At 42.8% G+C, this 280,077-nt stretch overlaps 20 protein-coding genes, 2 long non-coding RNA genes and 1 other non-coding gene across 43 annotated transcripts in view; 11 read left to right on the top strand and 12 right to left on the bottom strand.

Annotated features, from left to right (window-relative positions):
• The window catches only part of adgra2 (adhesion G protein-coupled receptor A2), a 34,121-nt gene extending 24,645 nt beyond the window's left edge, over positions 1-9,476 (top strand). The window contains 17 exon segments of the mRNA XM_068311313.1: positions 296-367; positions 1,394-1,465; positions 1,563-1,634; positions 2,222-2,385; positions 2,580-2,793; positions 2,895-3,059; positions 3,143-3,341; positions 3,414-3,563; positions 3,640-3,801; positions 3,942-4,142; positions 4,223-4,412; positions 4,543-4,751; positions 4,825-4,952; positions 5,685-5,808; positions 5,879-6,027; positions 6,803-6,892; positions 7,042-9,476. Coding sequence (XP_068167414.1) covers positions 296-367; positions 1,394-1,465; positions 1,563-1,634; positions 2,222-2,385; positions 2,580-2,793; positions 2,895-3,059; positions 3,143-3,341; positions 3,414-3,563; positions 3,640-3,801; positions 3,942-4,142; positions 4,223-4,412; positions 4,543-4,751; positions 4,825-4,952; positions 5,685-5,808; positions 5,879-6,027; positions 6,803-6,892; positions 7,042-8,458 — 3,778 coding nt within the window. The 3' untranslated portion in view covers positions 8,459-9,476.
• Positions 9,477-10,384: 908 nt separating this feature from the next.
• rab11fip1a (RAB11 family interacting protein 1 (class I) a) lies at positions 10,385-21,868 on the top strand. Of its 2 annotated transcripts, XM_068311050.1 has the most exons (6): positions 10,385-11,089; positions 15,305-15,741; positions 15,874-16,777; positions 17,728-19,485; positions 20,084-20,189; positions 20,438-21,868. In XM_068311050.1, the coding sequence occupies exons 1-6, from the start codon at positions 10,740-10,742 to the stop codon at positions 20,639-20,641; spliced, it is 3,759 nt and encodes a 1,252-aa protein (XP_068167151.1). In that variant the 5' UTR covers positions 10,385-10,739; the 3' UTR covers positions 20,642-21,868. The 2 variants fall into 2 exon arrangements, with proteins under 2 accessions (XP_068167151.1, XP_068167152.1); XM_068311051.1 differs by lacking the exon at positions 17,728-19,485.
• A 492-nt stretch (positions 21,869-22,360) lies between these two features.
• On the bottom strand, positions 22,361-25,964 carry prlhr2a (prolactin releasing hormone receptor 2a). The gene is made up of 3 exons (XM_068311656.1): positions 25,920-25,964; positions 24,351-24,825; positions 22,361-23,158 (listed from the first exon to the last, which is right to left on the bottom strand). Exons 2-3 carry the CDS (start codon positions 24,809-24,811, stop codon positions 22,522-22,524), a joined length of 1,098 nt encoding a protein of 365 aa, XP_068167757.1. The 5' UTR covers positions 24,812-24,825; positions 25,920-25,964; the 3' UTR covers positions 22,361-22,521.
• Positions 25,965-34,682: 8,718 nt separating this feature from the next.
• Positions 34,683-41,598, bottom strand: got1l1 (glutamic-oxaloacetic transaminase 1 like 1). Its single transcript, XM_068310833.1, has 9 exons — positions 41,568-41,598; positions 40,556-40,621; positions 38,366-38,547; positions 38,146-38,269; positions 37,384-37,601; positions 37,140-37,290; positions 36,323-36,482; positions 36,007-36,149; positions 34,683-35,438 (listed from the first exon to the last, which is right to left on the bottom strand). Exons 1-9 carry the CDS (start codon positions 41,596-41,598, stop codon positions 35,299-35,301), a joined length of 1,215 nt encoding a protein of 404 aa, XP_068166934.1. The 3' UTR covers positions 34,683-35,298.
• Positions 41,599-42,194: 596 nt separating this feature from the next.
• adrb3a (adrenoceptor beta 3a) lies at positions 42,195-52,463 on the bottom strand. Of its 2 annotated transcripts, none has more exons than XM_068311675.1 (2): positions 50,280-52,452; positions 42,195-43,116 (listed from the first exon to the last, which is right to left on the bottom strand). In XM_068311675.1, exon 1 carries the CDS (start codon positions 51,584-51,586, stop codon positions 50,282-50,284), a length of 1,305 nt encoding a protein of 434 aa, XP_068167776.1. In that variant the 5' UTR covers positions 51,587-52,452; the 3' UTR covers positions 42,195-43,116; positions 50,280-50,281. The 2 variants fall into 2 exon arrangements, with proteins under 2 accessions (XP_068167776.1, XP_068167777.1); XM_068311676.1 differs by lacking the exon at positions 42,195-43,116 and adding an exon at positions 43,135-43,954 and having other exon boundaries at positions 50,280-52,463.
• A 31,291-nt stretch (positions 52,464-83,754) lies between these two features.
• Positions 83,755-101,531, top strand: LOC137592287 (AP2-associated protein kinase 1-like). 7 transcript variants are annotated; one of them, XM_068310340.1, is made up of 19 exons: positions 83,755-84,515; positions 86,577-86,695; positions 86,999-87,107; positions 87,554-87,696; positions 87,797-87,918; positions 87,997-88,078; positions 88,195-88,327; positions 88,453-88,556; positions 88,951-89,030; positions 89,107-89,270; positions 89,782-89,963; positions 90,369-90,545; positions 91,046-91,233; positions 91,528-91,721; positions 91,805-91,873; positions 93,711-93,812; positions 94,468-94,653; positions 95,006-95,095; positions 99,172-101,531. In XM_068310340.1, the coding sequence occupies exons 1-19, from the start codon at positions 84,356-84,358 to the stop codon at positions 100,008-100,010; spliced, it is 3,243 nt and encodes a 1,080-aa protein (XP_068166441.1). In that variant the 5' UTR covers positions 83,755-84,355; the 3' UTR covers positions 100,011-101,531. The 7 variants fall into 7 exon arrangements, with proteins under 7 accessions (XP_068166441.1, XP_068166440.1, XP_068166438.1 ...); XM_068310339.1 differs by having other exon boundaries at positions 90,348-90,539; XM_068310337.1 differs by having other exon boundaries at positions 90,348-90,545.
• Positions 101,532-102,241: 710 nt separating this feature from the next.
• On the top strand, positions 102,242-105,128 carry med22 (mediator complex subunit 22). 4 transcript variants are annotated; one of them, XM_068310392.1, is made up of 5 exons: positions 102,242-102,341; positions 102,545-102,694; positions 102,777-102,857; positions 103,095-103,303; positions 104,603-105,128. In XM_068310392.1, exons 1-5 carry the CDS (start codon positions 102,318-102,320, stop codon positions 104,790-104,792), a joined length of 654 nt encoding a protein of 217 aa, XP_068166493.1. In that variant the 5' UTR covers positions 102,242-102,317; the 3' UTR covers positions 104,793-105,128. The 4 variants fall into 4 exon arrangements, with proteins under 4 accessions (XP_068166493.1, XP_068166496.1, XP_068166494.1 ...); XM_068310395.1 differs by having other exon boundaries at positions 102,253-102,297; positions 102,548-102,694; XM_068310393.1 differs by having other exon boundaries at positions 102,273-102,341; positions 102,548-102,694.
• Positions 105,129-105,134: 6 nt separating this feature from the next.
• Positions 105,135-107,311, bottom strand: c3h9orf78 (chromosome 3 C9orf78 homolog). Its single transcript, XM_068310391.1, has 9 exons — positions 107,163-107,311; positions 106,961-107,020; positions 106,798-106,849; positions 106,651-106,721; positions 106,474-106,551; positions 106,090-106,287; positions 105,867-106,003; positions 105,675-105,779; positions 105,135-105,541 (listed from the first exon to the last, which is right to left on the bottom strand). The coding sequence occupies exons 1-9, from the start codon at positions 107,237-107,239 to the stop codon at positions 105,441-105,443; spliced, it is 879 nt and encodes a 292-aa protein (XP_068166492.1). The 5' UTR covers positions 107,240-107,311; the 3' UTR covers positions 105,135-105,440.
• A 41-nt stretch (positions 107,312-107,352) lies between these two features.
• On the top strand, positions 107,353-111,178 carry nfu1 (NFU1 iron-sulfur cluster scaffold homolog (S. cerevisiae)). Its single transcript, XM_068310873.1, has 8 exons — positions 107,353-107,446; positions 109,120-109,220; positions 109,303-109,438; positions 109,854-109,920; positions 110,009-110,126; positions 110,217-110,280; positions 110,369-110,543; positions 110,852-111,178. Exons 1-8 carry the CDS (start codon positions 107,388-107,390, stop codon positions 110,882-110,884), a joined length of 753 nt encoding a protein of 250 aa, XP_068166974.1. The 5' UTR covers positions 107,353-107,387; the 3' UTR covers positions 110,885-111,178.
• A 1,213-nt stretch (positions 111,179-112,391) lies between these two features.
• On the top strand, positions 112,392-124,974 carry LOC137592391 (glutamine--fructose-6-phosphate aminotransferase [isomerizing] 1). The gene is made up of 19 exons (XM_068310537.1): positions 112,392-112,532; positions 114,227-114,334; positions 114,764-114,871; positions 114,961-115,086; positions 115,211-115,269; positions 115,357-115,491; positions 115,572-115,633; positions 115,707-115,786; positions 115,875-115,983; positions 116,052-116,215; positions 118,370-118,465; positions 118,597-118,694; positions 118,876-118,996; positions 119,253-119,410; positions 122,084-122,198; positions 122,494-122,621; positions 122,711-122,878; positions 122,970-123,131; positions 123,350-124,974. Exons 1-19 carry the CDS (start codon positions 112,526-112,528, stop codon positions 123,392-123,394), a joined length of 2,049 nt encoding a protein of 682 aa, XP_068166638.1. The 5' UTR covers positions 112,392-112,525; the 3' UTR covers positions 123,395-124,974.
• Positions 124,975-127,302: 2,328 nt separating this feature from the next.
• Positions 127,303-146,828, bottom strand: antxr1a (ANTXR cell adhesion molecule 1a). 2 transcript variants are annotated; one of them, XM_068311756.1, is made up of 18 exons: positions 146,407-146,828; positions 143,356-143,427; positions 143,200-143,271; positions 142,598-142,679; positions 142,457-142,490; positions 141,818-141,897; positions 141,146-141,214; positions 140,724-140,804; positions 139,953-140,013; positions 139,464-139,562; positions 137,043-137,112; positions 136,860-136,938; positions 136,020-136,115; positions 134,513-134,554; positions 133,453-133,548; positions 133,192-133,359; positions 132,410-132,490; positions 127,303-128,787 (listed from the first exon to the last, which is right to left on the bottom strand). In XM_068311756.1, the coding sequence occupies exons 1-18, from the start codon at positions 146,559-146,561 to the stop codon at positions 128,416-128,418; spliced, it is 1,809 nt and encodes a 602-aa protein (XP_068167857.1). In that variant the 5' UTR covers positions 146,562-146,828; the 3' UTR covers positions 127,303-128,415. The 2 variants fall into 2 exon arrangements, with proteins under 2 accessions (XP_068167857.1, XP_068167858.1); XM_068311757.1 differs by lacking the exons at positions 127,303-128,787; positions 132,410-132,490 and adding an exon at positions 132,734-132,868.
• A 507-nt stretch (positions 146,829-147,335) lies between these two features.
• Positions 147,336-149,405, bottom strand: LOC137593168 (uncharacterized). The gene is made up of 5 exons (XR_011035091.1): positions 149,348-149,405; positions 149,046-149,127; positions 148,530-148,635; positions 148,331-148,431; positions 147,336-147,467 (listed from the first exon to the last, which is right to left on the bottom strand). It is a non-coding gene; the product is annotated as an uncharacterized lncRNA (long non-coding RNA).
• A 1,529-nt stretch (positions 149,406-150,934) lies between these two features.
• On the bottom strand, positions 150,935-151,967 carry LOC137593050 (uncharacterized). The gene is made up of 4 exons (XR_011035069.1): positions 151,893-151,967; positions 151,677-151,758; positions 151,416-151,524; positions 150,935-151,317 (listed from the first exon to the last, which is right to left on the bottom strand). It is a non-coding gene; the product is annotated as an uncharacterized lncRNA (long non-coding RNA).
• A 487-nt stretch (positions 151,968-152,454) lies between these two features.
• kansl3 (KAT8 regulatory NSL complex subunit 3) lies at positions 152,455-164,983 on the top strand. Of its 5 annotated transcripts, none has more exons than XM_068310889.1 (22): positions 152,455-152,620; positions 153,697-153,970; positions 154,140-154,310; positions 154,441-154,531; positions 155,305-155,490; positions 155,598-155,726; positions 155,820-155,936; positions 156,029-156,127; positions 156,584-156,655; positions 156,762-156,836; positions 156,920-157,077; positions 157,164-157,227; positions 157,328-157,516; positions 157,964-158,120; positions 158,449-158,526; positions 158,807-158,986; positions 159,809-159,896; positions 160,106-160,233; positions 160,594-160,700; positions 162,309-162,507; positions 163,429-163,544; positions 164,324-164,983. In XM_068310889.1, the coding sequence occupies exons 2-22, from the start codon at positions 153,759-153,761 to the stop codon at positions 164,324-164,326; spliced, it is 2,619 nt and encodes an 872-aa protein (XP_068166990.1). In that variant the 5' UTR covers positions 152,455-152,620; positions 153,697-153,758; the 3' UTR covers positions 164,327-164,983. The 5 variants fall into 5 exon arrangements, with proteins under 5 accessions (XP_068166990.1, XP_068166989.1, XP_068166991.1 ...); XM_068310888.1 differs by having other exon boundaries at positions 164,321-164,983; XM_068310890.1 differs by lacking the exon at positions 158,449-158,526 and having other exon boundaries at positions 164,321-164,983.
• A 1,790-nt stretch (positions 164,984-166,773) lies between these two features.
• bmp1a (bone morphogenetic protein 1a) lies at positions 166,774-194,239 on the top strand. Its single transcript, XM_068310534.1, has 20 exons — positions 166,774-167,075; positions 174,872-174,985; positions 178,382-178,495; positions 178,720-178,837; positions 180,165-180,343; positions 180,563-180,668; positions 184,784-184,908; positions 186,730-186,845; positions 186,941-187,043; positions 187,709-187,825; positions 188,195-188,340; positions 188,455-188,650; positions 188,840-188,965; positions 189,579-189,739; positions 189,905-190,085; positions 190,193-190,318; positions 190,519-190,646; positions 190,886-191,099; positions 191,419-191,669; positions 192,744-194,239. The coding sequence occupies exons 1-20, from the start codon at positions 166,931-166,933 to the stop codon at positions 192,876-192,878; spliced, it is 2,901 nt and encodes a 966-aa protein (XP_068166635.1). The 5' UTR covers positions 166,774-166,930; the 3' UTR covers positions 192,879-194,239.
• A 1,018-nt stretch (positions 194,240-195,257) lies between these two features.
• On the bottom strand, positions 195,258-207,489 carry disp3 (dispatched RND transporter family member 3). The gene is made up of 22 exons (XM_068311317.1): positions 207,407-207,489; positions 207,041-207,138; positions 202,689-203,657; positions 202,374-202,593; positions 202,155-202,291; positions 201,855-201,989; positions 201,173-201,333; positions 200,842-200,981; positions 200,606-200,697; positions 200,339-200,503; positions 199,926-200,087; positions 199,715-199,855; positions 199,491-199,627; positions 199,215-199,384; positions 198,990-199,129; positions 198,565-198,749; positions 198,342-198,468; positions 197,766-197,911; positions 197,526-197,685; positions 197,330-197,443; positions 197,070-197,242; positions 195,258-196,868 (listed from the first exon to the last, which is right to left on the bottom strand). The coding sequence occupies exons 3-22, from the start codon at positions 203,647-203,649 to the stop codon at positions 196,509-196,511; spliced, it is 4,026 nt and encodes a 1,341-aa protein (XP_068167418.1). The 5' UTR covers positions 203,650-203,657; positions 207,041-207,138; positions 207,407-207,489; the 3' UTR covers positions 195,258-196,508.
• Positions 207,490-208,468: 979 nt separating this feature from the next.
• On the bottom strand, positions 208,469-215,745 carry si:dkey-32e23.4 (dynamin-1-like protein). 3 transcript variants are annotated; one of them, XM_068311594.1, is made up of 18 exons: positions 215,598-215,745; positions 214,430-214,554; positions 214,131-214,272; positions 213,832-213,870; positions 213,591-213,637; positions 213,431-213,502; positions 213,254-213,340; positions 212,953-213,115; positions 212,412-212,532; positions 211,604-211,942; positions 211,158-211,278; positions 210,856-211,011; positions 210,664-210,753; positions 210,484-210,582; positions 210,142-210,258; positions 209,945-210,054; positions 209,688-209,847; positions 208,469-209,561 (listed from the first exon to the last, which is right to left on the bottom strand). In XM_068311594.1, the coding sequence occupies exons 2-18, from the start codon at positions 214,529-214,531 to the stop codon at positions 209,505-209,507; spliced, it is 2,022 nt and encodes a 673-aa protein (XP_068167695.1). In that variant the 5' UTR covers positions 214,532-214,554; positions 215,598-215,745; the 3' UTR covers positions 208,469-209,504. The 3 variants fall into 3 exon arrangements, with proteins under 3 accessions (XP_068167695.1, XP_068167696.1, XP_068167697.1); XM_068311595.1 differs by having other exon boundaries at positions 214,430-214,551; XM_068311596.1 differs by lacking the exon at positions 213,832-213,870.
• Positions 215,746-215,990: 245 nt separating this feature from the next.
• ubl4a (ubiquitin like 4A) lies at positions 215,991-219,284 on the bottom strand. 2 transcript variants are annotated; one of them, XM_068311373.1, is made up of 5 exons: positions 219,216-219,261; positions 219,085-219,119; positions 217,813-217,918; positions 217,490-217,698; positions 215,991-216,578 (listed from the first exon to the last, which is right to left on the bottom strand). In XM_068311373.1, coding segments are annotated over exons 1-5 (459 nt in total). In that variant the 5' UTR covers positions 219,217-219,261; the 3' UTR covers positions 215,991-216,470. The 2 variants fall into 2 exon arrangements, with proteins under 2 accessions (XP_068167474.1, XP_068167473.1); XM_068311372.1 differs by having other exon boundaries at positions 219,085-219,284.
• A 521-nt stretch (positions 219,285-219,805) lies between these two features.
• On the top strand, positions 219,806-228,128 carry prkg1l (protein kinase cGMP-dependent 1, like). The gene is made up of 20 exons (XM_068311598.1): positions 219,806-219,915; positions 220,758-220,950; positions 221,030-221,153; positions 221,314-221,480; positions 221,985-222,098; positions 223,904-224,009; positions 224,204-224,267; positions 224,509-224,586; positions 224,756-224,850; positions 225,002-225,067; positions 226,041-226,109; positions 226,191-226,287; positions 226,404-226,543; positions 226,620-226,709; positions 226,849-226,990; positions 227,063-227,226; positions 227,313-227,435; positions 227,611-227,673; positions 227,767-227,833; positions 227,915-228,128. Exons 1-20 carry the CDS (start codon positions 219,808-219,810, stop codon positions 227,996-227,998), a joined length of 2,154 nt encoding a protein of 717 aa, XP_068167699.1. The 5' UTR covers positions 219,806-219,807; the 3' UTR covers positions 227,999-228,128.
• trnal-aag (transfer RNA leucine (anticodon AAG)) lies at positions 225,262-225,343 on the top strand. The gene has a single exon. It is a non-coding gene; the product is annotated as a tRNA-Leu (tRNA).
• A 1,065-nt stretch (positions 228,129-229,193) lies between the features above and the next one.
• Positions 229,194-239,858, top strand: acsl2 (acyl-CoA synthetase long chain family member 2). Of its 2 annotated transcripts, none has more exons than XM_068309962.1 (20): positions 229,194-229,258; positions 234,070-234,305; positions 234,389-234,503; positions 234,601-234,665; positions 234,760-234,861; positions 234,960-235,059; positions 235,610-235,788; positions 235,913-235,945; positions 236,120-236,171; positions 236,316-236,389; positions 236,647-236,724; positions 236,795-236,929; positions 237,031-237,165; positions 237,805-237,973; positions 238,055-238,143; positions 238,459-238,575; positions 238,663-238,806; positions 238,898-238,999; positions 239,088-239,159; positions 239,238-239,858. In XM_068309962.1, exons 2-20 carry the CDS (start codon positions 234,072-234,074, stop codon positions 239,376-239,378), a joined length of 2,136 nt encoding a protein of 711 aa, XP_068166063.1. In that variant the 5' UTR covers positions 229,194-229,258; positions 234,070-234,071; the 3' UTR covers positions 239,379-239,858. The 2 variants fall into 2 exon arrangements, with proteins under 2 accessions (XP_068166063.1, XP_068166064.1); XM_068309963.1 differs by lacking the exon at positions 229,194-229,258 and adding an exon at positions 229,977-231,674.
• Positions 239,859-239,916: 58 nt separating this feature from the next.
• Positions 239,917-266,064, bottom strand: bin3 (bridging integrator 3). The gene is made up of 9 exons (XM_068309964.1): positions 265,956-266,064; positions 259,227-259,275; positions 258,425-258,465; positions 255,331-255,392; positions 254,009-254,145; positions 249,161-249,201; positions 244,626-244,767; positions 243,453-243,587; positions 239,917-241,251 (listed from the first exon to the last, which is right to left on the bottom strand). The coding sequence occupies exons 1-9, from the start codon at positions 265,961-265,963 to the stop codon at positions 241,105-241,107; spliced, it is 762 nt and encodes a 253-aa protein (XP_068166065.1). The 5' UTR covers positions 265,964-266,064; the 3' UTR covers positions 239,917-241,104.
• A 4,195-nt stretch (positions 266,065-270,259) lies between these two features.
• Positions 270,260-276,090, bottom strand: egr3 (early growth response 3). Its single transcript, XM_068311786.1, has 2 exons — positions 275,393-276,090; positions 270,260-272,791 (listed from the first exon to the last, which is right to left on the bottom strand). The coding sequence occupies exons 1-2, from the start codon at positions 275,544-275,546 to the stop codon at positions 271,713-271,715; spliced, it is 1,233 nt and encodes a 410-aa protein (XP_068167887.1). The 5' UTR covers positions 275,547-276,090; the 3' UTR covers positions 270,260-271,712.
• Positions 276,091-280,077: the final 3,987 nt, after the last annotated feature.

The following is a 280,077-nucleotide window of genomic DNA, read 5'->3' as shown; positions in this document are numbered from 1 at the left end:
CAGCAGCTGCTAGTTAGTTCTCCTGGCTCCAAAGCCGCAACCCAACTCCCCCTAAGTTTGATGATCAATAAACTTACTTTGCGTTTCCATTCTTCTGCAAAAACACAGAATGGTCAAACTAAACTAGAGACTAGAGCAGGATTTTCTTATTGCCCTCCTTGAGAAGGACGATGAGACGATGTGGCTGCAATCTGAAACCAAAATGCACTAAATTCTCCAAACTGTTCCTTTAAGACATGTCGACATCATCCCTGCATGCATTTTCTCAACCAAGCAATATTTTCTTTATTCCCAGGGACCTCAAGCACAACTTAATCAGCACGGTCATGCCTGGAGCCTTCCAAGGCCTGTCGGAGCTCCGGAAACTGTAAGTAGACATTAGCGTGATTCACATTCCTCTCAGGTTCAGAGTAACAAATAAATCAACAAAAAGCCTTTGGACATTTTCAATTCCCTTGTTTGCCATGAGACAAACGCTGGTAGTTTTTCTGGATATTGTTTGCCAGCTTCCCAGCAGTTGTGGAAAGAGACAAGCCCAACTAACCGCCCCCGTCTGCTCCGCCGTGCGTTATATTGAGCTCTTATGGTAACAATAAATGCCTCCTTCACCAAATGTTTATGCCAATCCTTATGGGGGGGCCCGGCCGCGTCATCCACCACCGTGGAAACCTCAAATCCTCCCCCTCCCTATACGATGCCGTTGGATGTGACGGGCAGCTGTTTGCAACCGCTCGCTGGTCGCTGGTCTGGTTTTGGGACGCGAGGTCTGGTTGCGGCGTGGGCTGGAGCCGGTCGCCTGTGCTGCACCGCGTGACCCCCCCCATCCTCTCCTCGCCGCCCTCCTCTCCCTACTTGTGTTTTCCCTGCAAGGTCTGTGGCTTCTCAAAACAAACAGGGGGAGATAAACACATGGTCTGGACAGCTCGCTGCTGGGGAGTATCAGAGGTGCAGCAGAGCACATCCCTTTCTGGCTGTTGCTATACATCACACTCAGAGGTGGACTGCAGGACCGGGGGCCCGAGATAAGCTTTACCGGGATCCTAAAGAGATAGGGGAAAGTGGGAGGGGCTGTGAGCTCCGTTATGTATGTATTTAACTCAGAGCGTTATATTTATATTGGAAATTGGAAATTATATTGGAAATTTTCCCGCTGTAGGACTAATAAGAGAATACCTTATCTTACTCATTGGGGAAACAAGGGCGCTAGAAGTATATCTTCTTTATTCTGCGATGAATACAACCTGGAAGGAAGTCCTGCAAATTTTTTAACTTCATGTGGGAAAGGATTTAATCAGATTTTCACAAAAAACCTTAAAAGACTTGAGATATGTGACCAAATTTGACCAAATCTTTTCATACAAACACACACTCCGTTGTCTTTTCCCTCTATCAGCGACCTATCCAACAATCGCATCGGCTGCCTGGCTGCAGAAATGTTCCAGGGACTGACCAATCTCACTAAACTGTAAGACACAGATAGATAGATCTCATGAAAGCGGTGCTTTCTCCACTGTGTGGAGGGAAACTGTTGAGCTAACCATTCGTTCCTAACGCTCTGATAGAAACCTCTCTGGTAACATCATCTCCACCGTGGATCCAGGGGTGTTTCAGGAGCTGCTGTCCCTCAAGTTAGTGTGAGTAAAACACCGTTGACATGAAAGCAAATGCCATTCCTTATCTGATTAATACAATAAAGGTTCCAGACAGAGTGTGGATCATGATTAAGAGGAATGTTTGACAGTCTTTGTTCCCTTATCTGGAGACAAAAGGAGAAAAAGGTGTCAAATCAAAGCCTTTGTGGCTGTAACTTAACAAATAGTTATAATTTAGAGTAAAAGAAATATTATATTGTCTTATTAACTGTCCTTTACGTCAAACAAATTATGTTTTTGTGAGGATGCCTCCTTTCTCTTTTATTTTTCTCAACAGCTTGATGATTATAACTGTTCTGAGTTATGAGCGACATTCTAGTTTGACTTATCTGTTTTCATTCCGATTTTTTCATCCTTATACTATTTGCACATTAAACAATATTAGAATTTTGGCCACTGTTAATCAGAAGATAAGACCGTCTGAACAAACATTTGCTTTAGTCATATTTGAAGTACCGCCAGGTCTTATTTAGAGGAGAGGGAAAGCGATAAAACACTGGATGTTAGGGATGGCTGTGACCTCCGGTCTCATATCAGGTACGATGTCCTGTGAAACTTTCTCTATGCAGGAACTTCAACTCAGACTACCTGTCATGTGACTGCGGGTTGCGTTGGGTCCCAGGATTTTTTCGCAGCAGTTCTGCCCGTTTGGGGGAAGAGACCCTGTGTGCCTACCCCAGGAGCCTAAAGGGAAAGCCCTTACGTGGACTGAGGGAAAGTCAGCTCAACTGTGGTAAGACCCTGGCAAAAAAAAGCATTGATGAGCCAAGTTGGCGCCCAATCCTGCAGGTTTTGTTGCAGTTGCCTTCATCCAATCTGCTCAAGACTATCAGACTCATTGTATTTCATGTGGAGGCAGTTTTCTAAGGTCGAGTAGTTACTGTTGAAGGATGTTTGACAGTCCCATCTCCATCTTTTCTCGCTCAGACGGTCCTCTGGAGCTGCACACCCTGTCGCTGCTGCCATCCCAGCGTCAGGTGGTCTTCAAAGGCGACCGACTGCCCTTCCACTGCACTGCTGCCCTGGTGGACAAGATCACCACCTTACACTGGCGTCACAACGGTCAGCTGGTGACCTCCGACCCAGACGTGGGCGTCCAGCTGGAGAACAGCGTGCTGCACGACTGCACCTTCATCACCAGGTATGGAATCAACCTGAAGATGTTGTCTGTTTACTTTGGAAGGCATCAATAAATGTTGATGCAGTCAAGCTGATGAAGCATCTCCACCATCGTTTTTATAGTGAACTCATTCTATTCAACGTGCACGTGGAGGCCAGGGGAGAGTGGGAGTGTGTGGTTTCTACTGGGCGGGGGAACACATCTCGCAGCGTCGAGATAGTGGTGCTAGAGAACAGTGCCTCCTTCTGCCCAGAGGACAAAGTTGTCAACAACCGTGGGGAGTTCAGGTTAGTTCCAGTTGCTATAACGATGAGCGTTAACCTGAGTTAAGACTCAGTGTTCTCATTCTTGTCCGGGTTTGACCCCCCAGATGGCCCAGGACTCTGGCGGGCATCACCTCCCATCAGTACTGCCTGCAGTTGCGTTACCCCTCCCTGTCTGTGGATGGGGGTATTGAGCAGAAAAAAGCCTCCAGATACTGTGACCGCTCTGGGAAATGGCAGGAAGGCGACTATTCAGACTGTCACTACACCAACGGCATCACCCGGGTCCTGCACACCTTCATCTTGGTCAGTATGTGAACATTGTGTCGGCTTCCCTTCATGACTTCACACCTTAACGTGTGTTTGTTCCTCATCCAGAGGCCCATCAATGCTTCCAACGCCGTCACTCTGGCCCACCAGGTGCGAACTTACACTCTGGAGGCCGCCGGCTTCACCGACTCCGTGGACGTTTTGTACGTGGCGCAAATGATGGAGAAGTTCATGGAGTATGTCAGTCAGCTACGAGAGGTGAGGGAGCTTTTAAATGCAGGGTAACCGTGTGTGTCTGTTGTCTTTCTGGCATCAACGCCTGCCTTTCTCCCAGTTGTCAGAGGTGCTGGTTGAGATGGGGAGTAATCTGATGCAGGTCGACGATCAGATCCTCAGTCTGGCCCAGAGAGAGAAGAGAGCCTGCAGCTCCATCGTCCATTCTCTGGAGACGCTGGCCTGGCCTCAGCTCCACAGTCACGCTCAGGACTTCTCCATGGTAGGAAGTAAAGCTCAGCTTACTGCTGACATTTTCATTCTAACATTTAAAAGAACGAAGTTTGTTAGTCGTGAAAATAAAAAAAAAAACACCTCAGTTTGTGACTTTGGCTTTCGAGTAACATTGTTTGATGCATGCAGGTGTCCAGGAACATCGTGATGGAGGCTCACTTCATCCGACCGGCCCACTTCACCGGGATCACCTGCACGGCGTATCAGCGCCGCGAAGCCTCAGCCGTCAGCCTGGGGATGGAAAACACAGACTCCACTCATGAACAGCAGCTTCGCTTTCGCTGCAGCACCGGCTCCCACAACACCTCCCTGAATAACTTCCCCTTGAAGGTGAGGGGAAATGCATTTTTATGCAATCAGGCTCATTATTCTATATTTAAATGTTCGTATGCATTGTGTTTTATCTCCAGAACTCAGTGGCCGTGGCCTCGGTGACGCTCCCAGCTACTCTCTTTCCATCTGATGCTCCTGCAGACTGTAAACTGCAGTTTGTAGCTTTCAGAACCGGCAGCTTTTTCCCCCTGTCCGGGAACTCGAGCAGCGGTGGGGATCATTCACGACGGCGAAGCGTCAACACCCCCGTTATTTTTGTTGGTCTAGGTGAGAAGCCTCCTCTGTTTACTTGAAGGGAAACATTATTCAGAGCATCTTTAGGTCCTTTAACCTGATCAGTAGAGTTCTAGTCGTATTCTTTCAGAGCTCCAGTCATCATGACAGTTTTCTATTTCAGAGGGCTGCAGCATGTGGAACCACTCGGAGCCCGTCTGGGTCTCCCTTCGCCACCAGTCCCCGGGTACCGACGCTGTGGCGGCCCAGTGGAGCCTGAAGGCGCCGGAGAACCAGGGAGGCTGGAGTCAAGATGGATGCCGGCTGGTTCACAGCGACAGCAGCACCTCGACGATGCGCTGCTCTTTGCTGAGTAACTACGCCGTACTGCAGGTGGGTCGGCGTGAGTTACCAGAGTCAACAAGGGTGAATGAGGCCGTTTTAATTGTGTGAAATTTCTGTTTAGGAGGTCCCTGATTTCCCAAACTCCACACCCATCTCTGTGAGGGTGCTCCACCCAGTGGTGTATGCCTGCACTGCAGTGCTCCTCCTCTGCCTCTTCACCATCATCATCACTCACATATTACACCACAGGTATGGCAGCGGACGTCTACAGACGTCGCACTTTTATGGTTCATCTCATACTCCTTGGACACTCCACTCTAGTCATATTTTGTCTTATCTCATCTCATCATCTAATCTTATTTCATGTCAACACATCATTCATAACCCCTCCTATTTCATTACGTCATTTTAAGTCATCTTAAAATGACGTAATGACGTCATTTTAAGATGACTTTTATCTTACCTTATCTCATTTAATCTCCTATCTTTTCTTTAGTCTTCTCATCTCATCTAACCCCTTTATATCTTATCACCATCATTTATCTTATCCCATTTCATCTAATGTCATTTTTTCATAACTATAGTAATCTCATCTCATCTCATGATCTGGTCCCATCTCGTATTATATCTTATTTTATCTCATCTTTTATGATCTCTTCTCATCTCACCATCTTATCTCATCTCAACATTTCATCTTACCTCAGCTGATCTCATCTCTTCTCACCTTTTCTTAACTCTTCTCATTTTGCCATCTTATCTCATCTCACCATTTTTCTTATCCCATTTCATCTAATCTCTTCTCATTTTTTCATAACTCTTCTCATCTCATCTCATCATCTGGTTTCATCTCATATTATATCTTATTTTATTTCATCTTTTCTCATGTCTTCTCATCTCACCCTCTTATCTCATCTCACCATTTCGTCTTATCTCATCTCATCTCATCTCATCTCACCATTATTGTGCTCTGTGTCCCTTCAGTTCCATTCACATATCAAGAAAATGTTGGCACACATTATTGAATACCTGCTTCCACATCGCCATGACAACAGCCATCTATGCAGGAGGCATATGTTTGACCAGCTACCCGGTGGTTTGTCAAGCGGTAAGTCCTGCTTTGACTCGCCCCGTTCATTGTAAGGAGTGGCGTCTAATCTGAGTGTGTCATGTGACAGGTGGGCATCGCCCTGCACTACTCCTCCCTGTCCACGCTGCTGTGGATCGGCGTCAGCGCCAGGGTCATCTACAAAGAGACGGTGTGGAGAATTCCACGGCAGCCGGAGGGAGAGTCTCCGTCTCCTCCTACTCAGCGACCGATGCTCAGGTCAGCGAGCCAAGCCACACCTCACCTTCACCCACGTCCTGCTCCAGACGACGGCGGTGGTGTATCAGCACTACGGTTGATGTTTCAGACGGACGTTAGAGTTCTGGTACACGACCACCCAGACCGATCTCCAATCAGAATGGATCTTTGTGCCCGACAACTTAGGTCCCTCTGTTTGAGAGGAAACCTTGGAGAGACATAACAGATTATTGCTGTAGGGCACACAAAAAAAAACCTGTAAGCCACTACGAATTCCAAGTGGGGGATGGGAGGAATGTATGAACCCAACATAACAGAAACAAAGGGGGTCACCATAAATCAGAGCAGGAGGGGTTGATGGGGTGTGTGCCTCTCAAAATATTCCCTTCTATACATCCTCCCCTTGTTCCTGCAATCCTGTAGCTGTGATCGCACTATGACCTCACTAACCCCCTCCCCCCCTACACCACCACCACCCCTTTGTTGCCCACTTAGCCACATGCGATCCCACCGCCATAAATCACAGACCTCTGGGACTCAAACTGACCTCTGTAGCACTCGTGAATAGAGACTGCAGGAGCGTACAGTTCTCTACAGATTACAGCTAGAGAGGCATAAAAAGACGAACAGGAAAACGACACCGACACACACACACACACACACACACTCACACACTTTTAAAACACCACAGAAGCCAAAGGTCAAGCAGCATCCTGTGGCACAAGCAAGAACTGCTCTTTATTTTGTAAGACTGCAGCTGTGAATTTGTGTTTGATATGTTTTTTTATTATTCAAGGTTCTATTTGATTGCCGGTGGAGTTCCTCTTATCATCTGTGGCATCACTGCAGCTGTCAATGTCAACAACTATGGCGACAACAGCCCTTAGTAAGCACTTTCCTCTTTATCTTTGAGTTCTTTGGCACTTGACTTTGTAGTTTGCTGCGCTGTAGTACGTACTTCCCTTTGATACCATATGTTGAATGCACGTCCTTGTTTTGCACTGATTCTATTGACTTCTTGACTGCCTCTTGCAGCTGCTGGCTGGTGTGGCGCCCCAGTCTGGGGTCTTTCTTTGTCCCTGCAGGCTTAGAGGTGTTGGTGACATGGATCTACTTCCTGTGCACTGTGTTTCGCCTGAGGCACCGCAAGGCCAAAGAATGCACTGGAACCACCCTGTCCTCTCCTGTGACGGAGAGCCAGCTCGCAGGAAGCACCAGCCTCCTCTCCACAGACTCCACAGCGGGGCCCATTAACCCGGTCGTGGCCCAAGAGGACCAGTATTCGCTGAAGACGCAGTTCTTGGTGTTGGTGGCGACTCACTTCCTGTATGTGATTCTGTGGTGTTGTGGAGCCATGGCGATGTGGATGACGGGCCACATGAGCCTGCTGTTCAGCTGTCTCTATGGGATCACTGCCATCATTTTGGGGGTCTTTCTGGTGGTGCACCACTGCTTCCGTCGCGTGGACGTGCAGGCGTCGTGGATGGCGTGCTGCCCAGGCTATCGACGCGCCCACACCATGTCTACCTACACTCACACCTGCACTACGGGAAGTGGAGTGCAGACCTCTGAGCAGGGATCGCAACTTTTCATCAACTCTCATCCGCCCGGCGACTCTCACAACTCCTCGTCAGCTCGGTCATCGTCCACGCCGAGTGGAATCAGCAGCGTGGGCCCGGGGCCGTGTAAGCTCACCAACCTGCTGCAGGTGGCGCAAGATACCCCAAACCACATTTCCCGTGTCCCTGCGGGCAACAACACCAGCACCAGTACTGACAACACCACCAAGCCAACAAACAATATTCTGCCCACAGTCAACTCCGTTGCCCCCGTGCATCCGCAAAGACGGAAAGTGAGCAGCAGAACTAAACAGGGGGGCAGTCAGTATCACCATCGGGGTGAGGGCAGGGGTCACTATCGTCTCAAAGCTTTAAGGACTGCTGGAGGTGGGGGCAGCCTGGGGGCTTTAGGACCCACTGGTTTAGAGCATCTCAGTTCTTCACATGCCGTTTATAAGCAGGCCACGAGTGAGAACGGCAGCATCCACCACAGCCTTTCAGAGACCCAGGCCAGCCCCCTCACCAACGGGAAACGAGCGGGAGAATCCGTGGCCACCAGCCCCTCGGAGGGCAGCGACGGGGGCAGCAGCGGGAGTCGCAAACCCTTCCCGCTACTGCCCTCTATGGCCAGCAGGGCGGCCATGCACGGCGCTCAGAGACGATGCGCCAGCAGAGACAATTTGAAACTGGCGGCTGCTGCAGAGCGAGACACTAAACGCTGCTCTTACCCTCTGAACTGCGTCGCCACCGCCGCCACGCCAGGGGCCGCCACCCCAAACGGAACCGTCAAAAACTCAGTGCTGGAACTGGAGAACGACATGAGCGGCACGGACCAATCCCAGAGCTCCGTCGGAATGAAGAGCGGTTTGTGGAAAAGTGAAACCACAGTGTAACCCAAACTTATATGTGAACTTCTATGCATGACCGTAAAGGAATGATTGGGTGATGTTCTAATGGTCTCTTGATTATGATAATTATATAATTTAAGACATGAAATCATGAAGGCATCCAGGACCCTAAACTGGTACTTTTGCCTCCATGATGTTGTAAGTTTGCTGTGAAATTGGTAACAAATCATAAAGCAGGTTTTTTTTATTATTGTCATTTTCAAATGCAAGATAGTTACGCATTTTTATTAATTTTACAAAAACTGTACAAGAGTTCTTTGAAATTGACATATGATGTTGATTTTGGCTGTCTAATGGAAGCTTTACTGTTTTTACTTGTGATTGTTCTATGCATATCAACTATAGCATAAAATGGATTGCAAAATGGTCCATTTCAAACGTACAGCTATGTGCATTTAATCTGTGGACAAATTTTCACACCTATGTTTGCTTCAAGTGATCGTTTGTGTCTGCTCATGTATGCTGGTGAATGTTCTGTGTGTACATATGTGTGTGTGTATGTGTGTGTGAGAGAGAGAGTATTGCATGAACGTGGCTGTACAGAATCTCAGAGTGAATTAAAAAAAGCTATGTGCGAATTTGAAGCTTTTGAATATATGATGACAATTGTTCCCTTTTTATTTCCTTGTACTCCCATCAGCACTGAAAACTTCCCCCTATCAAATAAATTCAGAACCAGAGGAGAGAAAACAATCAGATTTCTCCACTCACTTTTGCATGACTCACTGCCTTTTACTGGATGGTGGAAGAAATTCTGAGTATTGTTGCCGTTGCAAATCAGGCTAGGAGCAAATGTTTTGCAATGTCAAACTTAATAGACCCAAACCAGTTCACTATATTTATTAGGATTTATCACTGGCTGAGCATACTCAATCAAAAAATATTGCCGCACACAGATCAAGCTGTTTAAATGATCGGAACACTGCCTTCACATCCTTTACTGTGTTTACAAAAGCTTAACCCTGACCAGTTTTAAAAAAAACCCAACAATTTACATTTGCAATGCAGGAAATTACTTCATTGTCGCTGCTTTTTTCCATTGTTCATTGAGAGGAAGTGTAATGAAATCATCTTGCATTCTCTATGTTTCCACCACTGGGTTATTTTAAATAGTCGGTCTGATGTACATATTGATGCACATCCTCTGCGCAGTAGTCACTTTTGGATCAGCCCCAAAACTGTCATCAGGACATGGAAGCAAACATCTGTTAAATGTGACTAACTCTTTTTTCCTGCCATGGGAAGAAATCTAAACATAAATACAAACCCATGACCCTGACTATGTTCAGGCTCCTCATACTTATAGTTATTCGTGGCCTACTTCCTAAGTGGCCTGTGAATCAATATTTATGTTTTTTTTAAATAACAACCCAAGTTGCAGGAAACCAAATGTTGATTTAACTGTATGTGCTGTATTCTCTATTTTGAAACTCACACAAAACAACAAATGAAAACAGCTGATTTGTTGCCTTTTAAAAAAAAAAAAAAAAAAATCTCGATGAGAAAAAAAACAGAGCTTTTGGATATTCTTATTGATACGTTATTTGCTCATTTTATTCTCCATCTGTGGTTATTTTTATAACTTCAATCCCTGTATTTACTTCAGTATTTGTCTTCAACAAATCCATGACAATTGTTAATGCAAAAGGATAAGGCAACTTGTTTTGACATTTCTAAGAGTTAGTTTAATATTGTGTTAACCGTTAGTTGTTTTCACTTTTTCTGAGCTGAAAAAGATTCCACTCCTGATAAGACTCTTGCATTTAACGGTACACACTTAATCAAGGTCCGCCTCCTTTCTATCCAATCACAAACGGACTCTACATAATGACAGAATTATCAACCAATCGGTGAGCAGTATACGCAATAATGGGTGGGAATTTATAAACAACACGGAAGTGAAAGGCTTATTTCCTTGGGGAAAGCAAAACAAGTTGAGGATTGTCATGAACGCGTCTTAAAGTAGCTCGTCGTGTCGCAGAGATGTTCTGGTCGGGTTCTAGAGATTAGAACTGGATATAATCGAATTCTAAATCAATTCGAATAGTAGTTGAAGCTCAGCTACACAACTACGAAGAAGGGGGGAGGAGAAATAATACTACGACGTGAGCTTCAAAGTGAGCTTCCTGGTCGTGGTTAAGCTAGGTAACCGAACACCTCAAGCCGCAGAGCACGACGGAGGCGTAAAGCCAGGTGAGGAAAAGGCCAACCATCATCTGTAACGCATCTCAGATCGAAACCTGGTGGAATTTAACGGACTTTCAAGATGTCTCTGGCCGACCAGAGCCAGCAGTGGTTCCCGACCAGTGTCCAGGTAACGGTGCACCAGGCTCGAAACCTGCGGGTCAAGGGCAAGAATGACACCAACGACGCCTATGCCATCATCCAGGTGGCTAAAGACAAGTTCTCCACCTCGGTGGCCGAGAAAAGTGTCGATCCGGTGTGGAAAGAGGAGGCTTCGTTTGACCTGCCGCTCTTCCACCCGGGGAACACGGAGCGCTGCACGCTGTATATCATCGTCATGCACCGCGCTCATGTGGGGCTCGACAAGTTCTTGGGTCAGGCTGTGGTGAACCTGCTCGATCTCCATGACAACAAAGCCCGCAAAAAGACAGAGTAAGTGACACTCATGACTTATTGATGGCCGGATCAGGTGTTAATTCAGGGTTTCAGGTTGTAGAAAGTAAGAGTTACCCTGAGGAATCCTCATCCAAAAAAAAAAAAACAAACAAAAAGAATTTAACTTACAGAAAGCCACAGCAAGCTATGCTAACCATCAGTGTAAACAAAGTTTGATCAAACCAAGTTTAATTATATTTCAGTGTGCAAAAGATTTAAAGGATGGTGTAATGTCTTTGTGTTTATTGAAACTTTGTTCTTTAGACACTCTTTCCCTAATTTATTATGGTTTAAGCCTAACAAAGCTGTTCCATTTTAGTAATCCAATTTCTTAGACATTTGCCCTCAACATGAAATCATTTGCAATTTCCTTTCCACCAGCGGTGAAGAGATTTTGTCAGACTTTCCACTGGTAGGTTTGAACTGTTCTTACAGTAAGGCCTCATTCAAAGTGCTAGTAGTTCGAATTAATGAGAATGAATCACTGTGTTTAAGAACATCCCTTGCTTGACTCATCTACATTCCAGCGCCACTCGGGTGTCTTGCCTTTCTAATCAGATCAGGTTTTGGTGATGAGTAGAAAGTCAAATACAGCAGGCTATTATCACAGTTAAACCAGAGCTTCTGTTTCAAAGCATGAACACATTGTGCTGGACTCTCTCCACCTCCCTGCTGTTATCAGTGAGAAAAAGCACAATCTGTTAACGATGGTGGGAGATCAGTCCTACTGATTCCATTCCCAGCCTTCCGTCAATCTGCAGCTCTCGGTTGGAGTTAAGAGGATTTTGTCACTTACAATTTCACGACACCGAAATGAGAACATTTTTTAGCATTACTTGTGTCATCTTTTGCATTGTTCTGGCAGTTCCTCTGCACACTCCCACATTTGTTCGAATCTATGAGGTGTTTTGACGTCACATGAGTGACTTGGGTGTGACAGCACTCAAAATAACACAATGTTTTTGAACTGGGACATGAACTCCCTGTTATTAAGAGTTATTTAAAAAAGAAGTACTTGTTAAAACCTTTCCAAATTAAAGATCTTTGGTGAAGACAGACATGATGTACCAAGGGCAACCTTGATGCTGCGCCAGGCTGACCTCACCCACTTTCTTTTTCTTGCTTTTTTTTACAGTCATATCTTAAATGTTATCTTTTGTTTGTGCAGTAATTTCAACACTTTTATAGCAAAGGTCACTCCTCGCCTTAGATAATGTGAACTCCTTCAGACTCTCCTACATGGCGTCCTCCCTCGTCCCCTGTGAAACCTGCTGCCTGCGGGCGGGTATTGGATGTTACTGTATTTACCCTGAAGCCTGCGGTGTTCGATTACCCTCCTGCCTCTCTGCTGATATGGGGCGTGACGTGGAGGTCTTTGTTATTCTTCGAAAAGGAACCTCTGCTGCAGCCTCCTTATACAATCATCTGCAATGAAATGACGTTATAGGGCCATATATCAGTGTTTATGTGAGAGTGTTTTATTGTCACAAATCATGAGGCATAAAGATGAATAATCATGTAACTATTTAATGGGTACGTTTTTTATTACATTCAGGTGGTTATATGGTGCGCAAAGATTTAGAGGTTTGGCTTGAGTGCATTTTTTTCCAAATATAATTTTAAACAAGTGTTTCAGATAATGGATTATTCACAGCCATGACTAAACATTACATTCATTATTCATCAATCTGCTGCTGATTTCCTTGATCACACTATTAATTTTTAAATTTTCTTGAATAAAAACAAATTAATTCAATTGACATCACTTGACTAACTTGATCTTGTTTACAATTAATCATGACAGCAAAAGGCAATCAATCCTCACAGAGTCAAACCTTATGGCGCTCATTGTTTGGCCACAATTAACCCAATAGAATAATTATTTAGACACAACATTGAATCAATGCCAGTCATTGCAGAGTTTGTTCTCTGAAGTCATTTTCATTTGTTGGGCCTTGATATTTATCTTGCAAAGACAGACATTAAAACCTCTCCTTGTCTGACTTTCTTAAAGCCAAGATGAAAATCAGGATGAGAGAAGTGGAATAAAGAAACGGCTGTAAGATGAGTCAAGCAATATCTTCTGGGATTCTAAATATATTTCCCAGTATTGACACTCGCACTGTGTTTTATGGACTGAATACATTCTGGTATCGACTCAGAGAATAATTTACATGCTCCTGTTAATTATTAGACGCACAGGAACCTGTTCAGTGAGTTAATTCTGTGCCGACAGAAGAGAACATGTTTAGTCTGGAAACAACCACAACAATGTATTGTCCTCAGATCATCAACTATGGAGCTTTCTCTGCTGTAATCCCCACAGACAAGAGAGAACCAGCAGTTTCCTGACTGCAGTGAGAACATGTGATCTCTCTGTCCTTGTGCTGAAATATAGTTAGGTCTTGTTTGCCTTGGCTGACCTGAGTTGGGGTGGGTAATGAGGTATGTTTGAATTAGGCTTAGTGTAACTTTCATGACATCAGGCGCTGTTCAACACCTCCCTGCATGCTGGAGAGTCTTTGAGGAATGTTGGTTGGCTTCCAGGGACCAAGTCGTTCTGGATGTCTGCTGCAGAACATAACGCCATTGCTATGTGTTATAAGCAAATGACTTGGTAGATGTCTTAAATGTTCCATAGCTTATCTATAAAGGTTGTGTATCCTGGAAGTTTTTGTTTTTGTTCAGATATTTCCAGTAAAAGTTGGAGAGTTGAGTAAAGAAGTAATATAATTGCTTTCTAGTTTAATGATTAACAATGTTAAAGCGATAAACACCATAGGACCACATACCTCTGCCAGCAGCTTTGCCATTAAAACACCAACAAAAATTGTTTTATGGACAAAACAAATTTTTTTAACTTTCTTGAACGATCCAACTAATGATAATATTACCAATGTGATCTCACATTCCAAAGGACAGGTTTTTAATGTCAACAAGTTGAGTAGTTGACGTCAACCTATCATAGAACCATTGCTTTTAGGTTCAGTGGCATAAGGAGGTAGGTGAACTGGTGAAAAACAATCTGTTGTCAGAGACCACGCCAAACTTGTTGAGATATCTAAGAATGAAAAGCAAATACGGGCATCCATTTAACATTCAAATTTTGTTAACCGAGCTGAAAAGATGAAGTTGGTGTCAAGGAACTTGTGTTAACAGTTTTTAAGAAGTTGATATTAACGGTTGGAGAGAGCTCGGGTGGAACAGAAAAGTTCAAAAGGGGAAATTCCTGCGTAAAGGGCAGTTCTGCGACCGCATTAGTGAATCTAATAATAGCAACGCTCTAATTATGAACACAAAGCGTCTGTAAGTGTTGACACCAATAGCTAGATTTGGCGGGGCTCTCTAGAACACACCTACCATTCCCTGGTAGACAATAAGTGCTGATTCTGTAAAACAGAGAGGACATGATGGGGGAGGATAAACAAAGCTGCACTTTATTTCAGGCTTTATCTCTGGTTGTCATGGCACCAAAAACAGGAAGTGGAACAAACAAACTGTGCGGCCAATGACATTCACCATTCTCAGGTCTAGCAGTTAGCAGCTAGCAGCAGCTAGTTAGCAGCTAGCACGCTTAATTTACAGTATATTTGAGTTTTTTATTCAAAATGGATTTAACCTCCCTTTAGTGAACCTGGACTAGTATGTAAAATAAGACAATTGTAAAAAATGCTATGACCCTGTTTTGTCGGTCTTCAATAACAAATGTATTTATATGGTGATATATTACAGACATTAACGGTAGCAAGTCCTCCCACTGACACCAATGAGAAATAGTGTTTTAAAATTTGAAGAAAGGAATTTCATTTCATTATTAAATCATTATTATTTCTTTTGTATGACAAGCACTTGTTTTTCATGTTTGATTAGAAGTGTCAATGCACATTGATATGAATGTTTACTTTTAATCAACTTGCGTCATAAATTGTAGACTCATGTTTATCCTGAGACAAAGGCAGGGGATGATGTCTCTGCTTGAAACCAGACGAGGTCAGATGTCTCACACTATTGGTATGTTCTTTATTACACTGGGGAAGATAAATCTTGAAGGATGAATATGAGGATAAATTACCTGATGGGAAACTCTGGGCTTATAATGAGAAAGAAAAGCCAAGTATGAAATTAAAGCCTATCATTTATTCTCAGGAAGTTCCTATAGTCTTGCGAGGATTCCATCTTAAACACGTAATTAATTTTGTCTGTTGTCTGCAGTTGGTTCAAGCTGGTGGACAAGAGTGGAAAAGAAGACAAGCCAAGAGGGGAGGTCCTGCTGGACATCCAGTTTATGAGAAACAACATGTCAGCCAGCATGTTCGACCTTTCCATGCAGGACAAACCGCGCTCCCGCATTTCCAAGATAAAGGACAAAGTCCGTGGGAAGAAAAAGGACGGCTTCTCTGACTCGGCCTCCGCCATTGTTCCCTCCGTCAGCCACGGTCTCACCGACAGCGATCAGGATGCTGATGCTCAGTCGCTCGATCAGACTCCCGGAGTGAAAAAGAAATCTAAGCTCAAAACACTTTTTAAGCCTAAATCTAACTTGGAGCGCAACATCTCCAAGTCTATGTCCACACTGGGGAGTCTCCCTGAGAAGAATTCCTCACTGAGCAGCAGCCGCTCTTCTGGCCTCAATGTAGAGTCTCCTCAAGGTAACCTTTCCATGCGCAGCTTGTCCTTACCTTCACAGGTCTTTCTCACCTTTGTTACACAATGCTAGGAAAATACTGATGTTTTGCATGTCAACAATAACGTCATACCTCACTTTCTCTCCCCTCCCGCAGTTAAAAACAAATTCAAATTCCTGGGACACAAGAGAACGGGCAGCTCGGACAGCAAGGTGTCTGTAGGCGCTTTCTCCCTGCTGGGCCGCTCCAAGCAGAGCAACAATGACCAGAACAGTCTCTGCGTCAATGGCAGCCATGTTTACGCTGAAGAGGCAGAGTCTAAAAGTGGATCCAATCTCAGTCTGAACAGCTCAGGTCAAGGGTCTGTGGAGGATGTCCCCAAACTGACTGTAAATGCAGATCCGTTCAGAACTGTTCCTTCCATACGGATAGAGCAGGATACGACAACAATGGAGCAACTACGCCACCAAGAGGAGGAGGAGAGAAGGCAGGCTGAGGAAAGACGCATGGCAGCGGCCAAGAGACTAGAGGAAGAGGAGAAGTACATGGCTGAGTCCAGGAGACTGCAGGAAGAAGAAGATAGAAGATACCAAGAGGAACAGGAGATGAGGAGACGCGCCGTTGAAGATGAAGCGAGGAGGAAGAGAGAGAGGGAGGAAGAGGAGGAAGAGAGGAGAAAGCAAGAGGAGCAGCGCAGGAAGCTGGAAGCGGCAGAACTCCAGAGGTTTGAAGAGGAGCGGCGCAAAGCAGAAGAGCAGAAACGGCAGGAAGAGACCTCCATGAGTGAGAGGCTGACGTCCTTGTTTGGAATGATCCGGAAGAAGGATGAGAAAAAGGAGGAGGAGGCACAGAGACAAACTAAAGAGATGACCCCTCAAACCGAGTCAGAGCCCAGTCAGCTCATTTCCCAGCGCTCCACCAACCCGTTTGAGGACATCCCCCTCAACGCCGATCCTCCGGTCAGCTCCGCTGATCCGCATAAGTCCGGCCTCAATCCACTAACACCCTCTGCCATGACGTTCCTCAACCGGGCTGCTAAAGTGTCTGCAGTCAAACCCAGGTAGGCCTCCCTCTCAATTGTGTTTCTACACTCATGTGAAGTCACGTTGCTGCTGTGATGTGAGTGAGATGGCATGAGGAATGCTGTTACTGACACTTGTCTTAGACTTGCTTGACTGGAATTTGATCTTTGCCTCCAGGAGACTAAGTGAAACTGACCAAACTGCTGCCAATTTATTCGTAAGGTCATGTTATCCAACAAAAAAAAAAGCCTGACCACATACTAGGAATGCTTTTTCTTTATCCATGCACAAAGAAGAGGCTCATGGTCTTCAAAACAAGCAGTAATACCGGAATATTCAGTCTCATCCAACATCAAGTTTGTCAACTCCGTCAGAATTTCCCTCCTCTTTTTCCCGTTTCTTTTTGTGTTGACTTAACCTGTTGACTGCCTGATTCCACCCATTGGTCGATGGACCAGTTTGACCGGTTTGGTCTCCGTTCAGATGAACATCTGGGAGTGGCTTGAGAGGCTTGTCAGGAAGTTTTGGAACAGGTAGTGAACGGAGCTCGCAAAGAGTGACTGAGCTACAGTCTTGGCTGCTTTGCTTTGCTTTTGGACGTTTTCTATTTGAATTTCGGACTGGATTTTTCATATTTGAATCATAATGGTAAGCGGCTTGTTGTTGCTATTGTCATTGATTTACAGGGGTTTTTATTCTAAAGGATGTTTTCTATGTGGTTGAAACAGGTATTTGGGTTACTTAGTTGTCCTGATATGTTTAATTTGAAGCCACGTTATACTTCCTAAAAGGTGAGAAATGATTCACTGTTTCAGAACGGAGGCTTGGTCTAGTGTTGATTTAAGAAAGATTTAGTGTTAAACCATTTTAGGAAGTTGCACAGGAGACTAAATGCTATACAAAGCTGGTTAAACTGGTGACGGGTTTGTTCATTGGTGGAAATGACTTAAGAAAAAGTGATGGTCTCAATATTTTCGCTCTTTGGCAGATTGGATAATTTTCTGGAGTCTGAACTTCCTGACTGCCAAACCCCCAGTCAGCTGTGTCCCTCCCCAGCAACCTCAGAGTCTCCCCCCTCTAGTGTTCCATCTGAGTCCCCTCATACTTTCTCCATCCTCGACTCATCCTTGGCTCCGACAGACCTGTCCGGTTCCCCTCGAGGCAGCACCGAGAATTTGTCCTCTGAGGGGTCTTCACCAACAATGGCAGATAGAAAGAAAAGACTCTCCATGCCTCCTTCTCATCTGGGACCCGGGGCCCAAAATGGAGGGAATCACGTTGGTGTGAGGGATTTCAATAACCCTGCATATGTAGAGGATAATGGATTACAGCAAGGCAAGAAAATGTCTTTGCCACTTCCTGATTATGAAACTCTATTTCCTCAAAAGAGACACGGAGTGCAAGGGCAAACGCGATGGGACCACATAATTGCTGAAGTCAATCAGAAGCACAGGGACAGTCCACCAGAGTTTCTGGGTGAAGAGATGAGCGTGGATGGCCCTGTTCAGGGTAGACCTGGTCTTAGGTCGTCATTCCCGCAGGAGAGTGCTGCTCCGAGGCAAACCCAGACATTCAATCAGGAGCCCAAGCCTTTACCACCAAAAAAAGCAGCCCCCCCAGCGCCTCCTAAAGCCCTCACACCTCAGCACCCTCGATCAGCAGATTCCAATCAAAAACACAGCCCAAATATCGACCCCCAGTCTCCCATGAGATCCAATCCACCTGCATCCCCAGGATCTGTGAAAACGAATACCTCAAACAAAGAAATCCCCTCGGTTAGATCCAGAGACGGTGCCACGAAAGTCTTGCCCCCAACGATTGCGCCTAAATCAGTTAGCCATATTCACAGGGACTCTGCAGTGTCAGAGGATAAAAGAAGTGTGCAACTCAGTGCGAGCCAAGAGGCACCCATGACCATGCCTAGACAACGCGTAGCTGGTGCAGAGCCGGTAGAACAAGTACATTCCACCATGCCAAATGTTTTCTCTGACAAACACATGAGCGGTAGCATCCAGCCATTATCTGGTTCAAGTTTGATCAGCACAGATACAAAAGACAGACGGATACAGGAAGACTTTGCAGATTTTGACCCTTTCCCTAATGCTGGGTTTATTTCCAAAGATCCATGGGCACAAGTCAAGCAGAGCCAGGAGGTAGATGGTATTTACACAGACGGTGTCCAAAGGTGGCAGAAACTTGAAAATCGGGGAATGACGGCAGAAGATCTCGATGACATTTTTAATCTAGAGAAACCCACAGATCCATTCGCTAGTTTTAATAACAGCGACTCAAACAGAAACACTGAATTCAGGGGAAGAGATGAAGATCTTGCTTTCCAAAGAACAAGTCCTCAGAGACAAAACCAGAGTCTTCCATCCGCAACTCAACCGGATAACAGGATGTTTAAGTCTCAGCTACAAACTGTAGAAGAAGCGACGCTAGCCACAGATAAGCAGGGCTTCTCCTCGAGAGGTGTTGCATACGAGTCCAACACGCCAAAGCTTCAGGCTGATCTGAGAACACAAGGCATCGTGCCTGGACAAGAGGATCCGTTTGGAGCTGAACCTTTTTCTGCGTTCTCTTCCTCGACCTCCTTTGCGCCCCTGGAGGTCGTCATGGAGGAACCTGAACCTCAGGCGGGAGATTTGTCTGGTGGAAGGATGAGGGCGTGGGTCTCCCCCTCTGAGGTCCAGCACGTCGCTGCCCAGAATAGCAATGGAGGCGCTTTATCTTTTACTCCACGCAGGTGAGATCGAGCAGGCCGTTAATCCGGGCTTCAAGCGTCTCTCTGCTGGTGTGGCGTGGAGGCAGGTTCCTCGGGCGAAGCTGGGTTAAAGCTTTTGATTTCTTTGCAGAGTTCTTTTTTTTTTTCGCAGTAAAATCTGAATTTTGGACCCGGATTTGAGAGATTTGGAATTCTTGCAAAAGAGTAGATTACATTGTTTGGTCACCATGGAAGTGGATTTCCGACAAATATCACGGAAGAAAGAGATCAATGTTCATTGTAATGAATTACGTCTGTGAAAATGATGATGATGAGCTTGAAATAATGAGATGTTTCTGAAATTAACATTTTATTTACTCATATAAAATCTGACTCTCACTACGAAATCAGAATTCTGAGAATGTTTCTCATTAGAAATAACTCATTATTCTGGGTTTCTCATCATCCTTGAGGCAATAATTCATTATTTGAAAAAATAAATCATTATTTAGACACTAGACACATTACTTTAAGAGCTGATTTAAATGATGCTTTTCTCTCCTGCTTATTTTTTTGCTTTTCTGTGCTCCGTTTTATTTTTTTCAAGGGCTTTATAATGAGGACTTTACTTTCTTCTCAGGCCTCACCCCGTGAAGCCCATGAACTCGGTGGAGAGCCAGCAGCCCGTTAGCTACCCCGCTGTGAAGGAAATAAAGGTCCGCGACTTCGCGCCAGGAAGGATTCAGGTACGGTCCTGTTGACACAATTTACAAACTCGACACCCCCTGGAGCTAATAGCAATTTCCAGAAGGAGGAATTCTGGGTTGCATTACATAAATCTGTTTTACCTGTAAAATAAACTACTTTGTGCACATTTATATTGACGGTTAAACTCATCTTTGACATTATAAATAAGCACTTTGATCAAACAAGTCTCATCCAAAGACTTTATGAGTGGAGGATTTATTGTACCCACCCCCTCCCCTCCTGTCAGGTGCCTCAATCGGTGGAAAGTGGACCGTACACTCAGCTGACGCAGGAGGAGCTGATCACGATGGTGGTGAGGCAGCAAACCGATCTGTCCAAGAAGAACGCTAAGATCGTGGAGCTGGAGGAGTACATCGACAACCTGCTGGTGCGCGTCATCGAAGAGAAACCCGCCATCCTGCACGCTCTGAACGCCTCCAAACCCGTGTGAGGCCAACACAGGAGAGACTCCCGCTTACAGACGCAGCCATGTTTGTTTTGTGCGTTTGTACTGACCTCTGTGTCGAGACACAATCTCTTCAGACTGAGAGCATATGCACTTTTTTAGTCTCGTAAATCTCGTTAAAATTTATTTAACAATGCTGGAAAATTGTCCCCGAAAAAACGTTTTCGGTTCTTTAAATAACAAGCAAATCTAAATACATAGAGGGGGAAGAAAATTCATTTTTTTTCTCGACACTAAGGTACAGAGATTTGCTTTCCATCAATTTAACAACTTGATTAATATTCTATACTTGATGAAACTTGAGCTTTATTTAGCGGGCTAATAATGCAAATAAAAACTATTATCTCTGTTCTTTTATACTCGTTAGGATTTGTGTGATAACAGATCAAATGTGTAACTGTACAAACGTTACACAAATTCACACAACAGCTTAATGAGGTAAGAATATTCCTCACAGCTACAGTATATATTTGCAATAAGGTGTTTCAAAGCATATCTGCATGTTCTATCAATACTGAGTGCAGAAAAAAATGGAAAGTTTATTTTACAGATGCAGTCTTTATTTTCTTTGCGGATTATTACTATGACTATTTTTTAAACGAGATAACATTCCTTCTATTTTACTCACCACATTTGAATGTAAGCTGGTCGTCCAGCCCTTAAAATAATATTGTGCCTATTTGTTTGCTGCAAAGAAGTGTTCTTAAGAAAACCAGCAATACGTACAACAAGCAGCGATGATGATGTGTCTGTAGTTGAGTTTCTGTACACAGCATGAAGTATTATGCAAGTAATGGTACGCAATAAAGCTGTTTGTTACATTTATAAAAATTAAAACCCAGGCTTCATTTAAAAAGTCATCAAACAGTAATCGTCTCTGCAGCAGCAAACCCATCGACTTGTCTTTGTATTTAAACTTCACTACAGAATGAAACCTTTATATGTTTTTTATTTCACCTTGTCAGATATTAAAGCAATATTAATTTTAACCTGTGCCTTCACCAAATTTTTCCCGATCTCATTTGAATCTGCTTTGCTGGAGTGACAGTTGTTGGCTACCTGTTTTTTTTTCTTCTTCTTCTGGAGACCTTTGTGAATACAGTTGTAAATGTTTGTCCTTCAACAGCATGAAAAATGGCTGCAGCCGGCGTGAAGCTTATAAAGAAGTTATGATCGACGGTTTTATCAGAAATAAAGACACTAAATCCTTCACCAGATTCTTCTTTTGTGCTGTTTATTTTATGTACATATAAGAAGCCAAACGACACATCGATGAGCTACAAACTCGTTTTTGCACGTCGATGAGGAATCTTGACAATGAATACATATGATTTTGATTCTTAGCGACAGTTAAACCAATAATTTAATGATGGCACATTCCAAACAGATATTAAAAAAAAAAAAAAGCTCAAGCAATAAGATTTTGCCTTATTTGAAAGATTTCAAAAATAGATGTTAGATATATAATTTTACAATTCAACATGGCAGCTGATCCTTAAATAGGATTGTGTGTGAATAAGATTATAGAAACCCTTTTGTCCAAAGGTTTTCTGTAGAATGTGAAGCGGCGTTGAAGATAATGAGTTAAAATTAAATAAGTCAAAGAATGGAGTTAAAGCGTACTTAGAATACCAGAACTCTGCATTCACTCCTCACCTGTGGTTTCCGGCTCAAGGCTACCTTGGATAAGATTTTTATTTTTATTTTTATTTTTTTGAGGTAAAGTTGGCTCTAACTTTTTTTTTTTTAAAAAGAAGAAAACTTCTCCCTTCCCTTCCCTTTAAACAGATCACCACGGATCCCGTTAACGCATGGCCTCCACTGTCCAAAACGCGTGACCGACTGCAGCCCGACCCACGCCGGCTTCACAAAACCACGCTCGCCGTGGCGCAGTTGTTGGCCGAGATGCCGATGCGGCGGCGACAGGTGAACATTTTGCGGAGCTCGGCCCGGAAGCGGTCGTGAAGCCACGCGTAAAGGAACGGGTTGCAACAGGACGAGCTCATGGCGCACAGGTGGCACAGCAGCTGGATGAGCAGGAAGTAGCGCTTGTCGATCAGGTGGATGTCGATGTCGCGCAGCACGTTGAACACGCTGATGGGCATCCAACACACCCCGAAAGCCGCCACCACCAGGCTCACCAAACGAAAGGTTTTGCGTTTACGCATGCGCTGCGCCTCGGCTTGGCTCTGCGTGTGGTGGCCCGGTACGACGCAGTTGCGCAGCTTGACGGAGATGCACAGGTATGAGATGCAGAGCGCGGATAGAGGCAGGACGTAGGTGATGAAGAGGGTGCTGTAGGCGTAGGCCAGCCGCTCCCTCTCCTGGCCCATCCAGAACTCCTCGCAGATGGTGAAGCCCTCGGTCTTAAACTCCACATGGTAGGTGTGAGCCACGGCCGGAGCCACCAGACCGCAGGACAGCAGCCAGATCCCGGACAGGAGGTAGGTGCAGGCCAGGACCGTGATGCGCTTCTTCAGAGGATGAACTGTGGCGTAGTATCTGTGAGGGAAAAGAGAAGAGGATGCAGATTTAATCCATAAACAGCTGGGAAAAACGAAGACGACATGAAAAATGTTAGTTCTTTAAAGAACAGAGGAACAGAATTCCCAAATGCAATCAACTCTCAGATGATGGCACTGCTGGGGGGGGGGGGGGGCTGCAGATCCTCATCATCTATCTAGCGAGGCAAACCCCTCGTTTATTCGCGCTTCAAGATGAACAGCTTCACTACATCGCTGAGTTTTAGTGGGTAGTCACGTGATACCGTACACGCATTCCATTGGCTGACAGCATCCCGTGTGTGCGCGCTGTGTTCTGATTCTCACGGAGCGCAGCGCACTTCCGTGTATTAAAGAAACGCTTTTTTAAAAAAATACTAAAGTGTTTAAAACGGTCTATAAGAGTGTTGGGGAAAAGGAAATACAGATATAAGGTGATTTTAAAATGCATTAACCGCGAGTAACAAGGGATTACTGCAGTAATGCTTTCGTAATGTGTTCCAGGACACCAACCCGCGAAAAACAAAATTCCGTGATATATGAATTATTTTATTATTTAAATTAATGCAAAGGTTTACAAACCCTCCCTGTACTAACATTAAACCACCAGTGAGGGATTACTGTGCAGTCAGCAGAGCCATCAGCCGCCACCACAAATGTCTGGTGCACTTTAGTTGATGACTACCTCACTTTTGCAAACTTCCTGTTATAATGTACTATTTTTTATATTGTATTTCTCTTTTTTTATTGGTGTTTAGTGTTTTTGAAGTTTCATCTAATGAAAAATTGTAAAATGTTCTAAATGTTCTAAATGTGATTGAAGTTTTTTTTTGCAAAAAATCTTCTTCTGAAGCACCTTATTGCTTCATCTAATGTAAAATTGGAAAATGCTTGAATGTGATTAAAGTGTTTTTGCAAAAAAAAATGTTTTTAAATCCTGCAGCTGACGACAAATGACGTCACAATGTCAGTGACGCCTCAGAGGCTTTCTGACAGGCTGTTATGGAACAAACCTAAAGGCCGAGGCGGAGTAAAAAAAAATTGCTTTTTGCAGTTTTTCTCCAATATATGGTGATATTACTTGGAAATGTGTGTGTTTGATTCGAATTTACTTTGTTTGTTGATGTGAATGATTGTTTCACTTGTGATGCATTCAATCAGAATTGTAATCAGTGCCCCAGTCCTGCACCCACCTGTCCACGGCAATGGCGGTGAGCGTGAAGACCGACACGTACACGGTCACCGGCTGGATGAGGTACACCAGGTAACACATGAAGCGGCCGAAGACCCATCCGTGCGGGTTGAAGGCGTAAGCCAGCGTGAAGGGGACGCACGTCGCGCACATCAGCATGTCGGAGAAGGCCAGGTTCCCGATGAAGAAGTTGGTGACGTTGTGCATCTTGCGGGTGCGGCAGATGACGTAGAGCAGCAGGTAGTTGCCGAAGACGCCCACCAGCGCCACCAGGATGTAGCAGGGGAGGATGAGCGGCTTGTAGGACTGCAGCAGCTCGACACCCACAAACTGGGGGCTGCTCTTGGAGGAGCCGTTCTGCAGGGACACCTCAAAAACCGGACCTGCGCTGCTTCCGTTCACCTCGTGTGAAACGCACGGGGGGGTGAGCTCAGCTGCCCAGCCGCTGCCTGCGCTTTCCATCCCGGAAGGCTGGCCTGGGAATAAAGTGCATGTATGTACTTGTTGTTTATAGGTTTTGTCAAATGATCACCTTTTTAAAAAAAAAAAAAATTACAATTAATCAAGTTAATGATGTTTCCAGTCCTTGTGTTGTCATATTTTCAGTCTGGCTCCAAACCTCAAACTGCATTCATTTATTTTGTGAGAATAAAAGTTTTTTCTGACTAATTAAAAGCAGCCTTTCTGTCTCTGCTTTGAAGTCTTAAATGAGTGGATCTTTCTTCTTCTTCTTCTTACCGCTGATCCAACGCAGCGCCTCTATTGCCTTTCATTGATTTCATCAGCTTTTCAGCACAAACCCTGAATATAAAAGCAAACATTTCTGCTTGACTCAGAAGCTGCTCTGGAATAATAAACTCTCCTCAGGCGCGTCTGTTTGTTCCAGTTCATTTCAGCTCAGCTATCGCCTGAATGAGGCTCTTTGTAAAGAAAATCTATCCATCCATCCATCCATCCATCCATCCATCCATCCATCCATCCATCCATCCATCCATCCATCCATCCATCCACTTTCACTCTCACTGAAGTCAATAAAGCGTCGATAACGTGCATGCATTAAATATTAATTATAATTATCTTTGACGAGCCAAAATGAAACATTTACCAGCTAATCAATCCCTGAAGAAGAGAATCTAATTTTAATTGCATAAAAAAAGTCGATGATTCGACTTTTGACTGCCGATTAATCAATAATGTTAAATAGATCAGATTTATTTAACAGGTTGGTTTTCTTTACGCACGGAAGTTTTTAAAAACAAGCGCAAAAAAAACAACAACACAAATTCACCACAGAGATGCACCAGAAAGCAGCATCCAGCCTTAGAACCTGTCGATGCTCTGGACAGACAGTATAAAATATCTGGTTATAAAGGGAAGGGAATTAAAACCCTCTCAACTAACGCACAACACACACACACACACACACACACACACACACACAAAAAACTTCCCGGGAAAATGAAACCATTCCAAGTTGCATAGCAACAAATTTCACGCCTGTGTTTTTACAATTTCTTTCCGTCTTAATCAGAAATTAGATTTAAATAAATAAATAAGTAAACACACCTACCGTAGGTCTTCAGCGTGCGGGAGAGATCCAGTGCGCTTCAGGAGAGACGCGCGTCTCGCGTAAAAGCACGCATCATGGGTCTCCGGTGAACACCAACCGCGCACCGGCACCGGTCAGGGTCTGACGTGGCATCGGGGTTCTGCTTCGTGGTTACATTCGTGTCGCGTTTATCCGGAGCTCAGAAAGCGTCGTCAGGCAATCAGGCATGCGAAACGCGTCGCTCGCTTATATGTCTCCCTTTAAACGTGACTGAAAACACGAACACGCGTGACGCGCGCGTCCAGCCCGCCATTGGCTCCACGCGCTGGTACAGCTCATCAATATTTGTATGGGGGGGGAATTTATCTATTCCTGTACTTAACACTGGAGACCTGGAGAGGATCGATTAGAATGATGGGTTCCTTTTTACGCGCGTCTAAAGGGTCGAACAGCGCCGGGGTCGCTGCGGTGGAAGCGACGTTTGAACCGTCATCCTCCAGAGGACACAAATATTTGTAGAGCGGATCAAGGGGTGGGATGATAAGGAGGTGAGGGCATGTCTTTGTGAGGACGCCAGCTGGACACGGAGATCTGAAGCCTGCGTCCAAACCAGACTCTAGGGTTCTAAACGAGGCGCGTCAGTGTGAACACACACACACACACACACACACACACACACACACACACACGGGTTTTGCGGAAGCATTGTGGCCCTGAGGCTGAATCAATAGTCCGATGTGAAGGCAGATGAGCGCGGCTGCTGTGAGACATCCTGACGTGACGTCCACGGTAGAAGTTGGAATAGGTGTGTGTGTGTGTGAGACTTTGAGGCATTCATTTAAAACTACAAAATCAATAGAGATTAATTCCACCCACTCTCCCTTCTGCATGAAACGAACCAGAACTCAGCCAACAGGATCCGTTCGGGCAGTGGTGAACCAGATCTCTAGGGGTGGACTGAAATGTTCAAGCGTGTTTTTTGTTTTTTTTTGCTCGTCAGCTTCCCACATCGAACCATTTTCATTAGTGATTGAGATCGCTGGGGAGGAATGGTGCACCCAAATCAGGTTCTGTTGAAGAAATGTCAGATTTCACCAATAAATCACAAAGTTTATTGAACATTATTTCCTCTTCCTGCAGAAAATGCAGAGCGATCCTGTCATGTTTCAACGATCTATTTGATTGTTTCTGTTATCTGGTTTGAACATACTGACCTTTTATCACCCAGACCTTTATAAGATTAACTTTATTGATCCTGCATCTGAGATATTCAATAAATGCCGGAGTGCGCGACGTGCGAGATACTGTTATCATTGTACGCACATATGAGAATAATACTGTATGTAGAACCAGTTTAAGTGATCTAACTATTATAAACTAGTTTAACAGAGAACAAACCTTCAAAGCACAGTTTTAACGTATATAAAATGATAACATGGGTGAGTTAAACACATACCTGAGCCAATAATTAAATTCAAAAAACTTTATTTGTCCCCAGGGGACGAATGAGGGCACAGAGAACGGAAATAACCAAAACTGACACTAAAATACAAAATAAACAGAAATATACTTGATTGATATGATTGATTACGTCTTAAAATGCACATAGATTAATTATGGTTCAGTAAATATTTTAACATTCCGCAAAAACTGCGGAAATGTTCCTTAATGTGTGAAAAACTTGTTTCATCGACCGAGGCCAAAGAACGAGATTGACAAGAAAGTTATTATTGATGGGAGAAAGTTTTATTTTTTTAAATTTGATTGTTGAATTAAGATAAAACTGAATTAGATAAGTCAGACTAACAACGTTGAGGAGGAAGGAACAATAACAAATACGAAAACCTCACACACCCGAGCTAGCACACAACAAGCTAACAGCAATTGAACTTGGATTCAAGGCGAAGCAACCGCGCATGCGCAGACTAACGCGGATTTCTCGCTTCTGCGCTGCATTGACCGGATTCGTGGATCGGTTGAAGTCACACACCAATCAGATCTCAGTAATAACAGACAAGGCGGGACGTAAACAAAGCGTAAGCAGTAGAAGCCAATCACAGAAGAGCAACCACACATTAAATTTAGTTTTTTTTGTGTTAAACATATTACAGGAAGTAGGTAAAACAGAAATACCACAGTAACGCCAGCCCGTATTCAGAAAATGTTATCCTAAATGTAAACTAAAAATAATTGAATCATAAGAATTAATTTAATGGGCATAAAAAAACTTCTTTTTAAAAAAAAAATTTTTTACATGTCAAAGCAAGGGATTCAGTCGTAAAGCCAAATATGAGCTACTGGACAGATTGGCAGCTACATGTAGTCCACAATTGTTCCTGTTCTAACCGCTTTGCATTATCTTTTCCTTTTACCCCTTTCACACAGGCAATTATGATGGTGAGACAAAAGGTTTTATCACCTTGTTCTCACATTGGACTGACATTTTTCAGATTGCTTGTGTCGTTCATTGTGAGTCTTTAGCCTTGTGTTGTGCCGTGTGAACACACGACATAGGAAGTTCTCCTGAAACACGTGAAATGTTATTTCCTCTGCCCATAAATTGGTGCTGATAATTGGCCGGGTTAATTTATTGGCAGGTTGTTAGATAGACATGCTTTTTTTTCATTCATTCATGTGATGAATTTTGGCCTGTGGTGTTTGTGGCTCTATGAAAGTCAAAGGCCTCCTGTTCCTTGTTTTGATGCACATGAATGTCTGATCATTAATACTGAGCAGCTCCAATCAGCCTGTTTGACGTTACATCATTAAATACTTTGTTGCTAAACAAGCAAATGGAAAAGACGCCTATAATGCATCACACATTCATTACTGGAGGCTAAAAAACAGGTCCCAAGATAGAAGCAATATGTGATCACGGTAAATGGAGTGTGTGCAGAATGAAATAGTCCGAGCCGATTAGAAAAGAGCTGTTGTGATGATGGAACTTAAGAGCTTATTGTGAAAAAAAATACAGCATCAAATGCCTACATCATTCAGGATGTGTGTGAGCTGCATATCAAGTCCATGCATTAGACCTTTCTGCACTCTTTTCTTTCACCAAACAAATGATGCTAACCACATCTGACCCCCGCAAAAAAAACAACAATCTGACGAATCTGACAAGGATGAATCATGTTGATATAATAAAGAGAGAAAAAAGACATGGCTCTGATTTCTGAAATGTTCATGGTTCTTTATTTGTTCTGCACGATGGTACCAGTCTTGCCTCGATGCTGTCGCAGTCGCTAAGAACAGGCAAATGAATTCCATCCAGCACTTTGCTCTCCTTTACTGTAATGAGATCTGCAGTCTTGACATTACAAGTGTAAACTGCCAGGAAAAGGGCAGAGCTCATGTAACAGAAACCCTTTAAATCATCTCTAAAATACACTAAAAGCAATCAACTATCATCTCTTGTTTACATTGTTAGGCTTCCTTATCCATGAAACTATTGGTGTTAATATTTTTGGTGTGCGCCTCTGGGACTTTTTGTGTCAGTATAGCCCTCGATTTCAATTTTAAAAACTAGTAAAATGAGCCTCAAGAGAATCGTATAAATAAATAAAAGGTTGTTGTGTTACCTGGCTATTAATGAGGAGTATTAGAGCACATCTCTTGAATAAATTTGTCTCATTTATATTTCCATTTTAATATTATTAACTATAGTAACTTTTATGGTGTTACGGGTCAATTTTGACCCATATATATTTACTTAAAGGAAATGGAAAAATAAGTGTTTTTTCAGCAATAAAACTTTAAACAGAAAATGAAAAGCAGAACAAGTCATAACACAAAATATAGATTTGTAAAGTCAAACAACTAATCAAGCATATGTTCCAAAATTCCAAATTCGAAAACCAATAAAAAACTAAATCAGAGTTAAAGTCTCTGTATGCAAGAACATGCATATGTATTTGTGTGTGTATGTGTGTTTAGATGCATGTGTGGCAAAAAGTGACACTTTTTGTGTGTTCTTTGCAGAGGCAAGTGTAGGTGGCAGTCAGCTTGTCTAGGTTGTCCACTCCTCCTTTGTTCTTGTTGTAGTCAAGGATAATTGTGGGCTTTTTAACACTTCCTGATGACACAGCTGCATCTTTGTGAAGATTAGACATCAGAATCAAATTCCTTCTGTTTTTTTGGACAGTATGAGACAACGTGGGTGATATCGGTAAAAGCAAACTTTGAGGAAAGTGGAGCCCTGTCCTTCACCTGCAAGATTTCAGCAGGCAGCTCAGGTTTGTTCTTCATAACTGTGCCCTCCATGGTGAATTTCCTTCTGAGAAGTTCTTGTCCGAGGTCAAAGCTGGTAAAAAAAAAAATGTCACCAGTGATATTGTGACCCTGCAGGCCAGTAGTCATATCAAGGACCACACATTTTCCTTGGTTCTGCTCAGGGATGCCACTCGCAGCTTTGCCAATGTAAATCTGTAGGTTCCAGGCATAGCTGTTTTTGGCATCGCAGGCTGCCCAGATTTTTGTGCCGTACTTCCCTGGCTTACAGGGTATGTATTGCCGGAAGGGGCATTTTCCTCGGAATGGGAGAAGACGTTCATCCACTGTTACCTCTGGCCCTGGGTTGAACATCAGTGGAAGGAGCTGCAGCCATTTCTCCCACACATCCCTGATGGGGGCAAGCTTGTCAGATCTTGAATCTTCCAGGGGTCCTTTTGACGACATTTTCAGCAGCTGCCCTGCCATGTACATCATGAGGTACTGAGCTCCAAAGTATCTTTCCATTTTTGGACTTGAATTTTTCAGCAGGAGCAGCTTCAGCACCAGTGACCTCCTCGTCAGACTCACCAGATGTGTGTCTTCTGGATGATACTCCGCATCATCTTCCTCCTCAGAAGCCTGCTCCTCTGCATCACTATGCTGCTCATTGTCGTCTCTCACATTTTCAACAAAAACATGGTCCGAAACTTGGCTTACTGTAAATATTCTTCTCATCTTTGCAGGCTGCAAATTGGAGATGTGCACTCTCTGCAAGTGAAATGAGTGAATGGACATGCCCGACTTTATTAGTTTTTGTTTCTATGGAGGTGAACTGGAAAACAAAAATCCAAAATGAGAATCCACTAAAGCTCACATGACTAGGAGAGGAGCTGTCTGACAGTGCACTTATGATTTCAGTTTTGGCTCTAATTATTACTTTATAAGCTTATTTTATAACCGGGTCAAAACCGACCCTGACACCTCAAAGGTTACAATTTCAACCAGAGCATTTTATAATTTAGTGAAAAAAAATTTTTTTGGATATTGTTTTGTTGAAATAGAGGTTCCTGACAAAGTCAAAAAGCCTTGATGCAATAAACGCATTTTTGTGGTAGTTTTATGAATTTAAAATCAAGAAGACAAAGGTTAAATTAATTTGTTTTTCAGAGCCACTTCCTGTTACTGTAAATTACTTAACATTAACTTCTCCTCCTTATGTCCATCGCCGGTTCACCATGTTCCTCTGTGGTCAGAAGCTTTTCTCTCTGATTTTAAAGCAGACGCACACACACGTGACTCGAGGACAGAAGAGTTCTTGCTGTTCTTGGGGACGCAAACGAGTCACAGCAGAAAGACGGCGACAAACTTACTGACTCTCGTTGGACTGAGAGACCCTTGACTCAATGGCTTCTTGGCCGGGTGACGTCAGTCCATCGCAGAACGTCACAAACTCAAAGGCAGCAATGCAAGAAAGTACTCTTGTGTTCAAGGCTGAACACTCACCTCGAGGGAACAAAATCAAGCCCTGAGAAAGAAGAAAGTAGAATGCCATGATTCATCACGCTGGGTTCCCACCTGGGGACAGTTGATGGAAGGAGAACAAAAAAAAAAAATGTGGGTAACTGCTGGAAGGCTCCCCATTCTGTAACTTTGAGCTTAAGAGAGAGCAAACCTTCTGAATCCTGTTTTACATGTTTCTTCTTCTTCACTTGACACGTTTTCCTACCACAGGATTACTTAAACGGGTGTCTTTTTCCTCTGTCTGTGAATCTATAGCGAATACCAGCTTTACATTCTCATTTATGGTCATCCTGAGACCCAGAGCGTCACATTCAAAACACATCTCTCGTCTAGCAGGCGGCACGAAGGGCGTTTCATTATCCCACCACCTGCATCTTACTTTTATTAAACTTTCATGACTAAATAAACCTGAGTCTGTAATTATAAGCCACACAGAGTTGAATCAAATTGGGTTTCATTTCCCTGCAGATCTCCATGAACGACTAAACCCCCCAGTTTCTGCATATGTAAAAGGTTCCCAGAGGATGTTTCCTGATTACTGCCTCACCAATCGGCCACAGATTGATTTCTGATTTTGAGGGAAATGTCTCCACAACTGTTGAAAGTAGTAATTGGAGGCCATCACCACTGATGCTTATACTGTTACTATGGCAGCAGCCTTCGTAGGTATCCCTATGAATGCAATAAATGGTTTCTTGTCAGAGGTTTCTGGGTACAATATAATTGGTTTAAATGTGTGTGTGTGTCATCACAGGGCCTGGTGGGGCAAACAATTCAAACCAAAAATGACCGGATGAATTTTTCTCCTTAATGTGTCTGATTTTATTCCACAGGAAACAGGAAAAAGTTATTTAAAAAGCAGATGTGTTTGCTTGGAGCTTCATGAACAGCTCAGGTCCTTAATGGGAAACAGTTCATTACCATAAATAACCAGTTCACGAATAGTTTAGAGGATTAGGGCAGAGGATTTCATTCAAAATCAATGCGTAATCCTTCAGTTGTTGACACTTGAAGGGACTTACCGTCACACCTTTTGATGGAGACAGGTAGGGGTATGAGCTGCGATCGGAGCTGTGAAGAGAATACACAAAGTTTCATCAGGATTAAATAAAATTATCGCTTTTTCAAATCATCCTCCAGTTACACGCTGTAAAGAATGAAGGTTTCCGTTGTCAACATCTTTATGATCCTGTAAGGGAAGGAAAGGGTCAAAGGATCTAATTTCTCACATGTGGAGCAACAGGTAGATATATATATATATTTATTTTTTTTATTTTTTTTGGGGGGTGTTCCAGCTGATTGTTGCACCCGGATTGTGAGTATCTGACAAACACACATGTGGGAGAATTTAGCACAGACCTCACAGTTTGTTCCCAGATGGAATCATCAGCAGAAACCATCCTTATGTTCATCGTCTTAAAGACGGTGGCGACAAAGTCATTCTGAGGGCGAAAGAAGCCTCGATGGTGGGAAAATAATTAGACTTTTGAAAAGTGAGAAAAATCATTTCAAGAAATGCAAATCAGAATAACTCCCTCGATGTTTACCATGGATTCATTTCCACACTAATTAATGGAAGTAATTGTTGTCATCCAATAGCAGGCGTTGTCAAGGTTACCCCTACTCTATCGCTTTTCTACTCTCTTTGTGTGATTTGAGCTTGTATTATTTCCCTGCACATCACTTCAGAGATGTCTTTATTTCTCCTGGGGATAATTATCCTGCTAGATGTCATTCATTTCATTGACTATTGATTTGAAACTCTTTTGTCATTCAAGGTTTGTGGACAGTTTAACAATCTCTTGGATTGAAAGTCGACACAGAATGCAGGTTGATAACCGCAATTATCAGTCACCGTGGCGGCAGCTGATTTTTATTGAAATTCCTGAGGATGAATCAAATTTCTCTGCAAATGTAAAGACAATTTTAACAAAATGCAGCAAGTAATTCTCAACAGCACAGCTTCACCGTGGCTTCATCAATCATTTCACATATTAGACACTGTATTTCTGACCTAAAAGGATTTCAGCTCCTGTCGAGAGGCTACATTTAGATGAATGGCAGACATGAGTGGCTAGATTTAATAGAGAGTGACTGTTTTCAAATCATTTCTGTGTAGTTTTTACTCCCCTTGAGTTGAATTATTGATTCCAGTGAATAATCTGACAGTCACTTTCATTCTCACTGTAATAATGGTTCATTTTTCTGACTGACTGCACTAAAGCACCGAGCTGGAGATCATTCCTACTGAACCCTGGGGTATCGAAAGGCTATTCCACAGCTGCTTACCCATAGCCAAACATTTTCTGCTTCAATTGGCATCTAGTGAGAGTTTAAAGATCAGCTCAGACAGGAAGAAAAATCAATGAGCAATTTTTTTTTTTTTTAAAAATCCCAGAACGTGACGAGAATCCTTTGACATCCGTGTTAACATCAGTACATCGTCTTGTTTTAGTCTGGATTAAGTCTGCAGGTGACATCAACAGTTTTTTTAGTCAAATCCAAAGAATAGACAAATTAAATTTAGCAAAAAAAATGTGCGCCACTTTGCAACAAGCCTCTTTGTTAAGGGTTAAATTGTCACAGGTGTATATAAATCTTTTTAAAATTACTTTAAAGACCAAATAACAATTTGTTTCTTATTTATTATGATGTTACCAGTATGTTTTTATTTGTTTGCTTATTAACATTCATACATATATACCGAAAAGAAAGATTTGCACGATCATGTTGTGTCTCATCGGTGTTTGTTCGGGAGAACTTTGATTAGCAATTCGAAATTGCTAATCCTTAAAATATTGTTTGTATTTTTTTAAATATTATACAAGTTGGGTGTTTATTTTTTAGAATAATTCTTTAGAATAAAGTTTTTTTTTTCTTTATAAATCCAAATACAATGTCTAGAAATTGCAGTATTCACTGAAAGGTAAAGCAGCCAAGATGACTATAGGAGCAACATTGGACTGTAAATGTAAAGAAACAACTTATCCTCAATTAGGTCCAGGACTTAAAGCCTTCACATGATAATAACATCTACATGTAAGCTCAGATCAAATGAAAGGGCTTCAATGGCGACTAATGGCTCAGACACGAGTGACAGTGGATGCTGATTATCACCAGTGCTCACCTGCGGTCACTGGAATAAAAAGAGCGAGGTCATATTCTCCATTAAAGCTAACCTTGTGCATTCACAGCGATGGCGTGACGATGAAATTAAAAAAAAAAAAAAAGCTGCAAAGGATGCATCTTATGCTTCTGTTTCTGTTTTTAGTGAAATAAACATGAATGATTTTCGTGTTTCTGGACAGATGCATGATAGAAGTCCCTGAGATTTTCAGATTATTCATTTAAATGACATGTTATGGAGAAAAATAGTGAGAAAGAAAAAAAAAAACCAAACACCACAAATGACCCAAAGCAGGTAATATAATCTTTAGGAGTTAGCTCCATCTTCACATGTGTAACATTAAAGGACTACACACATGAATGCATCAATAATCATCATCCAGTCGTATAACACACATCATTCTGCGTTCGTCTATTCTGCATATTTCTAATCTGTTCTTGTGTTTTTATTTCAGTAACTCTGACAGGTAGAATTTCTCTTTCATCAGACTCAAAAAGCTCTTCAGATACAGATTTCCATTACTGATCAAAAACTCCGTTGTCAGAGAGAAGTGGTCAGAGCCAGATGGATGGACTCGCTTATGTAATCCAAGTTATGACTATTAATCGCGCTGATGTTCAGGCAGCCACCGGGGAGCAGGTAGACGTGTCTCTCCTTCAACAGAAATTCCACCTGCTGTCCTGAAGACGACAAAAACAGGAAATACAGTGAAAGGATATCAGATATTACTCTAACTTCATAGATTTAGTCAACCTAATTAAAAAAGATCTCCACCATTGAATATCAAACAGTCAAATCTGAAAATTTACCACTGGATCCAGATTAAGATTAAAATGGGGGCAGCGAGGCAAATACATTTTAAAACTAGAAATAAATAGCAGCAGGCACAGGCTATTATCTTTTATAATCTTGAAAGACCCAATGTCAGGCCTCAGTTGATGATACTGTGCTGTAAAAGTCTTTCCTTTTTTTTTTTTTTGAGGTTATCAGAAACAGCTTCAAAAAACAGGGGGGGAAAAAAACTATTATTCAGGTGTGAAAAAATAAGGGTCAAAAGCTGCAGTTCCTAATGTGGCCACTTGAGGCAGGCTGTATATATTAATATATACTCTAAGTAACAGCCTGCTTTGAATGATAGCTAGCTGCTACCAGTCAGAGATGAGGCTCTATTCAGCTCCATGCATGTGTTACCTCACAGTTTATTCAAATAATGTTCTCCGCAATGGAAACCGCTGCTTTTCGACTCACCATTCAAACCCGTACAGCAGTAGAGTCCACGCTGGTGAGTCAGGTGGTCCCAGCAGCCTGGAGCTCCTAAAAGCCTCAGCCGTTCTCTCAAAATGTTCCTGATCAACATGCATCTCCTGACAATGTGCTTTACTTCACCTCGCCTGGGAAAGACAATAATACCCCATCATTATGTTGGTGGAAAATTGAGCAAAATCCGACACATCCAGTGAGATTTTGCCCCATTTACACACTTATCTGTTGGCCTCTGCCAAAGCAGATGCAGCCCAAACCATCGCGGATGCTGAGTTATTCCCTTGCATGAAGCGTGACTCACCATTCCACCAGGTGGGCCGGGTTGCTGAGCACCGTGGCGACAACTTGTGCTCCTCCTGTAGAGGCCTGGGCCCACAGCGATCTGACTATTTTGTCAGCTCGCACAGATAACCAGAGGGAGTTCTGATTTAACACGCAGAGGAGGTGACCGACGGCCTCGCCTGGTGGAAAGAAGGTGAATCTGATTGAATTTTGTTCCAATTCCACACAGGCACGCTGTACAAGAAGCTCAACTTTGCTGGAAGTCTCTGCTGCCATGGTTTGCTGAAATTCATCTTTCCCAGTAAAATAGCTCAACCCCCAAATAAGGCAAACCAGAAAATACTGAAACTTGAGACGTCAATTTTCTGTTACCTCTTACGGTTAGCAGAAGATTAAAGTAATTATTTTTTACACCTACATCTTTGTGAAAGCCGCAAGAAAGATTGTCCTAAATGCAGCTTTCTTAGAAGCCGGATTGGAATAGAGCCATTATAACATCATGCTTTTACGTGCTGCACATGAGGCAAACATTTTCTTACTATAAAAAAAGACAATTTAGTTGAAATTGACTCAAAACAGCTCCTGAATTTTCCTGACCTGATAGTTTGAGGTTAGACGCTGAGAGAGAAGGGCGATGCTTGGATGTGTGAACATTTCTCAGAGACATTCGTGTAAATGTGGAGGACATCTTTCATCCATGGCTGGAACTTTACTTCATGTTCTTTTGTTCTCAAGGTTTTTCTTGCATTAATGACAGATGTGACCTTTATGCTTTCTCAAGATGTGTCACAACAGTACATCTTTCAAACGAGAGTCTTTCTTAGCGTATTCCTCACCATATATCCCAAAGCAGTGGGAGAAGGACTGAGCACATAGGAGCTCCATCCCCTGTGAAGCACAGAACCTGACGGGCCACGAGTCCAGCTCCAGCTCCCCAGACCCGAGGGCCTGAGCCGGCAGCAGCAGGAACGGGAACAGCTTCCGCCTCTGTGACAACGGTGATTAAATTAGAAGCGAAGAACTACTAATTATCGCTAATTTTAGTTTTTAATAGAGAGCATGACTGTGCATGTGATTTACCTTCATGAGCTGTGTAATCAGTGCCCACTGACCCTGAGAGAGGTCTGCTCCGGTGGGGTAATGGGCAGACGCAGACAGGACCACGACACTTTGCTCCGGAGCCTTCTCCAAATCCTCCAGGAGCTTCTCCAGACAAACTCCGTGCTGAGATTCATCCCAGTAAAAGTACTGACGGATATCTGGGACCCCTGCAGCCTGGAAGATTCCAGCCAACGACTCTGCAGCGAGGATCAAGACAAAACTACCCCTGAACCCGAGTGCCTGGCCTGTTTCTGCTTCAATAAAAAACAGCAAACTAACATAAGCACAGAGCCCCCACCTCCAAGACAGATTAGCTGTGGTGTGAAGTGTCAACAGGACCAGGGAAGCTGGTGTTAGCATGCAGGTAAAGACGCCATGCAGCTACCTCTGGGTGGAGACGTTATCACCGGCCAGGAGAGGGCAGTACAAAAAGAATGTGGATGTTGTCTGTTTTCTTTAGATTACAAAAAAAACCTACTTGTTGGATCTCCATGAAACTTGTTGAGACAGTTTAAACGACCTCTGGTTCTTATACTAGTTGCTGGTGTAGGTACACCTTAACAATCAATGAGCGTACAACTCATGTTTCCATAGATACAAGCCACTGTGAGCACACGTCATCCGTCTCTACAGCACATTGTGGGCGCATCTGATTATCTAATGGTGCACTGTCATTTTTTAAAAGCATAAAATTGTGCATTTTAAAAGCAATTAAAAAGAAGAAAAAGAAGTTTTATTTACCATCGCAGGGGGAAGAGAGGTAAACCGGCCCACACCAGGCGTCTTGCTCGCTGTACCAGTTTCTGAAGAGCTCCGCTCCGAGGCGGACAGCAGCCGTGAAACCAGGAGTCTGGACACCGAGCACCTGCAACGAAAGTCGGGAAACAGAGAGAGGTAAAGGTATTAATGATCAATAACCTATGATCAGTTGTAATACATAACTGTGTGCAGCAGAAATTACCCGGTTCTCTAATATAATCCGAGAGCTCCTCCCCAAAGCGGCCTCCGTGGCCCTCCGGACGAACGCTGCCAGACCGAGGGGAGGTGGGTACCCTGGACGGAGTGTGGGGTCTCTGCCCAGCTGCTGCTTTATCTTCCCGACAAGACGCAGCTCAAAGGTCTTCCCTTCCTCACTGTAATACTCTGTGAAAGACAATTATTGCATTTGATCCGTTCAGCAGAACATCCAACGATAAGATAATCACCAAGATATAAAAGTAGAGGCAGAAAAGAAACGTGGGAAAGAGAATAAAATGACTCCAGGCTCTAAGAAGTCCAATCTAAAATGGACATGTTGCCTTTTAAATCTGTGCATTTTAGCTGATTTCACCACTTATATCTTCTTTATGGGTAATTATTATTAGAAATTGCTGTCTCAGAAGAAAGCAGAGCAACGCTGCAACATCAGACTAATGACATCTATGAAGAGTTTGTTCGTGCGCTGCAGTCGATGTGGTTTCATTTGAGTTCTGCATTAAAAACAATTAAAACTAATAGCTCATGCCAACTGTGCAAAAGTCCAGATTGCACTTGTTTGTTAAGTTGTCAGTGGGAGTCAAAAAAACCTCACTGGTCCTAGGGAAAAATGCACAAATGCAACAGGAAGTAATGAAGGCGGCGTTGATTTTTGTGCATTCTCGTATCTCCTGCGATGCTGCTGGTTAATGAGGCCATTAGCGGGGACAAAGGACGAGCAGCGGCGGAGGTTGTTAGCCTGAGCTCAGTCGCGCAAACCAGGATCAATCCAGGATGTTACATCTCATGAAGGTGATGCTGACTCATTTGGATTTAAGGCTTTGTAATTGGTGAGCTGTGATGTCTATATCTGGTGTTATTACCTTTAATGCTCTGTGTCCTGAAAGATATCTGTCCTGCTGAAAGCCACACAACACAGGATGTTTGTTCGCATCTTCATTTTGGGACCGTGGGAGGGAATCAGGGGTCATCAGAGGATGTTCACCCAGATTGTTCCGAGCCAGGAGAAGCAAACCGGGCGAATGTTTGAGGACCTCGAAGTCACTGTTTAATTTGTCGTTTGCGCGTGTGTGGCTACCCCCTCGTCAGATTGAATTATTATTTCCATTGAATAATTCAGTGATGGACTGTACGTGTCAGTTATCTATTCTAATGTCCTGATCTGGTGAAGCAGACGATTATATTCACGAAAGCTGCAGCCTTTATTGATATGTTTAGATGCACAAGTTCTATAAAAACACACTGGAGCTGGAAAACATCTCCCTCTGCTTCCTGGTTGTGAAACTAGACATGTTCTTTTGAATAATCTGTCACAAAAAAAAAAAAAAGAGGAGCGCTGGACTCACCTCTCCCTGCCAGGTACACTTTCCTGGCGTGATTGTCTTTCTGGAAGGCAGACAGCAGCCTTGATCCAGGACTCACCGCTGCAGCGTGAGTCCTGGGGAACACAGAGACGTGACCTCCCGGCTCCACGTTTGGGTTGACCCCTCTTTCATCCATGCTGCTGTCGGGTCGGTTCATTTTGTACCCAGCCCTGATGAACCAGCCAGGCTGGGTACAAAATGATCCCCCCAGCCTTTTGTTTAGCCACTGTTGCCAGGATACAACACGTATTTGGATGCAGTCACCGTGGCAACAGTAATGGATGATTGTCACAAGCTAATTTGTGGGTCTGAGGAGTTCACTTTCGACATCGCAGGGAGGTACAATCATCGTATTGGGTAGCCTGAAATCAAATGATCAGTTTGCCTCAGCCTCTTAAACCAACAAGCAATGGGCTCAACCAGGAGTCTGTGCTGCTCATTTGGGTTTGATCTGCACCTTCAAATGTTCCACAGCCTCCTTAAATTAATCAAACACAACGACTCTGGGGGCAAGTGAAGAGAAAACGTTTAATCCAATGAGTGTTTTAGTTTGTTTTAATCCTAGCATATTTTAGGGTTTCCAGGAATATTATTTTTGGAAACTAAATTTCCCTCTTCCTTCTCCAATTCCCTTTAGTTTTGCGGCATCTTACTAAATGAGAAGCTCTCAGTCTGGGAAATGGAACATCAGATCCCAGCTTGTTCCAAGGAAGAATGAATTATAATGGAAGAGAAAAGCAGCTTGTTTCCTCCCTGAAGCTGACGGTCGACAATAAGTGCACTAGATGGCAGTAGATGGCCAAACCACGCACCTTCAAAGACGCCCTCCTCATCAACGTCCCTCTGCTCCGCGCCTCTGAAAGCTCCTCGACAGCCGACTGTTTACCCCATCGCATTATAATGTGCGGAGTCTTTTCATCATGACAGAGAATTACATCCCTTTCTAAAAGCATCGAACGCCGCTGTGCACAGCCTTGGCAGAGATGTATGCATCCGCCCTTTCTGTGATGGGCTGCTCCTTGTGTGATTATGAAACATCTCTACATTGATGGCAAAGGCTGCTTTCCATTTCCCTGAAGAGACAACACTCCATCCACCTCAGCTGTGGTCACTTATTGCACCCCCCCACCCACACACACACATCACCCCCATTTCAGTGAGTTGACTGACGTTCAGGTGGTGTTTACCCTGTCATCTATGGGAGCAAGAAAATGACACAAAGATGAGACCAGGTGTGGAACCACTGCTGATTCTGACCCCAGGGTCGGGGCCTCGTGTAGGTCTTTCTATGGGGGGGATATAAGGAAACAATCAGTGAGGAAGATGATGCTGAACCCACATCAGAGGAGCGCTACCATGTCACCAGCATCATCTAATTCAGGGGGGGGGTGTCAAACTTATTTTCACCGAGGGCATCAGCATAATGGCTGTTCCAAAAGGATCAGATGTAACTTATAATAAATGTATAAATGTAACTCAATGTAATGTAAAAATAAATGTAACAAATATATCTACTGGATTTACTACTTATTTAAGTTATGACCATTAGTTACAGAGAAAAACTATGTTTGTTTTTCTGTTATATCATAAACTCTTTTATTTTGTCAGGTTATTAAACCCACAGAACTCCATCAATCAAGGATCAAACTATCCAAGAGAATAAAGAAAAATAACATCAAACACAATTTAGGTCATTAACTTTGTTCAAAATGGTTTTTTCAAAGTTAAAACAGGCCGAATTACTGCATTGTGGGAAATGTAGTTTTGGTCAAAGCAAACTTTTGACCTATTTATTTTTAGACACTGTGACTTTTATGCTCTTACGGGCCACATAAGATGATGTGGCGGGCCACATTTGGCCCCCGAGCCTTCAGTTTGACACATGTGATCTAACTAATTGACCCAATTGGATCTAGGGGCCCCTAAGAGCACTGAAGATTCAATTTGGTGTCCCAGGACTTTCTTTTTAAGTTGAAAACACTCCACATCCCGAAAATATCTGAACTGAAAATGATCCGGCACACACGGCTCAGGACGAGACGTCGGCTCAGGAATCAGGAGAAGAGAGAATAAAGGTTCCACTTCTTCATGTCATCCAATTCATCTCTTTCACTATTTGTTGTCATCTTTTCCTAAAAAAACATTTAGATTTGACTTCAGTCTAGCACCCTCACAGGAATCAGCTGATTCCACTTCGGTTAAACTCTTGATCCTCTGGAAGCGTCGGGCGCACCGTCTGAAACGAAATGCAGCTAATACAGGTTTGTTTTCACGTGTCACGAATTCTCCAGCAGTGATTGATTCCTGTCAGGATCGACTGATCGGCCACTCCAACCTCAACGTTTGAGTTTGAACTTTTGATCCTAACTTTTGGTGTTTAAAAACATCAAAATGATCTGTAAATATATTGGACACTTGCAAAACTTTTTTTTTTTTTTTTTTACACACAGAGCACACATGAGCAGCATTACAGAGTTTTATGATGTTTTATTTCTCATTGAGGCAGATGAATTTAAGTAATGCACAACACAGAGTCCCGACATTAAGTAATGGATGAAGCGGATGCTGCGTTTCCTCCTTTAAATCCATTACTTTGGCACATTTGAACATTTCAGTCTGTACTCTTAAAATGGCCAATTAGAAAAGGAAAATAAGAACAGAGCTCACAGATAACGCGACTGGAAGTGCTTTGCTATGGCTACCTGCACTTTGTAATAGTGAACCTTCTGCAATGAGTGGAATTATAGTTGATTTGTCCAGATTTGAGCAGCCAGACCATCAGAAAACAACCTTCCCTGTTGTCATGGTGCAAAATGGGATTGAAGAAATGAACATAGTGTGTGTAAAATCCGTGTCCCGGCTGGAAACAGAGAGAGTTTGACTGAAAACACTGGAAAAGGATATTTGAATGACAACATTCTGAGGAGTTTGGAAGTGAACAGTAAAGGAATTATGACCTCATTAGTTGAGAGAACTTTTGCCTTTTGCATCATAAATAGATAACTTACCAGGTAATATACTGTACAAAACTCTAAAGCTTTTCCTCTTTGAAACCACATACTGTCCAAACTTTAACTAAAACACTAAAAAAAAAAAAAGTGCGGAAGGTGCAGGAATAAAAGGCTGGTCTCCTTCAAACAGCGTTTGGATGGCACCTTAAGGGCCGTGACGCGTCGAGGGGCAGCCGAACTCCCAGACCTTGGACTTCCTGTCCAGACCGAATCAGCTGACTCCCATCCAGGTGTGTGTGTGTGTGTGTTCGTAGTTGAACTCTTCAGTCATAGCTGTTGGCCTCTTTGTCTGAACCAGCCGGAAAGGGTTTTTTTTTTTCAGTAGCCTGACATTTTACAGTCATCCATCCTTTTCCTGCAAGCTGGAAAGAGAAATAAATATCACATGAGGGTCATGGACGTGGTGAGTCTTAAAAGGTGAAGGACATTAAGGTTCTGTTAGTCCTCAAACATGAAGACAATAGCCTGTGATGAATGGATCTTATATTATTTGTCATTTAAAATAAAAATCCTACTTCTCTATTAAATTAAATGTAGTCTTATTTCCTCACTGGGTTTTTATGGATGTAAAGCAGCAGTTTGTTAGCTTTCTTGTTATGAACCCCAACATAACTGAGGAGTGTGTGTGTGTGTGTGTGTGTGTAGAGAGTGCTGATCATCTCTTACGTGGAACTGATCAACTGGACCTGAGGAACGCTGGCTGAAAGCGAAATACACAGCAGTGGAAGTCATGAAGCTGAATTATTTGGGTTTATTTATGGGTTTAAAAATTAAAAAAAATCGCTGCCTGGAAGTCATTTGTGCATCGCTGGGAGACTCCCCCTCCTCCCCCTTCTCCCGTCCCTTCCCCTGTAGACCACTGTTATGGTAACCCTTCATAGAAATCTGTTTTTCCTTTGTGTCACCATAGGATCTTTCTCGACTCGTAACAGCCTACATAAGAAAGCTCCAAGACAATAGACGGCGTTTGATCTTACAGTTGTTTTTTTTTAATGTTCACTGATGATTCTTCTATGGAAAAATTGCATCCCGGCTCCTTTTCCCTCTGATCCTCTGCCAAAGCGGTGACATTTACGCCCATGTCCGTGAGTCGGCTGGTTTGTCAGCAGGATTACACAAAAACGACTCAACGGATTTCCAGAAGCAGGAGGTGCAGATGTGGATAAAGTGGTAGATGCAGGGTTTAATAATTCTTTCTTTCTATAAAAATTGGAATATAAAGAGTTTATTGACATTTTCTTCGATTCCTCAGGGAGGAATTCACAGATTCAAATAAAAATCCAGATTGGATCCATTAGGTATAAATTTATATCCTCACAGAAGTAAATCTGCCTCGACGATAATGATTAGAGTCAGTTTGACTTGGACAAGGCTTGATTGAATTAAATTGGGGGGTTAGGCCCTGCTGGGGGTTCAGTATGGACTAACATACTACAGACATGCTCCAAACAATTCATTCCTCCAATGTGTTTTCTGGAGGAGCCCCCGAATGTAGTTAAAGAAGTCCCTGTTCTTGTGGTTAGACGTGGAAAAACACAACTCCTATTTAGACATGGGTTCAGGTCCCGTTTGTAAATGTAATTCAGAGCTGCCTCATCTTTAATTGACTTAATTCACTGATGCATAACTAATAAATTTTAAGAAATTCATAATTTAATCTAAATTCTTAACCTAACCAAATGGTTTCGGCACCTAAACTAAATCCAAGGCCTTAACTGTAACAGGCTGACAAAATGAGCGATCCAAATCTCTGTTTCTCAGCAGCTTGTTTTTGGATCCTAACTGGACGTTGCTAAATCGTCATTGTTGATCGGTGTTTCTGCTCCAAAAGAGGACAAAGCCGACAGTCATAGCTCGGAGGCTCTGACGACTGATGGGCGGTATTTGACAGGTTTGGATGCAGGACGTGTTAAAAACTAAATGCTGGTCAGTTTGGAGGTCTTGTTGTTGCGACATATTGAGTGTTGTCAGGTCAGCGCCAAGAATAAGAAAATAAGAATTTGAGAAGGGATGAAACGGCCAAACTGTCAATGTAAAACAGTGTTGAAGAAAGTTTTGCTCTTGTTTGGAGTTTTTGTTTGAATTGGAACAAATTTGACCTCAAATTTCCCCAAGCTGGGTAGATTAAAAGATAAAAACACCTTTCAGATGCAACGCAGCTATTGCACATAAACGAAGTATAGCCTGCAGAGAAATATAGAACCAAATAAAGAAGAAAGTTATTGTCAGTTTTTGTTTTTCTGTATTTTTATATAATTAAATATGATGAATCTCAAATAAGCTAGTGGAACCAAAGCAAAAAAAAAAAGTAAAGCATATATAAAATCATGAACTGGCCTGATTTTTTAAAACATTTCCTTAGTTCTGATATCCGACAGGCTTGTAAGAGTCCTGGACATTTCCCAGAAGTCACCAGCAGGATGTTCGACGTTACCCTGCTGCCTGTTTCTCACCGCCTCAGGACCAATCTGGCTCCGAGATAACTCAACACACATTATGGACATTTGTGTGTGAAGTTGTGTAAACAGACTGCTGGGGGGAACAATGCTCGAAATGACATGTTTCACTGGACATGATAATAAAAAAAACAAAAAAAAACATCCATAAAAACATCAGGTTTTCTTGACCCGCACCCGATGATCCTCTCTGTGGAATCCTACTCTTATTAGATCAGCCTTCAAGGCAACTTTCAAATCACACAAAAGCTGCAACCTGCTGCACATTAGCAGCTCCATGAGGTAAAAAGCCCTTTAACTCACAGTAAGATGCTTGTCACTAATTCAAACTCCTGGGAAACACACAACTTATTTCGCGCAGAAGCTGATTGCACAATGTTTAAATCGTCTTCCTTTCCACATTTAACGCTCTTGCAACAAACAAAGCATCCGTTCACACAGGAGTACTCCGGGAGGATAGCGATGATCACACTTACAGTACATATTTAGCCTGCATGAAGACCCGGTTTGTTCCAGTAACACACAGCTACTCATAAACCCGATGCCAGCATCAGAAACACAATGTTCTTTTAGCTCTATCCTCATGTGCTGCCGGCTAGAATGAAAGAAGTGCTTATACAATCATTTGGAGTAATGAGCCACTAAGAATTGAGTTAGCGACTGAGTATTTATTCTGCTCTGTCTCAGTGTGCTTTCCCTTAATGCCTGGTTTAGTCTACCTTATTTTTTTTTAGTTCATCACAGATAAACATTTGCAGACTGACGGTACAACCTAAAACCTGAACACGTTAGTGTCTGCATTCCACATGGCATCCTCCTCCTCCAAAGCACACTTGACGTTCGGAGAAGTCGGATTCTCCCATGTGTCTCTGCGGGATGCTTTCGATGGTGATGCAACAGCACAGCTGCAGCACGCAACATGTTTCCTGTAGTAATCATATTGTTCTGAGCTCTCATCCCTGCTGTGACCTTGTTGTTCTCAGACTCTGCAGGAATATTATTGCTGTGCTTTGGCTGCGTTTCTAAATCCATCTGTAGGCACCAAGACGCAGGGATTCCCATTCAATATATGGAGGAAAATTGTGACGACGCAGGAAAAAAATGATGCTATCCTTCATAGAACTGTTGTTTGAATGTCAGTCAATATAATACTATATGCTCCCATAGTAGGAGTCTTATATAAATAAATAAATCAATAAAACCCTTTATCCACACCAACTTGCTTCTACTCAAGGAGCCTGATCCAGAAAAAAATCAGTTCAAAACTTATTGTCAAAAAAAAAAAAGCACTGTATAAAAGTCTTTCTTGTGCAGGTATACAATGAGTATTTATTTTAGGTTTTTTTAAAAAGAAAAAAAATTTCAAAGCCGTGTTTTTGATAATGGACCAACAGCAGGAAACACAATATCATCATATTCAAGTAAATAAATATTTTTTCACCCAATCAAATTGGCTTCAGATGCTCTCAAATCTGTGCTACAAACATTGCATTGTTCAAAAATTATTAAAGAAGTGATGGAAACTGCCCCTTTTCAAAATTTGAAACAATTTTCCCCAAAAATTCCCAGATCCAGATTTTAATCCGGATCATCTCCAGTATTTAATCACTTCCAGGATTTGCTATGTATAAAAAAAACGTCATGCAAATCTGTCCTTTAGCTTCTGCATAATCCTGCTGACAAACAGACAAGCAAGCTGAAACGGTCCACACAGAGGGATTCAAACCCACAACTTCAATCTGACATTTAATGTCATACTCAGATTCAAAAAGGCTGTCTTGTATTTTAAATGTTCAACCCTGACTGGAAAATTACCAGTATTTCAAATCAGACTGGTTTCTGAAGAGCAGTGATTGTCAGAGAGACAGTGATAAAAATACAGAAAGTATGGCAAGATGACAAAAGTAACAGTCGGGCGGAATGTCTTGTAATATACGACAAACAGCCGGTTTATTTATAGAGGCTGTTCGATGGATTCTTGGATGGAATGATGCATAGCTCCGTTGTTATGACTGAAGAAACGAAAAGGCCCGACAGAGGTCATCCTTTGTTTGATACTTACATCAAAATACACCATATTTCTAGCTTAATACAAATAATTAAATCTTATTAAGATAACCGAGATCAAACAAATAAGAATAAATCACAATAAAGAGTAAATATTGTATCGTCTTCCATTGTTTTCCGTTCTTATGCGTCTGACAGGAACAAAGGAAGAAACAAAAACCACTGAGGCGTTCTGTGGCAACAAAAGCACACAACTTTTGGCATTTGCTTCCACTTCTGTTTTGATTGCCAGTAACACCTTGATTAATGATGATGGGGGAGGAATTAGCAGCGCCGCCGGTGGGGGGTGGGGCTGGGAGTGTGTATCTGTTAACACAGTGCATACGTGACAGGAGCTGGAGGCTGCTGTGGGTGTTGATAAGGGCCACGGTGATATGCCTGCATGTATTTCCATGAAAACAAACTATTGACACTGACCATTCTGCACAATGAAGCGCACCTGTCCCTGGTAACCATTCCTGTGGGGGTAAAGGGGGGGGCTTATCAGCAGTGGGGCACATCATCTTAACTAAACCCACTGTTGTCCCAGGGTTTAATAGAAATGTGCCGCTTTAATGCTTTTGTATTGCTAATTAAACAGATACTGAAACTCGACAGCAAAGCGTGCACAGACTCTAGCAGATGGCACGGTGTTATTGGAAATGACTCAACAGTTCATGGTCCAAATGATTCTCATATTCCTTTATTAAAGTCTCAGAATCACCCCCTGAGGGCCGGTCTCACTTCAACGGTCCTTTCAAGGACGATTTTTTACCCCTAAAAGTGTTTGTTATCACACCAGCAAAAAAAAAAAAAAAAGTACTCAGAGTTTGCAAATATTCTTCGTGACACAGCTGTTTGACGTGAAATGACTGGCAAGGCAAAGGCTGTCGAGCCATGTCAAATGAAATTGATGTTAGATTTTATGAGCTATGATATAGATTTGGATGCACATCAATCAAATGAAGTCAATGGCTTCTTTTATGGACTTAGAAGTTTAAAAACCTCCTGCGGATATTATAGAAATTCATGTAAACAAGCTATGATGTGATTTTTCATACATAATCGCAGTTAAAACCTTTAATTTGTTCGAATGTGCTTTTAATTGTGCGATTTGTTTGTGGTGATAAATTGAGCTTTTCTTTTTTTTTATCGTGCATTCTGAAGATTCCTTTTGTATTGTGAAATCTTTTTGATTTATGTACTTTGTTTTTAAATAAATGTTACAGCCTTGATTTTCAAAATATTTCTTATATTTGACTATTCAAGCTGTTATGCTTCAATAGCACATGGAATTAATTCTTTTATACAACTTAAATTAAAAGTTTTTGTGGAATTCTTGATAACAAGATCAAAATGTTCTTATTAGAAGTTGAACTTCGAACAGTTTTTGAAGGTTTCCTTGGATGTTCAACCTTTGCGGCCCCTGTTCACCTCTGTTGACGAGGGTGTTCTCATTAGCTCCCGCTCTCGTAAACAGCCTCTCCTGCTGTGGGGGAAGCCTTGTGCATAAGTGATAATGATTTATCTGCTGTAGGGGGTGTTGGGCAGGGCCCACTGGGGCCCACTGACAGATAGAGACAAACCAATTCTTAGAAATGTCCCAAAAAAGAACCAAGAAGTTCTTTGAAAACATCATTTTGAAGATGTCCAATGATTTTACACAAGTGGTGAATTTAACCATTGTGGGAAAGCATTTTTCGATAAGATGAACAATATGCATTCTCAATCAAACAGGTAAAAGCAATGTGCACTCAAACTGTGGCCAGCCATTAATATATCTTTCATCTGGATTCAAAGAGTAATCACAACGAACACGGATCAAAAAGTGATCCACATTACTGCATAACAGCAGACAATGCTTCAGAAAAGATTTATTTTGATTATTATTGATTAATGTCTTAAAAGCATGGGTATGTAAAAATAAACTTTAAATTTATTACAGGCCAAGGTGGATTACAATTAATAAATCTGATATTGATGTAAAAGATGTCTTGACGTTTATACTGCCTTAAAAGAGAAAAATGCTTTTTTTTTGGTGATAGACAATCATTTTGTAAACATCAAAAAATATTTCCAGTTATTTTGTCATGTCAAAGTAAAACATGTATTTGGCATTGAAGAATGTATTTCACTTAAAATTAACCAGCTCTAAATTTGCAAATAATGAGGATTTTCTAACTTCCACTAATGTGACCACTGAATGATGCTTTGTGAGATGCTGTTTTGTTTGTTTGTTTGTTTGTTTGTTTGTTTGTTTGTTTGTTTGTTTGTGAACAGGATGACTGAAACAGGTGATTTGGACTCTTATCCGCCATGGACATGGAATTTATTTCTTTTGAATGTTGCCATGGCAACGCTGTCCCTGTCCTGTGCTGCTTCTGTCTGATTGGCTCATTTTTCATTTGGTGATTGTACGATTGTAAGGGGTAGGTTTTCATGGTCAGAGACTCACATTATGAGACACATGAATAACATAAACGAGTAAAGTTGTGAACCAGTTGTTTCTAACAGACATCAAAGCAGACATCTAGTCCACTTTAATCATCGTCACGCCCAGCTAAAACCCAATTTCTGTCATATACGATCAATTTAAAGTCTGAGGAGGAGAGAGAAGATGCTCACGGTTATATTTTTTTTTTTGTTGTTGACTGAATTCTCCTTACTGCATTCAGAATGTTTGTTAACTAGATGCAGTTCATCTCTGGAGGCTTGAATATCCTTGTTGACATTATTCTATCAGATCTTGGCGGCGACCTTTTGAGAATTGCGTGGGAAAAAAAATAAAGATGTGTATCGCCTGTGTCAAAGAAGTTCTCCTCGCCACTGATTTATCAGGGGAATCCGCACACTACTGCTTTACAATGTGAATGAGCTGCATAGATGTTGCATGATGGAATGTCATACAAATCTATATTTAGCTTGAGACATAAGTTGAATGATGTAATATCGTGAAGAGTATTCATTTAATAGGCAAAAGTAAAGGCAAGGTGAAATATAACATTAAATATCCATGAACTTACTCTTACTCTTCTGGTTCTGAAAAGATATTGAACTGTGTGCTGCCGTTGGACTCCAGAGGACTCGGGGAAGCCTCCATACTTTGGCTACTTCCTGGAGTACAAGCCAGGTTGGCCTCAGTCCTACTGGCTGATGTCTTTTGGAAAGAACCAGGCATGCCTGACTCGGCTTGCCATGAAAAGCAGGAGCAGCGAGTCCGAAGCTCTTTGTAGAAAGCATTGAGCTTCAGCGTGGACATCCAGGGGCAGCCCAGCAGGTTCTTGAAGGCCGTACGAAACTCCGGACTCCTGCAGTAGATGATGGGATTGAGGCCGGAGTTGATGTACCCCAGCCAGTTAAACAGTCTGAAGATCCTCTCGGAAGGTACGCCTCTGTTGAAAGCATTGATGATATTGGCGACGAAAAAAGGCAGCCAGCAAACAGTGAAGGTCCCCATGATGATTCCCAAAGTCTTGAGGGCCTTGTGCTCTTTGACGAGCATCAGCCTGGACGGCCTCCTCTTTACGCTCTTTTTCTGCACCACGTTGTTGCAGTTGCTGGATCCTGAACCTGCAAACGGCACGATGTTTCCGACGCAGGGCCCAACTTGTATATGCACTGTTGGACTGTCATTTTGGAAACGCATCCGACTCTTATCTATGAGTTTAACTTGATGCGTGGCTATTAGAAAGACTTTTGCATACACAAATATCATTATGAGTAGTGGAATGTAAAAGGACACTATGGAGGATATGGTAGCGAAGGCCCTGTTGGTCACAAAGTCGCAGCAGGCGGGGTCATCGTAGCACAACTTTGCTGTAGGGTCGTCATCGCGCCAAAATCCTTTCATAATTGGTACGAAGGATATTAAAGAGGACACAACCCAAACTAAGCACACTATCAACCTGGCGCGCCACTTACTGAGAAGAACTTTATGTCGGAGTGGCCTGGTGATGGCTATATATCGATCCACCGCTATGACACAGAGAGTCTCAATGCTCGCCGTCACACACAGGACATCCACAGAGGTCCAGAAGTCACAGAATGTGTCGCTGAGGTGCCATTTACCCGTTACTACAATGGTGGCTCCTAGAGGCACCACAAAGACCCCCATGATGAGGTCCGCACAGCCCAGCGACATTATGAAAATGTTTGTGGTTGTCTGGAGCTGTGAGGTGCAAGCGACGGCGATGATGACCAGCAGGTTTCCCACCACTGTGGTCAGAATGATGATAACCAGTATGATGAGGCTCCAAGGTCCTGCTGCGTCGTAGTAGTGTCCAGTGCTATTTACCACATTGGATAGAGAAGTGTTCAGGATGCCATCCATTATTCACTGGCTCAGCTCGGTCACAAGAGGTTGAGGATTTTCTCAGGTCAAACTTAACAACGGCAAAAAATCTGTGCTTCTTCCAAACATCGTATGTATAAAACTAAAATGCCTCCTTGATAAACAACAGTTTTTTTGAGTTACTATGCAGTTCCTGCTTACATTTCAGCCCTCATGACTCTTGGCAGCATCCAACAGGCAGCTCCATATCCCAAAGATCATTTTAGAAGTTCTCCTGATGTAGGTAATGACATTTTCCCCAAAAGGCTCAATCCAGACAGTATTATTTCACACAGTTGAAGCACTTTTTAGGAATCTGGAATACATTAAGTGAAATAAAAAAGTTTTTGAGAAGACAACCCGGCTGTATCCGTTTAAATCCATCCACTGGGATCGGAGGACTTGGCTGTTTTGTTTTTTTTGCTGAATGCCACAGTTGGACCATTGGAGATCAAGCCACAGTGACGCTGATGAAGGAACCACCAGAGTGCACCAAAGTGGCTGTCCACTCTTTCTTTTGCTCTCTCTCTCTTGCTTTCTCTTTCTCTCTCTCTCTCTCTCTGTGCAGGTTGCCCAAGATAGTATTGGCTCTAATCAGACCAGCTGAAGGCAGAGGGGAGGAGTTGAAAAGTGTGTCTGTGTGCAAAAGACATGACCACAACCCCAGAAGAGCGACGCACATGGAGGCAATTACTCTATAGGTTAAAGAGCAAATCCCACCATAAAGCACACATACTGTACTCAAGTAGAAGTACATTTACTTCTACTTTGATAAGAAAAAAGACTCTAGTCAAAGCAGAAGTCCTGATCCAAGCTAGGTCCTCAAGTAAACATGAAAAGGTAGAAACAAGTAATGCAGAGAATCAGAGGAATGTTTGATATGGCACCGTTTCTTTCTTGTCTTTCTGTTTCTCATGTGTTTTATATCTGTCATCTTGTTTTGTCTGTTGTGCATGAAGTTCATCAATGCGGAAACCAAAGGAGGAACTTTTAACCCATTTCTTGCATGTGAATACCTACTCAGAGACAAACCTTTGTCTGATTGTATATCTGATGTTGAGAAGACGATGTGCAATGAAGCAAATTAAAATGATCAACTAAAGTAACAAGTAGAAACAGAGGAGAGAGTTCAAAATAAACCTGAAAAAGGAAAAACGGTTAGGAAATATTTGTGCTTCACTCCTCCTGTCATGTTGAACACAACGTTTACACCAGGGGTGTCAAATTCATTTTGGTCTGGAGGCCGCATAAAACTTAATCTGGTCTAAAGGGGGGCCAGACCAATAACTTCATAGCAAAATTACAGAAAAGTAACAATAAATTCACTTTTTAAAATTGTATTAGATTGCAGGATTACTCTGGAAGGTTAGGGATAGATTTGGAGGGGTAGGGTCCAGCCTCAGGGACAATCTTTGAGATTTTAGTGCTGATCTTGGTTCATCCTCAGACATTCGTGCCATTTGAGCACCATTTACTTTGTTATTCATTCAAACAGCAGCTGTGCACTGAACCCATTTAGTTGCAATTATAGTTCATTATGCCTGCTATAACTAAAGCTGCTCCAGAGGTTTATTTGGAATACAGTTTGCGGCTGAATTTGCAGACCACATGGCACGAGTCACCCCCAAAAGAAGAGAACAGGAAATAAGTGCCCTCACTTTGACTCAAAACAGCAAAGGGAAATAATAGATAGCTATCTTGCTGTTGCACTGGAGAACAATCAGGCAAATGCCTTCAAAGATTCTCCTGATATCTGGCGCTCTGCTGCAGAGCTGAGCTCTCCTGTCACCAAGCAGTTCCTTCTTTGGTCTGATTAGTTCAGCAACTGAAGCAGGCTTTGTTTGTGCATCTCACTTCTTGTTAATCTGATGTGGAAAATCACTCAAAAATGTACATATTTATTTATTATGTACCTACTAAGGTAGTTTTCATTCTTATTTTCATGACAGTTTGACATATTTCTTCTTGCAGTGGCTACTTGATTGATACGATATGAAAAAGCCATCAAGTAAATCCACAGCTCCACTTGGCTTGATTTAGCAGAAGAGCCAGATATCTCCCTCTGGAGACCCAAAAGAGAACTTAGAGAGAGTGAAAAATGGATATACATTTACCAGGTGGCCCGAAACATGAACTCCAAAAGAATGATAAAGCTGCTCAGTCTCCCTTGGAGGAGTAAATAGCAACTCCTTGCTGTTGACGTTCCAGAAAAGCTCCAGCTAAGACAGTGTGTAATGGAGAAAACACTTCACAAGATGCAACAATGGTATGAATTGCTGACTGAATGCCTCTCCCACTCGTCTACACTGGACGTTTTTGATGGATACTTGTCTAAGAGAAATCACCGCCTTTCCCCATGTCGGCCATCGACTTGGTGAATGATCTGCAGGACTACATAAAAATCTAATTTATATTATATATGTATATATATATATTCAAACGGCAGCACACAGCCATCTAGCTTGATTCATTTAAGACATATACAGATGGAGCTGCTGACATTTGAAGTATTTCAAATATCTTCCAAAGCATTCACATGTTTTAGGAAGGATCATTCCATGAATACTGTTAAGCTTGAGGAATGGGAGACACAATAAAGCTGTCATTGATATTTTCAGTATTTTCTAACTTTTTGCGTAACACTACAATCATTTTCTCATGTCCACTCTGAGTATTTTTGTCATTCATGTAATGTAAAACTTAAAAAATATCAAATAAATATCACACATTTATGGTTCCTCTGGTTAGAAATACTTTTCTTACAAGGAAATGTGTTATATTTTTTTGATAAAACGGCATGATTTAACTGTCTCCATCCATTTAATATTATACCCCGTCTCACTCACATAATTTTCCACCAAAATGCAATCCACTTCCTGTAAGTGACACCACTAACAGGAAGTGCTATCATTCAAGAGTTTGAAGAAGAAGAGTTCAAACAGTGATGAGTTTTGATTGTTCTTTTATGACATTTTTGTTAGATTTTCCTTTCAAAACTTTTTCATTGAGCATAACATCACCGTCATGCAAAAAAAAAAAGGGGGAAAACAATGTTTTTATCAAATTCTTCCAATTATATTGGCATACATCACATTTTATATGTAGTTTCATGCTAACTCTGGTGCTAGTTTTTAGCACATCCAGAATTTCTACCTTATTGTTTTAGATTTTCCATCGGTTCACAGGAACACAGGAAATGACAACCCCGACACTATCTAAAGCTAACAACCTTAGACTACTTACATGACTAACACTCACGTAATGTCGTTTTTCAGTCTTTGTTTTTCCAGGGATTAAACCACCAGGATATTGACAGTTAGAGATGCTGAAGTGTGGAGTTTGTTGTGTAAGCCATTCTCCCCAAGCTAAGTCAACAGCTATGGACTTTTTAAAAAAAAATTAATGGCATCTTATTCATATTAATGAATTTGTTCGAGACATGTTAAGCGTGGCTCAACATTTCGCAGACGAACAAGCTTTTATCTGTGGTGAGCAGGAATCTGTCTGCATCCGTACGTACCGCTGCTGGTAAAAGCCACTCTTAAAACAAACAGTCTTGAGAGATAATCTAATAGATGTTTAATGAAATTGTGCTGCGTTGAAGCCGGCTTTTCTATGTCAGCATAATGCTTCCCTTCCCTTTCGCCCCGTTTAGGTTTAAATGGGATTTCTTTTTCCCTTTGTCACTCCTGACAGGAAGTTGTAAGTGAATCCACATAAAAGAAAACCCAGCAAAAGGAAAACGCTGGCGCCATTTTTTTAAATATTTTTTTTTAACAGAGCCCTCCCACCCCATCGGAAGTCGTGTCTTGGGGCGAAGGTCACTGCTTCTTGACCCCTACTCATGTGTTGTTGCGTAAGAGGATGCTGTTGGTGGATTTTAATCGGGTACCAATCTGGGCAGAAGTAACGACCGTCATCATCTGACTTGTTGATGGTGGAAGAAGCCATTCCCATCATCAGAGAAACGTTAGAAGGGTCTGCAGGGCAGGCAAGAACCTTTAACAATGACCTTGAAAACCAAAAAAACTGTGATGCATTTGAAACAAAAGCTCTAAAAATATCTGATTGAGAGCAGGCGAGAGTGAATATGATTTGCTAATTCCCTGCGGGAAGTATATCATGGCTGTGAATCACGCTTTCAGAAGCGCACACATTACACCCTGAGAACGATTCCCTGCTCTTAAAGTAAACTTTGACATGATTGATGCTTCCGAGTGATTCTGCAATAAATAAATAAAAAACTTCTGGAATTTCTTTGTTGAGACTAACAGTATGTACGGACTGTGGCAGCCATCTGGACTTCACAAGCTTACATTTCAATTCATAATACAACCCATCTGGTTGGTAACAAGCCTCCCTTGCTTGGAAAAGTCCACACGGTCGCTGTTTCACTCACTGCCAGTGGAAACTGGTCCAGGCTGGTGAACAGGGTTTGCTCATATCCAACAGAAGCTCCTGGTGCGCTACTTGTTCAACACAAGGGTTCTTTAATCGGGTGTGTCCTCAAGATGTTCGGATTTCCTTAAGTGCCAACCGCTGCTTTTCCAGGAGGAGACAAGACTGGCGTTTAATGTCTTCATCCTGTCAAGCTAAAATAGAGCAGGTGTTGACAGCATGAGTGCAAAAACACAAAGCAAAAGCAGGGCAGCTGTCCACCTTTGTTTATTATACTAAACGTTCGTGGAGTTCAAAAGTTTGTGTTCACACAACACCTTTGACTCAGTTTGTGCCTTCTTCTGCGTCAAAATGTTTCCAGTGAGTTTGGCTGGTAGCTGTTTTTTTATTTTGCACAAGGGAACTTGACGTTAGCCGATATGCTAATCCCGACTGGATGGAGGAAAGGAGGTAAAACAAAGCATGTGACCCACAACATCCTCCATGCAATCGTGTGTATAGCATAGCTAATAAACACCGCCTTTGAAGAGGATATTCACCAAATCCACCCTGCGGGGAGAACAGAATCGGTTTATCGGCCAGCAGATATACAGCATGAGACAAAGTGTTGAAGTGACTCCAGCAACTCTAAAGTCGGGCCATGGGTGAATTGTATTCATCATGAGTCTGAGTGGAACCACATGCAGAGATTTTATTGACTCTCTTCTGGGACATACGTGGAATACACAGCACTTCAGGCGTGGATGGCCCTACATACACTCACTGGGAGGGGTCGTAGACCCACATCGGAGTATTTGGAGCAAATCTCCAGTATTTCATTTTGAAGAACAGCCTGAATGCAAACAGGTATTTCCCATCGCAATGTTGTTGCAATAAAAGCAAAGGTTTTACGATCCCTTAGCAATAGATTTAGCATAATCCTTCAAGTCTCCTTGCAGTCGCAGTTGATCCATTCCATGTATTGCATAACTAACATATATTAGAAATGTATAAAAATATAAGCAAACAAAACTGAAACTTTAACTTAAAAGTCCAACTATTCCTTTAACAACCATTTTCTTTTTGATTCAAATGTTGTAGGAGACAGGAACTACAAATATTTTTTATTTAAAAGCCTTTTCATAAAACTGGTGAAATTTGCACATTCTTGAAGTATTAGGTATGAAGATGATGATGATGATGATGAGTCACTCCTTAGGTAATGTGTCCATTAGATTAATGGATTTTTGAGGGAGGACGCTTTGCTTTATTGTTTCCTTTAGGAGCGCCCGTACTGGACTAAGAGTTCCCTTCAATACAAAACAATCCACATGCGTAAAGCTGCCAGGGCGTTGCTTTTGAAAGCAAAGAGCAGTCACTTTATGAATAACCATGGTGGCATTTCTATTTGGTAAACACTGAAACATCAATAAATATGACCCGGCTAATCCTGCAGCTCGTGATAGTCGCAATAAACTCGCCTCCTTCAGGAGCAGGTCGTAAATCTGTTAGTGATGGCTTGTACCTTACAACCACGAAGGTCTGACGTTAATGCGTAAAAGGCAAACGATAAATTAGAATCAGAGGTAGATGTCGGCTTTATATTTTAATAAAAGAAAGTGGTTTGGTTCTGATCATCCTCTTCATCAGTGTCAGAGTGAGGAAGGCTGGAGTGCAGGGTGCTGGCGCCAGGGGACAGACAGACAGAAGAGAGAAGGGTTCTGGTTCAGCTCTCATCTGCTCCTGTGGAGGATCAATGACTACAGCTAATCTGAGCAGCATCTTGGCCCTCTGCAGTGGGCCAGAGCTTTAGCTGACATTTATCACCACCATTACTCATTACCACCTGTGATCTCACCGAATTATCGGAAGGAGACCAGGTGAGATCCACCATCCTCTGACATGCCAGATAAAGACGAGCCACAACAGCACAAGCAATGAAAGTCTTGCCAACAAAAAAGGGGAATGGGACACATTCGTGTAGCATAGGAAAGTAAAATAGGGGCACCAGAAATAAGGGCAAGAAAACAGCAGAAACCTGTTGGATCTTTACGACATCAATGCATGTCATATAAGTTCTATTAATTTAATTAACAGAGACACACTATGACCAGATAAATAAAGAAATAAATAAACAGAGCAGCAAGTAAAGGTGTGTCTGTTTGTGTTTTCTGCGCAAAAGCAGAGTTCATCCCGGTGCACACATCCTGACGGTGCACAGCGCTGTTAACACTGTCATCGATCAAAAACAAGTGAAACTAATGATAATGACGACAACAACCAGATGAAACCACACTGTACAAACAAGCCACACATAACTTCAACAGTCCTCAGCAATGTTAGCAAATAGGACGAGCACTGGCAAGGCAATGCCACGCCCACTCCATGAAAGGGGCGTGGGTATCCCAAACTCATTTGCATTTTAAGCTTCAGACACTCCATGAACAAAGATGTCTAAAAACTGAAGGGCGTATTTGGCGAGAAACTTCAAAGATGTATTTTAGGTACTTCAGGGTCAATTATGAAATAGTTTATAAAAGTAAAATCCTAAATAATCCCGGCCAGTCTGGATGGAACAGAAACCACGTGGATAAGAGGTGGAACATGTTCAAACCCTACCTGCACAAACATACAACATTCTGTACATGTGTGTGCACATCGCAAGACTAATGGTCAGGATCTCCATGGAGATACATGACTGTGTACGTTTCTAGCAAATAGGCCACAGATGTTGTTCCTCCATAAATAGATCACTTTGAGATGGTGAATAATACAGCTGGGAGTGGGTCATGCATTAGGCTGGATGGAGGGAAGTTTATCAAAGGGCTGATAAATAAAGGCAACCACTCAAACTTGAACAATCTGAGTTTCAAGTTAACTTGATATGGGAGTCTCTGAACTTTGGGAGGAAAACACAGGATAGAATTGGAATAAACATAAATTTAAAATAGTTAAAAGCTTTTGTCCCTCCCTAGTGGTTAAAATGACCAGAGGTCAGAGCCTTTCCTGTCACGTCCATTAAGTTTCATTAAAACCCACTCGGTAGTCTTTGTACAACCCTCCACCCCCCCCAAAAAAGATGGAGGGATATGCATGTCAAATGCGACATTTTGGAACTTCTCGGCCTGCATTAAGTGTACTGTTTAAGACCAGAGAAGTCGATCAATCACCTGTCAGATAATTTTGTGTAATGGAGACACAGGCAGTCCTTATTTCAGCTAACAGAGCTCCTTTTGACTGCCATGCATCCTCAGCGTCCAAACTGCTCCCGCCAAATGTTCCCACCTACTCCACGTCACGTGAGTTAAAGCACAGCGGCGCTCCAGCCACCGGGTTTCAAAGTGTCTCGTTGTGTCACGCTTTGCAACGCAACACCCATTATAAGTGCCCTCATTACAGACTAAGTAGTTGTTGTTGTTTTTTGTCAGGATCAGGAAGAGAATAACGCTTGTAAAATGTCTTTCACACCACCGCTGAGTATCTGGTGATGTTACAGGTCATCTGACCCATAACTAGGAATTTTTCCTGTTCGATTAATTTAAATTATCTTGAAATTCACCAGATTAAACAAGTACAGAGCAAAAAAAAAATCAAGCGACACCCACTACCATGTGAATAAATGCATCCTTGTTCTGTTAAAACTGACTTCTATTCATCCCTTAATGCCTGCCCTTAACCTGAACCCAATCCCCTATGAGCAATAGTCCATTATAGTCATGCTTCAAACACACACACAAGCACCTGAATGTCATGTCATATTTACCGTCACTGGGGAATTCATACATGTTGGGAGACAGAAAACAAATAAATAAATAAATGCAATATTTGTAATAAAAACTAAGGATTTTGTCCAGTCCTAAAAATAAACACAAGCTTCTTAAAGGTAAAAATCAGTTTCCTGTCACAAACATGACAGTTAGTATTGTTTGTTGCACATCTAAGCATTTTTAAATAGAATTTCACATCATAATACCAAAAGATAAATCAAAATTTAAATCCAATTATTCAAATTCATTATTCAATCATAGATTTATATATTGTAGAACGAATGAGAGAAAAGAAAGAGAGAAGTCAGATAAATCTATCTTAAAAACTTAACTTTAAGTACAATTTTAGTTTTGTTTACTGAAAGCAGCCTAAGTTCAGGGTCATCTGCTGAGCCTCCAGGGATTTCTTTTCAAGCAGCTGAGAACAACTAATGTTTATTTACTGGATAAATAATAGAAGTAGAGTCAAAGAAAGATAAAAATGTTTTTAACATCAGCAGTCACAGTTTAAAAGAAGACTTCAGTAGAAGTGGCCGTGGCGATGTGATAGATAGATAGATAGATAGATAGATAGATAGATAGATAGATAGATAGATAGATAGATAGATAGATAGATAGATAGATAGATAGATATATACTTTAATGATCCCAAGGGAAATTCAGGTGACATCTGCTCGCAAGAGATACAATAAATACAATAAATACACACATGACAGAAAGTATAAGTAACGTTATATACATGCTGTTACATAATTATAACAACAGGAAAAAGAATAGCCTAAAATAAAAGGAAGGAAGCATAGGCACATGGGAGAAGAAGAGAAGAAAGAGCTTTGGGAGTCGATGAAGTGTGATGAGTAACACGTGAATGAGCCGAGCTGTGAACTGATTAAGGACCCCCACAAAGTGTCCCACAGTGCATCCACAGTGCGTCCCAGGCCCCCCACGTCTATCCCTTCTCACCCGACCTTGATGACCCTGCGGCTTCAGACCCCCTCCTCCTGAGAGAGTGGTTGTGCCCCCTGATGGCACGAGGCACAAAGGAGGTCCTGAGTCTCTCAGTGGAGGAGCTTGGTGACAGCAGTCTGCCACTGAAGGAGCTCCTCTGCTGGGTGATGGTGGTGTGTAGGGGGTGGGTGGTGTTACCCAGGATCGACCTAAACCTGGACATAGTCCTCCTCTCTAGGACAGTCTGTATCGAGTCCAGATCCTGACCGATCACAGAGCTAGCCCTCCGGATGAGCCTGTGGATTCTCTCTGTGTCCCGTTTCCTGGCACCACCACCCCAACACACAATGGCGTGAAACAGCTCTATATTTACTCTCTTTACATGTCAGTGAGTTGAATTTGAATTCTGCTGTGAAGAAACTTTCTGTGGGGAGGTGGGAGAGGAGAATGGAAGAGGACTGGAGACCAAGATCCTGTTTTGGTTTTGGTCCAGAAAGTTTCTCGCATTGGAGGACACTGGATGAAATCTGTTGAGAATCAACAGCTGATATCTGCGATAATGTCTCATTTTAAGCCCATTTTAACATGAGTTTCATAACCTGTTAAATTAAAAGGAATTATGTTATAACAGAGACAGTTTTTTCTGTGTAAATGTAATGTTTATAAATTGAACAAGTAATAAATTCAGAATTATTTAACATTTTTTAAAGGAGTAGTTACATTTATAAGTTACATGTGCCCCTCAGAGGACAGCCGTTGTGCTGGTGTGGCCACGATGAAAATGAGTTTGACACCCCTGCTTTAGAGATTAGTCTGCCAGCAGAGGCGTCCACACTTTTAGCTGGTTGATGTACAGTATACACGTCACGATTAGAATCTTTAGATGCCAAACATCTAACTTCTAGCTTCTGTTCTCTCATCTATTCTCTTAAACAACAATCAAACACAGCTACAACAATCAAACCCACAGCAAATGTCCTGATTGGCTAATCCCTGTCAGTCAATCCAGAGACTAATCTACAGAGTAGCATTGAATCTAACAGGCAGCAAACTGAGATGATCTCAACTGTCTTATTTAGCAGATATAAATTAAACACAATTCAGCCCTCTACGGCGTCAAAAAAAAAAAAAAAAAAAATGTTTCAAACGATGACTGGGAAGCACGGCAAAGCTCGTGATCATGAATCACTTGTTCACTGTTTGCACGAAGTGAGTTTTAAGTGTGTAAAATGTCAACGGACTGTTTGTTCGGCTTCTGTTATGTCGCGCTTCTGTTTGGTGAAGCTGTCATCGCTAGTTCCTCACCCTCAATTTTGACTTTTAGATTTGAACTGTGTCCAAGCTGTTGAGCATATTTCTATGCTAGAATAGATTGTTTGTCCCTGGGGGAACTGGGGGGGGTGGGGGGTTGGTCTTATCTCACTGGGGTTAGCTAATTATCAGGGCTGCTGGACTGCAACTTCAACAAAACTTACATTTCTGTGCGGGTCATGATAAAAGATCGGCTGAACGCTGTGTACCTCTGTCTCTCTGTTGGAAAAGTGTCAGCTTCTATTTAACAAGAATAAATTAACAGACCGTACAAAGGTGCTGAATCTGTAGCACTTAGTGGAGGAATTTATTCCATCAGAAATGATCTTTGCTATTTTGTTTTGCTTAACTTTTCACCTTTGGCCCATTCTGTTTGTACTCACTTTAAATGCCAGACACCGTAAACACATTTTCTCTTCAGCTCCAATTACTTTAAACCTCCGTGACAACACAAGCTAACAACAAAACCTGTGTTAATCAGCAGCACTGAGGAACCTCTGACATTTCAGGCTCACGGAAAACAATATTTAATGTTCTCAATTTTTATGTTTATATTTAATTTATACCTGCTGCTACATTCTGTCTTAATCCTAAAGGGGGAAAAAGACTGAAAAACACATAAAACACACATATTTACATGCAATCCCTGTGAGAGATGTTGAATTAAAAAATATTGTGATTATGGTTTTTACATATATTTAGGCATAAGTGTTTCCAAAACCCTTGACTGCAATTATATATATACGGTGCCAGTCAAACATTTTGACCAGTCTGTTGAACTTTGGTTAATACTCTCTATAGGCTGTATATTATATACTGCCCACGGGGTGGAAGTCAAGGACGCTGCTGAGTACTCCGTCCGTGAGCATGGGGTACATGCTGTACCAGCTGAGCCACCTCAGCAGTTCATATGTTTTGATGTAGTTCCATATGTATTCAATAGATTAGCAACTTCTTGCCAGCTTTTCTTTCTGGTTTTATTTATGTTTAAGCTTCGTTAAAAAAAGTCTTCATGTGTTTCTATTTCTGAGTTCTGCTGCATGGCTTGAATATTTCTGCCCTCTCTTCCCACGGTGGATCGATTGGATCTACATCTGATGTTTCGGGATGCTTGGGAATAGAGTGTACCTTAAACTTATCTCGACTACTCAAGCCTGTATTGAATTAGCCTGATCGTATGAGCCTGAGTTGACGTTGAGTTGTCGCTTCAGCCCAAGTTGGTTTTTTGGGATCATTTAAGGCAAGTTTAGTTCCTATTTTTCATTTTGTCATAGATTCCAAAAATGTCTCCTGGGTGATGTTTACTCATCGCATCGATTTTTTCATATACTCTGTTTTTATTACGAAATCATTGCTCCTCAACAACCTGTGCAAAATGACGCTTTTGTCTTCTAAAAGTTTGGCTGGAGTCATGAAACATCATTGCTCCAGATGGCTAAAAGTCAGGTTTATCATAAATACGCTTCTTCTGGCCAACTAGTCCCCATTGCTCAGCTCTTTTCTGCTCTTGATGTGCAACACCTAAGCATCTGCTGATGCTTCAGTCTGACTTCAATAATTTGTTCATCTTCTGTTTTTTTCTTTGACAGATCGTTCATCACTTGCTGTCCGGAGCTCAAGCATATCCATCTGGTTGGCTCTACAAAATCCAAGCAACTGCAACTAATTTCATCCTCCCTGTTTTTGTTATTTTCAATGGAAATGAAGGATCGCAATGAGCACCAAACAAGTTTCTATCGGTGGCCGGTGTAGCTACACCTTTAAGGGCCTGCCCAGCCCCTGGCGCCATGTGGAGCACATTGTAATAAGGCTTAACATGCTGATTGGAGATAAAGCTGAGAAAAGGAAATGTAGAGGAAGGGGAACTGGGTTGTGTAATCTACTACTGAATGATCCCTCATTCAGAAGCAAAACATGCCACAGCTTTTTTCCACTTTAATTATTTTTCTTAAAATAAAATCACCGTCTGTGTCATTACTTTTACACGAAAGCATCATGGTGGAATCTCCGCTGCCCTGTCGATGATCCCCTGGGGTTTGACAGATAGAGGGACGAGAAGTCTGAGTGTGTGTGTGTGTGTGTGTGTGTGTGTGTGGGGGGGGTGCGTCTGCTTTTCTTTGTTGCAGAATTCCTGCGCTGCACGCTAGTCCATTGACATGTTCACCGCGTCGGTGCCCGTCATTCCGAGATTAGAAAGACACACCTTGACACTGTGTTCTCAGGCAATGTGGCCTGTTTGCCAGCATGTTCACAAGAATCCTCAACAGCAAGCTTTAGCTTGAATTTAAAAGAGGAGATAGCTTGATAAGTGTAAATCTCATAATGCGCTGGTGCGGGAGGGACAGGCTTTTGCAGGAGAAGATAAATTTAGACAACAGAGGAACACAAACGGCATGAAAACATCAACATTGTCCAGAGATAGCATCACTTCAGCCGACGTCCTTTCTCTGGAGCATTGCTGACATTGCTAATGGTATATGTAGGCAGTAGCCAAGCTCAGACCTGTTTCTCTGACTACAAAAAACCCCCCAACAACAACCGGTACGCATGTTTGTTTGTTTTTTCCCCTTTTTGGCAAGTTCCAGTTCGAAAAATGCAAACAGGACATCTCAGCGCTCGGTCATCACAGTCATCAGACGTTTCCTTGACAAGAAAGTAGTAAACGCTGCCTTTGACAGAAATGAGTTACAACATTCCGCAAGGGCGGTGAGAGCAGACACCTCACTAAAATCTAGAGGATAAGGTTCTACAGCATTTAAATGTCTTCTATATTAATACCCCTCTCCCCTATTTTCTCAAAAGAAAAATCCATCTTAAAAACAGATAGATGTACATGATTTTCAAATATTGGGTGTTCACCACTTGGCAGAAACACCATTAAATGCAACTATGATCATGTAATTACTAGCTTATTCAAACATCACTTGATGATATCAGTCCCACAGTGTGTTCGTCCTCTGTGGTTGTTGAGAAAATCATCAGGTACTAAGGAATCACTGGTCAAAGCTACAAATCTGATCTCTCAAAATAACAACAACCAGCTTGGGTTTTGTACCTGTTTTAATCTCGATTTGAAGGCTGACTTACAAACTTATCGTGTTTTACATCTCAAAAGAACCTTTGCTATGTTAGCAAAGTAGAGCTTGTTCTGCATGAGCAAGTGAGCTAAAACTCCCAAACATTAGCCAGTGATGTTTGTTTTGACTTTGGACTTCTAGGTGTTTTTGTGTTTGTGCTCACTGTTTGTCATTGACTAACTCCACTGCTAAGCTAACGTTAGATGGAGTTGCACAATGTTAAAAAAAATAATTCTGTTTTGCCCTGACAGTTCGACCGGTACTTGTAAACCGATTTTTTTTTTGTTGCCCCATTTTTTTTTGAGTTTAACGTCAAAAATGTTTGCACACACTCAAACCAGTCATTTCCACCCGATAAACACGTCTCATCTACTTTAATCCTTTATGAAAGTCTCTCTGTCTTTTCCATCAGCGGTTAAAAACTCCACTTCCCATTGCTGTCACTATCTGACGTTGGCCTTGTGATTAAATGCAGTAATCAGAAGCGCTGTCCCCTTATAAACCGATTTTAATGGCACTAAAAGGCAGAGTCAACCCAAATGACCACTTAATAGCCAAAGAGGAAGTTGTTTACAGCAATATAGAAGCTTTTGACTTCCGCGCTTGCGAATTCACATATATACAAGTCTATTATTCTCATCAGCTCTGTCAACATATTTACATGACTTTCTCTGCTACGTACAGTAAATGGGATTGAAGAAAATCTGTATTTTCTATGTTAATGCATCCAGCAGGTTTCCACTCCTGAGATTTGGGCCATGTCCTGTTTTTCTCTATTTGCTAAAGTTGTTATTCTTTCTCTTGCATGCAATGAGAAAATTATTATGGTGGAAGAATATCCTATGTTAATGTTTAGGAACAGACGTGAAGCTACTTGGATTTTGAGAAATAATTTAGAAATAAAGGAATAATAAAATTATGTTGATGATTTTGCTGTAGATTTGCTTTCAGTGCCATTTCCCCATGTCCTGGGCTTGCAGGTTCATTCAACACTCCACAGGGCTCATTGCTCAAAGAATAAGACCGTGACGCCATATGCATCCATGCACATGCGATTGTTCCATTATTTCATGCCCTCTGCACATGTTTGCTTGGACAAGTTGTTGCACATCTTTATACAGGGTATGAGTCTGATGGTGCAAAAGGCCAATGTGCACAAACCATTTTGCAATGTTGTTTCCCCCCAGTGGGTCAAGTGTGATATGTTAGGAGAGGGTGAGCAGGTGAGAAAGTGAAAATATTTGCTCATAGTCCAATTTTCCATGTGAGCAAAGTCAAGGTCTGTGACTGTTAAAGTTATGTTATTTTGCTAAGAGGACATTCCCATCCCAGGACAGAAGTGCAAATCCATCCAAGAGTCTGGACTTTAAATCAAATAAACCTGATTAGGCTGTGTATTGTTCTGACCCACTCAGCCTTAATAGGGTGCACGATAAATCCTAAAGTACATTGACGTTCACTTTTTGTGAGTCTGTCCTGGATGAGATGGGTCAAGCTTGTGTGTTCATCTCAAATATAAAGTGTGTTAAATACGGTTCAGTGATTTCACACTTGTGTTCCTAACACCTGCTCTTCTTTTTGCTTGGATTAATTTAATGAAGGCGTATACAGCGAGCCATGGGAAACCAGGATAGAGAATTAGATTAGATTAGTGTTACCTCGGTCAGTTTGGGTCTCTTTTGTCTCTAGGTTAACTGGTGAGCTACAGCAATAAAACTCTAAATTGTTGGGTTTTAAAAAAAATATTATATCCTTTATAATTTTAAGAGAGCAGTTAATGTGTATTCTTCTCCTTTGTCTCGTTCTGCTACTTCACACTTTTCTGATCTCTCAGTGTTTTCTAATCTAATCTAATCCTCTTTCTTCTGAGTGAAATCATGCTTCCTCCTTGAGCTAACTCGTTGCTTCGCTGCCTGTTCGTTTGTCTCCAGTTGTTCTCTCCCAAACATTATGAACATCCTCCCTGATGGCAGGACAGGTCAGGCTGATGTATAATTGCTGTTTTACAATTTTGCACACCTGGAGAGTTGTAGTCGCTCTGTGTGATTGTGAGAACTGCATCCAGCATCTCCATCCGGAGAAGCAGCAGCTCCTGGGATACCTGAGACAACAGCAAACCTCCTACCTGTCTAGCTGAGAGCGGATATTAACTGAACCAAGAGATTTTTCATGATAGCTCCAGTGGAGGAAATCAACAAGGTTTGTGTTCATTGATTTTTTTTCTCAACCCATTATCACCCATAAGGGGAAGCTCTTCCTCTTACAACCTGGTAGCTGTTGGATCGATGTCAAAAACAAATGTGAATCTGGGAACTAACCCCTTAACTGATCAGCAAAACTGATTTGAGATTTTGTTGAAATATGTTTGCTTTTTAAAAAGTTAAAACTGGATGTTACCCTCGCTAAGGAAAAAGACATCTTTGGGAAGGGAACAGTTACCAACGGCAACAATAAAACAACCCTCGACATACCAAACCAACGGTACAATTCCAGGCTCTTGTCTCTTCTGACTTATTAGTTTTCCCTCACAACACAGGCCGATCGTGATAGCAGCCATGTCAGCCATGCTGCTTTTCGAGAGATCCATGAGTGGCGCCTCATCAATCTCAAACCGTGCAGGGTGCATATTTGAGGTGTGAGAGAAGATCATCTGTGGGGATTCTCACCACAGGAGTGACACATGCAATTCAGTCCGCCATAAATAAAAACTCACTTAATGGAACCCAAGACAGAGGATCAAACTGTGTGTAAATTCAACACAGGTGTGCACTCTCAAGCTTGTCATTTGTAATTTTCAAAAAGCACTCACAAAGTTTTTGTTAAGCCTTGCTGTGATCACGGCAAAAAACAAGAAAAAAAAAGGAAACGTGTAACGCTTCGAGTCCGGTTGTTGAATGAACGGCGGTGATGTGTGCGCTGTGCAGACTTAGCCATACGACAGCGTAGCGTTCCAACCAGCAGCAACACAACCATCAACCACAGAAGCCACAAAAGGGAGGAAGACTGTGACTTGTGTTGCTTGTGTAGGAGTTTTCATCGCCATCCTGGTTGAGGAGTAAATGAGTGACGAGACTGGAGATCTGTTCAGCCTGAGGTTATCAGCAGAACTGACTTTTAGTGCTTGAAGGCCTTGTGCGAAAAAAAAAAAAAAAAAGACTTGAAGAATAATAAGTTCAGCTGCTGCTAAAGGATCCATCTTGTCTAAGTGGGCAGAAGACAGCTGTCGGCGTTAGTGTGCTGGTCTGAGAACGGGAGTCTCTGCCGTTTGCCCTCTGTGTCATCTCCCCGGGGCTTTAGTGGGGTGTAACTTTAGCGCGCGGGACAGAACGCTACTTCAGTCAGGCGCCATTTACAAATCCAGACACAATACACAAGATGATCAGATTACATCAAGCTTTCACTCTAAATCAGATTACCCTTTGTTTCACCTCTCACCTTCTGGCCAGAACATCACTTCCACCTGCTGCCATTCTGAAGAATAGGTGAGTCAGCGCTGACAGCTGATTGGACGTCATGACACCGTTTTCGGTGCAGGAATTACACAACTTCAAAACCTCAGATGTTTGTGATGTTGAAGCCCAGATGGCAGAGCAGGGAGACGCTTCACCACACCTGAAATGTTTCGAGGCGAGAGGGTCTGTTTTTAGATTTGTGTGTTGATTTTCATTCTGATAGTGGCTGCAAAGCACTGATCTTTCTTGCTGAATCAAGTCTGCAATGGCAGAACACATTTGCATTTGACTAACTAGAATTGGAGGAAAAAATGGGAAACAAGAGCTTTGGGTGATTATGAGGGGGTCGAGGGGGTTAGGGTATCATGAGACCATTGAGAACTTGGAAATGTCTTGCTTTCTCTATGCCAGCACGATTATCAGACACAAACACACACAAATGCACACACACACACAGAGCCATAGCCAATGGTCATTTGTGGGAATATAGCTCAGACCAATGAGGACTGTCAGCGCAATTCTATTCTTCAAAATCTAAGTCCTTGAAGCCTGAGGTAAATGGTTCTAAGTAGAAAACAACCGATACTTGAGTAAACCTATATATTTATTTATAGAGCCTCAGGGGTTTATTTAATACCCAGCAGCGTAGCTTACAGTCACTTTTGTAGTGGCGCTTCAACATTCCAGTCTTGTTCTCAGGCCCTCAAGCTGGTCCCCATATGGCCATCCCCTGGGCCGATCGCCGCCTCAATCCAGCCATAGTTGAATCCGGTTCAAGTTTCTTGTTGATCACCCCAGCAGGACTCAAAGATAATTGCCAAACAAGAGCTATCAGGATATAGTAAATATCCTCTGATCCCTTGAGAGTTTTTGCATGAATGCAATCTTTCAGTTTGACATTGAGAGAAAAGAGGAAGAATGAACAGTTTTCAAAAAACAACACAAGATAGGTATGAGGTGCAAAACAGGTAAAAACTTTAAGTTGTTTTCTCTTCAAAAAAACACAACAACAAAAAAATCACAAATCCCAAAAAAGCCAAAGGCATCAATTTAGCAAATTATGTCTGATAGTAAATGTAATTTCCAGATGTTTGCAGACTGACAGATTAATGAATATATCTCTCTTTTAAAATAACCAATCCAGTGCCAGCTAAATATTGCTCTATGATGGTTTATCTACATCATTATCGTTACAGACCATTATGAATTACTCTAGGAAGAACTGGAGCAGATCGTCATGCACTGGATGATTCGTTTTAAAGCACAAATATCCAATTGCATCAAGTTTGGCTTCAGGAACTTTGGCATTATGCTAACCCCAAACAGCCTGAACACTTTACCGTCCGTTAGCTGTGACTAGCAGCCAGTAAACAACAGCAGACATGTGTGCCAGTACCTCACTGACCTCATCCTTCAGCTGAGACTATTTTCCTCCAGTCTTTACACCCTACCCTCCTTTTCCTCCAATCAGCACACAAGGAGGATGAAGAGACTAATTGTGGTACATTACGGCTCGCTGGTGAAGACAGGTTGGGAAGGGGTAGCGGAGGTAAAATCCCTTTAATTCCAAATGTCTAATAGATTTACCTCTGAAGCGTCCTCCTGCTGCTGGAGGACAAAGTGTGCAACATTTTAGATCGAGTTAAATATTTTCAAATCACGTTAGTAGAATCACGCTAGTCAATTTGAACACAAGGAGATTATTGTCGCTGGACTGAATTCCATTTAGTTGCTTCAGTTTCAGGCTCCTGGTATGTTTGTAGACTCGCAGTGAAGCTGCATTAAGTCTGATAGTCAATGTTATCTCATATTTAACAGTACAGGTTTTTCCCATCAAGCACTGCATCATGGGCTCCATGACGACAAGGTAAACTCCACCTCCAATGAAGACCATGTGATTCGGCGAAAGCTCGAGTGCATAGGTCACACTGGTGTGGTTGTGCAGTGTAACAGACAGTAGATTGTTATCACTAATTACTGGTAGTAATTGCTTCCTAAGTGACTTTGGATCAGGAAATAAATGATCAATAATGTTGTTACTTAGACGGCTGTAAACCAAGTTAATGAACTGCTATCAGATGTTCGTTTCCTGTATAAGCTGCATACTGTCCGCTCACAGAGGATCTTGTAGCTTTGAGGTTTTGTGCCGTAATACGAGTTCACCTTCATTACACCACTTTAAACCCTGACAGATTGATGTACGTATGTTCAATGCTCCCGCGGAGGCTTTGATCCCATCTCTGACTTTTGTTTCCCTCCCCAACATTGCTCACATCGTCTTTGCAGTTACACATATTTTATCAAGCAGATTAAAAGGGACGTTTGCTGAATCACGGGTGTTGATGTAATGCGTCAGGCTCAGTGTGTTGCACCTTTGGACCTGTGATGCTCAACCCTCTGAAGAGCGCCCTGAGAGCTGCTTGGGACTAAATCACGTTAATGGGTGTGAGTTCACCACGGCTGTTATTAGCAGGGTCATGCTAGCACTTCCCTCATGATAAATGACATAATGTTGAGACATATTAGGCAGTCCTGATTGGATTGGGAACATGGTGTTGTGCAAACAGGAAATTAGCCTCTATAGCTGCTATTATCACAGTTTGAGACCAAATCTGTGCCGGTGGAGTGAGCCAGTGGTGTTGGCCCTGTAACATGTAGAACACCATAATGTGATGTATTGTTCCCACAGGTCGGATCAGCAGATATTCGAGCATGCAAAGACTGTTGGCCTCAATTTGCACGTAGCAGTCTGATTCAGTTCAGCTCCATTTGTTACAAATAAAACTGTTTATTTTTGCATTTCCATTTTTAGAAGCTTGAACCGCTCCACTCCATTAATTTTTATTATATTATAAAAAGTAAAATTAAAACTGCAGACCATTGATCGATCGATCGGAGGATAGAGTGGTCTTGCTGTTTATATTGATTTTCTCACATTGATGTTGTAAACATAAAGTATCTGCTCAGAATAAAAAAAAGGTGACTGAATAAGGGAGGTGAATGTACGAAAATTGCCATGACTGCGGTACATACTGTACATTCCATCACAGCAGGACACTCAGCCAATCTTTTACCACATTAATCCTTTACCAGCCTCATATTTCATACAACCCACAATGTTAGGAGGGTTTTAGTTGTCACTTTAATCATCTGTCTGTGATTTAATGCCCACATCCACCAAGGAAACTGTCAGTAGGAGGTTCAGTTAAAGTCTAATAATCTCTAAAGAAAGAAACACATCCTCTCTATCTCATGCTCTTAATAGTAAAGAGTCAGTGATGAACTGAAATGCGTATCAAAAGAATATGCCCCCCCTCCCCCCTCCCCAATTAATTCCAACTGTTCTTCAATAAATCCTGTGTTGCTTCTGGCATTAAATGGCTTCAAAACATAGAGACGACAGCTTCCAAAGACCTACAGGTACATTCACACAGGGGAGCCACAAATGGAGGTCATTCATATTTTCCACGATAACATACAGCTTTTACTATTATTACTACTATCACAAGTCCATGTCTTGTGTGTAAGATCATCCATAGCATTATAGCCACATCTATCGTGTAATTCCCTTTTCACCACCAAGCTGGCCCTGTCCCATTGAGAAACAGACTCCACTGGACCCCCTAAAGGTGTGTTGTGGTATCAGGCACCAAGACTTTAGCAGCAGATCCTTTAATTCCCACAAGACATGAGGCTTGAGCATGAGTAGGGTCTCCATGGATCTGACAATCTGGGCTTTTCCCCCCAGTACATCCCAGGGACGCTCAACCGGATAGAATAGAGAGACGGAGAATTTGGAGAACTGCAATGTGTTGTTTTTTACAGCAAACCACTTTTGTGGTGGGTCAGGGCCCCTTATCTCGCTGGAAATGGCAACTGCCATTAAACCAAGTCAATTTATTTGTATAGCACCAAATCAAAGCAATGTTATCTTGAGGCACTTTCCCAAACGGACAGGTCTAGACTACATCGAGACCCAACAAATACTCCACTAGCAAGCATTTGGCAAAGGCAGCGAGAGAGAACTGCCTATGATTAGAAAGAAAACATCTACATGAAGGGTGAAGTTTGCTTGGTCTGCAGGGATGTTATGGTAGGTGGACGTGCTGAAGTGGTGTCCACGAATCGAACGGCTTGAGGTTGTCCCAAGCAAAGCAGCCCAAACATACCAGTTGTCCTTAGACTGGATTGAGAAGGTTCTGACCACCAGAACCTGGAAACGCCCAACAAACACCTGCTATGTTGGAAAAACTCTGACCCAGTTGTCCAACTACTATAAACAAAAATACTAGAGTGTGCCGTCCAAATTTCCCTTCGGAGATCATAAGTATATAAAATTAAGAAGAAAAAAATTAATTCAGGCCAAAAGAGTCAGTCAAAGAAGCTCCGATCATTATATTTGCATGTTTTTCTCGCTTCCAGCACCTCATTTTTAGGATAGAATGTTCACTTGATGCCTAATACATTGTTCCCTGGAAGTATTTCAACAAGATAATCATTGTTGTTCACTTCACATGTCAGTGATTCAACGTGATGCTTGATCTGGGTCAAGTAACAAACGAATTTGGGAGTTCGGTCAGCTGCTCATGAGAACTTCATATCTTGGATGTGTCTCAGAGTTCCGGCCATATTTAGATCAGTAGCAGCAGCACAGTCAGCACAATCTCCAGAGGAAAAAACTAAATATTACATATAATCAAGGACAGATAGGATGACATATGTTGTTGGGGACAGCAGTGACAGTTGTTCAAACAGGAACTTCTCCAATATGCACATTTACAATCAATTAAATCACAAAGACGTTGTCACCAATGAACACATGGGAGATATGGGTTTTTCTATCACGCATATTATGAGTGATTAATCATCAACGAATCCACACAGACATAATTAGATCATCACAAGAGAAGCCCTGTTGTTGCCAAGCCTTGTTTCCAAACTAAGAGCTCTGATCATAAAATATACTGAACGGAAACGAACAAATCTGTTTATTCTTGTTCTTAAGTCGAAAAAAAAAAAGTCTCCATAAATTTTAACATATGCCTTAAATAACTCAGACAACCACACATTATTGGTTGGGGGAGGTTTCAGGTGAACAGACAGGACAGCAGCCAAGTAGTCTGATCCTGCATCAGTCCCTTAAGCACAGGCCGGAGGCCGAGGATCTGAAGGAGATCCCAGAGCCAGGTCCTAACCCCCAAGAAAGTTGTCTCCATGTAACAGGAAATCCTTCAGTGGGACTACTTGATGCAGGTAGCTGATTTATACTGAGGCATACTATGATAACGTTATCTACATGGAGATTTATTATGTAACTCACAACTTGTTCATCTTGACTGTACAAGTTTTTGCAGGTGAATGCCAAAGATTTTTCTAATTCCTTCAAGACCACAAATTTATTGTGCAAGACATGTGAAAGACAGACGAGACAGGAATCACCACATTCCAAATCCCTGGAAAAACTGTCCAGATTCATTACCTTCCATGTGTGTAGAGGTCTTGGGAAATTCCATCCCACCATTTCCCATATTCCCCTTCAAAACGCCTCTGCCTCTCTGAACCATGTGTCTCTACCGGCTATGTCGATATATCATTCAACTTTCTTATAGCAGTCATGGGTCTGCTGGTTATACCCTGGATAAGACACCAGCTCATCGGTTGGCCACACAAAAGACAAGCAAACACGCACACACTCACACCCATAGAAAATCTGGGTTGACCAATTCACCGATGGTGTATGTTTTTGGAGGTGGGAGGAAACCCAAGAATATGGGGAGCACATTGAACCTTTGTGTCATCAAGCAACAGCCCTATCGACTGTGCCACCTTATGTGAAGTCCTTACATAATAAAAAATAATTTAAGAAGAAACCATTTAAAATAATCTGCAGTGAATCGTCTTGGATCAGTGGTGCGGGAACGTTTATGATCTTTTGCTGGTTAAACGCCACGGCGAATTTTCTTTCATGTCATTGTGTTTGCGAAGGATGACACGTGCAAATAAAACCTATATCGTGATCTGAATCCCTCATTAGATTGCTTTTATTAAGGTCACATACAATAAGGGAAAACAATATCCTTTATATATTTACAATAGCAATGGTTGTAAAACCATAATTTGATGCAAGTACCCACAAATAAAACGTATACATTTATAATGAACATACTTGAGTTTGAGTGTGTGTGTCATCTGTTTTTCATCAGCGTGAGCAGCTTTTCTTCCCCCCATTATATTTCTAGGTCAATATACATTCCCAAATCAATGTCATATAGCCTCTTTAGCAAAAACAGGGGGAGCAGCTGCACTAAATTTATTTGATTTAAACAGCATAAGTTTGAGATTGTAGATAAACTGTCTTTCTTGCTGGTTCTGAGAACATTTCACCTGTCGAAAATTAATAATTGTTCATATCTGGGGAGTATCCTGTATCATATTTGGGTCTAACCCGGACTGGGGCATGAACTGGTTTCTGAAATCCATCTCCGAGCATGCTCCTCAGTTTGTTACTGAAATCCCATTTTGGAGCAGAGAGGTGTGATATCAGGGACAGGAAACACTGCTGATGGGTATGACAACCCCTGTGGTGTTCGCTTCGATCCACACCACCCTTCTCATTTTACAGTGGCTGATCATTTGTGCTGTTTGTCCACCTTTTCCTTTAGCCAAGCATGAAGCTTGCTTTGACTGAACGTTCACCTGCGGGAACAAGGAGCAGTGGCCGCTTCCTGGCATCTTTGGACATTGACACGCGGCTTAACTTCTTTTGTTTTCTTTTATTTAAAAACGTGCAATCGCTGTTCAAATTACCTTTAAAATTGAAATGTTTTGCCTGCGAGCCAGCCAGCTCTACCGTAGTCAGAAGGAAAAGAAAATTCCACAATTATTAATCACTCATATTATATTTACAGTTGGTTATTTAAAGAAACCAGTCATGTGAACAAGCTGTACTCGACTCAGTGTTGGGTTGTATAACGATGAACATTGGAGACAAGTGTGGGATTACAATATCTACCACATGTTTGCTAGTGTCGGTTTGGTTGCCAAAAGGTTCTAGACGTGGGAAGCGGTTGGGTTAGGGTCAGGGTTAGAGATGGTTGGTTTCTAATCTTCACATTTGTCATATTTTGTGTGTTCTTAGTTGGTTCGCTAACTACAGCCAGTTGTAACGACGGGGACACCGCAAGGCCAAATGTTACCCGCTTACATTTGGCACCCACGTTTTGGCATTTGTTCAATTTTCTGTGTGCCTCAAACAAATCTTTCAACAAGAATAAAGTCATGTAATTCTAGAACCTAAAACCACAAAAGCAGCAGAAATAGGTTTAAAATTGATTTCCCTAATATTTCACTCCAGCTTTTTAAAAAGTTGAAATATTTTCTTCCTGACGAGACCCTGGTCAATTTTGTCCCCCCAATACAGCTGACATCATTTACCCTGGCAACAAATGGTTGGATCCACATTCCTGGAAATGTCTTATCTTCCGCCATGGTGGTCTCTGTTTACTGAAACAAGGAAGTATCCTTACTTAATGTTCTGTAGCCACAAATCACTTTAAAAAAACCCAAAACACAACAAAGAAATGGGGTAAAATGCTCCCATCTTCTGTCTGTAAGAAGCACTCCACCCCTGCTGCAGAAAAGAGGAACATTCGACAAGAAGTTTATCCTCAATCCTCTTCCCCTCATCCCTTACTCTTTCTGCCTTCAATGATCTTTACTGATTGGGTGGGTAGATAAGAGATGCTAATGAGGAGACCATTAAAACATTCACTGCTTTGAAACTGGTTCACGCACACATACGTTGAGACACGATGCAAGTCATTTAAAAACACACAGCACTCATTTTCTGACTTGGCGACTTCGGGGAATTGATTGTAAATCTGTTCACAGAGACTTAGAGTGCATGTTGCTCCAGACACATCAGCTGTTTGTCATCGTGGTCTTCACCGCCATCCGCTCGTGGTCAGCACACCTGCCGCCACTGCCCTCACAGGTCTGATCCAAACAATGCTGGTGATAGAATAAGAGCCGTTCAGCACAGACCTGTGAGGAGCAGCACACACCAAACCACATTCATGCTTTCAACACATCCAGGAGCTCAGCTCAGCATCACCATTGATTACGGGCCACCGCCAGTATTTCCTTCATGCTGGCAATCAATGCAACGCATCCCGGATCAATTCTACTAATTATCCATGTTTGACAGTCTGTTGACACCTGAATCTAAGTCCTGCTTTAACCTGAAACACTAAAGCCACAGTACGGTACAGAAAAGATTGAAAAGATGCTATTAATACAAGTTTAGTGCTTAAATCTTTCAATTGCACACAGTAAACGTACAGAAATTAAATGTAAGTGGAAGAAAATTTACATGAAAAATACTTTTTGACCATCAAATGAGCTCAACAGGTGAGTACAAAATAACTGGGTTTTACAATCAAGCCAAAAGCTGATAAATCAATCAATCAAAGAATGTGTATCAGATGAAAGTTCTATTAAAAAAAAGAAGATGGCAAAAACAAAACAAGAAACCAATATGCTTAAATGCATTATTTCAACCCAAAGGGATTCACTGAGCTAGTAGTTCCAAAACCAAACTAAAGTAAGTAAATGATAATAACAATAATGCTACAGAACCCAATTATGTGAGATTTAAAGCTTGAATTCAGTTTGAAGGCCATGAAGGGGCGTCACGCAAAATTTCCTTTCAACCAGACACTGAAACCTGGGAGGATTTTCTGGTTAACAAGAACCAATCTGCATGCAAATAAGATTAGGGAGGATGCAACTGTGTGACTACCCCCCCAAAGCACAGAATACAAGAGATCCGGTTCCTTCACCTGTCTAATAATGTAACAGACCTTGCATATTGATGTATTTAATTCTAAAAGGGAGGGCCCTTTCTCTTTTATAACCAAACCCGAAGAGAAAAAGTCATTTGGAACATGTTGGATGGAGTAAGGAAGAAAGTCATATTGAATGTAGTAAGATTATAGATTTGCAGGAATCTGAAAGGCTAGTTTTATAGATTATATGTGATCCACAATTAAATACAGGAGGGTAATATTTCATTAATAAAAACCTCTATCAGATATTCAATGACGTCCTCATTGGTTCACTTTCATCTTTCAATCCATATTTGGTGAACTCCCTTATCATCTGTGTAATATCTTGTCCAGGTCTAGATTTAAGTCCCTGGAGATTAAACCAGGAAGTCCCTGGATTTAATCTCCAGGGACTTCCTGGTTAAATAAAGTTTAATAACACATAAATAAAACACTATGACTGCCTCCATATCAGAAAAGCTAATTTTGAACTGTGAGCTAACAGAGAGGTTTCCTTCTTTGTACATGAACACACACTGAAGATCACTTACTCACTTTTCTTTGCTGAGATTTGGTTTGCACCCTTCATCGTCGCAATCTGATTACACATGCCACTGTTCTTAGATATATTGCTTTCGATTATAAATAACACACTAATCTGCTCGGAGGTATGGGCCCCAGTTTGTGACAGGCGCAACATGAAAAGCTTTAACACATGAAGACATGTCTTTAACATCCGTGTGTATTTTTTGTTCAATAACCATTTCAAAGGAATAAGAAAGTGTGAGGTGTCACAGCTCCACACGTATCACAACCAAACTTTAAATACAAAAACAGAACTCTGCTCTCAATATTCTGCATCCATACTTTCCACGTGTCCTTCTCTAAAATGAGTTTTGTTACAAGAAAGGTGGGAAACAAAGTGAGGAGAAATGTGTTCCAGCATTCCGTCATGAACTAGTAGGGAGTCCATCCATAACAGTACAATATAAAATCAATGGGGTCCAAGCTGCAGAAGTACGATTTTGATTTAGTGTCACAGGGAAACATAGTGAACTTTTGACCTTCAGTCACATCAGCGCATCACATCAAGAGTTTAGTGTCCGAAAGGCAAAGATTCCTGGGAACATAGAAGCCTGGGAAAACAAATATATTCCCGCTGGAGTATATGGAAATGTATCCTGTCATTAGAAAGAGTTCTACATCCTATGAATTTACACTGTCAGCTGGGATCTGAGGCAAATGTGTGGCGAGATAAGATTAGACGGTGACGACTGGACCAGAGAAACAGGTTAAAAACGCATGTAATACATATGAACCATGATTTAAAAAGAAGTGTTCATTTTATTGTTCTATAACTTGTCCCTGTCTTATATTAAATGTGCTTCACTGCACAGTGTCATTTAAAAATGTACCAGCTCAGCATCCAGAAACATCTTTAGACATGTGACAAATTGTTGCAGTAACTAAGGACCAAACCGCTCCTTTGGTCAATCCCAAGAAAGTCAAGAGTTTGTTCAAGCACCTCTTAACTGAGATCAGGTTCAGATGTGTGGTGTGTCAGCTACTGGAGTGAAAGAGGGTGCTCCAACCCCTAAAAGTAGATGAATTATCACTCACAAATCCCTAAAGGCATTAATCAGCCATTCTAAAACACAAATTGATGCCAAAGCAAGCAGGTAGACGAGAAAGAAACTGACGCCACCTCTTCTATCACTTGTTTTATTTTTCAAAAATGCATGACCATTTATCAAGAAATGGTATCCAGTTGACTTGATTTAAATTTAATCTAGATTTGTTCTGCTTTCAGCAAACTTGATCCAGAATCTAGAAGTTGGACTGATTGCGGTGTCTGATTATAAACAGTAAGGAGATGCCATGTACTCACAGAGCGATGCAATTCTGCATAGAATAAAAGATCAAATGTAAGGTCAGTAGGGAGAATTTTCTTTGACATTATACCAAAATCTCCAATGTCCACGTTAATATATCACCGAGCTGAAAAAACCTCATTTTGAAAGTTAGTAATTACTCATCACATGACATAAAAAATGATAAAAGGTTCTGATTTCAACTGAGAAGGCCATCTTGATGAGAACCGCTACCTGAAATCAAGGAATGATAAAGGTCATCATCATTAACAGTAAGCTTTTCTTTCTAAGACCAGAAGCACATATTGTTTTAGTTATAATTTGTTGTACAGAGGGTTTTATACTCAAACTATATCATTTTCAAAGTCTTTGGAATGTCAAGTGTGAGTTTTATGTATATGACCACAAATTGGCTAATTAGGCCTTTTTAAAATTGATAAATGAAACTTCTCCAATGATGGAACAGCAGCTCCGCTCAGGCCAGAAACACCATTAGACGAACGTTTTCCTGCATGTACATGTAATGGGTGGTTATTTGACCCAACCGTTTAACATTATCTCATTTCAGACATCCAATTGTAAGTATGTTTTGGTTCTCAGGGGACCACACAAAATGAGAGAAAAGTATGTTTACCTTCACTTTTGGGGGTCTGCACAGATCCGGCATAATGTAGATGAACATCGGGGAAAGAATGCAGCAAAGCTTCTTCATTTGTCACCACAGCACTAACAGCTCTACAGCTTTAATAGTTTAATGCTCAATTATTTCAGCAAAATGGTCACCACATGTTTCAAAGTATGACTAGACTATGATTCCAGTGGATTAGCTGTACTATAATTTATGTCCTGTACGCAAACAGATGATCATCCATGCATACATTGTCAAAGAGACATATGAGAGTAATATATAAATCAATAGCCGTGTTTCTTTAACAGTTCCATTATGTGTTAAGTATGTAAACCTCTTACTGGTGAGACGTCAAACACTAGTCCTCTGTGCTTGATGGACTATCTGTGCTGCAAACACTGAAGGTGACACTGGTAGTCAGGAACTTGGGAATGAATTACGAAAGTGGCTCACATGGAATTGAACTCATCCACCAATTAATAATAAAGCCATCCATAAAATTAAGAGGAAAGGCTTGTCAAAGTCGGACTATGTCCATAGCCAAATATGGTTCCCCTAAGACTAACTCACAAACAAATCCACTATTATGAGTCAAGTTTTTTTTAAAGCGAATAAAAGGTGAAGCAAGGGTCGCCACATTCATTTAGTGGTGCAACAGCGACCCCTGCAGGGGAAGTACTGACATGTCACACAGAGGAGGCCAAACTTCTTGAAAGTAATCTGTGTACTTTCAAAAAGTACCAAGATTTAATCATACGTTAAGTGAATTTCTTTTGTAAGAATTTTATTACTGATGCTCCAGCAGATATGAGACGGAATCTTATTTACTTCATCTAATCCTCAGTTTTCTTTGTTTGTTACCACTTTTAAACATAAAACACTGAGAAGTAAATCCTCAAAATGTGTGAAAAACAAAACATTAAATCATCGCAAAGATTTAGAAGGTAAATTATCTGTTGGGGCTGTCAAAATTTGCTTACACACATTTTCTGAAAGCATGCTTCATACCCTCAGAACTCTACACACAAATCCAAAAACACACACACACAATGGTCAAAACTTCTCACTTCTCCTGCAAAATGAAGCTTTACTTTCAAAACAATGTTATCTCTTCTCAAAATGGTGTTTTGTTGTCAAATGACAAACACAAACCATCAAATGAGTAGACATTTATAAGAACCATTTGAACACTGATGTGCTCAATGTAAAACACTGTGATGAATGGAAAACACTTGGTCTTCTTTCATCATAAGAACTTGGGCCTTTTTTTTTTCAGTCTTAAGCTTACTACAGACAGTACAGAAAAAAGTGTAAAATAATTTTAGAATATTGTTTTTATATTTAGAACAAATACACTGTAACAAACATTTTATTTTTCACAACAGAAACAATGTACACAGTGTACATCCAAACCAACACTAAGTTGCAAATACAAAATAAAAAAATGCAGTTACAGTACGAAAAAAACAACAACTATGCTGCATCCTGTCTTCTGTTTGGATTTGGCCACAACACCTCATCCACATCACTGGCAATGTTTTCCCTGGCCAAGCAGCAGGGGAAATATCGTCAGGCATGGCGAACCCAGCCATGAAAAGAATCGACTTACATCTCCACATGCATCTTCCATAGCTTGGAGAAGGGATATACGTGTTTGTGGTTGTCGTTCAAACACCTTCCATCTCCAGGCAGAAAATAATTCAATTGGATTGAGGAATGGAGAGTATGGAGGGAGAATAACAACTAAAAAGCATGGGTGGGCAGTGAACCAGTTATGGACCAGAGCAGCCCGGTGGAAACTTACATTATCCCAAATGACAACGTACCTGAGCTGCTTTGGCCCATCTGTCTGATCTGGTGGAATGAGTATGTTGTGAAGGGTGTCCAGGAATGTGATCAGATGAGCAGTGTTGTAGGGGCCAAAAGTAGCATGGTCATGGATGACACCGTGGTGAGAAATTGCTGCACACATTGTGATGTTCCCTCCTCGCTGGCCAGGGACTTCTACAGTGGCACGCTGGCCGATGTGATTCCTTCCACTCCTTTTTGTGAGGTTGAAACCAACCTTATCAATGTAAATGAACTGGAGCTCCACTGCAGCAACCTCCAGCTCAAGGACTCTCAAACTCACATAACATCATCAGAATTAGACATGGAGTGGTCACTATTGTGAAGCATAATCATTATTATTACAATACTGAAATATGTATTGTGTATTTATAGTATTGAGAGTTCATCAATTGTGGGATTGTATAGGACTTACTTGCACATAATTATATCGCAATTCTTTGATTCTTTCTGAATTGTGTTCGAATGGCACTCTGTAGACCTACTTCATCCTCAAATTATTTTTGCGCAAGACACGGTCCAGTGTTGATAATCTGATGCTACTAATATTTTGAAATATGTCATTGTTGTCTATTATATTTGTATTTGCAGCAATGTTATGATGTTATTTCTAGGACCATGGTGATTATTGCAGTTTCCTGTCCTGGAGACAGAAGGTGTTCTCGACCACCATGTGCTGGTAATCTTGCAGTTCTGCAATACAAATAGTAAAATACTGTAAATACTGTGTAGGAATACAAAGTAGGAATATATTTCCCAAACTTGAAATATATTTAGGTGGAATAGGTAAGATTTCTTACCTATTCTCATTTTTCAAGGTCCGGATGACGGATGCCAGTGTGTGTACTCAAATTTGGCTGTATTCGTTGCCCCGCTTTCCTCATTGTGAGACCATGGTTGATCACATAGTCAACCAAAGTGGCTCGGATCTCATCTGAAATTGCAGTCCTTGGTCTTTCTCGTCCTCCTGTTACAATCACTCCTCTGGCTCTGCCTCTGTTGGCATCCATTGTTCCAAAACAGACAAGCTCACCTGTTGCCCTGTTATGCTAAAGCTGTGATTGCTAATTGTAAAACTGTGTGGCAAGTGTTTGCTGATGTGGTGAGTCATGTGCACATAGTAGGGCAATTAAGTTTACAATTTTGAATGAGTGTGTTCCTTGAGAAAACAAGAGATTTTCTTCATGAAAATTGTGTCTAATGCAGGGAATTGTGTGTAGTATTTTGAAAAAAGTGTGTTTTACAATTGAAATTTGAGTGTAAAGCAGACATTGTGTTTGTAGTTTAGCAGAAATGGTTCAGGGGGCTGGTGCATGAGTTACATGGTGTGGTCATTTTGTTTCAAGTACCAGAAAATGTGTGTAAGCAATCGAGAAAGACTGTAAGTGAAATCCTTACCTGAGTCACTTCTTCCAGTCATCAATCTCAATGTTCCTCTCAGATGGATCAGTGTAACACTCACTCACCTTCTGCCATCATCTCCTCATCTACGGCAGACATGTCATTTCTTGTAATTTCGTTTTTTTTCCCTCAATGAATAGTGACAAAAAATGCTTTATTTTATAATTACATACCACACAGAAAATAAGCCTCTAAACATGAACATAAAAAGGATAATTGCCAAGATGCAAGGCGTGGTCATAAATGACTGATCTTGAATATTAAAACTTTTTTTCAGAAAACAAACTGGAAAGACACATCTGGATCCACGCCAATATTTAACTGCGTTTTCTTGAAACATACCGAAATCTTCTATTAAATGTAACGTAAATACATGAATAAACAATTGCTAAACAAATATGAGCTGAAATATTACCTCTTTGGAAAAGGTAAATAACTGATTCCTAGGAAGCTGTAGGATGCTGTTTCATCAAATTAAGGCTAAAGCATCCAGGTCGCTCCTTCAAAACTATTCCAGTGACAGCAGTGTCAGGTGGCCAAACAGGAAGTCATTACTCGTTTGACCAATCAGAATACGTCCGGCAGTAGGGCTTCCGCGGAGACGATTGGATGAGACTCAGTCCTACCTTCTACTATTTGTAGCTAGGTTAGCTCTGTTATTAAGTTGCTTGAGCCGCCTTCGTCCAGCCGGCTGGACACAGAGAGGCAGTGAAATCTTTTTATGTGACCTATGAAGGACGCGAGAAAGTGTCCGGTGGATTAGGTGACATTCCGGGTGAGATTACCGGAGGAGATGTGTAATAATCTACACTGGACACTAAGGACGTACCTGGCACTTTGCCGTTCAATTGACAGCTGTCACCGCACCTAGCTAGCGAGCTAGGTGAGCTAACGGCTAAAAACTGTTTTTTTTTAAGGGGGGGGGGGCTCATAGGCTGGCCAATTGAGCCATTACGGCTGTCGGTTCAGAGTGGAAAGTGGCGACTACCCCCGGAACGTTGTATTCTATTATTTCCTCAACAGTATTTCACTCCGCTTGCTGCTCGAACTGTGTTTTGACCGGAGACCGACGGACACCTTGGGAGTGTTTTCAGGTAGCTAGCATCTAAGCTAGCAGGCTGAATTCATTCAATTGCCGTTATTGGAAAGCTGCTAAAGGGTCAGCACCGGCACCTCGGACAAAGGTGGACCCACAACATCCGATCACAATTGGTGTTACGACACTAATCCATTTCGGAATTGATTGTTTTTATGAACTTGGAAAATGAAGAAATTTTTTGATTCTCGTCGGGAGTTGGTGAGCTCCGGGCCTGGCTCCGGGGTCGGTGGAGGAGGCTCTGGTTCCGGCAGCGTTAGCAGCTTCATCGGAAGGGTTTTCACCATCGGACGGTATCAAGTCGCTGTCGAGGAAATTGTCGCAGAAGGTGAGTTTTGTGTCTTATTGTTGTGTAGATTAATGTATCTGTAGACTGATCAATAGTAGTAAACTATGAGCTGTCCAATATGCTGGACATGTGTCATACAGTTGACTTCTCTTTGCGTCACTGCACTCTTTACCTTAAGGGTCAAAGAACATTGTATAAGTAGGTTTTCTCTTGTGTTGAAAAGGATCAATGCCATGCTGACTCATCTGTCTTGTTATTGACAGAGGGAGTGACAAAATCACAAGAGTAGATTTAGGAAGTGCTGCTGTTTAAAAGTATGATTATGATGTGCATCAACATGGAAGATGATTATCAGGAGACTTTCTTTCCAAATACATCATGACAAAGCTGCACTTTTCAACTTTAAAACAGCTTTGAATTATTTGCTGTAGGTGAATCTGAATTGAGTTGAAAGATGGTAAATTATATATATAATTATATATATATATATATATTTTTTTTAGGAAACCTAGGTAGTCAGTCATAAGTTAGTTACAGTTAAACAATAGAGGTTTACAGGTTTCCTGTGGTCACTTCAATAACGTCAGCCATGAGTCTGCCTTGCTCTGTCAGCTAAGAGTGCCTGCTTGTAAATAATAAATGAAAGAAGACTGATTAATTCATCGGTTGTATAGATGGGCCCCATCATGGCTTTATGAAGGGCTTGGACATCAAACCTCAGTCTGTTCAGAGACATCTATGGAATTTTTTTTATGTGATTGAGGATTTATTGTGGTTATTTATCACTTAAAGTAAAATATATGACCCCACATCAGAATCTCTATACTTATTCACTCAAATGTTTTTGGATTTATTCTGGACTTACTTGGTGACTCCATTTAGAAAATGTGCTATTATTCTCCTGGCTCCTTTAATCTTCATCAACCTTGCCTCAAGCATAACTGAAATAAATACTTGTCTCAGTATAAAGACAAACCAATCAGTCATATACACTGGATTAAGTAGCTTCGAGTCTAACGGTACATGCTATTCTTGTAATAATTATAATTGTGTTTAGTTATTCAGGCTTCAAGCAGATGTCTGATTTGGTTTCACGTAGTTTCTGATGATTTTGTGAGTCACAGCTTTTCTGCCATTCCTATGAATGAGATGTGTTGTTTTGTGCTGGTTTAGAGTTACAGCCGGTAACATTACACCTGTTCTTGGGATGTGACATGTTTCATTGTAACAGAGAATGTTGTCAGTTCCTGCTACGCTGCCCACTGTGGAGCTTCATTGAGTCATTCGCTCATTTCTGAGGACACTTTGTGATCCCATGCCAAGAGAGATGTGACATAATGTCCATCAGACTGATGGCAAACTCTATCTAAACATGTCAACAATCCCCTTTCCATACAAGTGCCTGAAGGTGTATTTTTGTGTGTGTTTGCTTGAATTTACACATGCATTGGCTGCAGTGGGATAATCCCAGTAGTCGGTTGCATCATTAGGCAGTGGCTAATTTTATCCGTACTTGGGAGTTATTTGTTATTTGTCGACTGAGATTGGAGACGACTGTGTAGATATTTGCGTTTCGTTGTGAAATTTGCAGGATTGAATTAACAGCCTGTACTATCAGTGATATTGTGATTTGCTGTCAACTGTGGCGACCCAGCTACACCCTGCCACAATAAGTAATGGAGGGGGGGGGCAGTGAATCATGCATGTTTCATAATGTAAAGTGCTTTGTCACAGTCTTTTACATCTTGAAATGCGTTCTGTTACATCTAGAAATGTGTTCTGAGTCACTCTGGATGGATACAGCCGTCTCTTGGCTTTCCCCACATGTCAGCATTTCTGGAACCGTGTGATGAATTCTTTCACTTCCTGTCTCCCGTATCTTCTGCCTTTTGAATCTCAGCGCAGCTGCTGACTCACAAAATGCTGCGTCAAACTCTTCTTCCTTGTTTGCTACTCAGCAGTACGCTCATCACATTCAGTAATCTGTCTAAACTAAGCTCTAAACACTAAAGTCTCCATGTGAGGCATTTTGCTGCTGTTTCTCCTACAAGTCCAGAAATGCAATCACATTTCCTGTTCTCCATCTCTACGCCTTTGCAGGAGGCTTTGCCATCGTGTTTCTAGTGCGGACTCATCAAGGCCTGCGCTGTGCGCTAAAAAGGATGTATGTCAACAATGAACATGATCTGCAAGTCTGCAAACTTGAGATACAGATTATGGTGAGTTGGACAGTCCAGAGTGAACAAAAGTAATCTGTTTGAATAGTAATCAAGTACACCCCCCATCCCTTACTGTGAGATAAGAGAAATAGTTCCTGTAGCCACTCTGGGTGACATGACCAAAGCCGATAGTTATCTTCATTACTTTCAGACTTTTGGCGGAGAATCTGCGTCTCCCTAGAGATAAAATAGACTGGGTGGTTACAGGAATGGGTGTTTTATCAAGCTTATGTTTGTAAAACCTGTAACCTGTGTATCTGTATTGCTTGTTTATTGTTGTTTTCTTTGTGTTTGTTTACACAGAGGGACCTTGTGGGCAACAAAAATATTGTTGGCTTCCTGGACTCCAGCATTACTGCAGTGGGAGCTGGCGATGTGTGGGAAGTTCTAATCTTAATGGACTTCTGTAGAGGTAAATTTGTGCGCCCCACCCCGTCCCCTTTTGAACTCAGAGCTCCATTACCCTCCACTCCTCACTGCATCCTGCTCTGTTCAAAGGCAAAGGATCGACTGATGGCTATCGTGGTCAATAGAACGTCTATCCTAGCTGGAGCTTAACTGAGTGGCTTTATTTATAGAAAGATCACATTTTATCATGGCGTGTTTTAACATAATGACATTAACAATTTCCTGGCTACCAAAGGAAATCTGTCCAGTCATTTTTTGCTTAATTGTATCAACAAGCAAACGGCATGGAAACAGATGAGAGCATAATCTCTTTAGCAGAGATAAAAGCACATGTTTAATTAATGCAAATTCTTTTACAGTACCTTACTGTTAAAACTGAAGTCATTCATGAAAGCTGTTTCCTGAACGCTGCTGGTTAAGCCTCTTTGTGGACGTGTGTGTCTCATGCAGGTGGACAGGTGGTTAACCTAATGAACCAGCGATTACAGACGGGCTTCAGCGAAGCCGAGGTGTTACAGATCTTTTGCGACACGTGTGAGGCGGTCGCTCGCCTCCACCAGTGCAAGAATCCAATCATCCATCGAGATCTCAAGGCAAGTCTGATCGCCAGCGTGGGCACACCCCACCGCTCGCTGCCTTTGTGCTGTTTACCTCCTGCATATTAAGACCTGACAGGTCTCATCTTGTCTGTAGGTGGAAAATATTCTCTTGCATGACCGGGGACACTATGTGCTCTGTGATTTTGGAAGTGCCACCAACCGCTTCCAAAACCCTCAGACAGATGGGGTTCAAGTTGTGGAGGAGGAAATTAAAAAGTGAGTTCCTGAGCTTTCTTACTGCCTCTTCTTTGTCTTAACGAAAGGCAGACGCTGATTGGCTTGCTCTTCAAACAGGTACACTACTCTGTCATATCGCGCTCCAGAGATGGTCAACCTCTACAGCGGGAAGATCATCACGACAAAGGCAGACATTTGGGTGAGAAGGGCCGTGTTTGACAACCACAAGGCTGTGTCACATTACAGGAGTCACATTACTGTCATTTATGATGATGTATGAGTTCATCAGTTTGTGTATTGATACTGTCTGCACAGGCCTTGGGCTGTCTGCTCTATAAACTGTGCTACTTCACACTTCCTTTTGGGGAGAGCCAAGTTGCTATCTGTGATGGAAGTTTCACTATCCCAGACAATTCCCGATATTCCCAGGACATGCACTGTCTCATTAGTGAGTAACTCTGTCCCCACAACACACAGTCTGCCACACATCCATGTTTGAGCACTCGCTGTGAATTTAAAGGTCATTTTTCACGTCCACCTGAGTTTCACGTGTTTTTCTCATTGATTTCCCAGGATACATGTTGGAACCAGACTCGGATAAGAGACCAGACATCTACCAAATATCCTACTTTGCCTTCAAACTGGCTCGACGAGAGTGTCCAGTCCCTAATGTACATGTAAGTCAGATTGGAAACGGAGGAGGGAATAGGCTGCAGGATCGCCTCCTTTTTTTAGTCCTTTTCGTGCTCCTCTTGTTCAGTGGTTTCAGGTGTCTTGTTGCTTTTTTAAGGAAAATAATGTAGGACAAGCTGATATTGGAGAGGATATCCTTTCAAGCAGTTGTCAGTTGGCTGCCCTTCATTCATAATGTGTGTTTTCTAATGCGTTTGAAAAGTCCAACAGCGTTTAATTCAGTCAAAATTCTGACCTCACCAAAGTATTATTAATATGGGGAACAATTTTTCATAGATAGAAACCAGTGCTGACATGTTGCTGTGACATTTGATTCCTCATTGATGTAGGAAATAGTGACCCTTTTGTTTTGAGTAAAAAGTGAAAATCTGTTTTTAGAATTCATCCATTCCTGCAAAACTCCCTGAGCCTGTCAGAGCCAGTGAAGCAGTGGCCAAAAAGAGTCAAACCAAAGCCCGGTGAGTAAAATTCAAAGCATTTGAGCGTTATTATAAGAAGCTTCTACATTCAGTCCCTTCCCATTTCCTCCTGCAGGCTTACGGACCCCATTCCCACCACAGAAACCTCAATTGCTCCTCGGCAACGACCCAAAGCCGGCCAAGCTCAGCCCCAACCGATATCAGGCATTCTTCCCATCCAGCCAGCTCTGACGCCTCGGAAAAGACCCAATATGGCTGCTGGAGCGCCCCAGGCCATCGGTACAAGAAGCTGTATTCCAATTCAAAGCTTTGCTTCGTTTCTGCATCATAATGGTCAAACGTTGTGATCCAGCAACCTCCAAGTATTCATTTTACGACTCAGATAACATACATTTGTGTCTCCTTTCATCTACATTCTTATGTTAGACTCCAGCTGCAAGAAAAAGTAGTTAGAAAAGTAGACCCGGCCATCTTTACTGGGTAATCAGGCTCTGCATTTATGTGGCAGTTATTCTGGTGACGTATTGATTTCAGTTCGGCATACTCCTCAACGGGGTTTGTATTCCCTGTGGGCCAATGATCCCTGTATTTATGGCCTTCTAATTGTCGTTTGACGAAAGCATTCATGTCAGGCACACTTTAAAGACAGAATGGAGTGTGATGTGACACCACATTCACAGCAGCTTGTGTGTTTTATGAGATTCTGAAGTTCTGATAGTCGTTAAATGTAACTGAAGATAAAACTCTGACTCCATCTCTTCACATTCTCCCATTTGTCCTTCCTTTCCAGATGTTGGCATCAATGTCCGGCCTCCAGCTACAGCTGCTGTCCAATCAGCTCCTGCTGCACAGATCGCCCCCCAGCCGGCTCCGACCACCAACACACAGCCACAGGCGACGCCACAGCATCAGCAGCTCCTCATGAAGCAGCAGCAGGCCTCCAGCTTCCTGAGCCCGCAGAGCAACCAGCAGGTAGGAGCACAAGTCATCTGGGGTCTAAATGAGAAGTTCTCTGCCACAAAGAGGAAGATGATTAAACGTGTTGATGGGCCTCTTTGGCTTTAATAAATTTAACTAACGTAAAACATAAATATGTGCACAAATGTGTTCAAAATCTATTTTTTGTGACAAAACAACTAAAGCTTTAAGAGGCAGAATATTATTTAAGCTTCTGGTGAGTACAACTTTTCACTGGACTCCTCTCCCTCCATCATGCACTTTCTCATGATTTCCATTCATGCTGTAGAGTAAACTATAATAAACCCTCAAGAGTGTCTATAAAATGCATTAAAGCATGGCGACCCGGGCCTTCCTCATGCTTCTCTGTGGTATCCTATCCCACATCAACCGGTACAGAGTCTCCTCCTCCACCAGCAGCAAACACCATCTCAAGCGTCCACCCGGCTGCAGACCAAAGCTACGCCGGTTCCTCCAGTTATTACCCTGCACCCGCAGCAGCAGCTTGTAGCCCCCATTCATGAACCCCCAGCTCCTCATCTGATCCCCATCCTTGAGTCAGCAGTTGTGGGTCCTGCATTTGACCCAGAGGTCGTGGTAATATGCTCCTCTATTCGCCGTTTGCTGCTCTTTCAGACCTGGTGGGTGGGGAGGGGTGACTGCCAGCTTGTCTCGAACCAATCACATCCAAATTCCTACTTTTTCTTTTTCTGGGGCACAGAGGAGGAAGGAAATGCGCTCGTAGAAAGAAATCACACAGCGTGAATCCTAGAACAGCTGGGAAGGCTTCAAATAGTGTGTTCAACTTGATTAACAAATCCTTTAGTGTTGGTTTCTCAGCTGCTTCTTTCAATTATCAAAAGTCTATTTTTTATTGGTTTTATTTTACATTTTAATGCTTCAAATTACTGAGTCGTGTCTGATTCGCTACAATCTCTGTGCTGGAAATGCCTTTTTCCCTCTTCAGAAAGGATTTTTATGCTCTCATCTCCTTCCAGGGTTCTCTGTGGTGAATTTTGCCTCTGGGGTCTGATTTGATGACCTTTCCCTTCATTTCATCCTCTTTATCTCTTTATTTATTTTTATTGTCCTCACAGGCAGTCGGGCAAGGAATACATAAAGTCGGCTCACTGACGCCCCCCTCCTCACCAAAGATGGCACCTAAAAGCGGCCACAGACGCATCCTGAGCGATGTCACCCACAGCGCCGTGTTCGGCGTCCCGGTCAGCAAATCCACCCAGTTGCTCCAGGCGGCCGCAGCGGAGGCCAGCCTCAACAAGTCCAAGTGAGCAGAATGAAGTCCCCTCAGTGATCTGGGGATGAACTGCTCTTTCATGGCTCTGAGTGAGCTGAGAGGGGCAATAGACCTTCTGTCCATTCATACCACACAACTCCCAAAGGAGGATAAACAAGCCTTTTACATCCCAGAGAATCCATCCCAGAAGAATCCTTCAATTCAGTCTTTAAATAGCTCTGTTCACTCTCTTATTTGCATTCACACATAAGCCAGCGTCCATACACTTAACTCCCATCATCGAATTTCACTCTTAATCTTTATTTCCACTTCTGTCCCCTGCAGGTCAGCCAGCACCACTCCTTCTGGTTCACCGTATTCCTCCCAGCAGAGTGTGTATCATCCAGCCGACAGCGGCGCCCACACAGCGTTTCCTGCGCCCAGCGCTCAGCCCAGCTGGAACCCCTTTGGTGACGATAACTTCTCTAAGCTAACAGCAGAGGAGCTGCTCAATAAAGACTTTGCGAAGCTAGCCGAGAGTAAGTTCTGCTCGCTCCACGCGTGTTTCCAAATGCATCTGTTCTATTAAGTGAATGAATTGGTTTTGTGTCTTGATGTTTAGCTGCTGCACCAGGAGAAAAGGTCACAGGCTCCAGTGAAAGTCTCATTGCAGGACTCAATGCGTTTCCAGGTAAAATTTTGCCTTAATCACCCATCCTTAAGGGATACCTCCCATCCTTTCCCTTCTTCTTCTTCCCTTCTCATCTTTCTCTCTTTTGTTCTGTTCCATCTTTATTCACTGTGAAATATTAAGCTGAAATCATTATGAGTACAGGTTCAGCGGTGCTGACCATCCCTGACCCTTTTAGCTCCCTCTCTGACGCCACAGGTAATTCATCAGCCACCACCACCCTTTGATTCTCTCAGGTCTTCGGCTCTTGATCAAATATATCCTTGAAGCTCATGAGTCACGTTTGTATTTACTGTAGACATTTCCTGGGTATCACTTCCCCCCCAGAGGTCAGTTAATGAGTGCTGGTTTTGTTGTTGGGGTTTGTATGTGTTCTTATCTTGTTGACATAGCGATCAGCCTCACAGTGGCTCCCTGTCAGCTCCGATGAATAGCCATAGCTGCGGCTACATCACATCTCATTTGCAGATCTGTGCCGTTGCCGTTGCCTGGCAACCCTAAGGACAAATTCTTCTTTGTTAATTGGATTGCGGGAGCCTTCTTAACCACAGCTCTAAGAACAAGAGAAAGTCGACTGTGCCGCCTTATTAAAACGATTACCCATCTTTTTATGTTGGCTGCGGTTGGCCTTTCGCCTTTTTGGATGTACATTCTTGTTAAGTGAGTAACTTCCTTTGTGTGGTTGCTGTTTAAGGCCTATTCCGAGAGGATAAAGATGTTTAGGCCATTGCGTAATCAGGATGTAGTTAATCTCCTCCGCCCAGCTTAAGTTGTCTCTTTGACACTCTGTACCACTCGCCCATGTAGGATTCACGCAAACAAACACGTCAAATCAAGCATTGTTGGAATGAAGTGTAAAAGGAAAAGTCAGCATGATGCAAAGCATTCGGGATGGATTACCTTTTTGACATTTAGGGTTTATAAAAAGCATTTAATCAGTGTTGGCCTCTTTCCTGTAGTGAAGGGGGCAAAAGGTCACATCTGCTGTGCCATTTTCTGAGCCAACACATTCCTTGCCTAAGATCCCCCCCTCCTCCTCCTCCTTCCAATATCCCCATCCCATTTTGCCCCATAGCAGTTTCCTGTAAGTATGCACAGCAGTGAAAAGTCATGTGTTGTTTCATGCATGGGGTGTATTACAACTTAATCATAGCTCTAATGATTTGAAACGAAAGAGGTGCATGATTGAAAGAAAAATCTGAAATTGAGATTGTCTGGTCCAACAGTCAGTGGAGTGGTTTGGCGTGTAACAGAGGACTGTGGCGTGTGTGACCGCTGCGGACAAACCCTCGGAGTGCTGTGGCTTCTTTTGTATCAGGAAATGTTGATCCTGGAAATGAGTGCTGCAGGAGCGGCCATGTAGTAACTCTTCAGTAGTTTAATTCTACTGGTCGAGGTTTGATTGCATGAGAGGCCTCTGGATTGTCTGTCTGTGGTGGACAGAATATAATAAACTAACAACTCATATATGAAACTAATTTGATGTCCAGTATTTAGAAATTTCGAGACAAAATCCTCCTCCTCCTCCTCTTGATTGAAGGCCCCTGAAATTTCTCTGCTGCTCCCTGAACTTTGAACCCTGCCCGACCCTTTTGCTAAATCAGCAGAGAGCTCCACCTCTGGCTCTCGCTCTGTTTTTGTCCCATACCTCCTCCTAAAGTCCCCCATCCCTCTGCATGCCTCTGCCTCTCCTCCCTTCTTCTCTTTCACTAATACGGTCACAAATCAGAACGAGACTGAGAGACGACCTTTACCCCTACTAAATCTGGTTTCTTTTAAAAATACTAATGATGCCTTTTTGAATACAAGTGTTTTCCTCTTGGTGTCTCTTTTGTAGTGAAAGCAGAGGTGTGTGTGGATTCACTCATTCCTGGTTTGGAAGCCCCCCAGGCCCAGCAACATTCAGGCCAACCAGAGCTCATCCCCGCCGGCATGCAAGGTTAGCTTCCATGACCACAGAATAGGAAATCTTTACCTGATTCATCGCTTCATTTCCACCACAGAAGAATTATTACCAGCTGTAGGAAACGTATCACTCCTGAACAGTCGTGTGGACTGAGTTTGTGGGTTTATGAGGTGAAGCTCACCTCACAGAATCATTTTCTTCACCGTCAGTTTGATTTAACTGCAGTTTGTGATGGTCTACCAGTCGTATTTGTTACCTCTGGAGACAACGGCTAATGTTAGGCCAGAGCTGATGCTGGATTATGCAAAACACTGCTGGACAAACTTCTACAAAACAAAGTGAACGGGATAGAAAAAAGAACTTTGGTGCAATCCGTTTTCTGCTCCACATTTTTAAACATTATGGCCAGGATTGTTCGGCCTTGGTGGAGGTGTCAGTCCTACTTCCACCTATAGCCTCCATCTGTTGGTAATGATAAAAACTGACCATGGAAATCATCAGGCATTCATATGTGTTCCGCTAATTTGGTGAAGTGCCTCCCTCTTGGTTGTCAGAGTATTTTTTGTGGAATTTCTGCTGCTAATTTCCTTTGATAACGATCACACACTATCGAATAAGCAGCTCTTTACTTCCCGTCTGTTTCTGCTGTGACGTTCTGTCCTTCCGGCTTTGCTTCCTCCTGATTCAGACTCTCTCTCTGCTGAGGACTCTCTGCTGGATTGCTCTGCTGATCTTTTATCTCACACTCCTTGTGGAAACCAGTCTGGTTCTGCTCTCCCTCCTTCCTCCTCCTCCTGCTCCTCCTCCTCTGCTCCACCTGGCTCCAGCTCCTTATCCTGTCTGGAGGAACTTCCGTCTGCTCAGACAGCTCCTGGTAAGACCATGTTTGCAGCACCCCCTCAGCTAGCCTTGCATCTTCTGGGTGTTTTTTGTTCCAGGGAAACCATCCTTCACTGCAGATCCTTCCTAGAACAGGAGGAATCACTCATGCAGAGAAAACAGTAATAAGTCAGACTAACCAGCTTTTTAGATCCCATCACTTATTTGTAGAAGAGCTAAAAAAAAACAAAAACTCATGGTTAGTAAATACCGGAACCGCCCTGGCTCCATCTACTTTTTTAATCAACCTTTATCCTCTTTTCAATTTTTGGGTTCTTTTCTTTTCTTGAGTTAACTTCTTCCTCCCCTCTTGCATTATTCCTTCACTCCCTCTTCCTTCACCGCAGACTCTGCGTTCCTCATGTCGTGCGGGGAGAGGGGCAATGGCGACGAGTTTGACCCCATTCCTGTGCTCATCTCCAAAAACACAAATCAAGGTAAGGCTAACAGGAGTCCAGAGATGAGCACTCACACCCGCTGAAGCCCAGACTGTCACCCCTGAAACACTTACGGTAGCCACTTCCTGTAGCTGCTGGTGTGAGACGGCCCCTGAACGGGTGCGTTTGACACATTAATGCTTGTTTCTCCCATCAAGCGCTCATATTAGTCATCTGACTCGCCTTTATTTTAACGCTAACTGCCGTTCATTCTCCACCATGCAGGTTCTTTGTAGCTTGACTAAGCCCCCACCCCACCCCACCCCACCGTGTTGATGCAGCTGTATAAAAATGACCCCAGCTCACTCTGTGCCCGTTTCTCTTTCTGCCCCCGTTCATGCATCTCTCTGCTCCGCCATCATTTTCACTTCATCCTCATGAACTCCTCACTCTTAATTTCTCCATTCAACCTCTGTTAACATTACTTATTCCTTTGCTTCTCCTTTTGCCCTTCCATGTCCATTTCTCTCCCTCTTTCTCTCTTTCTTTCCCTATTTCTCTTTCTTTCTGGCATGTTTCAGGTGGTCACTCGCGCAGCAACAGTGGCAGTTCAGAGTCCAGCATCCCCAACTTGGCCCGTTCCCTTCTGCTGGTGGATCAGCTCATCGACCTCTAGAGGGGTTTGGAGAGGTCGAAGGGGCGCTGTGCAATCCTAAAGGGAGGGAGGATGGGGGGGGGTAGATGTGGAGGCACTAAATGTAGCACCTTATGAAGTGAAACGATGGACCCGGCTCAGCTTAGATCGGTTCTGTAGAACCCGTCTGTCAACGTGCCTCCTTGGCCTCGACTCCATCTCTAGCTTCCTGATCAGCTGGTTTCATTCTTCATATCTCACGTTGTTTTAAAAAAAAAAACCTCCTCATGAATGCCTGTGCATATCATCTGCTTGTGACCCGGCTGCACCATGGTCTTCCTCACGCTTCCCTCGTAACTGCATTAATATCTCTCAGCGCGGCGTTGCGTCCTCGTAAACGGTTGGAGCTTTATTTAAAACAGCCGCCGTCAGACAGGCTGGTCTAAAGAGAGACGAGTCCGAACGCTGTGGACCTCCAGGACGCGTGACGCAGTCTGCTGTGAAAAGCTTCCATGTGAACTATTGATGAAACAGATAAACCGCTGATGGCTGTTTGCACTGATTGAACCACTTAGTAAAGAAACCCGGGACTTAATGGAAACGTCTGGCCTGTTTACGGAGTTATCGGGTTTACACAAAGTTAACAGACGTACAAAAGAACTCTGCATCGGCATTCAAATGCTGATTTTAAATGTAATGGTTCCGTTTCGCACGGCTTCTCTCTGACTGACTGGGTTCACATTCTAGTTGGTTTCCAGTCGTGTTCCGTCTCCTGAGACATCAGACTGACTCTGCGACTCCAGATATCTCTGCTTCAGCTTCCTATAGTCGCACAAGGAGTCGTCCGAATTGCTTCTTGACAGGCGACTGATGTGCGTTTCCGTGGAGTTACGCAGTTTTGCCAGTTGGGTCTGGAATGTTTTGCGTTTAGAATTCATGTTTAACAACAGTCAGGCTTCGCCTGGAATTTATTTTTCCCACTTTGCCAGTGTTTGCTGCAAAGTTGGTTGAAACTTTTAGCGTGTTGCTAGCGTGAGAAAAAACCCCCTTGAACTTTAGATCTGCCGGTTCTTCAAGCATTAAAATCATTAAAGCATTAAAAATTGAAATCGCTTGTAGGAAAGGGTAGCAGAAATGCTAAATGTTTCCACACTGCTGGTGTTTCTCCTCTTCCTCTTACCATCTCAGCTAATAGTCAAGGTGCGTTGTCTTGAGGCGGGACTGGTTGCAGTGGTATTGAAGTGATTTTTTTATGAGGAAATGTTTGAGTATTGCACCTGGTACTGATATGGGTATCGGTGCATCCCGAGTCCCGCCTTGCATTTATCAGATATCTGCTCCTGTTGCTGCGTTCAGCTGCCTTTTTCAAACATTTTCAAATCAGGTCACTTCTAACCGACAAGCGTTTCCAGCTGAGGTAACACGGGACTTGTATTAAGAGTTGCAGCGACAGCTTAACTCCATATTATCAGTGAAGCAGGTATTATTTCTGTCTGTAAATCAGTAACCAATCAGAACCACGACTGTAGGATCAGCTCCAGGATTCTGTCACTATCTACAACACTTGTTATCCCATTAATGGTTATTGTGCATTTTAATTTTTAGCTTTTCCCACACTCATGAACTCACCATCATGTTTCTTTTGGCGTCAAGCTAAGCCACAGAAAAAACGGACAGAAATCAAATGCTTTGACCTAATAGAAAAGCCATTATTGTATGTTTGCCCTGCTTCTGTCAGGGTTTTAGATTCTAGTTTCGATTCGGACCTATCGATAAGCTTTACGGGAAGTTCTTCCTCTCCTCCGTTTGATCTCTTTCCCCTCCAAAAGCTGTGATCTGTTACATCACTAACGTGGCTTTAACAAGGAGACGCTCATAGAAAACTCCTTCTATATGTGCAGAAAATCACTTTTATTTTTCATGTTTGCTGCTCAGCGCTGGTTAAAGTAGAAGTTTTCTTTGTGTAATATTTAAAAGCATTTTATCCATCATGGTATGAATAAATGTGACTGTTACTGATAGTGCTTTAGAATGTATGAACTGAGTTCCACATGAAACATGTAATTTATAATGACCTATAGATAAAATAAATATTTGTCTATGAATCACGTTCCTTTCTGATTCCTGGTTCTTTAAGCCGCGTTAGTCCAGGTATAGATTTAACCTTTAAGCTAAAGGTGGATTTTATTTCCTGATGTCTGTGTAGCGCCGCCAACTAACGGTCTAACGGTACATTTAAATTCTGGGATATCCTCTGCTTTCTCCTCCTCCTGCTGTGAATTCACGTAATTGTTGATCAACCCATGAGACGATCAAAAGAAAATCGATGGGCAAATGATTTAATAATTGATCGATCGCTTCTGTAGTTTTTCAAATGTTAAAAAAAAAAAAGATTCCACTTTCTCAGATCATCTAAAGTGATTTCCTTTTCTTTGGCATTCATCACATTAAATTGACTTGTTTTGAATTTTGAACGGAAGCAAACTGAAGACGTCTCTTTGTCATCTTTAATGCATATTTTCACATTTTTGGGGGCATTTTGATTAAATAGGGAACCCTGAAAATCTGAACCATCACCAGGAGCCTTGATTATAAAGTCTGATTCTAACAGAAATCGACAATCCTGCTAATGTCTCTCCTTCTATCTTCTTCTTCAATTTGGTCTTCCTCTTTTTGGGACAAACCGACACGATCCTCCGTGTTCCCGTCAGACGCCTCGTCCCTGTTGGCGTTTATTTTACTGTGTGACACATGCTGGTTGGGTTTATATTGCGTTAAATAGAATACTGACTCAAGTACTGATCTCACACCAGGATGGAACAATTTCCTCTGTTTTTATTTGTTACGGTAGAAAAAACGGTTTCCCAGAGTAAAGAACTTAAATTGTGTTTGTTTGTCTCGATCCAGTGTTGATTTGTGAGTTTAGGGATTAGGATCATCTCGCTGTTTGCCGTGGTTTTACTCTCTGTCGCCGACCGGTGAGATGAAAAGTGGATAAATTTTTCAATTGCTTCACTCAAATCATGTAGCAAACCGAATACAAACAATCTGGGAAGAAAAGCCGCCGCTGAGGTAAGCCTGATCGGCCTCTGCTCGTCTGTGCAAACCTGTCTGCTGTTGCTTGAAGGCTGTCCATCCTTGTTTCCCCAGATGCCCCCCCTCTACCTCCAAACAATCAATTCTAACTCTCAAGAGCGCTTAAAGCCCCCCAACAGACACACACACACACCTCAATTTGTGGAAACAAGGCTCTTGGATGTTGTGATGGTAGCGCTGCCTCGTCCTGTCTGTCGTACGTGACTCGTTCAGCGTAGACTGTGTTGTTTCTCTCGGTTGGGTCGTTCTCCTTGACTTCCAGGGGTTCCGCTGATCGTGAAGTGTGTCTGATGGTCTGTTAGATGAATCAGCAGCTCAGTCTCACCTGCTGAAGATTCTATTTGTGTCGTCTGAACATTTCTGTCCATCTCTGATGCGTTTTCTCCTTCTCCCCTGTCCGATTCAGATGGCCAAGGGGGGAGCAGTGACTACACCGTGCTCGGCAAGGAGCCAGACAACGAACCTCCGGAATCAAACACGCTTCAGGGATGTGTTCACTCCAGCGATGAAGACGGGGAGAAAGAGGCCCGTGAGGAGGAACAGCAGGGTGAAAGAGCTGTGGAGGGTCAGGCAGCGGCTCACGACTGCAGCGGCTCCAGACCTCTGCTGATGGATTCCGAGGATGATGATGATGATGAAGAAGAGGGGCCTCAGTCGGCCCTTCGCCAGTCAACGCACTCCAGCATGGCGCCGGCGCAACCGTCTACCGCCTTCAATCAAACCATTCCGAGCACCTGCGCTCAGAATCACTCCCATCACTCACAAGCTGACGACAACAACGCCGACGTTTTCTCCAAAGCCCCCTTTCGGATCGGGCAGGGGGATACGTTCGACGTGTTCGCCAACGCTCCGTTTCCACACGCCCCGCTGTCGGCTCAGCAGCAGCTCGACGTCTTCTCCCAGGCTCCATTCGGAAAGAGGAAGGAGGCGGCGGGAGCTCAGGCCAAGACACCGTACCCTCACCCAGCGGCAGCTCAAGGGGTAACTCCTGACCAAGTTGTCCTGGGAGAAGTCGCCCAGCAACCGTTCCGCCCGCAGGCTCTCGCCAAATACTCCCGACACTTCGAGGCAGCGGTGGCCCAGCAGCCAGTCGAGGCTCACAGAGTCGTGTCCAGCGTGGGCAGACAAGTCACCGTGGCGTCCGTCCCCGTCGGGCCGCTTTACTCATGGACCTCAGACGCGAGCGCCGTCGACCCGTTCGTCTCCGCGCCCTTTCACCTCAAGGCCCCACAAGAAAAGCCCTGAAGGCGGCGCCGCTGAACGATGCAAACGATGAGAGGCGCACTGCATGCTGGTACCAGCGCTGCAATGGGACTGCAGACCTGCATGGGTTCATCCTCGCCCGGCTCTGATTAATTAATGCATCGTGGTCTTAATACTTGAATGTTCTGTAAGAAAACTGGCATCAGCTTCAGATTCATAGTCGCCTTATTTCCTGTCACATCCTTTTCCTCTTTGAGGAGTCCTTTTGGTATTTACAGCCACACAAAGACATCATGTCAGCTGATCATTTGATGGTTTCCTTGCCTACCTCAATCACTTTTTGTGTCAGCACTAAAATACCACGTGTTGAGGGAGTATTGGTAAATCGTCTGCAGCATCGGCGAGTTTGATTTCCTGCATGTTTGAGCTTTTTCCTGTGAAGCTAAGATCTATATCCGTTTCGCCGCTCAGAACTAGACAGATTCAGCTCGAGTCATGAGATCATGACACCACAGAGGTCTGGAAAATTAAAAGACGCTGAATGAATCACATCCTCAATGCTGCTGTGAGGTCTTTGTGACAAAATGTTTAAAGGAATGTGTCTGTAATGACCTCTAACATTAGTTTGGGTCTTCATGTTTCACTGTGTTCTGCAGCAGACGCTACATCATGATGGACGTTTCCAGGGTAACGTTACTTGACTTGAATGCAACTTTTTGTTCCAGAATGTATTATCTTTGCATTCATTGTCTGTCTTGAATTTTTTTTTTTCCTGTTATTGTACGAACTGTGTAAAAATGTTAGGCTTAGAAAATATCTTGTAGTCCCTCTGTGGTGTAACTCCATTTACTGTGTCTGAAACCTTCCAGTACCATCCACATCAGACCAACACAAATCACTTCTGCCTTTTGTGCCATTCTTAAAAAAAAGAAGAAGACTTTTTGCTTTTATTTCTTGCACTTGAATTGACCACCAAATAGTTCCTACAACTGTCTGCAGTACTTCAAACACGCCAAGATATTTATTCAGCTCTTTGATTCTTCAACTCCCAACTGTGACTCTAATGAACAAACTTGCACTGCTACTCTCAGACAATGCTTCTCTGCAGTTACAGAAATATCTACAGCACTTACTGTATGCTTAGTGGATCCAGCGACAGATTCCCATGGTTTCTTGAATGGTGAAGGATGACGACATTCCATTTTGAAGTTTCTTCCATCATTATGGAACACGTTTTAGTTCCCTGTCAGTGGATATCCAACACTTTTATTTTGTTTTGTTCCTTTTATAATTTCTTTTTGAAGTGTACAATCTTGTCTAACTATGCTAGGTTTTTTCTACGCCACCTTGCTTTCATGAAGGTTGCACTTTGTCGCGCGACGGAGTCAGGGTTCCTTAAGATTGTGTTTGATTGTAACACAGCTGTAAACTGTTGAATTTTTGGATTCGACATGTTTGATCAAAAGCACTCAAAATACGTGTTATGCTGCACCGCCTGCCTTTGAAAAGTAAGTTATAAGAACTATTAAATGAATGTAATCAAACCGTTGTTGCAATTTCATTATTTTAAATTATGTATTTAACGATTTCTGTTGAAGCGTTTCTACATTTGATGGCAAACTCAGTATTTCGTACCCCAATATGTGTCTTTGAAACCTATTTAATCAACGTGGTTATGATGTTGTTTGCCAGCCTCATTATGCTACAATAATATTCCAATGTTTGTTACACACAATGTCTTCACTGCAGAATGACAACTTTTCATACTAGATGCAAATTCTAAAGTTTTCTTGGTTACTTTGATGAGATGAAACACTATATAATCATTAACATCTGAGTATGCGACAATTTATCCTTTATTTAATCAGATTCCCAGAAGATCTCTTCTTCCTATAAGGCCTGCAACAACAATGAAACATAGCAAACGTTAACACATGCAAACCGTACACGTGTTTGACATGGGTGGGGTGCCCTGACTTAGCATAGATGCACTGTTTTGAAATGAGATTTCATTCATTTCATTGCAACAAGTAAACGAGGGGCTTTAAAATACCCTGGGTTTACTGTTTATTTTTGAGTGTTGATTTTCCAAAACAAAACTCTTGAAAATTGTATTTCCAGTGGAAAATGCTTTTTATTTAATTTATCTAAGATATAATAAATAATAGATATATATTAATAATGTGTTTTATTAACATTTATGTAATAGCTTTTTAATATTACAAAATAAATGATGTAACTCGTCGCTAGAGGGCGGTAGAGACACAGCCACACCGGATGTTGACCAACATTTAACCTCAAGAAGAAGAGGAAGAAGCGGAAGAAGAAGATAAGTTATCTTCGCTTTGTATGATATTATTTAAAAATTATGCGGTAAGAAGATTTACGAATGTTAATCCACACTTTAATACAGATGTAAAGATATTAAGACCACGTTTGGTTGTTTTGGATCCCAGCCTTTGCTGTGAAAACTCGTGCCTTTGCTTCATGCTAGCTTGTTTACCGCACGTAAATAAAGTTTGTTTTCTCTGTTTACATTATCAACTTAATGAATGTCTGTTTTAACTCGATGACAGCAGGTAACCGGAGCTTTTCTTTCCCTAATGGCTACTCAACGAGCGCTCCCTCAAAGTAAAGAGACGCTGCTCCAGAACTACAACAAGAGACTGAAAGACGACATCAAGTCGATCCTGGACAACTTCACTGAAATTATTAAAACAGCGAAGGTACGTAGACACCGCCGTCTGTCGTCCACTGTCTCTCAGGTAAAGTAAACGTAATATTCCGACATTATTTTCTTTCCCCCAGATAGAAGATGAGACGCAGGTTTCTCGAGCGACCCAAGCAGAACAGGATCATTACGAAATGCACGTCAGAGCAGCCAACATTGTGAGTACAATGGACACGCAGCTACACACGCATGCACGTTCTAATGGTGCTGTTTGTTTGCCTAAAAGATTTGTCCAGCGCTTAGAAACGGATCACATGTCATGAAGGGCCGGATCTTGGGATTCTCTGATTACATTTTGAAGTAGATCTAGTTTCTGGATCACGTGTACACATAGATGAGAATGTATTTTGCGTGTGTGGAAGAAAACCCATTTCCCCTCCTCCGTGTGGCTTCAGGTACGAGCCGGTGAGTCTCTGATGAAGCTGGTGTCCGATCTGAAGCAGTTCCTGATCCTCAACGACTTTCCATCCGTCAACGACGCCATCAGCCTCCAGAACCAGCAGCTCCGCTCGCTGCAGGAGGAGTGCGACAAGAAGCTCACCTCCCTCCGTGACGAGATCGCCATCGACCTGTATGAGCTTGAGGAAGAATATTACTCCTCCAGGTACAAATAGGCTCATACTTGCCCCCATCCCACTGCGCCTCTGTTGTCCCATGGCCATCATGCACTGTCTCACCTTTCCCATTCACAGAAAAACCCAAAGAGGGGTTTAGATCTGCTAACATCTAAACATGACACCTTTTGGGTTACCTCATTGTTTTACTTCTAAAGTGAATTTACTTTTTTGGTTAGTAAGTGCCTTGCCCTTTTTTTTTTCTTTTGCTCCATAATATGTCATAACATGAGCTCTAAGTGTAGATCTGGAGATCAGCTGTGTAAATGTATTCAGTTTTGCAATCAATTCAGTTCAAAGATGGAGTATGGAAGCAGGAATCTGGTGTCAGAAATCAGCTTCACAGAAAAAACACTGGTGCTGATCCACTGCAGTGGCCAGTAGGTTTTGAGAGGGGTATTTATACTGTCATTGGGGAGACATGCAGTCTAGAGGAATATACATAAATGTGTTCTTTGCTTATAGTTCATTTGCAACTTAAATATTTATAGTGAATAACCAGAGTTCGTTCAGATCCACTCATCTTAAGCACTAGCTGTGGTTCAGACTCCTGAGTATCGCAAAGCAAAAGTCTCTGGAGAACGTGAACTACCTTAAGAAAAAATTAACTAGATGACAATCTGGATTTCATGTAATATTTATAACATGTATTTAAATCCCAAAGGGGTGGTGACCCTTACGGAATTTTTTCAAGAGGGACTGTGGGTGAACTTGTGGTACAGCCTGTAAGATCAGACGTGATTGGTTGTTTTGTGTGTTATATCTGAAACCAAAAGCTATGAGTTTTAGTTTCTCGGTGGTCTTCGGCAATTTAAAATGGCCGGTCCTCCAGCTGTAACCATGCACACCACACACGTGGTGCGGTTGTACATGTGTACCAGTTTGTGACAGCTGTTCCCACAGACCCAGAGTGACTCAGAAATAAAGTAGAGACAAAACCCTGCAGCACTTTGTCTTGTTTTTCTGTGAGAAGTTTTTAAGTGTCTCTCGGTCCTGGTCAGAGCATGCTTGCTTTGGGCTTTCCCTCCTTGGTGCACTTGCTTTGCTTTTTTCCCATCAGCAACTAATTGCATCTTTTTGCAAAACTTGAAATCTATATTTACAAAAAGCCTCCCATTGTTGATCCAGTCGCTGGTGCTTCTGCATAACCTCCAAGCTTCTGTCACACATGTCCTCCTTTACGTGCACCTCTGTGTTTGAATGTGCTTATTCTGACCTGTCGCTCTTGTCTGCTCCTCTTTCTGTGCTGCGCTGATTCTTTGCCTCCTACTGGTTTCTGCTCTACAAAGCTACAGTCAGTGGGACAGCACTGACTTGCCGCTGTTTGAGGCCTACCGCCAGCGGGACGGCTGGGCCTCCCCAGGCAGCAGCTGCAGCTCTACCGAGGGCGACAGAGGGGAGGAGGGAACCGTTTCGCAGGAGGCGAACCCCCAGAACCACCTCAACGGACATGGGACGTCGTCTATGGAGAAAGCGTGAGAAGACGCGACAGCAACTGGAACGATTGCTACTGTAGTTTCATTACACGCCTCAAACTAGTATCTACTTAGGTCTGCCGCTAAGGCGAGGGCTAAAACAGAATTAAGGATTTAATTTTCAGTTATTGAAAAAGCGTAACATTTTAGGATGTACCTAAAGAAAAAGATTTGTGTACATGTACAAAACTGAAGGATAAAGTGTAAACATGAATGTTTAGTGTACTTTTTTAAACTACATTTTTATGTCCCTATGTTCAAGTGGTGAGTGTATGTTGTTACATTTCCTTTTATTACAACTCAAAGCATTAGTTGCATTAAAGACAGACTTAAATCTTGTTGGAGGTTTTAATTTTTTTAATAAAATATGAGTCAAAAAGAAGGACAAGTTCAATTTTAACTGAACTAAAACACAATAAGACACAACTGATCTAATATCTCATGGATTCCTCGGTTGGGGGACGATTATTGGCGCTGCATTCTCATCTAGCAATGTGAAGAAGCCAACATCTTGTAGGCAGAAACACATACTATTTACATTCTGTACAAACCAGGCTTCTTGAAGGACATGTGTGCTTTTCTCAGCCCAGTCTCTATGAAAAGGGACATTTACATGATGAGATGCATCCATAAAAATAAACATCCGGCTTTCTCAAAACCGTCGGTTCATCTTCTTGAACTTCTCGTAATGGTAATCATCTGTTGCCTTTTCATTGTTTGGTCTTTTGCGGTAATTGGGTGGAGACGGTACCGCTGAGAATTAGAGGGTGTTAATTAGATGATTAATTTCAGAAGAACAGACAGGATAACTGTTTAAACATTTGCATAAAAAGGTACAATATTGGTTGAGTATTCTGATCCTGGTGCTAATCTGCTGGCATCTTACCATCTGGACCTGGTTTCTCGGTGTCTCCCACACGCAGAGGCCTTGCTTTGGGCTCTTCTCTGTGTCTGTGGTGCCTCTGTGGAGCATTCACATCCTCATGATAGACTGGGGGGGGGCAATACATTTAACCAACAGTTAACCTCTCATTGCCGGTTATTCTCAGGATTCACACATCAGTTTCACAGAACTCACAGCGGTTGTGTTGGACGTAGTTGACAGCGATGTTGGTGGGTACGAATGACGTGCCGTGGTCTTTCTTTTTGTTCCTTTGCTCAGCAAGGAGCTTCGCTTTAGCCTCCTCTGTGAAGATAATATTCTTTATCTTTGCACTGGGAAAGAAATCACATACAAAAACATCAGCACCTGAGATCCATCCTGTGAGTCAGCTGACAATTTGAGTGTCTATTGAGCTTACTCAATGCCAAGGTCAACCTCAGGAATCCCACTCAGCATTTGATTTGACAACATCTCCTCCGTCTTCTTGGCAGAGTTGACCCGGATGTTTTCAGGCAGTTCATACAGGTGGTCCTCTGCATCCTTCACTTTAACTTTCTGCTCCTCTGCTTCTATCAACCCCTTCTTCTTTTTCAGCTCTGTCTCGATATATTTCATCCTGCGAAGATAAATTAATTGAAAATTGAAGCAAAGAGTTGGATGAGTAATTATATCAAAGTATTCACCTAACTCAACATATTCAATGTGTCCTAAACTGGATTTAAGTCAGCGCATGCTTAATGCAAAAGAGAATGCGGGTGTATCCCTATTTTGTGTGCATGCTACAAGTGGAATAAGTACGCACATGTCTGCATCTTCATCTCTTCTGTTAGTCTCAGCAGAAAACGACGTGCCCAGATTGAGGTCTGTTTCTTCTTCTGTCCTGCATATGGAACAGAGGGTCAAATCACTTCACCATAGTATATGTACAATACTTTAATGACACTGAGTAGACATAGTCAGGCATAGCCTTATTGCTCACATGTCCCTATTCCTGTCTTTGACTTTCTTCATGTCTACAACGCCTCCGGTCTTCAGTTTAAAGGGATCATTCTGCAAAGGTAATAAGGGAAAATAAATAAACGTATATTCTGAATATTTAAACAGAATAGGAAAATTTGTCACTTACATCAATTTCTGCTTCTGGCGGTAGTTTCTCTCCCACCAACAAGGCGGTCACACTAAACAGGAGGGAAATCACATTATTGATTTATGTCAATAAATTTATGTCAATATCTTTCCTTTCCCCAAGTTCTTTGTGTTAGTTGCCGTAGAAACGTCACAATTGCTACCTGACTCCAGTCTGTCGTTTCCGTAAACTCTGAAGCTCTTTAGCTTCTTCTACTTTTGATCTAAATAATCAACAAAAAAAACAATAGTTAGAAAGATTAATACACAAATCAGCTTGGAAATAGTTTTAGCATCGAATGGAAATTTAGCTAATGATGCTAACTTTTTTTGTTCGTATTGTGGAGTTTAAAAAAAGGACCTTACCTGAGTTCTTCAGTTGTGTCTTCCTCCTCTGAGTCTGAGGACTCCCTTCTCTTCCTCAAGTTTTTTCCACTTGGCATTTTAAATACCGTTTAATGTTTTTCGCAAAATTTCGTCAAGATGTGTGGACGGCTGCAGGGGGGAAGTTTTTAGCTGCTGCACAACAATCCTATTTTACTTCCGCAGAGAGGATTACGACTTCCGCTGCTTTAGGTAATCAAAACAAACATGGCGACCTACACACGGGTGGGCAGGTTGTTGGGAGTCGCGGCAAGAATGTCTCGCCCGTAAGTTTTACCTTGTTGTTAGCGGTAATATCAACGCATCTTTCATTTTGCTCTTTTAAGGCTTATATGAATTTATGACTGTTAAAATTTGACTGTGGCTAATTGTTAGCGGCTAGTTAGCTTAATTTGCGAAGTGACGCAGCTTCACACAAAATTTACTTTTTAAATGTTATTTAATCAAGTCATTACGATTAAATTCTTATTTACAATGGCGAACTTTCAGAAGTAAAAGCTTCTTTGACAGAACATGTAAAACTGAATATACTATAGACATTTCTTTCCAAATAAGCCACACAAATAAATCCTTCAGCTCAAAACTTGTATTTTTCACCACCATTGCAATTTGTCACCATAAAATAATTTAGTGATGAATTAAAGGTCTGTAAAGTTTCATGCGGGCTGTGGATGCGGCTTGTAGTGATTTTTTTAAAAGGCACCATCTCAGTTAATGTGATGTTACGTGATGCTTCATCATATTTAATAGTGTAATTGAGAGCATTTGGGCACATACAATTAAAGGAGAACTCAGGAACTGGAACTAAGCAGCCTGAGGCTAATCAGAACAAAGGCATCAGTTTAATAGGGAGTATTAAAATTGGACCCTGAAGTGGTGGAAAAAGGACATGTGATTTGATGAGTCCAGATCAGAGAACTTTATTGCCAAGTAAATTTGCACATACAAGGGATTTGACTTGGTTTTTTGGTGCTCAACAATAAACATGCATTAGAATACAACATCAAATACTACTAAAACAAGCAATAATTGAATATAAAGTAAAACATGACATAGAAGTCTAAGTGTTACGAGCCATAATAGAAGACTGTACGTAGTGCAGGTGTGATACTAGTATAGGGGAAAATGACATGGAATGGTTCAGTGTTCTTGTGCAATTTACAGGATATGTGGCAGGTGAAATAATCAGAATATTATAATTGTCAGTGAATGTCCAGACATAATCCTGATTTGCAGGTATTTATTAATGGGGGTTGAGTGGAGAAGGGGGTAGGGAGCAGATTTACCCAGTTCTAGAGTGAGGAGTGCTTCAGTGTAAAAACAGATGCAGATGAATTGTAGAACTGATCATGTCTACAGCCTGTACTGAAGGACAAGGATTTTCGATCATTAGTTTTTATCTTCACTGATGAATCAAGGGCAAAGGGCACATTCCTACGTGATAATGCCACAATTCATCAACCTCTAATAATGAAAAAGAGTTGTTGACCGAGCATGAGACAGTTTTGTTTTTTTTGTTTTTTTTAAAGAGACAGTATTTATTTGGATTAGCCACCACAAATTCAAGAACTTGACCCCATTGACAATCTCTGCATCTTCATCTCTGCTACCTCCAGCTCTGCCTCCTGTCTTTTCCTCACAGTGGTTAAATATTGAAATACTGTATTCAAATTTTGTGGAAGTTTACCTTGCCAATGAACTTCATTTAAAAGGGAAATATTGTACTTCTGCCGCACTGAATTTACATGACAATTTCAGGTAGTAGTTTCTGGGCAGATTAAGATTAGAAAACAATAATGGACTGATAGCAATAACGGTTAAAATAAGCCTTGAATTCACAGACTCTGTATATAAAGTATTTAAAATCATCCCCACCTTTACTAGCTATTTCATGCCACTAACAACAACCGTTTGAATCTCTGTGTGTTGTTGTTCTCAGTCTTGCCTGCTGTGGATACCAGAGGGCTAGATTGCACTGGCCTTCACACAACACACTGATCTCTAACAGATGTCCACGAAGCCCACACCTTGTTCTACCAGGTTTGTATACCTGCAGCCTCTTTGTGCCTTCTAAAGTTACAGATGCTTCATTTTTGCCTTCCCTGCTTTATGTCTCTTGCAGACCGGACCATGTTTATACAGACTCAGGACACACCAAATCCAAACAGTCTAAAGTTTCTACCCGGTCGTGTAGTTCTTGAATCAGGAACCATGAACTTTGACAGCCCTCGCGATGCACACTCCTCACCCTTAGTGAAGTATATAAATTATTAAGTACTGAAACTGAACAGAAAGTAATAGATCATTTTCTGAAGAAACATTTTGACACAGCATTGAAGTTAGTCATGTTTATTCTCTTTTTCAATATCATGATAACTAAAACAGTTTAAGCTTTGATTCTTGTTAAACAGACGTTGCAGTTTCTGAGCTGTTGTCCTTGGGTGTGAACCAAATATCTTTAACTCTGAGGACACCATGTCTCTGTCTAATCTACTGCTTCTGAATGTGACCCACATATTTATGCTTTACATGTACAATTTGTTCTTTTTTTGAAGCTTGATGTCTACTATTAGTTTAGTTAGTATAGCCATTTGTAAATGTTTTCAATGTCAAAAATTAATTTGATAATTTCTCCTAAACATTAGGAGCTCACTTATGTTCTGTTGACTTCAGGCAGCTTTTCAGGATTGATGGAGTTAAGAGCGTGCTCCTGGGTCCAGACTTTATCACAATCTCCAGGGTAAAACCAGAGCCGCCTTACATGTGGGTGTAGCATGTTTGCTGTCTTACTGCTTGCAGTATATTGCTTCCTTTCTCTTTTCATTTAGACTGATGCAAATATAGAATGGAAAGTCATTAAGCCTGATGTATTTGCTGCCATTATGGACTTTTTCTCATCTGGACTTCCTATTGTCAATGAGGACAGCCAGCCTAGTGCGGACACCGGTAAAGACTGAATGTAGAAATTAAAAAAAGAACACTGCTTGCAGATTAATCTGTTTGTGAATACGGTGGAATCTCTTCTTGTCTTTTCAGCACCATCTGATGATGACGATGAAGTAGTTGCTATGATTAAAGAGCTGCTGGATACTAGAATAAGGTATCTGAAGAAGAAAACTGTCTGAATGAGTTCATGGACACATGGCTCGCTCTCTTGCTCTACACTTTTTTATGTTCCTCATCCACAGGCCAACAGTGCAGGAGGACGGAGGTGACGTTCTCTATAGAGGGTTTGAAGATGGAATCGTTAAACTGAAGCTACAGGGTTCCTGCACCAGCTGTCCCAGTTCCATTATTACTTTGAAGAATGGAATACAGAACATGCTCCAATTTTACGTTCCTGAAGTTGAATCAGTCGAGCAGGTTTGTTCTCCTACCATGCCAGGATGATTAATCTGTGTACAGAAATGTACGCTTCTCCTTTTGTATGTGGCTACATTTTGTATCATACAATGAAATTAATAAATAATTGATTTCTGATAACATAACTGATTAAAAAGTAATTATCACAGTGATAGGTTTTTTTGAATAAAAGGCTTTTTTTTTCTTTGATGTCCATTCCTGCTCAATCAAACTTATTTTCTATTTTGTAAAATTATTAAACACTTTTAAGAATATTATAGCATTTATGTTTGGAGTTGAGTGCTATTTGAAAATGCTTTTCTTCACAGGTGAAGGATGAAGAGGAGAGCGCTGAAGTCTGAACCACTCTGAGTCTGTAGTCTGAAACTAAAACCATATATCTGCATTCCTTCCTCTCATAAAATGAGCTAGTGTGCAGCTGTAGATGGCGTCATTGTTTGTTTATCCAGATGTTGCACTTTACAAGCATTTCCTGGACTAGGACAGTATTTTAGAATAAGTCATTATGGAAATTGCTTTTTCCAGAAATAAATTGTATTTATTATTTCACAGTGTTCAAATATCCCGCACTAATAAGCCATTTGGGCTCAAATAAGTAAACTCTATGTATATGAATAAACATTATTGGAATACTGTGCCTCCTTGTTTAACATTTTGTTGTGATTGTAACTTAAATATTTGACAAGTGTAACTTTGCATAACACGACTCTAATGCAAACACAAGACCACAGGTGTTTGCTAGGTGGTACTGCCACAATTACGAGTAATATCTGATTTTGTTTTGTTTTCTATGCGCAAAGCAGATAGTAATGCTTTTCCCCCACTACAGCAATTTAACTTTCTAGCTCTTTTATATTGTATGCCTTATTATGATTGCTGTCTACAAATTTAATCAAACTGACTGATTTTTTTTTTTTTTTAAGGTGTTACTTTTTATCAGCATCTTCATTGACTCTCCATGGGCTAGGATGTTTGTAGATGACGTTGTGATCTGCAGTGAGAGCAGAGAACAGGTGGAGAAATAGCTAGAGAGCGATGTTGTTTGGTCTAGAGACAGTGTCACTGAGGAAAAGACAGGAGACAGAGCTGGAGGTAGCAGAGATGAAGATGCTGAGGTTCTCTCTGGGAGTGACCAGGAAGGATAGGATCAGGAATGAGTACATCAGAGGGACAGCACATGTTAGAGGTTTTTGGAGATAAAGTCAGAGAGGCCAGACTGAGATGGTTTGAACATGTCCAGAGGAGAGATAGTGAATATATTGGTAGAAGGATGCTGAGTTTTGAACTGCCAGGCAGGAGGTCTAGAAGAAGAACAAAGAGGAGGTGTATGGATGTAGTGAAAGAGGACATGAAGGTAGTTGGTGTGAGAGAAGAGGATGCAGAAGACAGGGTTAGATGGAGGCAACTGATTTGCTGTAGTGACCCCTGAAGGGAAAAGCCGAAAGAAAAGAACAAGAGACTTTTTATCAGCACCTACCTAGCAGTGATAGTAAAGCAGTGACTTTAAGCATGTTTTAAAATTATGTGGCAACAAAAAACTTCACAAATCATAAAAAGGGAAAAGTTGTGACTCAAAAAAAAAAAAAAACACATTAAACAGCTGTCCATGATTTGAGAACCATTTAAAACCAGTCACTGAATTTTTGGACTAGCCGAAGGTACATTCTCTGGTCGGGTTCCATTCATTTCCAGTTGGCCCGGAGCACAGGCCTTCCGTTGTCCGGTGTTTGTTGAGGGTGTGCTGGATACCACCAGCGTGGTATCCAGTTTACTGGATATGCGGATGTGTATCCTGATGCCACGTCAAAAGTACCTGCGTATGCGTGCGTCATTTGATGGACAGGCAGCCGGACCAATCAGATCGCGCCATGATCGGCGTGTGCTGACTTTGATTTAGTGACATCGAGGAGGCGAAGCTTATATGACAGGCGTTCCCCGCCGCCCGAGTAGCAGTTAGTGGCATCCGAACCGAGACGTCAAATATGTGTGGTGAGTACGGAATAGATTTGACAGTTTTGAATGACAGATTTTTTTTTTTATTCCCCTTTTATCAGAAAAACAACAGAACAAACCGGAAACACAGCACGTATCTTCTGTTTAGCCGGAAGGCACGAGCCAGTTGAAATTAGCAATGGCTAACTGGAGTTAGCGAAGGCGTCATGGTACTGCTAATGCTGTTATCTAGGCAAATATAAAGCGCGCATTGTGTGACTTTGCTGTAGGCTTCATTATATTTGTGTTATTTTGGGGGCGAATAAGATGTGACGACGCGTCAGCATTTGTGTTCAACGTTGAAGTGTTTCCTGTTTAGCTAATGTGCTTTGCAGTGACATCAGGCTCATCGCATAACTTTCCATTAGTAGCAGTCTGATGGTTTAGCGTTAAGTGTTTCACAGATGACAGGCTAATTCTATCCAACATGTACATTAGTGCTTCAAATGTATGCATGACAAGTGCCTCTTGTGTACATTCGACCGAAACATGGACCTTTTAAAGGACTGTTTTATGTATGAGATGCTCTGATGTTGTCAGTCACTGTTGTCATCTCTGAGTATACAAATCAGCAGATACACTAGCAAGTATGTCACATCTTGTACCCGATCTGTTCTTACTATGACTGTATGTGCTATTCCTACCAGGAATGATTTGACATGATCTTTTTGGGCTTCAAAAGCTATTTCATCTGACTGGCATGTACTCATAAACAAACACTCCTTTCCAATCAGTTATCTCCTGATAGTTCTTATTAGTCTTCTCAACCTGAGCCTTGAGATTCTTCTATTTGGCTGCTTCCCTTGACTCCTTCAGTGTGCAGTTTCCTTCTACAGCCCCATTATGTCACCTCATATTCTAAATGAAGGCTCTGTGTGCTGTAGATCTACTTTTCCATGTTCTATCAATGGGTGTTTGTGGAACAGGGCTGTATTCATGCATCCCCTTTTGGCATAGTTTTACAACTAGTTTGAGCAGCAACGTTTCTTGTCTTCCCCGGGACAACTGCATCCTTTCCTACCTAGGCATATATAAATATACAGTATATAAACATATATTTTATACACACGCACATACATACACACATTGCTTTTGCTAAGCCGGTCTATAGAATTTTATGCACTAGAAGATTCTATTTCTGGTGCAGTAACCTCCTGTTAGACTAGTTTACCGTGTGTCTCCACCCACCCTAGGGGTTTCACCAAGGAGTCAGGAATGGTCTCAAAGTAGAAACTGGTCTCATTCATTGATGGAAGTAATGTTTGCCAAAGCTTGACATTTAATCAAAAAACTTAATAGCATATTCATTCATTCATTACTTCATTGTCTAGCTGATTTTATCCGCTGTAGCGGGGAGCTGGAGCCTATAGGGCGTGAGGCGGGGGAAATTCCGTGCACGACGCCAGTGCACCGTGGAGCAACGCAGAGACCGACAAACATGCACACATGCACTCACACCCACGCACAATTTGAAGCTGGTAGTTCAATGATATTTGAGTAATAAAAGAGCAGCACCAAGCAAGATTTAGAGCTTTTAGTTAACAGGCTTCTCTAATGTAATGTAACAGTAAGTTAAACGCCAACACTATCAAACAGAATTTTAAGCAAACCTTTGCTTCCAGCTTAGATTCTTAGCTGATTTGGAAGGGCAAACATAGCACTGAATGTTGACATTTTTCTCCCTACTCCAGGAATCTTTGCCTATCTCAACTACCATGTGCCAAGGACTCGCCGTGAGATCCTTGAGATCCTCATCAAAGGTCTGCAGCGTCTGGAGTACAGAGGCTACGATTCAGCTGGTGAGGGAGATGGACACTTCTTATCAGGCCCCTTTCACTCCACATTTTTTCAATATCTGCTTGAACAGTTGTTCTGATAATATGACCAGGTTTTTGATAAATACAGAGAGGGAAATCTACCACACTTCTAATTATAACGTTAATGCAGCACAAAAATTGTCTCGCCTGTCATACTTTCTATTTCTTCTACAGAGTAGAATGAGTGTTTGCTCGAAGTTATTGAACAGTCATGATGTTGCTGCCAAGTTTAACATACTGACCACTAATGGAGATCATTAACTTTTATTCTGTGTTTTCTATGAATTGTATTCTGATTTTAGACAGAAAACATGACATTAATAACAGTAAAAATACTATAATAGTTTATGAGCTGTAAGAACAAGAGCACTTGTGATTGCTGTAGTTCTATTCTTCCTCTTATTTTGTCAGGTGTGGGGATTGATGGCGGGAACGTCAAGGACTGGGAGTCAAATGCCAAGTCCATCCAACTGATCAAGCAGCGTGGAAAAGTGAAGGCCCTTGATGAGGAGATCCACAGTGAGCCCAGATGAAGTTCTTCACTGGACAGGAATAAATAATTGACAAATGGAGCTTTAATTTCTCATTTCTGTTTGTTTGGCCTTCAGAACAGCAGGACATTGACCTGGATGTGGAGTTTGATGTCCACCTCGGTATCGCTCACACCCGCTGGGCCACCCACGGGGAACCAAGTCCACTTAACAGCCATCCACACAGATCTGACAAGACAAATGGTCAGCCATTGTATAAATAGACTATTTTTCTTCACACAGTTCAGCGTTGTCCCTCAGTTCAATTTTCCTTTGTGTCAGCATATATTTTGATCTTAATGTTTATAATGCCCTCTCTGTTCTGCAGAGTTCATTGTCATTCACAATGGAATTATCACCAACTACAAAGACTTGAAGAAATTCTTGGTTAGCAAATATTTCTTTACTAACGGTGTATTTCTCCTCCATCTGACAGGAGACTGGCTAACTCTCTCTCTTTCTCCATTTTCTCAGGAGAGCAAAGGCTATGAATTTGAGTCAGAGACCGACACAGAGACCATTCCAAAGCTGGTGAAGTACATGTATGACAATCGGGAGAGTGACGACATCACTTTTGCTACACTAGTGGAGCGAGTGATCCAGCAGCTGGTAAGGACCTGCTCACACTGCTCGTGAATGATTAGCAGATAGAGGAGCCTGTCTGATGCATTCGATGCCCCCCCTGCCAGGAGGGAGCCTTTGCTCTGGTCTTCAAGAGCGTCCACTTCCCCGGAGAAGCAGTCGGCACAAGGTACACCCCCAGTGATGCTGTTTGTCGATTAGCACAGCTTAAAGTGCTGCCCCACTCAAGCCTGTATTTGCAGGAGAGGAAGTCCTCTGCTGATGGGAGTGAGGAGCGATCATAAGCTGTCCACGGATCATATTCCCGTCCTCTACCGCTCCTGTGAGTTCAAATATCTGCTTTAAGCCTACACTGTCTACAAATAATGCATTAGTGTAACTGAAGCCTGGGTTTTCTTTTGTCTTCTCAGCTTGTAAAGACAAGATGGGCTGCAATACCCTACCCCGGTTAGACCAGGACACATGCTTGTTCCCTGTGGATGAGAAAGCCGTGGAGTATTACTTTGCTTCCGATGCAAGGTAACCCGACACTTGCGCTGCCCGCTTCCATGAATCTCAGCTCAGTAAATCAAGTGTTTGCTTCACAGTGCGGTGATCGAGCACACAAACCGTGTGATCTACCTGGAGGATGATGACGTGGCGGCCGTCTCTGAGGGCAGGCTGTCCATCCACAGGATCAAACGCAGGGCCGGAGACTTTCCAGCCCGCGCTATCCAGACACTGCAGATGGAGCTGCAGCAGATAATGAAAGGTTGGTAAAGGGCAATCCTTTGTTCCCTTCATTTTCTCCTCGCCCGTAATGTCCCCTGGACACAGTTGGTAGTAAATCATCCTTCTTGATGGGAGGCTGACAGCCCTGAGGCTGTCATGCCAGGTAACTAATTACAGCCGTGCAGAATCAGTGTACACCTTGTAGAAGCCACCGGCATTTAAAAAGATAAATAATTTAATCAGCTTCACTTTCCTTTTTTGTTCCTGATTTAGGAAGTCAATTTGTGGAAGGAAAATGAAGCTTTTAGCTTTAATGTAATTAAGTTTGTTGTCCAGCAGGCAGGAGATTAAATGACTGTCACACTAATGAGACCGTTGGCGATTAAAGGAGTGTAGCCATTAAAGTAGACCCTGGGAGGATCTGGCGAGTCATCCAGGGTGTGCCCCGCCTCCCACCCAAACTCAGCTGGGGATTGGTTCCAAAGCTGCGTCCAACAAAAGCAGTGGTTGGAAACAAGCCCACTGCAGGAACGAATATGTTCTTCATTAATGGTGAATTCACCCACCCGATCTGTACACATCACACAGGGACACACAACACTAGACTGGATCTGAGATTTAACAGGAATTTGTGTTTTAATCTAAGATCTGAGGCATGTTTCAGTTGAACCAACAGAAAATGAATCAAAAAATATCGAACTACTACTTTAAAAGAACAATGGCTGCTTTTTCATAATGAATGAATCTGCTTAAAATGTTCTAATTTGATCATTTACTTAGTGAATCATAACTGGTGACAACTTCCTACAAACCAAATTGATTACATATTCATGCGCACTCACGTATGCCGGTCTTGTTTGACGAGATGGAAACATGAAGGTTTGTCACCAGGTTTTGTGGTGATGTAACAGCTGACGTATTTCTCTTTTGTTCAGATGTCACTTATATTTTCTTTGCGACAAGCAAAGCAGAGCGTCGGTATGTTGTTCAGGCCCACGCCCTCTAAACGCATGTCTGTGGTTGGATAAGCAAGGTTCAGGTTATAACAAAGGAAAAGCTATTATAGAATCACAGAACAATCTGACAGATTTCTATTATCTAAACTGTACTTCCTGATAAACCAAACCATCCAGACCGGAGTCTTGATAAACAGCCGTACCTTTGGAACACTTTTTTTTTTGTTGTTGCTGTAGAATCTGTTAAGATGAGTTGATAGTTCTCAGGAGGAAGATATGTCCTCTTCAGACAAAAATTGATTTGCTGAAGGATTCATTGCTGTTTGATCAGCATGAATGAAAACAAATTAGCAGCTGAAGAGAACTGAAACTTCCTTTTGTGTGAGGATTTTTATAAATTTGTTGACTTCAGCTCTTGGTTAGCGACTTACATGTGGCATTACATGTGGACTTACATGTGGTCATGTGGCATTTTATTGTAATTGTGGAATATGACCAGCTAATCATCGTCATATGTGGCCGTACATACTGGTGTTTATTATGACTCCTGCTGCTCTCAATGTAGTCAAAATGCACTTTAAAACCGTCACCAAAGTTTTAGTTAAGGAACTTGGCATAAAATAGTGCGTTGGACTCCCTCAAGCTGCAAATGATCTGCTTTTTAATTTCAAATATCTCCGCTTTCATTCCTCTTTCTTCGCTGGCTCTTCCTACATCAACCAGCAGAGGGCAGAGGTGAACTGATGTTGGCTGATCCTGACATTCCTTTGTGGTCCTGTCATTACTCATCCTCTCCTCCGTTTTGGTTTCTGGAGCCTGTCTGCTTAATAGACTTAATTTGTACGACCCAAACTGCTGTCAGGGGCGGGCTGACACATGCTCGCGTATTTAAATGTCTCAATTTCATCACTGATGGAAAAACAGCTCCTCCTTGATTTCTCTCAGTTGCTTTACTCTGAGTACGTGAACAAAGCCGCACGGTAAATCCTTACTTTCCAGAAGAAACCTGATTATCATTAAAGCGTCGTAAAACGTATCCCGGTTCCATCGGGAGTCTGCGGTTTGCATTTACAGGTACTTAACACGTGTCAGCACGACCCTTCTCAGCTGGCACCACATGGGCTCACACTTTATAAAAACGTCCATCATTGTAGTCTTAAGAGACATTCACCTTGTTTTTACTAGTGCTGGAAATGTTGGTCTGATTTATTAACACACACACCCTCCCCACCCAACAGGAAACTTCAGCTCCTTCATGCAGAAGGAAATCTTTGAGCAGCCAGAATCTGTGGTCAACACCATGAGGGGAAGGGTCAACTTTGACGAAAACACAGGTGAGAGCGAGGTCTGATGAGCTAAATGCTGTCCCTCCATTTGAAAGTCTCTGCGCTCTGATTGGTCCTTTCTCCTGAGGGAGGCAGTGACGGTCCAGATTGATGGATGGGCTATTTGCTTTACTTTTCAGTGACCCTGGGTGGATTGAAGGACCACATCAAGGAGATCCAGAGGTGTCGCCGACTGATCCTCATCGCCTGTGGTACCAGTTACCACGCTGGGATGGCGGTGAGTAGCCAATAACGGAATCCGCACTGTGAGAATATATCCACGTTAAATTCTTCAGACTAGAGGGAAATGTGATGCTGGCCTTGTGTACACAGGTGTGAGATTGTGCGTCGGTGCATTTCTCCATTGTGACCAACTGGTTTTAACATAATGGCGCTGAGCAGTTCTGTCTTTCTCCCAGACCCGCCAGGTCCTGGAGGAGCTCACCGAGCTGCCCGTCATGATAGAGCTGGCCAGCGACTTCCTGGACAGGAACACCCCCGTCTTCAGGGATGACGTCTGCTTTTTCGTCAGCCAATCCGGTGAGGAGAGGCGACCTGATGGTGTCCTTCGACTTGTCATCCCCGGTTCTTCTTTTGTTGTGATCAGCTTGAGTTTTGTCAAATTGTGGAGTCAGATTTGTGCAGAGTTTTTGTTCTGTTCGTCGAAATGGGGAGGTGTTTGTGTGATGGCTGTGTAATATTCTCTGTGCTGCTGTTTGAAACCACTGTCCTGTGTTGTTTTAGTGGCTTTGCTGACATACTAATAACCCGTTACGTGTTTTTCCCGATCATCCAGGGGAGACGGCCGACAGCCTCATGGCGCTCCGTTACTGCAAGGAGAGGGGGGCGCTGACTGTGGGCATTACCAACACGGTGGGCAGCTCCATCTCCAGGGAAACCGACTGTGGAGTCCACATCAACGCCGGGCCCGAGATCGGAGTAGCCAGCACCAAAGTGAGTCTGCAGACCCAACACTGATACTCGTTCATGAATCAGCAAAATAAAACACTCCCCACTGTCCCATGATGAGCGCTCTCCACTGGCCATACTGACTGACAACAGCCTGAGACTTCTCGTTTTTTGTTTTTTTTGTTGTTGTTTTTTATCGTCTTGGGACGAATCGCCAGCGTGCGACTCGACGCTTCTGCCATTTAGGTTTTTGTTCCATTGGCTCGACTCCCTCCCTCATTGGTACCTCGTAAAATAAATATCTTCACTCAGCCGACTGCTTTTCAGAAGAATGCAGCTGCAAGGGGGAATTATTTCCATGTCGGCCAGCCAACAAGTGTCTGTTCGCCAAAGTAGCCCAGCTTCAGTGTCCATTCATTTAACAAAGGGGGAGGGGGGACAATATAAATAAGTGTATTCCATACGAAGTGAAATACATCTATTGTTTTCGGTTGGTTTTATAGGGGCTTAGAAAACAAAATATTAGTATACATTTGAGCTTTTAAAGGTAAACACAGCCTTTTGAGTAGTACAGTAATCCCTCGCGCCTTCATGCATCAACACTCGCAGCTTCACTACATCGCTGATTTTCAGTAGGTAGTCACGTGATACCGTACGCACATTCTATTGGCCGATGGCATCCGGAAGTGCTCTACGTTGCGTGAATCTCGGGACTTCCGTGAGACATGAAAGTGTTCTAAACAGTCTATCAGAGTGTGGGAAAAGGTAACATAAATAGAAGGTGGTTTAATATCAATATGGGGAGGGTTCATAAATGTTTTAATTACCGTAAATAATAAAATAACTAGGTGTATTGCTATATCGCGGCATTTTGTTTTTGCTGGTGGTTCTGGATCGCATTAACCGCGAGGAACGAGGGGTTACCTTATAGATATATATAATAAACATTTACCTGCATATACATAATCTCCGCTGTCCATACTGTGTAATAAATGTAGTAACTAACTACAGCTGGTTTTAGTCTTAAAGGACATTCTTACAATCATTAATCAGCTAAGCACAGCTTTAAAGTTTTCTATTTGATGTCAAATTGGTGACTGGATGTTTAAGTTTACGTCTTTACCAGATTACAAACCCTCTGAATTTACTGTTCAGCTGAGAAATGTCTTTTTTAAATTTTCGTCATCACAACAAATGATATATCTTCACAATCAAAGAGAATCAGAGTTTGACAAAGCGTACATTAAATATTTTTTGGTGAACTGATCGATTTTACACGAAGGACCAGAAATAACAATGGATCAATTTGTTATATTATCTCATAAATGAACTCGACGCCCACCGCTGAATGAAACCCAGATGATAACTCCGGTGTGAGTCAGGCCTTGCCTTTTGGAAGCTGAGATTTTCCTCCGCTCGGATCCCAAGGGGATTTGAAAGTTTCTGATATTCATCTCATCTCATGTAAAACTAGAATCCTTGATTTTCTGCTCCCCCTACCTCCAAGCAGGCCAAAAGGATTTTGCCTGCTTGGACTCGGAGCTGAGGAGCGAGTGGAGCCGGTCCCTCCCTGGCCCGGCTTTTGCAGCTTGGCTCGGCCACTCCTGCGTTGCTCCAAAGCCTCAGAGACGCCAACATTTGCTGCGTGGCTGGATGGGTCACATCCCCACACCCAGTTCCATCAGCGCTGCACAGCCTCGATCATCAGATCTCTGAATAAGACGTGTGGCAGTCAAGTGTGAAAAGAGTCCAGCGTCATCTAGTGACTTATATTTTCTATATTTCGCCGTACGTTTGTGTTTTTGTGGGCTGGAACAGAGCCCTATTTCCAATTCCTCTCATTATATTCAAGATTTATTTAATAAATTTGAGACTTGGGTTGAACTGGTTCAAAAGGCCAGTCCTTTTGGCAGCTCAGCTGACAGTAAATTAAAAAAGACTGGCTTTGTGAATCACCCAGTATCCACTGGGAATTGACAGGGTTACGAAGTTTATGTAGCAGAGTTTCTCTGTGTGAGTGTCTGAGAGAAATCTCCATGTTTCAGCTGAATATAAGGGTGGTCGTCATTGGACAGTAACAGTTGGCATAGAGTGTTTAAAAGTGCTGCTCTGTTCTTGGTGCAGACCGTCAGTTCTTAAGGACTGCGGTTAGCGTGCTGTCAGGGAGGAAAAAGGGTTTTACAGCTATTTTTTGGCTCCAGACTCCGGCGTTTTTAGTCTTGAGGGTCCCATGAAATGACTTGGCTTCATCCAAGCGCTGATTAAACCTCTTGCGTTGGCATGGAAGGCCTCCAAACGTACTCCAAGATGAAGGAGCAGGGCAGGACTGAGCAGTGAAGTCTCAAATGCTCTGCTGTTGTCAGCCGTCACTCTCCTGTTTGACGTTGTATTTGCACAAAGTCATCTCTGATGAGCAGCTTTACTTGAACGCAACTGCAAGCATTTTAATGCCGTCTAATAAAACCCACCTCTCCTTCCTTTTCTCATCTGGTGCAGATTATTAGCTGGCGTTCATCGTCATAACAGGGAGACAAGAAGCACAGATTCAGGACTGAAAGAGGGCTTTGACTCAGGATCTGGTTGCTGCATTTTTATGCCACAAACATGACAAGAAGAATCTTTCTGAGACCGCGCACACGTCGACAATTAGTGGAGCTAGCTATGAGAAGACTGTTCAGGTGATGCTAACACGCTTTGCTTTGTGACTCTGCCCTGCAGGCCTACTCCAGCCAGTTTGTGGCCCTGGTCATGTTTGCTCTCCTGATTAGCGCCGACAGGATTTCCATGCAAGCCAGACGTTTTGAGATCATCCAGGGCCTGAAGGTGCTTCCAGGTAAATCAAGCCCCCAGTTATTCTGTTTCACTGTGAGATTAAAATATGTAGGGATGGAAAACTATCACTCCAAACAAACCTTTTGGACGCCGATGGAGGAGGGAGGGCTGTAGGCACTCGCATGCTTTCGTGGATCTAAAGCATATGATGGCATGAGGAGTTTCTGGCTGCTTCGTTCCCTTCTTTACGAGACCAGCAGCCTGTTTTTTACTGAAGCATAGAATTACATTTCTTCAGTCTCATAATAAAAAATAAAAACCTTCTCCATTGTATTTTTCTTTTGTTTGTGTGTTAGATCTGATTAAGGAGGTCCTCAGTCTGGATGATGAGATCCAGAAGCTGGCGACAGAGCTGTACCAGCAGAAGAGCGTACTGATCATGGGCAGAGGCTACCATTACGCTACCTGCCTGGAGGGGGCGCTGGTGAGTCCGGGCAAGGATAGTGGAAACCCATGACCAGAACATCAACCTCGATTTTCTTTAACCTTCTGTGAAATTTCCATCCCTCGTAGAAAATCAAGGAGATCACGTACATGCACTCGGAGGGCATCCTGGCCGGAGAGCTGAAGCACGGCCCGCTGGCGCTGGTGGACAAACTGATGCCGGTCATCATGATCATCATGAGAGACAACACCTACACCAAATGTCAGAACGCCCTGCAGCAAGTCGTGGCCCGCCAGGTATTTAAACTGTTAACGTGGGATGTTGTGACGTCGTCATTCGCGATCGACAGCAGCTGATGTGTGATTTTTCTCGGCGCGTCTCTCGCAGGGACGCCCCATCGTCATTTGCGACAAAGACGATTACGAGACGATCCAGAACTCCAGCCGCCACATCCGAGTGCCTCACTGCGTGGACTGCCTGCAGGGAATCCTGAGCGTCATCCCGCTGCAGCTGCTGTCCTTCCACCTGGCTGTCCTGCGAGGTTATGATGTAAGTTTACTCCCACCGGCTGCTACCGGGACGATTTTCTAGATGGGAGTTTTAGCCCATATGTCAATAAAACCTCAGTATTAGAAGTTTCAGCTACACTGATGTACTTTTGTTTTCACATACTGTTCGAGTAGGAGACTCCAGGATGAAAAAGAGAAGCAGTGAACGATGGTTTTGATGTTTTTATTACGCTTAATAAACGACTTCTTTCAATGCAGGTGGACTGTCCAAGAAACCTGGCCAAGTCCGTAACCGTGGAGTGAACCTCACCATCCATCACCCCACAACAAAAACCTGGCAGACACGCTCTCAAACACATGGCGAGGGAGCGTCCGCACTCACAAACCAACAAGAGACGTCCCGTTTGTCCGTCTCATGTCACTGCTCTTTTAATTACTTTCTCATCATGTAACTCAAAGCTTCATATTCTGTTTATTTCGCCGTCTTTGTGGTTTTGTTAGAAAAGCTTTTCAGTCCATGGTGGCGGGGTCTGGCCTGGCGTCGACATGGGAACCAGCAGGGATGTTTTTGGGGCTTATTTTTATCCTTTGCTAAATACGAGCCCCTCGTGTGTCTTTGTGCTGACCGGGCCCGGGGGGATGTTGAAGTTGTTGACTGACAGAAGTTAAGATTTAAAGACCTTATTTGGCTTTTTTTTTTTTTTTAACCTTTAGTGCAATGATTTGTCATCCAGGTTGGATGTTTTTTCTTTGGCAGCTAGACATCTGAAGTGTCTTCAGTCTCCAGTTGAAGTAAGCGATAGTCTTGAATCATTCCAAACCGCAGGTCAACGCTTCTTAAACGTCGTGCAGTTTGCCAATTTGGACTCTTTCTCTTGGCCTGTGTGAAGCCTGGTGGATACACTACGGTGTAAAACCCTCTCCTGCTGGATCTCGTGTTTAAACTCTCATCTTTGTCGTTCCGCTCCACGAGATTCCTCCAAGCCTCCCTCGCCATCATTTGACGTTTACCTTCCTCTCTTTTTATTTGCTTCATTCATGCAAAACTTGTCGTCTCCTTGAAATCCAACCTATTACCTGACGAAATTTGAGTGAGATGATGCCAGCCCACACCCCGCCACCATGATCACTGTTACATCGGGACCATTTGAAGTAAAAATGCTTTGTTATATTTGTGTAGTTAAACTTTTTAATGGGCCATTTTTACTTGTCTTTGATTTGAAATGTAAATGTTCCTGTCATCTGAAATGTCTCATCAAAACCAAAAATCCCTGCAATGACTGTCACAGAACAGAAGGTACTGTACTGTACTGTACGTGTCCGTCTGTGTCTTTGAAGCCAAACATACAAATGCTGGGAGCGTTTCACAAAGTGTGTCATTTGAATTCCAACGGTACGATTGTGTGATCAAAGAATGATGCTGTACACACTCAGTTGTGTAGTGAAGAAAAGGGATTTGCTCCATTTTTAAAATTCTTTCACTGGTTACATTGACTTTACTTTCGCTTTTACAATCGAGCCTTAACTTTGTTTCTTTTTTTTCCTCCCCACCATCATCAAGCTCGTCCTGAGCTGCTGAGTGGGTCTGAAAACTGGACAATGTCGTTACAGGAACTTTTTGTAGTTCGCAGACGATGGTAGCTTTAGATGTCTCTGTCTGGACACGAAGGAAGCTGCACTGAATCGGAGTCTGATAGATTTACTGAGGGGATGGAGGCACTATTTATTAGTGGAGTGATACAATAACGTGTCAAGTACTTAACACACTGCAGAGGTGTTCATGCTGTATATGCTTCTAGTCCTAGGTAATGCTGAGTAGAGTTGATCTGACTGGACAGTAAATGTTTCAAAATGATTTTATTGAAATAAAAATTGTAATCAGACTTTTTTTTAAATATATATATATATATTAAAAAATGCAGAGTTAAAGTCTGAGATTCTCAGGGGCTGCTGATGAGTCATGGCATCCTAAATAAATCCCAGTACCTGTGTAGAATAAGCAGTCACACTCTGTGAAAAGGACAGCACAGGTCTGACGTATTCACATAAAGTTAAACCGGTGACAACGCCGGGTCTGAAGTCCACACGGTCCATGATGCCACATGGATGAGCGCCAGGACACTCCTGCTGATGACCGGTGAGGCGTAGCAGCAGCCCGAGTGTCGGTCCTGCTCCTCCTGGCCAGCCCAGCTTTGAGGAACCCAGTGAGTCTCAGCAGGGAGGAGAGGTAGACACGATGTCTGAACGCCAGAGCGAAGCCCGGGAGGATCTCGGTGCGTCTCTGCTCGCCACACGGACAGTCTACTGTCTGACAGCATGAAGCATTGTGGGTATTTTTCCATCTAGAAAGAGCGTCATCTGAAACACCTTATGAGCTGCAGCCAAGTCCTTCAGCATGAGCTAATCAACAGCTGATTTATGGCGCCGGGGTGGGATTGATGATTATTGGCAGGTGAGGTGACATCACCTGGACCTCAGTCTGGTTCAGCTCCTCATCCTGACCCACTGAGAGGTCATTATATGTTAATATTAAATACAGACTTTGATTTGTCTCATTAGCAAAAAAATAAAAGGAACGGTAAACGGGTGCGTATTGATCCAGAACAGGCCACCTGATAGGTCATAGTTCACCTGATGAGTCTCACCTGTGCTGTGAAAGGAGGAAACATGTTTGTCTTTCTTCCCGGAATGACACAGGATTGTTCTACGACAGGAAAACTTATGATAAACTTTATTTATGTAGCTCCTTAATGACCAAGTTCACAAAGAACTTCACTTTTGAAAGGAAAAAAAGGTAATGACTTCATAAAATACAATGACTTTAAAGAAACAATAATGCTAGACAGGAATACAATAATTAAAATGATTATATGTGAGAATGATTTCCTGCAGAAGAAAGATTTGATCTAAAAGTTGAAAAAGATGCAGCGATATTATTTAACGCTATAAAAGTGATGTGTAAAACAAGTAGCCAGAGTTGGGGTCATGTGCTCATATTTCTTTATTCAGCTGGAGTCTTGACTGATACCAGAACAAAGTCCATTCCAGGAGTCGATGCGTGACAAAATAAAAGCATGAACTACTGAGACAGAACTTTTGCTTCGGCTGAAAAAGAGAAGAGGATGGAGGATGAAGCTGTGATTGTCAACAGTTGTCAGTGTGACAGTTTGTCAATTTTGTCGGAAGGAACCACCACTAGTACAGCAATGAGACCCAATGATTAACTGATTGATTGATTGGATATTTCCCTTCCTGTGTTATATTTTATAGAATTATCTTAAAACTAAAACCTCAATCTCAGCGTTTTATCAAAAGCAATGCAAATACTTTGCAACTGCATGTAATCTAATACACCACATCATCTAAAATGTCTGGAGAAACATCTTATTAAGTTATTAATCTCACTGACTAAGATGAAGTATTCATACTGATTATGAACTCTGCAGCCTTTTCTTTACATATTTTTATCATATGCGAGGAATCTAGGTCATATATTTGACACATGATGTAATGTTTTTATGCGATGGTTTAGACAGAATGGAGAAAAAACTCCTGGCGTCAGACACAAGACATCTGGCACTGAGTTTGTCCCGACCAAAAATTCACAACCCAATATAAAATATAATATTTGAAATTATGATAAAAGAAAGATTTAAACCTTAAACGTGCAGCTCATCAGTCTGTGTTCTGTCAGCTGTCCCCAAATTATGTCACGAATGATTAGCAGCAGTCCAACTTTCCCTCAGCTCGTCCACATTTCCTGAGAATTAGATGGTGCCTAATATTTTCCAATATAGCTCACTCTGCTTGTGCATGCGACATAATGCAACATATGAACATCTGGAATGACTTAGCCCTGCTCTGCATTCTGGCTATTTCTTTTCTCTTTTCCGTCACAGGGAACGAGTGAGGTGCTCTTTCCTTTGTGTGAACCCAGTCGCCCCAGTGGCAATGTCAGTTCTCTAACCTACTGCTGAATAAAAAGACGAAAGTTGTTCCTCCAGTCTGTGTTGCAGATTTTTGGTTTATCTTGACATAGAAAGGAGGACATATGTGTGATAAAAATGACTTGAGGCTGAACCCATTTATTCTTTCGAGGCTTTGATGAGAGACTTAGGGAGCATGGATCAACTGTTTCTAATTCAGGAAATAAATCACAGTACTTCAGAGGTTAATCATGTATTTAAAAAATATATATAAAAGCCACATCATCCAGTTTAATACACCCAAGTTGTTTAATCGTCAGCAAAAACAAAGGCATCTACATACGATATATGACATGCCGGGACTTTGAAGTGACCAACCCTGCAGGATCAGCCTGAGATTTCAATCCAACCTTTATTTAATCTGCATAGATAAAAGGTGATAAGTGCAGCTGCTGGCTGCTATCTTAGATCAAAATCATCATACATATTCCCATCGGCTGTGGGTGGATGACCAATTCAATGTGCAAAGCATTTCCCTGACTCTGACATACATTTATCACATTATAGTCAGAGCATATGCAACCCAGGCTGTACTGCAGTCACTTTGGTCAACACAGAATAACAAAGATAATTTATTGTCTAACTCCCAGTTTGTTGTTTCGTCATCTCCTTTCTGCAAGAGAAAATCACACTATAGGCTGGTATGATCGTGCAAGACAGTCGTAAAATACACTTAATTTACACGTGTCTATCAGAAATTGTTTTCTAACCTCAAAACTTAAAAATATGCTCTATTACGCAATTTCAGTACAGATTTTTTTTTTTTAATAAAGTGTGTGGAAAACAAGGTAGATGTGTTACAAAAAGAAAAAAAATGCTGACTCAAGCATTGTTGCATGCAATTGCTCAATAGTTCGAGAGTACAAAAACATAGAACGTCTCCTAAATCCGTTATGTGTGTTGAACATTTGCAAAATGAGTCTTTTATCAGAAAAGATAGGAATGTGCATTCCTGCTGGCTGTAGTTCATCCGTTTGGTCCGGATTCATCCAATCCTGTTTGCTCTGAGGGAACAACAGGGCCTGGAGCCGCTCTGAGGACCGCCAAGTTCGTGAGTCGCCCTGCTTGACCTGGTTTGCAAGGAAAAGTCTGTGTAATTCAAGCATCAGAGCAATTGCACTGTTGGGCTAAATGTGTACAAAAGTCACTGTAGACAAATAGCAGGAAAGTCACTGCTTCATGGCTCCACTCTGCAGGGCGAGAAGGCCGCAGCACGCCGGGCGTGGCACGAGGCACTAGCATGTTCTCGTTTGCACGTACAATCAAATGTGGTCATGTGCTGGTCGCCTTTATTTTTTTTAATATCCTCTCAAAATATCCCATCTGCCACCAGCAGCGCTACAGGCCAGGGCGTGGCGGCGGGCGGGCTGGTGGAGGAGGAAGGGGACACGTCGGAGAGGCCGAGGGCGGAGGAGTGGGCGGCAGCGCTGGCTGGGCAGGTATGTGCAGGGCGGTGGGTGGAAGAGCCCGGTTTGGAGCGGGGGTGTAGGGGGGGGGTGTGATAGGGGAGGAGGGAGGCGAGGAGGTGGGGGGAGGTGTCGGTGGCAGCGGTGGAAGGTTGAAGGATGGAGATGAGAGAGGGCTACCGGGCGTCGGCGGCAGGGTGCCCTTCGGCGGAGGCGGGGGGATGTAGATGGGGGATGGGTGGTGGGTGTAGTACTGGTAGTGCTGAGGCGGAGACTTGATCCGGGTGAAGTTCATGCATTTACCCTGAAAATCAAAAGGATACCAGAGTTTAGAGGAACATCTAGGTTTGATCGTCAAGATTCTGGACTAGAACAGGATGCAGCGAACGACAGAAGTCAGTGTGACCACATGAACACAGGTGTAGGGTCATCACGCTTCCCCTTGTTTGCCTAAACAGGAAAACAAACGGCAGATGGAAAATACGGGGACAGACTGGTACATAAAAACATAAACGCAAGCTTTTTCAGCGAGCTTGTTCGCCCAACTTTGCAGGCTATACCAGAGAAGAAGAAGTCTGCTCGGTGAGGCTGTTTCGTTGATCATCTGCGTGATGAAAACCGTAAAACAAACTTAAACTGAAAGCCAAAACCGTTTAATGCGGCGCTGTCATAGCTCGAAGTTTGAGGAATCAACTTGCTTGAAATTTCTGACATTCGTCCAACTTCAGGTCGAAAGTCGTGCTACTCAAAAATTGAATAAACCCAACTTCAGTCAGCTCAAAACCTCCAAACATGAGTGAACTGAACCGAGCTTTAACTCTGGCTGGAACTTATAACATTATAATTTATACTTTAATGACTATAATGTTTTCTGACGGATGTTTGTTTCCCAATGTTGGTTTCATTGTGTGGAGTTTATAAAAATAAAAACATTTGTTTTAAGGACTTCGCTTTTCAAAATCTAATTTCTTTGACAAAACACACAATGTCCCGTCTTTGACAGCTGAATTAGTGTCAGATATGAAAAATGCTTCATTCTGCATGAATAAAAAGAAGAAATCTCACGAAGAGATCAGAGCAGCAGATGTGAGTTTCTCTTACACTCGACTGCCATCACACACCTTCTTGTGTTTTAATCCCTCTCCATAAACTGTAACCGTCCATCAGAGCTGAAACTACGGTTGAATATTTGTGTGCTCTGTTTCTAAACAAGAAAACTTGATGCAATTCTCAGTCTGAACCGCAGTGAGGTAATGTAACTGAGTGAATCTTCCAAATAACGCTGAAGCTGTCTCACCGGGGCACCTGGGAGATGCACTGTCTGATAAGTGATGACAGATTTAACAGGGGGGGGGTGAAAAGACAAAACCTTTGGAGAACATCATGGATCCCTGGGTGCCGTCTAAGGTACTCTGAAAACACGTCCGTCCTGTAGATCAGGGGTCTCAAACTCATTTTCGCCGAGGGCCACATCCGCATAACGGCTGTCCTCAAAGGGCCAGATGTAACTTACAAATGTAACTAAATGTAACTCAATGTAATGTAAAATAAATGTAACTAATCCTCAATGTTAAATAACTGAATTTATTACTTATTCAAGTTACAAACATTATAGTTACACAGAAAAATGTTTGTTGGTTTCTTTGTTATAACATAAATCCTTTAGTCGGGTAATTAAAAAAATCCCGTCAATCAAGGATCAAACTATTCAAGTGAAGAAAGAAAAATAACATCAATCACAATTTAGGTCATTTAACTTTGTAGAAATCTATGACTCGTTGCAGGAACCTGAGGTGGTTAGTAGGCAGCTCGGCTCCTCCCACCGCCGCTTTCATTAAAGGAAGTTATAAAAGCAAGGCTTTGACTCGAGACTTAATTACAACCAGAACAAGCTTGTTTACTGCAAATCATGGAGGATACAAGAGCTGAGTTGTTCCCCAGTGCACTAATGAAGAGCTTTATGGTGTGGAGGACTCACTCATTCACTTCTAATTACAGAGCAGTGTGTGTTAGTCGTGCTCAGCGTACAAGCGAGGGATGAATCCCTGGGACACGGTTTGCTCATAAAGAGACCTTTAAAGCTCCGGGGCCTCGCTGATTAAATTTTTTTTTTTTTTTTTTTAAATTACCTTCTAAAATGAAGAAATGGTTTATTGAAAAATCAGATAATAATGTGTAATCCAGTTTGGAGACGGTTGCACATGTTGGCTTGTTTGTCCAAAAAAAAAAAAAAACAACATTGTCGACAGATTCCGATCAAAGGATCCATTTTGTGTAATTTGATTGTTTATCATATTGACAGGAATTAACTTCACCCAAAGGAAAATACCCCAATGGCTCAAATACCCCATGAGGTTCAAAAATCTATCAAATTGTGTTCTGAATGAAAAATGTACGACCTTATCATTGTTCATAAAGCGTGTATAAGAGAACTATAGAATACAAAATACAATATAAAGCAGCAAGAAAATGTTTTAGGTCACGTCTAGACTGAGGAGAAGCTCCTATTATTTTTTAACCGTCTCTGAAGGAGCTCAGATTTTGTTTTCTCTACTCAGGGCTGCACCGGTTTGATATCAGCTCAACATGTTGCGTTACAGTCTCATGATGTCGACATAGGATCTACGTCTGCATATGATTTTGTTGCAAAAGTCCATGATTGGCATACTGGAAGTATTCACATCTCCGGTGCGATGAGATGTGGGAATGTCAGCCTCTAAATGTGATTAAAAATGTCAGATTGTGGTAATCCATCTTAATATTTGTATATTTTAGATCATGTAACAGCAAATTTAATCCCACTGTAATCCTCAGACTGTTTTCGAATCTTTCAAATGCTGTTCGACTGAATGACATCCAGTCAGTTTGCTGTAAAATATTACAGTTGGAGCTAAAATTTCATTCCTTGGAAGACGGGCCCCTGTTGATCCCTTGGTGGTGCTAGTGTGGGTTAAAACAGCAGCGCTGGAGGATGATGATGATGATGATGATGATGATGATGATGGCATTCCTAAGTCATGGCCTCATGAGCCTTGTTTCACTCTCCCAATTCAGATCCACTGTCTTCTGCTCCATCTAGAGCGTAAAAACAGATGTGAGCCCCCATCCAGAGGAGCAGTCTCTCCCCAGGCTGCAAAGGCCTGCTTTTAACCGTCAGCTCTGTTTACAGTCACTGAAACTGTCTTAATGCATGACCCAGATGAAACGCAGTCACTCTCAGGTTAAATTAGACTTGTTCTGCAACGTAAACTCGAATCCGTCGCATCAGAAGTCTCTAGAAAGTCCAAAATTGCAAAGAATACCAGCCTTGGTTTCTGCTGAGCCACTCAGATTCATTCTGTGGACTCAGAAGCGTCTCCAAACTGAGCAGATCTTCTCCTTTAAACCAAAACACATGCAAAAAAAAAAAAAAAAAAGATCCAACCAAGGAATACCTCAGACGATTTTTTGGATCCTTTCGCTGCTAATCACTGGTTTAAAATCAACATTTCTTAACTCGGAGATAGAATGAAGCAACGCATAAACTGATGTGGGTCAGGGATTATTACATGCAGACTTCCCTCGGGCTCGTGTATCTCAACACTTGTAGACGACGACGACGACGACGTCTGAGCTGCCAGCGGTGGATGTCATCATGCTGTTATCCCCTCCCACTACAGCTGGTCTTGGAGGAATTGCATTTGTCTTTTTTTTTTTTTTTTTTTTTTTTAATAATGACTTCCCCAGACGTCTTTACATCATAACGTACTGTAGCCAGATCTGGGCTCACCACAGGTTTTACCATGAGTCTCTGTGCATGTTTCATTGCTCACAACTGAGTCATTTTCTCAACTTTTTCACATAGAGAGGAATCTCCTACTTCAGCCGGCCAAGGCTTTGCATGTCAGACAGAACAATCCACCCTGATTCAAGCCGCATCTTCTTACCTTGTCACCCGGGTGAGGTCTCATGACAGACACACGGTCGTAGCCTTTTCTTAAAAGTACCCACAATGCATCCAATTTGCTCTACGGAAAGAGAGATGAAAATCAAAACCCATTATCAGAATTTCAAATTACTGTACTTTTATTTCCGAGAAAGAAGAAGAAGAAGCGATTGTTTGTTTTTTTTGTGTTTATTCGAATGAAAACTTCTAGATCAGCTCATTCTCGAGTGAATTTAGATGACCGGTTAATATCTGGAATAGTTTCAGCTCGTCGTGAACCAACCCCTTCATCGTTTCTGAACAACAAAAGATAAAGGCAGAATTTGCAGCTGTTTTTCTTCACAAAACTGCTGGCTGTGCAGCTCCCCGGAGGTCAGTCCAACAGGAGTCTGGTTTCTATTAACGATCCCCCGCTGACTGGGGAGGCTTTGGAACGGCGCCTTTTAACCCCATCATGTCCCTGGAGGATGGGACGGGGTGTCAGCAGTCACTTAAGCATTATTACCTCCACACATCTCACTGCAACGTCTTAATAATGCTATTATTTACATACCCCCAGTCAGATTAACACACATTAATTTGTTGCAGATGTTGTGCTCCTGCTAACACATGCTAGCAGCTGAAAAACAGGCATGTCCCTGAAGGGCCATTAAGCAAAAAACAATGACTGTGTTAATTAAATCCGTTAAATACAACTCTCACAAACGCACCACTGTTCTAAATGTTGTTTTTAATTTATTTCGCTGTAACTCGTAATTCCTGCAGGTTTAGTCTTTGTTGTACCTTAATGGGCGAGTACCACTTGCGGGGCCCTCGAGGTTTATGCATGCCGTTGTTCAGAACCCGCGTGGGTGGCATCACGTATTCCTGCTCCGGCATCTTCACCTTGGCGTTTTTGGCCTTTTCCAGTTTTGCTCCTTCTTCCGTGGAGCCTTTCTCCCCCCAGCGAACCTGATAAAGGACAGGAGTGCATGTTTCATTCATGGGCTTTTCTGGTGGGTTTTGGGGTCAAAACAGGTAGTTCAGAGATTAACTTAATGTCACCTCCATTCTTTTGATTCCCCCAACTCCTCTTCCTCCGTAGTAGGACGCATCCACCGTCGGCCACTTCTTCTTCGGGGCTTCAAAGTCTTCATCGTCCTGGTTGGGAGGCACAGGAAGCAGGTTGAATGGAGAGAAAATGATTCCTGAGCCATTTTACATGCACGCATCCTCAACACAGCATGATAACACAACACACGTGTTTTATAACACAGAACATTTATGGATTATTTCCAGAGAAATTAGGTCAAGAAATTCCATCTGGAGCTGCAACAAAATCTAATGTCTCCATGCTCCTCCCCTCCTCAGAGGTTTAGTGAAATATGTTCACTCTTTATACATAATCCTGCTATAAACAAACAAACAATACATTTTTTAAATTATAAATACCCTCCCAGTGTTTACCAGGCATGTAAATACCACTGTCTGCCATCTCCACGCTAAACCCAGTCGTCACATCAGAGGAAATTACAGAGCCCAGTGGCTGAACTTGTGATGTTTCAGCTCTTTAATACACCCTCCATGCCTAAAACTCTCAGACAGAGGAAGTTCTAACAAAGCCCCAAAGATGTCTTGGAGGCCGTGGGCGTCACTGGAATCTGTTTTTCTAAGTAAAATCCACCAATTAAACCTGATTTTCAGTTGAATGCATGCAAAGGAATGCAGCCGGATGCATCGTTTAGCTGCACGTTAGCCTGTTAGCGTGAAGATGTGGGTAAGATGTGTTTTAAATTCTGTGACTTATTGATCAAAATCATAAGAAAATGAGTTGATTTCACAATAAATTCCATTCACAGGAAGCAATTCAAAAACATCTCCTGTAAGGCAAGAGAGGGGAAAACTGTGAAAGTCAGGATTTCATTGTTATTCCACGAGGGCGTTAACTCTCATCACACATTTGATGAATTACTCCAGTTTTATGCCAAGGAGTGAGTCTGAATGTCCGAATAAAGTTTACAATCACACAACCTAAAGATTGACAAAACTCTGACGTTTCTTTTTGTTTGGAGTCATAAGACACAGATCTGACAGAGATGAAGATGAAGGTGAGGATGACTCCTACCGAGCTCTCCTCCTCAGCCGGTGGTGGGGGTTCGTGGATGATCTGTTGGAGAAATGAGGAGAACGGCAAAACATCACAAATGTGGAGAAAAAACAGATTTCCATACGATCAGAATCCGACAAGAGGATTTAACCACAAACACAGGACTGAGGTCTCTTTGTCTTTAAGTCTCTGCTGCTTTAGACGACCGAAGCGCTGACCTAGAAATGTGCTCTCCAGATTCTTCTTGGCCCTGTGGTGTTGATTAGAAGAAGAGTAACCAGGTTTTTTTTTTTTTTTCCCTCCTGCATCCATAGTTAGCCAATTCAACCCATCACATTCTATAGCTTTCATAGCGTGTCCAAATCACGTGATTATTACTTCTCCTCTTCTGTCCTGTTTATGATTTAAAGCTTAAATGTGTGCATGATTATACATGAATGAACAGTATAGGTTCCGTCTTGTGCCTCTTTTCCAGTCATCACGTGAACACTCAAGTTATTTTTCACCAGCATAATAAAGACAATTTGGCTCTTGGCACATGGAAGTGATTCTAATTCTTATTTGTCATCTTACTCCACGGTTTCTAGCAAATCCTGGAACGCAAAATGTTTCCCTATGGTAACCTCGCATCGCTTTCCTAAACACAGTCCACTTGGATTGGCAACCGAATGGACAAGAACAGCTAAAAGTGAAGGGGAGGGACGGTTCGAGCTCGAAATGCTGACATCTCTCTCTGGCAGCTCTCGACTTTCCTTTCTCCATTCGCTGGAAACATTGGAGTGGATATTGAAGGACACCAAGCGCTTCATTTGGAAGGAGAAACACAGATTTTAACAAACAGTGACTGGAGTTTGTTGAACTGTTGTGATGCACTTTAGTTTGATAGTGTCATAAATAATACATATTCTAGATTTTTTTGCTTTTTAAAAAAAAAAAATTAATAAAAAAAAAACCAACTGTATCCAAAGCAAATAAATGTCATAAAACTCTGGTGAGTTATCTCGCTTCTAAATCTCTTAACCCCAAACAGCCAAATCGAGTGTTTGTTTCCAGACCACTGGCTGGAAATTCAAATTATTCAGCCCCATTACTGGTGGAAGAGTTTGCTCAGACTTGAGGATATTAAGAAGTGAGACTCAGAGGTCTCTGACTTTGACCTCTGGAAACATATTATTCCAATAGCAACGTAATGACTTCACCATACAGCCACCCGTTGGCCTTGACCTCCTCTGTGTTATAGACTAACATCAGCTGCAAGGATCCAAAAGGGTTTTGCGGCCTTATTGACTTGTAAATTTCTTACCATGAAAATGTTGTTTGCGTCTTTAAAATGCCTAAACGGGTGTTTCCCACACCAGTCAGACCTGGGAAAGACATTTCTCTTTCTCTTATGGTCCGCAAGAAACTTCACCGCATTCCGAAAGTGTTTGAAGGCGTCTCCTTTTTGAAAAGTTCAAGCGAGAGGCTATCTGCACAGAAGCATGCATGACTTTTATGAGTGCAGCAGTGTTTTTGGGACGCTCACCACAGTGCAGCACAGAGGCCAGAACCACCAGAGGAGAGCCAAGATCAGGAGCAGCATCAGGATGAGCAGAGCGATGGCCAGGATGGTCCCGTCAGACTGCGATGGAGGCAGAACAGACGCTGTGAACCTCGTCTCTACGCTCCATGAAAAATAGGCTCCTTGTGGTTTTAATCTTCCATTTAATGAGTGTTTCCACCCAGGCTAACGCAGCTACGTGCTAATTATCTCATGTCCTTTCATTCATACATCCTAAAGTTCCGATGTTACACTTCTATATCACGTGTTGAACTCAAGGCCAGGGGGTCAGAATGTCTAAAAAAATAAATAGGTCAAAAGTGTAGTTCAACCAAAAACTGCATTTCCCACAATGCAGTAATTCAGCCCATTTTAATACTGAACAAAGTTAACGTCCCAACTTTTTCTTTATTCTCTTCGATTGTTTGATTCTGAGGGTTTCATAACCTAACAAATTAAAGGATTTATGTTATAACAGAGAAACAAACATATTTTTTCTTGAATAAGTAAGTTGAATAAGTAATAAATGCAGAGTTATTTAACATTAAGGATTAGTTACATTTATGTTATATTGACTTACATGTAGTTACATTTATAAGCTATATCTGGTCTTTTGTGGCCCGCCATTATGCTGATGTGGCCCTCGTTGAAAATGAGTTTGACACCCCTGATCTATATGTTATAAAATACAATATATTTGGCCCTGAAATTGTTTCAATGCTGCTTTGCTATCGGTACACGCAAGACATAAAAGATAAAATGCATGAGTGGTTTGATGAATCAATATGTACGACATTATAAGTTGATATTACAATTTGTACTCACACAGCTCACTGTGGTTATTGTGACCGAGCTGGAAATGAAACTGAGACCTTCGTTCATGCTGACATAAAGGTTCGCTGCCCTGGAGAAGACACCAAAGAAGAAGAAGAAGACATGTCTCAGTGGTCAGAAGAGAGAGGATGTGTCAGAAATTAAACCTCGTTTGAGATGAAGCGCTTCACTCACATCCCTTCTTCTTGGAGAACCGGTGCGGGACACAGAAGGTATGTATCTTCTACAACCAAAGGCTTCACCACTGAAGAAGGAAAAAACAAGCATGTCACAAACACGTCGGGTTTTTTTTTTCCTGTGGTGACGTCTCAGTATTTACTGTTCGTTGCCTGAAACCGAGCACGTGCTTCATCTCAGACATGAAGCTGTCACATGATTCAGAGGAGCGTTTCTTCAAAACAACTCCTTTGTTGTCTACCGTGTGGACACATCTGTGTCGTGCTCAGAGACGCCGACGACAGCTATTTTACTCCAGCCTTTGTTTTTCAATCAAAACGAGAACCCCCCCCCCCCCCCAAACTCTCCAGCTGGGTTTTGGGGGAAAGCGGCTCCAACGAGAAGCGTTGCCCAAGCCTGTCTGTTTTTTCTGGCAAGGGGATCGCATACCCTAGAAGAGAGGAAATCAACAGGCCCGCATGGATCGCAGCTGCTCCTCTCCAACAACACGACGAAGAAGAGGAGGGAGAAGCGTCGCTGCCAAAAACAGCGCAAAACAAAGTGGCCCCGATTTGGGCTTTCTTAGAATTCATCGCTCACCTTACGCTCACCCTATCAAACACATGACGTAGAGAACTGAGTCAACAACAGATGACAAGAAGTTAACTGAGGGGACCTGATTCCACTGTTTTCGTCCCTCAAGGATAAAGATGCCAAGACCGTGTCCCGATGTTTCTGATTGGACGGGATTCTGAAGATAATTCTTAAGATATTGGTATGTGGTAAACAGGAAGCCAGACTGGAGAGGATTAGCGTCGCTATGACTGATAGCAGCTATTCTCCATCCATCCAATCAACCATCCATCCGTCTTATATCCATCCATTCATCCACCCATCCATCCATCTTTTATCCATCCATCTTTTATCCATCCATACATCATTTATCCATCCATCCATCCATCCATCCATCCACCAATCCATCATTTATCCATCCATCCATCCACTCATCCATCCATCCATCTATCTCAGTTGACTATGAGCAAGAGGCGGGGTACACCCCGGATGAGACGCCTGCTCATTGCAGGTCACAACCAAAATCTGCCAACCAGAATTCCTAAATTTCAAAAACAACTTGTGTTGCATCTTGTTTGTTTGACATATACAAAGGAAGGAAGTGTAAAATATCAAATTGTGATCCTGTACGGCCACACGTTTTATTTTAAAATTTATTATTGAGATTTACAAGTGTTGATGGGAAAAGTTGTTTCCTCTGGGAAGAGTTCAGTTGGTTGTTTCCTCAGTCTTTGCTGTTAAGCTTAGCAGTTGCTAACTTTAGCTTCATTTCTGCCAAATCCCAGCCTCCATGGCTGCTACTTTTTCCAAGCGACACAAAGTCTAACATGGATCCATCTGTTCAACATATGTACATACATACCACTACTTTTCTTTTCACCATTCCAATATATCCAGTATATATATTTTTGAAAGCAGAAGTCTGGAATAGAACAGGGCAAGATTAAAGCAGAGAAATCCTCACACACTCTTCTCTAGGCGAGTCGACCGCCGCCTAATTATATTCATTTAAAGTTTACCACCATTGTGAGGAAAACAAGCTCTAGACAAATGTGAGTAAACAATCGAGAAAAGCCAATGCATCTGGAGGAAGAGAAGATAATTTCACTCAAATCATTTCCATGTCTACAGGAAATTGATTCAAGGAGGAACCGTTAAAGGTTGATTAATACCTGGAGGAATTATTGGCTGCAACTATTTGATTGAAAGGTCAGATCACCTGTCCTGGAAGCTGATGGCAGTGTCTAAATAACCACCATTGACATGAAGTAAACAGCCTCTCTGGACTGATAATAAGTATTGCATGTGTGACTCCATGCGTGCCATAAACAGTATATCCATGAGTAAGCAGAAAATAGCTGTTATGCAAAGCTGGACTGAAATCTAAAACAGACGTCTTGAGTAGAAGAGACCTCGATGGGAGTCGAGAGGATGGTGAAATCCATCTGAGCGACAGGCAGGTCAGGAAAAAAACAAACCAGACGTTTCATTTACGCCTCAAAACTGGTCAATATCTTGCTTTCTAATTAGACTACTGTGGAACATCTGGTAGGAAGTGGTTTTAAACCACTATTACAGGAAACCAGCAGTGGGCAACCTGGCTGCATCCCTCAGGGCTTTTTCCTCCTGTGTGGTACTTGTTGGCTTTTATCTCGTCTTCGTGGGTCATTTCCAGGCTGTGAAATGACTCAACATTCTGCTTTAAACAACAAACCACGACAGCAGAAACACCAGCATCCCTAGATTCCATCTAAGACTCCTGGGAGGTGTACTTTTTTAACAGATGACGTGCTCCTTCTTGTTTATTCTGTTAAACTGTGTGCTTTTTTAAAATAGTGTGATCCGACTCAGAGATGCTCAACTCACTCTTAGTCAGGGTGTCGTTGATGCGGAAGCTGCACAGGACTTTATCGACATTGCGGGCGTGGAGGAATCCATTCCCTCTCACCACCACTTGGAAGGACTCTGTGGATGACAAGACAAGAAGCACAAATGTTGCCTCAAGAATTTTAAAGTCCATTAAACGCCTCATCGTGTTATGTGACGCTCTCAGTAAACCAGCATTGACTTCTCATGCTGTTAGCATCTTGCAACAGTTTCAGTGAGAGATTTTGTTGTCAGATGGTATTAAGATGCGTGGAAAAAAATATGAATTGCTTCTGTCTGGTCTGGGAGAGCCCAGCTGTGAAACATGGTTAAATACAGTCTAGTTTCTGCTGCTGCTGAAGGTTTGCATCCATATCCTCCTAAACCAGACAACAACAGCTCATCCCACTGTCAACATAGGTCAAATCAAGTGTTTGATTCCATTCATCCTGATGAGGATGAGCTGCAGGTGAATCTTTCTCATCTTACCTCCTGCACAGATGCTAGACGGCTCCGCAGCCAAGATCTCGATGCACGACTTCTTCAGGATCTGGGAAGATGAGCAGAAAAGCATTAAAATCATCAACGGAACACTTTGGATGAAGCTATTCAGGTCAAATGTGGTAATGGATCTCCTTCTTGTCAGCCTATTAATGGAGTTTTTGCCCCCGGGGATTTTTTATTCATTCCCATTTGGGCTCTGCAGATGCATCCGTCGCGGTCTCCAGGAATATAACAACTGTGTCTCTGAAGCCAACAAAGACTGATTCACGACCCTTTGCCCCATTCACATGAATGAGAAGCAACAGCCTCCAGTTTAGTGCTAATCTGTTCCAGATGACAGTCAGCTGTGTGACCTTTAACCCTTGTATCCCGGTCACACCAGAAGCATCATGACAAATTGTTTTTCGCTTCTCACCAGCTTGAGAACACAGAAACGTACATCGACACCGGCTGAGGTGGGTCCGGAGAGAAACGGAACCCGCTTTGATCGAGTCTGGCCAGACATCAGCAGCCATGATCAAAAGGAGGAAGGTCATACACGCAGCAGGTTTTCCTGGAATTCTGTCCCTCTGGCCGCGCTGCTCGTTTGGAATAACCCATCGCGCCTTCAACCTATTTTGCTTTGCTTCCTGTGCGCGACACGATACGCAAGATGAGCGATTAAAGAAGAACTGAGGGATGAGAAATCTATTAACCCAACATGATATCCCACCCACCTCCAAGACTAGCAAACGAAAGGAGAAGCGGGACGCTTACCGAGTCGATGACCCCCTGCAAGGCCGCAAATCCATCGTTGACAGGGAAGACGTGGTCCTTACTATCAGCGATCTTCGCCAGCTTAAGAGGGAGAAAGGCTTCTAATATCACTGCTGCACACAAAATCAGCTAAATTTACAATATAATAATCTCCACCAATGAGGGATGAAAGAAATGATGTGATCACATGTTTGTTTGTCTGCATGATAGTTTACAACGTTGTCAGATTTGGATGAAATTTTGATCAGTTTTTAGTTTCTGCATCATTGAAAGATTAGAGTAAGTCTGTTGTAAAAAAAATAGAAGATAGAAATAAAAAGAGATGCCATCATCAAGCATATCGGAGGTGAAAGTGTGTGTGTGTGTGTGTGTATGTGTGTGTGTGTGTGTGTGTGTGAAACTACAACATCAAACACACCAACCTGTGTCTCATTGAAGTCCTTCACGCCCACGCAGTAAACCGAGGCACCCAGACTTCGGGAGCGGTTGGCCTGTTGATGAATACAGAACAAACAGGAAGGAGTTCAACACCTGGTCTCCGTTACACCTCTGAATGTCACATTCATGGTCCAAAACAGTCAGAAATGAGCTTTTGGTTGACTGTCTGCTAACAGGAGTCCACATCACGGTGGAAACGCTCTGCTTCAGATGTCAGACTCGATAGAAATATCACGCCGAAATGCAGACATCACATACTTTGCTCCCTATTAGTGCTGTATGGTGAGTTTGTGTTGACACTAATTGACATCCTCAGGCTGCCTGATGCTGTCAGGAGAACCGGATTCTCGCTACAGGGAGCAGCCAGCCCCACTTCATCCCCGCTGTCAGCACGGGTCTGAGGCCTTTCAAAGCCGATCGCAGCTGCAGGCTTTCCAACGCGCTCACCTGCGGCGCCTAAACGGTCCGAGGAGCAAATAAATCCTCAGTTCCTGCTGCAGATGTGAGGAGAACGCTAAACTTGGAACTCTTAAAGAGGCTGCAGTTGCGTTTTTACAGGCTTGAGGGAAAGGATCAAAGTGGTGATGGATGGGGTGGTGGGGTTTGATCTGGACTATCAGGCGCGTCTCATCTGCTCATGGTTTTCTGTCTCTCACCTCTCTCTCAGCGTAGTAGAAGAGATCCTCATGCAGCTCTCCATCTGTAAGAGCGATGATGACGCTGGCAGAGCGATAACCTGCACACAGAAAGAGGTCACCGCACATGCAGGTTCACACCTGAGGCTGATTCTGGTCTGCCATAGCAGGGCAAGCTGGTAGAAATAGAAGGTGGGCCACAGATGGCCCCGAGGCTGGAGAAAAGGACGAGTAACCCGAAAGACTGAACTGATGAGACGATGGGAGCTGAAAGTGGCTGAAGAACTTTTGTATAAGAAGAGATGGCAAATGATTTTGGAGGCGTGGCTGTCAGATGCCCACCCAATCAGAAGCCAGGAATGCTATTGGTACATTCTATGCTGTTTTTCCAAATAAAATCAAATGTTCTTTACTTTTTAATTGGGTGGGAAAGATGTAAATTTTTTCTTCACCCCATGCAGCTTTATCAAGATGCGAAATATATGACTCAAAATATAGTCTCTCATCAGTTTACGCACAACTTTATTTACTGATTTATGCACAAAAAACAGGCGAAATCAGTTATGCATTAAAAAATTTACAGAATATTCATGTTCTAAAAAGAAAAAAGCATTGCATAAACTAGACAACAGTTTACTGAGTGAGAAAAGTTACACCCACCTTCAGTGTTTCCATAATATATCTGCTCACTGGCCTGTGAAGAAAACAAAACAAAACAGGTTAAGGCATCAGAATATCTACACTTCTAGATTTGTCTGTTTGTCTCCCTGGATCCTCTGGAGCCAGAGAGAAGCCCCTCACCCTCAGGATGCCCTCGTGCATGAAGGTGTCTCCCCCAGGAAGAACCCTCTGGAGCTCCTCCAGACCTTTACGAATGCGTTCCCTGGGCCGAGAAATACACACGACGACAGTGTCGATAATGCAATTTAAAGGAAAATATGTATTTCGTCAGATTCACTCGCTGACATACTTTCGACTAAAAGCAGAAGCATGGAGGAGTGGTAACAGTATAATGGCTTCCATGTGGACAGAATTTGAAGAAAATATCAGCAATGTGTTACAGATGAGGACGTTATTACAGTGTTAGTGCGTTGGCGTCAGAAAGTGTCACACAGAAAGACAGGAAATGAACCCCTTGTAGAATAAGTTATGAAAGAGAGAAGCTGTGAAAAGCAAAGAGAGAGAATATTTTGTGGATGCTGTGGGAAGACGAGACACAAACTGCCCACAGTGTGAACGACGACGAGGCCGTTCACACGGATCACAGCGAGGGAATGCGTCTGGACTCAGTCGTGCATTTTCACAGGGATCAGAACCGAAGTGTGATCTCAGTCCAGACCTTCGTTCCTCTCCGCTGGATGAGAGCAAAGAGACGATTGAGTTGTGAGGGGATCTGCACCCACCTGTCTTCTGTCAGGCTCATCAGGATCCTTCCATCAGTGGAAAATACGATGAACGACATCCGCAACTGTGGACTGAGGCGAGAAGAGAAAAACATTCTGCGTTAGAGCAGGAATCAAGTTTAAATACATGTTTTTTCCCACACAAGTTAGTTTCACCTTATGAATTTATGAGCTAGATGCTCCACAAAGTGGTAGATCTCCGTCCAGTGGTTCTGCACACTCCCAGATCTGAGGAGAGAAAAAGTCAAATTAAGGGGGGGGGGGGGGCACACTTAAAACATTTGTCAAACTTCTCAGGGTAGGAAGAAAAGATTTCAGACGAAAACAGAACCATAGTCACCACAACAATGTGCCTTTTTACAGTCGTTTGTTCTTTTGCTGGTAGTTTTGCATCATTTTGAAACTGTTTTCTTTTATCTTTGATCATTTTTTGTCGCTCTTTGGTTGGTTAACATTTCATTGTTGTTGTTGTGTGTCTGTAGTTTTTCTATTAATTGATATTGGATCTTGTTGTGTTTGTGCTTCATTTCCTTCCTATTTTTGTTCAGTTTCTGTTGTTTCGCATTCATTTCTAGTTGTTCTTCATTTGCTGTCCTTGTTTTGCGACACCACATAGTTGTTTGTGTCTTCCTGTAGTTGTTTTGTTGTTGTTTTCTTGTGTGTTTTCTAGCTTTTCTTTTTAGTTTGTAGTTGTTTGGGGAGGTTTTTAGTTGTTTTGTATCTTCTTGTAGTTATTAACGTTTAGGTGTTTCATGTCTTCCTGTGGTAGTTTTTGGAGGGGTGTTTTTGGAGGTTATTTTGTCCTTTTGTAGTTGTTTGCAGTGTTATTTCATGTCATATTGGAGTTGTTTTTCATCTTCTTGTAGTTGTTTTTTGTATTTTTGTAATTGTTCCATGTCTTCTAGTAATTATTTTTGTCTCCTTGAAGTTGTTTCTCATCTTCCTGTAGTTGTTTGATGTCTTGTTGTAGTAATTTTTCTTTTTCTTGTCATTATTTAATGTCTTGTTCTAGTTGTTTTTCAACGTACTGTAGTTGTTTCTGTCTTTTTGTAGTTGATTTTGTCTTACTGTAGTTGCTTCATATCATCTTATAGATGCTTTTCATCTTCTTGTAGTTGTTTTGTGCCTTGTTGTAGTCATTTTTTGTCTTCCTGTAGTTGTCTTTCATCTTCTTGTAGTGCTGTGTCTCATTGTAGTTATTTGGTGTTTTATTCAGGCTTATCCTGTGATTTGTATCGTCTCTTTGAACTAATTCAGTCTGTCTTTGGAGTAGATTTTGTGTCTCAGGTTTTGCGTCTCGGTCCAGACCCCTTGTGCCCTGGACGTCTGCCAAAGAGGCCAGCAATCCATCCATGAAATAGACTTCTTCAAGGAAAACAGAGAGTGGTTGCAGAAAAGAACTGCATGAATAAATACTTTGAACAGCACAGCTGGATTACTGTAGTGCTGTATAGTCCTTAAATGCACCTGAGTGTTATTGGAGTCAGATGGTCGTACCGTCATTTAGCCGTCATGCAGCTCAGCTGGGTGACCGCAACTGGGTCAGAGTGGAAGCTGCACCCTATTGCATTTCTGCTAATGAGCTCACAAGTGAACCAGATTTATTCACATTTTTATCAATGTTTATTGGACTTTCTAACTTTTTCCTGCTCTCTTATTTGGTAGTACATAAAATGTTTTAATAGTTTACAAAGGGACTAGAATTACCTAGTTTACCAAGATTACAAAAATCTGTTTAGAAGTGTGCATGTTCCATTGTTGATTATCAAAAAAATCTTAAGTTAACAGTTTTTCAGACCCTCATTGTTTCTTAGCACACATTTCCATTGTTACCATGACATATGTCCCAGCATGACGGGTCAGCCAGTAGGCTGAAACCCTAGAACATCTGGACGTAATGGAGAGAGGGCAGAGCAAACAGAGAGAAGAGGAGAAGAAGCAAATACTGGGAGAGGACGGGGAGGGCAGGTGGAGAACTTCAACGTCACAAAAAAAAAATACAAAAAAAATTGACCTGGGATTTGCCAAGTGTAAAAAAAAAAAAGTTAAAGGAACACCTAACGCAGTGATGCCCGGTAATAAATTCTGTCACACCACATGTAAAATAAATCTGTGTCATTAAAACATAGCTGGCACTAACATGCAGCCTCACTGCTACACACAGTTGGCTAATTTCCTCCCAAAGAAACGGCGGTGTGCCTCTTGGCGCTGACATCTACTGTAGGACAGCTGGAAAATCCATTACCATCGTTGGAGAGAGAGAGCTACATGGAGAGGACAATGGCAACCCTCCAACCCCCTCACAGATAAACGATGCCGAGCGAGTCGAAGGATGTGTGTTCTTGACCCAGTTGGCAAACAGTTTGGTTCGAGGTAAAATATAATGATAATAAAAACAAGTAGTTTTGAGTCAAGCTGGCAAAACACAAATAAAATACTGTAAGTATTCTGCTGCAGTCCAAAGGCAACAGTGTGAGTGACTTAATGTAATTGTCGGTGTAAGATGAGCTGAGTGGATGTTGATCTACTAGTATTAAGTGGTTTCCCTGGGAAAACCCAGAAAAACATGTTTGAAGAGTGACACTGACCCGGCGTCAGAACCTCCAAGCTGTTTTCTGTTGGCTTTGCTGATGAGATGATTCAACTTCTATGCTTTTAAAACGTGGAAACCTAAGTTTTGCAAATGCACCATGCATTTTCCTCAACTTTTAGACAATGAAAAGTCATCACTCATCGTTTGATCAAGTCGTAGTTTTGGTCAGTGAACCTCTGAGCTCACAGAAAACCAGGTCAGATTTATGTAGAAACAGTTATTAAATCAAGATGTATGTTTCCAAAGTATCCTTAAGACACACTTTATGTTAGAACATTTCTGTATTTAACCTATCAGCGTGTTACATGTTCTGCACTGGGATGGTGACCAGAGACACCAGTCAGCTGTTCTTTGATATTGATCGGAGACATGGGGAGGATGACATGAAAGCTTTTTGGTAGTCGATGATGGGAGTAGCACAAGTGTCACATATGGTATATATACTCCAAGCACGAACAAATCTTTATTGCGACACTTAAAAGAAAGTGAAATCATCAGAACCAGGCGACTGGAGAAAAATAATAATGGAATATTACTCTAAAAACGAGCTTTTCATCATGCTTTTGAACCAAAGCCATCCTGTTCATCAAGGTAATGAATGTCAGGCAACTCACTTGTCCAAAACAAAGTAGAGGTCAAAGCCTCCAAAGCAGGAGGACGACCCGGCCTGCCCATCCTGATGCGGTCCAGCAACGCCGGCAGCGAGAACAACCAGTGCAGCTCCAAACACTACAGGAAACCAGCCGCTTCTGCTCCAGGACAGAGACATTATTCCTGCTTCCACTTCACTTAAGAAACAGTTGGTGAAGTTACAAAGTTAATCCGTCCTGTGGATTATGCTTTCAATCCTCCAAAAGGCGTCTTCAGTACTGCAAAACTAAAAAAAGAAAAGAAAAGTAATAATCCAAGGGAGAGCAGAGAGTGTAACTCCCAGGTTGGAGGGGAGAGAGAGAGCATGAATGTTGTGTGCGTCACGCTGTTGGATCTTCTCATCACTGGGACGCAAACATGAGAGGAGCTGCACAACCTCCTGCTGCTGCTGCTTTCCAGTAATGATGAGGCCACAGGGAGATTCACCGAGTCTGGATGTCTCTGCAAAACTCTGCTTTAATTACTCTCTCTCTCTCTCTCTCTCTCTCTCTCTCTCTCTCTCTCTCTCTCTCTCTCTCTCTCTCTCCTCTGGAGAAAGGAGAGATGAAGCCAGTGCCATGGAAACACCAGATTCTGCTCGCTTGTCCTGCCACCTGGTGGTGTTGAGTGTCTGCTGGCTGCTTCTATACCAAAATACCACCCATCCATCCATCCATCCATCCATCCAGATATTTGTTTTCATCATCTTGGAGATGGAAGTGTTCCGCTCCTCATTATCATAACCTAATTATTAATTCTTTATAAAGTGATTTATACAAATGATCAACTAGAAAATAATAATGATCGCGTGCTAACTAGCTGTGAAAGTATACAGACGTATTATGTGAAGAAGTGAATCAAAAAATGTTTTTAGAGGAAAACAATTTTATCCTTAGAATTTTTATTCCATCGACTGTAACACTTGATAATTGTTAAATCCTCTCCTGTGTATCCATGGTAACACATTTACATCCTGCCGTTGTTTCCTGTTTGGTTGTTTGTTCCAATGTGTCATTATTTACCGGTTGGAAACCCAGGACCACACCTACATGTTGTTTATATTGGTTTCACACACACACACACACACACACACACACACACACACACACACACACACACACACACACACACACACACACACACACACACACACACACACACACACACACACACACACACACACACACACAAACAAATGATTTCCATCACATCAGACTCCCCACATTTGAATGACAGCTGTTTATTTTCACATTTTATTGTGATTGTTATTTGGAATTGGAACAAGAGGATGGACTTTTCTGTCTCATCTGCCTGAAACCTCCAGTGATCACAGTGAAGCTGTTTGTATTAGAGACACATGAACCCCTGTCGGTCACACAGCGATTAATTATTCATTTGAGTGATATCTTACACAACACAAAATTATTTCATGGTGAAATGACCTTCAGAAAAACATGTTTTTTAGATTCTAGAGATAAAAATAACAAGGATTTAAATATTGCTTTCCAACATCTGATTCCTATCTTGCAACTATTAGGCAAATTTTACAAAACAAACCAAAGATTCAACTCATATGACTCCTCATGTTTTTGAAATCCTCTCATGATGACATCATCAGGGTTATTTTTATATTATTCACACTTCCTTTGTAACATTTAGTGTCTCAGTTGGTTTTTGAGCCCTAAAATAATATTTTTTATGCACATAAGAGTAATTTTAATGAAAGCTGAATAAATGGTCAATATTTTTGTTTTTTATTGTCCGTCACGTGCTTTGTCATTACTTCCATTCTGCAGAACAGATAGAATTTCCTCATAGAAAAGCCAGGGAGAGAGAAAGTGTCCCCGTTTTAACAACAGCAAAGGAAAATCTTATCAGATCACTTTCCTACTGCGCCAAACACTTCACACGCTACAGTCGGGTCGTTCTTCTTGTACACTCTGTATTCACAGATGTTGTAGTCCAGCTCTGCCACACAGTCATCAGCAAAGTTTCTTGGGGTTGAATACCTGCAATTATAGTTAACATTAGAAAAATAAAGCATATGCACAGATAAATATGTTTGATATCAACTTAAAACAAGACATAAAGGTATTTGTATACTCACGCAGAACAACATTCTGAACAATCACAGTTCAAGCATTGACTGTTTCTCCATTGAGAGCCCACCATATGCCACGTTTTGTCAATGTGATCCTGACAGTGAGTCGAGCCTATAGAGAAGAAAGAGCTGTTACATGTTACATGTATGTGTGTGTGTGTGTGTGTGTGTGTGTGTGTGTGTGTGTGTGTGTGTGTGTGTGTGTGTGTGTGTGTGTGTGTGTGTGTGTGTGTGTGTGTGTGTGTGTTTCATTCATTCATCTTTTTCTATCAGAAATGGCTTCGTCTTCTGCTGCTTCGAGTCACGAGTTAAACTGGAGCCCGTCCCAGCTAACATTAGGTGGGAGGCAGGGTACACCCTGGATTAGTCGCCGGTTCATTGCAGAGTTAAGCATAAACTAACAAACACCCATTCACACTCACAGTCATACCTACAGTCAATTTATAGTGACCAATTCACTTAAGTTGCGTGTTTTAAATGTGTAGCGTATGTTTGTCGGTGTTGGTGTTTCTCCTCTTTTACCTGGGTCTACGTATTTCCTCATGCAAAAAGCACTTGACAGCAAGAGCAGAGTGGTCAACACCAGAGCAGCAACCAAATATTTCTTCAAAGGAAAATGAGAAGCAAATATCGCAGTTTAAATATTTGACATCAGTTCTGAATCCAGGTATTTGTCCCTGCATGCATCTGGCTAAAAGCAAGACTTCAGAAATGTGTTTCAATTGTGACAGCACTCATTAGACAGCTGTGCAGTAAAATATATTAAAATTATTTGTTAAAACCACTAATAATCAGGGTCATAACTCTAAAAATTTACAACTCACCATTTTGGCAGTCAGACTTGTCCAGTTTTTTTATATGGGGTATGAAGGGAACTGTCTATTAAATGTTTCTGCAGGGACCTTTGGAATTCAATAATGGGAGGGTACTTGCGGTAAGTTAAAGTTAATAGGTCAACTCTACCTGTATATTTGCTCAGAATCAAAGAGATTACAGTAGTTGCAGTTTTTTTCATGGAGTCTTGTCTACTTTTTGAAGAACTTGTTTTTAAAAAAAATGAGTAGATGTTGTGTTGTCTTCTTTTATTTTGATGATATGAGTTGAAATGAAATTTCAATACTTTCAGTGCCTGTAAACATGCAAATCTATCAACAAATAACTAGAACATGTATATTTTTTCACGGTGTTTCGACAAATCATGTGTCAATTCCGCTGTTATTGAATGTGGCAGATTGAAAGAATGGACGTTAGACTGCACAAACATCATCTGCTGGGCTTTTAACCAGAATCAATATGAATAATCATTAAACCTGTTTTAGCTTCTTTTTTCTTTTTTCTCTCTTGTTTTAGCATTGACTCCATGTGTCTCCTAGAATCAATCTTAAGATTTTATTTATCAACTTTAAGGCTTTAACTTGGCTAATGAATATATTTGGTGCTTTTTAAACTGATATAAATGTTATTTCTCTCATTGTTGTTTTCACCCTAATTGTAGTTCAGATTATCATTCTTCTTACAATCATCATTATCATTTTCATTCTGAGTCTTATTGTAATTCTTATCGTACTTCTACGACATAATGATGATTTTCTATTTTTAATTCTATTCTTGTTCGGATCCTCATTCTTCTTCTAGTTCAAATTCTTCTTCTAATTCAGATTGTCATTCACAAATTTATGGTCAATCTAATTCTTACTTTTATGAGAATTAGAATGATTTTCAGTTTACTGTATTATCATTGTCATTCTTCTATTATGCTGATATCAATTTATGTCCTTATAGCTTGAAAGTTTTCACAAGATAGATTGTCAAGACAACATGTGTTTCTTCTTGTAATGTTATGAAATTGTATGTCATAAAAAGATGAAAATGTCTTGTAATATATGAAAATGGCACAATGTGATAACATTTTATCTACTTTTTTTTGGTTTTGTTGTTTTTTTTCTTTTAACATAACCACAAAAAGAAATCTAATGCAGCCTTTAATAGAATCAACTTCTCTTCCCTGTATTTGTCACTGAAAAAAGATTACTTTATTATAGCCTACTTAGTTTAGGACAGACTAGCTCTTTCGGGTGTAAAAAAGGATCCAGTGTGCTGAAACACTTGTCCAGGTTTTGTGTCATTTTGCCACAAACTGGGTTGTCAGTTTCATTGAGACATATCCTCACTGTATTCAGTGTGTTTAGCTATTAAGGAAGGAGGAATAAAGCTCCAGCAGGGCAACAGTTCACACACTCAATTTAAGTATGGCTTCCATGTGATATTTACTAGGGTTCATAGAAAAACAACCTTATTGGATTTTATTTAGCTCAAAGGAAAGAGTTTGACAACAAACATAGAGTAACAGAGGGAAAAGGAGAAACATCCTGAGTCTCACTTAAGTCACAAGGAATACACTAGTTTGTACATTTTAATGGCAAAAATAATATTTTTTTATTTGTAAAGCAGTACAATTCAACAAACAACAAGAAAATTGAAGAAAACTTTGGTTAATTTGTTTGTTTCAAAGTGAATTTGGAGCAGTATTCTTTATTTTTTATCTGCTGCAGCACAACAGACTATATTTCCTTGTAAGAAGCCGGTGAGGGATCACATCTACACAACCCTCCTTCTGTCCTCATTTGAACAACAGCAAAGGTAAATATCCTCCAGACTATCAGATCACTTTCCTACTGCACCAGAAATCTCACACAGTACAGTCGGGTCATCCCTCTTGTGCACTTTGTATTCACAGAGTTGATAGTCCAGTACTTTCACACAGTCTTCAGGGATGTTTGTTGGGATTGAATACCTGTAATTATAGTTAACATTAGAAAAGTAAAGTACAAGCATAGATAAACAAGTTTGATATCAACTTAAAACAAGAAATAAAGTTATTTGTGTACTCACGTAGAACAACATCCATCACAAGTACATCTCATGCATTTACTGTTTACCCATTCAGTGCCCACCAGATGCTCAGTGCCATCATCATCATCATCCCGACAATGGGTGTCGTCTATTGAAAAGGAAGACTTCTTTTTTATTTCATTTCATGGCATCATGCATTAAGTTTTCTATATACATATTTCAATTCTCATGAACAACAAAAAATAACAATAAGTATATTTTTGTCTGTGCGAGTTGTTGGTGTTGTTTTATTTCCTTTACCTAAATTTCTTTGCTTAGGATAACAAAAAGCACTTGACAGCGAGAGCAGAGTGCTCAGGACCAGAGCAGCAACCAAATATTTCTTCAAAGGAAAATGAGAAGCAAACATCAGTAATACCATACAATAAATTAAATCTATTTCTCAGTTTTATCAACAGGTTAACACACAAATACAGCCACCAATAATCAGGACCATAATCTATTTTTAAAACTCACCATTTTGTCAGTCAGTCTAGTGCAATTTATTTTATTGTATTTGATAAGAAGAGCATGGTCTTTTAAATAGTGTGCCTGCAGAGACCTTTGGAATTAAATAAGAGGAGGGTCCAGGGGATGATGAAAAAGAGGTCAGCTCTATTTGTCTGGACACAAAACAAACACAAAACAAACACATACAATACACAGAGTATTTTTTTTTATATGGCTGCAGTGCTTTTCATGATTTAATTGCGTATAATTCTCAGAATCTTGTCATGCAAATCTGTCAACAAACCGCTGATGACATCTTTTTTTAAATAAATGATAAATCATATGTATATAATTTAGATAAATATACAGAAACAATTTTTTGTTAGTTTTGTCAATATAATTTCCTGCAGGATTAATAAAGTGTCTGTCTGTATGTCTGTGGAATTAGGTGTAAATAATCCAGACTCCGCTGCTGATCCAGTCCAGGTTTTCCGCCACTTACTGACGCGCCATAAACTGGGTTGCCAGGTTTGTTTTGACGTTTCTCCGATCTCTCTCATTATTAGCCTCCACAAAAGGAGGATTACGGATCTAGCGTGGCAACGAATCACACAACAAAAGGAAGTGTGTTTCCTACGCATTAAATATTAGTTTTTGTTTAACCTCTACACGTTTGCCATAAAAACGACCTTCTAGGTTATATTTCGTCTCAAATTAAGAGTTGCACGACAAACATGGGATAACAGAACAAAAAGGTGAGCAGTAGGGCTGAGCGAAAGCGCCGTTCGGTGTAGGTTTTAGATTGCTATGCTAACGTTAGCATGCTAGGCCAGCCGAAGAACATCGTTTATTTTCTAAGGATTTACGTAATAATAAATATTAATATAACTTCCAATGACATTAGTTCTAATATTCAACCGATGTGCTCATATTAATTCGTGGACGTAATGTTATTTTCAACATAGATGTCAATACTTCAGATAAGAGTATCCATGACAGAGCAGTTGTGTGTGTGTGTGTGTGTGTGTTGTGTGTGTGTGTGTGTGTGTGTGTGTGTGTGTGTGTGTGTGTGTGTGTGTGTGTGTGTGTGTGTGTGTGTGTGTGTGTGTGTGTGTGTGTGTGTGTGTGTGGACGCAGTACCTGCACATTTTCGAAGGGTGTAGCTGTAACTATTATTTCCTTATTTCAGTGAATCCTCTGGTTAAGGATCATTTAGTCTGTACAACAGGTATTGTTCAATGACTTTTTGCAACATTAGAATTTTAAGAGACTGGAACGAAGCATTTTTTGCATAATTTCTCGATCAAACGTTAATGAGTAATGCATCTTAAATGTACATCAAAGAACTTGCTTATTTTTTGCATTTCATTTTTAATATATTGAAACCAGTTGAGATTTGGTTTGATATTTCAATAAATGCGAATCTGATTCAAGCTGAAATAAAATGGATTATCTCATACTCGATGAAGCTTTTATTTTCATTCCTATTTGAGCTTCCATTTATTTTTGTTCCCATCTCCATTTTTATCGTTTTAATCATATTTTCTTTATCACTAAATTCATTTTCTTTTGAAGTTTTCATGAAGAAGATGAAGATGAACTTTATTAATCCCCTTTATGGGGAAATTACTATTTTCACTCTTTTTACATGATTTTGTGTTACATGCAGGATACACAGTATGTTCTTGCTAAGTTCTTTTTAATATAAAGCACTTACTGTGTGTGTATTATCCTTGTTGTAAAGCATTTTGAATGACATTTTTGCATGAAAGATGCATTATAACCATTATGGTTGTCAATAATAATAGTACATTTTGGCTTCTTTTTGCAGTTGGAACTGAATTGACAAAGTTACCAAGCCCCTAATAGGGCCCATTGGGGCCCAGGAAAAAGATGCATCGTGGTGGGGATAAGGACTTTCAAATATCAGCTAGAAAGATGGGCACATCCTTGCTTTTCCAGCTTTCTGCCCATGAAAGAGAACTGGATTTAGTATTTCTGGACCACAGCTATGCCAAACCATGGAATGCTCATCCAGATGCCAGCAGTGCCCGGCCAACAAGGACGCTGTTTGTTACCCCTCGCCGTCAGCTTGAAGCTTTGTCGTGAGTCCTTATTATAACTTCTAATCCATCTCTGTGTCATTCTCCTTCTTGGGATTACCATGACACTCCTATTTTTACCTCCAGGAAATTAAATCATCTGGCATTCATATTTATTACTGATCAAATGTTGTTACTTACAGTAACTTAAACTTCTTTTCTTTATCTACAGAGAGTCGGATTCTGCAATAGACGTGGAGACAGTCTCAGCGACACCTGTTCCTCTTTATGACAACCAAAAAGCTCTCAATGTGATGAAGGAGTGTGAGCGGCATGTTCTTTTTGCTCGCACAGTTGCTGAGAACCCTCCGCCCCCTGATGACTGGGAGGAACATATAAACAAGTAATCAAAGATCTTAACTCTCATTTTTTGTGTGTTATTTGACCCATGTTTTGATCCACAATAGATGTAATGATCCTTAGGATCTCAGTTAAAGATGCACTGTTTTAACAGGATCTTTATTGTGCTTTAGGACTGGATGGTCAGTTGCCCAAAACAAACTTTTCAATAAAGTTCTGAAAGCTCTACAGGCTGAAAGACTCGCTCGCTTGGCCAACGAAAATGTAAGTTTTCCTCAATTTGTCTCATTCTGTTCTCAAGAGATTTCAAATTATGTACTAATTATGTATTATGTACTGCTCTATTTATGAATACTGGATTGAAACCAGTTATAACCAGGTATAGCACCGTTTAAGGAAATAAGGAAATGTACAGTCTAGACTTAACAGTGTGCATGGTTCCCCCTTGCTGAGTTAAATGGACATTGTAAAACCCATTTTATTATGCACAGAGAGCTATTTGGAGGATTCTTATAACTCATATCAGTGCTCTATTATGGACATGGGCAGTTTCCATCCATCATGTACCCCACAGATCAGTCCATCAGCTGAAATCTGTTGCGTAATTCCACGCCGACTGACACAGAGTTCTGAATTTTCTTTTATGTCTTGGATCAAAAAAGAAAAAAAATACGAGTAAAGACTGGATAATGTTCACAGAAAGAGTGAAATAGTAAAAAAATTTGATGCATATAGTTGCATGTATTTGTATTAATTTTTATATGAACATTCAGACTTAAATGCTCAATTCAAGTTAAATACTGAAGGTTTATATGAAAAACACCCCCTTAGCCAAATTTATTTTACCGTTTTTAAAAATAAGCCTCCCCTTGTGCTCAAATGTCTGTGACTAAAGCACGAAAGTAAATTGGCATCAAAATACTTATTCAAAGGGTTGTGTTGATTAAATTTTGGCATGGCTGTTACAGTTTTAATTATTCAGTTATTGGATTATTCAAATATTAACCAGGCCTCTTGTGTGAATTTGTTTCAATTAGGCTCCAAATGAGCCAATATTGCGAAGGATAGCTGTGGACAAATGTGCCAGGAAAGTGCGGCATGCATTAGCCTGTGTGAACTGGGACACCAAACTGACACAGTGGCTACACAATACCATGATTGAATCCTTAAGTCTTGCCATGCTTGCTGCCTACCTGGATGTCCTGCAGACTCTCAAGAGCAAGGTATGAGTAAAGACTAAGAATATATATACATATTTCCCATTGGATGCCAGCGTCAGTAAGATCAAGGATTCCTGATTCATTATTATTCCTGTTCTTTTTGCCGGAAGCTGCCTCTGCTGATTGACAGAATGTTGCTGACATCAGCAAAGACTGGCGCTCCGAGTGCAGAGGCTCTGTCACTGCTCTTGAAAAGGCCCTGGGACCCAGCTGTCGGAGTCCTGTCCCAAAACAAACCGGTAACTCTTCACCACTGCAACAGAAAGCATTTTATATTCAACTCTTTTTATGCTAAGTATTTGAGATAAGTTCCTTCTCTGTTTCCTTTTCAGAGCAAGCTTCCTGGATCCCCTCTCATCCTAATTGCACCATCAAGCCCGACCAACCCGGCCCTCGCTACCTCACGCCGGATGAGGCTCTGGCAGTCACAGCTTTCCTGTTTGGGAAAGGTCTCAATTCCATCTCAGTCGAACATATACTGTAAGTGTTAGTATAGTATTGTCTTAAGCATGTGTCTATAACTGATGTTTGTCTTTTTCAGGTCATCCCAGTGCACAGTCACGTGAACAGTGGTGCAAATGTTAGCATTACACAGTGTCTAGAGCACATGCTGGGTACGGTCAGGTCCAAGGTCATGGAGGTAGGATGTTCTGTCTCACCGATAGAGAAAAACAAAATCTCATTGGCAAAGACTGTTATGGAGAGCAAATAAAACAGAATTGCAGTTGTTGGATTTTTTTGTATTAATTTAAGGGTTAATAATTTACATGGAGTTTGTCTCTGGTTACTTTGAATTTCAGTCATCAGGCTGCCATTGCTACCAGAAATCAAGAGCAGTTAGCTATCATTAGATATGAAGTTTAATATCCTAATATTATGAATAAAATAGTACCAGTAAGATTCTTCTCCTTTGCAGGGTTCTTTTCATATCTGTAGTTTTTGCCGACAAACTAACTTGCTTTCATCTTAAAAATCAAAATATTATAAATAAAAACTCGGTGTCTTATCAGTATGAAGTGTTACTTCTAAATTTCATGGTTGATGTTCCATGATGTGTCTGCAGCTGTGTTGATTATGAAGTAAATTTAACCACCAGGTTCACAGTCACTTCCCCCACAAGCCCATTATTCTGGTCGGCTGGAACGCTGGCGCTCTCATTGCTTGTCATGTAAGACGTCTTATGACTTATCACAATGATTTAATCAGACAGTAAATATTTTTTAGTTCAGATCAGTATCAGATCACATACTAATAAATTTCCTGGTAAATTGCAGGTGTCCCTCATGGAGTACCTGACAGCTGTGGTGTGTCTCGGCTTTCCCCTACTAACAGTCAATGGGCCGAGAGGGGTGAGCACGAAGTCTTTGTCTTCCAGTGGAGTTCATTTCAAGTGATTTGTTGTTGTGATTTGTAATGTCTTACTGTTTTGCAGGATGTGGATGACCCCCTGCTGGACATGAAGACACCAGTGTTGTTTGTTATTGGGCAGAATGCACTGCAGTGTAGTATAGAAAGCATGGAAGAGTTCAGAGAGAAGCTGAGGGCAGACAACAGCATGGTGATGGTTGGTGGAGCAGATGACAACCTCAGGTGAGTCTTGACCTCCGATGAGAAGTCCTGAATCACTCCTAGTAGTGAGTGCTATAAGGATTTTAACTTCATTCACCCCCTCACAGAATCAGCTCAGCAAAAATGAAATCTGAGGGTCTGACTCAGACGATGGTGGATCGCTGCATTCAGGTAGGTCTTTGCAACTAGATGTCCAAGTTTCTAAACCTCTTCCTTATGTTATATCACAAAAATGTCTGATGTTAATTCTATTCTGTTCGCTGACCTGCAGGATGAAATAGCCGACTTTTTATCAGGTGTCCTCACGCGAGCAGAGGGCCACGGCCATGGCTCGGGGGAGACGAGGGACCTCGACACGGAGAAGAAGAAAAGGCCACGAAGGGAACTTCCCTTCGACATCGAGAGAGGACGACCTTCCTCCCCTGCACTGAGAGTTCCCATCTCACCATCGGGGTCTGAGGTCGGTAAACGGTGGCTCCAATTATCAGCATTTTTCAAAACCCACTTGGGCTGCATGTAATGACAAAATTCCTACAAGAACATTTGTCTGTTTCTCAGTTGAATAGTGATTAAGTACAGCAAGACATTTGGAGATCTAGGATTCAGGACTGGCATCCCCGCTAAACTCTTTAACACTGGAATTGTCTCAGAAGCCGTGGAAAGTTTAAAGGTTGAAGCCGAGTTGTTGTTAGTTGTGTCTTCGGTTTTTTACACAATTATCCGAATAAATATTCTGTTTTTTGGATTTAAGAATCTAATGCACCATTCATTTCATACAATAAATGCATTTCAGAGGACTCTCATGGGGTCATGTTCCAGTTAAATATGTTCTCATCTTGTCTAATGAGTATTAAAAGTTTTTTCCGTCTACCTGTTAAGTGATTTATAATCTCCCCCACGTCTTCAGGATCTGTCCAGTGTCTGCAGCAGTCCCACTTCAAGCCCAAAGCCCAAGACGTCTGGTCTGTCTCCAGCACAGAAGTCCAGCCTGATCACAGCCACGCAACTCCTCAAGACACACATGCAGTGTTCTGGCACCGTACTCACACACAAACAGGCTCAAGGTTGGTTCCCCACCGCACTGAACACACTCTTGAGTGCATTCACTGCCGTGTGTGTGCAGTGCTTCTTTGTGCATGTGTGTACCTAGCCTTCACAGTGTCCCCGCTTGTTGATGAAAACATGTTAAAATGAGTCTTTCGCTTCAGCAGTTGCTGAATTTTGCCAAAAAAGATGCATCAGCCAGGCTTGTTTGTGAGATGTGAATCTGACGGCAACTAGATAATGATGTCACGACATCTGTGGGGCGAGATGGAGCGTGACTGAAATACTCTGCTCTCCTCCTCTGTCTCTTCCTTCAACTTTCCTTTCCGGCTTTTCGATTCATTCCAGCTCAGTTCGCTGCTTTTATGAAACAAAACATGCTTGTGAGGAAAAATCTTCCTCCTGGCACTCCTCCTTGTATTTTTGGTAAGTGTCTGTCCTTCTTTCTTTCTCCTTTTCTCTGTGCCTTTTCACCTCTTTCTTTGTTCCCATTGCCCTAATGTTTTTTACGTGCAAGATACTAATACTGATAGTAAATGGATCACTGCTGAGCACATTTCAAAGCACCTCCAGTCAATATAGACATGTTAGCTTTGGAACACGATAAAAAAAGCCTGCCTCAGCAGTTTGTGTGTGTGTGTGTGTGTGTGTGTGTGTGTGTGTGTGTGTGTGTGTGTGTGTGTGTGTGTTTGCTTGCATGATGCAGTGCCAGTGACCAGCGATCAGATGGAAGGACTGGACAGAGATGAACTAAGGTCCTATGGAAAGAGGAGGCAGACACCCAGTCCCACACCAGGCAAAGCCTCTAAGAGAGCCAAGATCAAGGTCACCATCGTTTCTCAAAGCGAGTCAGCAGGGGGCAACATCAGCCCCGCTGTACATGAAGGTACAAAACAGTTCCTGGAAAAATCATGCTTCAATGATGGCACAGACATGATTTTTTGTTCTGAAATATATCACAACGTATTTATTGCATCTTCACCGATCTTTACAAACAACTCAAGCATTTTACATAGTTTGCCTTCATTTATTTATAAAGGTGATTCTGAGCGTTGACATTCTTTTCTGTAACATATATTCAAGAAATCCACACTTCCCTTGGATCATGAAAGAAATGCAGGACATGTCTTATACTAACACTGTTTGCACAGCCTTTTCAAGGTGGGACTGGTACACCTTTAATCCTATTTCACGTTCTATATGAATACATTGAAAGCGTAGTGGGCGTCTGTTTTTGGTCCACCTCTAGGGCTGTGAGGTTTTGACAATAGTATTTATACCTGTGTTCCAAACCAGAAGACTGAAAATGCAGCTAGATACTGTTGTTGTTCTCCCAAAGAAGAAAATTAACCAAAAATCTTGGAGAAACATCTTGGATAAACAATGTATTGGAAGGTTGATTATTGACTTTTTTATTTACTTGACTGTCATTGTGCTCATAAAATCCCACGTGGAGTGCGGAGTTTCATTCAGTGTCAGTAATGGTTATCCACTCTCAAAAAAAACAACACTTGCCTTCATATGACTCTTGTTTAAATAACTACGGTGTGAGGCGTCTGTTATTATACTGTAGTTATGTGAGGATAGAGTGGCTGATTAATAAAGGAATTAAGTAGGAATTGAGTAGAATTAGTTATGTGAGGATAGTGTGAGGCGACTGTCCAGAGGTGAATAACCATCAATCGTGCTCTGATTTTTCTCCATACAGTGGGTGTTGCTGCAAAGCCCCTAACAGTGACAGTGGGGCAGACTGTGGCTGGAGCCAAGGAGCTCTCTGGACTTCTTACAGGCCAGCGGTAAGCTAGTCTGCCCTACACACAGGCCCATTCATTATAGAGCACTTAAACCCCCAATCATGCCTGCACCCATGCCCACCCTATCGGACAAGAGTGTGTCTGCTGCAGAGGGATTGATGAGTGGTGTACTCTGAATTTGGGAATGATGGCCAAACAGCACTTGCTGGGCTAGCTCCTGAGTAGACTGGTGGTTATGTGTGTCACTGCAGGTCTGGTAGTCTCTCAGAGATGTCTGGTGCCCTGTCCCCAGGCTCCAGCTCTTTCAACAGCGTACAACCTTGCATGGTGTCAGGGTCCACCACACCAGTCCAGGCGCAAGCTCCGGCTACTGCCCAAGGTATCTCTGTCCTGTCCTGCACGCCTGTTTGCGCTCTCAAGCTGTGCAGCTAATCTCTGTGCAGTAGCCTCAAGACACTGCAGTGCTAACCGCTTTGCGAGTGAGGTTAAAGTTTGGAGCACTGGATGTAAACAGTGTGTAAGGACACATTTAAACAATCATTGATCACCTGTGGCACCATCGCTGTCTGTCACTGTCCCAAACCTTACCCTTTAGACATGACACTCATGTGCTGTGTATGTGTGTGTGTGTGTGTGTGTTTTCCCAGTTTTGACCAGTAGGAAACAGTTTTTGCTTCAATCTTGAAAATGATTTTACCCAGCTGCCCCATTGATTCCTCATCTTTGTGTTTGCGTGCAGCACCTTCCGCCAGCAGTCTGCTACAAGGCCTAAGTTTCAGTCTGCAGGACATCGTTACCAAAGCTCCTAGTTTGCCCTCCACAGCAGCCAACACAAGCAGCACCCAGGTACGTCTCTGTGGCAAGGTTACAGTGCTTTTTTAAAAGTTCAATGTCTGAGAATTCTGTCTACTACTGTGAAAACCATTTTCCAAAGAACTAGGTGTGTATAATTAGCTAAAACATTATAAAAGACTGGTTGTGGTGAAATAAACACATAGATTAACACACAGAGGGAAAAGCTCAGAGGATTTGTTTGCCTCCCACATCATTATTTTAATAACAGAAAAACTGTAAATTGCTCTGGCAGTCTGTCAATGTTTTTTTTTTAATATACTACACTGATCTCCGTAGGGAAATTATTTTTCCACTTTTTATATCACACAAACAAACACACACACACACACACACCTATGGGAACTGAACACACATACACACACATATGGGGCCTGTAAGCATGCAAAACATTTTTGGAGAGGATGATGGTAGAGCGGTGGGCAGCCACAAAGAGCCCAGCAAGCAACTTGTGGGGTTTGGTTCCTTCCTAAAGGGCACCTTGGTAGTGCTCAGGAGGAGAACTCTCAGCTGTCCAACTAACAGTTCACACTCTAAACGTTTTGGTCCACGCTGGTCTTGAACTCGGTCCCCAAGCCAAGACCTGGTGGACTGAGCTCCTGCCCCAGCCTCTGGCTGCATCAGACAGCTGTAGATGCACTCCGACGTAATTCTGAACATTCCACACCGGCAGTGTCTCTGGTGGACTGGACCTGCGTCCAGCACGCCAACGCCACCACCATAAGCTTCTCCCCTTTGTCTAGAATCACTAAATCTAGCCTGCGTACAGTTGGGAGCAAACTTATTCAGCTTCTGTTTAGTTTTATAGTCAGAATATAGAATTCACCAGCTGTTTGCTGTAAACACAAACGCAGTTAGAATAATTTGATGCAAATGTTATTTTTTTCCACATTCCGCACAAAATACTACTTTTACTGTTTTCTGAAAAGTCAAAAATATTCACCCCCCCGACTGCATCTCTGTAAATCGGAATGTTTAAACAGCAACAGTAGAGTCAAAGTTTTTTATATTAAAGTCTAAGTTTACTTCAGGGTTCCATGCCTGGATTCCAAGTCTTTCACCACTGCTGACCCAAAAGCACAAATCATCTAGGTACACCACGGAAATTTTGGGATGTTGATCAGTTGAGTGATGAAACATAATTAGAACTTTTCAGGCCTGTGGCTCGGCGGTATGTCCGGAGGAGGAAGAATGAAATAAGTGCAGATGTGAACCCCTGAGGAATGGGCTGATTCCTCTGGAACACTGCCAGAACCAGGTGTCTGACTAAAGATCAGGTTCTGTACTGGGAACTAAAGATTTGTGTCATTATGGGCTTAAATCAGAACCATTTATAGACTGGTGTGCATCAGTCAGTATAAGAACTTTGGGTTTAAAAAGAACTTGTCATCTGTGTTTTATTCAACTGTTTAAACTTGTTCTTTTATTGTTGTAAACACCTGATGAATTGTGGATTTTGCTAATAAAACTATAAAAAGTATGTTTAATGATTTTGCTCCCAACTTGAAGTAAAAGTTTTCTCAAGGAGTCCACATACAAAACAAAAGCTGGGTTTTAAGCGTGCCCCGTCCTCATGCTGTTTGTCTCATCTTCGCCCTTCAGGTGGTTTGTGGAAAAGCTCAGGGTCAGGTCCTGAGCTCCGTCGGCAGCAGCAGCAGCACACTGCTCCGGGCCCTGCCTATGGTCACCACAGGAGGCGTGGCCAAAACCACCGCCATCCACCAACTGCTCACCAACGGCGGGTTGGCCAAACTTGCCAGCAGCTTGCCCGGCTTGGCTCACATCACAAATCAGACCGCTGGTATGTCCCGAGCTGCCAAATCGCGGCGGCCACGGTGAAAGCACAGGGTTTATTCCACCTTTGTTTTAGAAACGTTAGATCAGGGTGTGTGTAGGCCCGGGAGGACGGCTGCAGTAGAAGACCGCCGAGGACAGCCCTGTGGACGTGGATGTAAATAGTTTGCCTGGAAGAAACCATCATCCTAAGGTTAAAACGAGACGTTCGGCTATTCGGCATCAGAGGGTAGATCAGCGACACGTGTTTTGTTGTCCTGTTCAGAAGGAGGCTCATGGGAAATAAGTGGTTAGATTCCCAGTCAATGTTTGACACATTATGTTTATGAAGAAATGGACAAAATTGTAAAATATAAATGGAAGAAACTGTTTCAGAAGAATTGTGAATTACATTTAAGTCGCTGTTGGTAAAATTGACCAAATTGACACCCAAAAATTAAATACAAACGTATTTTGCGTGTCAGATTTGTTTGTTGCAGTCATTTCACGAATGTTTAATCTGGTTGCCTGTTTGTGTAGCAGCATTTTGTAAACCAACCCATTAAATCATCTGCTTTTAAAATCCTTGAGTGTGAATGCTGACCTTTTGCAAAGACGTGTTGAAAAGCAATAAAAGTAACACATGGCATTTTCCAATCTCTGTTCCTGCTCTACAATAAAGACAAATCAAAATCATGCTTTCATTGCTCCTGTTTATTTTTTCTTTTCTTTTTTAGTTGTATTTGTCACCGCTCTCACTAAACTGAAACTCACGCTCATCATTCAGCACCCAGCTATGCTTTAGCTATTCTAAACTAAGACATTCTGGCAACTTCCATCCCAACATGTTTGCCGCTTTTAAGCAAACATTCAAGTCCATTTTTAGACTATTTTGAGGACCGGTGTGTCTCGCTGTGAGATTCAAGCGGTTGTGTTTGTGTGTCATTAGGGCAGAAAGCCCCCACTTCGATAACGGTGACCCTTCGAGGAGCCCAGCCGGGCCGGGTGGGATCTCTCAGCCAGGCTGCTGAGGTTGCGACGCCGGCTCACGCCCATGAGCCAAAGGTGCGTCTGCTTGCAGCACGTGTTGGTTTTCGCTGTGGGCGCATTTCACGTGAAGCTCTTTGGTTATATTTTTGTAATGTGATGCACGTGTTTGCTTCTACTGATTCTGGCAATATTTTAGATTTCACACAGCCCACACTTTCATCCATACAAGCCAAAGATCCACTGCCATGGCAACACAATGCCATGAGATACAGTAATGTGACACACCACAACTTTTGTTTGTGAGTAATAATGAATGACCTTTATTTTCTTAGTGCTGTGTAGCTTTGTATTTATCAAATTCAATGCAAAATTTTCAGTTTGTCTTGTGTATCATAGATACTTATATGTTCCTTATTTGAAATAGTTCATGTTCAAACAAAGGCTTTTACTTTGAAAAGATCTTGTTCTATTAAACAGCTTATTGTGGAATTTTTTTTGCTTTAAGTTTCATTCAGCTTTCACTTCTAGACAGAACATTTATGTGCTGTATGGAAAACGAAAAGAAAATACCAGGCAGAACACTTAAGGCGACAATGAAAAAATGGATAGAAAAGAAGTTCAATAAAAACATTTAAAACGCAGATTAATCTGTTGTGTTCATGTTCTTCCATAAAAGACTTAAAGATGTACATTATCTTAAGCGATCTAAATTGGGGACTGAACACAATAAAGAGCTGCAACTCTGAAAACATTCATCCCAAGATATCATCTCCAAAGCATTAAACGTTACAGCTCTTTGTTATCGCTTTGCCTCGCTGCGACTCCATTAATTCCTCTGTGTCCTTTGACAGCAGTGAAAACCCGGCTCGTGGTTTCCATGTGGCGGTACACCTGACTCCTGGAAGCTGGACCAGTGCCAGAGGCATCTGGGAGCCGCAGCCTGCTGAGGAGACTGTAACCTCTCTGCAGTGATGAACACCTGACTCACATCCTCCAGAGAGCTCTCCTCCCCTCCTGACGGTCGGAAAAGGCCCGGCCATCACCGCCGGCTGCTGCTCAGGCGCTCTGATGCTCAACCTTTATGTTACTGCGCTGTGTAGTGGGGCTTTTTATTCTACCATCTGTGTTTCATTCTGACTCCTGACAGCCAGATATCTCATGCTAATCTCCAGGGAACAAATGCTATCATGTGACTGTAACCTGCAGCCTCCCTGCACTGTGATGAAGATGATGATATATAGGCTAGAAAAAAGTACATGTGCATCTGTTGATGATTGTACCCATACTTTTCAACTAACGTATAATGATTTAACTGTTTTTTTTTTAAAGTCTAAATCCTTTTGTCACAATTTTGTATTTATCATAGGAAAAGTATGATTAACAGTAATGTATGCAAGCGTCTTGATCTCACCAATAAGAATGTCAGCATTTTTTTTTTTAAAGTTTTTTAATTTTTACGTTCATGATTTCATCTGTATATTTTTATGTACCATAATAAACAGTTACACCATAAAGGCCTTGAGTATGTTAACACCACCTGAGTTGTCAGGTCTGGTCACAAAAACGATTGGACAAGTTGTCGGGATGAGTCATATGCACCGAAAAAGCTGCAATAGATCAATATTTGTTGGTGTCATCATTGGTCTTGCGGTCTATAATCTTTTGTATTACGCATCAATTCCCATCAGCACCCTGTCATCACTCCGTAGAAAAGAGCTTTTGACTTGAAACTGTCACAATGAAGAACCGTCAGCAGAGTTCACTAGTCATCTAAATATTTGGTTCTGTGTGACCAACACTTGTAGCGTGAACAAGCTGAGAAAGCCCCTCTTATTCAAAATATAGTGACGACAATCACTCTCATTATCTGACAGCTATACTGCTGTGTTTACAGCAGCAGCATAAATAAAGCCCACTCATCTCTGCAGACATCCTGTCTTAAAGTCCACACACAGGCAGCAGTGAGTGTCTCTTCCCTCTCATGTGCAGTAAACTGTGTATACAGTAACAGGCAGGGACAGGATAACTAATGCCAGTCAGCAGAGAACAACAGGGCTGCTAATGTAAGACTCCCATCAGCAGCAGCAGCGGTGGATATGTAAGCAATCAAAATCAGATTGGAACACTTCCATAAGAGAGGATGAGTGGAAAGCAAGAAAAAAGCAGAAAGATAAAAAGTGAATGAGTTTAGTGATTGTATTACTATACAAAAGCACATTTCATTGCTGCTCAACATGGGACCACTTTGGCTCTGTCTTACATCTGTTCCAGCTGGACCTCCAGTTGGTACTTCTTGATTTTCTCCTTCTCCTTCTCCCTGATGTTACCACCAGCTGGTATTGTCACATCTATCACCACTACCCTCCTCCGCTTCTTGTCTTCTCTCTCTGGTTAGTTCAAAACTAGCTGTTTGTCAGCCTGAAAAATGAAGATGAAGACTCTTATTCCTCTATTTGTCTATAGGGACTTAATTGATAAAATTAATATTAAAAACATGAATAAAATTAAATTATTAAATTAATAAAAACATGCTTTATTTTTCCAAATTCAGTCCATCATATTTTACCAACCTGCATCTAAAATTCACTTTTGGTTTACGTGATGTTGTTGTTGTTCCTTATTTGTCCAACAGGTGGCGCACCAATCGCTTAAATTTGCAGACGACTTCTCACACACGAGCACAGCCAACCCGAGAAAGGTCAAGCTCAGTAGTCTGTCTGTTTGTTTGTGTGTGTGTGCGCGCGCGTGCGCGCGCGTGCGGCCGGACTCGAGTGCGCACGTGCGTCAACAGTACGCGCGCCTCTGCTTTGGGTGTCTCGTGCGCAAGTGTGTCAAAAGAAAAAAAAAAGAAAAAAGAAGAAGGAAAGTTAAGGAGGGATGCGACTTAATTAAACGATAAAAAATACGTTTAAAGACGGATTTATCACGTGAGTAGAGTTAAATTTTGAATTTTACACACTTTTAAAGAATATACGATAGAAAATTATGATGTTATACCTTTTTTTTTAGCAAGCTCGGGAGTCAAATATAACGTAATTTTTACTTAAAAGACGATACGTGGTGTTCAGGTAAATATGGCGTGATTGTGTTGTCATTGATAATTACTCTTCCATCAAACTGGAATCCCTCCTTAGCTTTTTCAAGAACCAGGAAAGCAATCTAAATACACGCCGTGGTCCTCTTCACCGCCCCCTCGGAGCCGCCGTATCAAAGTTTCTCCGGCAGCACTCCGCCGCTAGCCCGAAGCTCTCGGCTGGAGGAGAGGAATCACTGCCCCCGGAGTCCAGGAGACACCGGAGAGAGAGGCTAGGTTTGAAAACCCGCCCTCCGGAGGGATCTCGTTTCCCTAAAAAAAAACAAAACCTCCCATTTTCCCTCTCTCGCTCTCTCTCTCTCTCTCCCTCTCTCTCTCTTCCTTTACCTTTATCCCCTGGCCTTTCGCCGTTGCCCCCACCACAATAATGGATCTCACGGCGAGATGTTTGTTCCTTCTTCCCTGTCTCGGCGTGATCCTGGCCATCGATTTGGAGGCGATTGATCCCAGCTACTATGTGGAACCCACTGCCACATCAGAGGTAATCGACTACAAGGATCCCTGTAAAGCTGGTAAGATTTTCTCCTTTTTCTTTTTTTTAAAAATAGGCTGTGTGATTTAGCCACCTTTTACTCCGTGGGGTAGAAACATGCCACGAATCTGTTTGTGGAGCTTGCAGACATCGAGCAGAGAAAACGCGTTTTGGGAGACATGACAGCGTGTGGATGTAGTTTTAAAATGCTCGGAAGAACATTTTGTGCAATTGTTTTGTGTTAAATGACACGTTTTGTGCAGTTTGAAACATCTGAAGCAGTCGTCTCTTGGAGCTCCAGCTCCACTAGAGGCAGTTGATTGAGGAAGTATAAACGATGGATCCCCGAATTCATCAAACTTGAAAAGTTTTGGCTTGTTGAAAAGTTTCACCCTGTGTTTTGTTTTTTGTTTTTGTGGTGCTTTAGATCCAACTTTTATTCTCCACACCAGCAGTGTATTTTCTGCATGCAGTCTACTGTAATTAAGGAAACGTGCATAAGAGATTTTTTCCAGACTTTTACTCTTTCTATTTTTTTATTTTTTTATTTGTTAAGGTCATATTTCTTTTTTTCTCCACCGGCTGTTCACACAGCGATTTAATTAGTGGAGGAGGGGATCGAGGTCTACGTGGTGGAGCCTTGACATGATGTAAAAATATGTCTGCTGCTTTTCTGCTTTTGGAGTCCTGCATGTTTTCCTATTATTTAGCAAACGCGTATCTGACATGTCATTGTAATCTTGAGTGTGTGTGTGTGTGTGTGTGTGTGTGTGTGTGTGTGTGTGTGTGTGTGTGTGTGTGTGTGTGTGTGTGTGTGTGTGTGTGTGTGTGTGTGTGTGTGTGTGTGTGTGTGTGTGTGTGTGTGTGTGTGTGTGTGTGTGTGTGTGCTGTGAACTCATTGTCTTGCCAAATCCCTTTGGGGGAGTTTGAACAGATTGTGTTTTCCATCTGGTGAAAGTATTCAGGTTACAGAAACAGAGTTGGCTTCAATCAAAGTGACCTCTAAAGTCTTGAAGTGTGAGCTGATTTGGCATTTAGTATAAAACTCAAATCTTCAGACTCCCTGCTACACGCTTGGCCAAAATCTTCCTCTTTCCTCCCTGGGGAGAAAAGTGTGCAATGATTGTGCTTCCGTAGTGTTGTTGCTTTACACAAACAAGAGGGTCCAGCTGAACCCATTCCAGTTGCGTGTTAGTGAAGATGTTGCTTCACTGTTTAATTTGAGTCACTCAAGATTGTTTTTTATCACTTGCGTGTATTTCCCGGACATGGACGCGGTGTTCAGATGACTTCTCGATGGTGACAGGGGTCGACGTTTTTATTTCAAGTGTTATTTCTGACTCCACTTTCAAGAAATCTTAAACGAAGTCTGTCGTCCAAACCCTTTTGTTTGGTTTTACTATTTTGTAAGGATGTCATCATTATTACGAATCCAGTTTGAAGTATCATTTGCATTTTGTCTACTGTTTCCTCTGGGTTACGTCCACAGACAGGTGGTTTGGCGATGGCCACTAGCACAGACTCCCATTCTCTCCTCCCAGACTCCAGCTCTTTCAACACCCACCTGCTTTTTTTTTACTCCGGCAGCAAAATGTGCAAGATGTCCAAGCTCATTTTTTAAACTTCCTCCTGGTTTACAGTACAATGTAGACAACATTTTGACTGTCTGTATAATGTTAATATATTGATCTTTTTAATTTACTCCTGAGTTACCTGCACTGGGTAGAATTGATGGCCTTCTGTCAGCATTTTATAGCTTGCTGCTTTCACCCAGGAAAATGCTCTGAGCCGTGTGGAGTTTCTAATGCAAGAATGCTCTGCGAGGAGTTGATTTCATGCTTATCCTCCTCACGGTTGTCCTTGATTAACACTTCTACCGTTATCTGATTTTTACTAATTGGCTGAGGAATGTGTGTGTGCTGAAAAGGAAGTCATGAGATAATGACTCCTGTTAAGGTGAAAAACAATATTTGCCAACCTAGTGACAATTATACTCTGATCATTTCAAATGCACTTTGTCATTTCTTGCTACGGTGCATTTGTGACTCGGCTAATCCCTTAAAAATGTTCATATTTTTACAAAGGATTAAATAACTCCTCGCCAACCCTGATATAAATTTGTGCGTTGATTGAAGCAAGCACTGCAATAACACTGAAGTAATGCCATCTATTAGGAAGTTAACAAGTGGAAAATTCCTTAGTTTGCAGAACTACAAACTTGGCAGCATCCCAGCAAGTCATTTAAGACTGTAACAACCCACAGGGATTAGATCCACTGGTATTTTAGAATGAAAAATAGATGAACCAGTCACACTCATTGTCTGCTATGCCTAAAGAATCATTATGAAACATGCACGTATTAATTCATTTATGAAGATGACATTTTAATCTGTGTGAGGCTTTTGCACTGGGGATGGTGTGGTGTGTCCGTTGTATTTTGGTTTTGCGTTGCCAAAAACTCTGCTGCAGACAGGGCAACCTGAAAACCCCCTTCTTGTCTTGTCTTCTTATGCAAGTGTTTTTCTCTTCTCCCAGCTCCCCCCCTCACTCTCCCCTCTGACTGGCTAAAACAAATCACACAGACTGTAGGTCATTCACTTCTTGCCAAGTGGGAGCGTAGCTAGAAGGTGGAGGTTAGGCCAGTTGCACTGTGCTGCACCAGCCCAGGTGAGCCGACTGCAGGCCGTTCAGGAGGGGATTTGGAGTTTAGCCACAAGAAATGAAGGATTTGCTGCTGTCAGCAGAGCCTTATGTCACGACTGTGTGACTAAATACAACATCTGGCTTCTTCATGAGGATTTTTAAGAGCTTTCCTACTCATATATCTGGTTTTTATTCAGTGAAGTGTCACTTGCTGTTATGGGACTCTAAAAATACCCACCTGTGTGGCTTTTTGTATTTTTTTCCTGATGGTTCATAATTGTACAATAACATGTGTTCATTAGTACATTTGTTTTTACTAGTCATCTGTTGCTAACAGTAAAAAGGTTGTATTTGTAGAATTAAAATGGAAGCTCTGGTACCAAATGTATGCGTGACCCACAAGCAGATTGTGAACATCTGATTTGCATAGTCGTGTCCTCTGTAGTGGTTTCATTTCACCATGCTGGCATGTGGATAAAAAACCCCACAATCACTCCATTTTCACTCATGTCTCATTGCTCCAAATCGTATGTATCCCATTTATGACTGCAAATGAATGTGACACGAATCTGATTTGAAAAGATTTGTCACATTAAGACTTGAGTCATTTCAAATCTAATGTGAAATACAGCCAATGATTGATTAGTGGTGAGTCAAAGGAGACTTGTAGTTCAGCTATGAAGATGATACTTCAGCTCAGCTGTATTTGAGATGAATGTGTAAATTATCAGTAACTTGGCCTCACAGTTTTCTGGATCAGTCGCAAGAGTTTTCAAAGAATAGCACCCGGCAGGCCAACCAATCACGCACATGTCTGTTCGGATTGCCTCACACAACCCTGACCACGCCACAAAATTTTGTGGAAATCTTTGGTATTTTTAATGTTCTTGGATGTCCATTTCCCTGCATGTTCAAGAAATGGTTCCTGACAGCTAAAGTATAACAGAAATTTTAATGATCAGAAATAATCAGTATTGTTGCATTTTTAATTTTTTTTTTGTAAAACGTTTTTAGTGTTTTGTTTGTTTTAGCAGCTCCAAAAAGCTCAGTAATTACCGGAGTCCATCTGAGCTGTGATTGGGCCTTTAAGTCAGACTTCAACAAATGCTTGTCTTTCATTATGGTATTCAGGCTATATAGATGAGCCCATACTGTTCTTGTTTTTATTTATTTTTTTACATTACAGGACCCCCTAACACTTCCCTCTCTGCAGGGTTCAGGTGATTAGGGAGCAGATCTATTGGCAGGAGCTTGGCGTATTAGCTAGAACAATATGTTTATTGTCAGGGCTTAGCAATAACTAATCTTGCATTGCATTAACACAGTCTGGGTGCCGAGCCTGAGTAACAACAAATTCTTTGGGAGAGCTAATTTAAATGGTCTGGAGGAAGCCCAATTAGCCTGCTATAATGACCAGCCTAACTTCTCCATTATTCACTGTTTCTCCCAAATAATTCAAAGGAGGTGCAATTCTGTTCATCTGGAAGAATTCTTCCTCTATTCCCACCTGCAGTGAAGACCTGAGGTGGTTTCTTCAGCTCTTATTTAAAGAAAGTGACTGTTGATATCTTCCAGATTTAACTCTTCCACAAACCTGTTTAAACATTGCTTTTAGACATCTGTTCTCAGAAAAACCTGCTCTTTCCTCACACATGAACGTCTGCGTTGGTCTACAGCCTCAACCAGAAATATGAAGTCTGGATGTTCAAAATAAGTTTTTGTCAAAGGTGAAAGCCCCTGCTGCGTGGCGATGAATTATTCATCCGTGTGAAGAGCTCAAACGCTGTGTATCGTTGGCATTAAAAAAGACAAATGGCTGGCAGGCTGATGAGTCATTACAGGGGGTTCGACTGGCAGTGGGGTATATCTGTAATCAGTGGCAGAGATGAGCTGGGAAATCCAATCTGCTAATGGGCTTGATGGAGTGTGAAATGTTAAGGGGGAGGCAGCCTCTTGCTGTGTGCCCTTTGCATGTGAAGCCACTCTCATTTTGTCGGCAAGGTGACGATAACTCAGTCTTGATCTCTGCTGCGACTGACGACACCTCAGTCCTGTATTGGAAAATAATGACTGGATTCTCAGACTGAGTCTTCAGACATTGTCATAATCTGTCTCCTAATTATCCATTCATATGAGAGTGCAAATAAAGGCTCCATATCTGCACCTCAACAGGCCTGCATAAAGCAATTCATCAATCCTACATTAGGATCATGCTTCCTTACCTTCATGTTGTGCTGGATTTAATTCTTTCCTACTCTAATTCCATGTAGTTTTTGGAGGACTTGGCCAGCATGTGTTGGATGGGGGTGGGTGCAGAATAAAACCTGAAAAGTGATACTTACTCTGTCATCAGATGGTAATCACTTTAATGCAATACACTGTTGGCCTCTATTGGAATTCAAATTCAGCGTTTGTTACCAAACACAGGCTGTGAAAGGCGGTGCCAGGGTATTGTGATGCATTCCAGGCCCACATATTGGCCCGGGCTCTCTCATCCCTCATCATTAGGTCGTGTACACTCGCGGTGGAGCTGGCCTTCTAAATATAGGCTGGTGTTGGTGTCTGTTTAGGCTTAGTATTGATGTTTGCACTGGTTTCGGTGGCAGATGTCGTGGTCTAGAATTCGCAGAAGGAGATTTATGGGAATGGTCCCTAAGTATTCAGCGCCGTGTAGGGCGAGGCAAGGGCATTACACGAATCAATGGGATTAATGTGATTGAGATCTCATCTGTAATCTGATGGGATATGATGATTGATGAAGGCAGTCTGAGATGAGGATTATGGTTCAGATTAAGTAAAAATTAAAGGGTGGGGGTTTTATCGAATATCAGATATGCTCAATCCAATGTTTCATCCTAAGGGTTCTGGATTTGTGAAATAACCAATATTTGGTCATAGTTGTTTGAGCTCAAGTTAAACTATTGAATATTTTGCATAGATTTTAACATTATAGCTGCAGCTGTTGTTCTTTAGGTAATGAATAATGTTTGGAAAAGGATGCAGTCCTGTACTCTGTGCTGATCACTTGCCATCTGCCACATTCACTGGGTTTTAATCTACAATAGCACCCGAGTCTGTTTGTACTTGTCGGTACATCCACGTTTTTAGATGAGTTTATCACCTTTCTGCATAGCCTGTCCTCAATCCAAGCTCAGAGTTGTACAATAGATTTCTAAAACCATGCATCTGTGGATAATTAAAGGCAGGAGACAAGGGGATTAATCCTCAATCCCTGCGAGTCTCTCCATAAACCTGCAGCAGCGTCTCCAGGACGACTGCTGCACCCGGGGGAAATGAGACCTAATGCCGGGTCATGCATTTGCTCACTTCAATCTCCACTGTTGTGTGAGAACAATGACACTGCGGATTAACTGGCCCGTGTTCAGCACGGCGATGCATAATTGGGCAGGGAGCACTGCCCTCTGTGAACCTCACAGGGGTGGAGAAAACCTGTATCTCTTTATTTTGTGTTGGTGTGCACATATCACGGCTAATATGTCCAATGTGACACTACAGGTGAAAAGAGATGTCCTCCAGGTGTTTGATATAAAGCAAAGACCTTGATGGGATTCTTCTGAACACTTTTGTTAAGGCACTCCTTGACGTCAATGACAGCTACTTGGAAAGACTCGTCCTGTGTTGCCTGTTCTTTTAAACGCTCAGCCAGTTCTGGGAATCATAAAAATAAAGATTAAGGAGAGAAATTCTGTACTCAGCCTATCCATCCTATACTGCACAACATCTGGTAGCCTCCCCTTATCACGTTTTCTTGGCAGTGTCTGTCAGCATGAGTTCTGAACGCTCTGCTGTTTTCTTTGAGAGATTTGAAGTGAATTAGTGTTTTTGTGTTGTTGGGGTTTTTTTTGGAGCACAAATTAGAGGACCCCTTTAACCTTTGGAATTTACACCTGTCATCCACACATGCCGTGTCTCGCTGGCGGTCTCTACGCCTCCTCTTATTGCTATCATTAAACTCTAATCCCACACACTGTTTTGCTGCTGTACATCATCTGCAGCCTGCAGGTTACAAGATTGCCATTCATACAGCAAAGCTGACCCATATTGTTCCAATACTCTTCTGGTGCAAAGGCATGCATGGTTTTTGTTTTTTGTCTTTGTTGCATTTGTGCTTCTCATTCCTTTTTCCTTTTGTCTCAGGCTTTTTTTATGAGTGCAGCAGTAGATAAAAACCTTTCCTGTGACTTTTATTGCAGAAAAGGAAAGTTTACCTACATGATTATTTTCTTATGTATTTTACTGTAAAGTTAGCTTGTAATGCATTGAAGATTTACAGATTCTAATTGTAAATCACTCCCATAAACTCTACCGTTTAGTGGCTTTTGGCCCCGTGTGTCTATCTTCTCTTCACCACATTAACCTCTAGGCACAAATCGAAGGCTGTCATTTTCTCTCTGCTCCATATCTGTCTCTTATTTCCACAGCGGACGGGATGTGCCTCTTTCCCTTTCTGTTGTCATCTCCTGTTCAGACACTAAATACGGTATAACCGCTTTACTAACCCCCTCAGCACTCCCTCTACCCAACTTCTGCATACAAGCTGGGCTGTAAATGCCAGAGGCGTGCTGGTGTTACAAGCCTGTAAAACTGAGCACCCTGTCTCAGCATAGGGGACTCCTAACTTATCCTCCACAGTAATGGGGCTTTTGGTAAGGAATCCCATAAAGCACATTCCTCAATGTGAGACTGCTTGGTAATTTTTCCCTGTTGTCAGCCTCATTAAAGACTTATTCAAGTTGGCCTTTATTAAGCACTGAGGTGTCAGTTTGTCAAATGTGATCGCTCGCATTTACTGCAATGTGTTTAGTAACATCTGGAGTGAATATGGCTCCATCAATCAGATTTCCTGACTGTCTCTCTATTGCATTAATTTTCCCAAACCATGTGGAGTATGTTGCGTGCAAACCCATTCTATTATTTGAAGTAAATATTCACGTATTTCGGAGCTCTATTTCCATTCCACTGCAGGGAAAGGCTGAACGGAAGAGTCTTAAGAAAGGAATGATGTATCTTGTGTGTGTGTTTAGATGCTGAAGGCCCTCTATAAGTGCTTTGACCAGGCCTCCATTGCATCCTACACTGTCTGAGCAGCAGGAAGCGCTCCAGGCGACAGGCCGGCTGATGCTTCATATTGGAGTTTCTTATAGTGGTCTGACGTCTCTGTTTCTGTTTCAGCTGCCTTTCTGGGAGACATCGCTCTGGATGAAGAGGATCTGAAATCGTTTAAAGTGGACAGAATAATAGATTTGGCTCAGAGGACCGTCCAAACTGTTAATCACACAGACACAGGTAACAATGGAGAGCATTGCTTTCAAAGATTACAAGTCATGGTGAAAAGCCTTCATTAGTCGACTGATGCAAAGGGTTTGGTTTTACCTGAGATGAACTCCGATAAATCCCCCTGAAACAAACACATTCCGCATTTTCTTTCTACACATGATCATTTTGAGTAGCAGCAGCACCTGTCTGAGCTTTCCATAAATGTTATTTCACTACACCTGCATCACTGCGTTCAACAGTAAATGCCAGGCGATGTCAAGGTGAACGTTCTTTAAAAGCAGTTTTTAAGTAACAGCTGGTGTTCAGTAGAGACCGGTAGGATTCACAATCCTATAAACTGCAGACGGGCCCAAACAGCAAGTATGTGCTCATCACTGTTGGTGCGTTGGCCGTCATGTTGGCTGTTTATCACTCAAGTTTAAGAGCACGTTTGGAACGAGGAACCTTTTTGCAGGACCACAAATGCTGCTTTTAGGATAATGTGAGAATAAATGGTGATTCTAGGGCAGAATGCTCAGAGGACAGTGTAGCCTGCGGACTAGAACAGTGTGTACACTCTGATGAATAGCTCTTTATCTTATTGAGCAGGTTAGTCACCGCACATCCAATTGTTCTGTGGAGGAGACGTTCCTCTTCTGTTGCAAAATGCTAAAGTGCTGTAAATTTCACATTAAAGATAAAGTTCTGTTTTTGGTGTTTCAAGTTCATTTCAAGTTTATTCATTCTTATATAGCCCAGATTCACGGAAAATGTCTCAAAGGGCTTTACAATCTGCACGAGACAAATCTTTTTTCCACATTTACATGAACACAAACCAAATATTCTAATTATATTTTGAGTCACATCTATAAATAGTTAATTCTTAGTGACTCTTAAAAATACCAATTTATCAACATGCACACTGGTTCCTTTTAGGAGGACGGATCCATTCACATTAGAGCTGAATGCGGATTGACTCGCATTAATCTGAACCTTCAAGACGACTGAATATGATCAGTCGTATTAAAAACTGATGTTGGATGAGAAGCAAAACTAAACAAATTGTCTCAGCAGGGAGGACTTGACATTTCAACTAACCAGAATAATGAATTAGGATGAATTGTCTGGACATCAGTAACGTACTGTAATTTCTTCCTGTTTCTTTGATATTTCTTTGTAACATCGAAGAAATAGACTTTTCCAGTCGCAAACCTATATGAAATCACTTTCTGCACAAAATTCCTAACAAAAATAGTAATTCAGCAGGACATGAATTGTGGTCTGTTGCTACTTTGAGATTATTTTGTATTGTGTGATGTCTATTACTTTGGCTCTCCAGCAACTTAACATTTTAGTTTTGCGTTACTTTAATGAGCGCATTGATGGATAAAAGGGCTTCTTTTCCCCAACAGATGATGACTTAAAGCTGTGAAATTCTTCTAAATATAGTACACTTAAATTGATTTTGTTTCTAATATAGCTAACATTGCTTTTGCTCCAGCTTCTTTCTTCCTATAATGGTTGTATTCCAAACCAGGGACGCTGCACTGACTGGCATCTACTGTCAGTAATTCACTGATAATGCATAAATACCACAAACAACTTTGTGAAAGAAGCTAAAATATCCCTTTTAATCCGAGAGCAATTTGGTTAAATCCCATAATCACAATAAAAACTTCATCTAACTATGAATGAAGGATCTTTGTGTAATTATCTTATTGTAATTGGTGCATCTTCCATGGGTTTTTGTCTCTCCAGCACTTTTTCTTATCAGTTAGCTGAACAGATTTGGCTGTTATCAGACTTTTCCTCAACACATGCACGGGTGTACGTGCTAATTGATCTCGCCAGGCAGCGAAGCTTTACACTCGCAAACTGGAAATCAACAGAACACATTGTTCTGGAAACTTAAGAACAACTTTTTGCAAACTGCGGCTTGCATATTAATCGAATTTAGATAAAAGCTGGTTTGTAGTCACAGATTCAAGTACTGTATTGTTATGTAACCTCAACCTTGGGGCAGGATGAACTGAAACCAGATGTACTTGTTTATGTTCCTGCAGCGATACTTAAGAATATCAAGACAACTTTATTGTGAGACCAACCCACCTCTTCTTTTGACCTTTATCAGGGTCATCCAGGTGACCCTCACAATAAACACATTATTTATACAAGTGTTGCATGAGTTATGGCTTTCTCAAGCTATGTCATTCTCCGTACACGTTGAAGTTGGCGCCAGACATCCGTGCTCTACTTTTTTGTCTGTGATAAGCCCGTAAACCTCCAGAGGATAGAGGTCGACATCTTCACTGTTTGAGTTGTCTTAATAAATACCAATTTATCAGTTCCTGACAGGCCCTCGGTGTTCCGCGGGGTTTCAACAGGATTAAGAGGTTTAATTTACTTAAACCAAATTGGGGGAAAATGGTTATAATCAACTGGAGGTTTTATGTGGAAAAACTGTAGTCCTCTGAGATTATCTATTCCTTTCCCAAGAACTGAAGCGTTTAAAGAATTTGAAGAAATGGTATAAAGGTGCAGCAGCGCATTTTCATTTTATACAGATGCTAATTAAATTCTTTCCATCATACCATTACGTTCCTACAGTTGTAAAGGTCTTTCGGTTGTTCTCTTCTTTGCTCATCAGACTGAGGCGAAAGTAAGAGATTTGCTTTACAAAGAATTTGTTGTTTTTTATGAATGTTAGTAATGACATGCTACAGAATGCATAATTAAAACTGTTAATTTAATGTAAATGTCTCATCTGAAAGTGTCTGCAAAGGGGATGTTGTTGTAGGAAATAACTTACTGAAGTCTCACTTCTCTTCAACATGATGCAATTCTTAATTAGATAATCAATTAAAATTTGTTTGACACTTGAGTTTAAGACTGATTATCATGGAATAACTTCACAGTGTGCTGCTTTTGTCAGCTTGCATTTAATTTATTCTAAAGAAAAAATGCCAAACATTGTCACAAAGCTGCATTACTCAGTTATCAAATATCAACCAGGCATAATGAACTAAACCCTTTTCTGTACCTGTGCAATCATCTAGAACTTCTGAGTCTATCCAAAGTGCATGCTTTATTTGTGAGTGTGTGAATCACACCTGTTATGCAGTGTTGAGAGGTTCACTGGGGAGATGCAGGTGCAATATGCGGTTCAGATATGGATTATAATCAGGGTTGTCTTGGGGCTTAGTCTCCATGGTTACTTTGCATTTATGAGCATTTGGGTGACATTAAAATAGGGAAATTAATTTAAAAGGGAATTGAGCTTCAATTAAAACCATCTGTGCAGAATGAAAAATGCCTCCAAGGGACTCAATTTAATTTCTGAATTTCATCAAACTTTAACCTATGGATTTATGATCAAGTCTTACCAGAGAAATGAATACGTTTTTTGTCTTGACTTGAAATCTTCAGGCGTCACCAATTTGAACCAAAGTTCACAGCGCAGGAAAAGAGCTGCCACCTCCAGACCTGAGCGAGTTTGGCCCGAAGGTGTTATTCCCTATGTCATCAGTGGAAACTTCAGTGGTAAGTCATCATTTACTAGCTAAAAAAGAATAAATTACACATCAGGAAGTATTGTGGAAGCTGCTCAGTGGGAATATTAAAGATGAACAGCTTGTTGTGCTTTCATTTCCAGTAATGTGACTCTCTTCTTAAAGTAGTTTTGGGCCGCCCCTCTGTTCTTTACATCTCTTTCTAGAGTGCTGCTTGTCATCTCTGCTGATCTCCCTCTCTGTCCTCCCATTCAGGCAGCCAGCGGGCCATATTCCGCCAAGCCATGCGCCACTGGGAAAAGCACACCTGTGTGACCTTTATCGAGAGAACGCAGGAGGAGAGCTATATTGTCTTCACCTACCGACCATGCGGGTGAGTCCGTGGGGTTTTTAGCTCCCGTGTGATGGAACTGAATAATGGTCTTCTGTTGAACGGTTGTTATCTGCAGCTAATTATTTTAGTGCCTCAGCGCTTTTCCTCGCCTCCCGCTCTGCAGCCTTTGACAGCGTTCTGTTCTTATTCCCTGTGCGAGTCGTTATTTCATCCCCTCGGTAGTCCTGAAAGAATCAGCCAGTCAGTGGCCAGGAATGTTTCCTGTGCTCCGTCCGCCGCTGAACACTCGGGTCATACATAATGAACAGAATCTCACCCAAAGGAGAGACTTCCTCAGCATTCAGTCAATTTACCATCGTTGACTGGAGTTGGGCTCAGTGTCCACTCGACGCTTTTTTAAGCAAATACTCGGGGGATTGTAACTCTTATCGGCTAGGCGACTATTTACTTCCTGTTGGGTCATGCAGGGTTCTTTTATATAAATTTGTTTTGTGTTAAAGCCTTTGCTGCTGTTGGAACCCAAAAACCAGTGGAACTTATTAATTTTACAGATGTAGTAAGAGGTTCTCAGGAGGTGCATCATTCTTTTAACCTCAGCTTTAACCCACAAGCTGGAACTATTGTGTCATTAGACACGATGCACCTCTGATATGTATCATTCCCTCAAAAGAAGCAGATGTCGCTGCTGAAACTAAACTTTTCCAGCTGTTGATGGCATTTTTAGCCTGGTAACTTGCCTCGGGAGCAACAGGGATGATATTATCCACCCGGGCGGCAGCGGTTAGCAATGGGAACGCTCAACTCTGCTACATATTCAACAGGCCCCAGTCTGCCCTGTGCAAAGTTCAAGGCGTGTCTGAAGAGAGCCTTGCTGGCCCGGCAGTAATTAGAGAGCGGCCGTCTGGCCCACAGGGCCGTGATGTGTGCCCGTCCCCTAGGCTCCCACACTGAACCTTTCATGTCACGCTGAGATGAAGCCCTGCAGTCAGCCAGCTCCCACCATCAGTCAGCATTTACATTGGCAGACAGATAAATGAATGTCACTGCAGCACTGTACGTGTGAATGACGAGACTCCTCGTAGTTTCCCCTATAAAACATGAGATGAGATGTTCTTCTATTGCAAGCTCCATGTTGTGTGTACGGAGCGTAATAGTTAATCTGTGTGTGTTCCACAAATGCAGAAAAGGTCAGTTTTAAAAGAAAACAGTCAACTACTTGTTGCTTAACAAACCAACTCAATGTAAAAAACTTAATTTTTAAATCTTGGAGTCAGTGGATGTTACAGCCTTTGAATTTCATACCTGCTTTTGGTACTTTAACAGTCTGACGGTACTTTGACCCACTGCTCACATTTGTGCTTCATAGGTGCTGCTCCTATGTGGGTCGTCGTGGAGGGGGCCCCCAGGCCATATCCATTGGGAAAAACTGTGACAAGTTTGGGATTGTGGTGCACGAGTTGGGTCATGTAATCGGATTCTGGCACGAACACACACGGCCTGACCGAGATGAACATGTCAGCATCATCAGGGACAACATTCAACCAGGTAGGAGGCCAGGTCTCTTATCAGTAACACTGGAAAGGTGCAGGAAGAACTCAGAATTGGGAAAGTAGAATGATTGTAAGAGGAAAATGCTTTTCCTCGTCCTGCAGGGTTTATTTTTCTACCATTGATAATGATTAATTCTCAGACTGTATTTACCTTTGACTTATGTGAGTTGATGGAATATGCTTCATATTTCATCTGTGCTTTTCTCTTTCACAGGGCAGGAGTATAACTTTCTGAAGATGGAGCCCGGGGAGGTGGACTCTCTGGGAGAAGTCTACGACTTTGACAGTATCATGCACTATGCCAGGAATACGTTCTCCAGGTAGGAGCCCAGCCAAATTCCACTCCGCATGCCCCAGACATAAAAAACTAGATCAAGTCAGGCCGAGCCGTTTCCCCACTCAGCTGCAACCTTTTAACCCTTCATCTAATTTTCCATCTCTGCAGAGTTTTATGGCTGTATTTCTCTGATGCAGCAGGGCTCGTGTCTCTAAGCCACTGCTGAGCAATGTGTTCCCACAGTTGGAAAGGGAAAACCTACCTGTTCAAAAATGAGACTAATCTATAGCTAGAAGGCAGCGTATTTAGAAAGGGCTCACTGTTCCTTCCTAGAATGTCTTGGATCTGAATTATTTCCTCATTTTAGTTGAAGCCTTGCAGACTTTTTCTGTGAGAAAGTTGGTCGTTAGTCGATATTACATACAGTGTTGTGTTTGAAGCTCCTGGTAAAACTTTCTTCAGAGAAGACTTGCTTCCTCTTTACCAAGTTTCTGTGCTTTGTTTGAACAGCCATTGCTCACATTGCATGGGGCGGGAGAAAGAGTGTGCACTGATGTGATTTTTATATAATATTTTTAAAAGACTAAATTGCTTATTACTGTTTTCAGAATACTGGGGGTCAGAAATAATAATGAATTTGTGTGAAGTTGTTCAAAACAAGAAATGTGACATCCCTCGTTCCATGTATCCCCCCCATGGATCAGAGGGGATTTGTCTGCTTAACATCTAGCTTAGTTGTTGCTTCATGGGTTTTACTTGCTCTGTAACTACAAACACAAACTGAGCGGTGTAGTAAGATTAATAAAAATCCAGCAACCGAAAGTCTAGTCTGTGTGTGTATATAGTGAAAGCGTCTCCTCCTTCCCACAGCCTGTTCAAATTAAGGCTCCTCTCCCCAGTTCCCGCTGCTGCCTCAGTAAAGCAGCGTCAGTCCTGGGGATGGGCAAACCCAGCAACAGTAGTTCTGGTTCATTACAAAAAGATTTCTGTGCACCATGATGTGAAACCCCTTGTAAAAGCTGTGGTTTAATGCCATGAATCAGCTCGTTATCCTGCTGAACGCCCTTTGAAGAGGTTTAATGATTGGTAGCCTGATGTTCACCCTGAGCCGCTGCAGAAACTGGCAGATTTATTTCCCCTGCAAGTTTTTGCACCTTCTTAAGATGAGCCCTGCTGCTAAATATCTTCTGTACAATTCAGGTCAACCTTCCTCTGTTACAGGAGGCAGCGGTTGAATTTTACTGCTCTCACATTGCTAATGCTTACAGACTAACTCTAAATTGTGTTCATTGACTTTGGACCGCAGGTAAATAACTGATAAAAAGGTACAAACGGCTAAACTTTTGGAACTGTTTTGGGTACATGTTGCACAGAGACGCTCCAGACTCAGAGCTGTGAGTGTTTCATGTATATAATGGCACTACTTTTCTGCGCCAGCTGACCTCATTCCTCACCTGATGCTTAAAGGAAGCTCTTCCAGATGTGCTGTAAAGACTTTCTAGAAACAGCCTCTGACAGACGGTGGTCGATCTGGGCTCGAAACACCCAATGCTGTAGTTAATATGAAGTGTTTACCAGCTGGGTGGCTGCAAAGCCAGAATAGACTCTTTGGGAGGGGTTGACTCGGATTCAGCTTCTGAGTCATCAGTGGAATTTCAAAAGCATCACTACGCTCTCTACGTAGCATCTTGACAACCCATCCAATTGTATAAACTGAATTAACTTGGCACGGACACGTGTTGATGTTATGCTTACCTCATGCTGACCTGTGCAGTGTGTCATCACAAATTTGTGCACAAAATCCACATTTGGACCCTTGCCGCCTTTGCATAGACAAACAAAACCTGTTTCAGTAAACAACATCTACTACTGGAGGAGTTTTCCGGCCTTTGGTGACTAAAATGTGAGTCAAAGCGAGAGGGTGAGCTCAGACTGTCGTTCTGACCTTCCTCGCTCTGATATGAGAACCAGCTGTTTGCTTTTGTACTGACTCGGCCCTTCAGGTCAGCTGTACGAGATGCTATAAATGCTCCTTTTTTTTCTTTTTCTTTTTTTGTCCCCAGCACCAGCTCTCTCATGCCCCATGTTAACACTCTCAGCATGTGGGCCTCTTCACAAATCAACTTCCACAGTATTCCGGCAAACAGATTCTGGGAAATGGAGAGGGAGTCTTTGTCTAAACGAAGCCTGCAGCTGGTTGTTGGCCAATGAACAGCCTATCCCGTTCTGTGCATCCAGAGTTATAGACATGCTGCATTTATTATGTCACTGTTTGATTTTAGAAGAGGTGCTGGAGTGAAGAGGTGTAGAATAACTTCTTTGGAGTGGATGTTTTGTTCTACAGTATATTTTTGTTTGGAAAGAACTCACTTGCAAGAGTTTTTCTCTCCCGTTGGATTTCTGTCTGCTCAGCACTTTTAAGGCAGGGCGTCCGTTTCAGTTGCTCTCAGGTCAAGATTTAAACTCAACCCTGTGATCTTGTAATTGTGTGGAATGCACCACGGCCAGCCACACAACAGAGCGGCTGTGCCCCCGAAGTGTGTTTACATCCAGTAATCCATTCTGAGTTCACCCCAGCTCCACTGTTTCTGTCCTAATTCGTGGAACTGTGATCAATAAGACTGTTTGGACTTGAGAGGAATGGCCGCCGCCGGGGAATGTTACAGAGCTCTATTAGACGAGGGGCTTCTGTTGGCTTTTCACAAGTCATTTCAAGCTCTTTTTCTTGAGCCCTGATTGGCTGATTCACCTGTGCCAGTCTTTCTTTGTCACCCCGTCATTAGCCAGTGTGTTTGCTCGGTGTTTTACAGTAAATCACCGTGGGAAGCCAGGGCCTTTGCTTTGGCTGTTGTTCACAGGATTTCATGGCTTGTCTTGATGTTTTGCCATCTCTCTTAGGGACAAGCGAAGCTGATCCCTCTTCTTTTTTTTTTTTTCCTGGGTGTGTTACTCTGCATGTCCCTCTTTTACCCAGAGATATTTTTCAGGGCCGATGCGTGGAGCGATGCCAATTCAAATAGAGACCTGCCAGCGTGTCCTTTTGTCGTCTCTGACACCGGCTGGAGTGGCGTTTTTCATCCGACAGCCAGCATACGGGCTCCTGGAAGCTCAGACAGGCAGAGTCTAAACTGTTAGCTCAGGCTGCTCTGTTTGCACATGCCTGGCGTTGAATGGCATGTCACCATGGGAACAACCAGGGAGCCAGGCGGTTGCTCGCCAATACTTCGAGGAAAATAAAGATGATAAACTAGCAAAGTGTCAAGTGAGACAGCAGTGTGAAGGGAGTCTATCTGGACAAACTGTTCTGTTCTCTTGGTTGTTTGAAGTAAAAGCTTCAGCGGATGTTTTTCTTCAACTGTTTTCATTTTGTTAAACAGTTGAAGCGTCTTCATGTTCTTACCTTTTTTTACTGCTTATGCAATTTATTCTGATCCCTCTGGAACGCTGGAGAAGCTCCGAGTTTGGGTCCATCTGTGGGGTGAAGAATTTGGACGGAATGATGTCAGCTTCAACTTCAAAAACAGACGCTGGGCCCGACCTCAGTGATGATTGACTGTCACTTTACATCTGTTAAGTTTTAGCTGGAAATGCTTTTAACCTGGAAAATCAGAGGAAGCTTTCTTTATGTGAAATGACAAGATTCACAACTTTGGTTGGATAAATACTTTGACATTCAGTCAAACGAGTTTATCAATGATTAAAGTGGTTATAAAAACATGATTGATTGAACATGCACCTCATTAGAAAGTGCAGAATTGTAACTGCCTTATTCTGATTGGATGCAGCCCCAGAGGTAAGAGGGTTTGTTTCGAAACTAATTGCGGGTGGGTCAGGATCATTAACATTCCTGCATGCAGTAATTTAACCGGTGGCACATCTCATTACATGCAGTTTATTAATATTTGAAATATTCTGATGTGATGTATATTTAAGGAAATATGAAAATGAGCTCATGCCCCATTTTGTTTTACTTCAGAATATTACGTTTGACTTTGTCAAACTGACATTGCTTGTTTTCCTCATGGCATTTGGAAACGGTGATTGAAGTGCTCTCATTAATAAGTCTCTTAATTACATTCACATTAGAAGTTATTCAAATCTGCATGCCGTCTGGTTTCCACGCCACATTTAACACGAGTCCCTCTTCCTGAATTTCAGAGGCATCTTCCTGGACACCATCCTGCCACGCTACGATGTGAACGGCGTGCGACCACCCATTGGCCAGAGAACCAGACTGAGTAAAGGGGATATCGCACAGGCACGCAAACTCTACAAATGCTCCAGTAAGACCAAAATGACAGATCCTGTCTGCTATGGGTTTTCTGCTCTATTTTTACATGTGTGTGCAACACTGCCCTGAGAGAGAGGTCTGTAGTTTGGCCCGCCTTTTCTAGATGCAGCACACAGTGTGGAAATAGCCAAGAATCTACTATTGATGTGGCGTTGTTCCTTGGCTACGGCGTCCAAGACTCCCGAGCTGGGAGGAGTGTAAACACTACCCAGGGATGGGAAGTTTGTCACGACTCTTTCCCAAATAGATGTTAGAGAACAGCTGCTGATGATGACTAAAATGATTGTTGGGAAAACGCTTGCATCTGCACTCCATTCCATGTGCGATCTAAACTAAGCAGTGCGCTCTGAGTTACATACGTTTCTAAACTTTCATCCTTTTTAGAGCGAAGAGATTGGATGCTGTTGTAAACAGAATTTATAGCATTAACAGATGTACATTGACTCACAGTTAATTGTGGGTCAGGCTGGGATAGCTGAGCTGTCGTCCTCTAAAGCTCAATGAATAAACACAGTGATGGTCCCCAGGACCAGACCAGCCCATGAGGTTTGAATGCAGAACTGATGATCTTAAATGCAGATGACTCTTCATGTCTGAGAAGTGTGTTCTCGGTCTTTCTTCACCAAGCGCTGTCTCTTGAGGGAACAGATTGGATGAGGAGGCAGCGAGTCACTACATGTTCTTGGAAATAAAAAATCCCTAAAGAACCACGGATCTCCCATTCATGCAACATTCCTGAGAGTGTTTGTCTTCCCCCGCTGGGTGCCCGAGTAGTTATTAACGGTTTCACATTGGCAAACCTCTGCCTAGCATTATTACTCACAATTCGTGGCTCCAGGCCGCTTGTTTTGTTTTTTTTGTTTTTTTACCGCTTCCACACAAACCTTGAGGGAAACGACTCTAGGGAGATGTTTTTCCCTATTTCTGCATAAAGCAGCCCGTGGTAAAGACAACAGAGGTAATGGTGAATACATACACAGTTGTCAAGATACAATCTGCTGTCATTTTCTCCTAGTCTTAACTAAACACACATTTCCTCCTCTTTGCATGAACCTCCCTTTCAGTCATTCCACGCAGCTGCGTTTGGAATGAGCTGTCACACACTTGCATGTTTAGCTTTGCCCGTCAAACTCGGGGAGGTTTTTCACTGGCAAACGCGTACATAATGCATCGCAGCCTTCAGAGGGCTGGGTTATTTATAGTGGGCCAGGTTTATTTTCAGAGGATGCTCAGAGAAAGTGTCTCACATTCTCTCCTCCTTTTTGTGTGATCAGCTCTTGTAGCTGGGGGAGGTGGGGGGGGAAGGGCACGTGATGCAAGCAAAACTTTATGCTGTGAAACAAACAACAAAATGAGCAACAAGACAAAAATTGAACCCACAAAGAAACACAGGATAAAATAAGCAATTCCCTGGTATCTTTTTACATTGGGGTTTACCTTTTTAAATTTTATAAGCATCACATTTAATTGAATTAAATGTAATGCTTATGAAGCAAGGATGCAAGGATGGTGCTAATGTGGGAAAGATGATTGGTTCTGCTTTGTAAAATGGTGCCTAAATTCCGAACTAGAGGCAGGTGTGGGTGGGGGGATGATGGATGGCATCGTGGGTGAATATTATCAGCAGATGTGCATTTGAACACGAGAGCCGCCCTTTAGTTAACGCTCAGGGTTAGAATTCCAGCCTGAGGCCTCAGTCTCCTCGGCGAGGTTTCAACTTCAGAGCTGGTGTCTACCTTGAATTAGCAGTTTAGGTGTTTGGTGTAATTGGCAGTGCATCACACGTTGTGCTCGTGTGTGTTTTTGTCAACAGGATGCGGGGACAGTCTGCAGGACAGCAGCGGCAACTTCTCTTCTCCTGGATTCCCCAATGGATATTCGGCCTACATGCACTGCATCTGGAGGATATCGGTCACCCCAGGGGAAAAGGTATGAGTGACGTTTGATGGGGTTCTTACCTGACTGTGAGCAGTGTGTGACACTTGGCCTGTGCTATCACTAATCATGCTCTTCTGGCTTTTAAGATAATCCTCAACTTCACCTCCATGGATCTGTACAGGAGCCACTTGTGTTGGTATGACCATGTGGAAATCCGAGACGGATACTGGAGGAAAGCACCGCTCAAAGGTCCGTTTGCAGCTAGTGCTGCAACTAATGATAAATATTATGATCTACTTTCCATCTTCATAACTCCTGCATTGTCTATCAGTTTTAGGCCTTAATAATTACCCTTAGAAATGCTCAGACGGTACCTTTTCAATCAGGAGATACTGCTTGAACATATTTCCTGCCCTACTGCTCTCGGTTTTCTTTTTTGCTTTGTTGTGCAATAACCCAAAAAACAATAAAATGCCAGCTGTAGTGTTGACCAGTGAAATCCCCTGCGTCGTTCCAGGTATGTTCGCTTCATTTCTAAGAAGGTTGAGGGCAGAAGAGTGAACGAGATAGAAAGGGTCCATGACGGCCAGTAAAAGGAAGAGAGGAGAAAATAATTGTGCCAAGTGCCAAGTGAAAACAAATTTTTCCTGGTGTACAAGAGAAACCACTTGTCTAAACAGATTTTAATTCCTTTTGGGTTGGAAAAAGTACAGTTTCATCTAACTGGTAGGATATTCAGTGTATGAATTTACAAAACATTTGAGATAAATATTCTTGCACCATCCCGTACTGCCTGTCAGATCCTCTCGCTATACTTTTAGTTTGAATGAGATAAAAAAAAAGGCTCCGTTGAGGTATTTCAAATCCATCGCTGGTGTTTTCATGGTCAACTCCTGTCTTCACCTGCACCCCAGGTCGTTTCTGTGGCGATAAGCTGCCTGAGCCAATCATTTCCACAGACAGCCGACTGTGGATTGAGTTCCGCAGCAGCAGCAACTGGGTTGGAAAAGGTTTCTCTGCTGTTTATGAGGGTAAGCACCCGTTCGCCGACCTCCCTGAACTTCATTCCAGCACATCATTCAGCTGACTAAACGCATGGCCAGACACACACCCAACAATGTGCCTGGAGGCTGCAGTAATATCCAGAGTTTTTGGCTCCCCTACTGCTGATGTGTCAGGCACTTTACGCCGCGTTAATCAGATTTTGGCCAGCCACCGCAGCCATTGTTTCCAGACTGTGCAAAGGGATGATGTGTGTTTGTGTATGTGGGAGCCAGCGGTGGAGGCGTTTCAGCTAATCCACATTGCATAAATCAGAACGGTCAGCACACGTTTCATTGTGTTTGGAGATGTTTCTATTGAAGGAGCTCGCTTTCATTTTTATTCTTAATGTGATGCAGCCATCTGCGGTGGGGAGGTGAAAAAAGACAACGGACAGATCCAGTCTCCCAACTATCCAGATGACTACAGGCCCAACAAAGTGTGTGTGTGGAAGATTACTGTCGCTCAGGGCTACCACGTAGGCCTTACCTTCCAATCTTTTGAGGTAGGACATCAGTCTTTTTGGTATTTAGTAAATCAAATCATTTCCCTTTTGGATTCTCTATCAAATCTACGGCTTTCTGATGTCCAACTCAGCCAATCCTACAACTTTCCCCAGATTGAGAGACATGACAGTTGCGCTTATGACTACCTGGAGGTGCGCGATGGAAACTCTGAGAACAGCCCCCTGCTGGGCCGCTTCTGCGGGTACGACAAGCCAGATGACATCAAAACAAGCTCCAACCAGCTGTGGATGAAATTTGTTTCAGATGGTTCCGTCAATAAGGCCGGCTTTGCTGCGAACTTCTTCAAGGGTCAGAGATTACATATCTGCTGTCTGTAGTTATCTTTTAGATACTGCGGCTGTATGTTGGAGATATTTCTGTTTCTCGTGCTGGTGGTGGATTTGGTCTTCGCCTGGCTCTGCTGTTGTTTTGGAGGGTTTTTCTTTTTAAGCCAGGGGGGCCAACTCACAGGGTCCCAACATATCTTTGTGTTTTCAGAGATGGACGAGTGCTCCAAGCCAGACAACGGTCGCTGTGAGCAACGCTGTGTCAACACGCTAGGCAGCTACAAGTGTGCCTGTGACCCAGGCTACGAGCTGGCTGCTGACAAGCGCAGCTGTGAAGGTAAGTACAGGGAGAAAAGTCACCAGCGCACCGCTCAACATGTAATTTACATACTAAAACACTTTTCACAGCTATCCACCTAAATACAGTCATCTCTAAAAGCCAGAAAAGATGGCCTCAGTGCTCCCTTTGCTGGTCAGGCATTATCTTTTAAAGATTGGAGCTGTAAGGATGCAAGTATTTTTATCTTAAATTATATGTCTAAGATCTAACTATTAGTATACAAGCTGCACTTTATCTGGTTGACCACCAGACCGCTGTGCAAATCTTGAGAACATCCACTATTACTGCAGGTTGGTGGAAAATGGAGCCATAAAAACTAGACACAAATTGACGATCCAGATTTTATTAAAACTTTTTTTGCGCCACATTAGCCAAAAATATGCAGGTGAGGGAGTAGGTAGCATTTGTCAACACTGTCTGTGTTGCATAACTGACATAAAGCTCCCACAAGCAGGTCAGCCGGTTCACCCAGGACAAACATATTCCAGTTTTTGGTTTAACAGCGTGGCTTGCAACATAACACTTGGAACTTGTCCTGTTGAAACATTTGGTAATTGCCTTTTTTGTGCACAGAGCTAATATCCTCTTCTCTTCCGATGTGTTTGTGTAGCCGCTTGCGGAGGTTTTATCACCAAGCTGAACGGGTCCATCACCAGCCCTGGGTGGCCCAGAGAATACCCCCCAAACAAGAACTGCATCTGGCAGCTGGTTGCCCCCACACAATACCGCATCACTCTGCTCTTTGACGTCTTCGAGACTGAGGGCAATGACGTGAGCATTGGGGTTATTGTGAATCCATTCTGGGTGGGTTTGTTCTGTGTCCTCGCTCTGACACTCCCCTCCATTGTCCACCTCCGTAGCGAATGAAGCCTCCCTATTCTCCTGTTTTAAAAACGAAATGTTCCGACCACTAATGCCCTTTTTTTGTCTGCTCAGGTGTGTAAGTACGATTACGTGGAGGTGCGCAGTGGGCTGTCGGCCGATTCAAGGCTGCATGGGAAGTTCTGTGGGGCAGAGAAACCTGAAGCTATCACTTCCCAGTACAACAACATGCGCATTGAGTTCAAATCAGACAACACGGTGTCCAAGAAGGGCTTCAAAGCCCAGTTCTTCTCAGGTGTGTGTTCTGGAAGTGCTGCATGTAGCATTAAGTCTTTTCATTGGAGTTGCTGTCTGTTTTGAAAATGAGCATCCAACAAGATTGTGGCCTCTGTTCTTCCTCAGACAAAGATGAGTGCTCCAAGGAGAATGGCGGCTGCCAGCATGAGTGTGTCAACACCTTTGGGAGCTACAGCTGTCAGTGCAGGAGCGGCTTTGTGCTGCACGAAAACAAACATGACTGTAAAGAAGGTAGATTGTCTCAAATCAACTTTTGCTTGTGTAGATTTTGAGGCTCCTCTTTGAGAAGCCGGGCTCTTTTTTTGTTTCTGACTTTTTACAGCAGCTATAGGAGTGATTAGTAAATGCTTGCATCCAACGGTTGAAGTACATCTAGTTGTTGACAGACCTCTGCATCACAAGATGGCACTTTTCTTTTTCTTCTCTTACAGCTGGTTGTGATCACACTGTGAACAGTGTGAGCGGCACCATCACCAGCCCCAATTGGCCAGATAAATACCCCAGCAAGAAGGCGTGCACATGGGCTCTGACCACCACTCCAGGTCACCGCATCAAAATCGTACGTGTCACTGTTTGCTGCCAGTTGTGTAATCCTGTGTGTGTGTGTGTGTGTGTGTGGCTTAATTGAATTACTGATGCTGCTGAGGACATTTTTATTTATCGTGCTGATTTCAGAGGCTGTTATGCAATTTGCTAATGATGATGTGTGGCTCCCCCTTCTGTTATCTGCATTTTTGTCACTGAAACACTTAAAATGTCTTAACTCTCGTTTAAACTCACTAACACGCGTCGTTCCAGACCTTCAATGAGATCGACATGGAGGCCCATCTGGAGTGTGCTTACGATCACATTGAGCTTTATGATGGGAGAGATGGAAAAGCTCCGAGTCTGGGTCGCTTCTGTGGCACCAAGAAACCCCCACCCATCACGTCCAGCGGCAACAAGTTGTTCATTCGCTTCTTCTCTGATAATTCGGTGCAGAAGAAAGGCTTTGAGGCTTCCCATGCCGCTGGTAAGAAAAGACTTTTAGACCAGCGCTGAACAAAAAACGTAATATTAACTGGAGGGGATTTCAGTTCAACATCCAAACAAAGTTATTACATGGCAACACGCACTCTCAAGTCGAGCTTCAATAGTTTATTTGATGTAATATTACAAATCATCGCCTTGTCTGAGTGATGACTCGCATTCAGGAATGACTGTTTTGGCTCCTTCATATCTGGGCGACTGTAGAACCACAATTAAATTAATCTGAAACCAGAGCAAATTCACTGGTACCTCATCAGGCTGTCGTCACACTGCCTCCAAAACATCTCAACTTTTCTGTGCAGAGTGTGGAGGTCGTCTGAAGGCCGAGGTCAAAACCAAGGACCTGTTCTCACATGCTCAGTTCGGGGACAATAACTACCCCGGAGCCTCCGATTGTCAGTGGGTGATCTCTGCGGAGAAGGGCTACGGCGTGGAGCTCATCTTCCAGACGTTTGAGATCGAAGAGGAGGCGGACTGCGGCTACGACTACATGGAGCTGTTCGACGGCGCCGACACAAAGTCTCCAAGGCTCGGACGCTACTGTGGCTCAGGGGTAAGAAAGTCTCTTCAGAGAAACAAGATGGGCGTTCAAGCCGCTGGTTGGATTCACTTCTTCTGTTGCGTAACTTTTACGAAGCAGTAAGTGAAAGGGTAACTTGGTGAAAGACCCCGGGGCTTTTGATTCAATCCTCCAGCTTCAATCGGCTTGTTTTTGAAGTCTTGTGTTCCTCCGGGTTTGGGAGTGTTGCTGCAGAGGCGTTTGCAGGTCGACACAAGTCGTCACTCCCTGGCTGTCGATAGCCTATCGGAGTCTCTGACATTTGGTTTTGACTGCAAATGAAGCAGCCGGCGCTGCGGCTGCAGCTGGTCGGAAGCAGTGAGGCCAGCGGGGAGCAGAAATACAAGTTTCCTCAGGTCAGAACAGCTTAATCTCATTTACACACTTCAATAATAAGCCACAGCTTTCACACATGGCTGCTTCTATGAATTCACCAGAGGGAACACAACGACACCAGAACCCCCTAGGGAGCGGCCCCTCAATCAAGTTTCCTTTTATAAAATAGGCAGAAATAAACTTGACACAATTCAGTCCAGAGGACAACGAAAACTCATTATAGTGAACGGAGGCTTTTAGCTCAAGGGCGTCGCTCCTCTACGTGGTGGATGTATCGTTGGTCTCCAGCAGCAGGAATCCACTTCCTGAGATCCTTTTCTCACTAAACCAGGACTTGTTCACTAATGCAGACGCTTTACTCCTGTAATGAATGACAGCTGTGATCAGTCGTGTGTTTCTACATGAGCTTTTTTCTGCTTTTGTGAATCTGCCTCAACTAGAATTCCAGTATCACATGAAAACAGTTGACAGCTTGGCTGTAAGACGTGTTCGTTACGGTTCAGCTCAGAAAGAAATGATCCAGGTGGAACAGAGCACCTGGAACTAATCCGTTTTTCTCTCACTCCAGTCATAGCAAAGCTTTAATCACAGAAGGCCAGTTCTAGTCCTGACCCCTTTGGTGGCCCTGGTCTATTAAACATCTAGCAGTTGTCTGTAGACAGAAGTCTTTCCAGTGTGTGTGAAGACTTTAAAGAGGCAGGAAGCACTAATGAATCTCGTCCCGCTCCACAGCCTCCGGAGGAGATCTACTCGGCCGGCGACTCCATTGTGATCAAGTTCCGCTCCGACGACACAATCAACAAGAAAGGTTTCCACGTCCGCTACACCAGCACCAAGTTCCAGGACACGCTGCACTCACGCAAGTGACCAGCGGGGGCCGGAAGGGGCCGCGCAGGGCAAAGGGGCAAACGGAGGGGCCCCCAGGGGAGGCGGCAGCCTGATGCTCGGAAACCTTCGGCCACCAAGATGAATCAGACAAGACAGAACAACCGTAAGACCACCAATCGCACCTCAGCTCCTAGGGGCTCCAGCTCCCCCCACAGACTGTGAGGAGTAAAGCCATTCTGCAGTACACCTTGTTTTTACCTTTTTATGGTTAGATTTTTGGGGAGGGCGCATGAACGTCTGCTTTAGGCAGGCTTTATGGGAAAATTTTATGACCCCCGGTCCCCTCCAGATATTTTTTTTGTTTCTTTTTTAAAAAAAAAAAACCCCATACCTCCTAATGAGGTACAAAGGAACACAGCGGATTCTCAGGACCTGTAGGAAGGCAGGCATCAGCCGGATACACCCCTGCTTTTGTCGGGCCAGCCCGTCACATCACATCCAGAGAGGAGAGGAAGAGGAGGAGGAGTAAAGGAAGGTCTCCTGCGCTCCTCAACAATTGCTCTCCTCTCCTGACATCATCTTTTTTTTTTCTTTTCTTATCTCTAAAAGGATTAGAAGGACTTGACTTGAGATTTTGATACCGTATGTCAGTCAATTGCATGTAATTACAAGGAGAAAAGGAAAACTGTACAGTGGCAACACCAGCGTTTGTAATTAACATTGTCCCGGCAACCAGTGGCAAGGTTCTTGTTGTTACCATTAACAAGGAAATTAAGGAAACAGTTATCTTATTAAAGGACTAATACATGACTCGTGGTCCATGTCTTCTGGTTGGTGATTGCTTGCCTGACTGGCTTATTACTGTACCTCCATGTATAAAGTTAATGTGTATGATATTTCAAAGGGAACATGTGCTTTTCTCAGCTCGAACCAGTCAGCACTTTACGGTGAAATGTTCCAAAATCATGAGTTTTATGTGAAATGCAATGCCAGTTCACTCATTTTTAAACTGCGTTTTATCTCTCATCCTTTTTTTTTTGTTTTTAGTTTTTAGTTCGTTTTCTTCTTCTTTTTTTCCTTCTTTTTTTTTAATTGCTCCATTTAATTCCTCGGGCATACTTGAACGTTGTGTGTGCCCTGTAATGCGGGGTAGTAACGCTATGACACGTGTTGCCGTGTTGATTTACAGTTCAGATGTAAAATAATTTCTCTGCAAAGAAATGCCTTTTTTTCTTGGTACAATGAAGTATTTCTCAAGAACCAAATGAGCCTGGGTATTTATTGTTCTAGTGACTACCTATAATACTGTAAAGGTGGAAAGGTACTGTTGAAACCAACCCTATAATTGCCTTTTTAATGTGTAGCCATTCATCTGTGTTCAATATACCATTTGATCACTCGCTCATTCTCTGCATTTATTTCTCTCTGCACTGCAGCAGTCCTGACACTTGACTCTGAATTCCGATCGTTGTTCACAGTGGGAATCAGTTTGGTCTCATTTCAGATAAAAAGATTTGGCCCAACGCTCAGAAAACTCCGAAAAGGAGTTTTCCTTTTAAAATATACAACAGAAAAATATATTTTCCACTCCAGTATTCATGCTCTACATAAAACGCCATTCTCCTTCAATAACTGTTCCATTACGACGCTGCTGTGCGCTTTTAATTAAAGCGTGAGCAGCATTGTTCCGCAGCAGACGACCTGGCCTGCATGCTGAAACAAAAATACGCACAGATGCAGCAAGATGTCAGTCTGAGGGAAGAAAGGAGAGTTTACATAACATCCATTGTTTAATTCTGTCAGACGGAGGTTATTCAGTGTATTTTTGGTTATTTTTACTACATTTGCATCAAATTTAAATGTTCTTTGTTGAGCAAAATGTACACGATTTACATACGGAGGAATCGACAGTTTCTAGAAGCCGCACTAAAGAATAGGGGCGTATTTTGTTCCTGTAGCAAACTTGATGTCAGCATTTCTACGACAGGGAACTGCTCCAGTTTTAAAATAACATTCTTGTCATATTCAAGAACAAGAAATCACTTTTTTGCATTTAACTTCCCAGGCCACCATCATTGAAAGTGACAACACGGGTGCGGGTGCTGAATTGAGAATTTTTTTCTCCTACAATGTGGAATTTGCTGCCCCGTCAAATAAAACATGGAGTCTCTGTATAGATTTTTCTGTATTGACTCAACACATTTTAACATTTTCATTACAATGAGCAGGAATGTAGCTGTATTAAGAAATCTGCTGCAAGTCACTGTAAAATCTGAGCCATTTTATATGAATAATTAACTGGAAATGTGACACTTCCCACTGCAGCTCCTGCAGGTCGTCCTCTGCTGCCCCCGCTGCAAAACAATGCAGCGACGCTGAGCCGAAAGAACAGACAAAAAGCTTTGTGCACCTGTTTTATTCCACTTTTCACTACTAACACACACTAAACAGAAATGCACTGCTCTTGTCACGACAGTGTTTCAATGCGGTTTGACAAAGGGCCCTCGTCTTTGGGGTCGTGTGGCCCCCGAGGGCCTTGAAGTGAGGTGAAGTGCTTGCGGAGGGTAAACCTGAGGACTCATTCGGTTACGGCTGATGACAAAAATAGAGACCTTGAAGCAGCCAGAGATCTAAGATGTAAACAAGAGGAGGACAGTTACATTCCACGTCTGCGAGAAAGGCTAAGTACTCGGATACCGCATTTAGATATACGTTTAAAGTACTTGTGCTTTAATTCCTATGCATCTTACAATCTACAACTGAGGCAAATTGTACTTATTACTAATATTTGAAGGTTTAACTTTCTATTTTCTTTACAGGCTGTTATTTTTCTCCAACTCTTTTCATCCGGTGAAAAATATCTGAGTCTTTAGAGGTGATTTTCTTTTTATGGGTTTGAGAAAAAGAACTTTCTATCTGGAGGGACTCCAGTTTGCCATGATGAAACGGTAAAGATGTCAAAATAAAGCTCAAGTCTTACATAGAGAAATATTAAAACATTAGATATTACAGTAAAACAGTTACTGCACAATGAGTACTTTTTGATGGTTGCATATCGTTGCTAATGTAAGGTTTTATTTGTGTAGCGTCTGGATTCGTGTTCCTCCTCTGTACCAAAGCGTTTACATCACACAAACACATCGAACAAAACCGTTTATAGTACGACTCCATCCAGCCACATCAGAACATCACAACCTCTTTGTTTTCAAGCGTGGCTGAAGGCGTATGAAGTGCACAACGATGGGGAAGCGCGGGGGCGACGACGTTTCACAAGACGGGTCGTGAGTCATGTGAACCCGGAACGTTAATCTTTACGGGTGTCGGAGCGCGGCGCCTTTGACGGTGTGTTCACAACAGCGGGTCACGGAACAGTCAGCTCTTCGTACGACGGATGAAAAGTGTGACTCAGCGAGTGTTTCCCAACAGTTTGCTCAAATCATCACCTCGATATTACCTCCATGTTATGAGGCGCAAACGCTGGCTTGAATCACCGAGTCAACCCCCCCACCTGTGAGTCAGTCATGAATTAGAATCAATAGCAGTAAAAACAAAGGACGGGATGAACTGACATCTTTGTGCTGTGGAGTACCGGATCACTCCTGTGCCTTCTGTTTCCGTTTTTGCATCCAGAGAATCGTCTTCCTGACGCCGGCGTCCGTTTTGGCAGGTTCACACGCCGATCGACTGCCAGGCCGGCGCCCCCAGCTGCCCCCCCACCCAGCACGCGGTCACCCCCAAGGCCCAAACTGCCGCCACCGCCAGGCCGGCCTTCATCACGGCGCCTGGTGGCCTGTTGAAGCGGGCGGGCGCCACGCTGGCCAGCGTGGCCACCGTCACGGTCAGGGTGAACACAATGGAGACGGCGGTGTTGATGGCCACGATCTGGCCGAACCTGGCGAAAGGCACGATGACGCAGAAGAAGAGCGGGACGGTGGAGATGACGGTGGTGATGGCGCTGGACACGATGGCGACGCCCACGTGGTTCACCGCCTCCAGGGTCCGCCTCTGCCTCTCCACTGCTGCTGCCTCCTGCAAAAACACGAGGCGGCGGCGTAATAAAAGAAGCATCTCGTCTTTATTCATGAGCCTTCAGGGCGTTTCTCGGATTATTAAGCCCTAAATCACACTCATTAGCCAGACGCAGCCTGTGTAAACACAAACAATGCTCTGGAAGGATTTCTAATTGCCCTTAATAGCTGGCGTGGAACCGTTTTATTAAAGCTCCCATACCGAGTTGTGACCCGGCGTGGAGGGCGTGGTCTCCCCAGCCAGCAGGTATCCTTCCACCAGGTGCAGGCAGTAATCCACTGAAGACCCCACCAGTATGGACAGAGAGATGGCCTCCACCGCTCCCAGCTCCCAGCCCAGCCAGTACATGACCGCCACCACCAGGCAGATCACTCCTGTGGAAAGGTCGGAGACGCAGAATGAAAAGCACGCCGGAAATGCACCAGTGAGGATCAGGTGTGAACGCTGGATTGATCCTGGACCTAGAATGGTGGTGAGCACCGGCAGCAGCAGCAGAGGATGTGCGGTGAACACGGACACAGCTGCCACGCAGATGGCGAGAGACAGCAGGAGGCTCCAGAGGGCACTCTCCACGCCTACAGAGCAGCAGATCATCACATTTAGACATGCTTCTGCTCACACACACACACACACACACACAATCCATCCAACACTCACCTATGATTTCCATGAAGATCTGCTTCCAGTGCTCGCAGGTCTGGAAACCCCGCTGCAGGGCGGAGGACGGCGGGAGGGAGGTGAGCTGCTCCTGGATGAACTTCTCCCACTGGAGGAAGTCGGAGTAGGTCTGAAAGGAGGATTTCCCCTTGTAGGTGGTCTTCAAAGGAGGAGAGGAAGAGGTTTAAATGGAAAGAGAGATGACTGGATGTGGAAGCATGAAAAGACGTAGGCACTCACGGACTCAAAGGCCATGGACAGCCAGCGGACTTTGCCCCCGTTCATGCCCACCGCCCCGTGGGAAAGCTGCCCCGGGAGCAGGTTGGGCTCCGGCAGCGAGTGACAGTCCGGGTGAAGCAGAGGAAGAACAGATGACAGTTTGTTTCCTGAGGAGGACGGAAAACAGACATTTGCACATCGGCGTCCACAATTTATGGAGAAAATATCTGCAAAAAACGAGTTCTAAAGAACTGCCCCTCTATGTGGGGCAACGCTCCTCCGTAGGGATTTGTGGCAATTAGATGTACTCTTTGCAGAATATGGGATAATGTGGGGGAAAATGGGCCAAAATGGAACTTAACAAAATAATAATACCCCTGGAAGTGCTCAATTTGTTCAATTTGCTGTTAAAGATTAAAAAAAACAACCAGATGCTGGAACCAGCGTTTGTTTTGTTTTTGCACTTTTACTTGGAAAAAATGGCTTAAAAGAGCGAAACCGTCAAGTAATCAAATAACTGACAAACAAACCCCGGAGGTGTGTGAGGTTTTATTTACTGCTTTATTGTTATTCTGAAACTCAGGATCTGGATCTCACCTGAAGGCAAACACTGAGCTCCTCCTGGCTTTACGAGTTGTTTGTTGGCGCTAATTGCTTTACAGATTTTGCAAAGATGTCCCATTTCCTGGAATATATCAAAGTCTGGATCCAATATAACGTTTCCCTTTGGAGAGAGAATTAACAGCACGTCAACCACAGGAGAATAACATTCCCAATCTGGCTCTGGTTTTTATTCCTGTTGGCCGATCGCGTCTCTCACCAGGTCTCCGATCACGTGGTTGTCCCGACGTTCCGTCCGGTTGACTCCCAGGATTCCAAACACGACAAACACCATCGCGCCGGTGTCGACCAGAGGCCGTACCGCCGGGCGGCCGCACGCGCCGCCACCGCAAGGGTTGAAGCCAAACGTTTTGGATCGTTTCGTTTCGGCAGCAGATGAAGGATCTTAGAGAAAGAGATCAGAAAGAATGAATCTAAACAACTTTTATTTATTTACGCGTGGTAGAAATAGTCGTTAGCTTTATTTGAAAAAGGTGTTGTTTCACTGCTTCTTCTCTCTTTTTAAGCCTCGGTAACAACAAATGAGCTAAAGACTTGCGTCAGGGGCGATGCATGTGGAGGGGAAATGGTTTTCCTGGTGGGTTAACAAACTGTGGTCGTATTTCTGCTGCTTTGTGACGCTACCTTGCTCAAATCCAGCGAGGGGAGCGTGAAAGCTTCCCTGTGTGGGCCCATCAGCCCCAGAACCGATGCCGCAGCCGGGCGGGTTGACGCACACTTGGCTGGGATGAGGTCTCAGGCGCCGCTGGGCGAAGTACAGCCTCCTGGGGAGGAGAGAGCAAATCAGTAGTGACAGGATCTCCACTAGAGCGGCGCCACTGGTCCGTTTAGATCGCCTTCTGCTCTCACCTGCTGTGCTGCTGCGGAGACGCCGCCGCGTAAAAGGAGAACTCTGGCGCCCAGCCATGATGCGGGTCGCATGAGGCCGATGTAATCATCCAGCTGGGGTAGGGATGGTACACGTGGGAGACACACACCGTCATCCTGGTGGTGTAATTACCGCGGGGCTGATGATAGGCCTGTTTAGATGAAAACAAGACGAGCCGTTGAGACGCTTCGCCGGCGCTGCCTGGCGTCACGATTGAAGCAGATTATGGAGAAACAAGAGGGAATTTGCTCTCTAACCTGAAACGATGGCACCTCTTGATGCTCTGAGCTGCACGGTTTCCATGGAGACGGCACGCTTGCGTTAAGGGAGAAGCGGTAAATGGTGGTGGAGGTGCCGAGGTTCAACTTGGATATATACACTGTGAGTAAAGAGCCTGAAAAAGAAGACAAAAATGTTTGTTTTTAAAATAAATAAAAAAAAGACGAGATGTTTTAAACCAAGGAATGAGAGAAAGTCTCACCGGTCTGGTTTGAATTGGGGTTCGCCGCGCTCCGGGGGCCTTTGGGGGATGTGGCGCTGGGGTTCTGCTGATGTGTGGAGAACTTAAAAGCCGAAGAGGAAGTGTGGACGTTCAGATTCTGGGGCTTCTCCATGAACACGCCTGCAGGACAAAAACCATTACTTCTGATCTGGGGGGTAGGAGCGCGTCTTCATCACCGCCGCCGCCTCACCTGAGCACATCGGGCAGGAGATGCCCTGACCGCTGAGGTTGCTCCTCAACGCCAGGAGAGTCTGGAGGTTGGTGTCCCGGCGGAAAAGAAGGGGGGCGTGAGTGGCCGGCCTGAGGAGAGAGCAGCAGCCGGCGGAGAGGAGGAGGACCAGGAGGAAGACACCTGAGGCGAGAGGAGGAGGGATTCTAGGAGGAGGGATACTTCACGAGAGGCGTGCTCTGCCTCTGACAGATTAGATCCTCTTAAGCCAGAAGGAGCGGCGTTCTTGTTTCGGAGCTGGGATGTAACGATCGTGTCGTAGATCAAAAGCTCGGCGGAAAATATCAGCAGGAAGCAAATCATCTAAAATTTGTCCCTCGTCGTTCGACGTCTTCCTGAGTACAAATCGGAATCCGTTTTCTGTCAAGTCTCACCTAAAACGGCTTTCCGATGCTCCACCGCCGGCTCGGCTACGAGGTTCTTCAGGGCCAGCTGGAGGTGGGTGCTGACCACCCCCACCTGCCGCTGCCCCGGGGGGGCCAGAGGCGTCTCCACCGACAGGGAAAGGATGGCTGCATCGCCGTCGGTGTCACAGGAGCCTCGGATGAGACAAAGGCAGCGTTTTACAACCCCCTCCTCCCACCAGCTCCACCCCCACCCTCATCGTTCCTTCAAAGCGGGGGGGCAGATAATAATCTCACCTGCCTCCATCTCCACAGACAGAAGCGCCACATCATCGTCCTCGTCCGACAAAGGGCCGTGGTTTGCTGACAGGCCTGAAAACCGCTTCCAGCTACAGAAAGAGTAGTGTGGTGGTGGGGGGGGGGTGTTTAGGAAGGGTGTGGGGGGGGGGGGAAGGGACAGCTATCTTTGCCTGTGGTGTCACACAGCATGCACACAAAACGTCACAGACAAAAGTAAGGAAATAACGCCTCACCGACTCAACCAGGCATGTTCCTGAGGCTCTACGCACTCAGTCCAGACACACAGGGCTGCTGGCATCAGGACGGACACCCAGAGCCAGCAGCAGCTGACAATGAGGGCCATGAATAAGCCGAAGTCATGCACGGCTGGGATCTGAGTGTCAGTTAAACGAGGCACAGCGTAAAGGACCTTGAAACATTCAATTTGTGCTTATCGCATGAAAATGGCTGTCTGCTGAGAGAGGCACTTCTATTCATCCAAAGCAGGGGGGAGTCGTTTACACTTCCTGTACAGATCCTATTAACGCCCCTCCTCCCCCGCCCAGATTCCTCGGCGGTGATTACCTGGGAGAAGGTGTTAGCGGCGTACGCCGCCGCCGTGGTGAAGGAGGTGAGGAAAGTGGCTCGGCCGGCGGTTTTAATGGTGTAGATCATCCGCCGCTGAGGATGACGGAGATGTGAAGCCTGCCTGAAGGTGCTGATGAAGACAAATACATCATCCACCCCTGAGCAACAGTGAGAGAACAAAAGGGGCTGCTTTATTACACGTGACTGTAATCAAACTGGAGAAATGTGGGTGTTTTAATGACCTTTAAAGGAATAGTTTTGAAATTTTTGGGAAATATTTTAAGGATTTAAAAACGGGAGGTTGCGCCGATCCATGAGGAAGAGGGTTACGGCTGGAGTCGATGCGGATGACTCAAAGTTTATTTTTGTTGTTCCCTGTGAAATTTATGATGCTCTTGATGTCATTCAAGGTTTCTGATTAATTTAGTCAATAAACTTTCCCTGTTTCTCGTCTTCGTGAAAAGCTAAACCGACCCGCTGCCAATTCCAGCATCATATTTAACACCCTGACGTGAGAGCGCTGCTGATATTCTCATCCAACCCTCGGGAAGAAAATGAATGTTGTGCATTTCTCATTATGTCAAACTATTCATTTAGTGGGAGTAAAGACGCCTGTATTTGTTTGACAAATTCATCAGGGTCTGTAGATAAATTTGGGATGAAGCTGGCGCTCCCTTACCGATGCCGATGATAACAAAAGCTGCGACTCCGTTGAGGATGCCCAGGTACCTCACGCCAAACACAACGTGGTACAAGAACAGAGCCATCAAGCAGCTCAGGCCGATGCTGGCGAGGCCGAAGAAGGTCAGAAACACTGCAAAGACAGGAGAACATTTTGTTTGTAAACCCTCAGTTCTTTTCTCACCTTTTATTCTGAATTAATTGCTTCAAAAGTGTCCTTGAGCCCAGCTTTATGAATAAATAATGGTACATATGTACACGTCGGTGGAAGTGGAGTAAAGAACAGGTCGTTCTGTACCCGAGAAGGAGGTGAGGACGCAGACGAGCGCGGTGATGCAGGCCCCGCTGATGACAGCCAGCATCATGTCGTTGTGGAAGGTGTGCCTCACCTCGTCATCGAACAGCTCCGTCCCGCCGTAGAGCACCTTCACCTGGCTGAGGAAGAGGGAGGAAGTCAGGTCAGATCTCAGGTCAAATTTAAAAACATCACCCCCCCTCCCCTCCTTCCCTTCCTGACCTGGTGGACTGCTTGGACAGAATCTCCGCGTACTGAACCACAAAGTTTTTGAAGCGAGATCTTTGCTCATCGGCTCGATCCTGCAGGGAGTAGTAGGACGGAAGAGGAGCTCCGAAGTGGATCTCGCTGCGTAACAGAGAGGAGGAGAGACGCTCTGGGGTCAGGCTTTCATCCACGTACCAGTAGAACTGCGGATGAGTTATGGCCAGACTTAGAGAACCTGGGAATACACACACAGCCAATCAATGGATGGACCGATGGATCTCCCCTCATTGGTATTCATTTATGCGTAAAAGCTCTCGATGGTGGACTCACCCTGAATATCAGCCAGATCTGGACCCATGCCATCGTAGTATATTTTCCCCCCTCTCTCGCTGGGGTAGAGGTAGGACAGGAGCGAGCTGGGTGGGGAGCAGTAGGACGGTCCCAGCGGCAGATCCCTCAGCATCTCCAGGGGCTTCCAGCAGAACTGGTGGAACTGCGGATGCTGCATGAGCAGACGCTCCACGTGGTGGACGGTCTGCAGGCGCTCCGGGGTGAAGATGTTCCCATCGCCCTCCCCCTGAGCCACGAACACCAGCTCGATCCTCCACAGGGCTTGGCTCTGCAGGTAGTAGTTGGGAGCAAATCTGCGCCTCCTGATGGGAGATGTTCGCTTCTCCTCCACCCCTAATCCGTCTGAGGAGTTCTTGTGCTTCTCTGGTTCTTCTCGACTCAAATCAGACTCTGGTTTTTTAACCAGAGCTCGTTCATCACCACCTCCACTCAAAGACTTGCTTTGAGGACCGGAGGCCTTCGTGTCCTCATCATCCGTCCTGTTGAAGCCTCCCAGTCGGCCCAGTTCCTCCAGCAGAAGCTCCCGCAGGGCCTCAGACTCACGGTCATCCACGTCTCGCCTGCGTCGGTCCCACGACCCCAGCTGGGTCTTCACGGCGATGGTGAGGGCGTCGAAACGCTCGGCGGAGAAGTGGCTGTGAACCTCAAAGGCACTGTAGGAAAGGTCAATGTCCAGAGGGGGGCAGTAGAGGAGCATGTAGGCAAACAGAGCGCACGGCACCAGGACAGCCACCCCTAAAACCACCCCGCTGGCGCACGGCTGGGTGTACACCCACCCCACCGCCCGCCACGGGCCGCACACGCCGGCCTTCCCGGAGGAACATCTCCGCCCCGTTACGCGTGCGCCACCATCCTCTTCCTCCTCCTCTTCCTCTTCCTCTTCTTCTTCCTCCGTTCCCCAGCTGGTCTGGAACAACAGCGGCTCATCCTCCACATCCATCCTGACACCTGTTGGAAACACACAGCATCACGAATCATCAGCCGTTCTCCAGCATGGAGGTGTGAAAGTCAAGTGCGCCCTCAAGCTTTTAAGTGTGTGTGTGTGTGGGGGGGGGTGTAAACTGAGAGGAGAGACCTCATCTGTCAGGGGTCTGGAGGAAAAATGAGTCTGGGTGTAAGAAACTCGTTTATCTTTGTTTCCATCACCCAGAGATCCTCCAGACTAATTAATCTCCCGTCTCATGTATGTCAAGACGGGCCGGTGGGACATAACTGTGTGTGTGTATGGGGGGGGGGGGTATCTCTGTGTGATGGGTCGACCATCTGCTTTCAAGTAGCGACCATCCTCCAAACTGCAGCAAATTCATCCAATCGGTTTTGGAACCGTGCGTAACGGACGGACCAGGTAAGACGGTGGATTTTTTGATTTGCGCTCAGATGTGAAAATTCATGTTTGAAAAGGAATCCTCTAATTAAATAAACTAAATCAATATATGTAAGAATGACTAACATAATTAAGATTAGGAGGTCTCCTCTTGATGATTTATGGGGTTTTTGTTGTTTTGCTCGCACACGTGGATAAACTTCATTTCACCAAGGCGCCACAGAAATGCGCTCATGTGTGCAACCAGCGCGTCCACGGAGTCCGTCTGCAATTCAGTGATAATGGATGTTTTTTTTCGCGTCCACATCATTATCAGCCTTCGCTGTGTAGTTTTTCTCTCTCTCTCTCTGACAGCTTTATGTGCTCAGATGTCCACAGGACTCAGACATGCTAATGCGCTTTTATGATGGATTTCTCTCAAAGACAAGAAAGCATGTTGAGCTGAGCCTCCACCGCGCCTGGGACATTTTTTAAAAAAAAACTCTGCACAACCTTCCTTTTTATTAATCATCGTGTCATGACAAACACACCAGCAGCATCTGCCCCGTGCAGGAAGAACACGAGCTTCATAGGGCAAATTCATTAATATAGTGTCGTCGTTGTTGTTGTTTTTTGGAGCATGAAATATGCGATCCCAACAAAAAGCGTGCAATTATTTTCAGACATTTCTCATATTTCTGTATTAACAAGGAAAATAATGTGCTCGAAGGTGCGTGCTGCAATTTGTGGACAGTATCACTGCATCCCATAGGCTGTTATTTCAAAATGAGCACTATTACAGTAATAACCAGGAATAGGAGCAAGTCTTTTGGGATGGAAATACGCGCGATATAATCGTGGCTTTTCAGTGAAATGAAATTGAAAGCAGGTGCAATTTTTGCTAATTAGATTACCGCAAATTCTGTTCCACCACATTCTCTCTTCTCCATTTGGTTTTGATGATGATGAGAGGAGACGCGCTAGGAAATATGAGGAGAGAAGTTCAATGGAAGAAGAAAGGGAAAGGGATAGGGAGGGAAAGAAAAGCCTCATCCGAACGGTGGAAGCTGTGGAAGGGAATGGTGATGGTTTTAGTTGTTGTTGTTGTTGTTGTTTTTGTTATTTAACGTTGGAAAAACAACTTCACGACACATCCACGCACGTTTCATCGTTAAATCTGGATGATTAGTGGCGGAAACTTCACAAGTGTGACAGTCATGGGAACTCATTAGAGGCAGACACGCACAGTTTGGTGCCTTTTTGCGCACGGAGGCAGAGCTGTGCGCCTGTAAAGCCAGCCTCCGTCGCCTGCTGTGTGCGCCTTGGAGCCTCCAACGCGCAGGTACAGAGAAGCAAATAACGCACCGCCTCGGGGACGACGTCCTTTTCTATCTTCCTGATAGAGTCTGACGCCTCTGCGCATCCTAGAACATTGGATTTCATGTGCAATAATTATGTGCGGCGAACAGCTGCAAAAAGCACTGCGAGCAGCGGCGGATCCTGGTATAACTAATGTGTTTACAACCTTCCGGAATTGTTCATTCAAGATTAGGTACACAGTCGATTTAAAGCCGTTTTGCAGGTGTGGGTTTAAAAATAGTGTAATTTGGCTTCACGCTTCTCTTCTTCCGGCTCAGTCGACATTAACACCGGCGCTGTGAGGTTGTTCCTTTGTGCTTTGCGCCTGATACGCGCGTCTATTCTCAGCTTTTGAGCTATGAAATCTTGTATTTATCGGCTCCCACTACAAACCTTACTCTTACATTATGCATGTTGGATGCCCTCACTCTCTCTCGTGGAAAACTCAATTTTCAACTTTCTGCGCAGCTTTATTTTGAATGTATTTGTTATTATTTCATGAAACCAGCGCTGCACAGATGGCTGCGCCGCTTTCTTCCTCCCCTTATTTGAAATACAGCATCTGTAATCTGATGGATGGTGTCGTGCAGCTCGGGGCTGTTAGAATGGGCGGTTTCACGTGTCGTGCTGAAGGAGTTATGAAGGCGAAACACAAACTCCCACCAGAACACAATTCCCTGTTATTCTAACAATAAAGACGCGGACAAGCTGCGCGTCAGCCTCTCCGCTCTGAGGTGGAATCCCTGCCGGCTGGGAGCTTGAACCCATCACCTCTAATCACCCCTCACATCCCTCTCTTTTGCTCACCATCCCTCCCCAGTCATCACCCTCCCTTCAATCTCTCCTCTTCCTCTCCTCCGTCTCCCCCCACGAAGGTGACTGATTTCTAACCTTCATCCCTGATAGCGGCTAAAAATAAAACCGTCCTCCTCAGTTTATTTCCCCTCCATCTCATCCAATATGGATATCACACGCTGTCTCCTGCCCCCCCCCCCCACACCCCCCCACACACACACACACACATCCAGCCTGTTGTAAACTAGCATGCCTCCTCATTTAAAGGAGCATTGATTTCAGAACCAGCGCTCCATGAATCCATTCCTTATGCGTCGGCGCTCGGCGGCATGTTTGCAGCGGACGTGGCTTCTATTATTTCCACGCTGTGGATCCGCGGACTCAAACTCTCTGAGATCTATTTACGCACAACCAACGGTGCTCATTTTCTCATCGTCAATTGAATTCACCCCGACACTGAAGGAAAGCTTAAATCTCCATGCGCGGTGCGTGAAGGATGCTGGGGCCGCGTTACCACAATTTATTTCACTCTCCTGAATAAAGATGGAATAAAAAAAAGAGAAAAAAAAGAACCTTTTCTTTATCTGATAAACATATTCAACCCGTTCCAACACAAAATGGAGCCTGTTTCACTCAAACTTCTCCTCTTTTAAAAAAAAAATTTTTTTGGAGTTACTCAGATGAACAATGCATGCGCTCCGACAGCCGGGATGAGAAGCTTTTATTTGATTTGTTTGACTTTCTCTGCAATTTTGCAAATAAATGTCACAGTTTCCGGTGTGAGATTTGTGTTGTTGTTGTTGTTGTTGTTTTTATCAATGCAACAAAAGCATCACAATCAAAGGAAATCGTCTGCATCGCCGTGGAGACTTACCTGGATGAGGATGAGGATTACAGGTGGAGCGTTCAGGCCTACCGGGTCCACTCGTGACGCGCTCCACTTGCGCTCCGCGGTTTCATCCCCTCCATGATCTGGTGTGGGGAGAAATCACTCACAGCTTTATTGTCTTTTTTTTTTTTTAACAACTCAATGAAAGAAAGAACAGAAGAGGAGAAAGAGAGAGAGAGAGACTAAGGGGACCCTCACAACAGACACACACTTTCTCCTTTCCCCTCACACACACTCTCTCTAAAGGAATCCTCTAATCTCAGTCATAAACGTGTGTTTCTCCTTTTCCCTTCATGCTCCCGGTCCTTTTCCTCCTCCTCTCTCTCTCACCACCCTCCTCTCCTCTCTTACCCGGTTGTCCAGGCGACAGTGAGAGACATTTCTTCCCAGGAGCTCCTCTCTCACCCCCCCTCTCTCTCTCCAATGGCTTTGTTCAACTCGCTCCTCTGACTGGCTCCAGAGCGCAGGAGAGACCAGGAAGAGGGACTCGCCTCCAAAAGCTACTAAAACCCGGATGGGGGTGGGGGTGGGGGCGGGACAGCCTGGAGGAGGTGTGTGGCGGGGGGGGAGGCTCTCAGACGCGCATTGGAATTTTTTTCGGGCTGTTTTCGTTTCAATTCAGCTGATTTTTGTCTGAGGAAGATGATGCGGTGGTCATGATGCTGCGGCGGAGCCCCCTCCCTTCCTGACGGAGATGGTATGGTCTGGTCTGGTCTGGTCTCAGTAGGTGGGGTGTGTTGGAGGATGGTGTGCAGAATGACTGGCTGCTACAGTGGGACGCAAAGTACAGGCAATTTAAAATAATCACCTGAAGTGAGAGTTTATTAGTTTGCAATTAGTTCCTCTTTTGGAGCAGAGATCTCACAGATGACACCAAGTCGCCCCCCCCCCCCACACTGTTGATGCATTTAGATGTGCACCACTCATATTTTGTAAATACAGCAGCTCCCCCCCCCCCCCTCCTCTTGTTCACCTGAACCACAAAGCCCTTCTTCACCCTCATCTAACATTACTGGCCAGCTCTCCGCCCTGACAGCAGCAATCAAGTCATCCATCACCCCGCCCCCCCCACCACCACCACTTCTCACCCCTCCTTCTCCATCCTGCAGGTTTAAGTCTGATTGCATTGACATAAAAGAGAATCAATCATCTAAATGAGAGCAGATAACATCCTGCTGGAGCCGGCGTACAGAGGTTTGGATCCCGGCGTGTCGCCGCCGTCATGGACTCACACACTTCTTTCCAGGCACTCAGGATCAATAAAATGAAGCACAGTGAGTGTAATCACTTCAATTATGCTACTGTAGGAAAAAGAACTTCCGAAAGCGGTCGATTATTCCAAACACTTGTCATCAATAACAAACATCCAGACTCTTGCTTTGTTTTTTTATTTTATTTTTATGTTTTCAAGGTTTTAATCTCTTCACTCAGTCTCCACAGCTTCAGATTCAGTAAACACGTATCACAAATATTGGCAGGCAGGAACTCAGAGGCAGTCGACGCGTGATAATAACATACGTTTAAATAATGCAAAATGCACACGAGTCAGTCATTCGTACAGTATGTACACATGCATACTGAACACACACATACATGCAAAAACGGATGAAGGGATCAAGATACGGAGTTCGGTCCCTGATCGCACGGATGACGTCAGGACGATCCCACATAGACCCACATGTATAGATAAACGTAGAATATTTGCTTTGTGTTTCATTCAGAAAGTATCTGCACATTGAAAGGGAGACATTTTGGTTCTGTAATCATAATATAACTTCCTAAATATTTCAATCCTTTTCTGATTTCTAAACACTCTACTGGAGATGTGCTACATGCTGGCTGTCCATCAAACCAAATACGAACAGAAGTAAACACATTTGGAATGATCGTCTCTTAATGGCCGCACACAAACTCGGTTAGAAGTATAACAAATGAGACGAAATGGAAACACGGTCCTGGAAAATAAATCCGACATCGATTTTCATTACAGGGCTGGAAAAGAAAAGGAAAAATACGATCATCGTCGGTGTTGCATTGCAGCACGGATCAGGATCGGATTTTAACTTCGTTTCCACGTCTGGAGAGGGCTTTAAATTCACGTCTAATCTCACATAATTGTAGCACCTTCCAATATTTTACATTTCCAGCATGATCAGACAAACATTTTCTCACAAAAAGACGTTGTTCTCCGTCTTTCTTGCCGTGACTTTGTAATAGCGCATTGGGCCTGAGTGTTTAATTTGTTTCCGTCGCTACACGACATTCACGGCGAAAAGCAACGGCTCCAGTGTGTTGTTCATGGAGACGGGCGACAGGATGACGTCCGTCTAAATGTGCTGCGATCATTGGTCCGTGATAAAAACAGTAGTACCGCCACACGCTGACTAACACACACGTGCTGTAAACTAACACCCACTCTCACGAGGAGGGAATCGGTCGCTTCCTCCGGCTACCACAGATGAGTCTCCCGGATCTCCGAGATGATGTTATTGGCTTTTTTGAGCGCCTGAGGAGGGAGACGGAGAGAGGCGGTTAAATCTCTTCATAAGTAGCAGACAAAAAGAAAAATGGAAGCAGGACTTGCGTATTCTCGATGCTCAGAACCTGCACGGACAACAAAAGTCATTTTTACCTCCAGCATTTGCGCGACCTCGGTCCGCTGCTGCGCCGTGTCCTGCGATTCAATGAGCAGCTCCTGCAGCAGCGGCAGCTTGTACAGCTGACCCACCAGCTCGCTCTGCAGGTGCTCTTTCACAAAGTTCACCAGGAAGTGCATCACCGTCTTGGGCACGCTGTGCGAGATAGAAAACCTGCATCAGCAACAGCAGCTACGTGTTCCAACCCCCTCGCTTCTCTCCAAACGGTGATCTGGACTCAATCCAGCCAAACCTGTCTTGGATGCTTTTACGGACGATGAGGAAATAGCACTTGATGAGGCGCTGGATGACCTCGCAGTCCCTCTGCTCCCTCGTGCTCAGCTTACGGGATGCCGGCACCGCCTAATGAAAGAGGGGCAAAGCAAAATATTGACAGTCTTGCGATGGATTCACTAAATGTTCCGTCTTCCTGATAATCCCACCACTCGCCGTGTCGAGGAGGTTAATGGCCTGGCCTCTGCTGGGGCTTCCAAAGCCAGCGGCCGGGGCTTTCTCATCCCCAGCCTTCTCGTTCTTCCAACGTTTCCCTCCATCGAGCGTCTCCGCCTGACAGCGAGAAATCCAAGGAAGTCAGAAGGGTCAAAGTAATTTTTTTTTTTGTGTGTGTTTTTTTTTGTGTGAGTCTGGAATTTCGCGACACACTTCAAAAGGGGCAGCAGCGTTTGATGTGAAGCATAATGGTTAAGGTTTTACAGAGCACCACTTCTGCCGCTTACCCCTGGCAGAATAAATAATAGAAGAGGCTACCTGCTGTAAGGGACAAATAACCACCTGCTGACTGTTGACGGATGCAGAGACCTGCCCCGCATCGGTGAAATCTGGATGTTTTGTGTTGATGTACGCCAGCTCTATCGCTACTAAATTGTGCACCTGGAGGGGAAAAAGGAAGAAAAACAATCTCAGACAAAAGGGATTCTCTGCTAGTTATTGTAATTTGCAGCTCTGGATTACCATTTCATTGGTAATTGGCAAACGCTTCCTCAGTAACCCCGTCACCACTTCCACAATGGAATCGTGCAGCTTGGGAAATCGAAGGAGCTCCTTCCAAAATGCAAAAAAAAAGAAAAAGAAAAGAAACTTTTTGTTAACACGGCGTTGTTTCGAGCCAAGTTGCGGCGCTCCTTCTGGACGCCGAGGGATCACCTGCGTGCTGAAGGAGGAGCAGTGCTGGATGATCCTCTGCAGCTCCTCGTGAACCAGCTCCACGCAGCGCAGACTGGGCTCCTCCAGCCGCTTCATTTGCCGCTTCACCAACAACTCAAATGACACCTCGGGCACAAAGAGCGCCGGACGCGGACCCTGCAGGCGAATCACACACACACACGCACGCACACACACACAGTCACAACAGCTCAATTAATTACCTGCTATTCCTCAGGTGGAAAGAACTCGAGCGGAATTCGGATTAAACAATTTGCATGGATTGGAAGTCAGGAGAGGCTCACAGTAGCATTGCGGATGGCAGTGAGGATATCCAGCTCGGTCAGGCCGCCCAGGGGGTCGATGGACTGCAAAGTACGACCAAAGGTCTCATGGAATATGTAACAGATTCGAGCGCCGCCGCAGCTGCAGAAGAGAGAAGTTCAGCTTCGACACAAAGGCAGGTTTCTCGGCGGGGTGTGCATCAGCAAACTTTAAACCGCCAAATTGAATGCAGTCGAGCAAAAAAAAAAAAAGGTCAATGTTTGCTCGCTACATATTTACACAGATTAATTGCCTTTCGGGAAGAGAGTCGTCAAGATGATGATGCCAAAAGAAGATGCTGATGCAACTTTTTTTTTCTTTTTCTTTTTTGCATTTCACAGACGTACTGTATGAATGTGGTGCAACAAAAGTAAAAAACATTTGCATTTCAATAAACATGTTGCTCTCTCACAGAGGACAGACTCACAGCTCTGAGGTCTGGATGTATCTGGCCGTTCCCTCGATGGTGTTGCAGTAATCGCTGGCGAACTTGGTGACGATCTGCAGCAAGGTGGCGCTGTGGTCCTCCACCGGCTGGCCGTAGCTGTTAAGCTGCGTCTGGTACTGGGCGCTCAGCACGGTCACCCGGGTTTTGAGGTCTGGCAGGCAGTCTCGGATGTGGTGCATGAGCAGCCTGCTGAGGGTTTTGGCCAGATAGCGTGAGCCGGCGCGGGAGGCGAGCGAGGGGTAGTGACGCTGCAGGAAAGCGTGCTCATCCTTCATCGAATCCTCCAGAGTCTTCTGGGTGTTGATGTCATGCTGGCTCCTTGAAAGACCATCAATCAGAGAAGGAGATAGGTAGCGTGGTAAGGTGATCGGGGAAGGATTTGACAAAGAGACGCCGTGTTGAATGGAGAGATGAAAACCCTTCTCCTCTTTTGGATCATGCCAGGAATAGATTAAAAAAAAAAATCTGTGATGACAGGTAAATCATTTTCTAATGCCATTTGATCTGGGCCATGAATTACACATTTCCTGTTCAGTTTAAAAATAATTTTGCAAGTCGAGGCAATTTAAATAACACTTTATTTTTCCCCAGACTTGCAAAATCATCTTTTAAATCGATGGAGATCTTGTAATATAATTCATGGCATAAATCAAACGCGATTAATAAAGGATTTGTCTCTCATCGTTGACATCCATGCGTGACTTCCTGTTACAACAGCATCTATTAAGCTCCTGATATCACATAGTTGTGCCAAAAGAAATCAGTCAACAAATCGACTTTATCCAACCTGTTGACCACCCCGATTATCCCAAGTCTGATTGGAATGACTCGACCCAGAAGGACTTCCAGGGCGTCTGTCCCAGCATCCATCAGGTCCAGCTTACTGACAACCAGCAGCGTTCGACGACCTGGAAGACACACACCGATATTTTATTACATCTGTAAAGGTCGCCCAAACGTCGATAAACTTAAGCTTGTCAATATTTGTATGGAAAAAGACAACGTAGGTTTTGCTGGGAAAGGATATTCTACAGTTACTTGAACATTAATAAACTGAAGTGAATGAGCGTTTTATGGCGATAGTGCTCCTACAGGCTGATTCTCGTCATCCATCAGAGTATTCCATCACAGCAACAGCAGTTTCCTGAGTGACTGTTAAAGAGACCGGATGCTGTTTAGGGTGAATATCTGCAGACACGAGTGTTCCACATCAAATATTCCACAATAGCTTCTGCCTGAAGTGCGTTATGTAATAAGAATTGATGGAAAAGAAAGGAAATGGTTGCTGGAATCTGAGGAGAAGAGTGCCTGTGAACAAAATGTCCTACCATCTGGATCGACCTCACGAGCCAATTTCAGCGCATCGGAGGTGGCCAAGTCAGAGTTGGCAGGGGACACGGCAAGGATGAGGGAGTTTGGATTGGAGATGAATGACAGGATCATCTCCTGGACTTGTGTCTCGATATCCTCCGGCTGGTCCCCGACAGGAACCTGAGGCGACAACAACGAGCAGCCAGGGTTACTGGAAGTACAGCACAGATGGGGCGCTTCTGGGACGAGTAAAGAAACCAGCATCGATCACGATCTGGAAATTAATAAGAGTCAACATCTAGCAGCGGACGGGTTTACCTTGGTGATTCCAGGTAAATCAACCAGGCTGAGACTGAGGACTTTGGGGGAGAAGATCTTCAGATAGATGGGCTCAGAACTGATTCCCTGGAGGGATTAAAAGAAAGGAGGAAAAAATGCAGCGTAAGAAAATTTATTTAAGGCATCACTGAATTCACACCAGTCCTTTCTATTCACCTTGTTGTCGCCAGAACTACGTTCGGTCTCCGCTTCGATCTCCCGACGAATTTCCTGAAAATCTGTGAAGATCTGTCAACAAGGTGAGAGATTGATGCCTCGCCTTAAAATACAGGAGGAGGGAAGATGCACACTGTTCCAGTCTTTCGGATTAATGTACCTGGTTCTTGCAGTGCAGGAATGTGCCCCATTCTTCAGCCTTGACACCTGAATAAATAAAGAAGAGTGAGTGTGTGTAAAAATTCTGCAGACATTTCTCTTTCAGTGAACAATTTTGGGAGAGGTAATGAAAAGTGAGATTGCAACGAGACTTCTGTCGAGCTTGACAGAAGGATGGAGATGAGAATAAACAGACTGTATGACAAAGACATGGTGAGGCTAAACAAAGTGCATGCAGAGACCTGGGAAGCTGCTGCGGGGACTTTGCTTTACCCCGTTGCCTGAAAAGGAATGATTGAGAGGAGAAGAGGAAGAAAGAGTGTGTGTTAGTAAAAGGCTCTACCAAAACACATAAAGTACCATGCATAATTTTCCACTGCTTGCAGTCTCAATTACGACAAACAAATAACTATGCTGTTGTCCGTTGACATGCTGATAGTCATCATATCACAGCTGGACCACAACTTGGTTGTGATTTCAAATTGCATCAAAACAACCCCCTCCTCCTCCTCCCGTGTGGAATATGAATAAATGTGGGCACCGCTCTCAATCTTCAGTCTCTCCTGCAGAGGGGCAACATTGATGAGTTGCAACACGAGGGGTCGCCTGGTGACGATTCCTGATCCACGAGGCAAGAAGTCTCGTCCAACCAGACTCTCCAGCACGGAGCTCTTCCCGCTGCTCTGTAGGGACACAGAGAAAACAATTCAGAACCGACTGAGTCGCTTTGCATCAGGGTGCGCTGCAGACACACCACCAGTTAAAAAAAAACCTCAAACACAAGGCAAAGGTTGGATAAAAATTATTAAATTTATGTCAGGTCAGATTAAATATCCTGACCTGACATCCGACCACGACAATCTGAGGCAGCTGAATGACCTCTGCCCCCACGGTGAGAACCACCTCCTGTAGTCGGTTGATGGTGGGAATGAGGGTCTCCATTCTCCCAGCGTGAGGCACACCTACTAAACAGAACACAGGATGGGACAGATGAAAGCACAGCAGACGAACTCAGGGGGTGTTAAAGCTCGCAAAACTAAAGCATTACACAGAATAATTGCGAATGCACCTGATAAACATAAAAACTAAATAAAAGAGTGAAGGCAGCATAAATTGGAGCATCTGTGTCCAGTTTTGGCATCTCTACCGGCATCCTCCAGATGCTGAGACGGTGCTGCGGAACACGTCGCTGTTGGGCCGGGACCTCAGGTGGAGTCCCAGATGTCGATGAGCCGCAGCAGCAGAGATGTTTGTGAAGTTTGAGGCAGGGTGGGAAGCTAAAATACTTCCTAAAAATACCTCAAAGCAAACTATAATTCTACCATTCATTGAACTGTGTCTGCTCACAGTCAGTCCTGAACTACATTTATTATTGTTGTTATTTTCTGTAGAAGTTCAGTTAGATTTAGGCAAATAAATAACAGTGTGGTCCAGGACTTATTGGCATTGTCAGAGAAAGTTAAAGATGATTATGAGGTGAAAAATAGTCCTGTACAATAAATGAATATATAAACACAAACATATACAGTACACATACATCTCTCTAGATGGATAGACGGACTTGTGGAGTTTTAAACTTCAGCTTTAATAATGTCAGCAATCAGGGGTTTAGATCCCGGTCAAAGCGACATCTGTCAAAATATCTGACTTTAATCACTAAGTAGAAATGTCGATTTGAGCCATCAAAATAAGATGCGGATATTTCCTTTGCAGCGAGAGCTCGGCAGCTAGAAGTGGTCCTGATGAGAGAGGTGCGCCGTTATCACCTGAGCATCTGTTCGACCGGATTACGCGCTAAAACTGGATTTCCAGGGGAATCCCAGGCAATCTGTGTGTTATCCCGGCGGCTAAATCACAAGCAAACACATGATAATGTCCCGCAGGACGGAGGGGCTCGGTGTTATGAGCTAATGTTAGCAGGCTAAAGCTATAAAAAAAAGCAGAAAGTGAATGAAAGATGCTAGGCTGTGCTAACGCTAGCTTAGCCGTAAGGACAAACGATGCTTACCGATGATTAAAATAAATACTATCCGTCCTTATCCGATGGATCCGTCCGTCATTGTTTACAGGACCAGTCGGTGAGCATTAAAACGTCATTTTAAACGAGTTAGAAGAAAAAAAATCAGAAGCAAAAGACGGAACTGTCTCTTCACTTCCAGGGCGACACCCACATTTCTCTGCATCAATCTCATTGGTTATAAAATCTATATTGTGAGATGAACGTCATCTGATTGGTCCATACGCTGAATTTGGTCCCGCCCAGCGTAGTATCCACAGATTTAACACATTTTAAAGCTGAAGATGACTAAAAACCATCCCCTTTACACATAATCTGAAATCTCTAATATGTTTGAGAGTTATGTTATAAGATTAAAAAAGAACAAATATCTTTTTCACTGTTTTAATGTCTGTATATATAAACATGTTATTTACAAATCATACAATGAACATCAGTTAGTTGCAGAATAAAACATGTATTTACTGTCTCCTGGTTATTATGATGCAATCACACTCAGCCACCATCCGAAGCAGATAAGACTTTCAATTTCCTTCCAGTGGTCTCCCTCTGGGAGTCACAGCAGCCAGAGATCATATGAACACCAACAGAAATGCAGCCTTTATATTCAAATATTATGTAATCAGGTCTTGTGTCATGACAGCAAGGTCATTGACAAGGACCCATTCAGAAGAGGTTTCCTTATCCAAGTCCTATGGTCACTGATAAGAAAGCCCTGCTGTTGTGATGATCAAGTGCCATCGGTGTTCACGTATCCTGGCCTCGGAGAGATGGCTGACATGCCTCACCCTCTAAACTCTGTTTGCAACTCTTATTACTGATCACAAAATACAACCACATTAAGCAACCCTCAGCAGGGCATTGTTAGTCCATGTACGAGGTATCCATGCCCTCGACTTCAGGGTGAAGCAGCCTCCCCGCCAAGCGCTCAATGTCATCAAGGCTAAGTTGTCGAAGGGAACGTTCATAATCCTTGAAGAAAAACAAAAAGGAAAATAATGAACGACAGTGAGTGGAATATAAATTACTGGATTTAACAGTTTTGTGTGAGGGAGGGTAGTTTTAAACTGAGTTAATAGGAATGATGACACCCCCCAAACAGTTGGGTAACGTGCAAAAACTCGCATCACAATAACAAATCTCTGCAAAGTTAACTATATTTGGTCTTAACACCAGTGCATTGTAATTTATCAGCAGTGAGCGTCTATGTTATCCAAATGCCAAACTATTGCTTCACACTGCATTTATAAAAGCTACCTATTAAAAATAAATGTAGTCAGGAAATTTCAAAATCAGCACATAAAACTTGGATGTCATTAAAACAAGTCAAAACAATTATATATTTGATTTGACAATTGACCACCACAGAGTTCATTAAAGGGCAAAAGATGAAGTTTGTTTTGAATAAAATTAGCAAATATTGATTAGGTAAAAAAAACCATCATGTCCCTTAACATTAATAATTCAGCAAAGAGTTTTTAATTTGGCAATTTTATTCCTTCACCTGGAGCAAAACATCAAATTAATGAAGTTTTACAATTCAGATATGGTAAATATCCACAGGTCAAATACAATATTTTCTGCACTATAAGGCGCACCTAAAAGCCTTTAATTTTCTCAAAAACTAATAGTGCGCCTTATAATCCAGTGTGCCATCTATATGAAAAAAGTTTTAAAATAGGCTCTTCATTGAAGGTGCGACTTATAATCCAGTGCGGCTTCGATATCAAAAAGTTTTAAAACAGGTTGTTCATTGAAGGTGCGCCTTATAGTGTGGAAAATATTCTAAGTTAAAAATCTTTAATTTAGAGGAAAACAAATATAAAACTGGTGTGGTTATTACTAATGCATCATGTTTTGGAGACGTATGACATTAAACACACCTTAATAAGCTGTTCGTGAACTTTAGCTGCATCTGCAGGACTAAAGTGTCTAGCAAGGATAGTGGACACAGTCTGCCACACTCTTCCCTGTGTGCTGCTGCTGCTGCTGGCGACCATTCCTGACGCTCCTGTCCTCTCCCCCACTGGACGGATTACAAGATTCAATTTAGCCTCAGGCCCAATGGAGTAATCACTGAGTCTGTGCTCATCTGAGGAAAGCAATACAGCATGTGGTCATCAAAAATGTACATATTTGATTCCTTTGCTAAATGAAAAAGGTACATCAGTGCAACTACAGTTATGCTCGAAGACGGTGAAGCTACCTGCAAGAGCTTTTCCTTTATACAGCAACCGCTGCTGGTTTGCTGGTATATTGAGGCGTTCGGACACAAGTTCCTTCACTGTGGAGACCTTTTCATCTTCACTCACCTGGAAAATCAATGACAAGATGGAAAAGGTTTCATTGTGCAGTTAAATTTGGCCAGCATTCACCGTTTTTTTTTTTTTTTTGATAAGAGTATTCAAATTGCAAAAGTGCAGCAACTCAGAGATCCTCACATTGCATCATGTTTACATAATATATACACCTAAAGGAAATTCCTATGCACAAGTGAATAATGCATCTCAGTTGTTTGAACTGGCCTCTTCAACACCTTATTCATGTATGATAAGGGCCTACAATCATGTCTTATCTCAATGCAGAAATGGCTGATAACAAACAGTAGATTAGATAAAGCTTATTAATACCAAAATGGGAAATGTAGGTTTTTAGAGTGTGATTATGATTGACTGTTTTAGGGCAGATCGAGAAACACTGAGCACACGATCACAGCCACGATTTAAAGGATGAACCAACCACCTTCTGCCAAATTACTGTAATAAATCTAATAGCAATGCACCCAACACATTTATACAATGCATCTCTATTCCCTTTAATTTGATTACTAGAAAATAATAGTCCCAGTTCCTACACCTACCTACAATGATGATGGACTTTATGTGTAGTTCTTTACAATTAGCCCGCTTGAGGCGTTTGAGGACATTTGTGGCCTTGTGGCCTGTCATAGCTCAGCTTTTAACATTTGTGATTTTATCCATCAGAGATAAAGGCAGACTACTGACAGTGAGACTTGTGCTGTCAGTCATGTATCTGAACATGCCTGACGAAAACCTTCGTGTAGAATCACCTAATGAGGGGTTAGAGCTCTCACTACATGTGTTTGAAAGTCATAAAGAAGAAACAGGATGAAATCCCATACCATTTGATTTTAAAGTCTAAGAGCAATGCTGGTTAACTGTTACCCACAGTAACGCCGGTTCATAAAAGATCAATAAGTAAATGACGCTAGCTCTATTTAGGGTACGTTTACAAATTTCCCCACTGTGGGACAATAAAGGTTTATTATTATTATTATTTAACTAACTTTCACAACGATAAGTTGGGATCTTTGTTATGTATGATCTCAGCAGGGCGCTTGCCTCGCTAAGCATGTGACACGACTACCGGTGTGAAGTCGTCTAGCTAGCTTGCCTACAAAGGCTAACACCAGGAGATAGCAATTAGCATGTAGCTTATACGGCGGCGCTGAACTCACCTGTACGCTGCATTCTTTTCCTTGAAGCGGTTTCACTGTAAGGATCATTTTGGACGATTTACTCAACAAAATACAGCCACACAACAACACCTTCAAATGTTAGCCTATAAAATCTACACAAGTAGCGTTACTTAGCTAGCCCCATGTAGCCACACGGCTTCCTGTCTTCAACTGCCCATCTTATTCTCCAACCTATGCGTGATGTTGCTGCTCTCTGGTGACGCACCACTGCCACCTTGTGGTGGGAAGGTAGTACTGCAGCTGATGGCAACAGCCCGTGGAGAATTGTTGTCTGAAAAAAAAAAATCAGCTTAATTCAACTATTCTAGTCTGAGTTTTGCTATAATTGGTATTTAAAGTGCATAATTAATACTTAGGGTAGACCTACTAGATAGTTACTTCTAATAGTTTTTTTTTCTAAAGCCTCATTCCTTTCCCCCTCTATCTAAGTGGAATAGATGTAGATAGATCAAGTCTGGTCGGTAATTACAGCCAGCCTCTTTGACAATTGTTAAATACCTGGGGAGACAATGATTGATTATCCAAGTAACACCAAGGCTCAGAAACACCCCCATAGACCCCCTGACCCAGTTGGGATCTCGCCTGTGCAGTCTCCCGGATGATCTCCACTGTCTGATCATGTGATTGCTTGATGTCTCTGCCCAGCCCTGGACAGCCCCGAGTAAGAGTGGAGCGTTTTCCACTTGGGCGGGTATAGGAGAGATGCGCACCTGTCTGCTGCTGGATGGACTGTCTGCTGCTGCCAAACAAGGACAAACATATTCGGGACAAACGACAGCGACTTCCACACCGCCAGAAGGGCTGAATGTAGTAAGTGATCTTTGTGTGCGATTTGTGAGCACGTAATCCTGTTTTGCATGACGGAGCATGCAGTTGTGTTCATAAACATCATATTATGAATTTCAAAGCGCTGCTGTCAGGTTCTCACCAAGTCGTTCATTTATGATAAAGGTTATTATAGACGCGCGTTGCTCCGGGCGCGCATTACCACCCGAAATTATTATTATTTTTTTATTCCTGGCGCGACTCAAAGTGAGTTTGACTTAATAAAGCGTCTTCTATGACCTTATCCTTATCTGACTTGTTATATTTCCTTGACATTATCATAGAAACACGTCGTTTTTGTCCGTTTACGCGCATATATTAGATGCGCGTAAACTCGTCATTATAATAAGGTGAAGGGAAGACAGGCGAATGAAGTGGATGCGTGAATATACTTTATCTGTGATACTGAAAACCAAGTGCTACTAGTTCATGTAGAATAAAGACGTTTTCAGTCTTGTGTTATACTGAACAATGTTAGTAATTATGTGTTTTAAGTGTAATTATTAATAATAATGTGTATTGGAAACACAGAATAAACTGGTGTGAACCCACCCCAAACCCAATGTCAGCCAGGACTGACCTTACAAAGCAAATAAGCCGCTATAGAATTATGGATTACTCATTTTTCAAAAATTAATTTAACTAAGAACTGAATATAAGGACTAGATGTGGTTGGATCGGAGAGAGGCTGCCAAGCTTTGAATAAAATGAGATTGTAAAATCAGACAGAGTCATATTTCTTGTGTAGCTGGACCCAATCTATGTATCTCTGCACGTCTGTGTGCAGTGAAGGATATTTTAATGTGTTATTTTGCCTGATATTGCAGGAGATGGGTACGCTTCGTGACCTCCAATTTGCCCTGCAACTTAAGATTGAGGAGCTCCGACAGCGAGATACACTAATAGACGAGTTAGAGCTGGAGTTGGATGCAAAGGATGAGCTCATCCGGAGGCTGCAGGAGGAACTGGATCGCTACAGAGCCACGGTGTCCCTCCCAGGACCCTCTGCCGCCAGTGCAGGTTCTCCACATGACGCTTTTACCGTACGCTTGTGCAGGATGAGCCTTTCACCTCATTTGTTGTATCTTCTTCTTCCTAGTTTGCTCAAGTCATATCGCCGACAAACAGAGAAGCACAAGGAGAACAGTCGTTTCCGAGCCTTTCTGTCTGGACCCGGCAACCGTGGCCATGGTTTCACATAAAAGCTGCGACAAAAGCCATGAGTAAGCGCACAAAAATCTGCCTGTCAAATGCTAAAGCTCACAGACTCAGAGTTAATGGACATCGTAATAATTCTCCAACGCTACAGCTCGTGATACTCCAAATCGCAGCAATAGCACATTTGTTAAATGTCACGTCAGTATCCTGCTTTCATGCCCTCAGGTCTCAGAGGCTGATCCAGGCAGCGTTTTTGAAAAGTGACCTGTTGAAGAACCTTGGGAAAGGAGAAATCAGAGCCATTTTGGCCTGTATGTATCCCACCGCCATCGCTCAAGGCTCCTTCATCATCCAGGAGGGGACCATCGGGACTGAGGCTTATGTTTTAGAAGGTAAATCATGCTCCCCTTGCAGTCCCAGGAGACGCATTTCCCTTCCGATGACAGGCGCGAAAGAGCGGCCAAATGAAGCCGTTAGTTTTGTCCCAACTTTCCGTGTCATTTTTCTTGCTGTTGGCTCGTAGTTTGATGAGATATCAAGGTGACGCTGTTCTCCAACGTGGTGATGAGAGACTTACATGTTTCTCCAAAGAGGAAAAGAGGCTTTTCAGGGAATAACAAGTGACTCACTAGAAACTTTCTGCTGAATTGTCAAACTGACCTAAAAGACGAGGAGACGCAGGTTGTGCTTCATCACCGCTTGATTATCCTGAGGAATCTTGGCTGCATCAATGACAGCTGATGGAGAGGAGATTCTCCTTGTTTTGGCTAACAGATTATTGTTGTGCAGTTTGTCTTGGACACCTGAACGTCTTTGACAGTTTCTACGTAACCCAAATGCAGAAAAACGTCTCTGTGTCGCCGTTTGTCCTCACCGGCTGTGTGTTTGTCCAACAGAAGGGAGGCTGGATGTGACAAAAGACGGATCGAAGCTTTCCACCGTCGAGCCAGAGGACGTGTTTGGAGAGCTGGCGCTCCTCTACGACTGCACACATCCCTACTCCGTCTCAGGTAAAGCGACTCCTTGGTTTTATGTTTGCATGTCGTTATCACTGGAGATCTGACGGCCAAAAACACCGGTAGAGTTTCAAGTGAGATTAATTTTGATTCGGTGGGGATATAAATAATTCTTGTTTAAGAGAATATCACGAGGCGGATTTCTGGCTGTGGCCTAAGTCAGACGTCTGTTGAATTTAGAATCAAAGTCTTTCAAGATCTTACACAACGCAGCTTCAAATGGATTTCTTAGTGATGCGGAGGAATTTTAAACATTTCTTGCTTTAAAACCAAACTTTTTGAATCCAGCATCTTCCTGCCAATCCGGCATCCGCTGAATGAATTTTTTTTATATTATTCACAAATTATCATGAATGCAATTTGCTCTTTTCACAGATGGATCTTAAACTATATTACACATTTCCGATCTAAAGAATATGTGATATTCTTTTGAAATAGAAAAGATGCCATCATTTCCTGTCATCCTGGGGGGGAAACTTTCTCAGATATTGCCTCTTACAAGTGACCCGATTCTGCAGAAAATGAAGGCTGTGGAAACTGATTGGAAAAAAACAAACAAACCATCACATATGACTTTTTTTTTAGTAGTTCTATTCATCTCATCTCCTTTTTTTGCTGCTTTTTTCTCCCCAAATTTTTGGGACAAGTCAGTTTTTCCAATTTACTGTGTCTCCTCTCTGGTAATAATGCCCAGCTTGTGTCAGTCATTTTCCTTTGTCGCATATCTATTTCTCTCTATTTCCCCGCGATGTGCTCATGTCCCACTGTATTTATCGCTTTCCTGACCCGGAATTGGTTTCTTTCTTCAACACTGTCACCTCTGAGCATCAATAAGACTTGTGGTTTCTACCATTGTCAGAGTGATAAAGGCGCAGATGAAAACTGGGCTTCATCATCAGCTTGTGGGAATTTAAAGGATAGATTGAAGAAACTGGAGACACTCCTTCCAGACCAAACATTTCTGTAAATAAATCCCCTCCACACATCTATGGGCATGCATAAATTCCAAAAATGTGTTTGACGTGAGTTTCTTTCGTAAGTTAGAAGTATAATTGTTATGTTATAATGGCACATTTTAAATTGAATTAAATTAAAATTTCATTCTAACGGCTTGAGTCCAGATTTCTTCAATACTGGAGGCTCCGACTGATAATTGTTTATGCTAGATATTGAAACGATTGGTTTTTAAATATTTGTGATGTCACTAATCATAGTAATAAATTCCAGCTATTACAGTAAAATGTTCAGTGAGCCTATAGAAGATTTCCAAGGCTACAATACAATCCTCTGCACACATGTTTGAAAATAGATATCAAGCGTATTTCTGACTGACTCGAGTCTTTAATTTGACGTAATGCTTTATCTTTTGGATCCAAATGGAGCTCTGAATGGTGAAAACTGATGGGGTGCATCCAGATAAAGGAATTGAGATATTAGGGCTGCGTTACATTTATCAGATGAAGGCTTCTCCATTAACACCAGGCCTCAGCTCACAAATCAATATGGGTCATTATTAATTTAGGGCAGTCTTTTCAGCTCTATTATAAAGAAAGAGGGTAATAATAGATGAAGGAATCAGATTGGATTGCTATTAAAAGTTTCATTCTGGGAGGAAAAATGATGCTCCATGATGAGTTCTTCCCGACTGTTCTTAAAGGCTGATTCTACGTCGCGTTTCCACGTCCATCACGAAGCGCGTAACGTCTCAGAGCTGCTTCAACGCCTCAATTTGTGATGCTGTTTCCTTCCGTCTGACCTTCAACGCCACTAATGCAACCTTTATCACTTGTGATCTGCAGCACAAACAGACAGCAAGCTGTGGGTTATTGACCGCAAGACCTACCAGACCCAACTTATGCAGACCGCTCTCAGCAGACGTTCGCATTCAGTGGAGCTGCTGAACAGGTAAACATCAAGATGGATGCTCCTAGAAAGCTGCTTTAAATTCTGGTGTCAGAATGTCACCGGCTTGATGTTGCCGCTTGCAGAATGACCTTTCACATTGAAGGTGCTGAGCCACCCGGAGACAGGAGGGAAATGTCAAATCCAACCACTTCTAAACCTGTGATTGTTCCTTCTGTCACCTTGTGTGTCTGCAGCGTTCCCTTCCTCCAGTCACTGCCGGAGGATATCATCCTGCAAATATCTGATCGCATGGAGGAGGTACAGATTAGATGCTTGAACATCTTAACCACAGTATGATACACCTGACCTGTCACATGGAATCCAGTCCTGTAGATAATGTGTGCATACAGTAAACATGATTGTTTACAGGCGGCTCCGCTGTGGTTTCTATTTTGAGCTGTGCATCAGTTAGCGCCCGGCGCTAGGACAGAGTCAGAGCTAATCCTTCCTTGTATGACAGGTGGTTCTAGTTCTTTTATTTATCTGTCATGTTTCATAGGCTCACTACACTGAAGGTGACTGCATCGTTCGGCAAGGCGCCACAGGAGACAAGTTTTACATCATCAGCAAAGGCCAGGTACAGTTTAATGCTGCTCAGATGAAACCAGGCGTTCATAGCAGAACGTTTGGGTTGTGGAGGACGAAATGTCAGCATACTTTTAGTAATTGAACTATAGTGATGACAACAGATTTGCTTCTTGACTGCATTGTTCCTCACCGCTGCTTCCCTTCCATTACCTCGCAAGGTGAGAGTGACGGAGGGGAAAGGAGGTCAGGAGGAGCAGATAGTCGCCTCCAAGCTCTCCGAGAGGCAGTGGTTTGGAGAAAGGGCTCTGTGGGGGTAAGGAGGAAATGATGCTGTGCAGGAACTTGTAATGAATACACCATGAGGTGGTGGAAAAGGGTCGCTGGTGCCAGAATGATAATCATGTTCGTTCTTTCATTCCCTGGTTTGCGTTGATGACGGCGTTGATGATTGTCTCTGTCTGCAGAGACGAGGTTCAGCCGGCGAACGTGACGGCAGCTGGAGAAGTAACGTGTTTGACCATCGACAGAGAGTAAGAGGAATCATCTATCTATCTATCTATCTATCTATCTATCTATCTATCTATCTATCTATCTATCTATCTATCTATCTATCTATCTATCTATCTATCTATCTATCTATCTATCTATCTATCTATCTATCTATCTATCTATCTATCTATCTATCTATCTATCTATCTATCTATCTATCTATCTATCCAAGAAGGGTAGCGTGGCCGAGCGGTCTAAGGCGCTGGATTAAGGCTCCAGTCTCTTCGGGGGCGTGGGTTCGAATCCCACCGCTGCCAGAAGTTTTGTGAATTTCCCAGTTTGGGATCAATCAAGTGTATCTATCTATTGATGAAGAAAATAGTTCATATTAATAAAGGATTCTCATTCTGATTAGTTATCTCAGCATGGAGATAGTAAACCGCTGCCTTCAGCTTGCCATCCTGCTGGAGTCAGTCTGGTGTAACTGGGACACTCGGGGGTCTCTAGTTGCAACACGCCGTCCCGGTAGCTGAAGTTCTACCCAGGAAACCCGAGTAGAGTCCAGAATTAAAAAATATGGCCGACCACGTGAAAGCCACTGAACAACAGAGGAAATCGTCTGTTGAACTGAATCCCAGTACAAAGAAACAGAAAAGAACAAGTTTATAATCTACGCCTTTAAAATAAAGACATGTAGAATTGATTTTGAGAAGGCTTCCGGAGGGCAGGAGATCTGCATGAACCAGGATCAAGTGCGCTTGACAGCTTTCCAAACGTTTTTCTCCTGAAGTTTCCGAACGCTTCGTTGGAGTTCAGCCTTCGATATCAGCGAGGCAGGCAGGTAGACTGGTTACGCTCTCGTGGTTATTGGATTTTAACGAGACGTACAACCGTAGCGTCATCAGTATTCCATCGGCACCATACGTTATGACTATATCAGAGCACTAAATCACGCTCATGTGGCTTTTTCAGCGATTTTTCAGATTTTTCTTGTGCTTTTTTTTCGTGTTGCAGCTCCTTCAAGGACATCATCAATGGGTTGGTGTTCGACTGCAGTCACGAGGCCCAGCAATCCAAAAGCGAGTGAGGAGCATTTCAACACTATTTTCTACGACAAGTGCTTGTAAAAAGGTATGAGCTCACCTCTGGTTTCCCTGTGAGCAGGTCAGACACGGATCCGGAGCTGCTTTCATCAGCCGCCTTAAGTGATTTCCAAATTATTGCCGCTCTAGCCGTTGGGGAGTTCGGTCACGTAGACCTGGTGAGGGTTGCTCTTTTTTTGCAGCTCACACACAATGACACTGATGGCCGTGGCAGACGCCTCCTTCGTATTTTCATGTTTCTATAATGCAATCTATTGATTTCTGCCTCTGTCAGGTGCAACTAAACAACGACAGCAGGAGGGTTTTCGCAATGAGGGTCCTTAAGAAGAAGCTGATCCTCAATGACGGTCAGAGAGAGCACATCCTGAGAGAAGGACGCATCCTGAAGGAGGCTCGTTGTCCCTTCGTAGTCAGGTGGGATTTTCTTCAACATTAATCTAATCCAGATGGATTAGTTATATCTAAACGATGACACTTTTATCAATGGCAGGTTGTATAAAACCTTCAGGGATGCTGAGTGCCTATACATTTTAACAGAAGCTTGTCTTGGTGGGGATCTCTGCAGTCTTCTTAAAGATGCGTAAGTACATTTGGATGAAGGGAAATTAAGGTTTTTATAGTCCTGCATCTACATCACTAAATTTTGACACTAATCAGGGTTCGATGTCTTAAACCAGTCGCATCACAAGCAGTTATTTCCCTTCTCTGAACCGTTGCAGGGGATATTTGGATGAATGCAGCGCCAGGTTCTATACAGCCTGTGTTGTGGAGGCCCTGACCTTTCTCCACAGCCGAGGTGTCGTCTACAGAGATGTCAAGCCTGAGAATGTGGTTCTGGATGAGCGTGGTTACGCCAAACTGGTAAAAAAAAACCCAAACCAAGCAATCAAATTCTCTAAAGCCACAAATGCATTGATATGTGGCTTTATTCAGATTGGGTCCAGATGTCTGAAGAAGGTTGAAGCGGGTGAGAAAACCTGGACGTTCTGCGGCACACCTGGCTACATGGCACCGGAAATCATCCTGAATAAAGGCCACGGTGTGTCTGCAGACTTCTGGTCACTGGGTGTTTTTTTGTTTGAGCTCCTGAGCGATGGGTACGTTCCATCTGAGAATGTTTTTGGATCATCCCGCCTGCGATGGTTTTGAAGTGATCCTGATAACCTCCTGTTTTCCTCTCTAGACTCCCATTCAGTAGCTCCGACCCCATAAAGATTCTCGCAGCAACCGTCGGTGGCATCGATCAGATCGACTTTCCAAAACCCATCAGCAAAAACGCCTCCAGTCTCATCAGGAATCTGTGCAGGTGCTGCAGATTCCATGAATTATGATTTCAAGGCTAAGGCCAGGATTCTAGCGATGTTATTATGCTTTTACTTGCAGAAATTAAGGAATGAAGAAATGTTCTGGACCTGCTGGACTGTAGCACCACCTCTGATCATTAATTCATACTCACATTTATTCTTGTTTCCACTGCTAAGGAGCAATCCCTCAGGGAGGCTGGGCAGTCGAAGAAATGGGGCCAAGGACATTCAGAAGCACAAGTAAGACGACGGATTTATAGCGCTGGAGAAAAACACTGAGGCCCTGCCTTTGAAACGCGGTTTTATAGGATGTGATGTTCTGTTTTTATTCAGATGGTTTAAAGGTTTCAACTGGGACGGGCTGCGTAGCGGCTCACTGAACCCTCCGGTTATTCCCAAAGTAAGATACGACGTGTTATCTTTCATTTGCATTGAATGGATCTACTTTATCTAGAAAGAGTGATTCCTTTCTGTCTTTCAGGTTAAACACCCTTTGGACAGCAGTGTGTGTGACCGTTATGCTGAAGGCTCAGAGGAGCTGTGCACAAACTGGGATGATTTCTGAAGATGATGAAACAGAACACAGAACAACCTGTCGGGCGAAGCTACAGCACCATTAGGATGAGAGCCCACTAATAATTCACTGTCCCCCTTATAACTGCCCCAAAGCTTAGATTTTCAGACCTAAACTATTAACTGCAGATATTATTTGTTTAACAAGGTCACAGTATTTTATATGTAAAACGTATTTATCTGTATTATTTAGAGTAAATAAAGAGTTTTATGTTCATTTGTTTGTGTGTTTGTTTTTTCCCTCCCCACATTAATTAATTTTATGCTAAAAGGGGAGGAATGTGATTTAAAAATGACGTCACTGCCGGCCCAGCCTCTCAGAAAAGCGTCAAGTTTTAAAGAGGAAGCAAGAGAAGTACCGGATGTGGTGCGAATTTAACTTCAAAATAAAGTTTAAAGCCTTGTTTTGAAAAACATCAGCAGTGATTTGATGGATGCCGGAGGTTAAAGACACTTCACTGACAGAAGATTGAATATTTCATAAAGTAAAACTGGAAGCACCAATGAAAAGTGCCACAATTTGAAATGAACACTTTGCTCAACTGTTTTATTCCATGTAGTAATTTTTTTCCACGTATGAAATACATATTATTTTTCATTTGACATTGAAAGGAATTAAAAGTTCTCCCGATTATTTGCAAAAAAAAGTGGTCCAATGGTTTGCGTCATGAAAATAACAAATTCAATTAAAAAAAATAAATATATATATATATATATAAACATAAATAAATACATACATACATAGGATAAAACTAACATGGAAAATGTGAGAACTTAAAACAACAGCATTTAGTTGGTTACATCAGAACTGTTGTGAATCTGTGACGTTATCCTGCAACGTTGTCCCATCGGCACAGCATCAATTTAAGGTTGTCAAACACACAATCCAAGCCCTTATACTGTCCTATCGCCATAGAATTGTTGTCATTTCCTCCCGTCTTTGTGACCCGAAGTAAAAAAAAAAAAAGACAGACTGACAAAGCACAAAAACCAACCACATTTTTCATTGCGAAAATATTGACAAAGCCTTTTTTTTTATATAGGTCCTGTATAGGTATACTGTACGTACAGACGCAGAGCTGCTTTGACAAGCTTTGCCATTAAAAATCTTCACGTTTTCAAACCGCGACCTACTTTTATTTTGAAGGACCAAAACCGGATGTGAGGGTGCGCTCCGTGACGCTTGACGCGCGTTCAGATTCCCAGGGATCTGAATTCTGGAGCCCAATTTAAGAAGACATCGCTGAGTTAGGTAAGACCGCTCTGCTCCTTCCTTCTTCCTTTTTTTCTTTCCTTCTTGCCCTTTTCTTTCTTTCTCTCTTTCTGTTCATCCGTTAAACTCGACCAGGAACGCTCAGATTCAGGTCTAAAACTTAGGGAACTTTCCCGCAGCCTGTTGATCCGTGAGTTGTTTGTGTTTTGCGGTGAACCCCCGCAGACCAAGAGATTTAACAACCTGGTAACAAACCGCTGCGTGAAGCTCAGAGGAACGGAACGAAACGACCGAAAACCGCAACACAGAAAACAGATTGTTCTGTTCTGTGACAAGCTGGAACCTCTGAACTCACCTCATCTTAGTTTCCTAACAACCGCGCATTGCATCCATGTTTGTTTGTTTGTTTATTTGTGTTTGTTTGTGTTTTGCAAGCTCTCTCTGTAACTTTTTTTTTTTGTAGTTATGGATTTTGGGTGAAGGAAGATTATTTTGCATTTTAAGGTTGATTCAAATCCGAATTCAGATTCTGTATCACTTTTTCTTTTCTTTAGGTTTTGTTTTTGTTTTTGTTTACCAACTTTGTGGTAAACAACTTGCACATAAAGCAAAATAGATCCATCTTGATAAAAATGTGAATTTTGTTGTTGAACTTCTGATGATAAAAAAAAAAAAAAGATCAGAATTGAAGCAAAAAAATTGGATGGTTTTTTATTATTGTTGTTTTATTCTGTTGATTTGTTGTTACTGGACTTTTTCAGATTGTAAAAGTTGTCATGACGACGACGTTGATGATGGTAGTGGAGGTTTTCTAACTGTTTTCTTCAACATAAAAGCGTTAAATCACAAACATTTCCTCGGGAGCTCCCCTCCGACCTTCTCGGCGACCTTCACCTCCTCCAGCTCTTCACTGATGAAGGTGTGGCTTCTTTCACCTCCGTCGCTCAGGCTTCAAACATGGCGACATGGGACCCATTCTGCTCCACCTGTGTCCACACCTGTGCTGTACATGTGTTGGACGTTTCGCAGCGTGCTTCCACATTCTCTGAAGGAGCTGTGTGCGGTCAGTCAGTCTGGACACGGCGCTGCGGTATTTCCCTGATCCAGTTCCAGCTGGGATGTTTGGTGTGAGCCCTGCCTTACATACCTTTGTATGTATGGCACCTCCTCACCTTGGACCTGTTTTCCCATCCTTAACCTGCGCGGCCAGATATTCTGGATCTGTGCAACATGTTTGAAGTCGCCCGAACGCAAAGCTCCCAACGGATCCGGGATTCCCGAAGGACCTGTGAGTTGCCGGGTTTGGGCCCAGAATCAGGCCGGAGGAGGGGGGGAAAAATGAACAAACCCTTCATTGTCTCGGGGAAAACGAAGGTGTTTTCTGCCTGAAAGGTTGACGATCTTTTTACTCTTTCACCTCAAAAAAGAAGCCCTTCATTGTGACGGAGTGTGTGTCCGTGTTTTCACGCTTCATTTGGGAGAAAAAAAACAGGCAAACTTTTCAGCCCTCTGCTTCAGCCGGCCTCACGTGTCCTCCAACTCCCCCCACACCGGCCCTCTCCTCCTCATCCTCCCTCCATCAGGCCATTCACTTCTCCGGGCACATGGAGAGTGGGCAGAGTTCATTGTTGCTGCTACTGCCGCTGTGGTTGCAAAGGGTTGTTTCCTCCTCCTCCTCCTCCTCGTGTGTCACCTCCTGCAGCTATCTGGGTCATGGGGGGAGCATTCCCCATCGTCGCCTCCATCGCTTTGGCGCCTACTGTACAGAGACTCTTATCGCTCCTCATTCAGCTCCGGGACAGAAATTGCGTTGGGAGGCAAGAAAATAATTTGATTCTGCTGCAAAAATATTTGCAGAGTTAAACTAACTGGAAAATAAATTGATAAACGTGAAATCCAAAGGTCGGTCTTTTTCTCCCGGTGATGAAAAGAAAAGATATTCGCTGCAAAAAGCCTTGACTTCTGCAAGATTTAAAAGTTTAAAAAGATGCTTCAGTCGCGTGTCGGCAGAGATTCTTGTTTTGTCATCCTGCAGAATCGGAAGCGTCTGGATCAGCTGATCTGGATTATCAGACATGAATTAAAAAATAGATAGCAAACACACTTTCCTTCTAAACGCCGGATCTGATGATTCTGTCCCTCCGTCTTGTTTTGGTCAGCTGGTAGCACCTCCTCTATGTCTCTACCTGTCGGCAGGAGGGAGTGTGTGCAGAGCGGCGCCCCTCCTCAGGCCATCGGCTCCATTCAGCTGCTTTATTACATTTTCCATCCCAGTTTATTGCTATTTATACATCTGTATTCCCTGGATCAAATGCGATTAACCCCACAGAGGCTCCTCAGCCGCCATCAACATTCGGGTGATGTCATCAGGCGAGCCAGTCAGCCCCTTTAATGAATTTATCCAAACCGCCAAGTGATTCCCGCCTGCAGGAGGAGGCGTGCCCCGCCTGCTAAGGTGTGTTGGATTGCTTTCACATGTGTGTCCCAGTTCTTTGTCTTGCAGGCAGTAAGCGCTTGGAGCACAATGGTCCCTATCTGTGCTTCGACAATAGCCTTTATGAATAGGGGGTGGAGGTGGGGTGGGGGTGGGGATGCAGCATGGTGTCATCTTTTTGTGTCCTCCATTCATTTAGCTGCTGATCTCCATGGGGGATCAGCGGCGACTTTGTCCCCCCCTCCCCCACCACCCCCTCACCCCCCGGCTGGGATAAGGTGACAAATTATTTTAATTCAGATAAATGGATGCTTTAAGGAGATGATGGATCCTCGGCGGAGGAGCGTGGCGTTGCTCTGCCCAGGAAGGGACGGGAGGAGGAGGGAGGGGGATGATATCATTGTTTTATCCCTATTCCTATTGGGCACTGGAGGCAGAAAGTGGGTGAGAGGTTGAGGGGTGTTCTAGCAGGGGGGTGAATGTGGGAAAGCTGAGATTTATTCACTGGGATGAATTCCTCTCCTGGCGATGGAACTTTTTCGGGAGGCTTTTTGTCCGGAGGTTATTTGCGGTTCTCCTCCTCGTTGGTCCCTCTTTCTTTCAGTTCTGATATGAACAATAAAGTCTCTGGCAGAAATTCTGTGGGGGCGGACCCCCCCCACCCACCCATCCCCCATCTCTACTGTACCCGTCCCGGGTCTCGATCTGCTGAATCACTGGATGATACGACATGACTGAGAGTAACCTCGCTGCCTGGTGCCGTTAAGCCAATCATTATTGCTTCCTGGTGTCTCCCCACCCCCCCACCCCCCCCGACCCAATACAACTCAGGCCTTTTCTTTCCTTCTGTCTTCAGTGCCAAGTCCGGCCTGTGGCTCGGCGTGGTGCTGCCTTTTAACCAGACTGCTCTTTTTAACACTTTTTTTTGCATCGATGAAAGTGAATTCATGCAGATTCAGATTTAAACAATCGGATTCCATGCGTGTGAACGTCTAGATGTGGATCAGATCTGGATCTGCCTTCATAGACGATCATGTGACATACCGCATGACATGACTTCAGTAAAGCAATGTCATTGTGGCAGTTATACACCTGATGAACTGGATTTTTATTTTTTGTCTCGTCTGGAAGATGTTTTTGTGTTTTCTTTCCAGTGTGTGTTTGGTTTTTTTCCTGTCCTCATTTCTTGTGTGTGCGTGATATTTCTTCTTTAAAGTGACTCATTTTACACGTCTAAACCCACTGACAGGTGCATGATGGGAAAGGAGTTGCACAAATGTGTTTTAGGGCTCCTGAGGGAGCAGCACAAAGTCTGATCAAGTCAAAAATACTGACTGGAGTCTTCTAAGTGTGAGAATGACACAAATCTTGAGGTGTGGCGCTGGAAGAAGCGAGGCTGTCAGACCCCCCCCCCAACCCCCTCTCGCTGGTAAACATGGGACATGTGAAGCAGCCAAGTTTTGACAAGTAGCAAGAATTTGAGGAATTTGAAGACAGTTCGTTCTGAGCATCCGACTGGGTTACAAGAGTTCAGTTCTGATCAGACCAAAGTGATCAATGATCTATGCAGCAGTTTATTTGAGAAATTTTAAAATGATTCAGCATCAGTTCAGCTTCAAAGAAACACCTTTAAATATATTTTACTGATTGAAAGTTGTGCTGAAATTATTAAAAGAATTGTTAATGTATTGATTGGGTTATCAGTAGAACTGTTATAACTCCACTGATTTTATTTTTGGTCTATTTTTTATTTTTTTACTTGATAATTTGTCAAACGATTTGGACTTTTTAAAAAAAAAAGATTTTTTTTATATGCTGACCCTCATCGATCAGTGTTTTGATTTGTTGACCAAAACCGTTTATCATAATATTATTGAAGCTCTTGATATATATTGATTGATACCTGCACAAAGCTACTTGTCAGTGAGTGTCACATTGCGTCAGTGTTGTTGATATTGGGTTTGCCATGATTGATTTTTAATTGATTAATCATAAATCTGCATTGTGAACTGATGACTTTATCCCCGTGTTAGCTGGGGTAGGCTCCGCCCCCTGCAGAGAATGATGGAGTGACTGTTAGTCATGTTTTCATTCTTCATGACTCCAACGTTTGTCTTTTTTCTTAGATTTTGACGTTTGAAAACGTAAGATTAATAATGCTTTTATTTTTTTCGTTTACATGTAGTGTTTATGATTGCACACGTGTCAGCAAAACACATTTAGTCTAATGATTAATAGATGAAATGTGAATAAAAATGAGTGCATGTGACAAAATGCACATTAAAAAGAATTATAAATCCTCCAGAACTTATTAAATGTACTGTTTTTGTGTACTTTGGCGCCCCCTGCAGGAAGGACAGCGCATTGCTGACTCCTGTGCTCTGTTCTAATGGGTGTCTTTCTCTGGCCCTCCCAGTGATGCCTGTGCAGGAGTGGTTACGGTCACTTCGTTCCAGGTCCGGATCGGAGTCGGAGGACCTCTGGGGTCTTGTTCCGTCTCTGTCCTCCTTCTCCCTGTCCTCCCTGTCTCTGTCCCCCTCCTCCCTGCTGGGTTTAGGAGCGCTGGCCTCCTTCACGGCGTACTGGCTGGTCACCCGTCCTCGCCCCATGCGTCCCCCCTGTGACCTCCAGGCCCAGTCAGTGGCGGTGAAAGTGAGTGGATGGCGGCGGCGGCGGCGGCGGCGGCGCTGATTCTGGTGTGAGTGGGTTCGTATTCAGACGTTTCCTGTTTGCAGGGAGATCCCAGTTGCAGGCGGTCGGCTCTCCTTCGAGACGACTCGCTGCTGGAGTTTTACTACGACGACACCAGGACGGCGTACGACATGTTCCAGAGAGGCCTGAGGATCACAGGTGGAGGCCACAGGCTTCTTTCAAATTTTTTTTACATATATAATGAGACGAAACCTTGAACAATTGGAGAATGCTCTCTGGATCTTCTGCTCCTCAGGAAACGGCCCATGTCTCGGCTCCAGAAAGCCTGGGCAGCCCTACGAGTGGATCCCCTACACCGAGGTCTGACATCTTTTAGTGTTTCATCCTCCAATCATCAGGACGTTTGTGTCGCCTGTCGCTCTTACGACCCTTTCCTGTCTGTCGGACTCACCAGGTGGCGGAGAGGGCTCAGGTCCTGGGGTCCGGGCTGCTGGCCAAAGGCTGCCGACCAAACCCAGAACAGTTTGTGGGCATATTTGCACAAAACAGACCAGAGGTGTGCACTCAAAGTGAACTGTGATCTTTTGTGATGTTTGTTCCCAAAAAGAATGATTAACGTAACTGTGTGGCTTTGTCTCCCCCTGCTGGCGGCAGTGGGTCATCTCAGAGCTGGCCTGCTACACCTACTCCATGGCGGTGGTGCCTCTGTATGACACGCTGGGGCTGGAGGCCATGGAGCACATCCTCAACCTGGGTGAGAAAATACCTGTGTAGAAAGAAAGAAAACAATGAAAAAACAGCATTAGTAATAATAATAAAAACTACAGACTGCAAAAAAACAAAAGTACACTAAAGAATAAGTAGAAAGAATGAACTTTTTAACAAAGACGCGCCCACATTCATTCATATACTGATCATAGATGGGACCTGATCAATGGTACTTTGAATCGTGGTGACAGAGAGGAAAACGATTTCTTTTTCACATAGAAATCACAAACTTGAATCGCTTCTAATTTGGAACAGCAAAGATCAATTTGATTCTGTTCCATTATGTTCATGTTTCTGTTCACGCTGTCCTCCAGCAGCATGTGGACTAGCATTAGCGCCAAGTGATGATAGCTATCTCATCTCGCTGGAGGATGATGTGATGGTGAGACAAAATGAGTCAGAACCATTGTGAGTTTGTAGAGGTAGGAATAAACACCGAGCAGAGGGACAGAAAACCAGCAAGAAACGATGTCCCTCTTACGTTTTAACGCTGAACGGATGATCTAAAGCTACGAATGCGTCTCTCTCTTCCTCAGCGGAGATCTCTCTGGTTCTCTGCGACCGGGAGGAGAAGGCGGCGTCTTTGCTGGAGATCAAGGAGAAGAGCGCCACGCTGAAGCTCTCCTGCCTCGTCCTCTTCACCGACTTCAGCGATGCCTTCGTGGAGAGGGCGAGGAGCTGCGAGGTGGAGGTTTTGAAACTGGAGCAGCTTATGGTGAGCCGGGTGGAAGTACCAAAATCCCTCTAATGCTGACTTGTTTAATGCTAACCCCTTTAATTTAGTCATCGATGCTGATATGTAAATTATCATCCACAACTCCTCTCTGTCCACATCTTAGGAGCTGGGAAGGCAGAACCTCAGAGATCCTGTGGTGAGTCAACTGGCACCAGTAAACACTTAATCCCCCTCTAAATGCTTGGATGACAGTTTTATAGTCGCCCCTGTCCCATAAGATATCATTAACACTCACTTGTTAACATGGCTTTAATTAAAACTGGAGGAAGCCTGTTGTCTTGTTCTCATTTTTCATCGCCGCCTGCTGCAGCCGCCCCAGCCTCAGGATCTGGCCGTGGTTTGCTTCACCAGTGGAACCACAGGTAGCGTCTGATTGAATTCGACTCTAATTACCCTTCATTGGAGAAGTGTCCTTCAATGCCCACTAACAATCTCTCTTTATGGCACTGCTGTAGTTTCCTTTGCTGCGCAGGGGCATTGCAATAATGTCTTGTTTATTTATCCAGGGAAGCCCAAGGGAGCCATGATCACCCACGGAAACATCGCCTCCAACACTTCCTCTGTCATTAAGATCCTGGAGGTCTGTCTATACTTCCACCTCCTTGTGTAATTGAGAACAGCCTCAGAGCTAGAATCACTTCCCATCTCCTTGATTCTCTAAAAACTGCCCCTCTCCCTGCTGCGTCTAATGGCATGATTAATGTGCTGTTTGATTGCCCCTGTCGCTGCCAGACATTTCATCTAATTGCCCCTCCGTGTAAATCTTCTGCGTGTTTGATGGCCTAAACTTTATCTCTCCCCTGCGCTTTGCTCATTTTCCTCTTGGTTTCTTCTCAGGGTTCGTTTGTGATCCGAGAAGAAGACGTGTCGATCTCTTACCTGCCGCTTGCCCACATGTTTGAGAGGATGATTGAGGTAGACGATCCTCTTCTCAGGCTTCTTTTTAAGGCTTTAAAGCCCAAATTAAAGCCCATTTGTGCCACAGGTGTCCATGTTCTGCCACGGGGCCAGAGTGGGCTTCTACCAGGGCGACATCTCTCTCCTGATGGACGACATTAAGACCCTCAAACCCACCTTCTTTCCTGTTGTGCCCCGTTTACTCAATCGCATCTACGATAAGGTCCGTAAACATAAACGCCGCATCGAGGCTGCCGTGCTTCTAGATGTGTTGTTTTAAAACCTCCTCTTTGTGTTTGTACATTTTCTCCGGTTCCTCCACAGATCCTGGGTTCTGTGAACTCTCCTTTGCGCCGGGCTCTGCTTCACTACGCCGTGAGGAGAAAGCAGGCGGAGCTCAGCAGCGGGGTCGTACGCAACAACAGCCTGTGGGACAAACTGGTGTTCAACAGGATCCAGGTCAGCTCTGCTTCACTTCCACCTGGACCACGATGGAAGTGTGATCACCCTCATGGGTTTGGTTGTTTGAGAGATCTCTAGAAAAGTCTAGAGTTACCAGAATTTAAATATTTAACCAAAATCCTGAGAAATAAAAACCAATTTAAATTTCAAAAGGAGCGTACCAGTCCTGTGGGAATGTTTCATAGAAGCAGAGACTTTGGAGTGGTCAGATGGGAAAAACATAACACATCAGCTTTTACCAGCCTTCTGAAACTGATACACGCCTCCCTTAAAACACATGACAGGTCATACAGGACGGTTTACAACCCGTCGACAGCCGGAGTTAAAACTCTCACAGAAGAACCTCTGAATTATGACCCCGGGGCTCAGAAAACCGTTTTGTTCAAGGAAATAATTCTAAGGATGAAATTCTTAGAAAATTCTTCATGTTCTAAGAATTTCGCTGTGATGTTCACATCCTGGCAGGGATAAGTTATTCTCACAGCATCTCGGGCCTTAGGAGAGCCGTTAGGAGGACGGAGGAAGACTTTGAAGAGGCTTAAGAGTTACTGTTCAGAGAAAGATGAAGACAGATGTTTTAGGGGCCTGTCTCGGAATTTATTCACCACCAAAAGTATATTATTATTATTATTTCAGGCCAGTTTAGGAGGTAATCTGCGGTTCGTCCTGACGGCCTCAGCGCCCATCTCCCCCACGGTGCTGTCCTTCCTCAGAGCCACACTGGGGTGTCTGATCTTTGAGGGTTACGGTCAGACCGAATGCACCGCAGGCTGCACCTTCTCCATGCCGGGAGACTGGACTGCAGGTGAGGCGCCACCCGATTCCAGGGCGTCTCCTTTGCAGTGTGTCGTCTCTAACGGCAGGTCTGTGGGCGTGTTCTCATCAGGTCATGTTGGGGCCCCCTTACCCTGTACTATGGTGAAGCTGGTCGACATCCCTGACATGAAGTACTATGCTAAGAATGGAGACGGAGAGGTGAGCTCGTATTCAAATATCTTTTAAACGTCAACTTCAAGCACTTAGACTATAAAATGTCCAGATTCTTCAAGCAGTTATCAATATCACATTTTTTAAACCAGTATCTTTTAATACTTCAAATACTAAAGCATTTTTGGTTCGGATGAGTAGCTGAAGCTCCACTTTATGTGGGAAATCAAGCAATTTCAGGACTATATTTGAATCCAAGCATGTTCCTAATCTCAAAAACACAACTTTGAAAACACAAACGAGGCACTTACTCCCAGAGAGGTCATTGATTCCATCACTTTTCATGATTTTGTCCTTTTTTAGATCTGTATTCGTGGTCCCAGTGTGTTCAGAGGTTACCTGAGGGACCCGGAGAGGACGTCTGAGGCCCTGGATGAGGACGGCTGGCTGCACAGCGGCGATGTAGGCCAGTGGCTTCCGGTAGGATTAGACGCCATCAACCGTCAACAACATCCATCACCATCTTCTCTTCTCCTGGATGTGAGCCAATGTGTTTGCTTCCATCAGAACGGGACGCTGCGCATCATCGACAGGAAGAAGCACATTTTCAAACTATCTCAGGGAGAGTACATCGCTCCAGAGAAGATAGAGAACGTCTACCTGAGGAGCATCCCGGTGCTGCAGGTGTTCGTGCACGGAGACAGTCTACAGGTACTCCAAACGGCGCATTCGATTCAATCCAAAAACCTTTCCCACGACATGAGGTTAACGCTTCACTTCCTCCTGCCTCTGGTGTCACCAGTCTTTTCTCATCGGCATAGTCGTGCCTGACCCAGAGGTGTTTGTTTGTTGGGCTAAAGAGCGAGGGATCGTCGGGTCCCATGAAGAACTGTGTCAGAATCCTGTGAGTCATATCCTCCCCCCCCCTCCAATTTCAAACCTTTACTGGTCTACGTATTGGAAACGTGACCCTGATCCGTTTGGTCCTGCAGGATGTGAAGAAGGCCGTGTTGGAGGACATGAAAGCCGTGGGGAAGGACGCAGGGCTCAAGTCGTTTGAACAAGTGAGGAGTTTGTTTTGCTTCACATTTGCGAGCCTCCTAATACTGACAACCCCCCCCCCCCGCCGTCTCTGCTTTCAGGTGAAGGACCTTCACTTACACCCGGAGACGTTCAGCATCGCCAACGGCCTCCTCACCCCCACGCTGAAGAGCAGACGCGCCGACATCCGCCGAGTCTTTCAGGATCAGATATCCAGTATGTACAGCAAGACGGCCATCTGAGAAAGAATCGCTTCAGGCAGACGGGAAGAAATGGATCATGGGAGAAGAGGAACATCCAGCGGTGCCTTATCTAAAACACTACGGGATATATTTTTGGAATATTTGTATTTTACTTCAAAGAATTTTTAATCCAAGTTCGCCTCTTTGACACTTTTAATGTTTTAACTCAGTGAGACCGGGTGGGACCAAACCTGTTGGTCACTAATTCAGAGCTGAGAGATTTTGATAAATTATTGTTTAGGTGTAGACAGAAGAATTTTTACTAGTTTACTAGAGCGCTGCCCGCACTCGGTTTTAAAAGGGACACTGTAGGTTTGTGTTGGATGGTTGTCGGACCTTTTTATCATCAAGACGTGTTTCATGTTCTCACCTGAAGCTAAAACATTTGAATTAATGAGCGTTTCAACCGTTAATGAGGAGGAACTGTAAATATTGAGATTTGACACGGACTAATTCAAGTAAATCTGAACAGAAATAAAGAATAACAAACATAAGCATTTTGTGTAATTAAAACTTCACAGCGACAACACGATGCAGATCATAGTTACTCTAATGGTTTATTTCGTGATTGTTATAAATGGACATAACAGATCGCAACAGAATTACATTTAAAATGTTAAAAACAATGCTAGTGTTAAAAATAAAACCACAGCTACAACTTAACGTTTCACAAATTCAGAAAAAAAACCTTCATTATTACATTTACAGACATTCAACAAAGCCTTTCCTTCAAAAATCCATTTTTAGAGAATAAATATCTCACTATGACACGGTGATATGGGAGCGTCTGGTGGGCGGAGCTTCCCACGCAGCCCCTTTGTCATGCCGAGGCAGTACCTGATCAAGGTGGAAACAAAGGAGTGCAATGGCGGAATGATTTGGCCCTGAAGTCAGGAACGCCGGAAACTAGCTGGGCTCCAACCAGAAGAAGCATTTTCTCTGGAGAGCCAAAAAACATGTGAGCAGACTAACTGAACCACAACAATAGAACAAACAATAGATGAGGTAAATAAAAAGACATGTCATGATTAGTGTTGGCCACTAGGGGGAGCACCAGCCTATGTTTTGGACTGATCGTGCCACAGAAGTGACTTGATCTCTGCACACAGGAGTACTTGACCTTTAATCGCGGCTGCAAAGGCACAATCCGGCTTCCTGCGAGTGAGTTTTCATTTTACATCCATAATAAAGACGACGTAGGCACATTACGCACGGGCGGTGTCACTGATACCGTGTTATGAACCCTCAACAAAAAGCTTTAAGCATGGCACAGCGCTAAATTTAGAGATAACCACCAAAGGCCATAAGAAGCGTTTCCTTGCCAATAACCTGTGGTGTGTTAGATAACATCCACTCAGCTGTGTTTGCAGTTTCAAAGTTGGTTAATAAAAATATTTTTTCACAGTTTGTTGGTAACACAGATGAATGGAAAATAAAAACACTTCCTCGCTCGATCCCCGGCGTTAGTTAGTACTGATGGAGAACGGATCGGTTTCTAATGCTGGATCATGGCTTAGTTAACGTGATGTTTCATCTGATTTACATTGCAGAGAGTCTGACAATCAAATAGAGTGTAGTGCAAGAGGAATTGGGGGTGGGGGGGTGATTATCAGGTTAAGGCTGCTGCTATCCATTTCCTATCTGTTTGAACTGTGTGAGGGAGAAGAGTGCAGTCCATTCAGAAAGGCATGAAAGGAGCCCTTCCCAGCTTTTCGGCTTTCCTCCCTCAGTCGTCAGCGACAATGGACAGAGCACGCAGCTCGCTCAGCTTGGCCTCCGTCTCTCTCTCCCTCTGCTCATCAGTCAAGCCTGCCTGGTCGATCTGGTCCGTTAACTCGCTGAAGATCTTGTACATTTCGGTGAAATAGACCACCTGGAGGGGGCAGGAAAGGGGGGTAAGACTTAATAAAGACAGAAATATAGCCCTGTCGGGCCTCTGATAAGGACGGGACAGGGTCAAACCACACAAAACCTCCAGAATTCACAACCAAACTCTTCTCCTCTCGCACCACCTGACCTTGCTTTTGCTCTGCGTAAGCTGCCCGTCTCATAGCTCCTCAACCCCGCTAATGAGAAGCTGTTGGAGAGGAGAAGAGGGAGCCCAAAGATATCAAACAACTCCAACAAAGCCCCCCCAAAACCCAGCTCTTCAGTGGGTAGTGACCCTGCTTCTCTCTCCCACTCTGAACAAGAGATAGAGAGTGTTCTCTGAAAGCTTTCTCGACACTTCCCACCCTTGCTTCTTCCCCTTAGTTCATGAGTCAGGCTCTCTGGAGGGCTGCTTTGATGATTAATAGACTTTAATCACATTACAAGACTCCAGAAGAATCGGCACAGAATGAAAGTACCGGGAAATGCAACTCCTTAAAAAACAGGACTACTCCTCACTCAAACAGACGCTCATATTTAAATCACGATACCTCGCTTTGGAGACGGTTCTGTTGGCTTTTCGGGCATTTTGTGTCACAGCGGGTTGAAACAAGAACAACAGAACGGTTCATTGATTTAAGAGTCGACGTGGTAACGAACCTCCATCTTATTCAGAAACAATATTTCTCCTGCTATCTCATGAACAGACACTCAAGTCTGTAAACTACGCTGTATGTACAAGGATTTTTAAGTGGCCGGTCTGAAAGACATTTGTATGTTTATACTGACATTTGCCACCTAAACCACATGAGTGGGCCACAAGTTTCAGGTTTCTGCTATTTGTAGGGGGTGAAGCGGATATTTTTTTCTTCAAAAGTGGCTTGTTGAAAGGGCCGTCGGAAATATCCATACGAGCGTTGATGATAATGTACACCGGATCAGCGTCTGCGTGCCCTCTGCAGCACAGATGCTTTACTATTACAATTAAGAGTAAATGCAGCCTCGCACAACTGTGACCACCTACGTGTAAAGAAAGAAGCCTTTGGCTGAAGCAGAGCTTTAATTTACATAACTTCTGTCTGTGCATTTGAACACACCACCGACCCGAGCAGCAATATTTATTTAGGCTCTACTCTGACGTCTGAGTCGACGAAATTAACGACTTATTTAAGTCACATCCTTCATATCCTGAATTTAATGCTTGGCCATTGTTTCAGGAAACAACTGAAAAACGGACAAAGAAAAGGAATCTTTCAAAACATTAATAAAAAAAATCAAGACAAAGTCTGGATTCATCAACATCTGTCAAGGTGAACGGGTCAGGCCAAGTGTCCCGCTGACGGTCGCTGGGCAGGACTCGCGGCGTTGGAGCCGAGCGCTCGCAACAAAGGCAGCCTTTGTGCCTTTTTTCGCCGCCGCTGCCGCTGGGAGCCGAGCTGCAACAGCGGCGGCTGAGAGGGAAGGGAGTGGAGGACGAAACCGAGCACATGCAGCAAAAGGCTGGGGATGAGGTCCACCGGTCCTCCAGCCACCCACGTGTGGCTGCGTGTGTGCGTAAACATGTGTAAACGCTCATTCATGTGTCTGAGCTCCAAGAGCAAAAATAATTTCGATGGAGGAAAAAAGCAGCGGTGTGATTTCTAGATTTTATATCGTTCCCGCGCTGTGAAAAATGAGATGTAATCTTAAGCGAGGAATCAGCTGTTGCCGGTGTTTAACGCTGGCGATAGACGATTGCTCCTCTGGCTAATTTTAACTTCAAAGTACATCATAGAGCTCCATAATTGTCATTAGGTGGAACCTAATCTGGTTTACTAATTACGAGTGTGCCAGGGATTGTCCCAAAGAGGAAATGACACGGCAGGGCAGGTCTGGGTGGGGATGGGGGGGAGACACGGGACATGGTGGCGCTTATTTAAGACGTCCAGCTGCTTTAAGAGAAGCTTCAGGTTTGGATGGGGGGGGGTTAGAGTGGAACCAGACAGATGAGGCCTCCAGTGGTGTGGGCCGTCCCTGGGGGGTTAATCATATTAGGACTACGTGGAGGGAGACAGACTGTCAGGATTATACGCCCCCTTTCATCAGACTGTTAAAACCACTCTCAGATGGTGTAACAGCACACTGTGTAGTGGGTGTGTGCGTGCTTTCCTTGCTGTGTGGGCATCTCTGGAAAAGGAGGAGGGGGGTGGGGGGGGAATCACCAACCTGCGCCCTGATGAGAGCCTCAAAGCTGGGCTGGAAGTAGTCGATGCGGCTGTGGTAGAACTTGGGCATCTCGTCCAGCAGCTGTTTGTTCTTGGCCTCGAAGTCTTCCCTGACCGGCCGGAGCTCCTCTCTGGCCTGGGGTGTGAAGAGGAGGGAGGAAACAAAAAGAACGGGTCACTAACGGTCACCAGCGACTGTAACTTTACACAACACCTCCTGGAAATTAACATCCTAATTCAGTTCATTCCTCCATGAGAAACTTATGAGAGAAACAAAATCATTTTCAGCATTTAAATACCGGAGTCATCCTCAGCATCGTTTTTTTTTTTTTTTTTTTTATTGTTCAGAGAGATATATTTGCCTAATTCCCACGAAGCAGTGCGAAAAAAGGGCTGTAATCACGACCGCAGTGAGGAGGAGTGGGTAATGTGGGCAGACTTGGCTGTGAGTGGACGCCAGAGCCGCTGATCTGTGTGTGAATGTATTAGTGGGTAGTCTACTGTAGGCACAGAGTTATGGAATGCACAATGAATGCGTGTGAGAGGGTGAGAACTTTTATTAAGGGGAAGAGGAGAAGAGCTATATTCGCATTACAACACGCTGTTTATGCGCCGCATTACGGATCATTAGTTAGTTTTCTTCAGACACTCAAATGGCATCTGAGTGTTTGTCGGGATCGTTTGTGTAAGTGCGCGGGGACTCAAAGGGCAGGGACGTGGGGGCCTCTTCAAGGCTTTGTTCCCCTGACAGTGCTTTTCTCAGTGTGTGTGGGTGGCTCGCCATGTGAGGATGTGTTAGAGGCAATAGCATAAGCAATACTGCAGAGCTATCTGTGAATGTGTGTGCTTCTGTAGTGGCCTCAGTGTGTGTGTGTGTGTGTGTGTGTGTGTCTACCATTCTCAATTACAAGCCTGTAGATGTGCAGCAGTGCCTTTTTGAAAAGGCACTACTTGAGAGCCTGGTAGCTTGCGTGGGTGAAGGAGCGCACATGTACAGTATGCATGTGCTCAACTATTTTTGTTCATATCCAGTCAGCATTTGTGTTTTTTTTTCCCACTCTATTCACAATATGTGCAACATGTAAGAGCAAGTGAACTCTGCTCCCGCGCAGATAGAGGGAGCATCGGAGTGGACCGACACGTGCAGCGATACTAGCGTTAGCGCTGGAAATACCTGATGCAGTTTGACCATTACGGGTCCGGTTTTTTCTTTCTCTTCATACTTTTCCACTTTAGACTGCAAGCGTTTGTAGTCCTGCAGCGCCTGTTCCCGCCGTTTGACCGCCATGTTGAGGCTGGGGAAAACGCCGCTGTACCTGCAAAAAAACAAGCACACAGACGACCTTTGACATAGCCGAACGCACACGGGTTAGCACGGATGCAGTTCAAGACATTTACACCATAGTGACTTACAGGGAGACAAAAGGTTTAATGAAGCAGTCAAAAAAGCTTTCCTCACTTTATGAAAATTTGCAGAACTGCAGCGTGCATCGCATCCCATCTTTGAAGAAAATCATTATGAATTAATAAAATTCCTCTCCTCAACATCTTATTGTAGAGGTACTCTCAACCCCCAGAGGACAGCTCTGCATTAAGCTTCCTCTAATCTATTATCTAATTACTGGAGTTCAAAATGGCATGAAACAATTCATTTTGTGACAATTATCATATTCCAAATGAAAATATATTCTTGCGATGAGAATCCTCGTCTTCAGCACTAAAAATAGGAAAACACTCATCTGTAACTTAGCAACAGGAGTCTGAGCTTCATCCTGGGACTTGTTGCACTGGTTTTGTGGCTGTGAAGCAGGAATATCATATACAGAAAGAATTCTATTTAATATTAAGTGAGAAAATATAGAAATAGGGAAAAGTAAAGTGAGAACATCGGACTGAAATGAAATATAAACTCCAGAATGAAAGTCTCTGCTATTGTAGGCACCAATAACACACAGCATCCTCCTCTGAAACGAAGCATCTATGATAAATTCTTTTTAGCTATAAGGTTATAAAACAGAAAGAAAGCAAAAATAAAGCAACAGCGTGAGCTCTTAAGAAAAAATAACAACAACAACAAAAAAAAACCAGGACAAACATGAACAAATTGTTGGTACATGACGAACACCCAAAGCAGGGACAGAGCGTTTTAAAAAGCGGGTCACAGGTTATTCCCACAGGTGTCTGCTGAATGTGTGTCAGCGGTAAAAAACAATTAGAAGTGACTGAGATAGAGATTTTTCTGAATGACTCATTTAAAGCGTTTCATCAACAGTGTAGGCACACTGCTACAATAGCTTCTCATGCCTCCACCCATAGTGTTATTGGCCACAAAATGTGTGGGCTTCGTGATTTACGTTTCTCTCCATGGCAACCCTCGTCCTGCGCCGCGCAGCAGACGAGGGAACCATAGAGAACCCGTGACTTGGTTGTGAAATCTTGGGATTGCGGCGGCGTCTGCAGAGGCACCTTTAAACCAGAAGGGCAGGAGAGGGAAGGAACTAGACAAGCAGGGATTGTTTACTACCGGATGTTCAGCAAGGAGTGGTCTTGTAGCGTGTCAGTGACATCACAGCCCCAAATTGGCCCAACCCCACGGCCCACGCTCTACCGCTATTTATAAAATACCACTTTGGCCCAGTTTATGGCAGGGGTGGATGCCGATCCTTAAGTCTACTATCTGTTCCAGTGTACACATTCTTAAAGTGCCAAGGGATTATGTAACTGCCCTCTAGGCATGACTGCTCTCCAACATGATCCTATTGGCTGATGACGACGCAGCAGCGAACCAGCTTTTGGGATGGCATTCTCGCCGGCGTGCTTCACCTGACAGCACGGAGCAATTTCCTCATGACGTGCGACAATGGCCTATTGTTGTCCCGTAAGCGGGACAACACTGCCAGCAAGCGCTACGTTCCTGCACAATGAGACTTTCAAGAGACGCGCGCTCTCCTGGCGCTAACGGAGGAGGAAAACGTTTGATGCTGGGCCAAATCGATTCTTAACCCTTTCCTGTCCCTGCCGTGCTCCTCTCTGTGTCCGGAAGTTGTTGACAGAATAAAACGAAGTAGCATTGTCACTTTTCCCTCAATGCCCCCGCCTCCGTCGGACAACTACTACTTAGCCGGCTAGGTCTGCGTTTGCACTCAGTCTTGCCTGGATGAGGTTGGTTTTTGTGCTGCACGGGGGCCAAGGCCGCACCACAGTCCATGTGAAAGGTCGGGGTGTGGCGAACAGGCCGGATAGAAATAGCATCTGGACTAGAAAGTGTGTTTATGAGTGGCTGCCAATCCACAGACAGGCAAATGTGCCGTCAGCCAAGCCAAAGTCTGGTCTGGACACCCTCAGTCTAGCATGCTGGCTGCCCCTCACGTCCATCACCATCAATTAAATCACTACTGCAACAGAACACACAGCGAAAACAACTAAAAATACAGCAAGTGAAAGTCGTGTCAAAATTCCCGTGTCCAGTGTGTCACGGTTTCAACCTTACGTCATGTAAAATGTGCTGGTTGGACATGTGAAATAATAAGCATCTGTTGGGCAATGGAGAACTCCTGTGTGTGTGTGTGTGTGTGTGTGTGTGTGTGTGTGTGTGTGTGTGTGTGTGTGTGTGTGTGTGTGTGACGTAGACACCAGCAGAAGCTCCTTTGTTTCTGCAGGACAAGAGTTTGATCTGCTGCAACTTGTCTCGTGTTTTGTTGATCAGAACACAAACCAACTCGACAGCCTGGAAACGATGATGTGGCAGATAAGATGGAAAAATACAAAATACATCCAATCACAGCTAAACATCCCGGGACGAAAAAGGAACAACAAAACTTCATCAATTTGGATTTCTGTCACCTAAAGATTCAGTCTTAGCCAACTAGCTAAGGCTGAGTGGCCCCATTTGCCCCGGACCTCACAACCTATTCCGGGGGAGGCTTTCTCCTCATTTCTGGGGGGTGAGAATGGCTTGTACAGTCAGCGTTCACCCCGAAGCAGAGGTGTCACAACAGGCGTGACTTGTGTCTCACCCAAACCAGCAGCAGAGCAGAGAGGGCGGGGTCAGGAGGCCGAGATAACACGAATGCCTCAGTGCCCACGCACTCCCTCCCTTCACGCTAACAGGATGATGTCACCGAGCGACCCCCGCCGAGTGGATGAAATCCACGTCTGCGCCCGAGAGGGAGAGAACGGAGGCTGGGGGTGGAGGGGTTTCTGCCTCTGGTTTTTGTTTGTTTAATGTGCATTTTACCACGCCGGGGTATTAAGGATGGACGCCAATATTTGAAAGAGCAATCACCCGCGGACGCCAGCGCATACCTAACAAACACACACACACACACCATTCAAGGTTTTCCATTAACGTTAACGTTCTCCTTTTAAACTTTTCTCTAATACTCTTTGCGATGAAACTGGATTATCAGCAGAGTATTTCCAGACTAAGTAAACAGTGAAAAATGTTCATTAGTGACGGACTAATGGAATCTTAATGGAAGCTTTAAAGATTGCAGCTTTTGTGTCTCCATTTTCTATAGAGGACACTTTAATAAACTAATAATTACGAGTGCTCTGTTTTTCAGAAGGGAAAAAGAGGTCACTTGAGCTCAACTTCAAAACACGTTTACGAACTTACTTCCTCTCTATTGCAGAAGCATGTAAAGGCTTAACCTTATGCTTCAAAATACCGTCTATGTACCTCCAAAATCTGGGTCGGTGTTTGCGCGTGTGCGTGTCGTGTGTGTTTGTGTGAACGTGCGCTGTCCTGAGACCGTTCTCCTCCTCGACCAATCCGCAGCTCTGGACCCGGGAAGCTGGGACCTTTGCCATATTCTGAGCCTGCCCACACGTCCGCCCGCCGCCCACCAGGAAGAGGAAATTAGAACCATTCCATCCTGTCATTGCTCCGCCACCAGAGCACATGAGGAAGAATGGGCTTAACACACACACACACACACATACACACACACACACACACACACACACAGACCCAACCTATTCCAGTTTTATGGTTATTTTGAAAAATTAACGAACAATATTATGGGTTTCACTATAAACCTGCAACAGAAACACATGTGGATCTCTCTTACGCAGCACATGTTGAACCTCCTGGGAGGAGCTGAGAGGAGGAAGCAAAACCTTAATAAGCTCTCCGGAAGACGGATGGGATGGTTCAACCACTCCCTTCAGAGCCTCTGCTTGCATGTGTGTGTGTGTGTGTGTGTGTGTGTGTGTCTGTAACGGATAAGGCATGGAATAGCACTTGCAGCAGGCTTCAATAAGAGTGAATATCAGGAATGAAAACCAAATAAACTTTATTCCAGACACACAACTACCACATCAGCGCCACTCATTTCCTACTCAACTTTTTACAATCCGGATTAGTACACTGCAGGCCCTTCCTGTGGCCCTGCACCAACACTGTAGGTCAAATCATAAAAAGTTTAAAAGGGCGCTGGACTTAATTTGCCAGAGGTGTCATATGGATTCACCACATCAGGAACATTAGGGTGCAAAAACATGGAGAACTAGCCTTTTGCTTTCCTTCGACTTTGTAATGCATTCAAATTCACTGTTTGACCCATGTGTGAAAAAATAAAACACTTGGCTATTCCAAACTTTTCAGCGGCAATTATTTGACCTTGGTCTGACATAAAGGCACATTTAAGGCCAACCCTTAAAATATGGCAGTGGAAAAAAATATGAGAAATCAAGATGAGCACTTACTTTTTCAAAGGGTCGATAACTGTCTTCTGGATTTGGGTGACCTGTGATAAAAAAAAAAGAAACACCAACATAAGCAATAAGGCATTACTTTTTTTTTTTTTTTTTTAAATTCACTGTCAAATTGGGTTACATCAAAACTGAAACGGGAACAAAATACCTTCAGCGTCTCTCATTCATTAGCTGATAAGTTATGCCACTACACAAACATCGACAATTGTGTTTATTTCAAATGGAGCACTCAAGAAGAAAAAAGGAGGGGGTTTCTCGCAAAGAAACTTTCATGACGTTGACTATTTTATTGTACGCAAGCCCCGAGGATAAAAACCTGAATATTCATCGAGCTCGCGATACAAAAGAATGCAACTGTCAAGGGACGGACATGAAAGTAAAACCCAACTGATTTCAAATCCTGTGGAGGGTGGGCTGCCTTACAAGATGAAAGTTCTTTGCAAACAAACATTTTAACAATAACAGTTTATATTTTCCTGCATTCTCTTTCTGGTTGCCAGAACCGACAGGGGAGGGAAGAAGGGGAAGGAGCGGGAGGCGGGGGGGGGGGTGTTAAATGGAAGTAAACGAAGATCTCATCTCGAGGCCTCCAGCCCCGGCACAGAGTCTCACCGACAGAAGTTGAAAATGCAATTAATAAAGTTTCTGGCGTCATTTACATTGCAGATTGAAGACAACTTACTCGTCGAATGTGACAGCGCTCTAACTCGATCAGGCAAAGGAGTCGAGTGAAGAGTAAAAACGATAAGAACGGTGAAGGAGAATTTATAAAAACAGCCGAGATGTTAAGCGACAGCTGCAGGAGAACAATGAGCAGCTCCGTTAATCATATGTTCACTCGCTATCGGAAGGACAGTCAATCATACAACAAAAAAGGAAGCAGGATCGCAGCTGTGCTTTGTAAAAAATGCCCCGACCATCTCTGAGAACATACAGCAACACTTGGAGCTTCACACCGGCACATTTCCAAGTACAAAATGGTTGATTGTGGTTTGAGGGAAAACAGAGAAGCAATAACAAATAAGTACATGGGAATTCACATTTTCTTTGTTTTACATATTCACACCCCCCCACCATCACTCCCCCCCTCCCTGACTGGAGCTGCGCCGCTGCTTCTAAGGTGAGAGCATGCAGCGAGGAGGGAGAACAACAGCGGCAGATTTGCTTAAGCATGCTGGTGCCCTCTACCCTCTGCCCCTTCCCACAGAGGGGGGGGAAGAGGATGGGGGGGGTGGGTGCAGAGCTATTCCTCGGAGGCCCCGCAGAGCCCGAGGCCGACGCTCAAGCAGTAGTCTCCATCAGTGAGTCACGGGGCAGAGGCCATCCTGGCACACAGGCCTCCCAAAAATACACACAGATCGCAGAGGAAATCAATATCCCTCCAAACGGAGCATCCTCTGCTGCACTGCCGCCATCTACACTGGGGCTCAGCTTCGGTAGCGGTGAGCCGGCGGGGCTGCGCGCCCTCCTCAGCCCCAGAAATAACACAGACCTGGGCCACTGCTGCCTTCATTATCACTGCACGTTTTATCTGCTGGCTCTCTCACTCGCGGGCCCCGCGGCGCAGCATCTTGTCTCAACACGGAGAAGAGCAAAGGGTGGATGCTTTTGTGTCTGTTTTGCTGAAACAAGAGGGTTCGCTGGCGGTGCCGTCAGAATCAACAGTCGGCTTGAAGGGAGAAGCTGGATCGGTGTTCCAGCGAGCTGCGCTGGATTTAAAACACCTAGCAAACCTGGGGTGAAATTCAACACAGCAGACTGACCAAAAAAAAAAAAAGGGCTAGCAATCATTATTTTGCCTTTAGCTCACTTTTTTAGCTACTCTACAAAGGAACCTGAAACCACACATTGTGCGAGGGTGAGGATTTTTATTTAGTGAGACTGAAAGACGTGCAGAGAAATTGAGGTGTGACCTAGCTGTCAAAATCAGATCTGGATGAAAGTGTCTTAAAAAAAAGCAACCACGTCGATAGAGTGAGTGACTGTTGTCCTCCCTGAGTGAAAAACTGTTACCTAGCGGAATTACAGTCACACAAACCACAGCCACAGAGAAAAACAAGGAGAAAAAAATCCCAACTATCATATGTGTTGTAAAGAGAAACTGTGTGCTTACTATGTGGAAACACAACATCCCATTAAAATGAGATGATGAGGGTGCTGAGGAGAGAAAGGCTGAGGCAGGATCAGCAATGCCTTGACCTCCATGGTTACTATTTTAGCCCTGGGGGGTAGTAGTGGTGGTGATGGTGGGGGTGGGGGTGAGGGGTGTAAGCAGGGAGACTTTAATCTGGTAACTTTTGTCTTCAAATGATGTAGAAAGAAAGATTCATTTTAAGAACCAGACATCCTTTTTGATGATAAAGTTTTTCTGTTCTAAATTTGAAGAAACTAAAAAGAAAAAAGAAAAGAAAAAAAGAAACAAAAATGGATATTGTATAAAATCAGACAAATGTACAAGTTACTCTACAGCGAAAGCAGTCAAACTGGCAGGAATGCTCTGCTAGGCACTCGACCAAGCCAAGACCAGGAACGAACACACCCCGGGTCACAAACCCACACGATCTGTCCAACCCACATTCTGCTGTCTAGTCACTCAGAATTGCTCCTGTAAAATTTGATGAGCAGAGAGCAAAGCCAGTCTGAAAGAGTGGTATTTTAAACAGCAGTCATCTGGAGATGACATCCCGCCTCCCTTTGGTGAGCCCGGAGCCGTGGCAGATGACTGACCTTCAGGCTGACCTTTGAATCTTCTTTCGACGGGAAACTCAGAAAGTAAAATGACTAGAGCACGGTCAATAGACTCACGCATCTCTGTTAATTACAGTTGATTTATGCATCAAGTTTGGTGAAGCTAGAATTTGTAGTTTGAGATGACTCTCCTAAAACCACATGTTTCCGTGGAAACCACACAAATTAAAAAAAAGTGCACAATCAAAAAGGGACAAAATCATAAGATTAATTTATAAATGGATACATATGAATACACTTGTGAAAATCACTTTTCCATATAATCATTAAATAATTGTTCAAATTCTATTACTATTATTATTCTATTATCAAGCTTAATATAGCTATATTTGAAAGTAAACATACATGTACTGTGCATGTAAATGTGTACATACACAGTACATACATGTACATATATTAATGTATATACATGTGAATGTACTGTATATTTACAGTACATACACATATATACATATATATATACACTGTATATATACAGTAATTTTATTTATATATATATATACTGCATGTATACTGTATGTATAAAAACTATATACACACACATACCTTTATGTGCGTATGAATATATGTGTTATATACGTGTATATGTGTGTGTGTGTGTGTGTGTGTATTTGCGCTGTATAAAGCACAGAAAACTTCACAACAGGGCAATGAGTCAAGAAAACACAGATGAAAAAAAGTCAATGGGTATATGTCTAAGTGTGATCTCCTGCGTTCTTTCTTTAGAAGCCTACCCTTCACAATGCAGTGCCTTAAGGACTTACAAATGCAATGCCACTATGATTCACACTAGAAATACCTTTGGCAATGATTCCAATCAAAAGCTGAAGTGTAACCGGCAAATAATATGTAGAGGCCTGACAGCTGACAAGGACTTATCAGCAGTGAAAGAGCGAGAGCAGTCTACGCCATGATTGCCCCTTCGAACAAAACAATGGTCTGAAAGCAAAGTTTACGAGACAAATACTCACAATTAGGATCAATGAGAAGTACAGTGTAGTGTCTTACACTTCGAAAGTTTCTACAGATGAATACAGATGGCTTCATTACATGGTGATATGAACAATGCCTGAAGCTTAAAGTCTGCAAAATGAGTATATTAGTTGGTAAATTCTTTGGGAGGAACAAACACAGCTAAAACGCCTGCGAGCTGATCATATGCTCGACCAATGAAGACGAATGTCAACGGTACAGAACAAAGCGACAAACAAAACAAACACGTTTCATAGAAACAGTTTCCAAGCAGGCTCGGAGACCCGTCACCAAGATAGAAATTGACCTTTGAGGATGTAATTTGCCATTGGATAATATTTTCATCTTTTGGCACATTATAATCATAATTAGTATTTTAAGTTGTGACCAAACACGTTTCTTGGTGTCACGGCGACCTTGACCTTTAAGCACCAGATTCTAATCAGTTCATATATGAGCCTAAACTGAAAACATGATACTCGCTGCTGCAGATGTCAAGAAAGGAAACCTATGAGAAGTCAGTGACGGATCACAGGTTAGCCGCACCAGCAGCGCTATGGATGGAAATGTCAGCTTCATTCTGCCCAACGCTAAGTTTATATGAAGTGTCATTAATTCAAGCTGATTTATCAAGCTGTAACCTTTCCAGACAGTGTGGGAAGATGCACAAACTATTGATATAAAAACAGTGCTGAACTCAAGCTAATTGGTTGTTTCAGTCAGTAATGGAAGCAAAGGACTTTCTCTGCTGTCTATTGTACGTTATTTAAGAATCAAATGAGTCATAAATACATGTTTTAACAGCTGAAAACCAGTATCCTAAGCTTATAGGGGATGATGCAACACATGTTTTTCAGAAGCAGCAGAAGGAAACACATAAGGCTCATTTCTAGTCCACAGGCTGCACAGAATTTGCAAATACGAACGCACAAATTTTCGACACAACCTCATGCAGTTTCCTTCTTTGTCTGAGGAAAGACATTTCCCCCCGATACCAATCTGATGCTATCTGTGCCAATGGCAAAATGGCAAGTGCCAAGAAAACAAAGCAGGGAAAAGAGCGAGATGCATACCAAAAAAAATGTGAAACGTGTAAAACATAACGGGATGGATTCTGACCTTCTCCTGGTTGAAGGCTTCCATCCTTCTCATGGCTGTATCCAGAGCAGTCATCGTCTCCAGGAAGGCCTGGTCCTGCTCACACAGCGGGTTACTCAGCAGGTCTGCAGAGATCTTCACCGCCGCTTTGGACATGGCTGACAGACACACAGAGAGAAGAGGAATACGTGAAAGAAATCATACAGTTTGCTGGCCGTGTACCTGCCAAATTCTTACTCTTTTTCTTGGGGGCAATTTTTGTCGCTTGCATTAAGGCTTAGAAGTTGCAGCCGGCTGCCATGTTAAATATTCACCGGACCAACAAGAATCGTTGCAACGTTCTTACACTGACAGCTCCAATTACTGTTAATCTGTACTCATGCCACTTTGCTTAGACACTGAGCACATATCAGATTATGGCTTCACAGTCAAAACAAATCAGCTTCACTGAGATGACACGAGCTGACTGGAGAGGCAGTGGTGAAAATGGGCTTCACGGACAATCTTTTCACAGTACCTTTGGATTCCTGAGAGCAAGTTTCAGCCAATCAATTATCGCGGCTTTGCATTTCCACACCTTTCTCTGTTTGACAGGCAACAAATCGCACATTTTGAAAGTATCCAATATAAACCATCATCACGAGAATCACAAGTTGACTTTCTCATATGTTATACGCCTTCACCAGCGAATTGGCAGTGGTTTCAACACAACTCTTCTTGACTTGATAAATGATTGTAAACATAGAAAGTGATGTATTAAATGTATTGATGACATGCAGTGCAGGACTGGTTGGTGGAGACCTGTGTAACAGCAGGAATCGTTAACAATAATGAGGGCCTGACACTATGACACTCGACAACACAGACATCCATATTCTAAAGCACAAAGAAGAGGAAATGAAGAAGTCTTTCGCTCCTCCATTCTTCCCTGCTTCTCCACCCCCACAACTGACTGCTTACCACAGGCCATGTCTACTGCTGCTCCCCAAATGCGCAACTCCAAAACCAACAAATAAGTAAATAAAAATTAGAGTAAACATGGAGTCTGTCGCTGGCAATTGCATGAATAAGTAAAGGCAGAGAGGGTAGACACATTGAGTTCAAAACAAATGGTGTATAAAGAGATCAGAAATCCAAAAGGCACACACTGATGGCCTGAAGTCTGTATAGGATGAAGGCCCGCACTCACGTCTCATTTGTCAAATTATTAGGGAAAGACTATGCACCCACCAAACACATCGAGACGACCAAACATCTTTCTAAGCTCTGAAAAAACCTGCCAAGTAACATCAAGTGTGTCGGTGAACAAGTGGAGATCAATGGCGCACACGGCGGTAACACACCTAAATCAGCCTCAGTGCTTTTCTTCATGTCCTTGTGAAGCTTTTTCGTCTGATCCTCCAGCCTGTGAGACGAGAAGAACAACAGTGATGATCAGTCAGCTGCTGGCATTGGAAGAGAGTAAAGCATCAATGACACTGGGAATCATGGGTTGAAACGTGTAACAGACAATAACGTTAATCAGAAAATACAATGATAAAAAGAGAAATCTAAACACACACACACACACACACACAAATTATATAAATAACATCCGTTAGCTAATTAATAGTACGACAGATTCTTCTTGTTACTGTCAACCATATTTGTGCTCAAACCCATTAATGTCTTCAATCATTCCACTGCACATATTCCATTGATGGGTGTTAAAAACGGCAATTACCAGACTATGGAGGCTGGAAGCACACGCCATTCATTACATCAATTAAAGCAAACGAGGGGTTTAGAATCTCCCCTGAGACTGCTGTCATATCACTTCTGCAGGTTGGATGAAAAAGACAACATAGTGGGGTTTCGTCTCCATCTTCGCTTTGAGGGATTAAATTAACGAGGCGATATTAGCAGTGTAATCCCTGAGGACCTCTTGTGATGGGGGGCCGGGGTAACTGTGGCCACTGGCCACAACATTTAAAGATTCAGCATGAATTTGTGTAACATGTGGGGTCCTGGAAAACATGCACTGATCGCTAACTTCAATTTAATTTATTCCTTTGTTTGTCACCCTGTCAAAGTGTTGGTAAACTTGCAAGTTGACGAAATTTAACAAAAAACTATTAATTATTTTCTATCATAACTTATCCTCTTGCCTGCTTTTGTTAATCTTGACATGTTTTAGGATTTCGTGCTCCATCGCCACGTACCAGATGGAGGTTGTTCCAAAAATGTCATTTGCAATAAATGATGTAACTTCATCCCTTATTGTTCAAACCACGGGAAAAAAAATCTGTCAGAACAATCTCCACAGTGTCATCTCGTATTCTCTCACCAACTGGATATAACTGGGTTTTATTAACCCATAGCAGCCACCCTCAAACTATTCACTTATAAATGTCTAACAGTACCAAAAGCTAATTAGTATTTAATATTATTACCATAGGTTGGTGAATATATTCCCAGTGTAGATGCAAAATGGGAATATAAGTATCTCTGACATAACTGAATACATATGGAAACGCTGGTATGTCATCCTGATCACTTTTATTATCTCTCTCTCTTTATGATGGCAGCAAGCAGGAGAATTGAGAATTAATACTAGGCAAGAAGACATGAACGCAACTCTGGATGCCAGTGGAGTCAATGGAGGGCATCATGTAAAACAAACTAAAATAGTCTTGTAAATTGGCTGACACATTTAACACTTGAGAGTAATGAAATGAGACAAATATGCAATGAGGAAATTCGCAGTATAACAGTAAAACCCTGCCAATCATGGAGATCGGGTTGTGGAATATTAGGTGAAAGCGTCTATGTAAACAAACTAACGTTCTCTGAGACCGATGCCTGTTTGTGCATGTAAATCCAGATAGTACCACCTACTTTAAAACATGTTGCACAATGCAGCTACTCTGTGAGCACTGGCAGTTGGAGAGCCCTTTTTGGAGGAGGGCCAGGTAAAGCCTGGAGTCTCTTTCCAAAAGGTGCTAACAGAGCGTCCCGATGCTGGGACTTTGCGGTCACGTCGCCTGCTAGAAACCGGAAAGATGACCTCCACCCAAACCCTTCGCATGACAATAGAAAACGAAGACGCATTCAACCATCGTACCTGGTCATTTCCATGAACAAAAGAACTAGGTCAGGCACTTAGGTTCTACATATTTTACTGCTGAAGCCACACACTGATTCCAGACATTATGTAGATGCATAACTGACTAGCATCATCTAGTTTAAATAAATCAACTCAGTGAACTGCAGTAGTTTCACTAAAAAATTCCATCTGTATCAAGCAGAATTTAGAATTTATTTAGAGGCGGAATAATTTTCTGCACCGTTCTGACAAAGTCGGTATTGATTTAAGAGTAAAATTAGAGCCCAGTTAGTGGAGTCTCGGAACGGGACCAAATGTAACACCAGGGTGAAGTCATGTATTGGTGTGTGGTCCACTCTGAAGCCTAAAGTCTGGCATTCAGGCCATAGCTATGATGGATTTTTGAAGTCAGAAAAAACACAATGATCCTCCAAAATGCCTGGTCTGACTGGGATAGGACAGGACATGACCCATTTTGACCATTTTGCTCAAACCCTGTTCTTACAACAAGCTGATCTTGAAAAGAGGAGACCCACACAAAAAAAAAGAAATGGTCATTTAATCAGTTTGCATTCAAAATGAAATGTGAGTCTTAAGTTATTTAGTTGTGTTTATCAGATGAGCATTAAAAACAGAACAACAGAGAAGTATATGTAGGTCATATCCAACAGTTTGTTGATAAGTATATCTAGGGTGGAGAACCCTAATGCCTGTACATGTCTGTCCCTCTGATTCATCCAGAAGATCTTCTGGCACCACACCTTCCTGATGACGGGCCCTCCTACTCAACAAAACCTGAGAGGAAAAATAGTGCTCCCACTCATCCTGTGGAGCCTCTGGAGAGTTTCTATAACCTCAAGCTCAAAGCGAGAGAAGGCCTGGACGTCCTGAGCCCTGAGGCATGCTGACCTCTTCCGTCATTGACGTAAACCAAAGTCGATGCATTTCACATCTACTCCATTGATCTGGATTTATGAAAACTAATGATGCATTTAAGGGTATATTTTTTCCATTCCATACGAATCAGCATGACAGACACACAGACACGTATACAAACCTGTAATTGTAATTAAATCTTCTTTGAAAAAAAAATCCAGCCTTAAATAATCAGATGATGGTTAGATTGTAATATTACGGCACGAAAAATATTTCAGACTGACAGTTGGCTGTAAATACCAGAACAGTGCTTCCGGAAAAATTGAATACATCATGTGTGCGAGCAAAAATCGTGTAGGAGAAACGACCTATTACCAAACAAGCTCCGGTACACACAAAGACAGCACAATTTAACTCCATATTCAAATGACAAACTGGGACACCACATACAGGCAAAACTCCTAATGCAAACTTACTTTTGGAGTTTGTCATATTCTCGCTCGAAGTCTCTTTCAACCTAAAAGAAAACACAATTCTTGTCAAGAACTTATCCACAACAGTTCATGCAAATTAGAAGTGACCACATATAAGATCTTTTGCATACTAGCAAAAACACATGAATGACGACATATACTGCTGGAATCTCAAGGTCTGTGTGAAGCTTAACAATGGTTCAAGAGTTCACGGGCTGTGGACTTTCTGGGTGCACAGCTGAATAACATTTCCACTGCAGCTCTGTTGGGTTCCTGTTGAAGTGCAGGTCAAATACTTTCAGCATTGTGTTCCCATAGTCGACAGGCTGAGACAGTTTGACCAACCATGTCTCTAAAACATGCCAAGCAGGTTACAGAGGGAGCATGGGTTCCTGTCTTGTGGTTCTGTGGGCTCCTGGATTTAAACACAGTGGCCAAAATAACGAGGAGGGCAGCTGACACTTTGCTGCTGGTGGATTATCAGACTGCGCTCCATCCAACCCACTTTCTGGTTTCTGCCTAGGATGGCACAGGAAGCTGGAAACCCAAACTGACAGTGACCACTGGGCCATTACACTGGAAGTGGTTTTCTCCAGCAAGGAGTCCACCCACTGACTGTCACTTCAAGGTAACCACCTCTGCCCCCTTTGCATGGCTAAGATAAATTGATGTCCAATCAGTCTTCTGGGTGAGGTGCCCTGATTACGTTATTTAGACTACGAGTCATGTGATACATATGATTTCTATGTTTTCATTCATGTCCGCTAAAATAATTTTGTCATTTTCTTTCTCGTGGGAGACTCACCGTTTTAGAGACAATCTGCTTCTTCGGTTGCCCAATCTTGAAAGGGATCCTGCAGTCACACAAAGGGCAAAGACATGTCACAGATATAAGCAACGGGAAAATGAGAATTACAACTGAATGCTTCAACTGTCATCAGTTGCATGATGGGTGTCGAGAGGCTTGCGCAGGTCTAAAGGTGAACAAGCGCCTCCTTCAGATCCTTGCAAAAGGACAATGGGGAGCTGTTAATTCCTGCTTCTCTGGAGAGAGCAGTCAAAGTAATGGACAGTATTTTCATGCCATCATTACACACATTTATCTCCCACTGCAGGAAGTGATGCCTCAACAGAAGCCATTGTCCCATATTCTCAGATTAGCATTAGTGCGTGACCCCGGTGCTGATCAAACCCAGATGTCTACCCTTCAGAATATTGCAGGAAAATTCCATACCTATTTCAGAAAGTCAGGCAAGTAGTCTAATAACTTGGGTCTCAAATTTGTAGAATAAAACACAAACTTTTCTTCACTCTTGAAAGACAAACATGCCGACATCCTGAATAAAAAGAAAAAAAGAAGCTTTTCTTTCTCAGTTAAAGCACAATCTTTTATTCCCATTTCAAAACCCTGCCTTTGCCTTAATAATTTGCTACCGAGCATCAGAGCGTTTTGGGAACCTATGAAATGGAATACAATGCCTAGTCGATGTGTGTGACTCTAGGTTGTCACTGATGTGGCACTAATAGCCTGGAATCTAAGCCATATGATGGACAGTTGCCGCTGACAGGCAGGGTGAGGCAGCAGCTGTGTCAAAAGAAAGGTGTGTAGACTAATGAGATGGAAACGAGAGGGTGTGATGCCGGGCCTCGTTGTGCAACCGGAAAACGGGCTGATGTGTGGAGCAGATCCCTTTGATGACAGCTCAATCACAAAACTCTACATGGTCAAACAACAGCAGCATTAACCTGGTAAAACACAATAAAACGCAATTCACTCGCGGCTCTGGTATCCTTTGATTTTGAGCTGATTCTGATCTTTCTGGATTAAAACTAAAATCCCCAAACAAACAAAACATAAACATTTAGTAACGTAATCCTGAAGCACTTAGGAAAGCAGCTTCACCCACTGTGTCATCATGGAAAGTAAGCACAGGTATTACTCATCACCATCTCATGTGACTCACCTTTCTCCGATTGCCTGACCACTACACGACAACATCAGAAGATTATTTACATAAGCAGGTATTTCTGAAACTGTACGGCATTCTCTAAAATGAACCAGACAGTATTTATCTACAGTAGTAATTTTAGCTGAACCACTTGAAAATCAAGTCAGCCTGGTCGGACATGTACCCAATGACACCACACGCTTACTACTGGCCTCCTTAACACTAGCTTTTTTTACAAGTAGCACCCAACTACCCCTTTAAATATGACGTGGAGGACCTTAACCCACAATCATTTCCAGTTTATTAACAAGGCAGTCAGAGACTGCAACATCCCGCGACTTACCCTGACCTACTTTCAGGGTAGGTCAGGGTACCCTGAAAGCAGTACCTCAATAGCGCAGTTTTGACCTTTCAGGGTAGACCAAAGCTATGCACTAGCTTTGACCATAGATCAAAGCTAGTGCATAGGTAGATCAAAGCACTAGCTTTGATCTATGGTCTTACACTGGCCTCCCCCCTCATCTTTCTATCTTATCCGGTTCCTGAGTGTACAAAAGTTGAAATTTGACCGTGACCTAGTTTTCTCAAGGTCAAGATGAAATTTAAATTTTTTCATCCCCTTTGCCGCCAAAGTAATGCGGTTTTTGTTTCAGCTTTCTATCTGCAACGGTAGCGAAGATATTTGGTGGACTAACGAAAGGACGAACGGACAAACGCACAAACATTGACAACTACAATACTGTACATCACTGCTTTGAAGCAGGATGTAATAACAAATATACACAGAGTTGCACAACAGACTCATACAGTATATACTAATATGTTTTATACTAATTGGAAACTTGCTCCAGGAATGATTTAAACCCATACGGAAATGAAAATGAAGACAGTCATTCCTCTGAGGGGCATTAAAGTATTTCTTGCTAACAATATTCTGATTGTTGTAATTAGTAAGTCTGCATATGTGATGACTTTCTTTGTGTGAATTGCCTTAATATTTTGCAGCAGGTAGCATATATCTACCATCTATTTTGGAAGAGACTTTGAGGTCAACCACATCTCTTGATTGAATTAAGTCTAAATAACAAATACTTACAACATCAGTGGAATACAAAGCAATTTCATTATGGAAAGTCTAGGGAATGTCATGAGACTCTTAAGAAGGTATCAACAGTGGAGGAACAAGAAATTAATTATGCTGGATTTTCACTTAAATGCTCCGATGGATAAACTGAAAAGAGATGTTAATTTCATCAATTCAGAATACATTCAATTTAACAGGGAGCCAAAGGGAAGTGGACAGTTTCTACAACTGTTCATGACAACTGACAGAGTGAAGAGTGCTTCAGGAAACCGGAGGGATGGAATGAAAATGATGGAGGATGTAGTCACTGCGAGGAACTTGTTGAACGTTGTTTCTGTAGGGGATGCACCAATTAGAAACATTAGGAAGTGGAGTCCTGTGAACCCAGAGTTTGTGTCTGACATAGTGGAGGTCTGGCCACAACACAGCCGAAGACAAAACGCATGAAGTCCAATTTTCTTGAAACAAATCGAAGACTAGTTGTTGCAAGCAGATGAATCTAAAACAACAGCTTACTGAATTTAATCAATAGCACTTGCTTATTAGTAATAATGCATCCTTTCCATTTTCCAAGCCCAGATGCATTTAAGAAAATGCTGTCTTATGTTTATTGTATTATTAGTGGGTGAACTTGTTCCAGAGCTGCTTTCTGTTGTACTCCGCTAAACGTCACCGCTATCAAGGAAGCACGTAGGCAAGAACAAAGATGTAACAGTCTTCTCTATCTGGCACAAATTATGCACCGACTGGAAGAAGCGATGGCTTTTCACAAAAACTGAAAATGTGTACACCATTAGAGGGATAGTGCATCATTCAACCTTGGATATTCCATACAGCACAGAGGGCTAGTTGAAGATGTTGGGAAGTGGAATTGTTCTGATGATGACCCCAAAGTCAAACCTCTCACGTCATAGAAGCAAGTGTGCAGGCCTTATTGGAATGCACCAGTCAGCAGAGCCCATAAAGGACTCTTTTCACTGGTCGAGAACCCCACTCTTGACCTTGTGTTCGGCGGTGCGTGCTGGTAGAAGCATCGCTTGCCAGCTATTGACTGTCTGACTGAACTGAGTGACGCTGTCCCGCTTACTTGAATACCGTCATCCCTGATAATGTGAAAGCCGTTTTAAAGGGAGTTACTGTACACACAATACAGATGAACAAAAAGAGCTTGTAAAAATACGAGTTTTGAAACAAGTACTAACTCATCCTTTTAAACTTTAAACCACAGCACACAGTTGAGATCTGATAAACAAAATCCTTCCCATACTCATGATCTAAGACTGATCTCATGAAACTGAAAATGGCCAGAGTAATACGAAATTCAACTGCAGTGGATTTTAATGAGTTACAATCCTCTACAAAAATTTTGTTGAGTTGAGTCTTGATTTAGGGCATGTATTGATTTGCGTTGCCATCTCTTTGTTGCAGAGGTGGTATTAATTGATGTGCAATCCTTTTTGCCTATTATTATTTGATTCATTTTTCAGAAACAACTCATCAAGTAGTGAAAGTTTTATATTTAAGTGTAATTCTTTTAGTGATATAATTTAATGAAAGGTTAATACATACACCCAAAGCTTAAAATGTGGGAATAGTGTACCAGCTATTATGAACCTGGTAACAGATGCTAAACACATACACAGAAAACTATGAAAGACAATTAATGCTATGCCAACATGCCACTCCTTAATAATACATGGATGCAGAATTTACAGCAAATTACAATTGTTGCTGAGTCTGGTGGACAATCAAAGAACAGACAACAAATCTTGGCCAGAAAACATGAAACTCCTAGTTGCCACATAAAAATAAATCGAGACAACACAGAGGACTATTAAAGACAAAAACTGTAATACAAGATATGTGGTTGATTTTCCTCTTTCGTTTTCCTGTGAACTAAGAGGACCCAATGCTACAGCTTCTGTCTAAAAGAGCCAAAAGGAGGAGACACAGTGGTGCCAATGATAAATAAACTCTTATGGAGCCTTCAGTGAACTTTTGTTATAAGAAATGGTTTTAGGGAGTTTTGTCTCTTAGGAGAACTTTGAGTTGTGTCTGGGACAAGTGCTGAGGGCCTGTAAAGCCAACTAATATGTTATACATCACACAGAGATGTAAATAAACCTAACTTGTCTGGAGAAGAGTCAAGAATAGAAGTGCACACAGTGTTCTGTCACATATGAAAACTGTTTTCTTGTTGCCATTTGGCTGAAAATGATAGCTGTTTGCTGTTGTTTACTTTCTCAGGGATATCACCAGCGAGATGGAGGCTCTATGATTACAACACTCACATATTCAAGTAATATCTGTGCAGTTCACCCGTGTCATTAGACCAACTGTTCACACCACCTCTTTTCTTTCATTGATGTTTATTCTACAATCGTCTGTGGTTCGACAGAAAACTGCAATGTCCCAAAAATTAGAAACAAATGTGCATAGTTTGGTCTGGAGAGGCAGTTAACGACTGGAGAGATAAGTCTTTTCATAAAACTGCTCTGTCTATGCTGTAAAAAGATAATCCAGCTTTTAAGTCAGAGAAAAATGACTGGAGATAAAGAGCTGTGGTTTCCACTTGAGCTCAAAAGGTAGAAAATAAAAAGAAACCAGAGCCCATTGCTCATTTTCAGATACCACCCAGAATTTCTTAAAATAATGATAACATGCCAAGCATTACCATAACTCTTGGATGCTTAGCCATTGATACCGATATCAATGTGTACTTATTCCTCAAGTTATACTTAGAAAAAATAGTTATAAAATAAAAGGTTTCACCAAAAGTAGTTGCTGAAGGACTCTTAGTGTACTGGCTACCACAATGCTAGCTAAAATGACTTCACAAGTATACTGCCAAATGTTACAGTTAAAACACTATCAAATGCAGGAATGACACTAGTCTAACAAGCTTGTGTTACACTACTCAACCAGAAAGCACTCAGCGCATAACTCAACCCACACTATTGTGACTCACCCTTGAACAACAAAAAATTGTTTTCTTACACACAAGCCCTTTTTACAATTTCAGTTAGCATTTAGGCTTCTGAATGAAAAAAATAGCAATTGGCCAAGAGTGCACAGGACCTGTACATTGATTATGACATTGCCTTGTTTGGACTTGACAAACAGCAACGTTTTTCTTTATCTTACCATTCTAATCCAAACACATTTCAACAAAAATCTTGTTTTCAGTAATGACTTGTGGATCTATTTTTCTTCTAAATATAACTTCACGACTGTCACATCTACTTGAGAACATGTAAAATATGGTACATCTGCTATATTAAAATGACATACACGACCGCACCCCTTCTTTGATGCTGTACTGTGACCCAATACATATGAGCCTGTCCCCAGATCCAGTTAGTGATCCAGGTTCTGACCTGGATTTGTAAGATAGAGTTGGAACATCATGAGTTGTACTTGCCCAGGGTTTTGTATTTCGATTGGCCAAAAACTATTTCATCGATAGCGGCAAGTTTAAAAGATGATCTACTGTATCTAGCAACGTTGCTGAAAAATTAAGTCTGGAATATCCACATTCCTCCAGATCAATCAATCAATCAATCAATCAACTTTTATTTATCTAGCGCTTAATCATATCTGAAGACATTTCAAAGCGCTTTACAGATAGAAAACCAACAATGCCCTCCAGAGCAAGATCATCTCAAAATTCAATCAACCCTCTTTAGATAATTAAAAAAAACCATTAATTAGGTAATTATCTCTTCCCAAAAGCATATGCTACATACCTCAATCAAACTTTTAACATATGAATGACTCCGGTGTTAAAAGCTAGAAGCGATGGTAAACATATTAAAGGTATCAACACACTGAACGACGTACTTCCGTTGTAGGAAGTACTACGAATTTTTATGAAAACATGCACAGATGACAAACTGAACAAATATTACTCTAGTACACGTACAAAGGAGAACATAGAAATATGTCATCATTCAGTTACACTTCAAAATGCTAATGTTAGCTCAATAGGACCAGCTGTCTACATGTGAACTACCTTCATTGTTGAACCTGTTGACCCAACCATTAGCTCTATGAGTTTAAATAAATAACCAACTAGTCCGTGTTTTGACTTAACTAGTAAAAACAAATGTTTCTTAACACAGTAGTTTTGTCAATTAATTCTTGTCCTTTCATGTAGTTTAGCGGCCAAAACTAGTAACCTAGGTTTTGTGCAAGTAAGCTAGCAAAACAGTCTCCTGTCAACCACCATAGGATCATCTATAAGCCACATAAAACACTTTGCTAGCAACTGCTAACCAGATAAGACACTGCAGTGCATTTCCGAACAAATAGAAAAGTCTAGTTTGACAAGCTAGCGTGAACTGCTATGCTAACGTAGCGCTAATCTACTGTATGTTGGAGCTACCAGGAACTAGCTGGAGCCTCGACAACAAAGCCAGCTGCCCTCGGTAAATATTACTTTTAACATTTCAAAATTGGAATTATAATATCGATACGATAATAACGTTGGCCAATGACATACCAGCTCATTTTGGTCAACTTTTATTCCGGTTTCATTGAGTGGTTTTATCATCTGCTGAGCGCCTCATCCCTTTAAACCCGTCAACAGTTCAAAACAGGAAGTGCGGAACTAGAGGGCTCGCACTTCCTTTCAACTTTTTTTTTTAAAACACCGAAGATTATTTTTTCTAAATATCTATTTTATTAAAATAAATAAAAAAATGTTTGATAATAGTTTTGAGCTCCTAAAAAAATATTAAGTTGCATATTAAGTTTCATGAGTATTTTTTTTCTGTTTGACAAATCATGCAAGAAGGGTTTTGCTAGCTAAGTGTCTAAAAAGTCTGCCAAATCTAACAAAGAATCTTGTTCTATTCTTCAGGGACAAAAACTAAGCCTGCAATTCTGAACATTTCTTGGTTCATCTAATGTAAATTTCTTATTGAAATCCCACCAGAGATTTTATTATTATAATTTTTTATGTGATTCAATTAAAATGACTGAATGATGATGAAATTCTTCTAAAACCAACCTTGATGGACTTTGAAATCTGCTAGGGATCCTTGTCCACATGACACGTTAGATGATGCTCAAGCTTCATCTTCCTCACAGATGATGAGATGTTCCCTTCAAGGATTTTCTAATACAGAATACAGTACATCTGATCCTTGACATGTTGCGGGATTCCTGTGCAAGAGGAAGCAAAACATCTCCACAGCATTACAGAAACATTGCCATGCTTCAATCTTCCTCTTCCAGACATACTGTACAGCTGATCTACAGGCCGGAGAAGTGTCACTTTAATTATTGCTCCATAGAACCCCTTTGTCCTGTGTAGGTGGCTTTGAGTGGCCGGAATGCACTTTTATAGTTCTATCGGGTCAGTAGTGGTGAACATCTTGGTGTATGGGCCTGTTATAAATTTAGCTTTAGCATTTAAAAATATTGCTATAGCAGCAAGTCCATGAGGGGCACATGGAGTTTTAACACATCTGCTTTGCAAATGCGTGCTCTGGTGTCAGATGCTATTCATGGGGCTGAAGAATTATGAGGCCTTTGTTGAATGTGGAAATAAACCTTCTAATATCTGCTGCACTGTGATGTTTGAATTGTATTTGTGCGAATGGTTAGCTGATAAATAGTATATTTTACTAATAATCCAAATCACAATGAGGGTTGGATAATGTTGCCTCCATCTGAATGCGTGTGCATGTAGAGACCCATGTAATCTGAGGATAAGTGATATTTTCTTTATTCAAGTACTTACATAGAAAGAACAAAACAATTGCAATACAACAAACTGAAGTGCCAAGTAAACAGGGGAGCACATGTCCCCATCACAAGGATATAGTAAAATTCATTTCAATATTCAGCTCATCATTATGGACCTTATTATAAGGTAATAGAAACATGAAATAGGCTAAAGACATCCACAACATTTTAAACAAGACTTCTTGTCTTCTTAAAAAAAAAGCCAAAATAACAGATATCCCAGTGTGTTTTCAATTGTCTGACTTGAATTGTTGTTGGGTTTATCCCATTTTTACCCAATGTGACTTTTATTTTCATGCATAATAAAGAAATGAGCGCTGCCCACAGGATCTGAGGGAAGCCTTTGGGAACATTTCCGTGCACATGCAAACATGAGGATATACTGTAATGAAAAGGAAACACAACACAACAGAAAACAGTGAGTATCAACTCCATTTGAACACCATCGTGTCACAGACCACAAAATCCCTGAAGCCACCCTGTAGTCCATAAAATGACATGAGTAGCCTATAATATCTACATATTATTGAAATCTCTTCAAATGCAATGCTTGTTTTTTGTTTTGTTTTTCTTTAAAAAAAACCCATGTAGTTATTGTCATGAATGAGCCCAAGCCCATTGCCTTGCCCGGGGCCAACTTTACAGAGACTAAATCAAACATTTAAACACAAACATTAGCACAAGGCTGCCTTTAACTGCAAGTAGACTGAGGTCACATTTATGATTTGTTGCTCCTGTCGAGTTCTGATCACATATTGTTTTTGATCAGCCAACCCTGCAACCCAGTTTGGCACAAAGATGGCTGCTGATGTTGGCTCGGATCCAACATAGAGCAGAAAATGAGGAGGATGAGGCAAATTCCAATTTCAGAGCGTTCAGCTGCCCACTTTTGGACAATAGCACATAAAAAAAAGTATCATAAAAAAATTAATCTCAGAGGGTTGTTTCTGGGGTTGTTTAACAAGTCATTGACGTATATCGATAACATTCACACATTACACAAAGGAATTATAGTTCAAAAGAACATGGTGCAGACTGTATTGTCGTTCAATCACCAAGCTATATTGCAGGAGTGGGATGGAAGAGATCATATAAATTTTACAAAAAATCTCAGTTCATTACAAAAGTGTCACGAAACAAAAGTGACAAACACAGTGAGATGATGAAATATTGAGTTTCCAAAGTTGTAATTACATGGCTTCATTTAGGTGTGGAGACAGTGGGGTTAGGTCTCCACCTCTGCTCTGCATCGTTCCCTCACGCACAGCAACATAAACACAGTTTTCTCTTATGGAAGCCACCTTCTATATATTATATCTAAAAACATCCATTCACACTCAGCGACGTGTTAAATCAAGACACAAGAGCATATTATTTTTAGTCAAATAAATTCAAAATGAGTCTATAAAGATCAGTGTTAAACATTTAATATTCTAGCTAAACGTTAAAGATATCTTTTCACCCCATGTGCTAAATATTTTGTGCTGCTACATGATATTTATATTAGAGGTTAATTCTCTTTGTGGGAATTTATCTGCACGTCAATCTTATGAATCAGGTTAATTATCCAGGACCACAAATAAGAAATGCTGCATATTGTAACATGTTAAAAGTGGACTTTTATTAAAGTTTTGTGACTCAAAGTTCAGTTTTTATTGGGATGAGCTACGAAAGTTTTGTCTGTGGACGACCATCCATGCAATTATATAACATATTTTTACGATATAAAACTATTGATTTGCAGTAAGATGTTACAGGGTGTGTAAACTTTTAGACTGCCTGAAAAAGTGCAAGGAGGTCTGCTCATTTAACCACGTAGATGAATTGAGTAAAGAGTCTCTGAGGCCAAATTAATTGGAAAATAAGTGGATACTTGCCAGGAAGTTCAGTGAAAACTGCTTCTTACAGGAAAAGGAAAGCATGGAAGCTCATTTCTGTATATACTGTGTTCTCTGTGGCACTGTCTCTATGGACCTTTCCTTTGGCCTTTGCACTTGTCAATCAATATCTGCTTTAAGTCTGATTGCTCCGCCTACTGACCAATGTAATATATATCTTTTTTTTCAACAGATAACAATGGTTGTATAAATTCATTGCCTTGCATACAGTCCACACTCCACTCCCCAATAGTCAGAGCACAGACAATAAACAGAAATATTGTCTCTCAGATGGAAAGAAGAACGTTGCCTTTAAAAGAAGTTAATGTTTGCACAGAGACAAGGTTATTACTCCTCCAAAAGGCTAATACATTAATAGTAATGCCATATATGTTATTGATTTCTTTGCTAAAATGAGTGCCAATTTTCTTGACATATGGGTCTTATATTAGCCTTTGACAGAAGTAAATACTTCATTGCATGTTTTTTTTCCTTTTGCATTTGTTTCTGTGAATTCATTGTAATGGATAATTTAAATATTAGTGTCTCAAATACGACTACTTTTTTTTATTTTTTATTTTGCTACATGGAGACAAAATGAAATTATTGGAGATCAAAACCCTGTCAGAGATAAGTTTACCAAAAAAAACAACAAAAAGCCTTACTGCTTTTTTGTCAATGTTGTTGTAACACACTCCAAAACGACATAGAAGCAATCGGACGCGATTAGCCAGACATAAACGGTTTCATCTAACCATACAGGAGGTATGTCTTTTAACGAGGAACCACACATGAAGAATATTGGCATTACCCTGAAATGTATTTTGCTCAAGAAAGGATTTCAAACATTTAATCTCATAGAACTACCAGTGCTTTCTATGTAATAGGGAAGATGTGTTACTTAAAATAGAGTTAGACTATAATGGAGATGCACAAAATAAAAAAAAAATTGTTGTTTATTCAGAGAACACATTAGTGCTTCTTTAAGCCAGTTGCCACTTTAAAGCGTACAGATGGTGCAAATATTATTCCTTTTTTCTTTTATGGAAGATAGCACACCAAATTTGGCACTACTGTAGTGATCCCAAAATTTCTGCAATGACCTATAACAACAAAATATCCTTTATTATAACTACATTACTAAAAGCTTTAAGACACATTCCGCACAAGCATTCAGTCGACTGAAAGTTCTTGTTTATGCAGACATTTGTATTTACATAGTGTGCATGAAGGCATGCACAAATTTGCACAATTTAATACTGAGTTCTGGTGTATTTGACATTTTGAGTACAAAAGTGAAACTTCTACTGTAGCTACCTGCATACAAATTTGTGTACTGTACAAAAACAACAACTCCTTAGATCACATATCATTCTTAGTCTCGATGTGCTTGAAAAAGGTTTAAACTCAATTTTGAAGACTTAAATTTTCCCCTTACCATAGGATGCTCTTCATTTTGGCGACCAAGTCATTCGTCTTTGCTTTCATATTCTGCTGCTTTTCAAACTAAGTGTCATTTACTTAAGTTAATTAATGATATGTCTGCCATGAATCTGATTTATGGGTTGGTGGCATATGTCATGAATATATTGCATATAATTGCTGAACTGAAGAAAACTGAAAAATTAACTGTATTTGTGAGATTTAAAAAACAAAACAAAACCCAGAAAGGGACAGAAATTCTATCTGGTAACGCCACATAAATCCATTGTACATAAAGGCAACAAAAATACACAGTGTCTTTCAGTGACTGCAAATAAATAAGTATTGGCAAAGGCATTGATTGCTGCAGGCATGTCTGTTTCGTAAGCACAGGTTACAGGACATCGTTTGCTTCACGTAACCCAGTTCAGTCATTATGTAGATTTAACCAAATGTTGCAGATAAATCTGAATCTAAATCCGAGACGCGTCGTTTCAATCTGATCTTTGCTTTAACTGTGTGCTAAGCTGATATCACTTTTATGTTTGGCAAATGTCAGGCACAATAATGAGAACAAGGTTGGCTTTAACACCTCAATACATTTGGCACATTCGTTTGAGAAAAAAAAAACATTCGAATAGAAAACAAAAACACGATAGCTCAACAACAACAAAAAAAACAACAAAAGGACAAGTCAAGTGCCACTAATAATGTATTCATGACAGTACACAAATATAACCAATTGCACTTTTAAACAGCCTAGTAATATTAATGCATACCTCCCAGACAACTCACCCTCTCACTAAGCTCCATTGTAATTTTGTCTGTTTTGACCTCTATGATGGATTCTGGCTTCCTTCCAATTTAGAAATTCTCAGTAAAAATTTACAAAATAGTATCCATCCCCAAATCCTACAGATACACGTTGATCCTTTGAAAATATTGTGCCGTGGTGCCCTTCTTTGTGTTGGCACTGTGTTACAGTAGCTGAGGCTCTGAGATACCTATGAGAGAAGGGCATATCTGCCTTCCCCCCTCTTGCTTAAACTAAAGGCATCAGTCTCAGAACAGGAGGAAATGAAAAGAGCGGTGAGATGTAAAAGAGAGGAAAAGAGTCACCTATTTATCTTATAGTGGATGTGATCCCTTCTTCCTAAGTGTCTTTATGGGGCATTGTGAGGGTCCAGTTCAAGTGCATGCAGTGACGGTCATGACGTTCCCACCGTCGGCCCCCCACAGGAGCTGGGAGGCGAGGTGTGGCTCCCAGCCGCCCCACTGCTCTTGTCGACCGGCTTCTTGTCTTTCTGTTTCAGGTGAACCTTTGCGTGTCTCTTTCTCTCATCGCTCCTGGCAAACTTGCGTCCACAGAACTCACAGGAGAAGGGTTTCTCGCCCGTGTGCGTGCGGATGTGCGTGGTCAGGTGGTCGCTCCGGCTGAAGGAGCGCATGCATATTCTGCACTGGAAGGGTTTGTGACCTGTGTGGATGCGAAGGTGACGTGTGAGCTCGTCCGAGCGCGAGAAGCGTCTGTCACAGTTCTCTGCTGGACAGGCGTGCGGACGTTCGTGGACGGGGGTTTTGCTGGGACGGTTGGGGTACTTCCGTGGTCGGATGGGTTTGAGGGTGAGAGTCTGTGGTGGAGGGTGGTGCTGAGGAGGGTGCTGCTGGCCGCCGATGAAACCAGGGTGTATCTGCTGCTTGTCTTTGAATGCTCTGATGGTCTCCAAGGGGGTGATGGGCGGAGGGTTGACTCGGATGGGGTCCATTGTCTGGAAGGGCTTGTGCTCCATCACGCCGACCTCGCCCTGATGGTGGAAAAGGTTGTAATCAGGGATCATGGAGAAAAGGCTGCCATCCATAGAGGCTTTGGATGTGGAGTGATAGTCATTTCCTGGGTAGGCTAGAGTCGTACTGGTGGCAGGGCTGTGGTGGAAGGAGACCTGGTCCTGGTACAGGTCGCTGCAGGTGGAGTAGGCAGGCAGCGGAGGACCATATGCCTGCTCCATATCTGACGTCTGTCCGCCCATGCTGGCTGCGGAGGATGATGTCTGCGTTGTTACCGTGCCGGGTGATGGAGAAACACCCAGGATCCCCGCGCTGACAAGACTGATGATATTGTTGTCAGAGCACCAGCCGGAGCCGCCAATTCCACCTGATGGAGGGGTGTCAAAGGCAAACTTCCCCAGATAAGTGACAGTCTGCCCACTGCGGTTTGACTGGAAGCTGGATCCATATTGAATCTCTGCTGCAGCTTTCTCACTTCCCATGCCCAGATCCATGATATTATCTAGACGAAAGCAAACACAAAAACGTTCATTATGAACAGATAATCCACATGGTTGCTCAAACGTGAAAAGGAAATGCAATGCAAGCAGCAGGGAAGCAAATCCTTTAGACGTGATAACGTGGTAGGATTTTTTTTTTTTTGGGAAAAAAAAAAAAAGTCTGGAAAATTTACTTTATCTATCTGTGTGAACCTGAAGTGACAGTCGTGGGTTTGTCCAAAATTCAGCTTTTCTGCGTATCTTCTTAACGTGTCCCAAGAGGAAATCAAAAATAAAAAAAGTCCATTACACTTCATAAGAAATGTGAGCAGTGTCAGACCTGTAAGTTAAGTGAGTGACTGCTGCATGTGAGACAGTGGTGTGTGTCTCAGATCCCACAAGCTCTCATAAATCAAGACCTAAACACCCCCTTTGATCCAGTCATTGTGTCCCTCAGGAGGACAGCCAAACTGATTTCTTTACAGCAGGAAAGATTATGAGACAGACACCACATCTATCACGGTCGAGGATCCAAACCATCTGCACACAACGGGGGAAAAGTAAACTGTTTCCAATATGATCTTTTATATTAGTGACCTTAACCACATTTTCACGAATGTTGTCAGTATTATAATTGTAAAGAACACTTCACATTGAATACAGACACTTGCACACAGACTTCAGATGCCATAAGAACCGTCAAATGTAGATGTGCTAAACGGGGATGCATTTACATCATGCAGGGAAGGCTTCATGCGAGACATTTGAAAAGAATTGTTTCACGGACAAGAAGTAAAAATTAACGTCATCTTAAAAAAAAAATCACTCATAGGAGTGTTTATGTGCTCATTGTCAGTAATTACAGCTTGATGGAATTCAGCTTAAGGCAAATCGTAATGAAACAAAGAAAAATTGCATATATTTCTCGATAACATTGAACACACAAGGAACACTAGAACAATGATCATTTTGTGTGTGTGTGTTTGTGTGTGTGTGTGTGTGTTGTGGAGGGAGTATGGCATTTAGAAAGGAAGTCTCAGTTAATGGTAATTTATTTTACTCTTTAGTCATTTGCAGGTTGGTTTGAGCAGGGGGGGGGGTATTCAAACAGGATGAGGGTCGTGGAATAAAGTCACCACTCTTCTTAAAGGTCAGTGAAGAGCACAGCTCACATCTGCTCCACCTGTAAAATCTCAACATGGTACTTAAAAGGTGTATTATTATTACCTGGCCATAAAAAGGCACATGTAGGTTAAAAAAAATTGCATATGCACAAATTGAAGAGTTTATAATGTAAATTTCACCAAGACTAGATATTATTAATGCCTGCACTCTGCAAAATCTTTTTTTTTTCCTTTTCAGTTTCATTCCACTTCTTTAAATGTCACCTGTCAGAGGTCACGTGAAATACATTTTGTCGTGTGTTAAAAGAAAAATTTAATATTTCACCTGAACTTTATATCCCTTATATTTAATTCACTGATTAAAAATTGAAGTGTGTTATTTCTAAGGGTTGCCGCTGCTGTAATGAATTAGCGCTCAGTTCGGAGGTAAATATGGGGCCACATTCCGGGTTAAATTCAAATTGATGGTGTGTTTTGGTTGTTTTTTTAAAAACGTGTGAACACAACCGCTCGATCGTAAAAAAAAATTATTGACGAGTTCGACGATGTAAAATGTAAATCGTGGGATCACATGGTAATCTTTTCAGTCAGGACCTAAAGATTTCGTGCAGCATTGACCCATCACCTCAAAAGGTGAGCAGCTACAATTAGTGATTGATTTAATGCCAGCACGAAGCAAAAAAGACATCTTCATGCAGGCACCTGGGTTAATCAGAAATGTACATAAATCCGTGAACAATAAATCAATCCATATCGCGGGCCTCGCAATCTAGAGAATATAAGATGGTTCAAGGGCCCGGCGTCTAAATATATTTGAGAGAAGCAGCCACACACGCCTACTAAAATCCAATCTGTGACATGTTAATGTAGTTGTGAATGAAAGTCATTGTGTCAAGTAGTTGACCCGTGTTTGCGGGCGGATACTACAACAATAAATCGTTGCTTGATCACATTTTCTCATCATTTACAGATTTCAATTTCAATCAGTAGCCGATTGCGTTTTCAGCGCGTTAAAAAAAACAGCATTTTTTTCTCCCCACCGCCGTTTATTTCCTCAAACACGCCTCAGCTTTAGAGAATTAACACCGACTATGAATACAGTATATCTGCTCAAATATAAAATCGTTAATTATTCTTATTTTTTAAAAAAGTTTAAACAATCCCAAATTGTGATTTTTGGCGTTGCGTCTGAGAGTCTGATATTTTGGCTACGGACAAGAGAGAAAGAAAAAGGAAAAGAAAAATCACATGGCATAAGCTGAAGGTCGGTTGTTTTAAATGTGTGCATCTAATTCACTGTCGGGAGTGTTACACCTGACCCCGAAAAGAAGCAGACAGTACGGGAATGTGCGTTCCTGCGCAACAGCCAGAGCGCAAACAGGTGCCCCACGCTTTAAGACAACTGTTGCCTGCCGCGCACCTCACACACTTTGAACCACTTCTCTCACACACACCCGTCAAAAAAAAATAAAAAAATAAAAAAGTAGAATCAAATCTTACCTGTGTTCATCTGCGAGTAGTGGGTAATAGATTCCGTATTGGTGAAAATATTCATAGACGTCGGGATGTCCTCTTCTGGATAGAGACTGTCAGGGATCGTGTTTATTAAACTGCTCATGGTAAGAGGGAGCTTCTCCGCTAGTTTCCCTGTCATAGCAGTTAGATTCAGTCCGACATTTATAAAAAGACGCGCGGGTATCCGAGAAGTTACACACACTCACACACAAAAATAAAAATTAAAAAAAAATAAAAAAATACAGCGGGTGTTCTCAAAGTGGGAAAAACAAAAAACAAAAAAAAAACACCACAGGTGTGGATGAAGACGCAGACGGGAGCGGGGATGGATCCTGTTGCTGGAGCTATCCAAGTATCCCGCGGAGGACGAGCAGCGTCGGTTATCTCCTCCTGCGTGATCGCGGGCTATTGTTGTTATTAATCTGATCACTGTGGAAGCTGATGGGCTGCTTGTGGGGGAATTTGAAGTCTGTGAATCACTGGAGGAGGAGGTGGTGTTGGTTGCACAAGAGCGGCTCTACTTGCTCTATTGGAGCTGGATAGGGGACTCCAGTTTGCCTGTATTAAATAGGGGGATGGAACGTTTGCGTGACGTAGATGACCATATATGGACAGAGCACCCAGAGCCAGGCTCTCCGCTCGTCAGTCTGTGGAAACTACAGTGGAGGCAAAAGGCTCCGACAGACCGATAGAAAGTTAACCAGATTTCACCTCCAGCTGCGTCCTGTTCGGGATCGGTTCTGTCCCGGTGGAAACCATGACGGTGTGTGTGTGTGCGTGTGTGTGTGCATACTTTTCTATTTGTTTATCAGACTTCATGATACCCTCCTTGGATTATCAGGCACAATGGAAGCGTTTGTGTGACTGTCCAAATTAGGATTGTTCATGTTTTTACAACCCTGAACAAATGTCCTGAGAAGTTTTAGGTGGCTTTATTTTCAATCTACTTTTTATTCCAGCCAGAACAGATTAAAATGACCCTGGATTCCGCTTTAGCGAGGCGGTTCAGAACGCGTTCTGATGCAGCAACACTCATAAACACTCTAACTGGCAGCGTTTAATCGCTTGTAAATATTGCAAACGCTCCCTTGAATACACAGACATGCTTTGACTTGGAGCCCAAGTGACCGGTTCAGTGGAAACTCCAAATAAGGCAGTGTCCGGCCCCGCCCATGTGTGTCTTTATTTGGACATGTGAGTTCCGGGTGAAGTAGTAGTGGAAAAGTGATCGGAAGCCACATGCGTTCAAAGACACGACAGTGGACAAAACGTCATGGATCACTTTTCACCAATTTACAAGAGAAAAAAACAACACATTCCCCTCTACATAAAGTTTAAAAAATACCCCTTTGTGATTTTCTGTCTAAAAAAAGACTTCCTGTGGGGCCCTGACTTCTAATCTCTTATTTCACAGTCAAGTGAATATTTACATAAATTCACAGGAAATATTGAATGGAAAGTCAGTGCCAGAATATTAAGACCAAAGACCTCAATGAACCAGGAGTGTAAACAGAATGTGTGGGAGAATTAGTCTGAATCATGCTCTGTGTTTGGGGGGGCTTACACAATTAGAGCAGTCAGTGATCTTGCGAGGCTCATTACTGCAGACGAGTCCTCCACGCGTGAGCGTGTTCACACCAGCAGACACAACAGAGTCCTCTCCGGGTGTCTGCTGCCTTCAGCCGGGAAAACAGTCAATGAAGGCTCCATTCCACACCAGCCTCTGGATCTCTTTTTGTCTGCACACCTGCCCAGGTAGACTTCAATAGCACTTGTCGTGCATCAGTGCAGAAAACACATGCATTTGTAAAATATTTGTCCCTGCTTTAAACTCGTGACTAATCTATTTGTGACACAGGTATGAAAAAAGACGAGCATATTCCAAATACGACAAAATCCACAGCAACTCCTTATTGAAAATTTAGCAGTCATTTAGTCACAAGTGAATGTTGGTGTTTAATGTTGACCTTTTGATCCGACTTAACAAGAAAAACCACATTTCTAGAGAACGAGCACAAGAATTTATGCCTTAATTGTATATAATTACATTATGAAATACACCAGGGAATGTACTTGCCACACATAGTTACGATTGAGTGACAGGAAAACATGACAGCATTATATAATACAGAACAAGGTCATAGCCTACAGCCTGAGGTAGGAATCAGTGTTACCTACAGTTGTGTTACACAGGCTGGTGCTCCTGTTGTCGAAGGCTGGTCAATGCATTGAAAACGGTGCCTTCACTGCTGCCTTGGAAGGAGTTTGAGGACTTGCCTTTCTGCTGTGTTTCTCCTCAGTTTGTCTGGTTCAGTGTCTGGAAAGTAGGAGTACCTACCTGTTGCAGGTTTATCTCCCGGGTCACGTGGGGGCAGGCTGACAGCATCCCGCCTCCATACAGGATTCCATGGAAGTACCGGTTTGGTTTAAAGGACGGATGAGCTAACCTCTCTGTGGATATTTATTCAAATTAGGATGATGTTATCGCTCCTAGCTATTGGTTAAAGTGCTGGAAAGTTATAATGTCATCAGTTGTGCTAAAAATAACTGGGAATCTTTTATTTTACTACATTTTGTAAGTCAAATTTCTTTGTTCTACTGATTAAACACACTGAGTAATATTCTTTTGGTTCCACTTGTCAGTGTAAAATTGATCTGCTTCAAATCTCTTCTTTTCCTTTCGGCTTTTCCCTTCAGGGGTCGCCACAGAAAATGTACCTGCTTCAAACGAAGTCAAAATAAGAGGAACACGCCTTTATCACAACATGCTTGACCTGAATCACCAAGATAACACATAATCATATGATCCATAATGATATGATTTTGTTTTTCCTTTTAAATCCACCGTTTTGTCTTCATTCAGACGGAGCATCATTAAACAGAACCCAGTCACCACTGTCCTCTGTACGCGCCTGTCATTCTACACCGTTGTTATGAGACATAAAAAACGTGTTTATGACACAAGGCCAACTCAGGTAATTAAAAAAAAAAAAGCACCTTTTGGAGATAAAAAGACTGGCAAGCATTTAATTGCTTCTAAAAATAAGGTTATTTGTATAAATTTTCCTGAGATGCAGGATACAAGTTCACATGTAGACTAAATGAACTTCATTAGTCAAATTTACAGAACAATTACAGTCTGCTGGGGTCAAATACGCAGATTTAAAGGATGTAACACGGTCATCAGACTATGCCACTGATATACAACGAACACACGTCACTGTCAAATCCATTTTGCCACAGAAATGAAGAAGTGCAGGAATTCTTTCAGCAGCGCTAAGAACGGAGACTTGTGTCATCATTTGCATATTAGATCACTTAGTGTCGGTTAGGCAATTGAATTGATTATACAAATTCCCTTTTAATTAATGTAAGTTTGCATAAATTAAGACAATATTAAATGCCTTTCCCCTACCATCAGGGGATGTGAGACTTTTGTTTTTTTCAGAGAAGGCAATATATAGTGTGAACCACTGAACTACAGCTGTCAGTTTTTCTTCATCAGAATATTTCAGCTCTCCTGACATTTGAAGTAAAAATACACACATGTAAAGAAGCAGTGTGGCAAACCCAGCTGTTTTGGCAGGATAGCTCCAAGATATAACAAATGAAAAAAAAAAATTCAGAGAGTATTTGGAAATACAAATCTTGGCATTTCGATGGGGTATTGATGGATTCAAGTAGGTGTTTTTTCTTTTTTCTCTTTTGGAAGAATGCACTCCCACTTGGCATGCCTCACAATGAGTGTGGAATTATATTCCACTTGCCAATTGTTAAAAATGTGATCTCATAAGTCAAATAAGATGGGTAAATAAAGGTCAAGAATGATATTCCAACAGATGGACATTTCTCATTTGTTCAAAAGCGAGGGACCGTCTGTACGAGTGTGTGCTAACATGCATTGTTTGGGATGTTTTGTTTGTGGACGCAGGGGGCGTCGACTGTTAAGTGAAGGAAGAAAAAAAAAAAAAATCAGATACAGGACAAATTGATCAATGATCTCCCAGAGTTCATTGAGAGGGCACAGAGGGGTTTACCAAAGCTGGCTTAACCACCAAAGGAACAAAAAACCTCCATTACCTACTCCTACCGGGCCCGCTGATGAGACACCAAATTAGGGTCAATGAAACCACCAGCGGAAGATTGATCATCAGAACATCAAAGTCCCTCATGTAAATCCAGCCTTTTTCAGACATCTGGGGTATTGATACAGCCCCCTCCCTAAGGAGAGTTGCTGGTTAGAAACCAATATGCCTCCTGGGGGGTACTCTGACCCACCCTCTACAAAGAGGTGGACGTCTGAAAAGTATCTCCTCGGGAAAGGGTTGAAAAGTTTATCTGAACCGTTCTCTGCAGACCTGCCAGGTGGGCTTCTTACACAACCACCCCAAGTTCAGAACGGGTTCATCGTCCCAAAGTTACGTTCAAGGACACCTCAAGGCAACTTTCACTTCAGACCACAAATCAATCGGGAACCCTGAAGCAGCTCAGTGTTTCCAACTGGTGTGAGAGGTCAATGGAAATATGATAAACAATGACACAAACATTAACTTCCCTTTACCCGGTACGCCACAGTCCCTGCAGCCCCTCCCCCTTGTCTTGTCATTGCAAAGTATTTTGGTTCAAGTTCCACTCCGACATCCGGCTGTGTCGCGGTCTCGGTTTCACCT

This window comes from Antennarius striatus, chromosome 3 (assembly GCF_040054535.1).
Source record: "Antennarius striatus isolate MH-2024 chromosome 3, ASM4005453v1, whole genome shotgun sequence".
Lineage (NCBI taxonomy): Eukaryota > Metazoa > Chordata > Actinopteri > Lophiiformes > Antennariidae > Antennarius > Antennarius striatus.
This window is presented reverse-complemented; position numbering and strand designations above follow the sequence as displayed.

Coding starts and splice junctions, on each gene's coding strand:
- si:dkey-32e23.4 (XM_068311594.1), bottom strand. CDS start 214,531: ATGGAGACCCTCATTCCCACCATCAACCGACTACAGGAGGTGGTTCTC. Junction 212,533..212,952: donor TCGTGAGGTCGATCCAGATG/GTAGGACATTTT, acceptor TGTGTCTTCCAG/GTCGTCGAACGCTGCTGGTT. Junction 211,279..211,603: donor TACATCCAGACCTCAGAGCT/GTGAGTCTGTCC, acceptor TCTCTTCTGCAG/CTGCGGCGGCGCTCGAATCT.
- egr3 (XM_068311786.1), bottom strand. CDS start 275,546: ATGACAGGGAAACTAGCGGAGAAGCTCCCTCTTACCATGAGCAGTTTA. Junction 272,792..275,392: donor CTACTCGCAGATGAACACAG/GTAAGATTTGAT, acceptor GCTTTCGTCTAG/ATAATATCATGGATCTGGGC.
- prlhr2a (XM_068311656.1), bottom strand. CDS start 24,811: ATGGAAAGCGCAGGCAGCGGCTGGGCAGCTGAGCTCACCCCCCCGTGC. Junction 23,159..24,350: donor ACCGCCATTGCCGTGGACAG/GTGGGTGCAGGA, acceptor TTTCCCTCACAG/ATACTACGCCACAGTTCATC.
- disp3 (XM_068311317.1), bottom strand. CDS start 203,649: ATGGATGTGGAGGATGAGCCGCTGTTGTTCCAGACCAGCTGGGGAACG. Junction 202,594..202,688: donor AGATCTGGCTGATATTCAGG/GTGAGTCCACCA, acceptor GTGTATTCCCAG/GTTCTCTAAGTCTGGCCATA. Junction 196,869..197,069: donor CCACGCCGGGTCACAACTCG/GTATGGGAGCTT, acceptor GTGTTTTTGCAG/GAGGCAGCAGCAGTGGAGAG.
- got1l1 (XM_068310833.1), bottom strand. CDS start 41,598: ATGTGGCCCGCCACATCATCTTATGTGGCCC. Junction 38,548..40,555: donor TGAGGAGGGCGTCTTTGAAG/GTGCGTGGTTTG, acceptor TGTCTTTCACAG/AGTATTACAGTGAGGAAGGG. Junction 37,291..37,383: donor TGATTACACAGCTCATGAAG/GTAAATCACATG, acceptor CCGTTGTCACAG/AGGCGGAAGCTGTTCCCGTT.
- LOC137592287 (XM_068310337.1), top strand. CDS start 84,356: ATGAAGAAATTTTTTGATTCTCGTCGGGAGTTGGTGAGCTCCGGGCCT. Junction 87,108..87,553: donor CTTAATGGACTTCTGTAGAG/GTAAATTTGTGC, acceptor TGTCTCATGCAG/GTGGACAGGTGGTTAACCTA. Junction 93,813..94,467: donor CATCCCCGCCGGCATGCAAG/GTTAGCTTCCAT, acceptor CTCCTGATTCAG/ACTCTCTCTCTGCTGAGGAC.
- c3h9orf78 (XM_068310391.1), bottom strand. CDS start 107,239: ATGCCAAGTGGAAAAAACTTGAGGAAGAGAAGGGAGTCCTCAGACTCA. Junction 106,722..106,797: donor CGCCAGAAGCAGAAATTGAT/GTAAGTGACAAA, acceptor TTACCTTTGCAG/AATGATCCCTTTAAACTGAA. Junction 106,004..106,089: donor GAGGTTGACCTTGGCATTGA/GTAAGCTCAATA, acceptor TTTCTTTCCCAG/TGCAAAGATAAAGAATATTA.
- antxr1a (XM_068311756.1), bottom strand. CDS start 146,561: ATGTCTCTGTCCTGGAGCAGAAGCGGCTGGTTTCCTGTAGTGTTTGGA. Junction 134,555..136,019: donor GGCCTCTGTGCTGCACTGTG/GTGAGCGTCCCA, acceptor TTTCTCCAACAG/ATCATCCACGAACCCCCACC. Junction 133,360..133,452: donor GGGGAATCAAAAGAATGGAG/GTGACATTAAGT, acceptor GTCCTTTATCAG/GTTCGCTGGGGGGAGAAAGG.
- rab11fip1a (XM_068311050.1), top strand. CDS start 10,740: ATGTCTCTGGCCGACCAGAGCCAGCAGTGGTTCCCGACCAGTGTCCAG. Junction 11,090..15,304: donor AAAGCCCGCAAAAAGACAGA/GTAAGTGACACT, acceptor TGTTGTCTGCAG/TTGGTTCAAGCTGGTGGACA. Junction 19,486..20,083: donor TTATCTTTTACTCCACGCAG/GTGAGATCGAGC, acceptor CTTTCTTCTCAG/GCCTCACCCCGTGAAGCCCA.
- nfu1 (XM_068310873.1), top strand. CDS start 107,388: ATGGCGACCTACACACGGGTGGGCAGGTTGTTGGGAGTCGCGGCAAGA. Junction 107,447..109,119: donor GCGGCAAGAATGTCTCGCCC/GTAAGTTTTACC, acceptor TGTTGTTCTCAG/TCTTGCCTGCTGTGGATACC. Junction 109,221..109,302: donor CCCACACCTTGTTCTACCAG/GTTTGTATACCT, acceptor TGTCTCTTGCAG/ACCGGACCATGTTTATACAG.
- med22 (XM_068310392.1), top strand. CDS start 102,318: ATGATATTATTTAAAAATTATGCG. Junction 102,695..102,776: donor AAATTATTAAAACAGCGAAG/GTACGTAGACAC, acceptor TCTTTCCCCCAG/ATAGAAGATGAGACGCAGGT. Junction 102,858..103,094: donor ACGTCAGAGCAGCCAACATT/GTGAGTACAATG, acceptor GTGTGGCTTCAG/GTACGAGCCGGTGAGTCTCT.
- bmp1a (XM_068310534.1), top strand. CDS start 166,931: ATGGATCTCACGGCGAGATGTTTGTTCCTTCTTCCCTGTCTCGGCGTG. Junction 187,044..187,708: donor GAGGAAAGCACCGCTCAAAG/GTCCGTTTGCAG, acceptor CCTGCACCCCAG/GTCGTTTCTGTGGCGATAAG. Junction 190,319..190,518: donor CAAACATGACTGTAAAGAAG/GTAGATTGTCTC, acceptor CTTCTCTTACAG/CTGGTTGTGATCACACTGTG.
- LOC137592391 (XM_068310537.1), top strand. Junction 115,270..115,356: donor AAGACTTGAAGAAATTCTTG/GTTAGCAAATAT, acceptor CCATTTTCTCAG/GAGAGCAAAGGCTATGAATT. Junction 118,695..118,875: donor GTTACCACGCTGGGATGGCG/GTGAGTAGCCAA, acceptor TCTTTCTCCCAG/ACCCGCCAGGTCCTGGAGGA.
- prkg1l (XM_068311598.1), top strand. CDS start 219,808: ATGCGCACCTGTCTGCTGCTGGATGGACTGTCTGCTGCTGCCAAACAA. Junction 226,710..226,848: donor TGCAGTCTTCTTAAAGATGC/GTAAGTACATTT, acceptor GAACCGTTGCAG/GGGATATTTGGATGAATGCA. Junction 227,674..227,766: donor AAGGACATTCAGAAGCACAA/GTAAGACGACGG, acceptor GTTTTTATTCAG/ATGGTTTAAAGGTTTCAACT.
- kansl3 (XM_068310888.1), top strand. CDS start 153,759: ATGCATCGTGGTGGGGATAAGGACTTTCAAATATCAGCTAGAAAGATG. Junction 157,078..157,163: donor GGAGCAGATGACAACCTCAG/GTGAGTCTTGAC, acceptor ACCCCCTCACAG/AATCAGCTCAGCAAAAATGA. Junction 157,517..157,963: donor TCTCACCATCGGGGTCTGAG/GTCGGTAAACGG, acceptor CCACGTCTTCAG/GATCTGTCCAGTGTCTGCAG.
- ubl4a (XM_068311372.1), bottom strand. CDS start 219,132: ATGATCCTTACAGTGAAACCGCTTCAAGGAAAAGAATGCAGCGTACAG. Junction 217,699..217,812: donor TAAAGGAAAAGCTCTTGCAG/GTAGCTTCACCG, acceptor TGCTTTCCTCAG/ATGAGCACAGACTCAGTGAT. Junction 216,579..217,489: donor TTCACGAACAGCTTATTAAG/GTGTGTTTAATG, acceptor TTTTTCTTCAAG/GATTATGAACGTTCCCTTCG.
- adrb3a (XM_068311676.1), bottom strand. CDS start 51,586: ATGGATGGCATCCTGAACACTTCTCTATCCAATGTGGTAAATAGCACT.
- bin3 (XM_068309964.1), bottom strand. Junction 255,393..258,424: donor GAATATGACAAACTCCAAAA/GTAAGTTTGCAT, acceptor CTCGTCTCACAG/GCTGGAGGATCAGACGAAAA. Junction 244,768..249,160: donor GTTATCGACCCTTTGAAAAA/GTAAGTGCTCAT, acceptor GTTTTTTTGCAG/GTACAGCGGCGTTTTCCCCA.
- acsl2 (XM_068309962.1), top strand. CDS start 234,072: ATGCCTGTGCAGGAGTGGTTACGGTCACTTCGTTCCAGGTCCGGATCG. Junction 235,789..235,912: donor TGAAACTGGAGCAGCTTATG/GTGAGCCGGGTG, acceptor TCCACATCTTAG/GAGCTGGGAAGGCAGAACCT. Junction 236,390..236,646: donor CTGTCATTAAGATCCTGGAG/GTCTGTCTATAC, acceptor GTTTCTTCTCAG/GGTTCGTTTGTGATCCGAGA.